Consider the following 241,986-nt stretch of genomic DNA (forward strand, 5'->3'; position numbering starts at 1 on the left):
GAAAGAAAAACAAAAACCAGCAAGAGAGAAGTTTGAATGCACCGAGCTGTGCAAAACAATTAGAGAAGGGCCGTCGCAAGCGGGGCTTGGGGGGGGGGGGCTGCAGAGAAAAAGTTGAAATGTTACTTGAACAAGCTAAAAAATTGAAGGCACAAGAAGACGAATCGAAAAACATGTCGATAATTCTTCCAATGGATAACAGGGCCGTCGGAAGCGGGGCCAGGGGCTGGAGCTTTACTAATAATTGCCAACTAGACAAGGATTGTTCATTAGTTGTAAATGCCCCAATAGAAGCTAAACAAGAAAGGTCCAATTTTTAGTCACTTACAAAGACCAACTTAGGAATCCTATCTTTAAGGACACTGATTGCTCGCACTGACCCCCTCTCTTTATGGTAGGGATGCCTGGCAAGAGGGGTCTTGAGAGAGGTAATGTTCTACTACGAAGGGTTATGCTGTTTGTATTATGACGCATTTATAGTTATAGTTGCTATATAGCGCTGTACACAGTTTACATGCCAGTATGAAGAGCTTTGCATTGCATGCAGAAAACATGGCTGCGATAACTTTGCACGCGCAAGATCTCTTCGAGGACTTTCGTATTCTGCAGACTCAGACACAGTTGAACGGCCATTCGACTTCTTTCGGTGTGGAGATACTGCAGTAAAAACAGACAACTGGCATTGAAAAACGAAAAAGGTAAACTCAAGCAACAGAAATGCAGCCATTCTACATCTGTGGCTTATCTAAATTTTATAAAAGGAAAAACCCACAAGGAAATCATTTTAGATTTTGGGGCTTGTGATGCCTTGCAAATTGTATCCATCTCGCTGTATCATCGTTTGCATTTGCCTAGTAACCAAATCTGTAAAGATATTTCGCAAATTTAAGAATCTATTGCTTACAAGATATACTTTTTTGATTTGCTGAGAGCATATTTGTAGCATAATTTTCCCCGTCTTCAATACCACTTTTCATCATAACAATTGTATGACTGTTGAGGTCTTGCAAACTATAGGTTAAATGTACAAATTCCACAGGTTGCAGGCTGTAGGTAAAATGGAAAATTTCAAAATTGGTGACATCATTTGTTGATTGACAAGAGATAGTAATGCACAATGATAGCAAAAATTGTTTTATGGTGTTGGTCCAATGGGTATCAAACTTGGAACATATAGAGGTGGACAAATGGAAAGCCCTGTAACAATTTTATAAAGCCACCCTGGGATGCCAAAAGTTTAATTTTTTATTATTTTGGAGATGAAATATTCACAGCACAGGTAATGGTATTTTGAAAAATTGTGTGCTCACTCTCTGCTGCATTATCATCAATGTTTCAAGGTGTTATGTTATTGAGATTAAAAAAAGCTTATCTGGGCTGGGCAAACATAAAGGAAGAACAAAAAAATTTCAATTTGTAAGTACTTTCAAGAAGCTGACATGCTTATCAACTGAATTCTAAATCACTCTACAATATCATCCATATCAAATGTATCTGTTTCAATTGTAAGCTCAGATATCATGCTATTTGCTTGCCTATTCAAAATGGCTAACTTCAGGTCATCTAAAATGCCAATGGGAGGTTCAAACGTTCTATCATTTGAAAACTCATTACTCTTTTCTATTCCAATTCCAGAGTAGCTATCTGGATATTTTTCTTGGTTCTCCTCATCTTGTTCACAACTGTCTTCTACTTCTTCTTTCTCAGTTGCAATATTTTGACTATCAAAATCATTAACATTATCTATGCTACTTTGGGTACCTTCATTTGAATGAGATGTTGATCTCTTTTTTACAAGATCAAATGGTAACAATCCAACTGGATCTTTTTTATAAGAAAAAATTCTTTTCAGTTCACTCATTAACATTTTGCTTTCCCTTATCTGTTGGTTGCACTGTTCTTCTTCAAAGCGCAACATGTTATCTTCCGTCGAATTTCTTCCATAGGTTGGGTCACTGATAGCCTCCAGGAACAGATCACCTTCAGGTTCCACTAATGCTAAGTTTGGTGAAATAGTCAAAATATTTGAGTTGGATGGAGCAAATGTATCTATGTCATTTTTACCACATTCATCATTTTTTACAAAGCTGGCCATATGGAATAATCCTTCTATCTCATCAATACAACTTCTTGCTCCTTCGAGGTCACATTTGACATTGTCTAATAAATGCTTCATCATTGATTTTTGGCTTTCGTCCATGTTTGCAACAACATCTGCATCTAGAGATACTTCTTCAGAACTATCTGCTTTGAAAATGTTCTCTATTTGCTGAAGAGTACCAGTGGCTGATTTCAAATGAAGAAATGAACTATCAATTTTTACACCCCAAAGAAATCTTTGAGAAGGTAGCATTGTCTTCTTTATGTATTTCTTTTCCATAAACTCGTTTTCCTTGGTAAACATGAATACTGACTCCATATCTTTTAACACACTCTCAGATCTAGTTATAGCCATTTTAAGAGGTTTCATTACACTCTCTATGGATGACAATAACTGTTTTTCCTCTTTATACTTTTCAGTTTCAAGAAACCTTTGCAGCACTTGCCTTATAATTTGAAACATTTCAAAAAGTTGTGACCTTGTCAAACAGATCAAGCTTTTGATCATAGCTGATGTTAAGGCACCTTCATCTAAATAAGAGTCTTCATCAAATGAAGACATTATATCCTCAACTGCAATACTGCAAATTCCATCTTTAAGATGCAAAAGTTTAAGATGATCTGGCAAATGATTAATTAAATGTAAAACCAATTTTTTCATACTTTCAAAGTAAATTAAAGAATTTTTTGCCATACATTTCCTCAGAGCTATACACATCCCTCTTTTCCTTGGAGCAATCTTTAATACAGGCATACTTGGATGATAGAAAGTGGAGCCCATGGAAATCACTTCGCATTCTCTTATCAATAGAAAACATTTGTCAAAGCATTTGCAAATTGATTCCGAACTGTGAGTGAACATGTCAGTGGTATTGATAGCATCATTACAAATGAATGTGAACTGTTTTGAAATATAAAACTGGTACAAAAGATGACATATGGTGATGACCAAAATCAGTGCATTCAACAATGACAGAACAAGAATTTGGGATGATAGTAAGTTCGAATGAGCTGCACATCCTAATGCAATGCTAAACTGAAGAATCATTAGGGTCATTTGCTTCAAGGATGGTCTTAGATGCTTTTTTTCATCATCTTTAACTACAGTGGTGACTTCAGATCTTTCTTGATTGCTGTCCTTGTCCTCTTCCAAGTAATTTCCACTCACAACACTTGCAGAATCAGCCATTTTCTTATCAATCGTCTTTATGGTAGTCTTTAACTCTGTCTCTGAGAAATAGTTTGTTACGAGTGATTTTCGCAAATACTGCCTAAATTTTGTGAAAAAGTTAGTTAATGAAATATCAGGAACAATCGTGTTTGTGTCTGACAAGGGTAACTTTTCCAGATCCTGCCTTGTTTCAGAGCAGACAGGAACTGAATCTGATGTGTAGGAGCAAAAGTCGTCATTTCCAATTTGCTGCAAGTACATGGATAAAGGTGATCCTTCAAAAACCAGGTCTTCGCAATCATTTCCAGCTTCAAAATTGTCTGCCATCATTTTGGAATACAGGATGCATGTATTCGTAGAAAAGACAGATTGGAGATTGGCCGGTACGAAGGAGCTCGGTCGAAAACGAGGCACTGATACCTTTCAAAACAATAAATAAGTAGTTGTTTCTCTGGTGCGAAATGTTAGGGTGCGGATTGCTCGAGAAAACCATTGTTCTCGAGAAAATCAACCACAGTATTTGCAGACAGAAAGGTATGTTGTATACTTTGCCTCATTATTGTCAAGGCAAATCTAACAATTTCAAATTACGAAGCTGTGCAGACTGAACTCTCGCATATTTTATCCCGTGGTCAGTTAATTCCTAGCACTTGCTGTACTGATTCAGTCATGTGTAGTTTGCAGAAAGGTTTCCCGAGGAAACTTACGATTGAAAAACTGAGCCAGACACAGGAACTGACTCTCCCCTTGTTTTTTTTATTCTTATTGCGAAAGTTCGTCAGTGCCTCCTGCCTCAGTACAAAAAATGACCTGTCCACTTGATCGAAAACCCCTGTAGACTAGAGCCTTGTTTTTACTGTCATTACAAGCTGATCCATATAGGCTGGAGATCTTTTGTCTGTGCTAAAAAACCTTTATCTAGTCAGTGGATATTTATTGTTAGGATAAAAGCAATATCTGGAGTTTTCAGAAATTTTAACTCATTGTAAAATTTCTAGATGTAAGATGTAAATTATCCAGTTTTATCTCGCTAAATTTTATGGGAATATTTCTTGGTAGTCATATAAATAATTACTCACTAATTACTTTGAAATCTTAAAATAAGAAAAAAACAGTTGGACTGCATGGCAAGAGAGAGACAAAAATTTAAAGACCTAACCACATGATAATTGGTTCCTGGGGAGAACAAGATTAAAGAAAACTAGGCCATGACATTTTTAGTAGAAAGAAACACCCTGTTACAAACAGGGAAGGCCATAACATTAGGGAATGCCCATGACTGGCTTTTAGATACATAAAGGCAGTTTCACAATCACACAACAATAGAATAGTTTTCCAATTAGTCCCCTCCCCCCCCCCCAAGTTTCTTTAACCAAGTTTAGAGGAAATAAAAATTTGATCCTGCCAAGTAATAGGTGGGAATGTGTCCCCCTGCTCCATCTTTAGATAATTCAACCAGTAAGAATCTAACACTTTACATTGATTTCTACATATAAATGCTTACAACAGCATCCTCATAGAGTCATTAATTAACCATCTAGATTCAATTTACCTACCTACCACCATTAATGCATTTAATAAAAACACTGTCAATTTCTGCTTCCTCTTGATTTAGCATAAGGATCTTTGTCAATAAGTCACATGGCAGAAAACAAGAAAAGTTATCTTTACTAAACAGTGCAACTGGGCCTGTCCTTTGTAATCTTACTTTTGACTGTTCATTTTGTTTTGGAAATCGAACAGTAATATTAATAGTTTCTCTGCAACTTATAAAACACTGGGTTTTTTTTTAAATTGTGCTTTTTATAAATGAGAAAGATGTTTTTGCTCCTAGACACTTTTCAAAAGTTTTATGTTATAGTAGATTATGTGATCTATAGAGTTATTATTTTTTTTATTCTAGCTACTACTACCTAGGAACATTAATCATTGGTCACCAGATGGAGTTCTTGAAATTCCAGAAGCTTCTGATGATTTTATCATCTTTCATATTGGGAAAAACAAGTAATTTTACTAAGTTGACAACTAAATATTCCTTCACCTAAGGTCAGGTGTGATGTCACCATATTTTGTTGTGTATAATATGCACCATTTTTTGTTTACTACTGCTTTTTGAGGGTGTTGTTTATATGATGGTGTTGACCTCCCCATTATTTACTGGACTCTGGTCTGGGCTCTTAAATCAAAATCGGACTTTTATGCAAAAAATTTTCCTCACATATGGGGGAGGTGGAGGAGTACATTGTACATTTCTGGACAATAGTGAAAATGCCACCAAATAACAAATGATAGATAGGAATGGAGAGGCCAGGAGATAATTTTTTGGAATGAAGGAAGCAAGCATTTAAAGAAAATTTCATGGATTCTAAACCTGTCATTTGTCATTAAAAGGCTTGTCCTGCCTAGCAGCGGCACTAGAGAAAAAAGCGTACAAGGATACCAATACAAGATAAGCTTTGAAAGGATGCGCTATTAGAGCAGATTCGTGGGCTGCAAATGTAGAACGTCACCTTCAAGGCTGCATTGATCTTGTAGCAGCAGAAGCTATATATCATCCTGCATCATGACTACTGCTTTTCATGGTAAATGCTGGGCAAAGAATTACAAAGACAGAATTGATGTTTTTGTGAAATTGTTGAATAATTAGTACTCTCATTTACAAGCAAGAATTTTCAAAATTTTTGGCAGGTTAACAATGAGACTTGGTTAGTTTGCTAGTGTTCAACCTATACTCAATTTTATTTCTCAATTGTCCACTCAAATACCTGTTTAGCTTCTAGCTTCAGAATTTGTGCTTTGAATTGTTGCAAGCTATTCATATTTTACAGAATCCATCGGCATATGGATTTGCACCAGTCACTCCTAAGCATGGCCTATAATAATTACTTTTGATTGCACTATTGCAACTTTTCAATGATTTTATATTTTTGCAAAAGCCTGTCTAGTGACAAAAAGCAAAAATTCTCCTAGAAAAAGTGTGTGATGAAAAGGGAATGATCAATCATCTTTCCCATTTTGGTGGTAGTCAGTTTTTGACTAGATCCATCAATGAGAAAGGCTTTTGCCTTCCCATAGTTTGCCTGTTATGGAGCAAACATAATGATCACCTTGGTTATATAGAAAACATATGCTCTCATAACTTTTTGTTTTGATTTGATACAATTTTCATTGTAATTAAGACTTAAATAAAGGAAGTTGCATGTCCCTGTCTTCTGAATGTGAACATCATGAAATATTTATATTTTTATATATTTTAATGTTTATAGCTGCAGAAACGAATTATTCAGCTAACTTCACTACACTAACACCAAATACAGGACTGCTAACAGAATTGACTACAGGAAATTTTAGTCACTGTAAGTCTTTTACTTTTCTTTTCGTTCACAAGAACTCTTGTCAATTTTTCAAATTTTTCCATTGCAGCCTATTACTGAAACTAACAAGCTTATCATGTTCAAGTCACTGTTGTCTACCCCTATCATTTGTGTCACCATTGATCTACACAATGGCCTGTTTTTAATGAATTTACTAAATGTTTACTTTTTTCAAAGCCATTTTCAAGTTTTGTACCACCAAAAGATTGTTTTAATTTAGCTTCAAGAAATTAGAGCAGAGTGTGCTGTGTCTGCAGCTTCTGTAAGGCAGTTTTGAATTGAGAACTTTGATTATTCCTTTTTGCTATGATTTTTGCTTTGTTTATGATATTCAGGGTATATTTTATTTTAGATCTACAGTTCAAAAACGAAAAGGTGTCAAGTGTTGTTAAGCTTGAAGTAAGAACTGGGGAAACAGTTGTTTTAGACTGTGAAGCTGATGGGGAGATTCCTCTTGCTATTAAATGGACAAAATATGGTAAGCCACTTCAAGATGTTTCCTATAGGATGGCAGGAACAAAGGACACAAATCTTTGGATTCTTAAACTGAAATGGATACTTTTGGCTGATGCTGGAAATTATTCTTGTTTGGTCAAAAATAATCAGACAACCATTACACGAACCTTCATGTTATCTGTATCAGGTAAGAAACAAAACTTTCCAGTTGTTTTCATGAAAAAAATTTCTTCATTTTCTAGTCACTAGATGATTGTAAGAAATTACCCAAAAAGAAAGCAGTATATCTAATTTTACCGCAGCTCATACAATAAGCTGTTATAAGCTTGTGTCTAGAAAAGTAAAATAAAAACAGAAGAAAAAACAAGACTAGGCTCTGCAAAGCGTTTGGTAACCATGCAAATGAACGTTTTGGCAAAGGGAGAAGATGATACATGAAGTAGTTCTTCAACGCAATTATTGCAACAGTGAAGCATAATTGTTGACACATGTCAATGATTTGTATTTTAATCGAAAATTTATATTCATCAAAGTGAAGCGAACAGAAAACAAGACTGCAATGTGTCACCACAATTGTAAAACTATATTTCACATACAACGTTTTGATAGTTTATGCAGGTTGTTCCTTGTAAATTCCTACCTCCTCATTGTTGTTTAAGTGTAGCACCTAACGTCTAAATAGAAACCTTTTAAAAAGTTCTGGGTCTTTGATACTCTTCTGTTTTCCTGTCAGCAGTTTTTCCTAGCTATTTAGATTCAATGCTTAAACGCCTTTGATGTGGATTGCTGACTATTTCTCTGAATGTAATGTTCAATAACGTCTCGGGCTATTTCATAATATCTTCATTTTTAAACAGTCAAGGTAAAAGCATCAGTTTGTGTATTGTTGAAACCGCTAGTTTTCTGAATTTATTTCGCATTGCAAATTTGACTGCATTTTTGTTTTCACTTCTTTACCTAGAAAAGAAAGAGACTTTAAAACCGAGGATCGCAGATTTTTCACCGCGCAATCTCACCGTAACTGTTGGTAGCAGAGTTCACTTGCAGTGTCATGTCGAGAGCCAGTTCATTGACACTGCCCCATACATCAAGCTTGTGAAGCATCTGAAGATTTTCAAAGGAAATGAAACGAATGGTACAATATTTTTGAACGCAAAAAATAGCACAGTGGATAGAGAAGCTTACAAAAAGATCGATAGATTTTACGAAGTTACTGAAAAGAGAGATTATTTTGAGGTAATAGAAACCAAAAAAATAGAGAGAGCGTTTTCTTCCGAATTGGTGTTAAATCGTGTTGAATTGAATGATGACGCAACCTATACCTGCATAACCTTCAACGATGTTGGATATTCAAAGGAGAACATGTATCTTCATGTAATTCCAGGTGTGTATTCGAACATTCTTAAGCAGATGTTACACAATTTCTCGTCGGTTTAGCTTTATTCTAATCTAGCTAGCTTAAAGTCTGTCGGAAAGCCCTATTTTTTTGCATGTGTTGTGCGATATCTGTATCAGAAAGGTTCACTCAGCATGGAACTAGTAAATCCGTTCTTAACTTTCAGCAGTTTTAATTTTTTCCTGATCTGGTTCCATTTGTTAGAATCTCAAACCGACTCCTCATTCGAACCCTTTGTTCACGCCGTTTCCTCGGCAGCTTCGGCTCGTTTTTTGCAGCAGCACGACAAGTAGCTGTAGTTGTGACCTTCGAAATATATTTATTTGTATGTGTATGTGAAATATGTATACTTCACAGAGGTTATTGCGTTGGTGCGATTAAATAATATCGTGATATTTTTGCGTGTACATTTGTACATACAGGCTTTGTGTTTAAGCACATTTTGAAATTCAGACCAACGAAGCATAATACAGGATACAAATCAGTCTTTCACAGACATAAAAAATTTCAATCAAACACGGATATAATACGAACATTTTAGCCTGGTTTGTCTATGTTTGTATTTTCTCTTTGACGTAAATTACAGGACTAAGTAGTATTACTTGTTTTAAGCCTGTTTCAAAACGGAAAACAATTTAAACAAGTAATGTAATTATGCTAACGATTAAGCAAGTTGTTAAAAGATCGATTGTAAGTACAGTTTAAATTTTTGCAAAAGAAGAGATTTTCGAAACGCAGCTCAGAAAAAATCGCCTGAATCAAATATTAAATATACTTCAGTTGCTTCGAAATCTTGCAGATTCTAGTACAGCTGCTTATAAGTTGGTTTTCCTAAATTATTCTAATGTGCCAGTATGCTGGCTTTTTGTGGCGAGATTTTGCCTGCATCTATAGGAAGTTGTGGTTATAGGAAGAAAGAAAAAATTCATCGACTCAAATTGAAGATGTTGTTCAAGGTTTACCATGTATTACCAATGTTTAGTAGCCAAATTTAGTGAAAAGCTGGAAGCCAAACCTAAACTGAAACCTTTTACGATTCAAAGATTTTTGTAAAACGCAACAGAAAATCCTTTTACTATATGAATTTTTGTTAATTGACGGAGAGATTTGCTGTTTTTTGGAATTCTGCTTTGATTATGGAAGAAAATTGATGCTACCAAATTGATAGTGAGTTTTTATGGCCTAGGAATACCCATTCATCTCAAGTTCGTAAATACAGATGCGTAAAATAGAGTGTTCTGTATTATGAAAGAAAATTGCATCTTCCTGCTCTGAATTAGATGACTGTGTTTCTCGTGCGCAAGAGTTTTGTTCTATTGATACTTGGGTTTTGTAAAAGTGTTTTATTAAAGGAAGAAACTACATCATTTACAATCGGTAGCCTCTGGTGTTGATAAGGACACCCTACTATGAGTTTAGGTCATCATGAGGAGTGTTCTATGTGTTGTTAACGCGCACTGACTGTTGTCAATGTTTCTAGTAAGAATAGATAAAGACTTTCAACGAGACAAGACGGTCACCCAACATTATCTTTATCAAGGTTTCTTTTCAATTCCTCGACCATTCTTATCAGGAAAGGTTATGTATGTGCTATCAATTGTCCAGATGCCGCCGTAAACTTTGAAGACAGTATTCAACACGACGAATGGGTATATTTGAATATGTTTCCATAAATTTTCGAATACATGTACGACACACTGATAGGATGAGTTCTTCTCCGTCATTGTAATGGGGCTACAGCTGTACCTTTTTCTTTATATGGCTTTGAAAAAAGCAAACATTTGAGTAAACTAAAGCTTTTCGTCTGACACCCTTCAGAGTTTAAAACGTCAGAACATAGATCGAAAACTCTACGCTAGGAAATATATATACCCAGTTGTGGATCAAAATAGGCCAATCAGAAAAGCAAGCACATGACTGTTGGTTTATCTGAAAACAGCAGCAAAAGTTTGATTTAGGTGTACTTTGATTCTCTCATGTTAGCCTATTGAAATTTGTCATAAGTCTTGCCAGCAGTCGCTACTGCAAGAAAACTTACGTGCCTCTGATTACTGAATGAACATCACCCACCCCCAGGTCATTGGTAGAAGTAACGTCACCTAAATACGTTCAATTCCTTTGTTCGTAAATAAAGCTTCAGACCCCGTTTACACTGTCCCGTGCAAGTTTGGAAACTGTCACGGTTCACCCTTCCGTTTACACTTGTGGAACCGAGACGATTTTGCTCTGCTATCTGGAACAGTTTTTGACCCTGCTTTGAAAGCGAACGAATTTCGTACCGTCACGGTTCCGTTCTTGAACGGGACAGTGTAAACACCTATCCGAGACGATATTGTCACGGATTCACAAAGAGGTCTTTTGTATGGCTGTTTCAGGTTATCGAGTTTTTGATTGTGGCGTAACTATGTTGTTAAGTTCTGAAGGAAAGGACATTCTGAAGACAAGGCGACGACAGAAAAAGCTTGTATTGTTTCCCAGTCCAAGCCTTCATTGGACTTTGCAGTTTTGTAGTCTAAAATAACACTGAAAATTAAAGCCACCTTGTCGTCCGTCCAAGTAAAGTTTTTATCGGCCTTCCGCTCCATTTTAGCTCTCAATAAAATTTAGATTGTTGACTTCGGCGGCAAAATAAAAGCCTCGGTTGACTAAATACAGCTTCTTCTAAACATTGTTCTACCATTCAATTAAGGTCATACCGGCACAGTGTAAACGGAACGGCTAAACGGAACAATTTGGAACCGCGACAGTGTAAACACTTGCGAACCGTAACGGTGCAAAATTGTCCCGGGACAGTGTAAACGGGGTCTCAGTTTGATGAACTTACTCATTTACGTTAAGTTGGAATACTTTAACCTGTTTTACATACATATTATTTGTTCGTAGAGCCAAGGCCTTCCATCTATGAGCTTGCCCTTGCTTATGCTGCCAAATATGGACAACCGGACACACCTCCACAGCTACCACTTTCTGTCACTGTCGCGCTGCCTATAAGTCTGCTCGTTATACTGACCATTGGTTTCATTTGGTGGAGAGAGAATGTAAAGCGAAAGTTGGATCAGGAAAAGATCAGTCTTATCAACATAAAAAAGCTTCGAGAACTAGACAATTTCAGCAGTTTAGAGCACATGGACAAGTTTTCATCAAGGCTTGGCACAAAGGCAAGTGAACCTTAGCAATTTTATGTTTTGAGATTTACAGCTCATATAATTATAAAGCGCCTAGATTAGCTATGACAAATATAATTTAAAGCACAGGGTTGTACGTTAAGTTTGTAAGCAGCGAATTTTTCTTTAACTGTCCAGGTATCCATATGCTTAGGTTTCGCGGTCTCTGTGATTACATCTAGTGCAAAGATAAAAAATAGTTCTATTATTTTACCTTGTAATACCAATAAATATTTTGATGGGCAACAGGAATGGCAAGGTTCGATTAATTTAAATTGGTATTCAAATTAAAACTGCTTGAGAATGTCTTGAAAATAACTACATTAATTCCAACCTTAGCCTTCATCATACATAAGTGGAGACACCCATAGCAGAGTTGCTCTTGATCACCATGACGACCTTGACGATGACGACATCGATGATCGAGAACACGATCTTCTGATCAGCAATGGCCATCCGTTTGTACACGCTCTTCAGCCAAAGTCAGCGTCGCCACGAGTGTCCGAGATGATTCCTCTTCGTGAAATGGACAATGCATTGTCCGAAACGCCTGTTACTGGTCGCAGCAGTGGATTGGATAGCCAATCTGAACTGGAATGGGAGCCTGTGGATCTGAAGCTCAATATATCGTTGTCAAGAACTAGCGAACTTTCGCAAATCCTTGATACGTCAGCTTAATTCTTTGTATAGGTATTATAACTAAAATTCATTTTATATGAAAGAAGAGAGATTCAAGCAGGGGAAAATTGATGATGAATGGTTAGTTGTTAATAGCTAGTTAAATGTTATCATTAGTATATCAGAATGACGAGTGGGGTAAGAATTTCAATTCATAAGTAATTGCCAACACAGGCTGTCGCTTGCATATTTTTCATGTCAAAGATATTGAAAATGAATGGTTGCCACATCTCTAGCCTGGTTTTCCATACAAAACACGAATTTTTTTTACGTTAGGCACAATATATACGCAGAAATATCGTTTTAGTTGCAATAATGTTTCATTAGACGAATTTTTCATGAAAAATATCACTTATTCATAATAGATTATGGTGTTTTCGGATGAGGATAAGGATGTAATATGGTCATAGCTGTAACGAATCAATCCAGAGCTGGTTGATAGGCGAATTTGATGGCGTACTTAAAATTTGCCAGGGCAGTTACAGAGTTTTCGCAGAACCATTTCCTACCATTTATGAATTGTATATTTTTATGAACATGGATTTGTATATGGTATTTTTTAACTTAAACCTGCTTGCCAGGGGGTGCCGCATAAAACTTTGCAAAGAAGTTTGGTAAACTAGCCATTTTTTCCAGATTGCTAGTATTGGAAGCAAATTGAGACCAAATGTTCTTCTGATCGTGTGTGTGTGAAAGCTTCGTGTCGTGCAAATGAAATTTAAATGAAAAAATGCTTGAAAGAGACCAAAATTTCGTATGGGAGAAATAATAAAATTCAGTTTACATAATTACTGCACTCGCAGTATTTTAATTTTGTTTATAGTTGAAATACGGATAATGTTTTGTTAAAATTTATAATAGATGTCGCATAGTATGATAAATGTTTGAATTAAGGCTCCATTGTAGTACCTAATATCACCCGAATAATACAGTATTGATGTAAATAGAACAATAGATTATACTATTTGATTGCCAATTCATTTAAATATGTCTTTAATGTGTAGCCAGTTGTGAGAGCCGGCTTCAAAGTTGTCTACCTGCTTTTTTCTCTCTTTCCCATCGTGGTAGATAATTCTGCACCTGAACAACTGCACTGTTTTCGAAAGATATCGGAAAAAGGCAAAGGGGAGCTTCACTGTATCAAAAAGAATAAACTCAGAATTCTTTAGGAGCAATGACTCTAAATAATGGAGCACAAAAGGGAATCCTGTCCGTTACCCAGCAGTATTATATCTATTTTCAAGGACAGGCGTATGACTTCAAAGAATCATTTCGGCTAATATCTCTTTAATCTTGGTTAGAGATATGTCAAAGAGATAGGCGAACATTTCCGAAAAGAGAACTGCCTAGAGGTAGTTGCGAAACTAGAATGCTCAAATAAGATTTAATTCGGCCAAAACTCAGTATCCAAATTGCTTCAAAAACTTAAAGTGAAGATATTTTGATAATAAATGGGCAAGCTACAATGCCTGCCAAAGGTGTTGGTATACGAACGATAGTTTGCAAAAAAAAATTCAACACTTCCACTTCCCTTCCTTTGAGCAATGTTGTTTTACTACGAAATGACGTAGGAAATTAAAAAGTAAGTTTCTCCTGTGATTTGTACGATATTTGCATGAGCTATCAACATTGTTTCTGGGGAAAGTGGGGATAGCGGGAGTAAAGTATTCCGAAAAGAATTGAGAAGCATGAAGACACAGCGCAAATTGTTCACTGTTACAAGAAACTTCGCCCTCACATTCAGGTCTTCGTAAATCTGTCTACACCAGAATAAAGGAACCTGACTTGTGTAAGGAGAAAGAATTAATTTGCTCTTGAAGACTCTTTGACTAGGTGAGGGGACAGCGCTCGCCGTTTAACCAAAAAGGAGCCAATCAAACGCGTTATTCTCCTTCGTTCTGTTTACTTTTAGTTATTATCCGGCGATTGTACACCTGAGGCTCCGCTTTCTTGTGCCATCATCAAAAGAACCGATCGGTGACAAGAACGATACTGCGACGATACGAGCCAATCATTAATGGGCTATGTTTTTCATTGCTTTCTATCAACTTTGTTCAGCTAACCGTTTTTGATTAAAGTTTATATCGTCTTGACTTTCTAGGCATGTCCCTACAACTAACGGCACATTTCTTAACTATGAAATTTTGAAGATAAGCATTCATAGGTGTGTTTTGTTCTAATTTTGAATACATTACTTTGAATAAACATCCCATAAAATTTGTTTCAGAAAGTTTCATTTTGAAGTAAGGGCTCAACATCCCCTCAAAATTAAAAATTTGAATTTTGCAAAGATATTTCATTAAGTGCAGTGCAATAGGTCATGAAAGCAGTCCGTTTAAAAGGGAACATCATGTTTTTAACAAAAGTATAATTACTTTGTTCGTTTTATTTTGCCAAGGTAGAATGGGTGGGTGGTAGAGAATAATCTAGAGGTTACACACAAGGAGTTTAGCCAAGTTTGAATTAAACGGCTTCTAGACCTTTTATGTAGCACAGTGTCCGACTAATTTTGGCTGTTTCCTCAATACGGAAAATACAGTTGATATCCGTTACCTCAACTGTTCACTTTCTAGAACTTTGCTATCTCAAAGTTATTCCAATTCCCCTCGTTTTGAAACATATAAAAATAATTTCTTCGAATGGCTGTTCTTTCGAATATTTGATAACCACCTCTTTAAAGACCTCACTAAGATATGTAAAAACAGAAAAGGAGGGTTGAGAAACTTTTCAAACCAAGCAAAAGTGCTGATATTGTCCTAAATGCTGCAACTAATTAATAACAACATAAACTGTCTATGCAACATCTAACCGTGGCTGTAGATCCCTCTAGCTAGGTTCGCTTCTGCATCTCAATCTTCCCACCCTGACTGCATGTCTGAGAGTTACCAACATATTCAAGAGTCTTGGCATAGGATTTTGTGATATGATGCATGCCAGCTTAGCTAGACGTCACGAATTTTAAAATCAAATGTAAATTTAGGAACAGTGCATATAAAATAGCTAAATTGTTATTAAATCAGCTAAAAATGAAATGCACTAGACGTAAATTGCACTTGGCTCTATACAGAGTAGTATTAACTGTATCCATTACAAGATAGATATATCAATCTGCATTGAAAAAGTGGTTCGTTTCAAATTGGAACTTAGATCTTCAAAACGACAAATCAAGCTGTCAAGTTGCCCTCGTTAGAAATTTCATGCGTAGCTAGTAGATCCAAAGATATTAGACTGGCTTCAGATAACCGAACATTGAACGTTATTTTCTAGCTTCTGAGTGTGCAAAATATTTTGCTTCGTGATATGCTAGAATCACAATATTAGATATAAGACGTAACAAAAATTATCGTTAAAAAATGACCTCCAGCTTTAAATGAGGCTGCAATGCTACAGTGTAACTATAGTTCAAATCAGCTTTTATCTTTTTCCAAAACTTTTATGTTAACTATTGAACCGCGACGGGACTTTTCAGTCCTTGGGATGGAACGTATTTTTGTAAATGTTCTTTGCCATGCCTCACTTCCACTGCTTTTCTGCACACGGCGTGCTTCGTTCTGATTTCCATCAAGAAGCGCATCTTGAGATTCTGTCTTGACTCCTTTCACTCGATGCACATCATTCAGAAGGGCCTGACTCATATTCACGCGAACATCAATTCCATTGTGAATCTCCCGTTCGTTATTGCCACTTTGGACAGCGTCGTAACGTGCAAATCCATTTTCTGTTACTTTCTGGCTGTTTTCTTCAAAATCAGGCTCTGTTGTAGTGGTGATAGATGTCTTTCTAGTAACTGCCTCACTAGTAGAAATGTCGCCTTTACTCTTCATACCAGAAACGTTCCTATTGTTTGTGATAGATGACTTTCTGTAAGAATCGCTTTTTGATTTTTCTGCAGACGAATCATTCGCTATATCAGCTGCCACGGAAGATTCTCTTCGTGATTCGTTTTGGGAGCTCTTCTTTCCATTGTAGTTTACAGATGATTTTTGTTGATTTGAAATCGATCCTTTGTCACCTTGAGAAAAGCCATTGGCATGGTACATACTGTCCTTTACATTCCTGTTGCTGTTTTCGCTAACGACTGAGGCTTTCCTGTCGATAATATCCCCTTTGACAGTGTCCCTACTTATTTCATCATCACCAACCTCTCTTTGCTCTTTCCAATTCTCATCAACTGAAGCATTTTTATTTACGGTGATGCCCCTAGCTGCACTGTTCCCCAATATTTCTGTTTCAAATCTTTCGAATTCATCAAGAGAAGGTGCACGCTCCAAGTTCTGAATCTCAGCTGACATTGAACCATCCTCATTTGCAACCTCTTTTTCAGAATAATCTATAGCTTTTTCTCTTTCGTTAGAAGATTGGTTGCAAAGATTGATATCATCGAAACAGTATGCCGGTGCATGTTCCAAATCTTCCTTTTCAAATACTGGAAGTATTTCACCTTCTTCAACTATCTCCTTTGCTATTACGAGAGATCTCTTTCCGGTATCGCCATTAGTATTTTCTATAGCTGACTTTCCTGTTTCATTTGGCAAGTTTTTCAAATGACTTTGAAGTTGATTTTCTTTATTTGTCGTAACAACCCCTCCATTTCTTTTTTGTCTGCTTTCAAACATCTGACTTCTGGAAAATGTTGGACCCAAATTCAAAACATTTTCAGCCTCGTTATCAAGTTGGCTAGCAGCATCTTGTTTCAATCCAGTCTTTTCTTCATCTAACAAATTCTTTTCGTTTGCCATATCAATATCAAATTCAGGCATGTTTTCCAAATTTTGCTCACTGATCTCAACAATCTCGTCATCATTCACATAATCATCAACGTTATTGTTGACTTCATTTTTCCCCATTGATAATTGCTCGTTTTCTTTATTTTCGTCTTTAATGGTTTTCTTAATGTCAGAAGACCTTTTGACGTTTTCTTTTGATAAAGCGCTCTTCTTGAGAACATTTGCTTTACTTTTACTCGCTATTCTTCCATCCTCTGCACCATTAACAGAATGACTTGACGATTGGTCCGAGGTACTTACTTTTCGATTACTAGACAACTCTTTTTTATCAGAAGCAGCTCTCCCCGAGCCTGATGACTTAATTTCGCTGGAAGAAACTTTATCCATCTGAGAACTTCCAACTGATGATTTGTTTCCTTTCTTGAATGCAGCAACAGCAGCAAGCTTGCTATTTGATCTGAGTGCTTTCTCATTTTGTTGCCCGGATCTGTTGCTTTTTTCCATTGCTATAGAACTCATTTTCGCTCCCACGGGCTTTTCAGAAGATACTGTTCTTGTATGCCTGGATTGAAGTCTACCAGCTTGTGATAAGCCATCATGACGCAGCTCTTTACCGGGGCTTTCTGTTCCAGACTCGGCAGCCGAATGAATTGGACTCATCACAGGCATTTTAAATGAACTCTTCAGTCGATTTGCCGAAGTCGTCTGCTTCTTCTCATCCTGGGCTTGGCTAGACCCCACAGGTCCATTTTGCTGGGACGAAGCTGAAGTTTCACTTGCCTGTCCTTTCTTTGCCGATGCCTTCCCACTTGAGTCAGCTAGTGCTAGTTGTTCATTTGCAGTGGTCTCTTTGATTACCACATTCTCGTTTCCAGTATCTCTGCCCTCAGGTTCATTAGATGCATTTATGCCCCCGCCCTGGCTTTTTATTTTCAATGCTCCTTTGCGACGAACATTGCCAATACCAGCGGCAATCATTGCGGCTTCCTTCATATCAATCTTGCCCTGGGACGCTGTCTTTCGAACAGAAGGCCGCTTTGCAGGAGACTTTCTCGGAGAAGGCCCTTGCCCTTCTAACTGTCCTGTTGCTGAAGCAGGACTCGCGAGAGTTTTGTTCTGAATGTTGGAATGTGACGCCGCTTTACGAACAGAAGGCCTGGCGCTTTTAATCTCTGTTTGACGTGGAGTGTTTCCTTTGGACCAAAGTCCAGCTTCGCTGGATCTTGGAGTAGGAGTTGAGGCTAAAACTCTGGGTTGCCGATCAGCCTTAGTGGCGGTGTACAGATTAGTTTCGCTGGCTCTTCGACTGGATAATCTACTTGGAGAAAGGCTGTTGGCATCTTCATAATAACCACTTTGGAGCAGGTCAATTGATCTTGACATTTGTAACTTCTCGTCACCTGCAAGTTGAAAGTAAAATGAGTCAATGATTGAATTAGCGGACGAACAAATTGAAAACATTATGTACACTGATACTTCAATTTGTCTAAATAAATAGTGAGTCGAAACAACTGCAATGTGTTGGTAGAAATCGTAAAATTACAGCAGTAATAGGACTGGTATGATTCTAGATTTGATATTTTTTGTAATATCTGCAGTAATAGGTTTGATATTTTTTGCCATTAGCTGAAGCTACCGTCTTCTCAAGAACGCAAAAATCGTTTCTCGTTAAATCTACTGATTCGACAAATACAAAAAGTTTAAGCAAACGAATTTCATATTATAGGCTAAAAACCGAAGTTCATTTCAACGATGCATTGGGTAAACAGAGCCGTCTTTCTCTACAAACTTAAGAGGGAAATACCATCGTGAATGATATGCATCACAAAATATTATTGTAAGGTCAGTGTACCAATGAATGAGTCTTCGCTGTCGTATTGCGGTGTTTGCCTAGGGGTGGATTCCACACTGTGTTGTCGGCGGTTCTTCCTAGCCAATGCATTGATGTATTGGACTGACGGGCGTTTGCCTTCATGCGGCATTCGCATGAAAATGTCAGCAATGTCTTCCAGTCTTCGTCGATCAACTTCGTTCAGGCGTCCCTTTCTTGCAGCAATCGGATCTTTAAAACAAGAAGTAAAGATCAGTTATTAAAAGTGGAATAATCGTCGACTTAAGTCATCATTGTTTCGAATACCGTCCTCTTTGTAACCACAGTAAGAACTATAGTCAAGGAAAAAAATCTCATTGCTAAAGGAAACCCTTCTTATGGTAGTGGATACCGCGAAGTTAAATCATTTGATAGGAGTACCATAAATGAAGAGGGAATAATTCCAGAGTTTGATGAGACGGTTCACAAATGTATGATTAGTCAAAGTTTAACAGACACAAACACCTTACCTACTGTTACAGACACGTCTAGTTTCAGATCCTCTTCAGTGAGCCGTCTTTCAACCAAATAATCTTTAGTTATTCCAATCACGATTGGCAAATCAACGTGGATTTCGTCACGAAACAACTGATACATTCCCACACGCAGGAAGAAATCGACGTTAACACGGTTGCTCTTCGTAATGGTCGGACCAACCTGTGGAATCTTGAACTTGAGATTCTCCCAATTAACACTGTTCCTTGGCAATATTCGATCACCGAAATATTCAGCAACGATATCTAGATATGTTTTTGTCTCTCTTTTACTTCGGTATCGAGTCCGCTTGAAGAGTTTTGCATACACGCTTGTCATAATACGGTTGGAATCATTTTCAGCCTCACAAGATATCAGTATATTGTCCCCTTGGTTATAACATATATTATCAACATAAGCTTCAAGGGATAGAATTCCATCTGAAATACATGTGCCTAATTCCTTTTGCGTTTGGCATCCTGGCCTATAAGAATACTCCGGTAACGTCGTGTCGATAACTTCGCTTACAGTGATTGGTACTTGCTTCGTCACGTTTGTCTTCCATGGCCGCGTTATCGTAGCTTCAACAAAATAATGTATGAAAGCAAGGCCCCGCTGACGTTCCTTCGGGCTTTCAAACGAACATGGAAGGTATTTAGGCACCATGAACTGAAAGTCGTATCTGTAAATGCCGTGTGGATGCGTAGGTATAGTTTCGACAGACTCCCCGTCCTTATAGCCAAACAAGACCTTTTTCAGATTTACAACGCTTTCCTTTTTTTTGCTTTTCTGTTTGTTATAGATGCCCTGGACATTGTTAGGCTGACTAAATGCTTCACCATAAAAACGTACTTGGATATTTTGGATTTCTACCTCGTCTTCAAAATCAGTTGTGATACTGCCTCTCATGATCTCTCCTCCGCAGAAGCTTTTTCTGCCATTTTCAAAAGCCAATTCGAAGTTCTTTAGGTTTTTCATAATTGTTGCCAACTGCCCTCTGGCCCAGAAATCGTCGCTCTATTTAAAAAAAAATCAAGCGAGTCAGCGAACTTATTCGGCTGCATTATAGTAGAAATAGGATAGAAATAGTAGAGTGATAGACAACATTTTTAATCGCTTTACCCATTCGTAGCTCAATTCAATTATTTCAATAACGAAGCATTCAACGAAGAAATAGAAACCAATCGGTCACAGCTTTAAAGAAGCTTGGTTAGATTAGCTGTTCAAACTGTTAGAAGGCTTAAGAAACAGCGGTGGTATTTGGCCAAGGTTAAAACACCGCTTTTTTAGGAACTTTTTTCATGATGTCATAAAATCTATAAATGCTGAACACTTTTTATAGATCGGCTCTCCTAGAACTTTCTATGGAGGTTAAATAAGGGTCAGCAACATTTGAATGGAAAAAATGAAAGAGTGGACCAGGATTTGTTCCAACCCTGGGGGTCTACTAAATAACCTGATCCCCCGGGGGATGTGCCTGCTAACTGGGTCTCATTTTCAGCAGAAAATGCTGGGACAGGATTCATTTATCCTTTGACTTGATTCCAGTACAGGTAGGAAGATTTTTTCAAGTAAAGGTCAAACTTGTCATGAAAGTGTTGTCCTCTTCATTGAGTTACTAAGATTAACTTTCCATACGAATTCACACAATGTATCAATAAAATCACTTTACACGAACCATCGGTTACTGAATTCAAAGAAAGGTATCATGTTTTCAGAATTCTATCCTAGGAAAGGCCATAAAATGTTTGCTGACAGGTACATCCAGGTAACGTTTCTCCAAGGTAGACCCTTCCCACGCTCCGCGGTTCCGACCAACACAATATATGCTAAAAATATCCCATACGGCCGCAAAAATTAGGGAAAAGAACAAAAATACGAGCAAACTTTATTAGGTTATTCTGATCTACTGTTATTTGAGCAACTTTTCTCCCTAAGACAGGCACAAAACTGTTTGAAATCCTGAAAACCCCGTTTGGAAACCTTTGCTTCCACAATCGGGATTTATTTGTCGGAAATTAGAACCAGGTCGCTTGTAACTGTAGCAAGGTTCACACATGACTGATATGACTATGCTGTTTTTTAATTCTAAAGAATCAAATTGTAATTGACATTCAATAAACCTTAAGTTGTAAACAGATGGAAGTTGCGTATAATGAAAACTTCATAAGACACCGAGCCGGACAACCGTTGTCTGCCGTCTCTCGGTGTCCTACACAATACACAAACATATCACTAGTCATATCAAACTAAATTATTGTAATTGTAATTATTAATTATTGTAATAGACTTTGAATATCATTGTAATTGATGTTGTGGAAACATGAATTAGAATTGGAATATTTGGTTTTGCCTTAAAAACACTTTTTCTTCTGAATAAATTAATGTCCTGCAATAACATTCACTGCATCTTATGTTTTGTAGCGCATTTTGCTAATGAGCGCATTTTCCATCTTTATAATAATAATAATAATAATAAATCGAATATTTTAACAGGATAACCTATCAGTACAATATGTACTGTTGTCATTAGGGTCCTGATGTAGTTTCCAAAAAACAAGTCTGCATGCATGCTTGCTTCGGTTTGCTTGGGCAAAATTGTAGAAATCATTAATGACAACTGGATGGTTGTAGCGGGACCGTGAACAAATCATACCTACGTAAGTGATTCATATCTGTGAAAGAGAACGCCATGTCAAACTGCCCGTGAAATACATCCAAAAAAGTGCCGACCTAAGCATAAACCTCACAGCTAATGGCATTTGGTCACAGATGTTGAAACCAAAATAACAATAAAATATAATGTAGAATCGCATTGAGAAGACTTACCCGAGAGGGATGGCCTTAGTGCTTCATAAAGGCTAGCTTAATATCGAAATCTGGCGTTACTGCGCAATATAGCAACTGCTTCACGATTTCACAAGGACGAATATGTAGCAAGACTTTCTGCTTTGCATTATTGATTAGTGGTTCACAATTGAAGGAAAAATCTTCTAGCATCCATTGATAGTGTCATGGTGCTCACATTCACCCACCAATTGAATCAAGTAATTTCGCAGGAGGATGTTATTATAAGATAAAACTGGTTATATCTTACATGAAGGGGAGGATCTAGCCTTGCCAGTATTGACCACAATAAACTTTATTTTCATTGGTGATTGTCTGAAACAAAGGAGAGCTGGCATAGCGCGAGTTTGACGAATCAAAGACAATAGGCTACAGGTATGCATGATGCTGTAGTTGGATTGTGTGGGAAATCTGAAGATCATGCTTGCAAGATGGCTGAATACGCGGAAGTTGAACGAAGAACAAATGACACCTTCTGGAAAAAACTGAGTTGTGTGTAATTCTATAAAGGAGGGAAAGTGTTGTAAAAATTTGCAAAAGAATCTAGGCCTTTAAGAGGATTCTTTTGAAACAGATAGGAGAAAACCAGCTTTCTACTGTAAACAGGGAGGCACATGTCAAATATATTAGTCTGAAAAGCTAATCAAAATGTCTTTTGGAAAAAGGAAGTGGCATCTTATCTAATACCAATGTCACATTATCAAAATCTGGTTTGATAAACATTGCTAAGGAGGAGGACATAAGTCAATGTTCTAGGCATACGAACAAATAGAAAACAGAGTGGAAGCAATTTCTAGCAATTAATATTGGAAACAAAAACTGGCAATGGCTTGTACAAAACTTGAAGAAGATTTCTAGACTATGCTGAACCATTAGAACATATCTAAAAATATGCTTCTGTGACATTTCTTTGTACGTCAATAGACTATAAAAGTCTTTGAGAGAACTGAGGATGTTTTAGGGTCTGATCTGCAGAATAAATAATGCCAAAAATAGTCTTCCAGTCGCTATGCAAGAAATATGACAATGAGTTATAGACGCTGATAAAGATATTAAAAAGTAGCTCCTCGCTATATCTGTGGCCTCTCGGTCTGAAGGTTGCAAAACAAAAATTGACAAACACACTAATTTAACTTTCAACTTTGAACAACGGTTATGTACAACATAAAAAGCGAACTTATACAGAGAAAACTTTTAAAATGCTGGGAGAAGATCATTTCTCCGTGGTATCGTCCTCTACAAAGTCTTTGGCTTGCTCTTTGGTAATCGACAGAATATGGCTGACTTTATTTTTGAATTGTACCCCATAAAATTTGTCTGCTGATTCCAGAAGCTCCGGCCTAAAGGTGGTTGTGATGAATTGTGCTTTAGCGGCCAATTTGTGAATCATAACTAAAGGAAAAAAAACATTTGTTCATTCTCTGTTAAAATATCCATAGCGATAGATGGGGGAAGCGGGGGCTGAAGGGTGGGGGAGGCGTTGGCTTGGTTGATGGGGCAAACTCAATAAACTTATTTTGAAATGCAAAAGTGGTAATTTAAGGTATTATGTGTGGCCCCGAAGCAAGCAAACCAACATTACACAGACACCAAAGTTGGAAACATTTATGTATTTATTGGAAACAAACTGTATTGTATTTGCAACGGATTAACACAATGCGATTGTTACTCTATGTCTTATTGTCGTCAGACATGCTTGTTCAAGAGCATTGGTTTACAAGGTGGATGGTTTATGTGTTGCAAAATTAGCCTGGGCAAGCAAACAAACGTGCCCGGGGTCGATCAATCAAAGAATCATTAAACGAAGAACTTTCCACATACCTGCAACGGCGCTACGATACTGAGGGTCTAAAGCTTGATCGATCTCATCGAATAAGTAAAATGGTGCCGGGTCACACTTCTGAATTGCGAAAATAAGGGTTAAGGCGACTAGGGTCTTCTGTCCACCAGAGAGCTGATTCATCTCCAACGTTTCTGCACTTTTACCCGTGAACGATATCTAGCCAAAAGCAAATAAAGGTAGATAAAAGGATGAAGTAATATCAAATGCTAAAAGAGCTGCAAAAAGTATGAAATAAACTCAACATTTACTATGAAAGTTAGGAAAATATGACTGCAAATCAAAATTTCTTGATCATTTACGAGTTTTTGCTGGGTAAACCTTTTTTGATCAATTAAAGACCGTACCTTGATAGAAATGCCAGTGAATTCGTCGATCGGCTTCATTGATCGCTGGCTTGATGACGACCGCTGCGATGAAGCAACACTCTCTTCATCTTCCTAGAAGGTTTAAATGAAATTCGATCATAGTACACTTGCCATTCCCTAAGAGAAAATGTCACATTATGCAGCAGGCACAGAGAAATATCAAGATCAAGGCCTACAAAGTCAATGATACTGTTGTGAATTTACCTTTAAAACAAAATGGACCGTAATATAATATTTTGTAAATAAAAATAAACTTTTTCAAATCTAGTTGCATTGCAAATACGGAAATACTGTTAGGTTATCTGGTTCAAATATTTTAGCATGATTGCAATAATTAAATAGCTAAAAAATGACCCTTGGAAAAATGGGCTAAAACATCGTCATCTTGAAAATCCACTTTTAAAAGAGAGGATAACGATGAAACTGAATAAAACGGGCAATAAAAGCTGTTAACAGAAATGCATTTTCTATCAAAGAGGCAAAAGAGTGGTATGAAACCTATGTTTTGGAAAACAGGACACTTAAAGACCAGCAGAAATGTGTGTAGCCCAAACGATGCTTTGGAGCGTTTCAAAATGAAATTCACTTCTATGATGATTTTAACAGACACAGGGCGAGACGTCTGCTTGTATAAATTGATAAACTGTTTTTATGTCTGCTTTGACATGATCTGCTTTGACACCACAGGAAAGTCATCTGACAAAACAGACAGCAAAGAAAAATAAGAGCAATGATTGGTGAATCATGCTCAACCAATGACAGCTTAAAAATATATCGGTGACAGCATGAATAGCAGCCCACCTGTGAGTCAGCGGCATCTGTTTTCATGATCAAGGTTGCTTTACCACTGGGAACCAGCTGTTTGAATATTTCAGAAAAATGATGCGACACCTGGAATTGACAGAGCAGGTCCTTGGATAAACTTTGAAAAAAATTTATCAACATAAGGGCAATCATTTTGCAGGGAAATGTCATCAATTTCCACGCAGTTTGGACAAGCAATCAACAAATGACAGCCGTAGAAGAAAACTTGTAGCCATCATATTTAATTAAAAACCACCATTTATTAATAAATCGTCAGAAAGCATATGATGTGCAGAGCCGGACGGAAATACATGTGACATGAAACGTGACCCAATGATTTTCGTTAGTTCGACAAGAAAAATATTCAGTCTGCAACATCTACTTACTAATTTCTATTGGATAACAATAGTGGATAACAAGACTTGAAAATTCTCAAAGCAAAGAAAACTTGATATTCAAGAAAATCGCTAATTAAAAATTGTAAAGTGCAGGAAACATCTAACCATAAAAACATGGCTATATCAGCTATGAATTATCGGATTGCTCAGCATTGTCAGACTTCGCAATAACAATTTGACAATGGATGTTTCAAATAAAATGCATTGAAAAACCGTCTGTTTTCTCACTTAAACTATACAAGGGGTTAGTGTGCACCGATTAGTCGAAATAAGAAACCAATAAATAGCGTTAATCCACTTCTCGCATCTTTCGACGATTTCAATCTACCTTTCCCAGATTTGAATTTCCAGATGCAGATCGAAATTTGAAGTTCTATTTTTTTGGCAATAATCAAACATTTCATACACTCAGAGTGTCGGGTAAAAGTGGCAATATAGCATACTGGAAATCTTTCAGGGAAATTCATACAATTTTATTAGGCCTTCGACAACAAAGCGTTTATCAAGAAAAGTATGTTGAAAATGCTTATAAATGAGTTACAATTTCACGACTTTGCAAATTGACTATTAGCGGGTAAATTCACTGTACGGTTCTCGATGACTTGTAAAATTCATGGCATGAAATTTAATTTGTAAAAACTAAATATGATGGGAATTTTATGTCACCTGCTTGAAGGTGAACAAGATTGCTTCGTGTTTTCGTTGCTCCAAGACTTCCATTAGGTCTTCGATGGCCTAGAAAGATTTTCAAAATTCATTAATAATATTTCTTTGTAATAAATAGTTCACATGGATAGTTTTTGTACACTCATTTTTTTTATAAGAAACTGGCTATAAGAAACGAGTACTGGACAATCAGAAAAAATTAAGAAACTTCAGTACTCAAAGCAAAAAATTAAGAAACTATTAAATCGTGATAAAACTGAGAACAACGAAATTTTGTAAAATCCAAAAACATGATTGTTCTGTTGGCCTAGAACTTGAGACACAAGGGATAAAAATATACTTCCCACATCTAAATACAGCATCAGGATGGAAGCGAATCTCTTGACGCGACAAAAAGGTCACAAAAATTTCATAACATCATTCATGACATCATAATTAAGAAGCTCTTAAGAAACAATGAGTATTGAAATTTCCATAACATTATGGAACTGGAGTACTCATCAACGACCATTGTTTCTTATAAAAAAATGAATGTATATGATCTGTAAAAGGCGCTAGATCAGTAACTCCTTTTTAAGAATTCTTTAACAATCTCATTGAAGTAAAACTCAAAAAATAATTAAAAGAACGAAAATTCTTCAAATACCCTGATTGTATATGGAAATGAAATTCCCTCTTCTACAAGGCTATCTATGCATAATTAATCCGAGTCTGCCGTTCGCTAACATCGTAAAGGTTAAAGATGTGGTTGAAAAACTGTTATCAATGGAAAACTGCTGGGATATTTAGGAACTGTAAGATGTTAAAATAAATAGGAACTGAACGAAAGATTAAAACTCGCACCTCGTGTGCTTTGTCAAGCTCTTCCTTCCTTTTGATAAACTTTTCCTTTTCCTCAGAAAAACTGACAAATTGATCCATGGCTTTTTTGTTAACATGACTGTATTTTTTCAAATCTGCGTTGCATTTGTCAAGTTTTTTCCAAAGCTTGGATGTAAAACAAAATACCAGTCAGGTATGCTATGTATAAAGACATCAATGCAAGTGGTGGCAGGAATACAGTGCAACAGAGATTGAAGTTAATTCAGAGGAACCAAGAAAATGGCTCTGTATACATGCATGTCCTTATACGAAGAAGTATTTGCAGCTAACTGAAGTAAGGTCTATTTCTTTCTCAAGTAGGGAGATTTTAAGGGCCGTGTTTAATTTTTCCAGTTCATCATAATAAGGGTTCCTCTGAATCGAAATGGTTGCAAAAACTAGCACTGAATTTTCTGACATATTATTTGGTTGCAAAAATGAGCACCAAAGAGTTTTCTAGAAAACACAATTGTTAAGATGGATCGGTTTCCGTAATAATTAAATATTTCAATCTCTTTCAGCTACCTATAACCAAAGATAACGGAGTGTATATTAATTTTTTTGAAGCTGAAGTCTTCACGAGTGCTGTTCAAATTCTTATAACATCAATAGATGACAAATAATTAGCAAAATCTATAACTAATTTCGTTCAAATGCTTCAAATTCTAGAACAACAAACTAAAGGCTTAATCCTTTATTGCCAACCGTCCAAGACGAGTTCTATTGGCAAAAAATTATTGAAAAATTAAGATCGCCAAATTTGATGAAAATTGGTGATAACTATTTACGTGCAGAACAGTTTTATCTCTTTTGCATTAAATATCTTTTTCTCAATGTTGGGGCATCAAATGATTTCGCAAATAGTGTTTTGGCACAAACTGGAATTGGTGTTATTAACAGAAAACTTACTGCAAACTCAGGTTAATCTATTTGAACTTTGAAATTACAAACTTCGAAATCTGTTACAATAGCATCTATAAACTTTGCGCACCTGCTTAACGTTGACTTTGCGGTACTTCTCAAAAGCTTCAGCTGGCAGGCTTCCAAGATCTCGAATTTTCTTCATGCACTCTTCTTTCTGCAAACAAAAAGATAAAACAACAGTGATATCTTCTTGTAAAAGAAAGAATAGACAGTCTTTATTACGTTTACAAACACTGAGCACTATACCGATACTGTTGCACGACTGTTTAAAAAAACCGGTAAGACTTTTTTAAGAAACCTGACTTGTTAACTTAACTGGCGCTAACCACATTAATCTAGAAGCAAAATTACCTTTTTTATTAGCAAACTGCGTTTGTTAGCCGCCTTTTCCATCAATTTAGAGTCTTCTTGGATTGCGTCACTTTTCTCTTTTTCTTCAATCTTAAAGAAAATTCAGGAATGTAGCAGGAATTTTACAAATAAATGAAACTTTAATCTTTTTGGGAATCGTTGAAATGACAGTCAAAACATGGTAAGATGAAGCGAAGGTAGTGTGGCACAATGGAAGAGGAAGTCAATAGTCAGGCTGACTAGGTATCAAAGTCTTAAATAGGCTGCAAGGCTGTGTACCGTGGAAAAACATGTCAAGTTAAATAGATGTACAGGCTGCTCCAAAAAGTTATCCAAACTATGCATAGAAATGCTGTTATGTATGACCTTACATATATATATCCTGAGAGAAACATGATTGTTTAACAAAACAGTTGCAAAAGATGCAACGAAACATCGTAATTACAATTGAGTTTTGTCAAAATACTCGAATCATGCTAGATAAAATTCAAATTTTTAGCGAAAAGTAGGCAACCAAAAAACACTTTTCTGCCTCGTCACAAAGCAAACAAAAAGCGAAAGACGATACATTCTAGTGGCTCACCCAATAAAAAATAACTCTGAATTTAAGTAAATAGTACTAGGAATAAAAATAGATTATTAATTCCTAGTAAAATTTACTTCAATTCAAAGTTATTTTCTATTGTATTGTACAGCACGCAATCTTGTATATTTATGTTCATCCAACAAGCTTATCAAGACTCAAGAAACTTTTGCGACGGTTAGAAATCATTTTACAAATCACGTTGTTGACCATTATATTCAACAGAGACATACAAATATAATAAACTGAATGCTTTTACGCTTTAGCGTTATAAAAACAGTTATAAAACGATCGTTGGTTCTACCTTACGTAGTAAAATATTGTCTAATGCTATGAAAAGAAGGCCAGTTTAACCCTGCATATCATGTAGCTATCACTCACAATAACAGTATCTAGGTTAAGATATATCTACATTTGGCATTTCCTTTTTCTTGTTCTTGACATTTTGCTATGTATGCTTTTACTACCCATTCGCTCAGCAAATTATATAGATTATACATGTATACTTATAAATTAAAAATCTACATATGTTGCACTACCACTGCATGTGGAAAAGAATCAAACTCCTTTAATCTTCAGTCATCGCTTGCATTGAGGCATAATTCAATCTGGCTTCTAATATCTGGAAGTTACAGTGAACAGTGGTTTGTCCATAGCCTCGTACAATACGGGCTTAAATAATATAAATGTTTGATTTAAGCCAGCCGCTCAAAGTTCTTAGTAACAGAATATGACAATAAAGTTCCCTATTTTTACCTCTATGCTTTTGCATAGAATTTCAACAAAAGGTTAATATCAATTGAAGCCATTGTCACACTCTTTCAAATTAACTATATTTCTTGGAAGACATTCAGCCGAAATACCAAAATTATATGTTTTAAAATAAGATAAAGGTGCAGTTTAAACAAGTAGTCTGCGAAAATAGAAAAGTAATTTGATTCTTCAGATATCGAATGATCTCAAAAAAATACAGCAAGAGTGTATGTTTAAAATACAAGTGAAAGGACTTTCACGACGTTGTAGAGGATAGCAACTAAAAACTTTAAGAAAGTTAAGCTAAGTTTACCTTCCAGTGCTCTAGAGACTTTTGCTGCTGTTGAAGTTCTTTCTTGATTATATCGAGATTAGAATCCAAATCTAAAGAAAATAAAGACATTTTACTAGTGTGATATGAAAAATCTTCCGCTTAAAAAAATTCTGAAAGTAATGAATGGACTTTAATTTCAAATTTTGAAAGAAGTTTAGCTTCCTTATTAGCTTCAAACTTTGAAAGAAGTTTAGCTTCCTGATTAGCTTCCAACTTTGAAAGAAGTTTACCTTCCTAATTAGCTTCAGACTTTGAAAGAGGTTTACCTTCCTAATTAGCTTCAAACTTTGAAAGAAGTTCAGTTTCTTATATATGCATCACGCTAATGTCTAAACAGTTGCCAGTAAGGTTGAGAGTTTGACATTATAACAGACTTCCGAATCGTTACAAGAACTTAAGGTAGATCCAGCGTTCAAGATAGATTAAAGATTAGATATGCCTAATCAGTGGCTTCAGGCGTAAAAAGCAGTACACCTGGGACAATTCCATGTGGCTTTACAGGATTTAAACAGCAGATGTTTGTAAAGACGATTGTTCGTTAAGTTATCGCAGAAACAGCTCTCAAGACCTATATTTGTTCTCTTTAAGGTTTCCTTTACATTCTTACAATGCTGCGAAATGACAATCCCTAGATTCCCCTTTCTAATTTTAGGCCTTGAACCACTCAATTTGCTTTTCTTCAAAGAGAAGTGTTTAGAAACACCACCAAATCGTTCTAGAAGCCTGTTGAAAAGCAAATGATGTGGCAATCAGCTATAAAACATTACCTTGAGCTCTTGTTGATGTTCTTTCTAGGGTTTTATTGCATCTGTCGAGCTCTTCGTTTTTGGAATCCAAATGCCATTGTCGCTCCGCTGAATTCACCTCTTCCATGCTCTTTTAAAAGCATTTCAAAATATGTTAGATAAAAAACAAAACTGAGTCTATACTGGAATTTAGAATAAGGTTTGGCAAGAACAAGAAATCTGTCATTATCAAAATTAAACTTCCATTTACTTTTATTGGTATCTCATTGGTTTATTTGCAAAAAAAATTTATCTTCGTCGATAACAATAAACCATACGAAAAGATGCAAAAAAGGGTTTTCAAAGATCAGCAGCAATATTGATATGGATGGAGTTAAAGATCTTACCGCTTTCAGCTCTTCCTGTTTCTTGTACAAATTTGTATGAAGCATGTTTTCCAGCGCTTCTTTCTGTGCTTCAAGCTGGTAAGAAACCATTCAAGTATTTAAACCTTATGAACACTGCAAGACGAATTATAGTAAAGCAAAAATTGTGGTTGGAGAAGACTAGACAGCAAGTTTCTTTGCAATATAAAATTTAACAATACCTCTGTTCGTCGTGAGAAGGCTGTTTTAATCTGGTCTTGCAAATGAAGAATTTCATCATTGAGACGCTCAACCTGAAACATTAACGTGACAGCAAATTTTGATGTGAGTTAAAAACAAAACTGTTGCTTCCAAAGAAGTAACTGAGCAGCGGCTTCAAGATTACAAAAATGTTTTATAAGCAAAAGAGAAAGGAAGATGATAACAATTGATTACTCTTTGCATAAAATTTGCGAACTGTAAAGGATGGAAAAGAAGTTTGTTACCTCTTGCTGGTCTTCAAGGTCAAGCTGAGAGAGCAATTCAGATCCGAGTTCTTCATTTAAAGACTGCGCTTGCTTTTCGTATCTTGATAAATCAGCTTGTAATGAGTGCAAAACGTTCTCCTATAAAAAAACCATTCAATTATAATAAGGAAGTATTTTTGTTACATCTTCATAAGAGTTCTTGCTCTGCTTCTATAGCAAATAAGTAAATATACAAAATTGATTTTAATAAAATTTTGCTATCATAAGGTCGAATCGAAATTGCCTGGTTTTCTGAAACATGAAAGAAAAAAACTTAGCATTGTTACTTTGTTTTGAAGTGAGCGTTCAAGTCCTTCCTTCTCACTGGTCAAATGTCTGACATCTTCCTTTTGCCTTTCGTAGGTTTTCCTACCGAAAAAAGATATTAGTTCAAATTGTCTAATGCAAATGATATTTATATTTTAAATGAATGGGTATCAAAAACGAAAACTGACATTTAGGACATCGGGTATGATAATGAAATGATAACAGCAAGGAATACCTAAGTTGGTCCTGCTTTGTTTCCACCTTTTGCAACTCATTTACGATTGACGTCACCTCAGCTTCTTCAGGTAAACGGGCGTCAAGGAAAAGACTTGTGCTGGACTTAAACACTAAATCACGGAACAGAGACAAAACAAGGTTCTGTGGGGCTAAAACGTTACAAGCAGCAAGGCTTTGAGTTTATTTTAAGTTCAATTCGGTAATAACTTACTGGATTACGCGTGTTTTTGAGAATCAAAAAACCAATTGGCATGTCAAAACTCATCCACCAATTAAAGTAGGCATGATAGAACCTCGAAATCTGCCTTTGGAAAGGTGAACCGAGCTATTTCAAAACACGTTTTTAAGAAATAAAACCTTTTGGCTTTACATTAACACTGAAAATGAAACAGCTCTCTTTTATACAAGCTGATTAAATAAAACGTAATAAATTACGATAAACTGGAAAAATAAATAAATTCTTGTTTCACACGTGTACGAAAGGATATCAGTTATTTTCTCTTTAAGAAGTTTGAGCTGCTGATCTTGTTCTTCGAGCTTCTTCTTTGCCTCTCCCAGCTTTCTTTGCAAATCCAGTCGAGATTTTTGGGAATCATAGAAACCGCCCGTCAGAGCACCTCGCCGGCTGTGCTGATCACCTTGCAAAAAACAAACGCAAATTCATCACCTAGGGTAGCTAACGTCATAGAGAAATTGAATGGACGACAAGTCAAAATACCTACTTGTAATGACTTCAGCTATAGGGATATTCTCAAGGTCAGAATAAAATTCTCCCGTCTTTTAGCTTTCGAAAAGATACAGCCATTAAATATTGAAATATAAATTTCATTAAATTTCAGACCCCTTCGGTTTATTATTTTCAAGCCAAGTTTGTTAATAATTGGTAAGGTGCAGACAACAAAGCTCGTTGTAGCATAAGGAAGCGCATCGATAACAAAAAGAATGAAAAATTAATTTAAAACATAATGTCTTTATTATGCTGTTATGTTATGATTACAATATTTCTATTTTAAGAAACAAGTATATTGATTCTGATTTCAATTCAAGGAAATGCTAGCCTATTTGGGATATTTTCCATCAATTTCGCTTATACCTGACCCCGTTTATTGGAATTCGGTAAATTTGCACCCACCCCGTTAATTCCTGCCCCCACCGCCTATTCAAGACTTTAGTGTATCTGCTGGTACTTGGTGCTAGGTGTGCTTTTCCCACCTAAAACGCTCGTCAAAAGAACTTGAAACACCCAAACAGTTTCAATCGATTCTAGCTGTCATTTCAATTCACGACTATAAAATTAGCTAATTTGCCCTCCCCCTAAAAAAATGTTGCACGATCTTAGCTTAAAAAGTACAGATTACGTTCATAGGAGAACCTGTAATAGATTTCCAATAAAAACTTTTTTCTCAGCACAAACTTGTAAGATTTCATTAAGACGAACTCGGAGATATTCACTTTCAGCTCGGGTGCCCAAAACTGTTAATTTTACTAAGTGATATTGAAAAATTTCTCTAAAGTTTTGGTCACACGTTTTTTGAAGTACAACGGGCCTAATTTCGAAGACAATTTCGTAGCATCTTACAAAAGAATTTAATCGATAAAATATGTAACTAGTCTTTAATTTCATGTTTGCCACTCGATTGTGATGTTATTTAGAGAACAAATAATGCTGTTTATCGCCCAAAACAACATCTCATCTCCTCGTTGAATACCAAACTTTCTGCGATTAACAGTCGCAAACAGAGACAAGCAAGCGTCTCAATGGCATTGAAAGAGTCCTCATTAAAAAACGGTCATAAAAGTGTCACCTGCAAAATTCAAGGCTAGTAATGATAAACTGTGATCTCAGACATCTGAATGCGATCTTGCGAATGTTTTTTCAAACTCATGTGACATATAAAAGAGCCTGCCTCAAAAGCTTTTGATAAAATTTAGCAGGTCGTACAAGGGTTCCAAAGCTTCGAGACTGTCTAATAAAAAATTTGAATTTTTGATATTCTAAGAAAATTTGTTTTCTCAAAATTTCAACATTACATGTTGCCAATATTTTAAAGTTATATTTGCGTGGCTTTGAATTTTTAAATGATGTCTAATTGCTTCACAAAAGTGGTTTGAATTTCGCAGGTGATATTGTCGCCTGCGTCGCCATAACTCCGTTGCCATTACTCGTTCGTTGAATTGGTGCAATACTTTTCGAACATAAGTGTAAAATAGGAATATAAAATGGGAATAAACATTGGATAAATAAATTATATTACAGGTATCTCAATGCACATCATAACCAAACCGATGCGATAAACATCACAACAAAAACAGATTTTATGAGTGGATTTTAGACTTCGAAACAGGAGAAAAAGTGAAGTGGCCAAACATGCGTTTAAATGCTGACCTTCCATTGTTACGCAATCCAAGTCTGCACTTTTGGAGAACTGCGAGGCAGTTTCCATGTTCCTGCAAATGAGGGTTTTTCCAAACGCCAATTGCATTGCAGGCTTGAACATCGGATGGAATTTCACTTTGCTTATCATTGGAATAACATCCTAGATAGAATTTGATGCGTAATTAAAGTCAAGCAGATGAATTAACAAATGATCCAGCATAAAAGAGATGGAAAATAAAAAACAAAGTCACAAAAATATATCACACGCCTTGAGCTGCATTTTAGCGGTTTATGTCTTGAAGAAACTTTGATTTTAATTTTTGCGATATGTTTTGCATATTCTAGCATAGGTAACATTGGTAAAAAGGTGCTACCATTGGTAACAAAGATTAAATGAAAAGAAAAATTACATATCTTGCTTGGGAAATAATCCTGAAATTTTCAAAACAGCAGGAAGATGAAGAACATAACATACCAAAATATTATTATTTGCTGTTTGTTATCCAGTTGAGTGTCAGACGAAGAGTAATTTGGTTTAGTTTTTCCCTGCTATTATGAAATTTCGTATTACCAGATAATTATTTCGATATCTAAATCCCAGGAATATGAATAAAGTGACATCTTTTTGTTTTTTATTCATGGTAACAGTTTTGTTACTTCGAACTACAATTAGTAATTTATTTCAGAAAAGGCGAGAAAAAATGTCTTACTGCCGATTGAGGATAATCAATATCTTTGAACTTCAACCGATTCAGCGGCATGAAGGTGACTTCACCAGGCAGTTTCTGTTTGTTCATGATTGACAAAACTTGTGCACCAATCTTGTCATTGTCGACAATAATGTTAAAAAGCCTGAAAAACAATGAAAAGTGGTCAAAACAGTGTCAATGGTGTACTTAAAATGATCAACAGAATAATGAGATAATCGAAGTTTAAAAAAAGATTTCATTCTGTGCAGTGATCCACTGAGCATACGCAAGGTGTATACATTACACATGCAGTGGGGCCCTCTGAACAAGGCTAAACTTGATTTAAACTTGATTTAAAGACAGTGAAATTAACACATATCAGTCAATGATTAACACATATCCAACATTCAAATTAACACATACCGTGCATAAATAATTTTAAAATGAAAAAAATGAATGAAAAAAATGAATGAATCGAATGCAACTGGCTAAAGGCGGGTGAAGGTCACCTGTCCTGAGTAGGCAAATATTGGAAATATGAAACAAATCTATGAATTAAATCTGGACAATTACTGACCCAGTAAGCATCAGCTATCGCCAAAGCGACTTAAATAATGATTGTACTTGCAGCATTTCAACAAGCAGTAAATGAGAAGATACATACTTATTTCCAGCTGTCACCTCGATAGCAGTAAAGAACTTGTCTTCGCATGTGAAGTTATCGATCAGAGGACCATAAACACCATCGATATTCTTCTCTGCAATGACTTTGAGCACACTGTCGATACCATTAGCAACTGCCTATTCAAGAAAGGATTGGGTGATAAATTAATACGTGAGGAAATTCACAAAGTTATTTTTTACATCAATTTATTGAGAACATGATACATGGAATGTGGTGACTTGTGTAGCAATCTGTGTAGTAATCTTTAGACGGCTGACACTTTATCGCCTCTAACTTTGAAACAACAAAGCAGTTGATGGTTAAATAAATTCCTGTAAATGCATAAACAACACATAAACAAACAGAGCAGTACCTTGCTCATTGTGGATCTATAATTCCTCTCTGATCTTCCTAGTTCTTCTTTAGTCGTCTGCAAACTCTGCTCCATCGCATTCTCTTCCCTCCACAACTCCCTGAAAACAAGGCGTAAAATCAATACTTTAGTAAATGAACCTACTTTGAAGTAAAACATGCTGCTAAGCTAGCAGGAAAGACTCAACATTGTGTAATTCTTTCTCATTCTTAACTCATTCTATGTAATCTCTTTTTCATTCTATGTAATTCTTAACTCTTTCTTTCTGTGAGTCTAACCCAGAGGGAAAGACTCAACATAAAGAACGAATTTCAGTCTTTAATTTTCAACTAGGTTATTTTACCTTGGAGAAGAAAAAATACGCATTTGTGAGCAAAGAATGCATTGATTAAAGTGATAGGTGATATTAGAGCTTACTAACTTTCTTCTGTTGTTATGCTCATCTCTTTTCGTTCGCAAAATCCGAAAATGGGCGTTAGCATCTTCCATCTGTGATTTGCGTTCCTCCAAATTATCACTTCTTTCCTTTAAAAGAAGATTTATAAGAAACAATAAAAACCTTATACAAGCTTCTTGGTTAGACTGTTTCTGCAGATGGCAAATATCTCTATGAATGCAATAACCTTCCTTTCAAATGAACCTTCTTAGTCCTTAACTTAACGTTTGCAATTTGGATAGTCAATTTTGAAAATTAAGACGCTACTTCATCAAATTCAATTTATGATGTTTGGTTAATAATTGACTAAAACCAATGTAAAATTTATTTTGCAGACCCTATTTTCTTCTTCGATTTGCTGCAAACGATCCCTGGCTTTCTTTACTTCATCGGTTATCCGCGCAACCTAGAAAGAAAAAAATAGGAATTTTTAGGACAAAAAAGAAAAAATTATATCTACACTGCAGTAAATAACTCGACTGAAAAAAGGATCTAGATTAACTGTAAACAAACCATGAATTCTTCAAGAATTCAATTTTTAGCATTCATTTACCTTTATGTCCTTCATCTTTCAAATTTCATGACTAAATACCAACTAGTTCATCAGTACACGTGTCTTAAAAATAAATTTTAAATGTAGAAAGACGGCTTTCAACACAATAAAATCCAATGGCAAACTGTTACAAGATCACTAAATTATCCAACAGTTCTGAATTTCAATGCTGCTTATATTTCATCACTCTGGTAAAGAATCAGGAATGAAGGCTCAAAGGCTCCAAACTCGTTCCTTCTTTTTTGCTTCTAAATTGTTGAATAAAGTCAAGAGAACAGCCACCTCGGTCTTGCAAAGCTAAAATTAGAACTAAAACCTGCGATTCTGCTATCGAGCAGCATTTACTAGGAAACCCAGATTGTGCAAAAAACTATAATGGCGACATGTTTCAGATTATTGGTAAAGCCCGATCGTCGTTCCACCTAGCAGTTTTGGAATCTATCTACATAAGCACGAAAAAACCGCTACTGTGTAGACAAAAGGAGTTCGTTTTCACCTTAGGACTCCATTGGTAACATTCTCAATAGGCAAGCGGCACTGATTGGTCAACCTTTACAGTCATGTGCTCGTGTTTCTGATTGGCCTATTTCGATCCACAACTGGGTATATATATTTCCTACCGTAGAGTTTTCGATCTATGTTCTGATGTTTTAAACTCTGAAGAGTGTCAGACGAAAAGCTTTAGTTTACTAAATGTTTGCTTTTTTCAAAGCCATTTAAAAGTCAAGATAATTATAAAGTGAATTCTGTGCAAGCTAAAAACCTTTTGTTGCTTCGTCTTGATTGTCTTTGATAGAGAGCTTAGCTCCTGAAACACAAAAAATTAATGGTTAGTCCTAGCTTTTCCAAGGATAGGGCAAACAACAATCGAAAGAAATAATGATATAGGGGAAACTCATGACAAGCTTAGAAATACCTTCTTTATCCACTGATCTCTGTCTTCTTTGGTTCTGAATTCAGAGCCTCTTCCTTGCTTAGCATAGAGATCCTCGCGTCTTTGTTCTTTGGAGTTCATTCTGTGGCGCAATAAAAAAACTTAATCAAGAACGAATTTCAGTCTTAAATTTCCAACCAATCAAAACTAAATACATTACAAAATGGTTACAGCACAACCTTTCAACCTAGACACAAGATATTAACTGAAATACTTGCAACAAGACTCTTTCTCTATCAAACAGAACTATGATGAAAACCAAGGTTCAAAATAAAAAGATGCTCAACTTTTTTCACGATCCACAGTGCCATGATCATTTTCATGATTCACATTGTCCATGTGTAACACAGACTCTAAGCAAAGGATAGTTGACAACCTCTGATTTCTTACCGGCTTTGGCAGTCCTCTTCAGTTGCTTTCTTCTCACTATACTCCGGCAGAATTTCCTCAAGTTCTGCTTCTTTGTTTCTTATAAGTTCTTCAAGCTTCTTCAGGTCTCGAGAATTCTTTTTCTGTAGAAAAAACAATTTAGGTATATGAGCAAATCAAACAAAGTCAACAATCAGACATGGGTAAACTTATGATGATGACTACATCAGTTAATATGAAGAGCATATGAGCAATTTTTGTGAAAAACAATTTCCAACCAACCCTTTGGGGCAGTTAATACAGTTTTATTAATAATGCTGGAGAATATCTCTCAGGAAAGAAACGATCCTTTGAAATCTTGATTCCAGATAATACTCGTGCACTAAAAAGATGTAATCAAGATCTGTCAAATCGCAAAGTGAACGGATTTAAATCAAGGAAATGGCAAAAAGAGGTGGCTATGTTACCCTTGTGTTGATGTCTTCGTTGACTCCCTCTTCAAGATCACGAATATCGAGTTCAAGCTTTGTTTTAGTTTTGATCAGATCACCTTTCTCGTCCATAACTTGCTGTTTATCAACCTCTGTCATGTTTTTCTGGTCACTCAGTTCTTTAATTTTTTTATTAATTTCCTGGAACGCAAGACAAATGAATTTGCTTTAATCCTTACAACGACGAGGCAAAGCGTCTATCCCCGTCTTACATGGCGACATACATAGTTCAATGTTGTGTACAGCTGTCTTGTTTGAAAAATTATGCTGGTTTTGATTAAGATATATAATAAAACTTTTTTTATATAAAAGTTAGCTGTCATTGCCATAAATATGATGGTTTGAGCTCAAGATCAAGTATTTGTGCACTGGCGGACGAGAAAATATGAAATCTAGAAACAGAAGAAAAAATAACTCTTACCAAGGAATGCCAGTTCAAAACAGATATTATTTTTGAAAAAATAACCTCATTGTCAACTTACCTCGATTTTGTCAGTTGCTTGACGTACAAGGTCATGAAGTTCTCGGCCTCTGTCGGTATTCCCTTGGCGATTCCTGTCAAGCTAAAAGGAAGAAAAGATTATAACGTGAAGACATGTAGAAACTAAAACAAACTAATGAATTGTTTATCAAGTGCTTGTTCACTAGAAAACGCCAAATTACCATTTCAGTTTAGTCGTTCTCTGCAGAAAAAGCAATTGGAAGGTAAAAGTGAGAAGGTATGACCTTCAATTTTTGCCAAGGTTTTTTGCGACCAATCCAGCTATAAAAAAGCTATTTGGACAAAATATTTTGGACTCAAATACAGCAAGTAAATAATGTCGAAACTGAAAAGCAAAATAAACATACGTCCTCCAGCTTATCCTTGGTTTCTTTAAGCTCCTTATCATGAATTGTATACTCAAGGCATCTGTATCAAACAAAGTATCAAACAAGATAGTTAAGAGGCTAGCAAATCACAACACAGAAAACTATTAAAAGGAACATTTACAATTTGCAATCTCTAACAGTAGCTTTAAGGCGCTTTTTAGAGCAAAAAACAGTTCATCAAGTAGGTCCTTATTTATTTTGTCTGTTTCCCACTTAAAAATGCGCAACGATTAGGCAAAAAAGTAAGATTTTCTGAAGCTACGAAACAAATTATAGACACCCCCAATACAAGTGTTCTGGTCTGCCTCACCTCGAAAGCTTTTTCATTTTAAGTGGCACAAAAGTATCAAGATAAGAACTGAGGGATAACAAAAGATTGCTTGAAGAGAAAAGAGCATTTGTGATACTTTAAAAGAATTTGCATGATGTAAATGGTTACTTGATATCAATCGCTTTTCATTCTTTCTTACTGCGACAAAACAGTGAGAAAACTGTCTCTGCTCCAATCTTATGTTTATTGCAATCCTTCATTTTTACATTAGGTTTCAGGGAACCTATACATTATGCGACAGGAGTAAAACACATTTACGAGTCTATCATCAATAAAATAACCACATTCTAGGATACAAAATTTGTAGTCACGACCTTTAGTCAAGTAAGCCATTTCACGTTTTCTGTTGCGCAAACCAATAAAGCAAAATTGTGAAATGAATTTTTTACACCAATGAATAACCATATTTTTATCAATCACGCTATCAAAATGGGTTTTTGCTTCGAAGTCTTTGATATTTTTAAAAAGATCGCTGATATACAAATAATGAAGTATTTGAGTTATTAATTTTTATCCTATGATTGGGAAAGTAATCAAATGGTTTACTACATGATATAACAAAATGAACAACTATATACGTATCTATCATAAGTGTTTAAAATATGTTTGTCTTCTTCGGCCCCACTATATAATAAATTCGTATTTGCCCTAGTGTCCAAATTAAAGGTTAGTTAACATAAAAGGAATGTCTACTAGGCTTGTGTTATCCACTACATACATAATCACTTCATATAAACTGTGAGACACAAGATTAAGAAGTCATCCAATGTGAAAATTTAATATAGAACTTATTGTATCTGATCATACGCAATGGCCGAGAAAAAATAATAATAATAATAATCAAAATAGCCCAGAAATTTAAAGTGATACGAGAGAAGAAGGAATCCTTTGCTGGCAAAATGAAGGAATTGAAAATTCTATTCAAATAAAATGGCAACAGGAGTCTTGATGTTTGAATTCTGCACGATAAAATGTAAACATAAATGGAAAATATAAACAAAAATATAACCTCCTGTCTTTATCCAGCTTCTGGTATTCTTTCAGTTCCTCTTTCTCAGTTTCAAGAGTTTCCAGTCTTCCTTCTATGTAGCTCAGCATCTCAGAGATTTTATCACGATTACCCTCTAAAAAAAACAGGCAACTTGAAATAAAAAGATGAAACAGTTTGACACAAACGACATCAGAAAAGCCTAAACTCTGATCCTGATTATAGATTAAAAATACAAAAAGGAATATGTGCAGTAAAGTTGTTCAAAGGTGACCACAGCTGAATAATATATACCCAGATTTCTACACAAAGAACACAATTTCATTTCAGTGCATCAGACTTTCTCGCTCTCTGTCTTCCTTCTTAGAAGTACAGAGCAAATACTGTCTTCATAGTTGCCCACCAAATCAAGAAGCCACCATTTCAAGAAGAGTCATAAATGATCCAAATTTCACATTTATTAATGAAAAATAAATTCAAATTTTGAAGGAGCTCAAAACAGAGCTATCATCTCAAAATCAAAGTATTGCAAAAATTGTTGACCAAAGTGTAGCTGAGTATATAATGGAATAAAGTGGCAATGTTTTGGTATACCATACCTGATTCCTTGAGTATGGATTTGCTTTGCTCTTTCTTCTCATCATAAACACGTGTACCTGCAACTTCCCTAAGCAGCTTCAGTCTTTCATGGTCTTTAGCCACTGCAAGCTGCATTATCTTTAAAATGAAAAGCACAAATATTTTATGAGGCAATTTATTGCTTAGATTCACTGATGGATAAAATAAGTCAATGAAGAATTATACTTGCTTGGTGTGGAAAATTTGACACTCTGTAAGTAATGTACAATTATCATGAAACAAATAAGGGTGAAAATATTACAAGTACCATCAAATTAACAAAGTGAAAGATGAGCACTTAATCGCAATGTGCAGAGCTGGACTTTTTATCAACAGCAAATTCTTTACCTTGGGTGGACTTCCCAAAATAAACAAAAAAAATTTAAAATAGCTTTCATAAATGTCTTTCATCCAAGTTTTTGTTTCTAGCAGTGAAAGCCTTGAGATATGTTAATTTGATTTACAACACTGATTGTCAGAATTGATCTTCATCTACTTATGTTTAATGAGAAGGCAGCCTCTGAGGCTTCCAACTTCACCTAACAACAAATGCCGAAATACATACTTGAAGCATTGAAAGAGCAAACAAGTTTTACAATAAGTTTCAATATTTTGACTAAATAATAATCTACTTATGTTGTCAAAAAATAAAACCATTGGGAATAAATGCAATACTATTTCAACACAACTATTCAGTTAAACACTGCAACTTACCCTGCCTTGTTTCACAATGTAATATGGATTACTACGAGAGAAACCAGCACTTTCAAGCAGATTCATGACATCTGCCTTGGTCACATTTTTCTTGTCAAGGAAATACTGATCTTTCTTGGAGCCAATCACTCTCCTTAAAGAAACTTCCTCTTTCTCTATCTTTTATAGAAAAAAGATTTGATTAGAGGTGATCTAAATGCAATAAACTGGGATAGTAGAAATGCATTTTTTTCAGATACATATTGATATAAATATATATAGCTCACTTTGGTGCATAGAGTATTTTCCAACCTAAGTATTTGACAAGGCAATTTTCCAAAAACCAGGCAAGTTTTGTCCTCATGATTGCTTATACCAACAGCACATGATCAGCAATTAGAATTTGAAAATTACGCTTTACAATCTAAATTTTAAATAATATCAAGGCATGAAAATTGACTCACTGGTATTCTGTTATCAGCATTGTCAAAAATAATTTCCACATATGCAGAAACAACTCTTGGTCCAGTTCCTTCCTGAAAAACACAAAACTCCATCTTTAGCCAAGAGATATCAAGAATAAGTTTTCTAAATGAATAAAGATCATAAGCAATTTACAGAAGAAGAACTGGGGGAAAAACTTTATTTTGCTTGGAAGACGTTTTGAAGATAGAGTTTTGAAGCTGCTACTCAAAAGTTACTGCCAGTTTCTTCATTTGATATTCTAAAATTAAGGTGAATTCAGTTTTTTGTCTACAAGTTCCTACAGTTCCATATCCAGACATGTCTATTTACATCTAGAATAAGGATAATTCACCTCTCCAGAAAGATAAAGATTATGAGAAAAATACAAATAAAATTGCAATCAATACCAAGTCAATAATACATTTATTAAAAGGTTAGAAACGTACATGAAGTAGCTGTTGTCTTTCTTCTTGACCCATGTGACTAAATTCATCACTGAGGACAAACTGGATTGCTAAAATAAAATAGGTATGATAAAAAAGCATGGGGTTAATAATACAAATAACAAAAACAATCACATCATATAAGTAGCTTATCAACTATATTCAACCTTAACCCAATGGAAGTATATAACAATTGTTTTACATTTCTATAAAAATCTTTGTAGAAAACAACAAAGAAGATGAAACCAATAAAGAGGAAACGCAGCCTACCAAGAAAGAAGTTACTTTTTCCTGAACCATTTCTTCCCACTAGAAAACAATGAAAACCCAATAAGTCAGGTTCAAATGAATCAGTTTACATTATATTATAATATACATTTCGTCAATGGATGTCTTTAAGTTTCATTTAAAACCATAGCCTAAAGGTTACTTGAATGAAAACAAATGTCAAATGAAAACATAACAGAGGACAAACTAATATTTAATGAAGTTTTCTGAAAATCCCATAGATCCTCAAAAGAAAAAAACTTATTTGCTTTGTAAAAAAAGATTTCTAGCTGAGGCACTGAGTAACATACAACCCTATATTCACCACTTTAAAAACAAACCCCAAAACTCACCAACTACATTGTGTCTGGGACTGAATGGGTCAATAATTGTTTGGTCTCTGTAGCTTCTGAAACCTTGAATTATAACCTAAGAAAAATTATGTAGTATTTATGGTCAGTGTGGGGAAAAATACACATGGCGATTTTGGGAATAAAAAATGTGCACCTGTTTCTACAGTGCTGTAGAGGAGTAACCAACAGTTTCCGATATGGCATGATAAACCAAACCTTTGATGATAGTTTCAATGAATACCAAATCCAAAAATAGTGCGCTTTTGTTTTTGTGATGCTCCAACTTATGATCACATCGAGTTTTCCATGACAATGGTAAACTTTTCAATTTCTCAGCTCATTGACTACATTATATTACAGCATTACATCACAGCATTACATTACTTCAGTGTTGAGGTCATTGCTCGTAAACAAATATTGCTGCTCCTCCCATGTGGCATCTTTGGAGGGGCCTGCACATTTTTTAACCGTTAGGGGGAAAAATGCGTACCATAAAATTGTTTTTCCTTAGAAAAAAGACTTGCTTTCTAAAAGACCCCAACTCTTTAGAGCCATATTAGAGCAAATTGCCTTTTCTAAAAATTCCTTTAAAAATACATATCAAAAGACGACTTTCATGGAACATACTAATGAGTTAACTAGATTAATGATTCAATTTAATTTAGTTACGCCAATTAAACAGGAGGGGGGAAAACCGAAGAAAGTAGCTATCGGAAAAAGAAGTAAACTAAGTAATTTCTTATGATGAAGATATTTCTGAGAGTTCAATGGATTCTAACAGCGATATAAAATAAATAAATGATAATGGGGGAAAAGTTGAAGAAATTCAAGGAGCTAGAAAGCTGAGGTGAAGAAAGATATTATCTATAGTGTGTACTATGGAGATCAGTTTTATTGAGAAAAGGTATAGAAAGACATTGGCACAGATCTTGATGAAAATTGTAACACAGTGGGGATGAGATACCTCCGTGGATTTTGGGATATTGGGAGCTTGTAATTCAACAAAGCTCTGCACAATCATGATTCAGTACAATACGGAAACATGACCTCTGTGGATGTTGCATCTATTGTTATTAGCCATATTTATACCGTATTGACCGTTCTATTCTCTTTGTAATAATGATGTATTTTAATTTTAGAAATCATTTTGAACAAGTATTAACCAATTTATTGAATCAAATTAACATTGCATATGCATTCCCTTTGCAGTAACTTCTACCCTCATTATTTTGCACATTTTGCACGTCTTTCATTGATTTCCACACACAATATTTGCTTATCTTGTCATGTTCCCTGAGAATATTTCATCATTTAACTTCTGACTTCCCATTACAATAAGAAAAAATAATACAAGCTTTCTTTGAAAGCCTCTGCACTTAAACAAATATTCTTCTTGCATCAGCACACAAAGCTAACAAAAGGGTAAAAGAAGCTGCTTTATATTTTCAGTGCCAATAATTGGGCATTTTCCTCCAGGTTGGCTTGCAACACTGGGTAAAACTCGTCACTTTATTCCTTCCAGTGTACTTCATTGTTTTATAGGTGTCGAATCAAATTTCTTTTGTGCACTTTTCATTTTCTTCCTTTTTTTCTAATTTTCATCTACCAATCAAGCAAAAACGTAACCCGCATTTAAATGTTTTTATTTTCTGCTATAGACCTTAGACTTTAAGGCTCGTTTAAGTAGTTTGAATAAAGTCATGAAAATAAGATTTAAGAACAAAAATGTAACTTTTATGTTGGCTGCTGCATCTAAAAGAGAAAGTGACAAGGTTCGATTGTGTCTGTCGATGATGTGTTTATAAAATAATGGCCTACCATCAAAAATTAACTTTAGTAAGAGCGAACTGACCTGTGGTAACATCAATGTGTTAAAAACTTATGCAAACCTGTTTTATATACATGCTTCACGTAAAATATGTCCTTTAAAGGTGAACAGATTGAGTCAAAGTCCTTTTTTCTAGTGCATCTGTGTCCAAAGCGTTCTTCATTCAAAATGGCCGCTACAGCTGGCTTGCAATCGAATGGAGCATAGATTTGGCGGGAAGGTAAATTCCTTCGCAGAGGTAACGCCTGCCTTGCCACTAAATTTGGAATCGAGAAAAAGGTTCTTCATTCAGTGACTTCGCCTTTGGAGAAGTGGAACCGTGGGGGTGGGGGGGAGGGGGTGCTCAGTTTCTTGCAAAAATTCAGATTTTAGGTTTTAGGGGTGATTTCAGAAGAGATTTTAGCCTCCATTAACAAGCGAGTTGATATTTGGCTGAAAGAATTCTGAATTGGCATCCATTATGTTTATCTAGATTTCTAAATATACTATAGATGAGCAATTTCTTATCAGCGGAGAGCCTCTATCACAGATGGACAGTCTGTGTTTAGGGTGTCCGGACTCATGCTCCCCTTCCAGGAAAAATTTTGACTTTCGATGAGTCTCTTTGGCTCTGCTGGCCTTCAGAGACCTGCTCATGTGGTGGTCAGTAGATTTTGTCTCATTGCTTCATTTTTCATGAAAGGACCAATTTGTCTCGACAATACAAAGATGGATGGATTCTTTTCCCCCCCAAGGCGAAAAGGGCCAGGCCGCAATGTTGGTTTTTTGGAAAATAACCAAGAAACAGCAATATAAATGAGTAGAAATAAGCATATCATCAATGCCTGTGGGGGGGGGGGGCTGGGGAGTGATTTTTTTCAAAAAGGCTACAACTTGCCAGCTAGTCCAATGACTTTTGGCCAAGATTGTAGCAAAGAAAAACCGTTACGTTTGTTAAATTAGAGGAAAAAATCGTTAACTTATGAAGGAAAAATCGCTAATTCGGACTTGAACTACTGCTTGAATTTTTAAATGACTTTTGAAAGCATTGTTTTTGAAAATAATAAAGTTTGGTTTCCCATTGCACTAGCCTCTCTTTAGTTTTTTTAGGTCGTTCTGAAATCGAGGCCCTGGAACAACAACAAGCATGTCTGCAAAAAAGGGGCTCGCACCTGCATGCAGCAAGCCAGTAACTACGTGAAACCAGATGCTGTCCGTTATAGTTTATGAGTAACATTGTGAAAATAAGACGGGAAAATATGCCGCCAGATGATGATAATGGAATAAAGCTCAATCAAGAGCGAGCATATTATAATTCAAAGCTTGGAAACTTAGCTGTTTATGCTAGTAAGTTTGGAGTTACAAAGATTGAGTTTGCAGGGGAAATTGTAAAAGAAGAACATGTGTATGAGTCCGGATCGTTGCTGCAGATAGATGAAGTAACAAATCCAAGCACCAATCCTGTAAACAGGCATATCGCCGTATGCATGAGATGGCTTCACCAATATTTCAGTGATCCAAGTAAAATCGATGATGTAGAAGTGCCGAGGTTAGACGTCAGCCCTCATCAGAGTAGGCAGTTCCTTGTCAAGGTTTGGCAGATATTGCGTGCCAGAACTCAGCCAGGGCAAACCGTAACATATGGTAAGCTTGCTGCCATGGCAGGAAACTCAAAAGCTGGCAGGTCTGTTGGACTTGCCATGAGACGAAATCCATTTCCTATTGTTGTTCCATGTCACAGGGTGATAAAGTCAAATGCAAAAATTGGACATTACAGCGGATTAAATGGCACTGAAACGAAAAAATGGCTTCTTGACCATGAGAAGGCATTTTGCAGCAAAAAATTGACAACATCCCAAAAGCTTGAATAGTTGAATCATAGGCCAGTTTGCCACTGGCAGATAGGTAATCTTGGTGAATCCAGATTGTATTCCTTGTTCTCCCTCCCCTGAATGTTCCTGCAATGATGGCTGTGCTTTGTACAGTAATAAAGTATACACTGCCAGCCCAACAGACACCCAGGTAATGTTTTTCAATAATGCTGAAAATTCCCAAGCAGGATTCCATCGAAAACAGCTCTCTGTCAAAACATTTGGTATAGCAAAACTTGTGTGTGGCTGTCTGCTGTGTAACTCTAATCGGAGGTTTTTGGAATGCAAACTGGAGCTGCATGCCAAGATATTAGCCACGGAACTTTTTGACACACCAAGCTTTTTATTTTCTGCTTTTGCTGCAAAAATGTTATTATGAATAGCTGGCAACATATTTGTATTGTAAATACATTGGAAATAATTTGTTATAATAATTTGAAAATAATTGTATTATGCTGTTGTCAAAATGTAACCCAACTTTATGTTTTCATAATCTGATTTAATGCTGGGGCCTGAACCTCATCAAACAAGCGATGTTTTTCAACAGGCAAACCAGATGAAGTCATCTCATTTGTAATTTTCTACCTAATCCTCATGCATCTTTTGCATTTATAAATGTTTATTAAGTCTTTGCATATAATTTATAGAAGAAACTTATAAGAAGATATTCAGAAATCTGCAGTATACTGGGTACATTTGGAAGACCTAACCCTTTTTAAGATCTGTTTTAGGACTTTAGTAGCTTCAGAGTTGAAGGATTAGATGTTTTTAAAATTGTTGTTTCTTAAAGGATTTCTGTTTTTGTTTTCATAATGTTGCTGCTTCTAAAGGATGTTGCTCTAATTGTCCATATGGTTTATTTGCTACTCTAAATTTTTTTTAACATATTAAAAATATGTTTTCGATTATAAGGTGTGTTATGCAACACTAGAAAATGTGTTCAACATGTCCTTTTGTTACAGTATTGCTGATAGCAGAATAGCAATTTGAAGAAAGCACAAAATGTTTTCTGGATTGCACTTTGGGCATATAATTTGTGTAATTTCTGTCTTGCCCATGGCTAGCTCTTTTATACACTAGATAAAAGATTATAGCCTAATGCAGACACAATACTGTAGGAATTAATATTATTTACAACCACTGTACAATCTTACTATGTTAAATAAAAATTTACCATTAAAGATTTACCAATAAAGGCTGTGCAAAAAGATTTACAAAATCATATATATAGCAAATATTTGAAAGCGGGCTTTATGAAGTCTTAATATATTACAGAGAATTTGAATGTAAATTGTATTCACTATAATATTTCATTTGACTATATGATTGGATCATTCATTTGATTGAAGTTTTTCAAATATCAGATTACAGGTGAAAATCCAGGTAGAATAATTGAATGAATCCCTGTTAGTTACCCAAAAGCATTCTCATTATATGTATTTAGTTTTTACACTACTCTATGTCAGTATGCAAAATGCTGAACCATTATTCTTTTTTAAAATTCTGTTTTCAGGAATCTTCTCCTCGCTCTCCTTTTGTTGTTGTAGATTGGGATAATTCACCTTTGAATTTGTGTCATCTTTGGTGTCATCAGCAGTGCTCTTGAGGCTATCTTTTTCTTCCTCTACGCTAATTTCTGTAATAGATTTATGTTGTTATTTATTGGTATGAGCCCATCTTTTGCAATATCATTCAAATCAATAACATAAAAACAAAACGTGAACGCTTGTTTCCTGCCTTTCAAAGGAGTAAGAAAACATTAAAAAGTGCCGATTAAAACATCAGTGATAACAGACAAAAGTTAAGCTAGTTTTTTTTAAAAATTATTTTTGATCATAGCAAGAAATTTGCTTAACTGGATAAAGGACTTTCAAAAGGCGGTACAAGTGCCGTTCAGTGCAAAGAAAATTATACAAATACTGTCATTTTCTGTGCACACAAAAAGGGTGATAGCATCTTAAAAGAGGCCAGGCTTTTAAAACAGGCCTATCTTGTGATTCGTTTTTTTGTCAGAAGAAATGCTATGTTAAAAATTGAGATGCCCTCGAAATCTTTAGAACGAATTATTTACCCTGAATATATTTCAGAGGCTGCACTTTGGTAAAACAAGGGTGACTACGACAAGGATAATAAAGACAGTCACGCGGAGCACTGATAACGACTGTTTACCGTTCTGTCTTTAAAAATTGTAAATGTCGTTAAGACATAGATCAAACTTGACTCGTATGCCTTTTGATAAAGATCACGTAACGGCAGAGACCGGTATTTCCGTGGAACAAAAAGGTCTTCTTGCAAGGTTTGAGCGATTAAATTGAAATTTTTCGATAATTACCTTCTTCAACATTATTGTCAGCAAGACTTTGCCACTTGCTTTTGTTACCAACGATTCCATCAAGCAAAGGCTGGAGGTTTTGGTTCACTTTTGGAAGGAGCTAGAAGTTAGAGAGATTAAGTTTGGCTTGGTTCTAGCAAATCTCAATTTGACTTGATCAGTTTTTCGTTTTAGGACGGACACAATATTAAACCAGCAGTCTAGATAGCTGCTTGGCGTTGAAAAGACCCAGGTCACAGCAATTAGAAAATTCGAAAGAGCACCATTTAATTGAAAAATTAAGTTAACAGGATAAACGACAAGCAACACCAGTACTAAGGAGTGCTAGATACAATATTATAATATAGAGGCATTCTAGACAGTAGTGTCACAGAGGCATCTGGGTTCCTAGGAAGAAACTCTGAGACGGGGCCCCTACTTACGGACTGAAAATTAAGTCCCATCAAACGCCGAAGAACACATAAAACACGGTAACAAGATGAGAGCATTTTCTCGTTAATAAAGGAGAGCTAAGTTATAGAAACTTCAGTTGATGAACTTTGATGAATTTGAGTGAAGCCTTAACAACATCGATATGAAAAATTTGGGGCCTGTTTTGGTCGAATGCCCCACGTTGTCGAACTATGGTGCCCTAACCTGCGTAATCCCTCTGGTTCTAGGGCAAAAGCTCAATAAGTTTGATGAAGGTTGAATGTATGTCTACTGAGACCAATAAGAATTACTTTCTATCATAGTCAATTCGTATATGAAACGACTGAGGGAGTAAAACCCCTTGAGAAAACCGATTGAGGAAAAGCTGATTTCAAATATAGCGGTAAAATAAGCCCCCGATTCTGTGTTATAGCTGTAGAATAGACAGACGTTTATCTTTTCCAATACAAAAACTGTTGCATATATGAAGAAGTTCAAAAGCTGATAACGAACCTCGTAAAGGGGCATGCAAACATAATTTATGAAGCCAACTTGCATCTTGGGTAGCTCATCCTTCTTTTCTCTGTTCATCATAGGCTTCAAATAAATGCAGATGTACTCAATAAACTAGTTTTGCGTAAACCATGTCATAGGTGATTTTGTGTGCTGAACCTAGATTTTTGAATTAAATGATATTTTCACTACGTATTGATAAACAAATCTAAGTATATTTTCGCTAAAATGATCCTCCGCTTCAAATAATATATACAACATATTATTTAAAAGAAACTCACAACAGGTTCTAATTTTAACTGTGATCTTTCCATGTCTCCTTGTTCAAAGAATTCACTGGCAACCATCTCTGCAACCTTAAATTAAAAGTCGGATAAATTTTCGAAAGTGCAATATTTAAAGGAGTATGAAAAATTGAGAAGAAATAGAAAACACAGTCGTTTAATGTACATTTAACAAGCATTAACTCTGGTAAAAGTTTACAGACATATGATAAATACGCTACCCAAAGAATATGCTACACACAGCACTAATTCGATGCCACAAGTTAAAGACCATTTCTACTGTTACACTGAAATTGAACAACTTAAAATGAACAAAAATATTAAGCATATAAAGACAGAGAAGAAAAGAAAATCTATTTTGAGCAAATTACAATTTGATGCGGGGTCATGTTTACATAATGGTGGCTGAAATGTCTTGATCGCAAGGAATTTTCACGTAAATCGTTTAAATCAAAACATTGAATTTAAATCCCTTTAGCCTGTTGCTTCAATAAAACGTAGAATTAATACGAAAATGAAACGTAGTATGTTCCTGTTAACAATATTTTGGTAAGACATTATTACCATACAACAAGAGTAAATTTGCAATTTCATTTGGAATATTATTCAGTCCCAACAGTCGTTAAAATTTAAAATCTCCAGAAATGGATCTCGCTCTTGTATGTCAAAGATGGGCAATGCAACATTTGCTCGGTTTCCTCGACTTTATTGCTGGTTGGGCGCATTGATCTTTGAAATGTTTTTTATTTGACTTCCGTAACGGAAGGAATGTTGTATAATCTTTCCATTCAACTATAAGTGAGAAACGTGGGAAATTATTACAGGGGCAACTTTTAGCCTCCAATCTAGGCTTCTAATAACCTTAATAACCTGCCGGCAAGTTTTATGTTGATGTCCAATTGCATCCAAGGGCATAGGCAAGTGGTATTGGCATGCGAAAAACTGAAGTACCAATTCCACTTTTACATAGGCATATTTGACAGAAACCCTTGGTTGCAGTGCCTCAGTTAAAGGGGTGGTCTCTAAAAAAGTGGGTCGTCGGTTGGACCCATCCCTTTACCAAGCCCTGGTATCCAATAATAATAATGATATAGCATACCCATACTTGAAAATGTTTACTGCTATCACTAAGGGTCCTGTTAAAATTCAAGTGTGCAAAGTAAAGGATGACGCTTACAAGTGCCCAGGGAAAAAACAGTAAAAATCTTATAATTAATCAGGTTGAAAAAAATAAAGTCTGTTTGTTTTTCTTTTGAGTTTGGAAAGAAATATATTATTTTTTATATCTTTCGGTAAAATTTTAAAAATCACTGCTCTTGAAAAGCAAAAGCTTTTCTTTCCGACACACACCTCACAAAGCCTGGCAAACTTTTCTACCAGAGTAATCTGTTGTGCCTTCAAATTTCTTGAAACTTCCAATCCTTAATTTGTTGAACATGGCAATTGCTTTCAGAGCTATGCAATTGAATTCCATTGGTAGTTGTGACACACTAAGCTCTAAGAATTGAGGACCACAGGTTACGCCGTTGGAGCAAATGGTGCCCCTCTGTTTGAAAATCGGAACCTCTCTTTTGAATTTCTACCTAAGTTCAAGGAATCTATGAAAGACCTACGTACCCGTACTTGAACATTCCAAGGCTTCGTAATTGCGGACAAATCACATGCAGTCATCAGCATCGCCCTAGCAAGAAACAGCAACGATCAAGCTTGGACTAAACAAGGTTTCATCATAAAATATAAAAAAATATAAATATAAAATATAAAATATTATATGCGAAGTTTGTTTTGTTTTCACCTACTGCATATCTAGGCTGAGAAAAGTATCAAATTAGAGAGCTATGAAGCTAGATTTACATATAGAAAACTTTAATGAGTCGATTCCTTTTTTATGTTTCGTTAGTATTACGTTAGTATTAGTAGTACTCCCTGCAGATTTCTTTTCCTAAAAAATTGATATCTTATGGAACAAACACAGCAATTACGCAGTTGTCCTCAGCTTAGACACAGAAATCCCATATTTTTGCTGCCCCCACTTGCCTACCTTAAAATTTTTCCGTTGCTCGTATCTCTCCAGTCTATTTCATTTGATTCTATCCGTCGTTTGAAATCATCTCGTTGTCTGTAAAAGTGAACAAAAAATGATGCCAGTGGCGAGAATTGTCTGATTTATCTCATACAGATGCCATTTTATTCAAAATTTCAAGGACAAAAACATAACATACAGGCTTAAAAAAGACAATACAGAAATTCAGTATGGACAAAATAGATATAAAATGCACTCTCAATGATCTGAAAATGATCTGTCATAAAAAATACTGCACTCACTTGAAGTAAAGAGCGAGGTCTGTAGATAGTATTGCATGCTCAAGAACAGCCATAGCCTCCTTGTATTGTTCTCGATCAAGAGACCCAAACAGGTTATTTCCCTAAAATTGCGTTTTTTAACACTTTTGAATGCAAATTTATTCGAAAGGAGAGTGCAAAAAGGGCTAGATGTATTTGAAGGTTGATATGAAGATATTTCATAGATCTTAAAAGTTACCATTCGATGTTTACATGGCTAGAGTTATTAAAGTGACGTTGACAAAAAATTATAAAGCCTTAAAACACAACGAATCATCTAAATGTGAAAAGTCCACTGAAGCTGTTGAAAATAAGCTGAGATACGGCTAGTTAAGAGACGAAGTTTGCTAACGATCTGCTGTTTTTCGCCTTGTTTATAACATTTAAAAGCTAGAGTAAGTTAGAGTGACTTAATTGGGAAAGTGTTCAGTGCTCGGACACCACACTTCGGTTACTTAGTAACAGATTTAATTGATTTTCTAAATTTAAAGGTTTATAATAGTATTCCTTATGGTTATATTGTCCAAATTCAAAAATATCTAAAAACGTTTAATAATGGCGTCATTAAGCCTTAAATGATCCTTTCGCTAAACTCAACGATGATTTGATGTTGAAATCAAGCAAGATTCTTGTTAACATCAACACATTCTATCCAGCTAACTGATTTCTGTATTGTAAAATAAACAAAAATGCTCCCCGTAGTAAGATGTTAATCTTTTCTATCACCTGGTACAAATATGGATGATTTATGTAATGAAGACGAGTCTGGCTAAAGGAAATTTTCCAGGATGATTATCATTATTGAAAACCCGACGCACCTCACTGTTTAAAATCATAACTGATTGGTCAAAATGGTGATGCTCCATAGTGGACGTAGAGTACAACCGTGCAATTGGTGAGTCAGCTCTAGAAAATAAATCAAGACTAATTTCAATAAAGGATTGCGATAAATTGATGCAAAGAAACTTTTTATTGACTTTAAGAAATGGAAAATTTTAAAGTTTGTTTGTCAATATCTCGGCCTCAACGGTTTGGTCAACGTCACACATACACTCTGCGAATCAGTATATATTCAAACGACATTCATTGTTGTTTACAAAAAACAGTGTGTCTACTTTGTTTGGAAACTGTTGTTTGTCCCACGATGATCAAGGTCATGGCAAAAACAAGCAACCAGAAGCACCAAGATTTCTAAGTCAGAAAACCAGCTCCCCATCTTGCCACTCTGCGGAAATATAAAGAAAGTCTAGAAAAGGATCTCGAGTTGACAAGGCATTACATAATTCTTGCAAAGATGTGTAGTTTAGGTCAAGTACTAAGTTTAAAATTTTCAGAAACAACTTTGATAAACCAAAGATAGACCAACCATAAAATAATACCATCGTCGATTAACAAAAAATCTACCAAAAGAGTTTTGATCATGTTACATTTGAAATAATAGGATATTCTATCTTTACAGTAAAATATGATGTAAAAATTATCGAGCAAAATATTTCATTATAAAGTTAATGAACGAGGCAGAAAAAAAAGCGAATTTGTTTCGTTCTTAGGAACAAGTATCTCAGTATTTTGATAACAAAGAATAAATAGCAAGAATTGCTCTGCTTACCGTAAAAATTGCATACATTGTCTGCGCTACGTTGAAAGCGTGCCTCCAGTTATGATATATTACTGGCCGATAATTTCTTTTTACTGTTAAAACCCATCTACATACTACCTGAAAATGAAATAAAATTGACTCACATCTTAACGGACAATAGACTATCAGAAACTTTTGAAAAAATGATAATCTAATGTAGTAAGAAATTGATAAAGGTAACATTTCCAAAACAAAAATTCTGTATGCAACAAAATGTTGATATCATACAACAAGCCAAACATGGTGGCGCTGCTTTGGATGAAAGTGCAGTAGAAGGCAACTAGCTATGTAAGTGCACTGTTTAAATTTGACGTGAAAAAGCACAAACCATCAAGACTGTTAAGGCAAAAAAAACAATGAATTGTTAAGAATGACAGTAAGACACAACGTAGACGTTTCTCCCTTCGAGCCCTTTGAAGGGTATTGTTCATGTAGTCAGGCCCACGGAGAGCACCATTCTCTAAAGCTCTCTGTATTTTTATAGCAGTTCAAAAGTGTATCTTCAGGGAAAAATTCTGCTGAGCTTCCAAATGGAATGCAGTCTCGACAGAAAGAAACTTTCAACACCAAATTCTAGGCTTCTACGGCATTTTATGCCAAAAGAATGGAAAAAACACTAACAAAAGTTGGCATGCACATTTATTAAGTTATCTTACTTACTTTGTAAGGTATCTTGAACTTGGAAATAATTTCAAGATCCATAAACATTCTTATGGCTGCGAGGCACGTCTCATCGTCGGTCAAATTTAGGTCATCAAGAGAAAATGATGTCAACGCTAATCTGTCTCTCGCTGGAACTTCCATGGCCTTTATTAAGATATATTTCAAATTAATGATTTAAGTTTTACCATTTTCTAAAAAGCCACGTTTAAATAATTCATAGTTATTTAATTTTGTGATCGTTATTTAAAAAACACAATCTGACTTGTCTAAGTCATTATTTCACACAACTTTGGAGCGCCGTTGGAGTTTCGTTTAAAGTTGGCAAATAGGTGGAATCTTACCAATAAAATTCCTAAATCAAAGTTAATACTTTTGGTTTCAACTGAAATTATCTTTGTTGGCGTTTTGATTTTCCCGATGACTCCTAAAGATGCATGCCATGAAACTTTTTAATATTTAAGCCCTTTCATCTCGTATTATTGAACGATAATTTACAACTTGATACTTTGTGTTCCCTGACACTTCACACAGCATTCGCGATAGACAGTTGACTGTATTCTAGGGAATGGAGAAGAATTAAGATGACAATCTTTAGCCTATTGATTATGTACCTGGATCCGTTTGGTCTCTTCCAGTGGAGCGCTTGCATGATATGACAACAGCTGCAAGAATAATTTTAATGTATAAGTTAACTTACTTAAAATGTAATAATGAATGGCAGTAATTCCTCTCGTTTGAAATCTTAAGAACTCAAAATGATAAAAATAGACAACATTGGGATTTCATGAGGGTCAAAAGTATTATCAACGAAAGAGAGAAAATTGAAATAAAAGAAAAAAGACAAGAAAAATTGTAAAAGTAGTTGCAAACAAAAGAGATTAAATAAGATAAATTGTAAAGGGAATTGAACTAAGGACATATTGTGAGGAGTTCAAAAAAGATAAAAATCTTCTGTTTTGTATGGAACTGCATAACAAAATATGCATATTGTAGCTTCATTAAAAGTATTGAAGATTTAAAAAGCTTAAAAATGTCACAGACATTATTGGCTATAATTCAAAACCTAAAGCCCTAAGCAGGCATGCGAGCTAGCAGATTACCAAAAACAAAAAAGTACTGTTTATATCAATGAATCAAATTGCAAAATTTCTAATTTTTGAATCTACTTCATGGAATTACTTCTGTACGTTAATAATTACATGAACAATTTAAATTGCTAAATTAACGAGGACTTGCATTAGATTAGATTTGTAATTAAATGTTATTTAAGGAAGCAGGGGAAAAACACAATCGTATTGCTTACCTCTATTGCTAGACTCTGTTTAGTTAGCAGATGAAATACTTTTTCATACATCTGGGTGTTAAAGATGCCCAGTCCACAAAAAATAGCAAATGCCTGTGCACAGTGAGAAATTGCATATCAAATGTACAGTAAAAGCAAACAAAGTACGACAAACAAGTTAAAAAAGAAATATGATATTATGAAGAGATTATTGCTTGAAAATGGCTTTGAAAAAGCAAACATTTAGTAAACTAAAGCTTTTTGTCTGACACTCTTCAGAGTTTAAAACGTCAGAACATAGACCGAAAAGTTTTCTTTGCTTTTTTCAAAGCCATTTTCAAGTTTTGTACCAACAATAGATTGTTGCTATTAGTCCATATCTTTTGATTGAAAACCATGATACAGGAAGGAAATAAGCGGTAACGAAACGAGTGTACAGTTGTCGTTTTATTGAATTAAAAATTTTACATAGCACAGTAGGATAAAAAAGTGATGTATTTTACCGACTTTCTTCAAGAAAACGATCGACGAAAAACACGATATTTGTTGAGAACAGGTACCAGAGACTTGATATCGACTTATATGATTCGAAAATACCGCCAAAGTATTTGATTTTAGTTTACTTAAATACATTCAGCATTTCAATATAGTTTTTAAGACATCTTCTATAGGCACTGTTCTTGAAATTACGATTTAGAATCTGATTTCAAAGTTTCATAGCTAGATTAATTTTGTTTCAGACTTTCAGTCGCTACATTTTTTTCCAAACTCTGAACTTTTGTTGACTTTTATAACGTTCTATTTTTTTAAATTTCAACAAATCTCATTGGCTTTAAGAAAAATCAAACATTCTTGGAGGACAAAAAGCTCTTTCTTAATAACTGAAAACCAAATCTGTGCTCCATAAAGTTAGCCAGTGGCGGGCAAGGAGGAAAAAGATCACAATAGCCTTAAATAGACAATAACTTAGTGGAAATTTCTGCTAGTCTGCTTTCCAGAGAAATTCAAATAGGTCTTAGATATGCAAGAATATTATCACCTAGTAAAAGTTTTTCAAAGGGATTGTTTTCCTCTAATTAGTTATCTTCCAACTGAGACCCCGTTGATACTGTGCTAGATAAATTTTATCAGCATCAAAATTAGTTCAGATGGGCGTCGCGTTTTACACTAGACCCACGCTATCCGCACGATTTTTAGAGCGGTTATCCGAACAAAATTAGTTCACCTAGGAATATGGATTAATTTAGTTTGAATAGCTATAAGGTACAGTGTGAACGCTTTTATCCGGATAAGTTTATCCACATCGTATCCTGCTCTTGTCGATCCAGTAAACTTTGAAATAATTATATAACCTTAATCTGCCTGACAAGATTGAATCCCTTTTTATGGTAGATGTAAGATTTCGTCACGTTCAATCAGCACAGACCTTTCGCTTAACAAATTCTTTCAAACTGACTTTTTTTGGAGCGATAGCTCACCAGAAAGAAGCTGTAAGAACATTTAATGTACCATTCAACATTCTAAGAAAATTTTTAAAATTTTTCAGGGTTGTAAAAAGTAAGATCCACCTGAAATAAGCCATCATCATTGTCGGTAAATGGGTGTCCATTTTGTTTATTCATCAACTGAGCCACACCTAGAAAAATCAAGCAACAATTATGGCACCAGAGGGTATGTTAAAACTTGCAGTAGATTATTTTTCTAAATTATTCGAAATGTTTGGACAGAGAGACATAACAGAGATCAAACAACATTCAAGTTAAAACCGAAACTTCAATACGTGTTTCTATGTATAAAAGATTAAAAAGTTGGTATTTCCTTTGAAACAATGTCATTTCACAAGACAGGTATTCTTCTCTCAAAATAGGGCATAAATTCATTTCGTTTTTTCAGTATGCATGACCTCTCGTAAGCCAGCATTGTTGAATGGGCTACAATGCTTAAATATATGATGTTATGATTTGATAAGATACTTTTTCAAAAGATAGGCTAAAGGAACAGCTTGGATTGAGAATTTGAGATTAAAGTCAGTAAATATTCATTTTACTTATTTGCAACTCCTGGCCGGTAAAATTATCGTTAGCATATACAAATTTACTTATAAGAATATTGCCGGCAAGAAATTGTTAATTATCAGTTACCAATCACTTTGTTTTCCTTATTGAAAATCGGAGTGCATAGCATTGATCTGATGTTTTTTGAAGAGCATGTTTCATTGTCCTGAAATTGAAAAAAGGGAGCTCTAGAAGTGTACTTATACGATTGCATAAGAGTATGCATTTAGATGGATTGCTAAGTGTTTGACAAGTAACTGCAAAAGTATCTTTTGAACCAAGGTAGAAAAGAAGCCAAAAATAATGCAGAGTCCAGAAAACATGGCGGTTCCTCAGCTGTGAGCCGGAGGAAGATTATCCAGCGATGCAGTAGTTTTGAGAAAGGCCAATGCAACTTCAATTCCAGTTCAAAGAAACGTTTTTACAAAAGATACAAGGAAAAATTAGAGGAAAGCAAATAGGGCAGAATTTCATCCGAAGGAAGTTTGAAGCATTTTCTGAACTCTTAAATAATGCTTTTAAAAAGTAAGGGAAATGGATAGTTTGGAGCAAAAAGACTGATCATTTCTTGGAAAACACAGTCAATGCTCAATTAGGTTTTAAGGTGAAGATGTTCGAAATTCTGCAAATGATTTAGCGCCTCTACGTGTCAGGACACAAAAATGTTGTTAAAATGTCTTTACTTACTTGCACATGTCTCCTAAAATTTGTCAAATTTATGAATAATTTAAACATCTATTCTATAAAAGCAGGCATGTACGCAATCGGCTTCTGCAACAAAAAGAAAGAAAGACTGATTCGTACGAGGTCTATCTTGAATTCTCCAGCTGTTGATTCCATATCTGTGATGTTCATCGCCTGTTGAAAACAAGCGATAGTGATCTGACTAGAAGAATAGTTACCGATTACAAGAAAAAATTTAGGCCACATGTAGACACAAACGTCTTTTAAGGAAATGCGCTACAGGACACTCGTCTTTGAAAATGCAGGATTCAAATTTGGGTTACAAACAACTAGTTTTCTGCTAGAAATGTCGACAGTTAACTCTACTAATTTACTTGCGGAGATATTTCAAACCTCTTAAAACAATTAACAATTGGATGGAAGATCAAAATAAGATTGGTGCCTTAAAAGCAAAAAATTGAAATTTTGGGCAACAAGCAAATACTTTTCAAGAAAAACTAAATACACAGTGAAGCAAGCTCCAAGACTTTTGTACTTTTTTAGAAACAGACACAAAAAAATCTCCATTTACTTGCTTGATGTAGCTTCTCAAGCAAATTCTAAAAAAAGAGGCGCATTTTTATGCTGTGAAAGTCTGTAGAGATTTCTTCAAAATGTGCTCGGTCTTGTTGAAAGATTTTTCATCAACTAGTTTACATCAGAAGGTTATCCTTTAACAAGAAACAGCTTCTTTTTAGCTGACTTGGCTTTTCACTTTATGAGCTAGGCGATAAAAATGTAATTAATAACACATTAATAACACATTAATGTGTTATTAATAACAGATTAACATATTAATAACATATTAATCAGGTATTATCTTGATCCCATTGCAAAGCAAATAGAAAAAATGTCAACGGTTTGGAAAAAGAGCTCACTTTATTGGACATGATAATTTGAACTTAGGTGTAAAAGTTGATATCCCTGAGAACATTCGAATGGAAAACACAAAGGGAAATTCTCTTTGATCATCAATACCTCTCGAGAGTTCACCACATGCATAGCTAAGCCTTGATATACGCTGTTCAAGCTAGAAATAAAAACCAATATATGTTCAGTGTATGTTAACACATATGGTAGATATTTGAAACAACCATTCACAAGGGTCACTACGCTTTACTTTGTAACTTGTCTGGGATATTTTAAATATGTTTTTAACAGTGAGCAATGTAAAACGATCTTCTTGAAAATTAATCGATTTTGACATTGATATGCGACAAAAACAAACCTTTCAACTTTAGTTTCGCTCCCTTCAGTTGAACTGAGATTGAATATTTGACCAAAGACAATACCCTGTCAATCAGGAATGTTAGTGAAATTCAAGATTCATTTGTTAGTTAGGTCAAGACAAACATTTTGCATTGTGGCCGATAACGGCCAAGTTGAGGTTTTTTAGGAATAACAGAAGAGAACCTTTGAAGCGAATGTCAGGCTGATGAGGACTAGATCTAGAGCATTCACCAATAGAACGGGATCTTGAAGAGTCACAAGAACACCGCATTTGCGAAGCAGTTACGAGATTTTAAGGGAAATTTGCTCTGAGGGACTTCTACGTTAGATACTAACGTCATATCCTGGCAATGTTAGAGGGCAAGAATCTACGAAACAAAGTTCAAGAATTAGACTGGATTTGTCTGATGATCAAAATATGGCCACCGGGGATCAGATATCAAAGATTTTATGAATCGTTGAAAATTACATATAGAATCCTACGAAATACTATGAAAAAAACCACATTAGCCTAGTAACTCTCATTCACATAGATCTAGAATTTAACACAAGCATTACAATATATATTACACAAGCCAAAAAGTCTTTCCCGCCAACCTCGTTTTCAGCAGCCTCGGTATCCACGAGATAGACAGTACAGCGCTCACAGTTGAGAAGCTCCAGTGCTTGTGTCATGATTCTTTTGACCACATCCGTCACAACCTCTGTTGTTTCAAAAATATTTTTTGCCAAGGTGACGAGGGCCTAAATGCCATAACTTTGATTAATATTTTATATCATATAGCAACAGAATATTTTTACATAACTGGATCCAGAATTATTGTAAATAAATTTGGAACAAACGATAAAAAACATGGCACCTCTCAGACTCCTGGTAATAGCAGAATTCTTGTCGAATAGACTGATCCAAGTCTTTAGATTCACAAAGGACTTTAGGTTAGAAACTAATTGAGATTTTTTAGCTAACTTGAGGGAACTAAGTTAAGCAACGGTAATAGCAGAATTCTCGTTGAATAGACTGATCCAAGTCTTTAGATTCACAAAGGACTTTAGGTTAGAAACTAATTGAGATTTTTTAGCTAGCTTGAAAGAACTAAGTTAAATAGAGTTTTGTGAAACCGTTTACATGTTTTATACAGATGTTTATGATTATGTTTCGATTAACCTTTTAGCAATAAGGCTCAAAAGATGTTTCATTAACAATCTTAAATCCACAAGAAACAAACCTGATTTCGTTTGAATTCCTCTACTGATAATTCAAAAAGTTGTGCATTAGTAATTCCAATGCCACAAAATGTCAAGTAATCACGAAATACCTGGAGAAAAAGTAGATGTGATAATGAAGAAACTCAAAGCTTTATTATGCAAGGATCTTTACAATTTAGTAATCAATTTATTTGCAAGATATGAAGAAGAAAAGGTTTAAGGACATTTCATAGAAAAAAGCAATTTATTATGAAATGAGATAAATCGCATCTCATGGAGATAAGACCCCCTATACACTGTCCCGTGCAAGTTTGGAACCGTGACAAAAACTGTCACGGTTCGCCCTTCCGTTTACACTAGCACTGTGGAACCGAGACGATTTTGCTCTGCTATCTGGAACAATTTTGACCCTTCTTTGAAAGCGAACGAATTTTGTACCGTCACGGTTCCGTTTTTAAACGGGACAGTGCAAACACCTATCCGAGACGACTTTGTCACGGATTCACAAAGAGGTTTTTTGTATGACTGTTTCAGGTAATCGAGTTTTTGATTGTGGCGTAACTATGTTGTTAAGTTCTGAAGAGAAGACGATGACAGAAAAGGCTTGATTGGACTTAGCAGTTATGTGATCCAAAGTAACACTGAAAATTAAAGCCACCTCGACATCCGTCCAAGTAAAGTTATTATCAGCCTTCCGCTCCATTTTAGCTCTCAATGAAGTTTCGATTGTTGACTTCGGCGGCAAAATAAAAGCCTCAGTTGACTAAATACAGCTTCTTTTAAACAATGTTCTACCATTAAATTAAGGTCGTACCGGTACAGTGTAAACGGAACGGCTAAACAGAACAATTTGGAACCGCGACAATGTAAACACTTGCGAACCGTAACGGTACAAAATTGCCCCGGGACAGTGTAAACGGGGTCTAAGGGTGTGGCCAAAGAAGTTTTCCAGAGGCTTTGACCCCGGCCTCTCCTGCCCCGCTTTTTGTTGGCTGATGCCGCCTCTAACTGGATTCGTGAAAAGCCAATGAGAATAAATAAATGCGATTTCCAGTCAACTCTAAGTCAACGATAATAAATCAAGCGCTTCAATAATTTTCAATCAAACTGTATAAATATTTAACTGATCCTTTTTCTAAGGGAATAAAAACCAAATTCACTAGCATTTAAATGTTTCCGTCGTACTTTTGACATTTGTAAGCAAATGCATAACATTGGTTACGTTTGATATATATTCACAAAACTAAAAAATTGAGGCCACACCCTTTTTACCACAAGAAAACGCCCTTTTCCCAATTAGGAACGCCAATTATTAACTTTAAGTTACGTTAAGGCAATTTGAAAATCAAAGGATTACACCACAAGAAGTACGTTGTCAGCATTCTCAAATGTTCTAAAAATATTTGAATCTGTCAAGAAATTGAAATCCTAATAAATGTCTAAAAAGATCCATTAAATTATTTCATAAACAGCAAAAGTTGAAACAAATCAATTAGATGTCTAGAAACCCAGACAGCATTTCTTTTTTGAGCCTTCACTGCTCCTCTGATGCTTTGAATTATGTTAATAAATTTGCCATCAATACCTAGTTCTTGCTCAAATAAATAAATTCTGCGGTGCCTTCTCTGATTTATTTCCACAAAATAGAAGAATCTATTCAAAACAACGCGCTACAAAACTAAACTGGAGGCCTATTTTGTCAGTTTGGCTCAATAAAAAATGACAAGGAAATAGCAAGGAAAAAATATACGGCGGTATCTAAATTAATGACAATATAGCTTTAGTCGTCGGATTTCATGTGAGAGCAAATTCAATGAAATTTGCTTAAAAACAAAATCTTGGGCTAAAGTTTGAAGGTTTCCAGGAAACACAACAGCTTTCATTATTTCAATTTATGTATTGAGACGATTATTTTGAAAGAGGATTAAACAGTAACAGCAAATAGAAGGAAGGTTAAGTACTCAAAAGAGCCCTGACAATGGTTTAAGCATAATCAATAATTTATACATAATCAATGGATAGCAGCGACTGATCTGCGTCTGTCGTGCTTCCCTAATACATAAAACGCTAAATGTTTTTTAAATGTAGGAGGGCGAGGAGCGTTCTCTTTGGTTTGTTCCCTGAGGCCTTACTTTTGAATCTGAAAAGTAGCTTTAAGAAAGTAGGGGTTGAATCCAGACTGCTTCTAGTGCAAAGCTGATAATGATGGGTGTTAGAAACCTCTAGAAACCTCTTTTTCTAGCATGGAGGATTGGCAGAAGGGCGGTAGTATAATCAGCGTAGAGCGTTATGAAGTTTCACTGAGCGGCATTGAGAATGCCAATGATTAAATTTTGGGTAGGCGGTTTGGGAATTGTTTAGGCAGTTTTAAAATCATAGGATCATATCACAAAGAATACATTGCCAAAATATTTCCCCTTCCACAACATATTTGCATCGACTTTAGGCGTAATTCAGAATTGATCCCGCTGGAAGGAGGGGGGAGGAGGGATTGATATTTCCCCTTTGTCCCCCGTGATGTAAGCATTGGTCATCTTAATGACTGCTTCCCACACCCTCTTGTCACCAGTTTTGATTTTCAAAACTTAACGTATCTATGACCCCAAGTTTATTGTTAAATTTCATGGTTGTCGAGATGGGAGGGGCTTTTAATTCGCAAAGATGCTGCAAGTCAAAGGGTATCTTACAAAGGCTTTCGAACACCTTCATAAATCATACTTGTGGAAGTGCATATAGGTAACATTGAAATTCTTGAATATTGAAAGCTATGCAGGCTATACCTCCTCATCTTTCTCGGTAAACTGGTGACCACCACTTCGTTTGTTTATAATCTGCGCTATGCCAATAACCTAAAAGATTTGAAGGGGTTGTTTATGCCAGCTGCTTATAGATGAAATGGCCAAGCAAAAAGAAAGATAGAAGATTTTTGAAGAAAATTCAAAATCTTTCCTTTTTAAAGATAAAATAAAATAACACAATGAAAGTCTTTTTAAATTCTGTAGGTTTTTACTTCCTCCTAAAAACATTTGGTATTATGGTCAGAGGTACTTATTCATGTAACAACAGAAAACATTTAGCTTGGAAATGAATTATACATCAGATGTAAATCAATAATAAATAATTTAAAAACAACATTGGGTGGAATTAGTTGCTAAATCCTATTTCAAGAAATGCAAGAAAATAGAATATTCAATTTTTCACTTCTTACCATTCCATCTGGACTTTTTATTGGCATACAAAGAATGCTGTGAGTTGTATAACCAGTTTGTTTGTCAATTTTTCTATTGAATCTTGGGTCCTTGAAGTTGAAAACGTACATCAGCAACAAAAAAGTAAAAGCTTCTTAAAAGCAGCAAATGAATATCATTATTGCCAGCATTAGTTTAGTTTACGTAATCTCAAAAATAACATTTTTTGGTTCAATGAGAGAGAAAAGAGGAGGGAATTGGGCATAGGTGTTTTCCCTTCCTTTGATTTGCATCATCGAAAATTTTCTCAGTTGGAATATGGATAATAAGATGCAGGACTTTGTCATTTATTCTAACTGAAATAATATTGCATCTAGATTACTCTGCATTACCAAAAGTAGATGATGGCCCATCAGTTCTTCCCCTTTCACTTCTAAAAATAATGGGAGGGTCGTTTTGATTATCGAGGGCAATAGAAAAAGAAGGTTAATGATTTATACAGCTTTTCGCGTACTTTTTGTTAGATTTTACTACATCGAAGAAAATGAACTTAAAGTTTTAATTTTCTTTGACTAAATCAAATACATTGTATACATACTTCAAATAATGCACCTAGCAAAATTCTTAAAATTTGTGAAATACTTCTGTATATTTAGGTGAGTTGGTCACTTTGAACAAAAGAGGCTACTTGTACATTTTGCCTGAGAAAACCATACGAAGAAGGCAATCACCTAACAGGTTTGGCTCAAGCATTTAAAGACAAGGGAAGCAAAGGATGATATCTACAGAGTTTTATGAACTTAAATGCTCGAATGCACCTTTCCATTAGGGGTAATGGAGTTTATTTCCAAAATTTATACAGCAGTTCAAAGATTAAATACACTTATATACTGAACTTTTTTAGCACATACATATCAAGAAAACTCTACTCCCAAGAAATATAGATGCTAGGATTCATCAAATCCTTCCTTTTTTGGCCTTCGATTCCTGATATTGATCGAAGATAAGGCAAACTGGAAGATGGTATTTGTTACTTGAGTTTCTTTTAGACTAAGATGAACAGTTTTTTGGCGGCACAGAACTGGAAAATGGCTTTGAAAGAAGCAAACATTTCATATCATACTGGCTAAAAGCTTTTTCTTCCGACACTCCTCAGAGCATTGCGTTTTTCTGATTGGACTATTTCGATCCACAACTGGGTATATATTTTTCATCGTGTTCTTTCGGAACCTTATTCTGACGTTTTATGCTCTGAGGAGTGTCAGACGAAAAAGCTTTTATCGATATAATATGCTATAAAATGTTTGATTTTTGAAAACTTTAGACTAAGGTATTCAATGACGTCAGAATCGTTCTTTGTGGAGAATCAGTTTCAAACAGCAAATTCACTTGAATTTTATGTAAATAAATGTAAGCTATCAATTCCTACCCATTAAACAAGGCTTCTTTGGTTAACTAAATTCGCAGTTAAGTCGTTAATCCTTGCTCGTATCTCTCGAGTTACACAAAGGTTTATGAATGTGAATTGTATGGTGCACGGTTGTTTGTTGTTGTATTATAAATTTCAAAAGGACTTTCAAAAGATATGTTTTCAAGCGGAAAAAGTAGATTTCTGGGCTGCAATGATATTGAATGAAATTACTTTTTTGCATTTGAAAGAATGAATCATTCTACTAAGATAATATCTAAATTGAACTTGCCTTGTACACCTGCAATTGTTGAGTACTAAATAGATTGAAATTCTAAATATTGACAAAACATATGAAACCTCATAAGCCTCTTTGATATTGATGCATTCGCCAGTCAGTGCTGTTGTTCCCGCAATTCCAACTCCGATTGGTATAATTATTTCTTTTCCTTCGGGTCGCAAAGACTCCTCCAGCGTCGAAGTCGAGGTGACATCGAACAATCTTGACACTAGATACCTTTTGCTCGATTCTCCTTTAACGAGAAATAACGAGCACCTGTCTCCATTTGTGAGCAGGCTAACATTAACAAGAATCTTGTGTGAGAGTTTGTTGATATCGAGTTCGTTGGCAATATCTCGTATCAACTGCATAAAAAGATCTTTCTCGCTTAGCGACTCAGTTCCTTCATGCTCATTTTTGGATTCTCCACTATCCTGTTGATAATGGCCATCCACTACCTCTTCAGTTTCTGAATCCGAGTCAGTCCCACCTGATCCGTACAATCGAACAAGATTCGATCGGTTTGTAGGTGATTTAGATAAGGGATAAACATTTCGTAAGGGTCGTAGAATGCTATCCGCAGAAGAAGTTGAAAGTTTTTGTAGATTTGTCACTGGCTGGATTGATGGGCGATGAGATCGTCTCCCTAGCCACTCGTCCACCCAGCTTGACCGTGCATTTTGAACAAAGTATTTTTTTGCAAACTCAGGATTTTCGTCTAAGTATTTTTCGAGATCAACTTCGTCGATATTGTCTTGGGTCATATTGCAGATAAATAGGTACCATCTATCGCCCTTTGAATACTTTGATATACATCGGTTTGATACAAGTCCGAGGCAATGCAAAACTTCAGATGGAATCCATTTTCATAGTATCACTTCGGCGTCTCAGAGTCAATAAAGTGTAGTTGGTGTATAACGAGACTGCAACAGAGTGTCAAATACACCTGCAAGGCCAGTTCTTTTCGAGAAATGAGATTGAACAGATATAATTTTTTTGTCGACGGAGAGTCTTAACTCGATCAAGATTTGTTCATTTGATCGCCAAATCTTGAAAGCTTCAAATGTAGAAATGTGGTTTCACTACGACTGACGTGTTTGTTTGATCAAGAGCTCTCTTTAACGCCGCAAAAGAATCCCTGCAAGACGTATCCAGGGTGATAATATTGACACTTCTTTCATACACAAAACACACCGTTTGCTCGACTGTTATCATACAACGTAGAATCCGCACAGGCAGGTGACTTGCCTTTAACATTGTGCGCTTGTACTGAGATTCGTTACCGGGAGACGAATATCGAAGGCAAATGGCCGTCTCCTTTCAAGTATAGAACGATGTTTTGGCTTTCTAAGCAGCAAGAAGAAAAGGGAAGCAGTCACGCGATTCGAATGGATGTAAATAAAACAACAAAATACGGCACAAAACAATGATTGGAGTGTGCTGCTTTTGAAATTCTTTTTGGATATTTAACTAGATTAGATTAAACCGAAGCTCCACAGGCAAACTAAACTAGATGAGAGGCAAATAAACAACAATAAAAAGTAGCTTGATAACAAATGAATTTTCCAATAACAATGATTTGCTTTAGTATGAACTAGAAAAATTAACGACATACAGTAAAAATGCACACCGCTAATGAGTTTATTTAAAAAGTCGAAGAAAATGTACATAAAATTTAAGTAAATTAAGGTAAGAGAGTTAAAAAGCGCAAATACGATTCCAAGACTTGCTGGTAAAAATCTACTTTAAAGCTGATTCGAGGATAAAGGTCTGATGTAACAGAACAAAAGGCCTGGTGATCAAAACTTTAAAAAAAATTTAGCTAGATTGCAAGAATAAACTTTCCTTCAAGATGTAATTGTGAAAACTGTTTCAGTTATGAACTAAAAAGGTAGCATCACCAAAAATTATTTGCTTTACTGACGTCCTACGCACCACCAGCAGCCACCCTTAGCTAAACCATCTTTTTTATTCTAAATCTGTTCATTTGATTCTCAATACCAGCTTGATAAAGAATTAAAAAGTTTTTACTTGAAGTGTAATGTCACTAAAACGAGTTCAGCTCACAGTAGACAAGTTACCAGCAAAGACGTCAATGCTCTTGCCCATTCGTATCGTTATCTCACTATTCAAAGTAAGCTTATTCAAAGTAAGCTTATTCAAAGTAAGATACTTACTCAAAAATGTAACTAAATAGTCCTAATGTATTCACTTCTATCAAAACCCAGAATTCATTAAAAAATACTTACAGATGCAAAAAAATTTCACTAGGGTAAAATGACCTTGTCAATGACATGAAGAACACCATTATTAGTCATGATGTCTCCAATTAATATTTTGCTATCTGAATTGATAGTTACTTTGCCTGATGCATTCTTTAATATGCGCAATAATTTGCCGTCCATTGGTCGCAATCCATACTCAACACCAGACTGCAAATTGGTGGTTAGCAAGAGCCCTTTGTGGGTATGCTGAAGAATAAAGCGTTTCAGCTTATTGGGGTTGAGGAGCAAAGAATTCTTCATTTCAGTCGGTAGCGCATCGAATGCAGCATTGCTCGGAGCGAAAATGGTGACTTGCTGGCCACCTTCAAAATATGATCTCAAGCATGATCTGCATAAATACTTATCGAAGGTTTGTAGCTGTGGGATTGCCTTGACGAGATCATAGAACGGCCTTTTGTCAACGAGCAAAAGACCATTTATGACATGTATGACACTGTCTCCTGCAGCATGGTCGCCCGATACGACAACGGCTGTATCAAAACTCTTGACCTGGAAAGAGAAAAGGATAAAATTTTTTTAGGAATCATTGCTTCCACAGAATTAATAATAAAAGATTTTAAAAACGTGAGATAAAAATCAATCTTAAAAAAGTCATTATTACTTTACATTTCTTCACAGGAACCAAAATACTTTGCCGCCCCCATAAAAGGACATATAAAATCCTGTTAAAACATTTTTGTATATGGTGGACATAAAGGGTTATGTCAGTACTATTGTCACTAATTAACGATAATCAATAAATTCTTGTCAATTTGAAGCAAAATCTAAATCTTTTCTTTAATGTTATACAAACTATGGCAACCTAATGCATGAGTGGTAGTATGACGTCATGGCATTCCAACCATTTGATGAAAAACTTTATTGCAAGTGGCATGAAATTCAATTCCTATGTCAACTGCCAATACCTCAGCTAAGTCAATGTTCTGAACACTAAACTTTGAAAAATGAGACTGACGCAATGCTTCTAAAAGGCCCTTTAGGCTTGATTACAGCAAATTTTGTAGGGGAACTCTCTTTAAAACGCTTAATAATGTTCTTATGCGGCAAAACCAGTTATCTGAAATTTTAGCACGGCTTCATACATAATTACCAATGGTAGTTACTCTAACTCAAGCGAAAACGTAAAAGAGAGTTTTCTTAGCTGCACTGCATACACGTAAAAGAGAGTTTTCTTAGCTGCAGTCCTTGGTTTCAAAGGTGTATGACGTCATGTAGGTTAGCTGACTATGATCTAGTGCCGACCGGGTACCAGACTCACTCTATATAAAATAAGAGAGAGTGTGGTTCAGCGCGCCCTTGTTCTCGTTCTGGTATGCCGATATTTACCAATCAGGAGCAAATGTACAGATTTCTGTACGTTCCAAGGTCACAGCGAAACAATAAACGTACTTCTGGTGTAAAATGTTGAACAGAACACAACATAAATTAATGCTGGCGACCGTAACGATTGAGTTTGAAGAAGCTGTTGAACTGTACTCAAAGATGACACAGAACAGTTAACAGCATTGAAAGCATTGTCTATAGAGAGGAGGGATACCTTCGCCATATTGCCAACTGGCTTTACAAAGTCTCTGATATTTCAGGCAGTGCCGATCATTGCAAAGAAACAAGGCCTTGTAGCGAAATGTAGTAAAAAAGGAACAGGAACACCGCAAGGTACCGAGAACAAACAACAAAAAAGACACGTAAATCAGTTATAGCTAAAATTTCGCCCCGGCATACGGGGTTTCACTTGTCGTATGGGCCATATTTTCTGTGATGAACTTCCAACGTGCTGATGCCGCGGTGTCCAAGGGTGCTACCTTCACAGTGAGAAAGTGGACTTTAAAAGTACACATAATTTATAAAGAAAATTAAAAAAACTTATTTTGAGTTTTGTATGAAATTTATTAATCATTTACATTTTATAATTGCATTGTGCTAACATTAATTTCATGCTCCGCACATGTTTTTGTTGCCAAATGGCGTTTTACATCTGATTTGACTTTACAGAACTACATAAAAAAAAATTTGCGTTAAGATTTCTAAAACCTCCATGACTACTGAGTACCGTTGTTATTTATCCGACAGTCTGGTTTACAGGCCTAGTTTCCAGTCTGTTATCACTAAAGGTCTTTCAAATAAATCCACCGGAACGAGGTAAGGGCGCACTGAACCAGACTCTCCTATTTTATATAAAGTGAGTCTGGTACCCAGGGTATTTACACAGTGACAGGAATTCAGGCTTTTATTTAGGGGGGTCTAGGCCTACAATTTTCTGACAAGATAGCATCTTGTGTCATGTCTAATCTTAAGGAAACTGCACAGTTTGATGAAAATAGGTGAATTTTGGGGCGGGACTCTTTAGAAATCTTTGCTGACCATGTTATATTTAGAAAGCAAGCAGAGCAATCCATTTATGATTTTTGATATCAAAATCGATATCTCATCAGGCAATTGGTGATACAAGAAGTCGACGATTACACTTTTGACAAGTCGTTCATGATAACATCATGACTGTGGCTGTAACGTTCATTTTCTGCATTTTATCTTGTTTTCTTCAGTTTATTTTCTTCAGTTCATTTCAGTGCATTTTATCTTGTTTTCTTTTATTGTAACGTTCATTTTCTGCATTTTATACGTTTGAAAATAACTTTTGTTTAGAAGATAACTTTACAGAATTGAAATTAAATGTACAGTTCGCAAGAAGTTTTGATTTTTGTCATTCATTTTGTTTTGTTTGATTACTTAGTACAAAAAAATGATTATAACTTATCAGCTATGTTCAAATTTTGCAAAAAGGGTACAGAGTTGTTGTAGAGGTCCCTGGGGTAGAAAGGGAAACCGCCGATCGCCTGGGAGCAAAGCAAGCAGAAAATTTGGCAAACACGCCCCTTAGATCAGTCTAGGTCACGGCCTTTGTATTGTCAGGAAACACCATTTTACCAACAAGGAAAGCTCATTTTACCAATCGTGAACGCTCCGGGCTAAACTCTGGTTACAAAAAGGAAGATTCAAAATCAAAGAGCTACGACACGTTTCCAAAATATTTCCATTTTCCCAACATTTTCTCATCGAATTTAGACAAAATCGCTTCTTCCACCCGTGGCGCCGCTACCGACTCGTATACCCGTTGACCAACGTATTAAGTTAACCGGAAATGGATATGGATGGAGATGACATTTAATACTTTTAAGGCACAATTTGTCTTTCCCAAATGATGCCCACAAAAACAGCTCTAACAATACTCCTACTCTAAACAAGCAAACCTTGAATAAATTTTAAATGGGAAGGAGCTTTCATCTCACCTTTCCGAGTTGAAAGAACGTCACTGGCTTATTGTTAAGTGTATTCAAAACTTCTCGATCTTTCAGCGTCTTCAACTTTTGGGTTCCTTTGAGAAAATGATGGCGAATAACTCTTCTCAAGAAGCATTGATCCTTAAGTCGGTCTTTTGTTTCGGTGTTCAATTTGACAAACACATCATTTGTTGGCAATAGCAGTGTCAATTGCTCATCCTTTTGCAAAATTTCATCCGCCATGTCGAGTGCGTATATCAGATTTATAAAACTAGTGGCATTCAAAGCCAAAGCTTTCCCCAACAAACCAGTTTGTCCTAGAAAGATAGAAAAAAACTATTTCCTATAAATCTGAAGAAGAGCAAAAAATTTAAGCTGGAGCCTTGGTCCACATTTTTGGTTTTATATTTTTCGTTTCATTTCCCAAAAACTACTACTTTTGCTACGATGAGTGTTGTCACGGGGAGAGGTTTCGGCTGGGATTAACTTCAAGAAAGAGTTGAGCGGAGGAGTCAAAAGACTGCAGAAAAGGGGCTGGGGGAGAAAAGCTACGGGAATATGCAAGAAAGTGAACAGAACAATGAATTTTTAAGATTATTTTTAAGGGAACATCTATTTGTTGTTTATCGTTAAGTATAAAGCAAAAGTATTGAAAATATTTGCTTGCTAACTTGCAATGTTACAAACTCTACTTCGGTCATAAAAAGCTGATTTAAATAGAAAATTCAGTAAAATTTTATCTTGCCAATATAGGCTGTAATATTATTTAGTGCTGAAAATTTAAATTAGCAGCAATCACGATATGTTAAGGCCGGTTTTCAATTGATTCGCACTGGTCGCGCTATTGAGGGAAAGCACTTTTGGGCATGCGCAAGACTCAACTTCCTTTATCGCTGCGAATGCGCGACCATTCGCCAAGTAGTTCAACTCAGTTAAACTACTTGGCAACTGGGCAACTGGTCGCATTTGTCGATTCGCTGATTTGTAAATTCGTTTTGGCCAAAATTGCGCGCCCAGAGCAAATTACCATAAAAGCTCTATTATGCCCCGGGGTCTTACTTACTTTTTCTGTCCTAGAGAGGGGCTTAAAAAGAGGAGGACCTATTAGAGAGAGAGGCTTATTAATAATTCAATGCAAAAAATGTTATGAAACTGCCTTATGCATATTATGTTTTGAAAATGCCATACAAATGGTCTCAACAACATTGCAAGCAGCTTCGAAAGTTTCTTAAAATCAATCAATTGTACTATCCTCATCTCCCTCAGGGTCACCAGGATCAATTGATAAAACCTGAGACATGTTCTAAACCAATTTTGACTCACCTTTTTGGCGCACAAGTAAATCTTTTCATGGGCCGTATTTAGTGCACATGATCTTACCGTCATCACACCCGTCAAGAGACCGACTAAATGCGCATCTTTTCTTTGATTGACAGCGAAGGCTAACAAAGGGGGGCTTAATATAACGGGGTTAAAAGAGAAGGGGGCTTAATAGAGCTTTTACGGTAAGTGGAAACCGGACTTTAGACCTGCTTTTAACTCAAATGTAGATTTAAGGAGCAATTGTAGACGACGTCTTTCCGCGCAAATAATCGGCAAATAAACGTCAATGTAAACATTACTTAAAATGTAAGCATAACGCACCTTGTGTTTTCCCATTAAATGCCAGATCTAATGCATTTTCCGCTTTCTTGGTTATACTGCACATCTGCGTTTCCTGCTTTGGAGCAGAAATTTGGTCCCAGAGTTTGTTTATCTTTGATAATGTCTTCAACAGGCTCTGCGTGTGAAATTTCTATCAAATATCATGACAGGTTGTGGATTTTGAAAACAACTTTAGGAAATGAGTGTATTTGCAAATAAAGCTCGACTTAATGAAATTTAACCACGTTTAATATGTGACAGGGTACACAGTTTAGGTGCCCCCTGGGCTTTTGTTTTGGACACAGATTGCACGATTATGGAGTTTGTGTTTATTGTAGCAGTGCTCAAGTATGCATTACATTGTGTTTTTTATACGGCTAAAGCAACAAGCGTGCAAGTGTGCATTGGCCTTGGGTATATAAACTTTGTCTTGGTATAGTTTTACTCTCACACGCTACAAGATAACCTGAAGTTAGACGTAAGGACGAAAGGTTTTTCCTTTGCGACCCTGCCCACCCTACCCATATCTAGGTATTTTCAGGTGTTTGCAGGCATGTTAAATTTATCTTTCTTTTCTTCGTACATTAGTTAATGGCCGTATGGCATGCAAATTTTGCATGAACAAGGTGTTGCTAGTCGGCGGAAGAAGGCCATTGTTCTTCTTCTCAACCCCCTGAAAAATGGTTGGGTTTCTATTTATGGCCGTCTTTGCGATTGGCGCACCGACAGCCCAAAAATAAATGGTCCAAATGATGAGAGAACGCCACCTTCAGTCTTATGATTGATAATTGGTAAAATATTCTGAGGACCATCTTACTCTTATTTGCTAACGGTTCTTTTGGTAACCTGGAACAAATATTTATTTGCATTTAACGGAGACCATAATTTAATATCAACCACTACTGTGGAAGGTGGGTGAAAATTTGATAGCACTGAATATTTACATCAAAAAAATAATGCCTCTTTTGACATTCTTTATCTAGAAAACTATTCTCTGGAATACTTTGACGAGAAAAGAAAATATAACCTTGTGTAAGAATAAAAAACAAACATTCATAAAACTGGTGGATTAAAAGCTGAAATCTTACCTTCATGTTAAGTGGGCTTGTTGGTCCTAAAAATGAAAAATATTCATTTCAGATAAAAAAAAGTTTTTAAAATTTGGTAAAATGAAAACACTCTTTTTTATAAACCACGTTAAGTTCATATTGCAATGAAAGAGCAAAATTTTTGGCGCTTCGTTCAAGAGCATTTAGGTTGGTTTCGGTGCACAGGGACACAGCAAACTTTTAAGTTGAGTGCAAAATCTTCTCAAATTTTCACATATTTCACTTTAGGCAAAAGATAGCTTTGCTTACTTTCATATCACTTATAAAATGTTTTGACAACGAATAATATGTTTGACCAACGTTTTCTGCTAACAATAAAAACGTTTGAAATAATACAGCACACAGTGTTAAGTATACTGAGACAAAGTCAAGTAAACCTCAAAGAAAATTAGCTAATAAAACGTCAATTAGTAACAAAGAATTGGCCTGAATGTAATTCTATTGATGTTCAACAAAAGATAAAAAATGATACATTGAAAAATGCCAAAATAAAAAGAATAGTATACCTATTGTCCTGTCCGTTTGAGGTCTTCGTGCAGCTTCTAAAAAGTTTAGTACAAGGATATCAGAAGACATAAAAAAACTACATTTTAGGGGTGTTTCTAGTACCCTTAAACCTCTGGCATTCATCAAAAGAATACTAATGCTTTATTTACCTTGATAATTTAAAGTGTATCTGTCCAATGTAAAATATAGTTTTGAATCAATGTAATTGCAGAGTCCAGAAATGTTGTTTACCTTCCTCCAGACAAAAACATCCCAGAAGGCAAAGCTTCCTCACAAAACAATAGAAAGTGGGCGTGACATTGGTGTGTCATATGAGCTTCTATTGTTTTTCGTGGACCTTCCTCCGGTCAGTGACCGTGCGACCGTAATGTTTTCCTGACTCTGTGTAATTGAATTCCTCTCAACATAGGAAATTGTGTATCTTGAGATATATTAGATACTTACGGATATGTTTGCAAGTTTGAGCGACCACATGCTGCGAAACTTGTTGTTCTTCAAAGGATTTTATATTCTTTATGATAAATACATTATCTTCACTGCCTGCAATTTTTACAACATCCTTTTTATTCACTGCTGTACCGACACCAATCACAAATATCGGTATATTCATTTTTGTCAACTCGTTTACTGCTGATAGTGGAGATGTACCAAGTGGGCCAATATGAGCGTTGTCTGTGACAACAAAAATTGCTCGTGATGCATTTCTACGCGCTTCGCTGGTATACCCTGTGAATAAAAGGACAACAGTGTGACTGTTTATGATCTAAGATATATAGCTCTTTAGCTGATTAAAGCAAAAATTATCATTATCCCGAAGAAGAAGATGAAGAACAAGAAAGAAAAAGAAGAAGGATAAGAAGAAGAAAAAGAAGAAGGAGAAGAAGGAGAAGAAGAAGAAGGAGGAGAAGAAGACAAAGCAAAAGAAAAGAGAGAAGATATTTTCATATAAAAAAATGATAATCCTACTCAGAGATCAGCAATGGTTTACTTGAAAAAAATTAAAGCATGTTTTACTTCTACAACAAATAATTTATTTAGAAGAAAATAAATGTTTGATTTAAAATTTGTATTTTTACTTTGGACACAAATGTTAACACCTTTGTAAAATGGTTGTAAAATGGATCTATTTGGCAATTATCCACTTACAGTGATTACATTATCATAAGATATGTAAGCAAAGTAAGATAAGCTTCTGGCTATCAAAAACTATATCTCAAAGAATTTATTTGATTAAATAGTAATTAAAAAGTAAGTCGGAAAAACTATTTTTCTTAGGAACTACTCCAAATGATACTACATTGGTAGAAAAAGAAATAAATATACCCTTAAAGATATGCTGAGCTCTACGTAGACCGAGGTCAAGCCTGCTTTGGCCTCCAACGAAAGGAGAATCCTGAAGAGCGTTCTTCAATGCAAAAACTGATTGCGAGTCTTTAAACGATATCACGGTCTTCGCTTGGGATCCGAACAGAACAATCGCTGCTTGTGTCCTTCCAGTTCCAATGTTGAATTGGTCCAAAATCGCTCCGACTAAATCTTTCTGAGACTTGTAATCGTATTCCATACTTTCTGACGAGTCCAACAGAAATAAAAGATCTGCAGCGGTGTTGCATTTGACGTTGTTTAGCTCTGTGTGACAAGATCATTACAATTAAAAAGGACCCATCAAAACGTACTCTAACCTTTCTCACAATAAAAGTAATATACACTTATTTGAGGTGATAATTCGGTTTGATAACAAATTCGAGTAGCCCCTTAATTAACATGTTTAATTTTCAAATCAGCTAAATCCCGAAGTAAAAACGTACGAACACTAGAAAAATAAGGTGATTTATAAGATGCTATAAGATTATAGACAAAACTTTAAATATTTCAATTTCCCATACACAGAGGATGCCCGTTTAGCTTCGATTGATGGGTTAGTCAGGCCTAAGGCTCATTAGAAGAAAAGCACGTCTGTCCTATTGCTGTTTTTAGGTAGCAAATTCGAATATCAAAACATGAAAATGGCTTTCTGCTCGTGTTTCTGATTGGCCTATTTCGATCCACAACTGGGTATATATATTTCCTAGCGTAGATTTTCGGTCTATGTTCTGACGTTGAAACTCTGAAGAGTGTCAGACGAAAAGCTTTAGTTTACTAAATGTTTGTTTTTTTCAAAGCCATTTTCAAGTTTTGTACCACCAAAAGATTGTTTGAATATTAAAACACGTCAAATTATGCATAAAAGGACAAATCATATACCTGAATGCAGCTGGTCGCAGATATTTCGAAGTACTGAACTGACAAAGTTGTCAACTTTCTGAGCTGGTGCTGCTTTGAAAGCGTTATCGGGGCTTATCTTTCTTAACAGACTGTAGGGAGTAAATTCTGTGCCAATAGCTATTATTTTAACACCGAGATCTTTCAAGGCTCTAGCTGCATCCTCAGGCTTAATGACTTCTCTTTGGATAGTTGGATGTGGTCCTGTTGTGAACATAACGAGCAATCTAACGGAGCTCATTGATTTGGTTCCTTTGGCCTTAAAGTAGTTAGATGCAGCCACCAGTCCTCGGTCTATTCGTCTTTGACTAGTGAATTGGGGCAAGAAATCGATTACGTCATTGACTTGCTCGATTCTGTCATTTTGACTAAAGTGACCTGATGATGTGGACATAGTGCCGTAGAGGATTAGTTCAATGGAGTAGCTGGGTACAACAGATGTCATTTTTTGTATAAACAGCTTTGCAATTGCTTTTTGCTTTTGGAATGAAGCTTTGTCTGCTTTTGAAGAGTCTATTGCTATTACCAGATCCACATGATTCCCACAGTGCTTCACTAAAAAGCAATGAGATTATGCTTCTTAGAACAGAGATTTTCATAAAAGATTGAACGTCATTTGAATCAGACTGCATACCTTGCTTTTACCTTTATTGCCTTTCGAATAAGAAGTATTCCGCTTGGTGTCAAGAAAAACCTTATATCACATATTGTAGTGCACTGAATGAGTTAAAATAACTTATACCAAGAAAAACACACAAACAAACAAAATTAAAAAGAAGGATCTTCTGTGCAGGATTTCAGATTTAATCTTACCTGGTTCTTTTGCTAAATTTGAACTCATGTCACTGAGTAAGCCGAAGCTTGTTGCCTTGGATCGAGCTAAAACAAACAATAACATAAGTAAGTAAAATAATTTCTTTAAATCATGACATAGGGACTTTTCAGACTTGTTGATCTACTTGATGCAATTTTTATAATTTACTCCATACATCACTACATTTTATACAATACAAGACAACTTCAAGTTTAGAATAAAGGACTACTTACATCCAACTTGGCAAAGTGATATTGCAACTGATGACGTCTGCTCTTCATCAAGCAGATTTTCAAATCTTTCCAATACTAGCACTTCGTCTTGGTAATCTGTTAAAAGCCTCAAAAGGTCTACTTTTCTTTTCTTTCCGATCGACAATATCAATAGCTTCACGTTATTGATTTCAAATTCTCTTTTTATCAACGGGGCAAAGATGTCCATGTTATCAAGATCAACTTCCTCTGCATCCAAGATCATCAATATAACTTTGCTTCTTGCTGCTAATGTGTTTGAGGCCATACGGAGAATAACTTCTTCTATTGAAGACACTATCTCTGTGGAGCTCACTTTACCCTGATAATGGTGCAATGAATCCAATTTGTTACCAAGTTCTGCAACGGTGTTTACCATAAACAGGCCTGAGTCTATCGTTGTATTCAATGTTGCTACTCCAGCTTTGCTCCCAGATCCCTCAAACACTTTAAATAACTTTTGTAGAAAGACTTTTCCCATGGTTAATCTACGCTCTTTGTCCTTCGATGTCCCAATAATAAATCCAAAGTCAAATGCTCTCGAACATGGTTGTTGCAGTACTATATCTGAGATGAGATTTGAAAACCGTCATTGAATACCGTTACAGTTTAAAACCTATTTAATACATCATCTCAAAACCCCACCGTTTATCCTAAACTTTTCGCAACTTACAGAGTTTGAAAGTAAAAGTGGATAGCAGAGATATAATTTTTTTAATTGCTTTCCCACAATAAAATTCTTTTAAAGAATCTTCTAGGTTGAATGATGAATATTGTGATTTAAAAATGCAGGGAAGATGGCTTACCAGCAAGTAGCATTGATTTATCTGCGATCGCTTTTAAGTATCTAGGCTGTAATGCCTCCTTCACACTACCCACCAAGTAAACATCTTTTGGGCTTTTAACAATCCTCGTTATGTAAGGAAAGTTGTTGGTTTTACCAAATACAGCAATTATAACTCTTATACCAGCCTGTTCCAGTGGTGCCATGGCAGCTGTAACTGACGTATCATTGATGTTTCGTAGAGAATTTTCATGGGTGAGAAGAACGACAATCTTTGGCATATCAATCCTTGACCCGGTTCGAGGTGCAAAAAGCTTCTTTTTGATCAATGCTAACTTCTCTTCAAGTGTATTCAAGTTGTTCATTAGTTGATAACTTTTCAAGTTCTTTTCGAATTCAGGGCCTTTGAAGTACTTGTCAAGTGGAATCGTTATCCATTTTTCGTTACTAAAGAGTAGCGCGCCAACTCTGTTTGTATTTTGTGATATATTGTATTCTTGCGCTAAGCTTCCTGCAAAATCTTGCAATCCCGAGAAATCATCCGCAAGAAAATGTACGGATGTGTCCATAACTAAGCCTATATCGACTCCCTTCGGCCCACGAACTGAAAACAGAGAATGCATAATCTTACAAAAGAAAACCAGAGATGACCAGGGAGAGAATTATCAAGACTAAAAAACATTGAAATCCTAGAAAATAAGTAGACGCAAAATTCAGAAAAGCTTAAGATAACAACGACTAGATGGAAGAGAAACGATGCAATGTTGTTTCCATATAGACTGTCAAGAATTAAGAATATATTCATGTACAGCAATATGTTTTCTTAAGACTCTAAATATGAATCGATTTTGTTTTGCTGACGTCGATGAGATTTTTGTTGGTCCTTATCCCTTAGAAAAACTTACCAGGTTTTGTGCATGAATCAAAAGTGAGATTTTTCATAAAATCTTTTGACAGAAGTTCGTCGAAATCTTTTGCATGATAAAAATGTTTTCTGTCGGTGACCAGGCTTATCAACTCATCCTTATCAACCTTGGGTCCAATTCCAATTACTATAACTTTGATCCCTTCTTCGTGGAATGGTCTCATTGCCTCATATGGAGATGCTATATCGGAATCGGGAGACTGCTTCCCGTCAGTTAGCAAGACAAGCAACTTGCTTGCGCGTGGTCGCATACCATTATCAACTGAAAAAAGGTCGCTAAAAGCTTTCTTTAGGCCCATGTCAATTCGTGTAGTGCCACCTAGAAGTGGTAGATCATCAACTGCTCTGTTGAAAAATTGTGAAGATACAAAGTCTGATAGTTTGATCATTAATCTTGCTCTGTCGCTAAATATCACAGCTCCAGCCCGATTACCAGCTTTTGTAATTTCAAGAAGACTGACAAAACTCTTTACAAATTCTTTTTCCTTTTGATAATCTCGGAACAGGCTCGCAGACGAATCGATTACAAATCCAACCTCAAGTTCACTTCGACACTTTTCCAACGCTAAAAGATAATTTGTGTATTATGATATACCAAACACACTTCAAATGGTCCTAAAAACAACACACCAGGGTGGAAAATTTGTCAGATAGCTCCAGAATGACTTTTAAAACAAATAAACAGTCATCCCGTTTACATGGTAGAGGATTATACGTGACATAGTAATGATGAAGAGATGCAAAGTGAAAGGCTAAATTGGTGACTGTAACCAATAATATGTTATTGATTGTCTCCCAGTCTACATCTTTCCATATTAGGCTTATTTATAGTGCTTGACGACCTTAACTAGAAGCATAATTTTCTTTATACGCCTAGGCGAAGAATTTTATCAGGCTTTTGGTAATTCTTAAAGAATTTGTTGACTGCTTCAAAATTTTCCAATTTTGGGGCCTTTATTTAAAGCAATGACAATTTTGAAGTGCATATTTGACACATGGCATTAAGCAGAATCTTGTATGAGAGAGCATGCTAATAAATAATGCAGATTAACTTGCCTATCATGGTAAGCAGTAGTTTTATAACAATGCTACATACGAATTTTACCCTAATTCATCCGTACAAAAAATGTCTGGTAACGTGTAATCGGGAGAAACTATAAACAAAAATCCTCGCTAATGTAAATTGATTAGAAAAAGGTTCCATCAACAAACCTATCTCGCAAAAATGGCCAACAACACTCCTAACAAAAGGGACTGACTTCACATGCTTAAAGTTCTTTGCATGGAGAAAAAGTGATGAATTCCCTGCAATTTCAAGAAGTTCCTCTCTGTTTACTCTTGCTCCTATTCCAATGACAATGATTTTGACATTTTGCTTCTCACGAATCTCCGAAGCAATTGTGGCTGGGTCAACGGCATCTTGATCTCTTGTTTGTTGACCATCTGTTAGCAAGAAAATGATTTTCGGCAAAACACGACCAGCGCTTGTAGACTGCTGGAAAAGTTTGTCTTTGGCCAGTGTGAGAGCTTTGTCAATCCTAGTCGTGTAACCCATAAACGGAAGTTTATCTACAATCTCCTTGAACTGTGCAGAAGTTCTAAAATCTGATAGTTTGAGACTAAGCTCAGCATCGTAGCTGAATGTGATAATGCCGGCTCTGCTTCCACCTTCTTTGATTCCTACAGAGTCGGCTAGAATTTTCACAAACTCTTTCTCTTTGCCGTAGTCTCTCCTCAGGCTTCCAGACGAGTCGACAATGAATCCAATTTCGGCAGCATTGATGCAAGGCTCAACTACAAAACAAATCGTATGCCATTCAGAATTTGCAATGAAAGTGAGAAGAAAAAAATGGCAACTGTATCTTGAGCACATTTAACGATGTCCAGCCTTTCATCAAAGTTTTGTGTAGCTTTCAAAGTTTCAGCAAACCCGATGGACACATCATAACAGGTTTGACAAATCAAATGGGCTTTTAACCGTCAGCTATGAGAGTTATACCGACCCAATTCAATAATAATATGCCTTTTGCTGGTATTGAAAAACAGGACACACTGTATTCAAGGCTTGCTCAAACGCTAACACAATATTTGACATATTATTTGCATAGAGAAACTCACTGGTTTGCAGGCAAGCAGATCCGGTAATGCCGTCAACAAACTCTGTAGATTTCAGCTGCTCAAAGTCTTTGGCTAAGTACAAGTCGTCTTGTGATTTTACCAAGGTGCGCAGCTCAGCTGGGTTAACACCTCCGCCAATACCGACAACGATTACCTTGATATCGGCATCGTGGAATTTTTGAATGATTTGCGAAGGTGACACCGCATCAGCATCTTTAGTCTGCTCACCATCAGTAAGTAGAACAAGTATCTTTGGAACTTTAATCCTCATTCCATTTCTTTCGCTAAACATTTCATTGTAAGCCGTCCTCAATGCTTTGTCGATACGAGTAGTGCTTTTCATTAGAGGCAGATTATCAACAGCTCTACCGAAACCATCTGCATTGTTGTAATCCGAGAACTTGATACTCAGATCAGAATGATAACTGAACAACACCACTGCGACATGACTACCTCTGTCAGAAACATCAAGGTTTCTTGCAACGAGCTTTACAAACTCTTTCTCTTTTGCGTAATGACGGGCCAGACTGCCTGACGAGTCGACAATGAAGCCAACATCGGCTACAGCTTTACATTCTACACGATCCTCAGCTGGAAAACAAAGAAAAAATTACATTCATGCAACATGCATAACATGCTATTGAATATGTGAAGAGAGCAGGTTAAAGTGTAGCAATAAGTTCTTTTCATAACCAAATGCAACATTCGCGAATAAACGAATAAAGACATATGACAGAGGATGCTTTATTGCAGTCAACTGACTTATGTACTTGCGTATGTTAAGGAAACTTGCCTTTCTTGCAACCCTCACTAGAGACATTTTGAACAAACGAGCTTGACTTGAGCTTATCAAAATCCGCTGCAAAGAAGAGATTGCTTTCAATTCCTGCTATTCTTTTTAGTTCATCTGGCTTTACACCTCTGCCGATTCCAATGACAACCAGTCTTATTCCTTGGTCGCGCAGCTCTTTTGCAATAGTATCTGGATTTTCAGCACCAGCGTCTTGAGTTTGCGAACCATCAGTTAGAAGGAACACCAATTTGGGCGCGTCTTCTCGAGCACCAACCATGAGCTTTTCCTTGGCAAGGCGAAGAGCCTTATCGATTCTCGTTGTATAACCCATGAGTGGAATACTATCGATCGCCTTATTGAAGTCATCTATATTCTTGAATTTGTCAACGGGGATGCTCAGCTCTGCATGGTAACTAAACGTAATCACACCGGCACGGCTTCCTGCTTCTGATATACCGAATGATTTTGCAAGTTCTTTGACAAATTCCTTTTCTTTGTCATATTCACGGCGCAGACTTCCGGAAGAGTCGAGAATGAAACCAACATTTGCGACGTTCTTGCATTTAACAACTAAACGAATAAAACAAAAAGAAACGGTTGTTTAAATAATATTTTAAAAGGCTTCCAGTGTCGATTGAAATACAAAATTCGACAAAGCATAGGTATACCCCTAAAATAAATGGCTGAATTCGCCATTCTTACCACTTTCTTTACATGCACTCTTTGCTATGGCCTCTACAAGCGTTCTCTCTCTCAGTTCATCGAATCGCTCCACATAGAATATGTCAGTTGGTGACTGAACTAATTTGTTTAGAAGCTCTTTATTTGCGTCTTTGCCTGCTACCAAAACAAGTAATTTAATTCCGGCTTCATGGTAGCGACTTGCTGCTAAAGCTAGAGAATTGCCATCAGCCTTGTCCAAATACATTGCAGTCGTTATCACCGTCAGGATCTGAGGAACGTCCAGCCTGGCCCCGTTCGAATCGTTAAACAGTTCGTCATACGCTGCCAACAAAGCCTTATCTAGTCGATTTTTGCCCCCCACGGCTGTCATTTTGTCTACAGCAGCCTCGAAGTTTGTCATACTTTCGTGCTCTCCCAGCCGTATAGCTAGTTTTGGCACATTTCCTGTTACAATAATACCTGCGTGAGCGTTCTCCTTGCTGACTTTGAAGCTGCCAACAACAGCATTAACGAAAGCCTTTTGCCTGCTTTTCGCTGAATCATCAATGCTTTCCGAGCCATCAAAGACAAAGCCAAGATCAGCACGTATTTCACATGCAAACGGCTTTGCAGCTGAAAAAGAAGCAGCAAAGGAAAACGTCAACTTCATCGATGTAGTTTACAATTTTCACCAACAAAAGGAAATACTGCAACATATTTGACAATGGAATAACACAATGAAGCAAACAGATCGGTTAGAATTAAGTACTAGACGTGTTCAGGGAGTCAATCAAGCAAACAAAGTCAAATTTTATTTTAACAGTGCTAAAATTTCGCAAAGTCGAAGCAGAGTGTGTGATTCATCGTACACATTAAGCAACTCCTGTTGAAAGAGAATGCAACAACTAATTACAAATTTTAGGCTAAATATATATATATATATATTAATGTATGTATAAACGTATAAATACTGTTTATTAAAAAAAATTTGAAATGGTAGATTCAGTGGACTTACCCTGCTCACAGCTGCTTTTTGAGACACCATCTATGAACTTGTTGGACATGAGCTCGTCAAAGTTTGATGCCTGATAAACATTAGATGCCTTACCAGCCAAGCTTAGCAATTCTTGCTCGTTTACTTCCTTCCCAATTCCTATTACAATCAATATTACCCCACTGTTTCTTATTTGGTCAGCTATAAGTGCGGGATCTACCGCATCAGCGTCTTTGGTCTGTGACCCGTCTGTGAGGAGAACGAGAAGCTTGGGAATGCCATCGCGGCCACCGTTTCCTTTGCTGAACATTTCGTCCCTTGCCATCTTCAAGGCTTTGTCGATCCTCGTCGTTCGGCCAAACATTGGGAGACTATCAACTGCATTCATGAACGTACGCGCATCCTGGTGCTCATTCAGCTTGACACTATGCTCTGTGTGCCAGCTAAATGTGATGATGCCAGCTCTACTTCCATTTGGTGATATATCTAAGCTTTCGGCAAGCCTTTTTACGAATTCTTTCTCTTTGTGGTATTCGCGCCTCAGACTACCAGACGAATCGACGACGAAACCTACGTCCACTAGATTCTTGCATACTGGACCTACAGGCAAAACAAGACAAACAATAATGAACAGTGCACTTTGCTGAACACTAACACTAAGATATTGGCAAAAGAAGGGCATGGTTGTTTGCAATGGTTGCCGCCTACAAGCTCTTTTCGTTGCCTTTACTCACTTAATTTATAAACGTACGTACTCTCAAGTAGAGGGCATGGCTGAATGTCTGGTCAAGCAACTCAAGCAACTTGAAAACTACATTTTACATCAAAAATAACATCATACCCTTTATGCATGAAGCAGTAGCAACTGCATCGACGAAGGCTCCTGAAGAAAGCTGATCAAAATCGTTTGCAATGTAAATATCATTTTCAGATTTGACAGCTCTCAGCAACTCCTCCTTTTTCACATTTCCTCCCACCCCCACAGCTAGAACCTTGATCTTTGATTCGTGCAGGGGCAGAGCTGCCTGCAGGAGTGCCTGTGCTCCAGCATCTTTAGACTGCACTCCGTCTGTCAGCAAAACTATCACTTGTGCTGCTTCAGGTCTCATACCATGTTCTGGCTTGAAAATACCGTCGAAAGCAAGCTCAAGCGCTTTGTCCATTCTCCTATCTCCACCAAGCAGCACAAGGTTGTCTACAGTCTCTTCAAAGTCTTCAAGTCTCTTTGTGTCAGAAAACTTCATGCTCACTCGACTGGAGTTGCCAAAAACAACGATACCTGCACGAGTTCCGTCTGCAGACAGATCGAAGCTTCTTGCCATCTCCTTTACGAAAAGTTTTGCCTCATCATAGTGCGTTGCCATACTTTTTGACGAGTCGACTACGAAAGCAATGTCTACCCTCGACTTACACATGTTCAACCCAGGATCCGCTAATGGTACAGCTGTCGAAAAGGAAAGTAAAAATATTATACCTGGCTGTATTTGAGTACAAATTGCGTATTCTGCTCTAGTTACGAGCTTCAATGGAAACATGTACAAAGTATGTATCACAAGTTCAAGGTAACAATGCCAACTAACAAGGTAATTGCCATTCGAAACAGTTTCTCGACTAGATATGAAAGACAATCTCCTATCTACAATCTACAATTCAAATTTCAGTTACACTAAAAACAGGCTGCACCCTTAGTTACACACCTGAACGGCAAAACATGTCAGCGACCTTGTTTACGAACGGAGCAGAATTGAGTTGTTTGAAGCCCTTAGCAAGGAAGACGTTGGAACTATCTCCTGCAATTTGATTTAACTCAGGTGGGTCTACTCTTCTTCCTATGCCAATGACAAACGTCTTAGCGCCAAACTGCATGCGAATCTCCGAAGCAATTGTGGCTGGGTCAACGGCATCTTGATCTCTTGTTTGTCGACCATCTGTTAGCAAGAAAATGATTTTCGGCAAAACACGACCAGCGCTTGTAGACTGCTGGAAAAGTTTGTCTTTGGCCAGTGTGAGAGCTTTATCAATCCTAGTCGTGTAACCCATAAACGGAAGTTTATCTACAATCTCATTGAACTGTGCAGTAGTTCTAAAATCTGATAGTTTGACACTGAGCTCAGCATCGTAGCTGAATGTGATAATGCCGGCTCTGCTTCCACCTTCTTCGATTCCTACAGAGTCGGCTAGAATTTTCACAAACTCTTTCTCTTTGCCGTAGTCTCTCCTCAGGCTTCCAGACGAGTCGACAATGAATCCAATTTCGGCAGCATTGATGCAAGGCTCAACTACAAAACAAATCGTATGCCATTCAGAATTTGCAATGAAAGTGAGAAGAAAAAAATGGCAACTGTATCTTGAGCACATTTAACGATGTCCAGCCTTTCATCAAAGTTTTGTGTAACTTTCAAAGTTTCAGCAAACCCGATGGACACATCATAACAGGTTTGACAAATCAAATGGGCTTTTAACCGTCAGCTATGAGAGTTATACCGACCCAATTTAATAATAATATGCCTTTTGCTGGTATTGAAAAACAGGACACACTGTATTCAAGGCTTGCTCAAACGCTAACACAATATTTGACATATTATTTGCATAGAGAAACTCACTGGTTTGCAGGCAAGCAGATCCGGTAATGCCGTCAACAAACTCTGTAGATTTCAGCTGCTCAAAGTCTTTGGCTAAGTACAAGTCGTCTTGTGATTTTACCAAGGTGCGCAGCTCAGCTGGGTTAACACCTCCGCCAATACCGACAACGATTACCTTGATATCGGCATCGTGGAATTTTTGAATGATTTGCGAAGGTGACACCGCATCAGCATCTTTAGTCTGCTCACCATCAGTAAGTAGAACAAGTATCTTTGGAACTTTAATCCTCATTCCATTTCTTTCGCTAAACATTTCATTGTAAGCCGTCCTCAATGCTTTGTCGATACGAGTAGTGCTTTTCATTAGAGGCAGATTATCAACAGCTCTACCGAAACCATCTGCATTGTTGTAATCCGAGAACTTGATACTCAGATCAGAATGATAACTGAACAACACCACTGCGACATGACTACCTCTGTCAGAAACATCAAGGTTTCTTGCAACGAGCTTTACAAACTCTTTCTCTTTTGCGTAATGACGGGCCAGACTGCCTGACGAGTCGACAATGAAGCCAACATCGGCTACAGCTTTACATTCTACACGATCCTCAGCTGGAAAACAAAGAAAAAATTACATTCATGCAACATGCATAACATGCTATTGAATATGTGAAGAGAGCAGGTTAAAGTGTAGCAATAAGTTCTTTTCATAACCAAATGCAACATTCACGAATAAACGAATAAAGACATATGACAGAGGATGCTTTATTGCAGTCAACTGACTTATGTACTTGCGCATGTTAAGGAAACTTGCCTTTCTTGCAACCCTCACTAGAGACATTTTGAACAAACGAGCTTGACTTGAGCTTATCAAAATCCGCTGCAAGGAAGAGATTGCTTTCAATTCCTGCTATTCTTTTTAGTTCATCTGGCTTTACACCTCTGCCGATTCCAATGACAACCAGTCTTATTCCTTGGTCGCGCAGCTCTTTTGCAATAGTATCTGGATTTTCAGCACCAGCGTCTTGAGTTTGCGAACCATCAGTTAGAAGGAACACCAATTTGGGCGCGTCTTCTCGAGCACCAACCATGAGCTTTTCCTTGGCAAGGCGAAGAGCCTTATCGATTCTCGTTGTATAACCCATGAGTGGAATACTATCGATCGCCTTATTGAAGTCATCTATATTCTTGAATTTGTCGACGGGGATGCTCAGCTCTGCATGGTAACTAAACGTAATCACACCGGCACGGCTTCCTGCTTCTGATATACCGAATGATTTTGCAAGTTCTTTGACAAATTCCTTTTCTTTGTCATATTCACGGCGCAGACTTCCGGAAGAGTCGAGAATGAAACCAACATTTGCGACGTTCTTGCATTTAACAACTAAACGAATAAAACAAAAAGAAACGGTTGTTTAAATAATATTTTAAAAGGCTTCCAGTGTCGATTGAAATACAAAATTCGACAAAGCATAGGTATACCCCTAAAATAAATGGCTGAATTCGCCATTCTTACCACTTTCTTTACATGCACTCTTTGCTATGGCCTCTACAAGCGTTCTCTCTCTCAGTTCATCGAATCGCTCCACATAAAATATGTCAGTTGGTGACTGAACTAATTTGTTTAGAAGCTCTTTATTTGCGTCTTTGCCTGCTACCAAAACAAGTAATTTAATTCCGGCTTCATGGTAGCGACTTGCTGCTAAAGCTAGAGAATTGCCATCAGCCTTGTCCAAATACATTGCAGTCGTTATCACCGTCAGGATCTGAGGAACGTCCAGCCTGGCCCCGTTCGAATCGTTAAACAGTTCGTCATACGCTGCCAACAAAGCCTTATCTAGTCGATTTTTGCCCCCCACGGCTGTCATTTTGTCTACAGCAGCCTCGAAGTTTGTCATATTCTCGTGCTCTCCCAGCCGTATAGCTAGTTTTGGCACATTTCCTGTTACAATAATACCTGCGTGAGCGTTCTCCTTGCTGACTTTGAAGCTGCCAACAACAGCATTAACGAAAGCCTTTTGCCTGCTTTTCGCTGAATCATCAATGCTTTCCGAGCCATCAAAGACAAAGCCAAGATCAGCACGTATTTCACATGCAAACGGCTTTGCAGCTGAAAAAGAAGCAGCAAAGGAAAACGTCAACTTCATCGATGTAGTTTACAATTTTCACCAACAAAAGGAAATACTGCAACATATTTGACAATGGAATAACACAATGAAGCAAACAGATCGGTTAGAATTAAGTACTAGACGTGTTCAGGGAGTCAATCAAGCAAACAAAGTCAAATTTTATTTTAACAGTGCTAAAATTTCTCAAAGTCGAAGCAGAGTGTGTGATTCATCGTACACATTAAGCAACTCCTGTTGAAAGAGAATGCAACAACTAATTATAAATTTTAGGCTAAATATATATATATATATATATATATTAATGTATGTATAAACGTATAAATACTGTTTATTAAAAAAAATTTGAAATGGTAGATTCAGTGGACTTACCCTGCTCACAGCTGCTTTTTGAGACACCATCTATGAACTTGTTGGACATGAGCACGTCAAAGTTTGATGCCTGATAAACATTAGATGCCTTACCAGCCAAGCTTAGCAATTCTTGCTCGTTTACTTCCTTCCCAATTCCTATTACAATCAATATTACCCCACTGTTTCTTATTTGGTCAGCTATAAGTGCGGGATCTACCGCATCAGCGTCTTTGGTCTGTGACCCGTCTGTGAGGAGAACGAGAAGCTTGGGAATGCCATCGCGGCCACCGTTTCCTTTGCTGAACATTTCGTCCCTTGCCATCTTCAAGGCTTTGTCGATCCTCGTCGTTCGGCCAAACATTGGGAGACTATCAACTGCATTCATGAACGCACGCGCATCCTGGTGCTCATTCAGCTTGACACTATGCTCTGTGTGCCAGCTAAATGTGATGATGCCAGCTCTACTTCCATTTGGTGATATATCTAAGCTTTCGGCAAGCCTCTTTACGAATTCTTTCTCTTTGTGGTATTCGCGCCTCAGACTACCAGACGAATCGACGACGAAACCTACGTCCACTAGATTCTTGCATACTGGACCTACAGGCAAAACAAGACAAACAATAATGAACAGTGCACTTTGCTGAACACTAACACTAAGATATTGGCAAAAGAAGGGCATGGTTGTTTGCAATGGTTGCCGCCTACAAGCTCTTTTCGTTGCCTTTACTCACTTAATTTATAAACGTACGTACTCTCAAGTAGAGGGCATGGCTGAATGTCTGGTCAAGCAACTCAAGCAACTTGAAAACTACATTTTACATCAAAAATAACATCATACCCTTTATGCATGAAGCAGTAGCAACTGCATCGACGAAGGCTCCTGAAGAAAGCTGATCAAAATCGTTTGCAATGTAAATATCATTTTCAGATTTGACAGCTCTCAGCAACTCCTCCTTTTTCACATTTCCTCCCACCCCCACAGCTAGAACCTTGATCTTTGATTCGTGCAGGGGCAGAGCTGCCTGCAGGAGTGCCTGTGCTCCAGCATCTTTAGACTGCACTCCGTCTGTCAGCAAAACTATCACTTGTGCTGCTTCAGGTCTCATACCATGTTCTGGCTTGAAAATACCGTCGAAAGCAAGCTCAAGCGCTTTGTCCATTCTCCTATCTCCACCAAGCAGCACAAGGTTGTCTACAGTCTCTTCAAAGTCTTCAAGTCTGTTTGTGTCTGAAAACTTCATGCTCACTCGACTGGAGTTGCCAAAAACAACGATACCTGCACGAGTTCCGTCTGCAGACAGATCGAAGCTTCTTGCCATCTCCTTTACGAAAAGTTTTGCCTCATCATAGTGCGTTGCCATACTTTTTGACGAGTCGACTACGAAAGCAATGTCTACCCTCGACTTACACATGTTCAACCCAGGATCCGCTAATGGTACAGCTGTCGAAAAGGAAAGTAAAAATATTATACCTGGCTGTATTTGAGTACAAATTGCGTATTCTGCTCTAGTTACGAGCTTCAATGGAAACATGTACAAAGTATGTATCACAAGTTCAAGGTAACAATGCCAACTAACAAGGTAATTGCCATTCGAAACAGTTTCTCGACTAGATATGAAAGACAATCTCCTATCTACAATCTACAATTCAAATTTCAGTTACACTAAAAACAGGCTGCACCCTTAGTTACACACCTGAACGGCAAAACATTTCAGCGACCTTGTTTACGAACGGAGCAGAATTGAGTTGTTTGAAGCCCTTAGCAAGGAAGACGTTGGAACTATCTCCTGCAATTTGATTTAACTCGGGTGGGTCTACTCTTCTTCCTATGCCAATGACAAACGTCTTAGCGCCAAACTGCATGCGAATCTCCGAAGCAATTGTGGCTGGGTCAACGGCATCTTGATCTCTTGTTTGTCGACCATCTGTTAGCAAGAAAATGATTTTCGGCAAAACACGACCAGCGCTTGTAGACTGCTGGAAAAGTTTGTCTTTGGCCAGTGTGAGAGCTTTGTCAATCCTAGTCGTGTAACCCATAAACGGAAGTTTATCTACAATCTCATTGAACTGTGCAGTAGTTCTAAAATCTGATAGTTTGACACTGAGCTCAGCATCGTAGCTGAATGTGATAATGCCGGCTCTGCTTCCACCTTCTTCGATTCCTACAGAGTCGGCTAGAATTTTCACAAACTCTTTCTCTTTGCCGTAGTCTCTCCTCAGGCTTCCAGACGAGTCGACAATGAATCCAATTTCGGCAGCATTGATGCAAGGCTCAACTACAAAACAAATCGTATGCCATTCAGAATTTGCAATGAAAGTGAGAAGAAAAAAATGGCAACTGTATCTTGAGCACATTTAACGATGTCCAGCCTTTCATCAAAGTTTTGTGTAGCTTTCAAAGTTTCAGCAAACCCGATGGACACATCATAACAGGTTTGACAAATCAAATGGGCTTTTAACCGTCAGCTATGAGAGTTATACCGACCCAATTTAATAATAATATGCCTTTTGCTGGTATTGAAAAACAGGACACACTGTATTCAAGGCTTGCTCAAACGCTAACACAATATTTGACATATTATTTGCATAGAGAAACTCACTGGTTTGCAGGCAAGCAGATCCGGTAATGCCGTCAACAAACTCTGTAGATTTCAGCTGCTCAAAGTCTTTGGCTAAGTACAAGTCGTCTTGAGATTTTACCAAGGTGCGCAGCTCAGCTGGGTTAACACCTCCGCCAATACCGACAACGATTACCTTGATATCGGCATCGTGGAATTTTTGAATGATTTGCGAAGGTGACACCGCATCAGCATCTTTAGTCTGCTCACCATCAGTAAGTAGAACAAGTATCTTTGGAACTTTAATCCTCATTCCATTTCTTTCGCTAAACATTTCATTGTAAGCCGTCCTCAATGCTTTGTCGATACGAGTAGTGCTTTTCATTAGAGGCAGATTATCAACAGCTCTACCGAAACCATCTGCATTGTTGTAATCCGAGAACTTGATACTCAGATCAGAATGATAACTGAACAACACCACTGCGACATGACTACCTCTGTCAGAAACATCAAGGTTTCTTGCAACGAGCTTTACAAACTCTTTCTCTTTTGCGTAATGACGGGCCAGACTGCCTGACGAGTCGACAATGAAGCCAACATCGGCTACAGCTTTACATTCTACACGATCCTCAGCTGGAAAACAAAGAAAAAATTACATTCATGCAACATGCATCACATGCTATTGAATATGTGAAGAGAGCAGGTTAAAGTGTAGCAATAAGTTCTTTTCATAACCAAATGCAACATTCACGAATAAACGAATAAAGACATATGACAGAGGATGCTTTATTGCAGTCAACTGACTTATGTACTTGCGTATGTTAAGGAAACTTGCCTTTCTTGCAACCCTCACTAGAGACATTTTGAACAAACGAGCTTGACTTGAGCTTATCAAAATCCGCTGCAAAGAAGAGATTGCTTTCAATTCCTGCTATTCTTCTTAGTTCATCTGGCTTTACACCTCTGCCGATTCCAATGACAACCAGTCTTATTCCTTGGTCGCGCAGCTCTTTTGCAATAGTATCTGGATTTTCAGCACCAGCGTCTTGAGTTTGCGAACCATCAGTTAGAAGGAACACCAATTTGGGCGCGTCTTCTCGAGCACCAACCATGAGCTTTTCCTTGGCAAGGCGAAGAGCCTTATCGATTCTCGTTGTATAACCCATGAGTGGAATACTATCGATCGCCTTATTGAAGTCATCTATATTCTTGAATTTGTCAACGGGGATGCTCAGCTCTGCATGGTAACTAAACGTAATCACACCGGCACGGCTTCCTGCTTCTGATATACCGAATGATTTTGCAAGTTCTTTGACAAATTCCTTTTCTTTGTCATATTCACGGCGCAGACTTCCGGAAGAGTCGAGAATGAAACCAACATTTGCGACGTTCTTGCATTTAACAACTAAACGAATAAAACAAAAAGAAACGGTTGTTTAAATAATATTTTAAAAGGCTTCCAGTGTCGATTGAAATACAAAATTCGACAAAGCATAGGTATACCCCTAAAATAAATGGCTGAATTCGCCATTCTTACCACTTTCTTTACATGCACTCTTTGCTATGGCCTCTACAAGCGTTCTCTCTCTCAGTTCATCGAATCGCTCCACATAAAATATGTCAGTTGGTGACTGAACTAATTTGTTTAGAAGCTCTTTATTTGCGTCTTTGCCTGCTACCAAAACAAGTAATTTAATTCCGGCTTCATGGTAGCGACTTGCTGCTAAAGCTAGAGAATTGCCATCAGCCTTGTCCAAATACATTGCAGTCGTTATCACCGTCAGGATCTGAGGAACGTCCAGCCTGGCCCCGTTCGAATCGTTAAACAGTTCGTCATACGCTGCCAACAAAGCCTTATCTAGTCGATTTTTGCCCCCCACGGCTGTCATTTTGTCTACAGCAGCCTCGAAGTTTGTCATATTCTCGTGCTCTCCCAGCCGTATAGCTAGTTTTGGCACATTTCCTGTTACAATAATACCTGCGTGAGCGTTCTCCTTGCTGACTTTGAAGCTGCCAACAACAGCATTAACGAAAGCCTTTTGCCTGCTTTTCGCTGAATCATCAATGCTTTCCGAGCCATCAAAGACAAAGCCAAGATCAGCACGTATTTCACATGCAAACGGCTTTGCAGCTGAAAAAGAAGCAGCAAAGGAAAACGTCAACTTCATCGATGTAGTTTACAATTTTCACCAACAAAAGGAAATACTGCAACATATTTGACAATGGAATAACACAATGAAGCAAACAGATCGGTTAGAATTAAGTACTAGACGTGTTCAGGGAGTCAATCAAGCAAACAAAGTCAAATTTTATTTTAACAGTGCTAAAATTTCTCAAAGTCGAAGCAGAGTGTGTGATTCATCGTACACATTAAGCAACTCCTGTTGAAAGAGAATGCAACAACTAATTATAAATTTTAGGCTAAATATATATATATATATATATATATATATATATATATATATATTAATGTATGTATAAACGTATAAATACTGTTTATTAAAAATTTGAAATGGTAGATTCAGTGGACTTACCCTGCTCACAGCTGCTTTTTGAGACACCATCTATGAATTTGTTGGACATGAGCTCGTCAAAGTTTGATGCCTGATAAACATTAGATGCCTTACCAGCCAAGCTTAGCAATTCTTGCTCGTTTACTTCCTTCCCAATTCCTATTACAATCAATATTACCCCACTGTTTCTTATTTGGTCAGCTATAAGTGCGGGATCTACCGCATCAGCGTCTTTGGTCTGTGACCCGTCTGTGAGGAGAACGAGAAGCTTGGGAATGCCATCGCGGCCACCGTTTCCTTTGCTGAACATTTCGTCCCTTGCCATCTTCAAGGCTTTGTCGATCCTCGTCGTTCGGCCAAACATTGGGAGACTATCAACTGCATTCATGAACGCACGCGCATCCTGGTGCTCATTCAGCTTGACACTATGCTCTGTGTGCCAGCTAAATGTGATGATGCCAGCTCTACTTCCATTTGGTGATATATCTAAGCTTTCGGCAAGCCTCTTTACGAATTCTTTCTCTTTGTGGTATTCGCGCCTCAGACTACCAGACGAATCGACGACGAAACCTACGTCCACTAGATTCTTGCATACTGGACCTACAGGCAAAACAAGACAAACAATAATGAACAGTGCACTTTGCTGAACACTAACACTAAGATATTGGCAAAAGAAGGGCATGGTTGTTTGCAATGGTTGCCGCCTACAAGCTCTTTTCGTTGCATTTACTCACTTAATTTATAAACGTACGTACTCTCAAGTAGAGGGCATGGCTGAATGTCTGGTCAAGCAACTCAAGCAACTTGAAAACTACATTTTACATCAAAAATAACATCATACCCTTTATGCATGAAGCAGTAGCAACTGCATCGACGAAGGCTCCTGAAGAAAGCTGATCAAAATCGTTTGCAATGTAAATATCATTTTCAGATTTGACAGCTCTCAGCAACTCCTCCTTTTTCACATTTCCTCCCACTCCCACAGCTAGAACCTTGATCTTTGATTCGTGCAGGGGCAGAGCTGCCTGCAGGAGTGCCTGTGCTCCAGCATCTTTAGACTGCACTCCGTCTGTCAGCAAAACTATCACTTGTGCTGCTTCAGGTCTCATACCATGTTCTGGCTTGAAAATACCGTCGAAAGCAAGCTCAAGCGCTTTGTCCATTCTCCTATCTCCACCAAGCAGCACAAGGTTGTCTACAGTCTCTTCAAAGTCTTCAAGTCTGTTTGTGTCAGAAAACTTCATGCTCACTCGACTGGAGTTGCCAAAAACAACGATACCTGCACGAGTTCCGTCTGCAGACAGATCGAAGCTTCTTGCCATCTCCTTTACGAAAAGTTTTGCCTCATCATAGTGCGTTGCCATACTTTTTGACGAGTCGACTACGAAAGCAATGTCTACCCTCGACTTACACATGTTCAACCCAGGATCCGCTAATGGTACAGCTGTCGAAAAGGAAAGTAAAAATATTATACCTGGCTGTATTTGAGTACAAATTGCGTATTCTGCTCTAGTTACGAGCTTCAATGGAAACATGTACAAAGTATGTATCACAAGTTCAAGGTAACAATGCCAACTAACAAGGTAATTGCCATTCGAAACAGTTTCTCGACTAGATATGAAAGACAATCTCCTATCTACAATCTACAATTCAAATTTCAGTTACACTAAAAACAGGCTGCACCCTTAGTTACACACCTGAACGGCAAAACATTTCAGCGACCTTGTTTACGAACGGAGCAGAATTGAGTTGTTTGAAGCCCTTAGCAAGGAAGACGTTGGAACTATCTCCTGCAATTTGATTTAACTCGGGTGGGTCTACTCTTCTTCCTATGCCAATGACAAACGTCTTAGCGCCAAACTGCATGCGAATCTCCGAAGCAATTGTGGCTGGGTCAACGGCATCTTGATCTCTTGTTTGTCGACCATCTGTTAGCAAGAAAATGATTTTCGGCAAAACACGACCAGCGCTTGTAGACTGCTGGAAAAGTTTGTCTTTGGCCAGTGTGAGAGCTTTGTCAATCCTAGTCGTGTAACCCATAAACGGAAGTTTATCTACAATCTCATTGAACTGTGCAGTAGTTCTAAAATCTGATAGTTTGACACTGAGCTCAGCATCGTAGCTGAATGTGATAATACCGGCTCTGCTTCCACCTTCTTCGATTCCTACAGAGTCGGCTAGAATTTTCACAAACTCTTTCTCTTTGCCGTAGTCTCTCCTCAGGCTTCCAGACGAGTCGACAATGAATCCAATTTCGGCAGCATTGATGCAAGGCTCAACTACAAAACAAATCGTATGCCATTCAGAATTTGCAATGAAAGTGAGAAGAAAAAAATGGCAACTGTATCTTGAGCACATTTAACGATGTCCAGCCTTTCATCAAAGTTTTGTGTAGCTTTCAAAGTTTCAGCAAACCCGATGGACACATCATAACAGTTTTGACAAATCAAATGGGCTTTTAACCGTCAGCTATGAGAGTTATACCGACCCAATTTAATAATAATATGCCTTTTGCTGGTATTGAAAAACAGGACACACTGTATTCAAGGCTTGCTCAAACGCTAACACAATATTTGACATATTATTTGCATAGAGAAACTCACTGGTTTGCAGGCAAGCAGATCCGGTAATGCCGTCAACAAACTCTGTAGATTTCAGCTGCTCAAAGTCTTTGGCTAAGTACAAGTCGTCTTGTGATTTTACCAAGGTGCGCAGCTCAGCTGGGTTAACACCTCCGCCAATACCGACAACGATTACCTTGATATCGGCATCGTGGAATTTTTGAATGATTTGCGAAGGTGACACCGCATCAGCATCTTTAGTCTGCTCACCATCAGTAAGTAGAACAAGTATCTTTGGAACTTTAATCCTCATTCCATTTCTTTCGCTAAACATTTCATTGTAAGCCGTCCTCAATGCTTTGTCGATACGAGTAGTGCTTTTCATTAGAGGCAGATTATCAACAGCTCTACCGAAACCATCTGCATTGTTGTAATCCGAGAACTTGATACTCAGATCAGAATGATAACTGAACAACACCACTGCGACATGACTACCTCTGTCAGAAACATCAAGGTTTCTTGCAACGAGCTTTACAAACTCTTTCTCTTTTGCGTAATGACGGGCCAGACTGCCTGACGAGTCGACAATGAAGCCAACATCGGCTACAGCTTTACATTCTACACGATCCTCAGCTGGAAAACAAAGAAAAAATTACATTCATGCAACATGCATCACATGCTATTGAATATGTGAAGAGAGCAGGTTAAAGTGTAGCAATAAGTTCTTTTCGTAACCAAATGCAACATTCACGAATAAACGAATAAAGACATATGACAGAGGATGCTTTATTGCAGTCAACTGACTTATGTACTTGCGTATGTTAAGGAAACTTGCCTTTCTTGCAACCCTCACTAGAGACATTTTGAACAAACGAGCTTGACTTGAGCTTATCAAAATCCGCTGCAAAGAAGAGATTGCTTTCAATTCCTGCTATTCTTCTTAGTTCATCTGGCTTTACACCTCTGCCGATTCCAATGACAACCAGTCTTATTCCTTGGTCGCGCAGCTCTTTTGCAATAGTATCTGGATTTTCAGCACCAGCGTCTTGAGTTTGCGAACCATCAGTTAGAAGGAACACCAATTTGGGCGCGTCTTCTCGAGCACCAACCATGAGCTTTTCCTTGGCAAGGCGAAGAGCCTTATCGATTCTCGTTGTATAACCCATGAGTGGAATACTATCGATCGCCTTATTGAAGTCATCTATATTCTTGAATTTGTCAACGGGGATGCTCAGCTCTGCATGGTAACTAAACGTAATCACACCGGCACGGCTTCCTGCTTCTGATATACCGAATGATTTTGCAAGTTCTTTGACAAATTCCTTTTCTTTGTCATATTCACGGCGCAGACTTCCGGAAGAGTCGAGAATGAAACCAACATTTGCGACGTTCTTGCATTTAACAACTAAACGAATAAAACAAAAAGAAACGGTTGTTTAAATAATATTTTAAAAGGCTTCCAGTGTCGATTGAAATACAAAATTCGACAAAGCATAGGTATACCCCTAAAATAAATGGCTGAATTCGCCATTCTTACCACTTTCTTTACATGCACTCTTTGCTATGGCCTCTACAAGCGTTCTCTCTCTCAGTTCATCGAATCGCTCCACATAAAATATGTCAGTTGGTGACTGAACTAATTTGTTTAGAAGCTCTTTATTTGCGTCTTTGCCTGCTACCAAAACAAGTAATTTAATTCCGGCTTCATGGTAGCGACTTGCTGCTAAAGCTAGAGAATTGCCATCAGCCTTGTCCAAATACATTGCAGTCGTTATCACCGTCAGGATCTGAGGAACGTCCAGCCTGGCCCCGTTCGAATCGTTAAACAGTTCGTCATACGCTGCCAACAAAGCCTTATCTAGTCGATTTTTGCCCCCCACGGCTGTCATTTTGTCTACAGCAGCCTCGAAGTTTGTCATATTTTTGTGCTCTCCCAGCCGTATAGCTAGTTTTGGCACATTTCCTGTTACAATAATACCTGCGTGAGCGTTCTCCTTGCTGACTTTGAAGCTGCCAACAACAGCATTAACGAAAGCCTTTTGCCTGCTTTTCGCTGAATCATCAATGCTTTCCGAGCCATCAAAGACAAAGCCAAGATCAGCACGTATTTCACATGCAAACGGCTTTGCAGCTGAAAAAGAAGCAGCAAAGGAAAACGTCAACTTCATCGATGTAGTTTACAATTTTCACCAACAAAAGGAAATACTGCAACATATTTGACAATGGAATAACACAATGAAGCAAACAGATCGGTTAAAATTAAGTACTAGACGTGTTCAGGGAGTCAATCAAGCAAACAAAGTCAAATTTTATTTTAACAGTGCTAAAATTTCTCAAAGTCGAAGCAGAGTGTGTGATTCATCGTACACATTAAGCAACTCCTGTTTAAAGAGAATGCAACAACTAATTACAAATTTTAGGCTAAATATATATATATATATATATATATATATTAATGTATGTATAAACGTATAAATACTGTTTATTAAAAAAAATTTGAAATGGTAGATTCAGTGGACTTACCCTGCTCACAGCTGCTTTTTGAGACACCATCTATGAACTTGTTGGACATGAGCTCGTCAAAGTTTGATGCCTGATAAACATTAGATGCCTTACCAGCCAAGCTTAGCAATTCTTGCTCGTTTACTTCCTTCCCAATTCCTATTACAATCAATATTACCCCACTGTTTCTTATTTGGTCAGCTATAAGTGCGGGATCTACCGCATCAGCGTCTTTGGTCTGTGACCCGTCTGTGAGGAGAACGAGAAGCTTGGGAATGCCATCGCGGCCACCGTTTCCTTTGCTGAACATTTCATCCCTTGCCATCTTCAAGGCTTTGTCGATCCTCGTCGTTCGGCCAAACATTGGGAGACTATCAACTGCATTCATGAACGCACGCGCATCCTGGTGCTCATTCAGCTTGACACTATGCTCTGTGTGCCAGCTAAATGTGATGATGCCAGCTCTACTTCCATTTGGTGATATATCTAAGCTTTCGGCAAGCCTCTTTACGAATTCTTTCTCTTTGTGGTATTCGCGCCTCAGACTACCAGACGAATCGACGACGAAACCTACGTCCACTAGATTCTTGCATACTGGACCTACAGGCAAAACAAGACAAACAATAATGAACAGTGCACTTTGCTGAACACTAACACTAAGATATTGGCAAAAGAAGGGCATGGTTGTTTGCAATGGTTGCCGCCTACAAGCTCTTTTCGTTGCCTTTACTCACTTAATTTATAAACGTACGTACTCTCAAGTAGAGGGCATGGCTGAATGTCTGGTCAAGCAACTCAAGCAACTTGAAAACTACATTTTACATCAAAAATAACATCATACCCTTTATGCATGAAGCAGTAGCAACTGCATCGACGAAGGCTCCTGAAGAAAGCTGATCAAAATCGTTTGCAATGTAAATATCATTTTCAGATTTGACAGCTCTCAGCAACTCCTCCTTTTTCACATTTCCTCCCACCCCCACAGCTAGAACCTTGATCTTTGATTCGTGCAGGGGCAGAGCTGCCTGCAGGAGTGCCTGTGCTCCAGCATCTTTAGACTGCACTCCGTCTGTCAGCAAAACTATCACTTGTGCTGCTTCAGGTCTCATACCATGTTCTGGCTTGAAAATACCGTCGAAAGCAAGCTCAAGCGCTTTGTCCATTCTCCTATCTCCACCAAGCAGCACAAGGTTGTCTACAGTCTCTTCAAAGTCTTCAAGTCTCTTTGTGTCAGAAAACTTCATGCTCACTCGACTGGAGTTGCCAAAAACAACGATACCTGCACGAGTTCCGTCTGCAGACAGATCGAAGCTTCTTGCCATCTCCTTTACGAAAAGTTTTGCCTCATCATAGTGCGTTGCCATACTTTTTGACGAGTCGACTACGAAAGCAATGTCTACCCTCGACTTACACATGTTCAACCCAGGATCCGCTAATGGTACAGCTGTCGAAAAGGAAAGTAAAAATATTATACCTGGCTGTATTTGAGTACAAATTGCGTATTCTGCTCTAGTTACGAGCTTCAATGGAAACATGTACAAAGTATGTATCACAAGTTCAAGGTAACAATGCCAACTAACAAGGTAATTGTCATTCGAAACAGTTTCTCGACTAGATATGAAAGACAATCTCCTATCTACAATCTACAATTCAAATTTCAGTTACACTAAAAACAGGCTGCACCCTTAGTTACACACCTGAACGGCAAAACATGTCAGCGACCTTGTTTACGAACGGAGCAGAATTGAGTTGTTTGAAGCCCTTAGCAAGGAAGACGTTGGAACTATCTCCTGCAATTTGATTTAACTCGGGTGGGTCTACTCTTCTTCCTATGCCAATGACAAACGTCTTAGCGCCAAACTGCATGCGAATCTCCGAAGCAATTGTGGCTGGGTCAACGGCATCTTGATCTCTTGTTTGTCGACCATCTGTTAGCAAGAAAATGATTTTCGGCAAAACACGACCAGCGCTTGTAGACTGCTGGAAAAGTTTGTCTTTGGCCAGTGTGAGAGCTTTGTCAATCCTAGTCGTGTAACCCATAAACGGAAGTTTATCTACAATCTCATTGAACTGTGCAGTAGTTCTAAAATCTGATAGTTTGACACTGAGCTCAGCATCGTAGCTGAATGTGATAATGCCGGCTCTGCTTCCACCTTCTTCGATTCCTACAGAGTCGGCTAGAATTTTCACAAACTCTTTCTCTTTGCCGTAGTCTCTCCTCAGGCTTCCAGACGAGTCGACAATGAATCCAATTTCGGCAGCATTGATGCAAGGCTCAACTACAAAACAAATCGTATGCCATTCAGAATTTGCAATGAAAGTGAGAAGAAAAAAATGGCAACTGTATCTTGAGCACATTTAACGATGTCCAGCCTTTCATCAAAGTTTTGTGTAGCTTTCAAAGTTTCAGCAAACCCGATGGACACATCATAACAGGTTTGACAAATCAAATGGGCTTTTAACCGTCAGCTATGAGAGTTATACCGACCCAATTTAATAATAATATGCCTTTTGCTGGTATTGAAAAACAGGACACACTGTATTCAAGGCTTGCTCAAACGCTAACACAATATTTGACATATTATTTGCATAGAGAAACTCACTGGTTTGCAGGCAAGCAGATCCGGTAATGCCGTCAACAAACTCTGTAGATTTCAGCTGCTCAAAGTCTTTGGCTAAGTACAAGTCGTCTTGTGATTTTACCAAGGTGCGCAGCTCAGCTGGGTTAACACCTCTGCCAATACCGACAACGATTACCTTGATATCGGCATCGTGGAATTTTTGAATGATTTGCGAAGGTGACACCGCATCAGCATCTTTAGTCTGCTCACCATCAGTAAGTAGAACAAGTATCTTTGGAACTTTAATCCTCATTCCATTTCTTTCGCTAAACATTTCATTGTAAGCCGTTCTCAATGCTTTGTCGATACGAGTAGTGCTTTTCATTAGAGGCAGATTATCAACAGCTCTACCGAAACCATCTGCATTGTTGTAATCCGAGAACTTGATACTCAGATCAGAATGATAACTGAACAACACCACTGCGACATGACTACCTCTGTCAGAAACATCAAGGTTTCTTGCAACGAGCTTTACAAACTCTTTCTCTTTTGCGTAATGACGGGCCAGACTGCCTGACGAGTCGACAATGAAGCCAACATCGGCTACAGCTTTACATTCTACACGATCCTCAGCTGGAAAACAAAGAAAAAATTACATTCATGCAACATGCATAACATGCTATTGAATATGTGAAGAGAGCAGGTTAAAGTGTAGCAATAAGTTCTTTTCATAACCAAATGCAACATTCACGAATAAACGAATAAAGACATATGACAGAGGATGCTTTATTGCAGTCAACTGACTTATGTACTTGCGTATGTTAAGGAAACTTGCCTTTCTTGCAACCCTCACTAGAGACATTTTGAACAAACGAGCTTGACTTGAGCTTATCAAAATCCGCTGCAAGGAAGAGATTGCTTTCAATTCCTGCTATTCTTTTTAGTTCATCTGGCTTTACACCTCTGCCGATTCCAATGACAACCAGTCTTATTCCTTGGTCGCGCAGCTCTTTTGCAATAGTATCTGGATTTTCAGCACCAGCGTCTTGAGTTTGCGAACCATCAGTTAGAAGGAACACCAATTTGGGCGCGTCTTCTCGAGCACCAACCATGAGCTTTTCCTTGGCAAGGCGAAGAGCCTTATCGATTCTCGTTGTATAACCCATGAGAGGAATACTATCGATCGCCTTATTGAAGTCATCTATATTCTTGAATTTGTCGACGGGGATGCTCAGCTCTGCATGGTAACTAAACGTAATCACACCGGCACGGCTTCCTGCTTCTGATATACCGAATGATTTTGCAAGTTCTTTGACAAATTCCTTTTCTTTGTCATATTCACGGCGCAGACTTCCGGAAGAGTCGAGAATGAAACCAACATTTGCGACGTTCTTGCATTTAACAACTAAACGAATAAAACAAAAAGAAACGGTTGTTTAAATAATATTTTAAAAGGCTTCCAGTGTCGATTGAAATACAAAATTCGACAAAGCATAGGTATACCCCTAAAATAAATGGCTGAATTCGCCATTCTTACCACTTTCTTTACATGCACTCTTTGCTATGGCCTCTACAAGCGTTCTCTCTCTCAGTTCATCGAATCGCTCCACATAGAATATGTCAGTTGGTGACTGAACTAATTTGTTTAGAAGCTCTTTATTTGCGTCTTTGCCTGCTACCAAAACAAGTAATTTAATTCCGGCTTCATGGTAGCGACTTGCTGCTAAAGCTAGAGAATTGCCATCAGCCTTGTCCAAATACATTGCAGTCGTTATCACCGTCAGGATCTGAGGAACGTCCAGCCTGGCCCCGTTCGAATCGTTAAACAGTTCGTCATACGCTGCCAACAAAGCCTTATCTAGTCGATTTTTGCCCCCCACGGCTGTCATTTTGTCTACAGCAGCCTCGAAGTTTGTCATATTCTCGTGCTCTCCCAGCCGTATAGCTAGTTTTGGCACATTTCCTGTTACAATAATACCTGCGTGAGCGTTCTCCTTGCTGACTTTGAAGCTGCCAACAACAGCATTAACGAAAGCCTTTTGCCTGCTTTTCGCTGAATCATCAATGCTTTCCGAGCCATCAAAGACAAAGCCAAGATCAGCACGTATTTCACATGCAAACGGCTTTGCAGCTGAAAAAGAAGCAGCAAAGGAAAACGTCAACTTCATCGATGTAGTTTACAATTTTCACCAACAAAAGGAAATACTGCAACATATTTGACAATGGAATAACACAATGAAGCAAACAGATCGGTTAGAATTAAGTACTAGACGTGTTCAGGGAGTCAATCAAGCAAACAAAGTCAAATTTTATTTTAACAGTGCTAAAATTTCTCAAATTCTAAGCAGAGTGTGTGATTCATCGTACACATTAAGCAACTCCTGTTGAAAGAGAATGCAACAACTAATTACAAATTTTAGGCTAAATATATATATATATATAAATTAATGTATGTATAAACGTATAAATACTGTTTATTAAAAAAAATTTGAAATGGTAGATTCAGTGGACTTACCCTGCTCACAGCTGCTTTTTGAGACACCATCTATGAACTTGTTGGACATGAGCTCGTCAAAGTTTGATGCCTGATAAACATTAGATGCCTTACCAGCCAAGCTTAGCAATTCTTGCTCGTTTACTTCCTTCTCAATTCCTATTACAATCAATATTACCCCACTGTTTCTTATTTGGTCAGCTATAAGTGCGGGATCTACCGCATCAGCGTCTTTGGTCTGTGACCCGTCTGTGAGGAGAACGAGAAGCTTGGGAATGCCATCGCGGCCACCGTTTCCTTTGCTGAACATTTCGTCCCTTGCCATCTTCAAGGCTTTGTCGATCCTCGTCGTTCGGCCAAACATTGGGAGACTATCAACTGCATTCATGAACGTACGCGCATCCTGGTGCTCATTCAGCTTGACACTATGCTCTGTGTGCCAGCTAAATGTGATGATGCCAGCTCTACTTCCATTTGGTGATATATCTAAGCTTTCGGCAAGCCTCTTTACGAATTCTTTCTCTTTGTGGTATTCGCGCCTCAGACTACCAGACGAATCGACGACGAAACCTACGTCCACTAGATTCTTGCATACTGGACCTACAGGCAAAACAAGACAAACAATAATGAACAGTGCACTTTGCTGAACACTAACACTAAGATATTGGCAAAAGAAGGGCATGGTTGTTTGCAATGGTTGCCGCCTACAAGCTCTTTTCGTTGCCTTTACTCACTTAATTTATAAACGTACGTACTCTCAAGTAGAGGGCATGGCTGAATGTCTGGTCAAGCAACTCAAGCAACTTGAAAACTACATTTTACATCAAAAATAACATCATACCCTTTATGCATGAAGCTGTAGCAACTGCATCGACGAAGGCTCCTGAAGAAAGCTGATCAAAATCGTTTGCAATGTAAATATCATTTTCAGATTTGACAGCTCTCAGCAACTCCTCCTTTTTCACATTTCCTCCCACCCCCACAGCTAGAACCTTGATCTTTGATTCGTGCAGGGGCAGAGCTGCCTGCAGGAGTGCCTGTGCTCCAGCATCTTTAGACTGCACTCCGTCTGTCAGCAAAACTATCACTTGTGCTGCTTCAGGTCTCATACCATGTTCTGGCTTGAAAATACCGTCGAAAGCAAGCTCAAGCGCTTTGTCCATTCTCCTATCTCCACCAAGCAGCACAAGGTTGTCTACAGTCTCTTCAAAGTCTTCAAGTCTCTTTGTGTCAGAAAACTTCATGCTCACTCGACTGGAGTTGCCAAAAACAACGATACCTGCACGAGTTCCGTCTGCAGACAGATCGAAGCTTCTTGCCATCTCCTTTACGAAAAGTTTTGCCTCATCATAGTGCGTTGCCATACTTTTTGACGAGTCGACTACGAAAGCAATGTCTACTCTCGACTTACACATGTTCAACCCAGGATCCGCTAATGGTACAGCTGTCGAAAAGGAAAGTAAAAATATTATACCTGGCTGTATTTGAGTACAAATTGCGTATTCTGCTCTAGTTACGAGCTTCAATGGAAACATGTACAAAGTATGTATCACAAGTTCAAGGTAACAATGCCAACTAACAAGGTAATTGCCATTCGAAACAGTTTCTCGACTAGATATGAAAGACAATCTCCTATCTACAATCTACAATTCAAATTTCAGTTACACTAAAAACAGGCTGCACCCTTAGCTACACACCTGAACGGCAAAACATGTCAGCGACCTTGTTTACGAACGGAGCAGAATTGAGTTGTTTGAAGCCCTTAGCAAGGAAGACGTTGGAACTATCTCCTGCAATTTGATTTAACTCGGGTGGGTCTACTCTTCTTCCTATGCCAATGACAAACGTCTTAGCGCCAAACTGCATGCGAATCTCCGAAGCAATTGTGGCTGGGTCAACGGCATCTTGATCTCTTGTTTGTCGACCATCTGTTAGCAAGAAAATGATTTTCGGCAAAACACGACCAGCGCTTGTAGACTGCTGGAAAAGTTTGTCTTTGGCCAGTGTGAGAGCTTTGTCAATCCTAGTCGTGTAACCCATCAACGGAAGTTTATCTACAATCTCATTGAACTGTGCAGTAGTTCTAAAATCTGATAGTTTGACACTGAGCTCAGCATCGTAGCTGAATGTGATAATGCCGGCTCTGCTTCCACCTTCTTCGATTCCTACAGAGTCGGCTAGAATTTTCACAAACTCTTTCTCTTTGCCGTAGTCTCTCCTCAGGCTTCCAGACGAGTCGACAATGAATCCAATTTCGGCAGCATTGATGCAAGGCTCAACTACAAAACAAATCGTATGCCATTCAGAATTTGCAATGAAAGTGAGAAGAAAAAAATGGCAACTGTATCTTGAGCACATTTAACGATGTCCAGCCTTTCATCAAAGTTTTGTGTAGCTTTCAAAGTTTCAGCAAACCCGATGGACACATCATAACAGGTTTGACAAATCAAATGGGCTTTTAACCGTCAGCTATGAGAGTTATACCGACCCAATTTAATAATAATATGCCTTTTGCTGGTATTGAAAAACAGGACACACTGTATTCAAGGCTTGCTCAAACGCTAACACAATATTTGACATATTATTTGCATAGAGAAACTCACTGGTTTGCAGGCAAGCAGATCCGGTAATGCCGTCAACAAACTCTGTAGATTTCAGCTGCTCAAAGTCTTTGGCTAAGTACAAGTCGTCTTGTGATTTTACCAAGGTGCGCAGCTCAGCTGGGTTAACACCTCTGCCAATACCGACAACGATTACCTTGATATCGGCATCGTGGAATTTTTGAATGATTTGCGAAGGTGACACCGCATCAGCATCTTTAGTCTGCTCACCATCAGTAAGTAGAACAAGTATCTTTGGAACTTTAATCCTCATTCCATTTCTTTCGCTAAACATTTCATTGTAAGCCGTCCTCAATGCTTTGTCGATACGAGTAGTGCTTTTCATTAGAGGCAGATTATCAACAGCTCTACCGAAACCATCTGCATTGTTGTAATCCGAGAACTTGATACTCAGATCAGAATGATAACTGAACAACACCACTGCGACATGACTACCTCTGTCAGAAACATCAAGGTTTCTTGCAACGAGCTTTACAAACTCTTTCTCTTTTGCGTAATGACGGGCCAGACTGCCTGACGAGTCGACAATGAAGCCAACATCGGCTACAGCTTTACATTCTACACGATCCTCAGCTGGAAAACAAAGAAAAAATTACATTCATGCAACATGCATAACATGCTATTGAATATGTGAAGAGAGCAGGTTAAAGTGTAGCAATAAGTTCTTTTCATAACCAAATGCAACATTCACGAATAAACGAATAAAGACATATGACAGAGGATGCTTTATTGCAGTCAACTGACTTATGTACTTGCGTATGTTAAGGAAACTTGCCTTTCTTGCAACCCTCACTAGAGACATTTTGAACAAACGAGCTTGACTTGAGCTTATCAAAATCCGCTGCAAAGAAGAGATTGCTTTCAATTCCTGCTATTCTTTTTAGTTCATCTGGCTTTACACCTCTGCCGATTCCAATGACAACCAGTCTTATTCCTTGGTCGCGCAGCTCTTTTGCAATAGTATCTGGATTTTCAGCACCAGCGTCTTGAGTTTGCGAACCATCAGTTAGAAGGAACACCAATTTGGGCGCGTCTTCTCGAGCACCAACCATGAGCTTTTCCTTGGCAAGGCGAAGAGCCTTATCGATTCTCGTTGTATAACCCATGAGTGGAATACTATCGATCGCCTTATTGAAGTCATCTATATTCTTGAATTTGTCAACGGGGATGCTCAGCTCTGCATGGTAACTAAACGTAATCACACCGGCACGGCTTCCTGCTTCTGATATACCGAATGATTTTGCAAGTTCTTTGACAAATTCCTTTTCTTTGTCATATTCACGGCGCAGACTTCCGGAAGAGTCGAGAATGAAACCAACATTTGCGACGTTCTTGCATTTAACAACTAAACGAATAAAACAAAAAGAAACGGTTGTTTAAATAATATTTTAAAAGGCTTCCAGTGTCGATTGAAATACAAAATTCGACAAAGCATAGGTATACCCCTAAAATAAATGGCTGAATTCGCCATTCTTACCACTTTCTTTACATGCACTCTTTGCTATGGCCTCTACAAGCGTTCTCTCTCTCAGTTCATCGAATCGCTCCACATAAAATATGTCAGTTGGTGACTGAACTAATTTGTTTAGAAGCTCTTTATTTGCGTCTTTGCCTGCTACCAAAACAAGTAATTTAATTCCGGCTTCATGGTAGCGACTTGCTGCTAAAGCTAGAGAATTGCCATCAGCCTTGTCCAAATACATTGCAGTCGTTATCACCGTCAGGATCTGAGGAACGTCCAGCCTGGCCCCGTTCGAATCGTTAAACAGTTCGTCATACGCTGCCAACAAAGCCTTATCTAGTCGATTTTTGCCCCCCACGGCTGTCATTTTGTCTACAGCAGCCTCGAAGTTTGTCATACTTTCGTGCTCTCCCAGCCGTATAGCTAGTTTTGGCACATTTCCTGTTACAATAATACCTGCGTGAGCGTTCTCCTTGCTGACTTTGAAGCTGCCAACAACAGCATTAACGAAAGCCTTTTGCCTGCTTTTCGCTGAATCATCAATGCTTTCCGAGCCATCAAAGACAAAGCCAAGATCAGCACGTATTTCACATGCAAACGGCTTTGCAGCTGAAAAAGAAGCAGCAAAGGAAAACGTCAACTTCATCGATGTAGTTTACAATTTTCACCAACAAAAGGAAATACTGCAACATATTTGACAATGGAATAACACAATGAAGCAAACAGATCGGTTAGAATTAAGTACTAGACGTGTTCAGGGAGTCAATCAAGCAAACAAAGTCAAATTTTATTTTAACAGTGCTAAAATTTCTCAAAGTCGAAGAAGAGTGTGTGATTCATCGTACACATTAAGCAACTCCTGTTGAAAGAGAATGCAACAACTAATTACAAATTTCAGGCTAAATATATATATATATATATATATATTTATGTATGTATAAACGTATAAATACTGTTTATTAAAAAAAATTTGAAATGGTAGATTCAGTGGACTTACCCTGCTCACAGCTGCTTTTTGAGACACCATCTATGAACTTGTTGGACATGAGCTCGTCAAAGTTTGATGCCTGATAAACATTAGATGCCTTACCAGCCAAGCTTAGCAATTCTTGCTCGTTTACTTCCTTCCCAATTCCTATTACAATCAATATTACCCCACTGTTTCTTATTTGGTCAGCTATAAGTGCGGGATCTACCGCATCAGCGTCTTTGGTCTGTGACCCGTCTGTGAGGAGAACGAGAAGCTTGGGAATGCCATCGCGGCCACCGTTTCCTTTGCTGAACATTTCGTCCCTTGCCATCTTCAAGGCTTTGTCGATCCTCGTCGTTCGGCCAAACATTGGGAGACTATCAACTGCATTCATGAACGTACGCGCATCCTGGTGCTCATTCAGCTTGACACTATGCTCTGTGTGCCAGCTAAATGTGATGATGCCAGCTCTACTTCCATTTGGTGATATATCTAAGCTTTCGGCAAGCCTCTTTACGAATTCTTTCTCTTTGTGGTATTCGCGCCTCAGACTACCAGACGAATCGACGACGAAACCTACGTCCACTAGATTCTTGCATACTGGACCTACAGGCAAAACAAGACAAACAATAATGAACAGTGCACTTTGCTGAACACTAACACTAAGATATTGGCAAAAGAAGGGCATGGTTGTTTGCAATGGTTGCCGCCTACAAGCTCTTTTCGTTGCCTTTACTCACTTAATTTATAAACGTACGTACTCTCAAGTAGAGGGCATGGCTGAATGTCTGGTCAAGCAACTCAAGCAACTTGAAAACTACATTTTACATCAAAAATAACATCATACCCTTTATGCATGAAGCAGTAGCAACTGCATCGACGAAGGCTCCTGAAGAAAGCTGATCAAAATCGTTTGCAATGTAAATATCATTTTCAGATTTGACAGCTCTCAGCAACTCCTCCTTTTTCACATTTCCTCCCACCCCCACAGCTAGAACCTTGATCTTTGATTCGTGCAGGGGCAGAGCTGCCTGCAGGAGTGCCTGTGCTCCAGCATCTTTAGACTGCACTCCGTCTGTCAGCAAAACTATCACTTGTGCTGCTTCAGGTCTCATACCATGTTCTGGCTTGAAAATACCGTCGAAAGCAAGCTCAAGCGCTTTGTCCATTCTCCTATCTCCACCAAGCAGCACAAGGTTGTCTACAGTCTCTTCAAAGTCTTCAAGTCTCTTTGTGTCAGAAAACTTCATGCTCACTCGACTGGAGTTGCCAAAAACAACGATACCTGCACGAGTTCCGTCTGCAGACAGATCGAAGCTTCTTGCCATCTCCTTTACGAAAAGTTTTGCCTCATCATAGTGCGTTGCCATACTTTTTGACGAGTCGACTACGAAAGCAATGTCTACCCTCGACTTACACATGTTCAACCCAGGATCCGCTAATGGTACAGCTGTCGAAAAGGAAAGTAAAAATATTATACCTGGCTGTATTTGAGTACAAATTGCGTATTCTGCTCTAGTTACGAGCTTCAATGGAAACATGTACAAAGTATGTATCACAAGTTCAAGGTAACAATGCCAACTAACAAGGTAATTGCCATTCGAAACAGTTTCTCGACTAGATATGAAAGACAATCTCCTATCTACAATCTACAATTCAAATTTCAGTTACACTAAAAACAGGCTGCACCCTTAGTTACACACCTGAACGGCAAAACATTTCAGCGACCTTGTTTACGAACGGAGCAGAATTGAGTTGTTTGAAGCCCTTAGCAAGGAAGACGTTGGAACTATCTCCTGCAATTTGATTTAACTCGGGTGGGTCTACTCTTCTTCCTATGCCAATGACAAACGTCTTAGCGCCAAACTGCATGCGAATCTCCGAAGCAATTGTGGCTGGGTCAACGGCATCTTGATCTCTTGTTTGTCGACCATCTGTTAGCAAGAAAATGATTTTCGGCAAAACACGACCAGCGCTTGTAGACTGCTGGAAAAGTTTGTCTTTGGCCAGTGTGAGAGCTTTGTCAATCCTAGTCGTGTAACCCATAAACGGAAGTTTATCTACAATCTCATTGAACTGTGCAGTAGTTCTAAAATCTGATAGTTTGACACTGAGCTCAGCATCGTAGCTGAATGTGATAATACCGGCTCTGCTTCCACCTTCTTCGATTCCTACAGAGTCGGCTAGAATTTTCACAAACTCTTTCTCTTTGCCGTAGTCTCTCCTCAGGCTTCCAGACGAGTCGACAATGAATCCAATTTCGGCAGCATTGATGCAAGGCTCAACTACAAAACAAATCGTATGCCATTCAGAATTTGCAATGAAAGTGAGAAGAAAAAAATGGCAACTGTATCTTGAGCACATTTAACGATGTCCAGCCTTTCATCAAAGTTTTGTGTAGCTTTCAAAGTTTCAGCAAACCCGATGGACACATCATAACAGGTTTGACAAATCAAATGGGCTTTTAACCGTCAGCTATGAGAGTTATACCGACCCAATTTAATAATAATATGCCTTTTGCTGGTATTGAAAAACAGGACACACTGTATTCAAGGCTTGCTCAAACGCTAACACAATATTTGACATATTATTTGCATAGAGAAACTCACTGGTTTGCAGGCAAGCAGATCCGGTAATGCCGTCAACAAACTCTGTAGATTTCAGCTGCTCAAAGTCTTTGGCTAAGTACAAGTCGTCTTGTGATTTTACCAAGGTGCGCAGCTCAGCTGGGTTAACACCTCCGCCAATACCGACAACGATTACCTTGATATCGGCATCGTGGAATTTTTGAATGATTTGCGAAGGTGACACCGCATCAGCATCTTTAGTCTGCTCACCATCAGTAAGTAGAACAAGTATCTTTGGAACTTTAATCCTCATTCCATTTCTTTCGCTAAACATTTCATTGTAAGCCGTCCTCAATGCTTTGTCGATACGAGTAGTGCTTTTCATTAGAGGCAGATTATCAACAGCTCTACCGAAACCATCTGCATTGTTGTAATCCGAGAACTTGATACTCAGATCAGAATGATAACTGAACAACACCACTGCGACATGACTACCTCTGTCAGAAACATCAAGGTTTCTTGCAACGAGCTTTACAAACTCTTTCTCTTTTGCGTAATGACGGGCCAGACTGCCTGACGAGTCGACAATGAAGCCAACATCGGCTACAGCTTTACATTCTACACGATCCTCAGCTGGAAAACAAAGAAAAAATTACATTCATGCAACATGCATCACATGCTATTGAATATGTGAAGAGAGCAGGTTAAAGTGTAGCAATAAGTTCTTTTCGTAACCAAATGCAACATTCACGAATAAACGAATAAAGACATATGACAGAGGATGCTTTATTGCAGTCAACTGACTTATGTACTTGCGTATGTTAAGGAAACTTGCCTTTCTTGCAACCCTCACTAGAGACATTTTGAACAAACGAGCTTGACTTGAGCTTATCAAAATCCGCTGCAAAGAAGAGATTGCTTTCAATTCCTGCTATTCTTCTTAGTTCATCTGGCTTTACACCTCTGCCGATTCCAATGACAACCAGTCTTATTCCTTGGTCGCGCAGCTCTTTTGCAATAGTATCTGGATTTTCAGCACCAGCGTCTTGAGTTTGCGAACCATCAGTTAGAAGGAACACCAATTTGGGCGCGTCTTCTCGAGCACCAACCATGAGCTTTTCCTTGGCAAGGCGAAGAGCCTTATCGATTCTCGTTGTATAACCCATGAGTGGAATACTATCGATCGCCTTATTGAAGTCATCTATATTCTTGAATTTGTCGACGGGGATGCTCAGCTCTGCATGGTAACTAAACGTAATCACACCGGCACGGCTTCCTGCTTCTGATATACCGAATGATTTTGCAAGTTCTTTGACAAATTCCTTTTCTTTGTCATATTCACGGCGCAGACTTCCGGAAGAGTCGAGAATGAAACCAACATTTGCGACGTTCTTGCATTTAACAACTAAACGAATAAAACAAAAAGAAACGGTTGTTTAAATAATATTTTAAAAGGCTTCCAGTGTCGATTGAAATACAAAATTCGACAAAGCATAGGTATACCCCTAAAATAAATGGCTGAATTCGCCATTCTTACCACTTTCTTTACATGCACTCTTTGCTATGGCCTCTACAAGCGTTCTCTCTCTCAGTTCATCGAATCGCTCCACATAGAATATGTCAGTTGGTGACTGAACTAATTTGTTTAGAAGCTCTTTATTTGCGTCTTTGCCTGCTACCAAAACAAGTAATTTAATTCCGGCTTCATGGTAGCGACTTGCTGCTAAAGCTAGAGAATTGCCATCAGCCTTGTCCAAATACATTGCAGTCGTTATCACCGTCAGGATCTGAGGAACGTCCAGCCTGGCCCCGTTCGAATCGTTAAACAGTTCGTCATACGCTGCCAACAAAGCCTTATCTAGTCGATTTTTGCCCCCCACGGCTGTCATTTTGTCTACAGCAGCCTCGAAGTTTGTCATACTTTCGTGCTCTCCCAGCCGTATAGCTAGTTTTGGCACATTTCCTGTTACAATAATACCTGCGTGAGCGTTCTCCTTGCTGACTTTGAAGCTGCCAACAACAGCATTAACGAAAGCCTTTTGCCTGCTTTTCGCTGAATCATCAATGCTTTCCGAGCCATCAAAGACAAAGCCAAGATCAGCACGTATTTCACATGCAAACGGCTTTGCAGCTGAAAAAGAAGCAGCAAAGGAAAACGTCAACTTCATCGATGTAGTTTACAATTTTCACCAACAAAAGGAAATACTGCAACATATTTGACAATGGAATAACACAATGAAGCAAACAGATCGGTTAGAATTAAGTACTAGACGTGTTCAGGGAGTCAATCAAGCAAACAAAGTCAAATTTTATTTTAACAGTGCTAAAATTTCGCAAAGTCGAAGCAGAGTGTGTGATTCATCGTACACATTAAGCAACTCCTGTTGAAAGAGAATGCAACAACTAATTACAAATTTTAGGCTAAATATATATATATATATATATATATATATTAATGTATGTATAAACGTATAAATACTGTTTATTAAAAAAAATTTGAAATGGTAGATTCAGTGGACTTACCCTGCTCACAGCTGCTTTTTGAGACACCATCTATGAACTTGTTGGACATGAGCTCGTCAAAGTTTGATGCCTGATAAACATTAGATGCCTTACCAGCCAAGCTTAGCAATTCTTGCTCGTTTACTTCCTTCCCAATTCCTATTACAATCAATATTACCCCACTGTTTCTTATTTGGTCAGCTATAAGTGCGGGATCTACCGCATCAGCGTCTTTGGTCTGTGACCCGTCTGTGAGGAGAACGAGAAGCTTGGGAATGCCATCGCGGCCACCATTTCCTTTGCTGAACATTTCGTCCCTTGCCATCTTCAAGGCTTTGTCGATCCTCGTCGTTCGGCCAAACATTGGGAGACTATCAACTGCATTCATGAACGTACGCGCATCCTGGTGCTCATTCAGCTTGACACTATGCTCTGTGTGCCAGCTAAATGTGATGATGCCAGCTCTACTTCCATTTGGTGATATATCTAAGCTTTCGGCAAGCCTTTTTACGAATTCTTTCTCTTTGTGGTATTCGCGCCTCAGACTACCAGACGAATCGACGACGAAACCTACGTCCACTAGATTCTTGCATACTGGACCTACAGGCAAAACAAGACAAACAATAATGAACAGTGCACTTTGCTGAACACTAACACTAAGATATTGGCAAAAGAAGGGCATGGTTGTTTGCAATGGTTGCCGCCTACAAGCTCTTTTCGTTGCCTTTACTCACTTAATTTATAAACGTACGTACTCTCAAGTAGAGGGCATGGCTGAATGTCTGGTCAAGCAACTCAAGCAACTTGAAAACTACATTTTACATCAAAAATAACATCATACCCTTTATGCATGAAGCAGTAGCAACTGCATCGACGAAGGCTCCTGAAGAAAGCTGATCAAAATCGTTTGCAATGTAAATATCATTTTCAGATTTGACAGCTCTCAGCAACTCCTCCTTTTTCACATTTCCTCCCACCCCCACAGCTAGAACCTTGATCTTTGATTCGTGCAGGGGCAGAGCTGCCTGCAGGAGTGCCTGTGCTCCAGCATCTTTAGACTGCACTCCGTCTGTCAGCAAAACTATCACTTGTGCTGCTTCAGGTCTCATACCATGTTCTGGCTTGAAAATACCGTCGAAAGCAAGCTCAAGCGCTTTGTCCATTCTCCTATCTCCACCAAGCAGCACAAGGTTGTCTACAGTCTCTTCAAAGTCTTCAAGTCTCTTTGTGTCAGAAAACTTCATGCTCACTCGACTGGAGTTGCCAAAAACAACGATACCTGCACGAGTTCCGTCTGCAGACAGATCGAAGCTTCTTGCCATCTCCTTTACGAAAAGTTTTGCCTCATCATAGTGCGTTGCCATACTTTTTGACGAGTCGACTACGAAAGCAATGTCTACCCTCGACTTACACATGTTCAACCCAGGATCCGCTAATGGTACAGCTGTCGAAAAGGAAAGTAAAAATATTATACCTGGCTGTATTTGAGTACAAATTGCGTATTCTGCTCTAGTTACGAGCTTCAATGGAAACATGTACAAAGTATGTATCACAAGTTCAAGGTAACAATGCCAACTAACAAGGTAATTGCCATTCGAAACAGTTTCTCGACTAGATATGAAAGACAATCTCCTATCTACAATCTACAATTCAAATTTCAGTTACACTAAAAACAGGCTGCACCCTTAGTTACACACCTGAACGGCAAAACATGTCAGCGACCTTGTTTACGAACGGAGCAGAATTGAGTTGTTTGAAGCCCTTAGCAAGGAAGACGTTGGAACTATCTCCTGCAATTTGATTTAACTCAGGTGGGTCTACTCTTCTTCCTATGCCAATGACAAACGTCTTAGCGCCAAACTGCATGCGAATCTCCGAAGCAATTGTGGCTGGGTCAACGGCATCTTGATCTCTTGTTTGTCGACCATCTGTTAGCAAGAAAATGATTTTCGGCAAAACACGACCAGCGCTTGTAGACTGCTGGAAAAGTTTGTCTTTGGCCAGTGTGAGAGCTTTATCAATCCTAGTCGTGTAACCCATAAACGGAAGTTTATCTACAATCTCATTGAACTGTGCAGTAGTTCTAAAATCTGATAGTTTGACACTGAGCTCAGCATCGTAGCTGAATGTGATAATGCCGGCTCTGCTTCCACCTTCTTCGATTCCTACAGAGTCGGCTAGAATTTTCACAAACTCTTTCTCTTTGCCGTAGTCTCTCCTCAGGCTTCCAGACGAGTCGACAATGAATCCAATTTCGGCAGCATTGATGCAAGGCTCAACTACAAAACAAATCGTATGCCATTCAGAATTTGCAATGAAAGTGAGAAGAAAAAAATGGCAACTGTATCTTGAGCACATTTAACGATGTCCAGCCTTTCATCAAAGTTTTGTGTAACTTTCAAAGTTTCAGCAAACCCGATGGACACATCATAACAGGTTTGACAAATCAAATGGGCTTTTAACCGTCAGCTATGAGAGTTATACCGACCCAATTTAATAATAATATGCCTTTTGCTGGTATTGAAAAACAGGACACACTGTATTCAAGGCTTGCTCAAACGCTAACACAATATTTGACATATTATTTGCATAGAGAAACTCACTGGTTTGCAGGCAAGCAGATCCGGTAATGCCGTCAACAAACTCTGTAGATTTCAGCTGCTCAAAGTCTTTGGCTAAGTACAAGTCGTCTTGTGATTTTACCAAGGTGCGCAGCTCAGCTGGGTTAACACCTCCGCCAATACCGACAACGATTACCTTGATATCGGCATCGTGGAATTTTTGAATGATTTGCGAAGGTGACACCGCATCAGCATCTTTAGTCTGCTCACCATCAGTAAGTAGAACAAGTATCTTTGGAACTTTAATCCTCATTCCATTTCTTTCGCTAAACATTTCATTGTAAGCCGTCCTCAATGCTTTGTCGATACGAGTAGTGCTTTTCATTAGAGGCAGATTATCAACAGCTCTACCGAAACCATCTGCATTGTTGTAATCCGAGAACTTGATACTCAGATCAGAATGATAACTGAACAACACCACTGCGACATGACTACCTCTGTCAGAAACATCAAGGTTTCTTGCAACGAGCTTTACAAACTCTTTCTCTTTTGCGTAATGACGGGCCAGACTGCCTGACGAGTCGACAATGAAGCCAACATCGGCTACAGCTTTACATTCTACACGATCCTCAGCTGGAAAACAAAGAAAAAATTACATTCATGCAACATGCATAACATGCTATTGAATATGTGAAGAGAGCAGGTTAAAGTGTAGCAATAAGTTCTTTTCATAACCAAATGCAACATTCACGAATAAACGAATAAAGACATATGACAGAGGATGCTTTATTGCAGTCAACTGACTTATGTACTTGCGCATGTTAAGGAAACTTGCCTTTCTTGCAACCCTCACTAGAGACATTTTGAACAAACGAGCTTGACTTGAGCTTATCAAAATCCGCTGCAAGAAAGAGATTGCTTTCAATTCCTGCTATTCTTTTTAGTTCATCTGGCTTTACACCTCTGCCGATTCCAATGACAACCAGTCTTATTCCTTGGTCGCGCAGCTCTTTTGCAATAGTATCTGGATTTTCAGCACCAGCGTCTTGAGTTTGCGAACCATCAGTTAGAAGGAACACCAATTTGGGCGCGTCTTCTCGAGCACCAACCATGAGCTTTTCCTTGGCAAGGCGAAGAGCCTTATCGATTCTCGTTGTATAACCCATGAGTGGAATACTATCGATCGCCTTATTGAAGTCATCTATATTCTTGAATTTGTCAACGGGGATGCTCAGCTCTGCATGGTAACTAAACGTAATCACACCGGCACGGCTTCCTGCTTCTGATATACCGAATGATTTTGCAAGTTCTTTGACAAATTCCTTTTCTTTGTCATATTCACGGCGCAGACTTCCGGAAGAGTCGAGAATGAAACCAACATTTGCGACGTTCTTGCATTTAACAACTAAACGAATAAAACAAAAAGAAACGGTTGTTTAAATAATATTTTAAAAGGCTTCCAGTGTCGATTGAAATACAAAATTCGACAAAGCATAGGTATACCCCTAAAATAAATGGCTGAATTCGCCATTCTTACCACTTTCTTTACATGCACTCTTTGCTATGGCCTCTACAAGCGTTCTCTCTCTCAGTTCATCGAATCGCTCCACATAGAATATGTCAGTTGGTGACTGAACTAATTTGTTTAGAAGCTCTTTATTTGCGTCTTTGCCTGCTACCAAAACAAGTAATTTAATTCCGGCTTCATGGTAGCGACTTGCTGCTAAAGCTAGAGAATTGCCATCAGCCTTGTCCAAATACATTGCAGTCGTTATCACCGTCAGGATCTGAGGAACGTCCAGCCTGGCCCCGTTCGAATCGTTAAACAGTTCGTCATACGCTGCCAACAAAGCCTTATCTAGTCGATTTTTGCCCCCCACGGCTGTCATTTTGTCTACAGCAGCCTCGAAGTTTGTCATACTTTCGTGCTCTCCCAGCCGTATAGCTAGTTTTGGCACATTTCCTGTTACAATAATACCTGCGTGAGCGTTCTCCTTGCTGACTTTGAAGCTGCCAACAACAGCATTAACGAAAGCCTTTTGCCTGCTTTTCGCTGAATCATCAATGCTTTCCGAGCCATCAAAGACAAAGCCAAGATCAGCACGTATTTCACATGCAAACGGCTTTGCAGCTGAAAAAGAAGCAGCAAAGGAAAACGTCAACTTCATCGATGTAGTTTACAATTTTCACCAACAAAAGGAAATACTGCAACATATTTGACAATGGAATAACACAATGAAGCAAACAGATCGGTTAGAATTAAGTACTAGACGTGTTCAGGGAGTCAATCAAGCAAACAAAGTCAAATTTTATTTTAACAGTGCTAAAATTTCTCAAAGTCGAAGAAGAGTGTGTGATTCATCGTACACATTAAGCAACTCCTGTTGAAAGAGAATGCAACAACTAATTACAAATTTCAGGCTAAATATATATATATATATATATATATTTATGTATGTATAAACGTATAAATACTGTTTATTAAAAAAAATTTGAAATGGTAGATTCAGTGGACTTACCCTGCTCACAGCTGCTTTTTGAGACACCATCTATGAACTTGTTGGACATGAGCTCGTCAAAGTTTGATGCCTGATAAACATTAGATGCCTTACCAGCCAAGCTTAGCAATTCTTGCTCGTTTACTTCCTTCCCAATTCCTATTACAATCAATATTACCCCACTGTTTCTTATTTGGTCAGCTATAAGTGCGGGATCTACCGCATCAGCGTCTTTGGTCTGTGACCCGTCTGTGAGGAGAACGAGAAGCTTGGGAATGCCATCGCGGCCACCGTTTCCTTTGCTGAACATTTCGTCCCTTGCCATCTTCAAGGCTTTGTCGATCCTCGTCGTTCGGCCAAACATTGGGAGACTATCAACTGCATTCATGAACGTACGCGCATCCTGGTGCTCATTCAGCTTGACACTATGCTCTGTGTGCCAGCTAAATGTGATGATGCCAGCTCTACTTCCATTTGGTGATATATCTAAGCTTTCGGCAAGCCTCTTTACGAATTCTTTCTCTTTGTGGTATTCGCGCCTCAGACTACCAGACGAATCGACGACGAAACCTACGTCCACTAGATTCTTGCATACTGGACCTACAGGCAAAACAAGACAAACAATAATGAACAGTGCACTTTGCTGAACACTAACACTAAGATATTGGCAAAAGAAGGGCATGGTTGTTTGCAATGGTTGCCGCCTACAAGCTCTTTTCGTTGCCTTTACTCACTTAATTTATAAACGTACGTACTCTCAAGTAGAGGGCATGGCTGAATGTCTGGTCAAGCAACTCAAGCAACTTGAAAACTACATTTTACATCAAAAATAACATCATACCCTTTATGCATGAAGCAGTAGCAACTGCATCGACGAAGGCTCCTGAAGAAAGCTGATCAAAATCGTTTGCAATGTAAATATCATTTTCAGATTTGACAGCTCTCAGCAACTCCTCCTTTTTCACATTTCCTCCCACCCCCACAGCTAGAACCTTGATCTTTGATTCGTGCAGGGGCAGAGCTGCCTGCAGGAGTGCCTGTGCTCCAGCATCTTTAGACTGCACTCCGTCTGTCAGCAAAACTATCACTTGTGCTGCTTCAGGTCTCATACCATGTTCTGGCTTGAAAATACCGTCGAAAGCAAGCTCAAGCGCTTTGTCCATTCTCCTATCTCCACCAAGCAGCACAAGGTTGTCTACAGTCTCTTCAAAGTCTTCAAGTCTCTTTGTGTCAGAAAACTTCATGCTCACTCGACTGGAGTTGCCAAAAACAACGATACCTGCACGAGTTCCGTCTGCAGACAGATCGAAGCTTCTTGCCATCTCCTTTACGAAAAGTTTTGCCTCATCATAGTGCGTTGCCATACTTTTTGACGAGTCGACTACGAAAGCAATGTCTACCCTCGACTTACACATGTTCAACCCAGGATCCGCTAATGGTACAGCTGTCGAAAAGGAAAGTAAAAATATTATACCTGGCTGTATTTGAGTACAAATTGCGTATTCTGCTCTAGTTACGAGCTTCAATGGAAACATGTACAAAGTATGTATCACAAGTTCAAGGTAACAATGCCAACTAACAAGGTAATTGCCATTCGAAACAGTTTCTCGACTAGATATGAAAGACAATCTCCTATCTACAATCTACAATTCAAATTTCAGTTACACTAAAAACAGGCTGCACCCTTAGTTACACACCTGAACGGCAAAACATTTCAGCGACCTTGTTTACGAACGGAGCAGAATTGAGTTGTTTGAAGCCCTTAGCAAGGAAGACGTTGGAACTATCTCCTGCAATTTGATTTAACTCGGGTGGGTCTACTCTTCTTCCTATGCCAATGACAAACGTCTTAGCGCCAAACTGCATGCGAATCTCCGAAGCAATTGTGGCTGGGTCAACGGCATCTTGATCTCTTGTTTGTCGACCATCTGTTAGCAAGAAAATGATTTTCGGCAAAACACGACCAGCGCTTGTAGACTGCTGGAAAAGTTTGTCTTTGGCCAGTGTGAGAGCTTTGTCAATCCTAGTCGTGTAACCCATAAACGGAAGTTTATCTACAATCTCATTGAACTGTGCAGTAGTTCTAAAATCTGATAGTTTGACACTGAGCTCAGCATCGTAGCTGAATGTGATAATACCGGCTCTGCTTCCACCTTCTTCGATTCCTACAGAGTCGGCTAGAATTTTCACAAACTCTTTCTCTTTGCCGTAGTCTCTCCTCAGGCTTCCAGACGAGTCGACAATGAATCCAATTTCGGCAGCATTGATGCAAGGCTCAACTACAAAACAAATCGTATGCCATTCAGAATTTGCAATGAAAGTGAGAAGAAAAAAATGGCAACTGTATCTTGAGCACATTTAACGATGTCCAGCCTTTCATCAAAGTTTTGTGTAGCTTTCAAAGTTTCAGCAAACCCGATGGACACATCATAACAGGTTTGACAAATCAAATGGGCTTTTAACCGTCAGCTATGAGAGTTATACCGACCCAATTTAATAATAATATGCCTTTTGCTGGTATTGAAAAACAGGACACACTGTATTCAAGGCTTGCTCAAACGCTAACACAATATTTGACATATTATTTGCATAGAGAAACTCACTGGTTTGCAGGCAAGCAGATCCGGTAATGCCGTCAACAAACTCTGTAGATTTCAGCTGCTCAAAGTCTTTGGCTAAGTACAAGTCGTCTTGTGATTTTACCAAGGTGCGCAGCTCAGCTGGGTTAACACCTCCGCCAATACCGACAACGATTACCTTGATATCGGCATCGTGGAATTTTTGAATGATTTGCGAAGGTGACACCGCATCAGCATCTTTAGTCTGCTCACCATCAGTAAGTAGAACAAGTATCTTTGGAACTTTAATCCTCATTCCATTTCTTTCGCTAAACATTTCATTGTAAGCCGTCCTCAATGCTTTGTCGATACGAGTAGTGCTTTTCATTAGAGGCAGATTATCAACAGCTCTACCGAAACCATCTGCATTGTTGTAATCCGAGAACTTGATACTCAGATCAGAATGATAACTGAACAACACCACTGCGACATGACTACCTCTGTCAGAAACATCAAGGTTTCTTGCAACGAGCTTTACAAACTCTTTCTCTTTTGCGTAATGACGGGCCAGACTGCCTGACGAGTCGACAATGAAGCCAACATCGGCTACAGCTTTACATTCTACACGATCCTCAGCTGGAAAACAAAGAAAAAATTACATTCATGCAACATGCATCACATGCTATTGAATATGTGAAGAGAGCAGGTTAAAGTGTAGCAATAAGTTCTTTTCGTAACCAAATGCAACATTCACGAATAAACGAATAAAGACATATGACAGAGGATGCTTTATTGCAGTCAACTGACTTATGTACTTGCGTATGTTAAGGAAACTTGCCTTTCTTGCAACCCTCACTAGAGACATTTTGAACAAACGAGCTTGACTTGAGCTTATCAAAATCCGCTGCAAAGAAGAGATTGCTTTCAATTCCTGCTATTCTTCTTAGTTCATCTGGCTTTACACCTCTGCCGATTCCAATGACAACCAGTCTTATTCCTTGGTCGCGCAGCTCTTTTGCAATAGTATCTGGATTTTCAGCACCAGCGTCTTGAGTTTGCGAACCATCAGTTAGAAGGAACACCAATTTGGGCGCGTCTTCTCGAGCACCAACCATGAGCTTTTCCTTGGCAAGGCGAAGAGCCTTATCGATTCTCGTTGTATAACCCATGAGTGGAATACTATCGATCGCCTTATTGAAGTCATCTATATTCTTGAATTTGTCGACGGGGATGCTCAGCTCTGCATGGTAACTAAACGTAATCACACCGGCACGGCTTCCTGCTTCTGATATACCGAATGATTTTGCAAGTTCTTTGACAAATTCCTTTTCTTTGTCATATTCACGGCGCAGACTTCCGGAAGAGTCGAGAATGAAACCAACATTTGCGACGTTCTTGCATTTAACAACTAAACGAATAAAACAAAAAGAAACGGTTGTTTAAATAATATTTTAAAAGGCTTCCAGTGTCGATTGAAATACAAAATTCGACAAAGCATAGGTATACCCCTAAAATAAATGGCTGAATTCGCCATTCTTACCACTTTCTTTACATGCACTCTTTGCTATGGCCTCTACAAGCGTTCTCTCTCTCAGTTCATCGAATCGCTCCACATAGAATATGTCAGTTGGTGACTGAACTAATTTGTTTAGAAGCTCTTTATTTGCGTCTTTGCCTGCTACCAAAACAAGTAATTTAATTCCGGCTTCATGGTAGCGACTTGCTGCTAAAGCTAGAGAATTGCCATCAGCCTTGTCCAAATACATTGCAGTCGTTATCACCGTCAGGATCTGAGGAACGTCCAGCCTGGCCCCGTTCGAATCGTTAAACAGTTCGTCATACGCTGCCAACAAAGCCTTATCTAGTCGATTTTTGCCCCCCACGGCTGTCATTTTGTCTACAGCAGCCTCGAAGTTTGTCATATTCTCGTGCTCTCCCAGCCGTATAGCTAGTTTTGGCACATTTCCTGTTACAATAATACCTGCGTGAGCGTTCTCCTTGCTGACTTTGAAGCTGCCAACAACAGCATTAACGAAAGCCTTTTGCCTGCTTTTCGCTGAATCATCAATGCTTTCCGAGCCATCAAAGACAAAGCCAAGATCAGCACGTATTTCACATGCAAACGGCTTTGCAGCTGAAAAAGAAGCAGCAAAGGAAAACGTCAACTTCATCGATGTAGTTTACAATTTTCACCAACAAAAGGAAATACTGCAACATATTTGACAATGGAATAACACAATGAAGCAAACAGATCGGTTAGAATTAAGTACTAGACGTGTTCAGGGAGTCAATCAAGCAAACAAAGTCAAATTTTATTTTAACAGTGCTAAAATTTCTCAAATTCTAAGCAGAGTGTGTGATTCATCGTACACATTAAGCAACTCCTGTTGAAAGAGAATGCAACAACTAATTACAAATTTTAGGCTAAATATATATATATATATAAATTAATGTATGTATAAACGTATAAATACTGTTTATTAAAAAAAATTTGAAATGGTAGATTCAGTGGACTTACCCTGCTCACAGCTGCTTTTTGAGACACCATCTATGAACTTGTTGGACATGAGCTCGTCAAAGTTTGATGCCTGATAAACATTAGATGCCTTACCAGCCAAGCTTAGCAATTCTTGCTCGTTTACTTCCTTCTCAATTCCTATTACAATCAATATTACCCCACTGTTTCTTATTTGGTCAGCTATAAGTGCGGGATCTACCGCATCAGCGTCTTTGGTCTGTGACCCGTCTGTGAGGAGAACGAGAAGCTTGGGAATGCCATCGCGGCCACCGTTTCCTTTGCTGAACATTTCGTCCCTTGCCATCTTCAAGGCTTTGTCGATCCTCGTCGTTCGGCCAAACATTGGGAGACTATCAACTGCATTCATGAACGTACGCGCATCCTGGTGCTCATTCAGCTTGACACTATGCTCTGTGTGCCAGCTAAATGTGATGATGCCAGCTCTACTTCCATTTGGTGATATATCTAAGCTTTCGGCAAGCCTCTTTACGAATTCTTTCTCTTTGTGGTATTCGCGCCTCAGACTACCAGACGAATCGACGACGAAACCTACGTCCACTAGATTCTTGCATACTGGACCTACAGGCAAAACAAGACAAACAATAATGAACAGTGCACTTTGCTGAACACTAACACTAAGATATTGGCAAAAGAAGGGCATGGTTGTTTGCAATGGTTGCCGCCTACAAGCTCTTTTCGTTGCCTTTACTCACTTAATTTATAAACGTACGTACTCTCAAGTAGAGGGCATGGCTGAATGTCTGGTCAAGCAACTCAAGCAACTTGAAAACTACATTTTACATCAAAAATAACATCATACCCTTTATGCATGAAGCTGTAGCAACTGCATCGACGAAGGCTCCTGAAGAAAGCTGATCAAAATCGTTTGCAATGTAAATATCATTTTCAGATTTGACAGCTCTCAGCAACTCCTCCTTTTTCACATTTCCTCCCACCCCCACAGCTAGAACCTTGATCTTTGATTCGTGCAGGGGCAGAGCTGCCTGCAGGAGTGCCTGTGCTCCAGCATCTTTAGACTGCACTCCGTCTGTCAGCAAAACTATCACTTGTGCTGCTTCAGGTCTCATACCATGTTCTGGCTTGAAAATACCGTCGAAAGCAAGCTCAAGCGCTTTGTCCATTCTCCTATCTCCACCAAGCAGCACAAGGTTGTCTACAGTCTCTTCAAAGTCTTCAAGTCTCTTTGTGTCAGAAAACTTCATGCTCACTCGACTGGAGTTGCCAAAAACAACGATACCTGCACGAGTTCCGTCTGCAGACAGATCGAAGCTTCTTGCCATCTCCTTTACGAAAAGTTTTGCCTCATCATAGTGCGTTGCCATACTTTTTGACGAGTCGACTACGAAAGCAATGTCTACTCTCGACTTACACATGTTCAACCCAGGATCCGCTAATGGTACAGCTGTCGAAAAGGAAAGTAAAAATATTATACCTGGCTGTATTTGAGTACAAATTGCGTATTCTGCTCTAGTTACGAGCTTCAATGGAAACATGTACAAAGTATGTATCACAAGTTCAAGGTAACAATGCCAACTAACAAGGTAATTGCCATTCGAAACAGTTTCTCGACTAGATATGAAAGACAATCTCCTATCTACAATCTACAATTCAAATTTCAGTTACACTAAAAACAGGCTGCACCCTTAGCTACACACCTGAACGGCAAAACATGTCAGCGACCTTGTTTACGAACGGAGCAGAATTGAGTTGTTTGAAGCCCTTAGCAAGGAAGACGTTGGAACTATCTCCTGCAATTTGATTTAACTCGGGTGGGTCTACTCTTCTTCCTATGCCAATGACAAACGTCTTAGCGCCAAACTGCATGCGAATCTCCGAAGCAATTGTGGCTGGGTCAACGGCATCTTGATCTCTTGTTTGTCGACCATCTGTTAGCAAGAAAATGATTTTCGGCAAAACACGACCAGCGCTTGTAGACTGCTGGAAAAGTTTGTCTTTGGCCAGTGTGAGAGCTTTGTCAATCCTAGTCGTGTAACCCATAAACGGAAGTTTATCTACAATCTCATTGAACTGTGCAGTAGTTCTAAAATCTGATAGTTTGACACTGAGCTCAGCATCGTAGCTGAATGTGATAATGCCGGCTCTGCTTCCACCTTCTTCGATTCCTACAGAGTCGGCTAGAATTTTCACAAACTCTTTCTCTTTGCCGTAGTCTCTCCTCAGGCTTCCAGACGAGTCGACAATGAATCCAATTTCGGCAGCATTGATGCAAGGCTCAACTACAAAACAAATCGTATGCCATTCAGAATTTGCAATGAAAGTGAGAAGAAAAAAATGGCAACTGTATCTTGAGCACATTTAACGATGTCCAGCCTTTCATCAAAGTTTTGTGTAGCTTTCAAAGTTTCAGCAAACCCGATGGACACATCATAACAGGTTTGACAAATCAAATGGGCTTTTAACCGTCAGCTATGAGAGTTATACCGACCCAATTTAATAATAATATGCCTTTTGCTGGTATTGAAAAACAGGACACACTGTATTCAAGGCTTGCTCAAACGCTAACACAATATTTGACATATTATTTGCATAGAGAAACTCACTGGTTTGCAGGCAAGCAGATCCGGTAATGCCGTCAACAAACTCTGTAGATTTCAGCTGCTCAAAGTCTTTGGCTAAGTACAAGTCGTCTTGTGATTTTACCAAGGTGCGCAGCTCAGCTGGGTTAACACCTCTGCCAATACCGACAACGATTACCTTGATATCGGCATCGTGGAATTTTTGAATGATTTGCGAAGGTGACACCGCATCAGCATCTTTAGTCTGCTCACCATCAGTAAGTAGAACAAGTATCTTTGGAACTTTAATCCTCATTCCATTTCTTTCGCTAAACATTTCATTGTAAGCCGTCCTCAATGCTTTGTCGATACGAGTAGTGCTTTTCATTAGAGGCAGATTATCAACAGCTCTACCGAAACCATCTGCATTGTTGTAATCCGAGAACTTGATACTCAGATCAGAATGATAACTGAACAACACCACTGCGACATGACTACCTCTGTCAGAAACATCAAGGTTTCTTGCAACGAGCTTTACAAACTCTTTCTCTTTTGCGTAATGACGGGCCAGACTGCCTGACGAGTCGACAATGAAGCCAACATCGGCTACAGCTTTACATTCTACACGATCCTCAGCTGGAAAACAAAGAAAAAATTACATTCATGCAACATGCATAACATGCTATTGAATATGTGAAGAGAGCAGGTTAAAGTGTAGCAATAAGTTCTTTTCATAACCAAATGCAACATTCACGAATAAACGAATAAAGACATATGACAGAGGATGCTTTATTGCAGTCAACTGACTTATGTACTTGCGTATGTTAAGGAAACTTGCCTTTCTTGCAACCCTCACTAGAGACATTTTGAACAAACGAGCTTGACTTGAGCTTATCAAAATCCGCTGCAAAGAAGAGATTGCTTTCAATTCCTGCTATTCTTTTTAGTTCATCTGGCTTTACACCTCTGCCGATTCCAATGACAACCAGTCTTATTCCTTGGTCGCGCAGCTCTTTTGCAATAGTATCTGGATTTTCAGCACCAGCGTCTTGAGTTTGCGAACCATCAGTTAGAAGGAACACCAATTTGGGCGCGTCTTCTCGAGCACCAACCATGAGCTTTTCCTTGGCAAGGCGAAGAGCCTTATCGATTCTCGTTGTATAACCCATGAGTGGAATACTATCGATCGCCTTATTGAAGTCATCTATATTCTTGAATTTGTCAACGGGGATGCTCAGCTCTGCATGGTAACTAAACGTAATCACACCGGCACGGCTTCCTGCTTCTGATATACCGAATGATTTTGCAAGTTCTTTGACAAATTCCTTTTCTTTGTCATATTCACGGCGCAGACTTCCGGAAGAGTCGAGAATGAAACCAACATTTGCGACGTTCTTGCATTTAACAACTAAACGAATAAAACAAAAAGAAACGGTTGTTTAAATAATATTTTAAAAGGCTTCCAGTGTCGATTGAAATACAAAATTCGACAAAGCATAGGTATACCCCTAAAATAAATGGCTGAATTCGCCATTCTTACCACTTTCTTTACATGCACTCTTTGCTATGGCCTCTACAAGCGTTCTCTCTCTCAGTTCATCGAATCGCTCCACATAAAATATGTCAGTTGGTGACTGAACTAATTTGTTTAGAAGCTCTTTATTTGCGTCTTTGCCTGCTACCAAAACAAGTAATTTAATTCCGGCTTCATGGTAGCGACTTGCTGCTAAAGCTAGAGAATTGCCATCAGCCTTGTCCAAATACATTGCAGTCGTTATCACCGTCAGGATCTGAGGAACGTCCAGCCTGGCCCCGTTCGAATCGTTAAACAGTTCGTCATACGCTGCCAACAAAGCCTTATCTAGTCGATTTTTGCCCCCCACGGCTGTCATTTTGTCTACAGCAGCCTCGAAGTTTGTCATACTTTCGTGCTCTCCCAGCCGTATAGCTAGTTTTGGCACATTTCCTGTTACAATAATACCTGCGTGAGCGTTCTCCTTGCTGACTTTGAAGCTGCCAACAACAGCATTAACGAAAGCCTTTTGCCTGCTTTTCGCTGAATCATCAATGCTTTCCGAGCCATCAAAGACAAAGCCAAGATCAGCACGTATTTCACATGCAAACGGCTTTGCAGCTGAAAAAGAAGCAGCAAAGGAAAACGTCAACTTCATCGATGTAGTTTACAATTTTCACCAACAAAAGGAAATACTGCAACATATTTGACAATGGAATAACACAATGAAGCAAACAGATCGGTTAGAATTAAGTACTAGACGTGTTCAGGGAGTCAATCAAGCAAACAAAGTCAAATTTTATTTTAACAGTGCTAAAATTTCTCAAATTCTAAGCAGAGTGTGTGATTCATCGTACACATTAAGCAACTCCTGTTGAAAGAGAATGCAACAACTAATTACAAATTTTAGGCTAAATATATATATATATATATATTTATGTATGTATAAACGTATAAATACTGTTTATTAAAAAAAATTTGAAATGGTAGATTCAGTGGACTTACCCTGCTCACAGCTGCTTTTTGAGACACCATCTATGAACTTGTTGGACATGAGCTCGTCAAAGTTTGATGCCTGATAAACATTAGATGCCTTACCAGCCAAGCTTAGCAATTCTTGCTCGTTTACTTCCTTCCCAATTCCTATTACAATCAATATTACCCCACTGTTTCTTATTTGGTCAGCTATAAGTGCGGGATCTACCGCATCAGCGTCTTTGGTCTGTGACCCGTCTGTGAGGAGAACGAGAAGCTTGGGAATGCCATCGCGGCCACCGTTTCCTTTGCTGAACATTTCGTCCCTTGCCATCTTCAAGGCTTTGTCGATCCTCGTCGTTCGGCCAAACATTGGGAGACTATCAACTGCATTCATGAACGTACGCGCATCCTGGTGCTCATTCAGCTTGACACTATGCTCTGTGTGCCAGCTAAATGTGATGATGCCAGCTCTACTTCCATTTGGTGATATATCTAAGCTTTCGGCAAGCCTCTTTACGAATTCTTTCTCTTTGTGGTATTCGCGCCTCAGACTACCAGACGAATCGACGACGAAACCTACGTCCACTAGATTCTTGCATACTGGACCTACAGGCAAAACAAGACAAACAATAATGAACAGTGCACTTTGCTGAACACTAACACTAAGATATTGGCAAAAGAAGGGCATGGTTGTTTGCAATGGTTGCCGCCTACAAGCTCTTTTCGTTGCCTTTACTCACTTAATTTATAAACGTACGTACTCTCAAGTAGAGGGCATGGCTGAATGTCTGGTCAAGCAACTCAAGCAACTTGAAAACTACATTTTACATCAAAAATAACATCATACCCTTTATGCATGAAGCAGTAGCAACTGCATCGACGAAGGCTCCTGAAGAAAGCTGATCAAAATCGTTTGCAATGTAAATATCATTTTCAGATTTGACAGCTCTCAGCAACTCCTCCTTTTTCACATTTCCTCCCACCCCCACAGCTAGAACCTTGATCTTTGATTCGTGCAGGGGCAGAGCTGCCTGCAGGAGTGCCTGTGCTCCAGCATCTTTAGACTGCACTCCGTCTGTCAGCAAAACTATCACTTGTGCTGCTTCAGGTCTCATACCATGTTCTGGCTTGAAAATACCGTCGAAAGCAAGCTCAAGCGCTTTGTCCATTCTCCTATCTCCACCAAGCAGCACAAGGTTGTCTACAGTCTCTTCAAAGTCTTCAAGTCTCTTTGTGTCAGAAAACTTCATGCTCACTCGACTGGAGTTGCCAAAAACAACGATACCTGCACGAGTTCCGTCTGCAGACAGATCGAAGCTTCTTGCCATCTCCTTTACGAAAAGTTTTGCCTCATCATAGTGCGTTGCCATACTTTTTGACGAGTCGACTACGAAAGCAATGTCTACCCTCGACTTACACATGTTCAACCCAGGATCCGCTAATGGTACAGCTGTCGAAAAGGAAAGTAAAAATATTATACCTGGCTGTATTTGAGTACAAATTGCGTATTCTGCTCTAGTTACGAGCTTCAATGGAAACATGTACAAAGTATGTATCACAAGTTCAAGGTAACAATGCCAACTAACAAGGTAATTGCCATTCGAAACAGTTTCTCGACTAGATATGAAAGACAATCTCCTATCTACAATCTACAATTCAAATTTCAGTTACACTAAAAACAGGCTGCACCCTTAGTTACACACCTGAACGGCAAAACATTTCAGCGACCTTGTTTACGAACGGAGCAGAATTGAGTTGTTTGAAGCCCTTAGCAAGGAAGACGTTGGAACTATCTCCTGCAATTTGATTTAACTCGGGTGGGTCTACTCTTCTTCCTATGCCAATGACAAACGTCTTAGCGCCAAACTGCATGCGAATCTCCGAAGCAATTGTGGCTGGGTCAACGGCATCTTGATCTCTTGTTTGTCGACCATCTGTTAGCAAGAAAATGATTTTCGGCAAAACACGACCAGCGCTTGTAGACTGCTGGAAAAGTTTGTCTTTGGCCAGTGTGAGAGCTTTGTCAATCCTAGTCGTGTAACCCATAAACGGAAGTTTATCTACAATCTCATTGAACTGTGCAGTAGTTCTAAAATCTGATAGTTTGACACTGAGCTCAGCATCGTAGCTGAATGTGATAATACCGGCTCTGCTTCCACCTTCTTCGATTCCTACAGAGTCGGCTAGAATTTTCACAAACTCTTTCTCTTTGCCGTAGTCTCTCCTCAGGCTTCCAGACGAGTCGACAATGAATCCAATTTCGGCAGCATTGATGCAAGGCTCAACTACAAAACAAATCGTATGCCATTCAGAATTTGCAATGAAAGTGAGAAGAAAAAAATGGCAACTGTATCTTGAGCACATTTAACGATGTCCAGCCTTTCATCAAAGTTTTGTGTAGCTTTCAAAGTTTCAGCAAACCCGATGGACACATCATAACAGGTTTGACAAATCAAATGGGCTTTTAACCGTCAGCTATGAGAGTTATACCGACCCAATTTAATAATAATATGCCTTTTGCTGGTATTGAAAAACAGGACACACTGTATTCAAGGCTTGCTCAAACGCTAACACAATATTTGACATATTATTTGCATAGAGAAACTCACTGGTTTGCAGGCAAGCAGATCCGGTAATGCCGTCAACAAACTCTGTAGATTTCAGCTGCTCAAAGTCTTTGGCTAAGTACAAGTCGTCTTGTGATTTTACCAAGGTGCGCAGCTCAGCTGGGTTAACACCTCCGCCAATACCGACAACGATTACCTTGATATCGGCATCGTGGAATTTTTGAATGATTTGCGAAGGTGACACCGCATCAGCATCTTTAGTCTGCTCACCATCAGTAAGTAGAACAAGTATCTTTGGAACTTTAATCCTCATTCCATTTCTTTCGCTAAACATTTCATTGTAAGCCGTCCTCAATGCTTTGTCGATACGAGTAGTGCTTTTCATTAGAGGCAGATTATCAACAGCTCTACCGAAACCATCTGCATTGTTGTAATCCGAGAACTTGATACTCAGATCAGAATGATAACTGAACAACACCACTGCGACATGACTACCTCTGTCAGAAACATCAAGGTTTCTTGCAACGAGCTTTACAAACTCTTTCTCTTTTGCGTAATGACGGGCCAGACTGCCTGACGAGTCGACAATGAAGCCAACATCGGCTACAGCTTTACATTCTACACGATCCTCAGCTGGAAAACAAAGAAAAAATTACATTCATGCAACATGCATAACATGCTATTGAATATGTGAAGAGAGCAGGTTAAAGTGTAGCAATAAGTTCTTTTCATAACCAAATGCAACATTCACGAATAAACGAATAAAGACATATGACAGAGGATGCTTTATTGCAGTCAACTGACTTATGTACTTGCGCATGTTAAGGAAACTTGCCTTTCTTGCAACCCTCACTAGAGACATTTTGAACAAACGAGCTTGACTTGAGCTTATCAAAATCCGCTGCAAGAAAGAGATTGCTTTCAATTCCTGCTATTCTTTTTAGTTCATCTGGCTTTACACCTCTGCCGATTCCAATGACAACCAGTCTTATTCCTTGGTCGCGCAGCTCTTTTGCAATAGTATCTGGATTTTCAGCACCAGCGTCTTGAGTTTGCGAACCATCAGTTAGAAGGAACACCAATTTGGGCGCGTCTTCTCGAGCACCAACCATGAGCTTTTCCTTGGCAAGGCGAAGAGCCTTATCGATTCTCGTTGTATAACCCATGAGTGGAATACTATCGATCGCCTTATTGAAGTCATCTATATTCTTGAATTTGTCAACGGGGATGCTCAGCTCTGCATGGTAACTAAACGTAATCACACCGGCACGGCTTCCTGCTTCTGATATACCGAATGATTTTGCAAGTTCTTTGACAAATTCCTTTTCTTTGTCATATTCACGGCGCAGACTTCCGGAAGAGTCGAGAATGAAACCAACATTTGCGACGTTCTTGCATTTAACAACTAAACGAATAAAACAAAAAGAAACGGTTGTTTAAATAATATTTTAAAAGGCTTCCAGTGTCGATTGAAATACAAAATTCGACAAAGCATAGGTATACCCCTAAAATAAATGGCTGAATTCGCCATTCTTACCACTTTCTTTACATGCACTCTTTGCTATGGCCTCTACAAGCGTTCTCTCTCTCAGTTCATCGAATCGCTCCACATAGAATATGTCAGTTGGTGACTGAACTAATTTGTTTAGAAGCTCTTTATTTGCGTCTTTGCCTGCTACCAAAACAAGTAATTTAATTCCGGCTTCATGGTAGCGACTTGCTGCTAAAGCTAGAGAATTGCCATCAGCCTTGTCCAAATACATTGCAGTCGTTATCACCGTCAGGATCTGAGGAACGTCCAGCCTGGCCCCGTTCGAATCGTTAAACAGTTCGTCATACGCTGCCAACAAAGCCTTATCTAGTCGATTTTTGCCCCCCACGGCTGTCATTTTGTCTACAGCAGCCTCGAAGTTTGTCATACTTTCGTGCTCTCCCAGCCGTATAGCTAGTTTTGGCACATTTCCTGTTACAATAATACCTGCGTGAGCGTTCTCCTTGCTGACTTTGAAGCTGCCAACAACAGCATTAACGAAAGCCTTTTGCCTGCTTTTCGCTGAATCATCAATGCTTTCCGAGCCATCAAAGACAAAGCCAAGATCAGCACGTATTTCACATGCAAACGGCTTTGCAGCTGAAAAAGAAGCAGCAAAGGAAAACGTCAACTTCATCGATGTAGTTTACAATTTTCACCAACAAAAGGAAATACTGCAACATATTTGACAATGGAATAACACAATGAAGCAAACAGATCGGTTAGAATTAAGTACTAGACGTGTTCAGGGAGTCAATCAAGCAAACAAAGTCAAATTTTATTTTAACAGTGCTAAAATTTCGCAAAGTCGAAGCAGAGTGTGTGATTCATCGTACACATTAAGCAACTCCTGTTGAAAGAGAATGCAACAACTAATTACAAATTTTAGGCTAAATATATATATATATATATATATATATATTAATGTATGTATAAACGTATAAATACTGTTTATTAAAAAAAATTTGAAATGGTAGATTCAGTGGACTTACCCTGCTCACAGCTGCTTTTTGAGACACCATCTATGAACTTGTTGGACATGAGCTCGTCAAAGTTTGATGCCTGATAAACATTAGATGCCTTACCAGCCAAGCTTAGCAATTCTTGCTCGTTTACTTCCTTCCCAATTCCTATTACAATCAATATTACCCCACTGTTTCTTATTTGGTCAGCTATAAGTGCGGGATCTACCGCATCAGCGTCTTTGGTCTGTGACCCGTCTGTGAGGAGAACGAGAAGCTTGGGAATGCCATCGCGGCCACCATTTCCTTTGCTGAACATTTCGTCCCTTGCCATCTTCAAGGCTTTGTCGATCCTCGTCGTTCGGCCAAACATTGGGAGACTATCAACTGCATTCATGAACGTACGCGCATCCTGGTGCTCATTCAGCTTGACACTATGCTCTGTGTGCCAGCTAAATGTGATGATGCCAGCTCTACTTCCATTTGGTGATATATCTAAGCTTTCGGCAAGCCTTTTTACGAATTCTTTCTCTTTGTGGTATTCGCGCCTCAGACTACCAGACGAATCGACGACGAAACCTACGTCCACTAGATTCTTGCATACTGGACCTACAGGCAAAACAAGACAAACAATAATGAACAGTGCACTTTGCTGAACACTAACACTAAGATATTGGCAAAAGAAGGGCATGGTTGTTTGCAATGGTTGCCGCCTACAAGCTCTTTTCGTTGCCTTTACTCACTTAATTTATAAACGTACGTACTCTCAAGTAGAGGGCATGGCTGAATGTCTGGTCAAGCAACTCAAGCAACTTGAAAACTACATTTTACATCAAAAATAACATCATACCCTTTATGCATGAAGCAGTAGCAACTGCATCGACGAAGGCTCCTGAAGAAAGCTGATCAAAATCGTTTGCAATGTAAATATCATTTTCAGATTTGACAGCTCTCAGCAACTCCTCCTTTTTCACATTTCCTCCCACCCCCACAGCTAGAACCTTGATCTTTGATTCGTGCAGGGGCAGAGCTGCCTGCAGGAGTGCCTGTGCTCCAGCATCTTTAGACTGCACTCCGTCTGTCAGCAAAACTATCACTTGTGCTGCTTCAGGTCTCATACCATGTTCTGGCTTGAAAATACCGTCGAAAGCAAGCTCAAGCGCTTTGTCCATTCTCCTATCTCCACCAAGCAGCACAAGGTTGTCTACAGTCTCTTCAAAGTCTTCAAGTCTCTTTGTGTCAGAAAACTTCATGCTCACTCGACTGGAGTTGCCAAAAACAACGATACCTGCACGAGTTCCGTCTGCAGACAGATCGAAGCTTCTTGCCATCTCCTTTACGAAAAGTTTTGCCTCATCATAGTGCGTTGCCATACTTTTTGACGAGTCGACTACGAAAGCAATGTCTACCCTCGACTTACACATGTTCAACCCAGGATCCGCTAATGGTACAGCTGTCGAAAAGGAAAGTAAAAATATTATACCTGGCTGTATTTGAGTACAAATTGCGTATTCTGCTCTAGTTACGAGCTTCAATGGAAACATGTACAAAGTATGTATCACAAGTTCAAGGTAACAATGCCAACTAACAAGGTAATTGCCATTCGAAACAGTTTCTCGACTAGATATGAAAGACAATCTCCTATCTACAATCTACAATTCAAATTTCAGTTACACTAAAAACAGGCTGCACCCTTAGTTACACACCTGAACGGCAAAACATGTCAGCGACCTTGTTTACGAACGGAGCAGAATTGAGTTGTTTGAAGCCCTTAGCAAGGAAGACGTTGGAACTATCTCCTGCAATTTGATTTAACTCAGGTGGGTCTACTCTTCTTCCTATGCCAATGACAAACGTCTTAGCGCCAAACTGCATGCGAATCTCCGAAGCAATTGTGGCTGGGTCAACGGCATCTTGATCTCTTGTTTGTCGACCATCTGTTAGCAAGAAAATGATTTTCGGCAAAACACGACCAGCGCTTGTAGACTGCTGGAAAAGTTTGTCTTTGGCCAGTGTGAGAGCTTTATCAATCCTAGTCGTGTAACCCATAAACGGAAGTTTATCTACAATCTCATTGAACTGTGCAGTAGTTCTAAAATCTGATAGTTTGACACTGAGCTCAGCATCGTAGCTGAATGTGATAATGCCGGCTCTGCTTCCACCTTCTTCGATTCCTACAGAGTCGGCTAGAATTTTCACAAACTCTTTCTCTTTGCCGTAGTCTCTCCTCAGGCTTCCAGACGAGTCGACAATGAATCCAATTTCGGCAGCATTGATGCAAGGCTCAACTACAAAACAAATCGTATGCCATTCAGAATTTGCAATGAAAGTGAGAAGAAAAAAATGGCAACTGTATCTTGAGCACATTTAACGATGTCCAGCCTTTCATCAAAGTTTTGTGTAACTTTCAAAGTTTCAGCAAACCCGATGGACACATCATAACAGGTTTGACAAATCAAATGGGCTTTTAACCGTCAGCTATGAGAGTTATACCGACCCAATTTAATAATAATATGCCTTTTGCTGGTATTGAAAAACAGGACACACTGTATTCAAGGCTTGCTCAAACGCTAACACAATATTTGACATATTATTTGCATAGAGAAACTCACTGGTTTGCAGGCAAGCAGATCCGGTAATGCCGTCAACAAACTCTGTAGATTTCAGCTGCTCAAAGTCTTTGGCTAAGTACAAGTCGTCTTGTGATTTTACCAAGGTGCGCAGCTCAGCTGGGTTAACACCTCCGCCAATACCGACAACGATTACCTTGATATCGGCATCGTGGAATTTTTGAATGATTTGCGAAGGTGACACCGCATCAGCATCTTTAGTCTGCTCACCATCAGTAAGTAGAACAAGTATCTTTGGAACTTTAATCCTCATTCCATTTCTTTCGCTAAACATTTCATTGTAAGCCGTCCTCAATGCTTTGTCGATACGAGTAGTGCTTTTCATTAGAGGCAGATTATCAACAGCTCTACCGAAACCATCTGCATTGTTGTAATCCGAGAACTTGATACTCAGATCAGAATGATAACTGAACAACACCACTGCGACATGACTACCTCTGTCAGAAACATCAAGGTTTCTTGCAACGAGCTTTACAAACTCTTTCTCTTTTGCGTAATGACGGGCCAGACTGCCTGACGAGTCGACAATGAAGCCAACATCGGCTACAGCTTTACATTCTACACGATCCTCAGCTGGAAAACAAAGAAAAAATTACATTCATGCAACATGCATAACATGCTATTGAATATGTGAAGAGAGCAGGTTAAAGTGTAGCAATAAGTTCTTTTCATAACCAAATGCAACATTCACGAATAAACGAATAAAGACATATGACAGAGGATGCTTTATTGCAGTCAACTGACTTATGTACTTGCGCATGTTAAGGAAACTTGCCTTTCTTGCAACCCTCACTAGAGACATTTTGAACAAACGAGCTTGACTTGAGCTTATCAAAATCCGCTGCAAGAAGGAGATTGCTTTCAATTCCTGCTATTCTTTTTAGTTCATCTGGCTTTACACCTCTGCCGATTCCAATGACAACCAGTCTTATTCCTTGGTCGCGCAGCTCTTTTGCAATAGTATCTGGATTTTCAGCACCAGCGTCTTGAGTTTGCGAACCATCAGTTAGAAGGAACACCAATTTGGGCGCGTCTTCTCGAGCACCAACCATGAGCTTTTCCTTGGCAAGGCGAAGAGCCTTATCGATTCTCGTTGTATAACCCATGAGTGGAATACTATCGATCGCCTTATTGAAGTCATCTATATTCTTGAATTTGTCAACGGGGATGCTCAGCTCTGCATGGTAACTAAACGTAATCACACCGGCACGGCTTCCTGCTTCTGATATACCGAATGATTTTGCAAGTTCTTTGACAAATTCCTTTTCTTTGTCATATTCACGGCGCAGACTTCCGGAAGAGTCGAGAATGAAACCAACATTTGCGACGTTCTTGCATTTAACAACTAAACGAATAAAACAAAAAGAAACGGTTGTTTAAATAATATTTTAAAAGGCTTCCAGTGTCGATTGAAATACAAAATTCGACAAAGCATAGGTATACCCCTAAAATAAATGGCTGAATTCGCCATTCTTACCACTTTCTTTACATGCACTCTTTGCTATGGCCTCTACAAGCGTTCTCTCTCTCAGTTCATCGAATCGCTCCACATAGAATATGTCAGTTGGTGACTGAACTAATTTGTTTAGAAGCTCTTTATTTGCGTCTTTGCCTGCTACCAAAACAAGTAATTTAATTCCGGCTTCATGGTAGCGACTTGCTGCTAAAGCTAGAGAATTGCCATCAGCCTTGTCCAAATACATTGCAGTCGTTATCACCGTCAGGATCTGAGGAACGTCCAGCCTGGCCCCGTTCGAATCGTTAAACAGTTCGTCATACGCTGCCAACAAAGCCTTATCTAGTCGATTTTTGCCCCCCACGGCTGTCATTTTGTCTACAGCAGCCTCGAAGTTTGTCATACTTTCGTGCTCTCCCAGCCGTATAGCTAGTTTTGGCACATTTCCTGTTACAATAATACCTGCGTGAGCGTTCTCCTTGCTGACTTTGAAGCTGCCAACAACAGCATTAACGAAAGCCTTTTGCCTGCTTTTCGCTGAATCATCAATGCTTTCCGAGCCATCAAAGACAAAGCCAAGATCAGCACGTATTTCACATGCAAACGGCTTTGCAGCTGAAAAAGAAGCAGCAAAGGAAAACGTCAACTTCATCGATGTAGTTTACAATTTTCACCAACAAAAGGAAATACTGCAACATATTTGACAATGGAATAACACAATGAAGCAAACAGATCGGTTAGAATTAAGTACTAGACGTGTTCAGGGAGTCAATCAAGCAAACAAAGTCAAATTTTATTTTAACAGTGCTAAAATTTCTCAAAGTCGAAGAAGAGTGTGTGATTCATCGTACACATTAAGCAACTCCTGTTGAAAGAGAATGCAACAACTAATTACAAATTTCAGGCTAAATATATATATATATATATATATATTTATGTATGTATAAACGTATAAATACTGTTTATTAAAAAAAATTTGAAATGGTAGATTCAGTGGACTTACCCTGCTCACAGCTGCTTTTTGAGACACCATCTATGAACTTGTTGGACATGAGCTCGTCAAAGTTTGATGCCTGATAAACATTAGATGCCTTACCAGCCAAGCTTAGCAATTCTTGCTCGTTTACTTCCTTCCCAATTCCTATTACAATCAATATTACCCCACTGTTTCTTATTTGGTCAGCTATAAGTGCGGGATCTACCGCATCAGCGTCTTTGGTCTGTGACCCGTCTGTGAGGAGAACGAGAAGCTTGGGAATGCCATCGCGGCCACCGTTTCCTTTGCTGAACATTTCGTCCCTTGCCATCTTCAAGGCTTTGTCGATCCTCGTCGTTCGGCCAAACATTGGGAGACTATCAACTGCATTCATGAACGTACGCGCATCCTGGTGCTCATTCAGCTTGACACTATGCTCTGTGTGCCAGCTAAATGTGATGATGCCAGCTCTACTTCCATTTGGTGATATATCTAAGCTTTCGGCAAGCCTCTTTACGAATTCTTTCTCTTTGTGGTATTCGCGCCTCAGACTACCAGACGAATCGACGACGAAACCTACGTCCACTAGATTCTTGCATACTGGACCTACAGGCAAAACAAGACAAACAATAATGAACAGTGCACTTTGCTGAACACTAACACTAAGATATTGGCAAAAGAAGGGCATGGTTGTTTGCAATGGTTGCCGCCTACAAGCTCTTTTCGTTGCCTTTACTCACTTAATTTATAAACGTACGTACTCTCAAGTAGAGGGCATGGCTGAATGTCTGGTCAAGCAACTCAAGCAACTTGAAAACTACATTTTACATCAAAAATAACATCATACCCTTTATGCATGAAGCTGTAGCAACTGCATCGACGAAGGCTCCTGAAGAAAGCTGATCAAAATCGTTTGCAATGTAAATATCATTTTCAGATTTGACAGCTCTCAGCAACTCCTCCTTTTTCACATTTCCTCCCACCCCCACAGCTAGAACCTTGATCTTTGATTCGTGCAGGGGCAGAGCTGCCTGCAGGAGTGCCTGTGCTCCAGCATCTTTAGACTGCACTCCGTCTGTCAGCAAAACTATCACTTGTGCTGCTTCAGGTCTCATACCATGTTCTGGCTTGAAAATACCGTCGAAAGCAAGCTCAAGCGCTTTGTCCATTCTCCTATCTCCACCAAGCAGCACAAGGTTGTCTACAGTCTCTTCAAAGTCTTCAAGTCTCTTTGTGTCAGAAAACTTCATGCTCACTCGACTGGAGTTGCCAAAAACAACGATACCTGCACGAGTTCCGTCTGCAGACAGATCGAAGCTTCTTGCCATCTCCTTTACGAAAAGTTTTGCCTCATCATAGTGCGTTGCCATACTTTTTGACGAGTCGACTACGAAAGCAATGTCTACCCTCGACTTACACATGTTCAACCCAGGATCCGCTAATGGTACAGCTGTCGAAAAGGAAAGTAAAAATATTATACCTGGCTGTATTTGAGTACAAATTGCGTATTCTGCTCTAGTTACGAGCTTCAATGGAAACATGTACAAAGTATGTATCACAAGTTCAAGGTAACAATGCCAACTAACAAGGTAATTGCCATTCGAAACAGTTTCTCGACTAGATATGAAAGACAATCTCCTATCTACAATCTACAATTCAAATTTCAGTTACACTAAAAACAGGCTGCACCCTTAGCTACACACCTGAACGGCAAAACATGTCAGCGACCTTGTTTACGAACGGAGCAGAATTGAGTTGTTTGAAGCCCTTAGCAAGGAAGACGTTGGAACTATCTCCTGCAATTTGATTTAACTCGGGTGGGTCTACTCTTCTTCCTATGCCAATGACAAACGTCTTAGCGCCAAACTGCATGCGAATCTCCGAAGCAATTGTGGCTGGGTCAACGGCATCTTGATCTCTTGTTTGTCGACCATCTGTTAGCAAGAAAATGATTTTCGGCAAAACACGACCAGCGCTTGTAGACTGCTGGAAAAGTTTGTCTTTGGCCAGTGTGAGAGCTTTATCAATCCTAGTCGTGTAACCCATAAACGGAAGTTTATCTACAATCTCATTGAACTGTGCAGTAGTTCTAAAATCTGATAGTTTGACACTGAGCTCAGCATCGTAGCTGAATGTGATAATGCCGGCTCTGCTTCCACCTTCTTCGATTCCTACAGAGTCGGCTAGAATTTTCACAAACTCTTTCTCTTTGCCGTAGTCTCTCCTCAGGCTTCCAGACGAGTCGACAATGAATCCAATTTCGGCAGCATTGATGCAAGGCTCAACTACAAAACAAATCGTATGCCATTCAGAATTTGCAATGAAAGTGAGAAGAAAAAAATGGCAACTGTATCTTGAGCACATTTAACGATGTCCAGCCTTTCATCAAAGTTTTGTGTAGCTTTCAAAGTTTCAGCAAACCCGATGGACACATCATAACAGGTTTGACAAATCAAATGGGCTTTTAACCGTCAGCTATGAGAGTTATACCGACCAAATTTAATAATAATATGCCTTTTGCTGGTATTGAAAAACAGGACACACTGTATTCAAGGCTTGCTCAAACGCTAACACAATATTTGACATATTATTTGCATAGAGAAACTCACTGGTTTGCAGGCAAGCAGATCCGGTAATGCCGTCAACAAACTCTGTAGATTTCAGCTGCTCAAAGTCTTTGGCTAAGTACAAGTCGTCTTGTGATTTTACCAAGGTGCGCAGCTCAGCTGGGTTAACACCTCCGCCAATACCGACAACGATTACCTTGATATCGGCATCGTGGAATTTTTGAATGATTTGCGAAGGTGACACCGCATCAGCATCTTTAGTCTGCTCACCATCAGTAAGTAGAACAAGTATCTTTGGAACTTTAATCCTCATTCCATTTCTTTCGCTAAACATTTCATTGTAAGCCGTCCTCAATGCTTTGTCGATACGAGTAGTGCTTTTCATTAGAGGCAGATTATCAACAGCTCTACCGAAACCATCTGCATTGTTGTAATCCGAGAACTTGATACTCAGATCAGAATGATAACTGAACAACACCACTGCGACATGACTACCTCTGTCAGAAACATCAAGGTTTCTTGCAACGAGCTTTACAAACTCTTTCTCTTTTGCGTAATGACGGGCCAGACTGCCTGACGAGTCGACAATGAAGCCAACATCGGCTACAGCTTTACATTCTACACGATCCTCAGCTGGAAAACAAAGAAAAAATTACATTCATGCAACATGCATAACATGCTATTGAATATGTGAAGAGAGCAGGTTAAAGTGTAGCAATAAGTTCTTTTCATAACCAAATGCAACATTCACGAATAAACGAATAAAGACATATGACAGAGGATGCTTTATTGCAGTCAACTGACTTATGTACTTGCGCATGTTAAGGAAACTTGCCTTTCTTGCAACCCTCACTAGAGATATTTTGAACAAACGAGCTTGACTTGAGCTTATCAAAATCCGCTGCAAAGAAGAGATTGCTTTCAATTCCTGCTATTCTTTTTAGTTCATCTGGCTTTACACCTCTGCCGATTCCAATGACAACCAGTCTTATTCCTTGGTCGCGCAGCTCTTTTGCAATAGTATCTGGATTTTCAGCACCAGCGTCTTGAGTTTGCGAACCATCAGTTAGAAGGAACACCAATTTGGGCGCGTCTTCTCGAGCACCAACCATGAGCTTTTCCTTGGCAAGGCGAAGAGCCTTATCGATTCTCGTTGTATAACCCATGAGTGGAATACTATCGATCGCCTTATTGAAGTCATCTATATTCTTGAATTTGTCGACGGGGATGCTCAGCTCTGCATGGTAACTAAACGTAATCACACCGGCACGGCTTCCTGCTTCTGATATACCGAATGATTTTGCAAGTTCTTTGACAAATTCCTTTTCTTTGTCATATTCACGGCGCAGACTTCCGGAAGAGTCGAGAATGAAACCAACATTTGCGACGTTCTTGCATTTAACAACTAAACGAATAAAACAAAAAGAAACGGTTGTTTAAATAATATTTTAAAAGGCTTCCAGTGTCGATTGAAATACAAAATTCGACAAAGCATAGGTATACCCCTAAAATAAATGGCTGAATTCGCCATTCTTACCACTTTCTTTACATGCACTCTTTGCTATGGCCTCTACAAGCGTTCTCTCTCTCAGTTCATCGAATCGCTCCACATAGAATATGTCAGTTGGTGACTGAACTAATTTGTTTAGAAGCTCTTTATTTGCGTCTTTGCCTGCTACCAAAACAAGTAATTTAATTCCGGCTTCATGGTAGCGACTTGCTGCTAAAGCTAGAGAATTGCCATCAGCCTTGTCCAAATACATTGCAGTCGTTATCACCGTCAGGATCTGAGGAACGTCCAGCCTGGCCCCGTTCGAATCGTTAAACAGTTCGTCATACGCTGCCAACAAAGCCTTATCTAGTCGATTTTTGCCCCCCACGGCTGTCATTTTGTCTACAGCAGCCTCGAAATTTGTCATATTCTCGTGCTCTCCCAGCCGTATAGCTAGTTTTGGCACATTTCCTGTTACAATAATACCTGCGTGAGCGTTCTCCTTGCTGACTTTGAAGCTGCCAACAACAGCATTAACGAAAGCCTTTTGCCTGCTTTTCGCTGAATCATCAATGCTTTCCGAGCCATCAAAGACAAAGCCAAGATCAGCACGTATTTCACATGCAAACGGCTTTGCAGCTGAAAAAGAAGCAGCAAAGGAAAACGTCAACTTCATCGATGTAGTTTACAATTTTCACCAACAAAAGGAAATACTGCAACATATTTGACAATGGAATAACACAATGAAGCAAACAGATCGGTTAGAATTAAGTACTAGACGTGTTCAGGGAGTCAATCAAGCAAACAAAGTCAAATTTTATTTTAACAGTGCTAAAATTTCTCAAAGTCGAAGCAGAGTGTGTGATTCATCGTACACATTAAGCAACTCCTGTTGAAAGAGAATGCAACAACTAATTACAAATTTCAGGCTAAATATATATATATATATATATATATTTATGTATGTATAAACGTATAAATACTGTTTATTAAAAAAAATTTGAAATGGTAGATTCAGTGGACTTACCCTGCTCACAGCTGCTTTTTGAGACACCATCTATGAACTTGTTGGACATGAGCTCGTCAAAGTTTGATGCCTGATAAACATTAGATGCCTTACCAGCCAAGCTTAGCAATTCTTGCTCGTTTACTTCCTTCCCAATTCCTATTACAATCAATATTACCCCACTGTTTCTTATTTGGTCAGCTATAAGTGCGGGATCTACCGCATCAGCGTCTTTGGTCTGTGACCCGTCTGTGAGGAGAACGAGAAGCTTGGGAATGCCATCGCGGCCACCGTTTCCTTTGCTGAACATTTCGTCCCTTGCCATCTTCAAGGCTTTGTCGATCCTCGTCGTTCGGCCAAACATTGGGAGACTATCAACTGCATTCATGAACGTACGCGCATCCTGGTGCTCATTCAGCTTGACACTATGCTCTGTGTGCCAGCTAAATGTGATGATGCCAGCTCTACTTCCATTTGGTGATATATCTAAGCTTTCGGCAAGCCTCTTCACGAATTCTTTCTCTTTGTGGTATTCGCGCCTCAGACTACCAGACGAATCGACGACGAAACCTACGTCCACTAGATTCTTGCATACTGGACCTACAGGCAAAACAAGACAAACAATAATGAACAGTGCACTTTGCTGAACACTAACACTAAGATATTGGCAAAAGAAGGGCATGGTTGTTTGCAATGGTTGCCGCCTACAAGCTCTTTTCGTTGCCTTTACTCACTTAATTTATAAACGTACGTACTCTCAAGTAGAGGGCATGGCTGAATGTCTGGTCAAGCAACTCAAGCAACTTGAAAACTACATTTTACATCAAAAATAACATCATACCCTTTATGCATGAAGCTGTAGCAACTGCATCGACGAAGGCTCCTGAAGAAAGCTGATCAAAATCGTTTGCAATGTAAATATCATTTTCAGATTTGACAGCTCTCAGCAACTCCTCCTTTTTCACATTTCCTCCCACCCCCACAGCTAGAACCTTGATCTTTGATTCGTGCAGGGGCAGAGCTGCCTGCAGGAGTGCCTGTGCTCCAGCATCTTTAGACTGCACTCCGTCTGTCAGCAAAACTATCACTTGTGCTGCTTCAGGTCTCATACCATGTTCTGGCTTGAAAATACCGTCGAAAGCAAGCTCAAGCGCTTTGTCCATTCTCCTATCTCCACCAAGCAGCACAAGGTTGTCTACAGTCTCTTCAAAGTCTTCAAGTCTCTTTGTGTCAGAAAACTTGATGCTCACTCGACTGGAGTTGCCAAAAACAACGATACCTGCACGAGTTCCGTCTGCAGACAGATCGAAGCTTCTTGCCATCTCCTTTACGAAAAGTTTTGCCTCATCATAGTGCGTTGCCATACTTTTTGACGAGTCGACTACGAAAGCAATGTCTACTCTCGACTTACACATGTTCAACCCAGGATCCGCTAATGGTACAGCTGTCGAAAAGGAAAGTAAAAATATTATACCTGGCTGTATTTGAGTACAAATTGCGTATTCTGCTCTAGTTACGAGCTTCAATGGAAACATGTACAAAGTATGTATCACAAGTTCAAGGTAACAATGCCAACTAACAAGGTAATTGCCATTCGAAACAGTTTCTCGACTAGATATGAAAGACAATCTCCTATCTACAATCTACAATTCAAATTTCAGTTACACTAAAAACAGGCTGCACCCTTAGCTACACACCTGAACGGCAAAACATGTCAGCGACCTTGTTTACGAACGGAGCAGAATTGAGTTGTTTGAAGCCCTTAGCAAGGAAGACGTTGGAACTATCTCCTGCAATTTGATTTAACTCGGGTGGGTCTACTCTTCTTCCTATGCCAATGACAAACGTCTTAGCGCCAAACTGCATGCGAATCTCCGAAGCAATTGTGGCTGGGTCAACGGCATCTTGATCTCTTGTTTGTCGACCATCTGTTAGCAAGAAAATGATTTTCGGCAAAACACGACCAGCGCTTGTAGACTGCTGGAAAAGTTTGTCTTTGGCCAGTGTGAGAGCTTTGTCAATCCTAGTCGTGTAACCCATAAACGGAAGTTTATCTACAATCTCATTGAACTGTGCAGTAGTTCTAAAATCTGATAGTTTGACACTGAGCTCAGCATCGTAGCTGAATGTGATAATGCCGGCTCTGCTTCCACCTTCTTCGATTCCTACAGAGTCGGCTAGAATTTTCACAAACTCTTTCTCTTTGCCGTAGTCTCTCCTCAGGCTTCCAGACGAGTCGACAATGAATCCAATTTCGGCAGCATTGATGCAAGGCTCAACTACAAAACAAATCGTATGCCATTCAGAATTTGCAATGAAAGTGAGAAGAAAAAAATGGCAACTGTATCTTGAGCACATTTAACGATGTCCAGCCTTTCATCAAAGTTTTGTGTAGCTTTCAAAGTTTCAGCAAACCCGATGGACACATCATAACAGGTTTGACAAATCAAATGGGCTTTTAACCGTCAGCTATGAGAGTTATACCGACCCAATTTAATAATAATATGCCTTTTGCTGGTATTGAAAAACAGGACACACTGTATTCAAGGCTTGCTCAAACGCTAACACAATATTTGACATATTATTTGCATAGAGAAACTCACTGGTTTGCAGGCAAGCAGATCCGGTAATGCCGTCAACAAACTCTGTAGATTTCAGCTGCTCAAAGTCTTTGGCTAAGTACAAGTCGTCTTGTGATTTTACCAAGGTGCGCAGCTCAGCTGGGTTAACACCTCCGCCAATACCGACAACGATTACCTTGATATCGGCATCGTGGAATTTTTGAATGATTTGCGAAGGTGACACCGCATCAGCATCTTTAGTCTGCTCACCATCAGTAAGTAGAACAAGTATCTTTGGAACTTTAATCCTCATTCCATTTCTTTCGCTAAACATTTCATTGTAAGCCGTCCTCAATGCTTTGTCGATACGAGTAGTGCTTTTCATTAGAGGCAGATTATCAACAGCTCTACCGAAACCATCTGCATTGTTGTAATCCGAGAACTTGATACTCAGATCAGAATGATAACTGAACAACACCACTGCGACATGACTACCTCTGTCAGAAACATCAAGGTTTCTTGCAACGAGCTTTACAAACTCTTTCTCTTTTGCGTAATGACGGGCCAGACTGCCTGACGAGTCGACAATGAAGCCAACATCGGCTACAGCTTTACATTCTACACGATCCTCAGCTGGAAAACAAAGAAAAAATTACATTCATGCAACATGCATAACATGCTATTGAATATGTGAAGAGAGCAGGTTAAAGTGTAGCAATAAGTTCTTTTCATAACCAAATGCAACATTCACGAATAAACGAATAAAGACATATGACAGAGGATGCTTTATTGCAGTCAACTGACTTATGTACTTGCGTATGTTAAGGAAACTTGCCTTTCTTGCAACCCTCACTAGAGACATTTTGAACAAACGAGCTTGACTTGAGCTTATCAAAATCCGCTGCAAGGAAGAGATTGCTTTCAATTCCTGCTATTCTTTTTAGTTCATCTGGCTTTACACCTCTGCCGATTCCAATGACAACCAGTCTTATTCCTTGGTCGCGCAGCTCTTTTGCAATAGTATCTGGATTTTCAGCACCAGCGTCTTGAGTTTGCGAACCATCAGTTAGAAGGAACACCAATTTGGGCGCGTCTTCTCGAGCACCAACCATGAGCTTTTCCTTGGCAAGGCGAAGAGCCTTATCGATTCTCGTTGTATAACCCATGAGAGGAATACTATCGATCGCCTTATTGAAGTCATCTATATTCTTGAATTTGTCGACGGGGATGCTCAGCTCTGCATGGTAACTAAACGTAATCACACCGGCACGGCTTCCTGCTTCTGATATACCGAATGATTTTGCAAGTTCTTTGACAAATTCCTTTTCTTTGTCATATTCACGGCGCAGACTTCCGGAAGAGTCGAGAATGAAACCAACATTTGCGACGTTCTTGCATTTAACAACTAAACGAATAAAACAAAAAGAAACGGTTGTTTAAATAATATTTTAAAAGGCTTCCAGTGTCGATTGAAATACAAAATTCGACAAAGCATAGGTATACCCCTAAAATAAATGGCTGAATTCGCCATTCTTACCACTTTCTTTACATGCACTCTTTGCTATGGCCTCTACAAGCGTTCTCTCTCTCAGGTCATCGAATCGCTCCACATAAAATATGTCAGTTGGTGACTGAACTAATTTGTTTAGAAGCTCTTTATTTGCGTCTTTGCCTGCTACCAAAACAAGTAATTTAATTCCGGCTTCATGGTAGCGACTTGCTGCTAAAGCTAGAGAATTGCCATCAGCCTTGTCCAAATACATTGCAGTCGTTATCACCGTCAGGATCTGAGGAACGTCCAGCCTGGCCCCGTTCGAATCGTTAAACAGTTCGTCATACGCTGCCAACAAAGCCTTATCTAGTCGATTTTTGCCCCCCACGGCTGTCATTTTGTCTACAGCAGCCTCGAAGTTTGTCATATTCTCGTGCTCTCCCAGCCGTATAGCTAGTTTTGGCACATTTCCTGTTACAATAATACCTGCGTGAGCGTTCTCCTTGCTGACTTTGAAGCTGCCAACAACAGCATTAACGAAAGCCTTTTGCCTGCTTTTCGCTGAATCATCAATGCTTTCCGAGCCATCAAAGACAAAGCCAAGATCAGCACGTATTTCACATGCAAACGGCTTTGCAGCTGAAAAAGAAGCAGCAAAGGAAAACGTCAACTTCATCGATGTAGTTTACAATTTTCACCAACAAAAGGAAATACTGCAACATATTTGACAATGGAATAACACAATGAAGCAAACAGATCGGTTAGAATTAAGTACTAGACGTGTTCAGGGAGTCAATCAAGCAAACAAAGTCAAATTTTATTTTAACAGTGCTAAAATTTCTCAAAGTCGAAGCAGAGTGTGTGATTCATCGTACACATTAAGCAACTCCTGTTGAAAGAGAATGCAACAACTAATTACAAATTTTTGGCTAAATATATATATATATATATATATATATATATATATATATATATATATATATTAATGTATGTATAAACGTATAAATACTGTTTATTAAAAAAAATTTGAAATGGTAGATTCAGTGGACTTACCCTGCTCACAGCTGCTTTTTGAGACACCATCTATGAACTTGTTGGACATGAGCTCGTCAAAGTTTGATGCCTGATAAACATTAGATGCCTTACCAGCCAAGCTTAGCAATTCTTGCTCGTTTACTTCCTTCCCAATTCCTATTACAATCAATATTACCCCACTGTTTCTTATTTGGTCAGCTATAAGTGCGGGATCTACCGCATCAGCGTCTTTGGTCTGTGACCCGTCTGTGAGGAGAACGAGAAGCTTGGGAATGCCATCGCGGCCACCGTTTCCTTTGCTGAACATTTCGTCCCTTGCCATCTTCAAGGCTTTGTCGATCCTCGTCGTTCGGCCAAACATTGGGAGACTATCAACTGCATTCATGAACGTACGCGCATCCTGGTGCTCATTCAGCTTGACACTATGCTCTGTGTGCCAGCTAAATGTGATGATGCCAGCTCTACTTCCATTTGGTGATATATCTAAGCTTTCGGCAAGCCTCTTCACGAATTCTTTCTCTTTGTGGTATTCGCGCCTCAGACTACCAGACGAATCGACGACGAAACCTACGTCCACTAGATTCTTGCATACTGGACCTACAGGCAAAACAAGACAAACAATAATGAACAGTGCACTTTGCTGAACACTAACACTAAGATATTGGCAAAAGAAGGGCATGGTTGTTTGCAATGGTTGCCGCCTACAAGCTCTTTTCGTTGCCTTTACTCACTTAATTTATAAACGTACGTACTCTCAAGTAGAGGGCATGGCTGAATGTCTGGTCAAGCAACTCAAGCAACTTGAAAACTACATTTTACATCAAAAATAACATCATACCCTTTATGCATGAAGCTGTAGCAACTGCATCGACGAAGGCTCCTGAAGAAAGCTGATCAAAATCGTTTGCAATGTAAATATCATTTTCAGATTTGACAGCTCTCAGCAACTCCTCCTTTTTCACATTTCCTCCCACCCCCACAGCTAGAACCTTGATCTTTGATTCGTGCAGGGGCAGAGCTGCCTGCAGGAGTGCCTGTGCTCCAGCATCTTTAGACTGCACTCCGTCTGTCAGCAAAACTATCACTTGTGCTGCTTCAGGTCTCATACCATGTTCTGGCTTGAAAATACCGTCGAAAGCAAGCTCAAGCGCTTTGTCCATTCTCCTATCTCCACCAAGCAGCACAAGGTTGTCTACAGTCTCTTCAAAGTCTTCAAGTCTCTTTGTGTCAGAAAACTTGATGCTCACTCGACTGGAGTTGCCAAAAACAACGATACCTGCACGAGTTCCGTCTGCAGACAGATCGAAGCTTCTTGCCATCTCCTTTACGAAAAGTTTTGCCTCATCATAGTGCGTTGCCATACTTTTTGACGAGTCGACTACGAAAGCAATGTCTACTCTCGACTTACACATGTTCAACCCAGGATCCGCTAATGGTACAGCTGTCGAAAAGGAAAGTAAAAATATTATACCTGGCTGTATTTGAGTACAAATTGCGTATTCTGCTCTAGTTACGAGCTTCAATGGAAACATGTACAAAGTATGTATCACAAGTTCAAGGTAACAATGCCAACTAACAAGGTAATTGCCATTCGAAACAGTTTCTCGACTAGATATGAAAGACAATCTCCTATCTACAATCTACAATTCAAATTTCAGTTACACTAAAAACAGGCTGCACCCTTAGTTACACACCTGAACGGCAAAACATGTCAGCGACCTTGTTTACGAACGGAGCAGAATTGAGTTGTTTGAAGCCCTTAGCAAGGAAGACGTTGGAACTATCTCCTGCAATTTGATTTAACTCGGGTGGGTCTACTCTTCTTCCTATGCCAATGACAAACGTCTTAGCGCCAAACTGCATGCGAATCTCCGAAGCAATTGTGGCTGGGTCAACGGCATCTTGATCTCTTGTTTGTCGACCATCTGTTAGCAAGAAAATGATTTTCGGCAAAACACGACCAGCGCTTGTAGACTGCTGGAAAAGTTTGTCTTTGGCCAGTGTGAGAGCTTTGTCAATCCTAGTCGTGTAACCCATAAACGGAAGTTTATCTACAATCTCATTGAACTGTGCAGTAGTTCTAAAATCTGATAGTTTGACACTGAGCTCAGCATCGTAGCTGAATGTGATAATGCCGGCTCTGCTTCCACCTTCTTCGATTCCTACAGAGTCGGCTAGAATTTTCACAAACTCTTTCTCTTTGCCGTAGTCTCTCCTCAGGCTTCCAGACGAGTCGACAATGAATCCAATTTCGGCAGCATTGATGCAAGGCTCAACTACAAAACAAATCGTATGCCATTCAGAATTTGCAATGAAAGTGAGAAGAAAAAAATGGCAACTGTATCTTGAGCACATTTAACGATGTCCAGCCTTTCATCAAAGTTTTGTGTAGCTTTCAAAGTTTCAGCAAACCCGATGGACACATCATAACAGGTTTGACAAATCAAATGGGCTTTTAACCGTCAGCTATGAGAGTTATACCGACCCAATTTAATAATAATATGCCTTTTGCTGGTATTGAAAAACAGGACACACTGTATTCAAGGCTTGCTCAAACGCTAACACAATATTTGACATATTATTTGCATAGAGAAACTCACTGGTTTGCAGGCAAGCAGATCCGGTAATGCCGTCAACAAACTCTGTAGATTTCAGCTGCTCAAAGTCTTTGGCTAAGTACAAGTCGTCTTGTGATTTTACCAAGGTGCGCAGCTCAGCTGGGTTAACACCTCTGCCAATACCGACAACGATTACCTTGATATCGGCATCGTGGAATTTTTGAATGATTTGCGAAGGTGACACCGCATCAGCATCTTTAGTCTGCTCACCATCAGTAAGTAGAACAAGTATCTTTGGAACTTTAATCCTCATTCCATTTCTTTCGCTAAACATTTCATTGTAAGCCGTCCTCAATGCTTTGTCGATACGAGTAGTGCTTTTCATTAGAGGCAGATTATCAACAGCTCTACCGAAACCATCTGCATTGTTGTAATCCGAGAACTTGATACTCAGATCAGAATGATAACTGAACAACACCACTGCGACATGACTACCTCTGTCAGAAACATCAAGGTTTCTTGCAACGAGCTTTACAAACTCTTTCTCTTTTGCGTAATGACGGGCCAGACTGCCTGACGAGTCGACAATGAAGCCAACATCGGCTACAGCTTTACATTCTACACGATCCTCAGCTGGAAAACAAAGAAAAAATTACATTCATGCAACATGCATAACATGCTATTGAATATGTGAAGAGAGCAGGTTAAAGTGTAGCAATAAGTTCTTTTCATAACCAAATGCAACATTCACGAATAAACGAATAAAGACATATGACAGAGGATGCTTTATTGCAGTCAACTGACTTATGTACTTGCGTATGTTAAGGAAACTTGCCTTTCTTGCAACCCTCACTAGAGACATTTTGAACAAACGAGCTTGACTTGAGCTTATCAAAATCCGCTGCAAAGAAGAGATTGCTTTCAATTCCTGCTATTCTTTTTAGTTCATCTGGCTTTACACCTCTGCCGATTCCAATGACAACCAGTCTTATTCCTTGGTCGCGCAGCTCTTTTGCAATAGTATCTGGATTTTCAGCACCAGCGTCTTGAGTTTGCGAACCATCAGTTAGAAGGAACACCAATTTGGGCGCGTCTTCTCGAGCACCAACCATGAGCTTTTCCTTGGCAAGGCGAAGAGCCTTATCGATTCTCGTTGTATAACCCATGAGTGGAATACTATCGATCGCCTTATTGAAGTCATCTATATTCTTGAATTTGTCGACGGGGATGCTCAGCTCTGCATGGTAACTAAACGTAATCACACCGGCACGGCTTCCTGCTTCTGATATACCGAATGATTTTGCAAGTTCTTTGACAAATTCCTTTTCTTTGTCATATTCACGGCGCAGACTTCCGGAAGAGTCGAGAATGAAACCAACATTTGCGACGTTCTTGCATTTAACAACTAAACGAATAAAACAAAAAGAAACGGTTGTTTAAATAATATTTTAAAAGGCTTCCAGTGTCGATTGAAATACAAAATTCGACAAAGCATAGGTATACCCCTAAAATAAATGGCTGAATTCGCCATTCTTACCACTTTCTTTACATGCACTCTTTGCTATGGCCTCTACAAGCGTTCTCTCTCTCAGTTCATCGAATCGCTCCACATAGAATATGTCAGTTGGTGACTGAACTAATTTGTTTAGAAGCTCTTTATTTGCGTCTTTGCCTGCTACCAAAACAAGTAATTTAATTCCGGCTTCATGGTAGCGACTTGCTGCTAAAGCTAGAGAATTGCCATCAGCCTTGTCCAAATACATTGCAGTCGTTATCACCGTCAGGATCTGAGGAACGTCCAGCCTGGCCCCGTTCGAATCGTTAAACAGTTCGTCATACGCTGCCAACAAAGCCTTATCTAGTCGATTTTTGCCCCCCACGGCTGTCATTTTGTCAACAGCAGCCTCGAAGTTTGTCATATTTTTGTGCTCTCCCAGCCGTATAGCTAGTTTTGGCACATTTCCTGTAACAATAATACCTGCGTGAGCGTTCTCCTTGCTGACTTTGAAGCTGCCAACAACAGCATTAACGAAAGCCTTTTGCCTGCTTTTCGCTGAATCATCAATGCTTTCCGAGCCATCAAAGACAAAGCCAAGATCAGCACGTATTTCACATGCAAACGGCTTTGCAGCTGAAAAAGAAGCAGCAAAGGAAAACGTCAACTTTATCAATGTAGTTTTCAATTTTTACCAACAAAAGGAAATATCGCAACTTATATTTTATGGATTTGATAAGCACATTTTGTTCTTCTAAAAGGCTTGTTAGCTTTTCAGATCAGTAGGATTGTTCCTTAGAAATTTCTTCCAGGGAGTTTTTTATTTAGTTACAAAAAGTCGATTTAGACAAATGCTGTATATTGTGCTAATTCAATTTACTTTATTCAAGTTTTATCATTGTAACTTTATCCTGTTTTTTCTTTTTAAAAATTTCAAATTGCAAATGAATGAAATCGATCATTATAAATAATTGTTTGCCCTTGACTTCTTGTCAAGTAGAACTCTAAGGGTAAGGCGTTTTTAGAAAAACAAAATATTGATGAATAATGTCTTTGCTAATAGTTAAATTTCAAAATTCTTGCCTATTTTGCATGTCATCTTTGTAATGGTCCTTAAAAATGATGAAGATATCAATTGATCAAAGTTTCTTGCAAGGAAAAATGTAGATTTTTCGTTGGCAATATTTTGTAGCTCTTTTTCATTAATTCTGTTCCCAATGCCAATAACTATGAAGTTCATTTTTTCTGCTTTCATCTCTGCTGCAATTACACCAGGATCTTCTGCGTCGATATCCCTTGTTTGTGACCCATCAGTCAACAAAACGGTCAATTTTGGTACATATAACCTTGATCCATTCTCCAGCCTAAAAAATGAGTCTCTTGCAAGTTTAAGAGCCTTATCTATTCTTGTTGTATGACCGAATATTGGGATTCTGTCAACAGCTTCTTGAAATCCTTGAGTGGAGTCATAGTCGTCTAATTTTATGCTATGCTCTGCATGCCGGCTAAATGTAATTACACCAATTCTGGTCCCATTTTTTGACATTCCCAGGATATCTGCAAACTGCTTTACAAAATCTTTCTCTTTTCTATATTCTCTTCTTAGACTACCAGATGAGTCAATAATTAAGGCCACGTCAAGAATATCTTGGCATTTTCTTTCTGTAAATCAAAAATTATAAAATGATTACGGTATAAGATTACAAAATTAGTCATCAAACAATCCCATGATTTGTTGATCAAATCTTTTGTTCGCAAAAATTAATTGTATGAATCAATCGATTAATAAAAAAACAACCAATCAGCCAATCGGTCTTACCATCACAATCAATCAATTAAGCAATCAAGCAATCAAGCAACCAAACTGTAAATCAATCGGTCACCTGACCAAATAAACAGTAAACCCATTCATGAAACAACGTCTTCGGTGATTCACCAAAGTCACTAGCTTCCCCAACCAACTATTCTCTTCAGATCAATCAGTCAGTTTGGGTTACTAGTTTTCTGGTTAGTAGCTATTACTATTTTAATGTACTAAATTCTCATCAGATAATTCTTTTCCAATACCAATCAGTGTTATCAATTTGGCATCATTCCCTACCTAAAATACCGCTTACAGATACGTATCCAAAAAGAAAGTGCCAGGGTTAACTTTCATAACATTGATATCATAAATAGAAATATCTTTTTAAAGTTAAGATGTTTATTTTGTGCATCACCTTCTATACATCCAATACTTGCAACTTTACTCGCAAAGCGTTCTGATGCTAACTGATCAAAATCTTCCGCTATAATCAATGCATCATCAGGCGAGGCCAACACTTTTCTTATACTCTTTGTCATTGCCACTAGAATTACCTTGACTTTAGCTTCAAAATAAGGTTCTAGAGCACTCTGAATTTTCTTATTTTCATCAATTTGAAACTCAGCTCGGTCTGTTAGTATTATAAGAGTCTGTGGTGCATTAGATGTTTCTGTTGCTTTAGACACTACCAAACTTGTATATGCAATTTCAAGTGCTTTCACAAGATCTGGATTTTTTCCTTGAAATGGAAGACTGTCTACAGCTGCAAGAAAAACTGATGAATTCTTTGTTTGTATTGTCTGCGCAATATCACTGGTACTGGAGCTCGAAGTGAATGTGAACGACGTCCCATCTTCTGATAAATCGAACGCAGTTGCTACAGATCGTATAAATTCGACTTCATTTTCGTACTCATATCTAGATGATGTTGTGGAATCAACAACAAAAGCAACGTCAACAAATGACTGACAGGTGTATGCTGGGGCACTGAATAGCACTGCTGTAAAAAGAAACGAGAAAACGATATAATCAACCATGTAATGATATATGATAGCGATGTGTAATGCATTGCAAAAATGATTATGATATTCCTGCCATAGCAAGAGTTTTAGAATATCAATAGGATTCACTCCGTCAAATAAAATAAAAAAAACGTTAGATACACCGAAGTGAATTGCAAGAACCGTGTCATAAGAGTCATACTTTAAGGAGAGACCTTTCATTTACCAGCGGGCCTCCTTGCCCCAATCTACGTGGGCCTGAGTGCAGCCATATAAATTGCCGTAGAAAGAGATAATGTTACATTTGTTTTTTCTGGTGAATTATCAAAAAATTTCGTTGTGACCGGGCATTTCAAATTACTGATTTTTTATAAAAGATGCAAAAATGCCTTAGTAAGAGACTCAAAACAACCACATATTCTTTAAAACATCTTAGAAAAGTTATAGTACTATTTAAGATGTTCAAAGCATGCATTTCTTTGTAAGTTTTCTTCATTCATTGTGCTTGCGACATCATACAAAAATATCAAGTGATTTATGTTACAACTGTGTAGACGTCCGGATTATGCCTAATTACTTATCAAATGATCATTATATTTCTATCCTTACACATTTCTGTAAATTAATCTGCATGAAAATTGCTTGTTTGCTTAGAAATCTCGAAATATGATACAACTTGCTGCATGATTACTATTAGAGCAATATGATTCCAAAAACTATGAGTTGAAAGCTTTTAGATTGATTTGTAATTTAGAAAATAATAACATTTGATGTTTTTATGACATTTCATTATCTGAACATTCAACTTTCCGATGATATTCAACTGAAGATTCCATTTTACAACTATCATTTCTGAATCTGTTGTTCCAATTAAGCCTTGGTCAAACGAACTGAATATTGCACTGAGCAACATTCATTCAGCTCTTCTCAGCTCACTGCTCAGTACAGGGTGGTCAAACGAATTGAACAATGCAGCCAAAAATTCTATGAACAAATTATTATTAGTTTGATTGTCTCCGCAATGAAAAATTGAAATTTCGCACAAAACTATTGCAAATCAAAAAGCATTCTTTATGTTGTCCAAATGGTGAGCTTTTATGACACTATTAAACGGCTTTAGTGAGCACAATCTAAAAAAAATTCTCAAAGTAATCTCGGTGCAAAACTTGAATTTACGGCGCATGTAAGGCAAGTCCGAGTTGAGCAAAGTTCAGCTGGGTGGTCAAAAGAACTAAGCATCGCTCAATAACAGCTCGAACAAAAGAAATGTTTGATTACTCTCTCAACATCGCGGTCAAGCACCTCTGGGCAGGACTGAGCATGGCTGATCACGACTGAGCAATCTTTCAAACGAACTGAGCTTCTCACTGACTTGGCATGCTGAGCGTTGCTCAGTGAAATGCTCAGTTCGTTTGACCGGGGTTTTACATACAAGAGAAGTACCACATTTGGTAATAATTGATAAAGACATTGTAATTGTAAATTTGGGAGCCTGCATATGGGCTAGCTAGCAACTGTCTTTTGATTGGTTAGTAAAGCAACCAAGCCTACACTGATTGAAAATGCATATATAAAGATAAGTTTACATCTGATTGAAAAGTCATATTGATAAGTTTACCAGTATTTTTTATTATCAATTTTGTCATTAATGTTGGCGGCTCACGTCATTAATTGACGATGATGGCCGAAAAATATTCTCAAAACCGCCCGTGCCATTCCCATTATCAAAGCACTCAGCACGGGAGAGCACGTTGCTGACGCTTTTTTTTAAAAATAGATTATGTTTTATTGTCTTAATGAAGAACAGAAACTATAAAAAATGGTACCTGGTAAACATGCACTTGCAACAAATTTTGAAACAAATTCAGCTGATACGAGTTCATTGAAATTTTCAGCCAAAAACACACGAGTCTCTCCATTTGCAATTTCAGTCAGCTCGTCTCTATCAACCTGTGTTCCAATGCCAATAGCAAAGATGGTTGCACCAAACGAACGTCTTATTTCTGCTGCAATGCCAGAAGGTTTGACAGTATTGCCAACATACGACTGCTTGCCATCCGTAAGCAAAATAAGTATTTTTGGAATGACAGCACGCGCTCCGTTTGACTCGAGAAACAGCTCGTCACGAGCTAATGCTAAGGCTTTGTCAATCCTTGTTGTATATCCCATGTAAGGCAGATTTTGAACAGCTTCCTTGAAACCAACCTTATCTTGCAGACTAGAGAGTTTGATACTGAGAACAGCATTATAGCTGAAAGTGATGATGCCAACCCTACTGCCGTCTGGATCAATTTCAAACACATCCGCTAAAATTTTAACAAACTCTTTCTCTTTATGAAAAAGTCGTCGCAAGCTTCCTGAAGAATCCACCAAAATGCCAATATCTGCTATACTATCGCATCTGTTGACTGAAAAAGACATTTTAAACTTGGCTACTTTCGTGCTACTTCTGATTACATCTAAGGAGTTATGAACAAGAGAAAACAGTTATCTGAGAATGTACGAGGAAATTGTTTTTGCATTTGTGAAACGCTGTACTTACAACCGGAGCTTCAAAAACACTGTGAATTCATACTTAGAAGAAATAGGAAACTACCACCTAAGAGAACTTACTTGTATTAAGACAAATTGTCTTCGTAATGCCATCAACAAACTCTGTAGATTTCAGCTGCTCAAAGTCTTTGGCTAAGTACAAGTCGTCTTGTGATTTTACCAAGGAGCGCAGCTCAGCTGGGTTAACACCTCTGCCAATACCGACAACGATTACCTTGATATCGGCATGGTGGAATTTTTGAATGATTTGCGAAGGTGACACCGCATCAGCATCTTTAGTCTGCTCACCATCAGTAAGTAGAACAAGTATCTTTGGAACTTTAATCCTCATTCCATTTCTTTCGCTAAACATTTCATTGTAAGCCGTCCTCAATGCTTTGTCGATACGAGTAGTGTTTTTCATTAGAGGAAAATTATCAACAGCTCTACCGAAACCATCTGCATTGTTGTAATCCGAGAACTTGATACTCAGATCAGAATGATAACTGAACAACACCACTGCGACATGACTACCTCTGTTAGAAACATCAAGGTTTCTTGCAACGAGCTTTACAAACTCTTTCTCTTTTGCGTAATGACTAACAAGGCGGACTGATGAGTCAACGATAAAGCCAACATCGGCTACAGCTTTACACTTCATTGGTTTCTTAACTAGAACCATAGAAAAATTCTGATAATGTAAAAATTAACAGCAAAATTTAAAATGTAACAAGTTACACATTTAGACCCCCCTCACATAAGAAATTTCAGGCCGGTCTGAACTCAGATCGACCTTAAATTCATTTCAGTCTGCGGTCTGAGCCCTTGAGGTGCTCACATGAGAGAGGGCGAAATGAAACTCAGGTCGACCTGAATTCCTTTCGGTTGTTCAGGTCGGTCTGAAATTTCAGGTCGACTTGAAATCCGCATGTGAGCAGAAACGTTTTTCAAGTCGGGGCGAAATGAAACTCGCGGAGAGAAATAAATTGCACTCTGGGATGCAAATTAGAGTTCTGGGATACATTTTTGATAAATTTGGCGCCATTTCACCATTGAATAATGCAAGATACAGCCTGTGCTTATTTTGCCAAGATCTATTTGGCTTTTGTTGGACGTCATGAAAACTCTTGGAATAAAGAAACGGTACATGTTGAAGAAGTTGAAACATAAGTTGAAGAAGCAAAATAAAATGAAGTTGCAGAGCCGAGACTAGAACAACTAAAATAGATTTTAACAATTGATTTAAAATAAACCTTTTCATCAAATCATTGGGCGCCATGATTGTTTTGATCTAAATTTCGCCGAAAATGCGCATGTGCAAAACCCTGTGGCTTTTTCAAGCCGGTTTAAAAACATCCATGTTAATTAGCACGCACCATCAAATTTCAAGACGACCTGAGTTTCAGACCGGCCTGAAATTGTTCATGTGAGGGGGGTCTTATTTCTAATTGGATAATCATAATGCGAAGTCTGAGAAAGAGTGGACGCCCACTTTAACCGTTCATCTTTACTGAATAGCATCTAAGATACGAGATATAACGGGATATCATTCATATGAGGCCATAAAATATAAAAATATCAATCATACTAAAAGAGCTGCACTTTTTATAAAAGTGTGACTATTTTTAATTTGGGTCTACAGGTTAAAAATTGACCCAAATAGAACAACAAAAGTGTATCGGAACACTTTGACCTCATGTGGAGGAAGGCTGATCCGAGCCGATTTTGAATTGGATGCAAAGTTATCTGCTACCGTATAGTCAAACATATAAAATTTAAACTAATCTTACCTAAACTACAGAGCCTGTTTGACAGCTGTAAAAGAAACTCAGGAGATTGCAATACAGTCATGTCTTGAATGGATAAAACCAAATCGGTGTTACCAATGATTTCGTCAATTGCTTCTGTTCTCTTAGTACCAACCATTACGGTAAAAATGGTAACGCCAAGTGACTTTATTTCATTGAGAATTGATCTTCGTAAGTACCTGTCCAAGGTTTTTTGCTGCGATTTATCAATAAGCAAGACTATGAGTATAGGTAAATCTTTTTGAGCGCCTGGTACCAAAACATCCTTCACGACCCGGAGACCATCATCAATATTTGTTGCTGACCCTGTGTACTGCAAAGAACGAACTGCACTTTTGAATGTACTGACTTTCTCTTTGGAATTGAATGGAATACCAACCTCAGCTCCGTTGTGGTAAAGGACAACTCCCGCTCTGTTACCAATTTTTGACAATGGAAATACGTCCACAAAGTGTTCCAAGAACTTTTTTTGTGCCTCAAATAGATGCGGAGTGACAGAAGAGTCAAGAATGAAGCCAAAGTTTGCCAGATTAGTGCATTTCGGAACTAGAGAAAACACGAATGTCCAATTAAGAAATCAAAAGAAAAAGGAAAGGAATCTTCTATCTAATTATCATCATCAAAAGAAAACAAAGGTTAAAAAGCCAACTTTATTCCAATATTTGCTTTTCTCGTTTCTCAGCTAAAAGCTAAGATACCTAATACTGTCAGGCAGATACAACATTTTCTTTAAGTTCTAATTTGCCTTAATTAGCTGTTATTTTAGCTATTTGAATTATAAAGCCAACTTTAAATAAATCGATAATAATAGTAATAGTAATAATTTTTTTTAAACATCTCATTTTCATTGAATACATTTTAAATTTACAATTATACGACTCGCTTTTACAGGCATCATATAATTGGCTTATCTGCATTACAATATTTAAAAGTCAATTAGTTCGGGGCTTAGCCATGGTTTGTTTCGACGACAGAAGATATAGTAGGTGCAGCGGATAGAAATGTTCATGAGTTTCATCAAGATGGATTTAGTTTGATTTGAGTCAAAATTAAGTTGGTGTAGCATGTCAGAGAGAGAGGTAGATGAGGTTCCCAGAATGCCAAGGGCACTCATAGAAAGGTTAACAAAGGTAACACGTTTATAGCCAGGGCTCAGTTCCTTGATAAGGTCGCTATATTTCCTAGCTTTTCGTGTACTGTTTTCGTCGATGTTGCTTTCGAACCCAACAGTAAGCTCTAGCATGTAAAGGATTCGATCTTCAGTTACGAAGACAAGATCTGGTCGATAGGAGTCGCCTGTGATTAAAGAAGGTGATAGAAATGAAGGCAGGTCGGCGTAAAGTGAGCTGTTTCTAGATGTTGAAAGGATTTTAGCCAAATATAGAAGTACAGAATCATGTCTCCAGGTATACCTACCATGTTCAAGATAATTCTTGCAGCTAGAGACTATGTGCTGTAATGATTCTGATTGGAGACAGAAAGAGCAGGCAGATGACTGAGTAATTGACCATTTGCAGAGGTTTTTCCTAGTGGCAAGAGTGTTGTTTAGGTATTTGATGGTAAAGTTGTAAATGTTTTTTGGTAACTTTTGCTGAACACTAGACCAAAGTTGATTAGTTCCCTTAGAAGCAAATTTTAAGATGCACGAGATAATAAATCCTTGAGATGTAAGAACGTTTTCAATGCGGTTTTCGTGTTCACTTTGGATGGATTTGAGAACTTGTTTGGTGTTGCGATAAACGTCATATTGTATGTTTGTACCAGTGCTAGAGTCTTTCCATAAAGAGCGAATCTCTTGGTTTGGGGACAGTCTTAAAGAGTTGCGGATAACTGTTTGGCATTGTAAGAACTTGGTAGATGGAAGAATGAGATTGATGCCAAACTTCGATTTTGGAATGACGAGGCTACTTAGTGAAGCACTTATTGGCAGCTCGAGCCATTGTCTAACAAAGCTTGAAACAACATTGTCTAGATTCTCTGTCACCCATGTCTTGCTTAAATCAGCGATGGTCAGGTTCCAGGAAATTTTGGATAGCACATATCGGTGGTATAACAGAATTTTGTTCTTTGGATGACACGACAATTTGTCGATACTGGACATTAACGAGTTGACAGTTTCTAATAGTTCTGACCCTTTTTGAATTCTGTGCTCAATGTACATGTTTGCGGAGAGAAATGCAAACATCGAATCGCGTAGGCAAGATGTGAATATTTTCAGTGGAATGGTTTCAAGGGTGATAGGGCGGAAGTTTTCAGGATTAGATGCATCGCCCCGTTTATGGATTAGCACTGTGCAGGCCAGTTTCCACTCCTCAGGTATATCACCCGAACTCCAAATTATTCGAATTAGCTCAGTCATGTATGTACGGAGATATGGACATCTTTTAAAAGGTATTATTGATAGCTTGTCAAGCGGACAAGGCGAACCAGACGACTTCATTCGACGAACAACTTTCGTGATTTGATGGTAAGAAGGAGGATCTACCTATTATAATAATATAATAATATAATAATATAATAATATAATAATATAATAATAATAATAATAATAATAATAATAATAATAATAATAATAATAATAATAATAATGATAATAATGGAAACTTTTCATTTTCAATTCAATTAAAACTACAATTATAAATTTCACTATTACAAAGGTAATTTGCAATTGGCTAGCCTGGGTTTACAAAGAAGAAGACTATTACAAGCACAAACAAAAGAAGTTAACAAAAAAAATGAAACAGTGTGTTCGTCATTGTTTGTTTTAGAAGTCGTCAGTAGCAGAGATCGTTAGAATTGAAGAAGTTCAGGATTATTCCAAGATTTATTTCTGCGGCAGAAAATGTAATAGGTAGTACGGATAGTTAAGTTGGATAGTTTGGAGATCATGAAGCGGAGATGATTCTCGCTGACATCTAAAGCGTTGCACATATCGATGAAAGAGGAGCAGGAGAGACCAAAGATACCTAGGGAACTGATAGAAAGATAAACAAACATGATAGAAGAATAGGCTGAGCTTAGGCTGTGAATGAGATTCGAGTATTTCTCTCCTTTGCGGTTAGTTTCGTATCCTACTGTAAGCTCGAGTATGGATAGCCGATGGTCAGAAGTGACTAGAAGTAGATCAGGACGGAAAGAGTCTCCTGTTATGATAGAGGATGAGAGATAACCTGAAATGTCTGCGTAAAGAGAGCAATTAGGTAAAGCTTTTAAAGACTGTGCTAGGAAGTTTAATGCAGAGTTATGGCGCCATGTGTAAGGGCCTTCTTAGAGGTTTGTTTTACAGCCTGCAACAATGTGAAGTAACGTTTCTGGCATATGGCAAAAAGAGCAATCGGACGACTGAGTAATGTTTCATTTAGATACGTTTTTTCGCGTGGCAAGGGAGTTGCTAAGATATTTGATAGTAAAACTGTAAATGTTCTTGGGCATGTTGCTTTGAAACGTGGTCCATATGTTAGAGACCATGGGAAGAGAGTGGTCAAAGATGAAGGAAAGAACGGTACCTTGAGATACAAGATGGTTTTGAAGGCGCTCTTTATGTTCTAATCTAACAGCCTTCAATACTTCTCTAGTATTCCTGTAAACATCATATTGGATGTTCATGCTCTGGCTGGTATTTTTCCACAAAGATTGGACGTTTTTGTTGGGAGAGGATTTCAGTGCATTACGATAAACAGTTTGACACTGCATGAATTTACAGAAGGAATAATCAAGTTAAGACCGAACTGGTTTTTTGACAGAATAATGGCACTTAAAGTAGCACTTATGGGTAAATCGAGCCAACGGCGGATAAATGCAGAAACTTGATTATCAAGGTTTTCGACGATCCAGGTTTTTGATAGATCGGCTGATGTGAGGTGCCACGAAATTTGTGAGAGAAGATAGCTGTTATAAAGAAGCAGCTTATTCTTTGGATGGAGAGGTAAAGAATCAATTTGCGTTAGGAGTTCTGTGAAGATTGAGCTGAGCTTAGACATATGTTCTTGGTTGCTCATATTGAAGTCAAAGTGACGCCCAAGATACTTAAAAGACTCTCCAGTTATGACAGGAGGGACCATTTCATTATTGATGAAGAGCTTTGACTGATATTGTAGGGAGCGTGTTGAGAATTTTTTAATACCAAAGGTTGTGCATTTTTTCTACTCTTATAATCATGTTAGACCATTGACACCATCTTGTAAAGCAGTTTATACATACAGTCTGGTTGAATGATAATAATGATAATGATAATAATAAAAATGATAATAATAATAACATAATGAATTATTGGTACCTGCAGCACGGCAAATGCTTTTTGTGGCGCCGTCAAGAACCTCCCTCGTTGCATGGGTTTCGGTAGCTTCTAACACAAATTGTTGAGTCAATTCATTCAAAAGGGCTTTGGGAAGAATGACATTTCTTAGCCCGATTGTTATCACTTTTATTCCAGCTTCTTTAAACTGATCTAGCTCAGGCTGTAGAAAAGATGAGGCTTGGGTGAATAAGTCACTGATAAGAACCAAGACTTGCTGTGAATCTACCCTCATGCCATTTTGTTGCTGAAATCCCTCATAGTAGGCCTTTTGTAAGGCTATCTTAATGCTTGAAACAGGACCTTGAAATCTTAATCGATCAACAACAGACTGGAAATCAGTCGCACTTTTCGAAACACCAAGTTTGTGTTCAAGTGTTGCCTCGCGGTTGAACTGAATAATGCCTGCTTGAGAGTCTGTGGACGATATCTTCAACCTTCCTGCTAATTCATTGACAATTTTTTTGGCTAAGCGATGCTGTTGTTCGGTAGTTGTTCCGATTGCAAACAACACATCTGGATCGAGTTCACATTGCACAGGAGTGTATACTGAAAAAAAATAAGTTTCCTTAAAGGGACTTTCGAAATTGTTTAGAGAAAGAAAACTTTTCCAGGAAACCACAAAATTTCTATTTGATAGATAACCATTCACTAATGAAGCTTGAAATAGCTAATAAAGGAATTAAAATTTTGTACAAAACTTTTATAAAAATTCGCCTTTTGTCATGAAGTTATAAATTCCTCTTCATCCAACTTAGGTGGATGGTAATTCATTTTCATCTTCTTCTGTTCGACAAAATTTTTTTGAGATCTGTACTTCTTGTAATCGTACAGTTGTTTAATAACTAAAAGACGGATAGGCAAAAGAGTTTTACGCAGAATAGATGGCCTGAATCCCTAGTGTATAAGGCTTTGTATCAATTAAATGAAAATAAATCACGTTTATTTTACATCTGTATAATTTCGACTTTTTCAAATGTTATTTGATCCTTTTTTCAAAGGGCAAAACTATTATATGGAAAAAATTTCATTTCAAGAAGATAAATATTATATTTCATATAATAATAGAAAAATATGAAAATGGTCGCAGAAACTTGTCTTGCTTTCAATCATCCAAAGCATTTTAATGGTTATACATGTCCATCTACCCCAATCTATCTAGCATACAAAGTACATTTGAGTATTATTCTAAAGGTTATTTTAACTCCTTATCAAATACTTCGTGCTTTCAAGGGCCACGGGGGCAAAATTAAAAGGATTTAAAAAGAAGATGTGAAATTTACCACTTTCACAAACAAGATCTGATATTCGCTTTGTAAATATATCCGACTGAAGACTGTTGAAATAATTGGCAAGGAAAAGGTTGCCAGGATGTCCAGCTATAGCTTCTAGCTCCTTCTTTTGTACATTCGGTCCAACACCAACGACAAATATATGCCCACCAAGATTTCTAATATCATTGGCAACAGAAACAGGATCAACCGCGTTTTCATCTGGACTCTGAGAACCATCGGTGATCAAGAAAACCACTTTCGGGTGTTTGTCTTTATCAGCTTTCAATTTAGCTAGCTCTATTTTGGCTAGCAGCAAACCTGTATCACAAATAAAAGCAAAATATAATTCGAAATATATTTCAGTTACGTAAATCAATTAAACGAGATCATCGACATAACTTCGTCCTAAGGCCGTTCACAGCTTGCAAATTTATCATCTACACAAAGAACCTTGATATTTTTGGATACTAAACAATCGGAATAAATACATAAAGATTAGTTTTGAAGCTTTTCAAAGGATGAATTTTTTTAGTTTCAGAGTCAAAAATCTAAGAGGAGGCAATTATCTGGCAAAAATACCTTCATCAATCCTGGTAATGGATCCGAGAGGACGTACCAACCGAAGCTGATCAATCAATTTCCTCTTTCTTTCATAATCATCAATCTTTATATTGTTCACGGCAAACTTGCTGAAGGTAATGAGACCGGCCCTGCTACTCGCGGCCAAAGACTGGACAAAACGTTTTACAAAGTATTTTTCATACTGAAAACTGTCTTTGACGCTTGCAGAACCATCAAGGACAAACAGGAAATTGCCTCTACTTTCACAACTCGGAACTAAAAAAAAGTTATTTAATTGAGACTTGTAAATCCGTTAGAACTAATTCTTAAGTTTTACAGGGATTACCAACACATTGCCTTCCATCAAATTTCTATGTATACAGCTTTGAGATCATACATTAAAAACCCGTAACAATAGACTCTTCTGTTGGTATTGGCCTAATAGGCTTGCAATCTGAACGTAACTGAAAATAAGCTCCTCCTGTTGTCACATAAATATTCTCTTCTTGTATATGTTCTTATCACCTTTGCTTGTGATGCTTATTTTTTCAGTGGTATAGAGACGAGGAAGAGTTGAACTCCCTGAATAATTACCATACATTAAAGTCTGGTTTGGTTTAGTTTGGACATTATCTTAAAAATACAACTGTACAGAATACGGTTAAATGATTTAAGATGTAACTAATACTTATAAATTTCCAAAAAAAAACACTTTACAACAAATAAAAAGACATTTTTTTCTCAAAGTAGGTCAAATCTTCACAGCTGAGAAAGCTGTTAGATCTTTTACTGCTAGACACGAAAGGTTTCGTTGGCATCTTATGTTGTTTTATACTTTCATAAAACTTTACATTTATTGTTTCACAAAACCTCTCATTCCGGATTGCTTTGACACAAAATTTTATTGCTTAAGATATATTGCACTCAAGAGTTGTTTATTGCTTAACATTTCATAAAACGATAAAATGTTGCTGGTGCTTTCAAAGGAATTCTCTTTTGATGCTTCTTCAAGAATGAGAAGACAGATCAAGTAAAGATCCAATAATAATCTGTTTTTTATCTTTAAACCTTCCAACATTTGATAAGCTAGTGCTGCCCGATGGATCAAAATCAAGATCCTTGTCAGCCGTTTCTCTTCGATATGCATTATTATTATATCCCTTTATATAAACTCATGCTCACCTGTTTGTGGTTATTGAAAGTAAAACATTAAATTGAAAATAAAGCTAAAATGTGACGTTAAACAGCACATTAACCATACATGAAAACTTATACCTGGTGCTTCACAAGATGCATCAGCAATATTTTTGACAAAAGTTTTCGTTTTGAGCTCGTTGAAATCTTTTGCTAGATACAGATCATCTGTCTTGAGAACAATTGATTCAAGTTCAACGGGATCTACTGCCAAACCAATGCCAATTGAAATAACTTTGATTTTATCATTATGAAACGGTAAAACGGCGATCGATGGCTTCACTGCGTTTGGTGCTTCGGTCTGTTTGCCGTCAGTCAACAAAATGAGAACTTTAGCAACATTAGGACGCATGCCGTTATTCACATTAAACATCTCTTTGTAAGCAACATCAAGTGCCCTATCGATTCTTGTCCTACCATCCAGCAACGGCAAATTAGCTACCATTTTGTTAAAATCATCTTTGCTACTAAAATCAGAAAACTTCCTCCGAAGAACAGCCTTTTCGCTAAATAACACTAGTGCTGCTCTTATGCTCTTTTCAGCATTGGCAAAAGTCGTCATCAACTCTTGAACAAATTCTTTCTCCTTCCCGTACTCATTTTTTAGGCTTCCAGATGAGTCAACTATGAATCCAACATCGAGTGGTTGAGAACAAACATTTGTTGAGCCGATTGCTTGAACGACAATAAAAAACCTGTTACTAAAGTGTGTAGAAAGTCTGGCGAATTTCTGTTTCAATATAGAAATGGCTTACAGAAAGACTGGTTTTTCAGAAAAACACTTTTTTCTAATCAATCTACTAATAATGAAGAATTCTCAAATGTTTTCATTGAAATTTGACAATCACAGGCATTATTGTAATACTGTTTGACCAGATATGTCAACAGACTATTGAAATAGTGATTTTGTCTGGAAATAAATATCCTTAAGTGTCAGCAGAAGAACTCAAAAAATACGAAAGAACTTTTTGAAGTGAAAAAAATTCTAAAATTCCAAGAAAACATCTATTAGGGTTTGCCATACCTTTTGTGCAACTGTCATGAGACAACTTTTTGACGAATTCTGGGCTAATGAGTTTGTCAAAGGTTTTGACTTGGTAGAAGTTTTCTTTAGAACCAGCAATGTCTTTAAGTTCTGAATCTACGATATCTCCACCAATTCCAATCACGTATATCAGGACACCTTTTTTGCGTAAACTATCAGCAATGAGACCAAGGTTGACGGTATTGCCCTCTCTTGTTTGATATCCATTCGTAAGCAATATCAAAACTTTTGCTACAGACTCCCTAAGCAATTAGAGTAAAAAGGAATTTTAAAACTTGCACGAGAATTTTCTACAGATGATTAATCAGTAACAAACACAATTTCATATACCATTCAAAAGTATGGAAAGTTATCTATCGACGCATTTAGTATCAAAATCTCAAAATATCAGACGTAGCCATCACTTCAATAAAAACAGATAGAGTTAACTGATGATCCTCCTTACCACTGACAATGCAAATAAGAAAACAAAAATTCAATCGGTTGTAGCTACTATTAGGCCTATCTGTCCGACTACGAGCCAGGAGGAGTAAAATTCTATCCACATCATATTTGGAATATGAATTGGCAACGGAGAATGGTCAAAAAAAAAAGAAAACCACATCACGTAGACTGCCAGCCAAAAACAGCAACAGAGACAAAAGCCTTTAGCAAGATAAAAAATCAATACTCTGCTTATATGGTAACAATATTGACTAAACACAAGTTTGATTGCGATTAAGGCAGAGCATGAAAGAGAATGTAAACCAGTGCAGGAAAGGCTTAACAGAGGTCACGAGAATATGAAAGAAATAAGGAGAAGATGAGAGTGTGCTTGATACTAAGTAGGATTTTGGAGGAGGGTATTCATGCATAAAAGAATAAATATATTATATTTATATATTTGTATGTGTGTTATTGATAGCAAGCTTTCAAGCGAAGGCTTGCTCGTGCCGTTTCTACAAAGCTGCAAGTGGCTATATATTTTATTCAGTGTTTTATCGACAGCAAAACAGTTGACTAATTTTTTTAATCTTCCCACAAAACCTAGAAATGAAGGAGCCAACTTGACGGAATTGTTAAGCAAAGAAATTAGAATCGAGAATTGTAAAAAATTATATTATTCGACTATACCGGCATTTCAATTTCTTTAACGTCAAAAACTGTTCACATATTATTCTCTTCCTAATTAAATAAATACCAAAAGATTGATTAAGATATACCTAGCGCCGTTTTTCGGATCGAAGAACTCATCTCTTGCAAGTTTTAGTGCTTCATCAATTTTCGTTGTTGAACCCATTATCGGTAGTGCATCAACCGCATTCTTAATATCAAACAAGTTTTTGAATTGGGACAGTAAAACATTGATTTTGGCAGTCTGACTGAATGTTATTATTCCTGTCCTCGTAGTAAACTCTCCAATGCCAAATGAGTCGATAAGCGCCTTGACAAATTTCTTCCCCATGTGGAATTCTTTCCTTAAACTTGCAGACGCATCCATTATGATACCAACATCCAGCCTTGTTTTACATTTGGGCACTGTAACGGAAGAAATGGATAGTGAATATGGCCAACTTACAGAAAAAAGGATTTGAGAAGCCTTTTTTAAGAAAAGTAATCATCGAAAGAAGGGAATCGCACCTGAAACTAAGCAACAAGCCACAAATATTTTTACAAAGCATAGAATCATTGGAAAAAGACAATGCCAGATTGGATAAAGAACAAATTGGTAGATTACCTAACAGCGATTATTATATTCCTTTCAACGCTTCTTTATATCATTGCACCAATTTCACTTCAATGTTAAATTTGCAACTAACCTGCTCCATAACAGATATCAAGTGTGAGATTTCTCCATATTTCCTTTTCCTCTAAATCTCCCAAGTCATTTATTATGGTCACCAGACTTTCATCTTTTGTAATGGCTGCTAACTCGGATCTGCTGACTTTATTACCAATGCCAATGGCTAGCACCCGTATTCCAAGTTCATGGAATAATTCTGCTTTGTGTATAGCCTTTAACGTTTCATTTCTGTCATTTTCTGTTCCAGTTGAAACAACTACCAAAACCTTTGGATTCTTTGAAGTTTTCGATTCACCTTTAAATAGATCATTCATGGCAGTAGATAATCCCTTGGAAAGTTGCCTTTTTGTTCCGTACTGCATCAGCAAATCAAGAGCCAATTTGAAATTTGAAGGGTTGCCATAGAATGCAAAAGGGACTTGCAACGTCGCTGTGTTGGAATACGTTACCAATCCCGCTCTTGGTCCAGTTTCGTTGAACGAGAATGCACTGACAACGTTTTTTAAGAATGCTTTGACAGAAGTGAATTCATTCTGCCCAGCATTTGAATTATCCAGGAGAAACCCAATATCCACTGCAGAGCTACAAAGCACAGCTGGCTTTTCTGTTGGAAGAGAGAATGGTCTTCAATGTGAAATGAAAAAACTATCGATACCAATTGACAGAAGCAAAAGTTTATAGATGAGAATAATCCAGTAAAAATACAGTGACTATTCAGATTAACTTTTTATTACTTATTCGTTTTATTTCAATCATTTTTTGTCAGATATTCCATATTCATTAGGCTTAACATTGTTCCAAAAAAATCATTTTGACAATCTATAGATTGTTTCAATAAAAATTAGTAGAACAGCTGATACTTAACTCTATCATATAAAGCAAAATAAAGTTAATTCAATTATTTTTTGAAGTAAAACAAATGCTTAAGACTGTAGATTTGGCTTCATAATAAGACTAAGACTAAGTTGTGATCTTTATAATGTTCTCTGGTCTCTGGTATATATTTACGATATATCTATGGTTACCCAACTCAATATATTTGGTGATTAATTTTTAGGTATAGATCACCCTATCAAACAATAGTTTTTATCTTTAAAGATGTCAAGAACGGGCTTTTTACAATCGAAGAATTAAATTGCTAGCCCACATATTCTCTTATCTACAGCCAATCAGTTTAAGCAAGATAAAATAAGGAACTCGGTTTAAGTTCCTTAGTTTATCTTGGTTTAAGTGATTCATTAAGGAGAAAGGTGAAAGTGGAAAGCTCCTAAAACGCATTCAGAGACAGTTAAGATTAAAGGTTAAAATAAGACATGAATAACCTTACAGATTAAAGTGATAGTAGCCATTAAGGTTACAGTAGAAATAATCCCCAAGGATATAGTGGCAATAGAGAATAACGCTACATTAGCTGTGGCCGATAAGGTTACAGTAGGAATAGCGAGTAAGGCTATATTAGTTGTGGCCAGTAAGGTGACATTAGTAATAGCCTTAGAGGTTACAGCAAAATTTGTCATTAAGGTTACAGTATTAATAGCCAGTTAGGTTACATTAACAATGGCCAATAAGGTTACAGCAATAATTGCCAATAAGGTTACAGTAGTAACAATCAGTTAGATCACAGTAAAGGTAGAAAACGCATTAACGTACTTGCTGCTAATTGACATGTTTTTGAAACAAGACGATGTCTGAAGTCGCCACGAAGTAATTCCTCAAATGATGTTGCTAGCAGCATGTTGTCCGGACTTCCTGCAATTGACGCTAGTTCAATTTCGTCAACTGATCTTCCGATACCAATGACAAATATTGTCACGCCTCTGTCTCTTAGTTTTGCCGCCTGAAAGCTGGGAGATGTTGCAAAAACGCTTTTTGTTTGCTTGCCATCAGTAAGAAGAAGAAGAAAATTGGGAACATCTCTCCTGTCTCCATTTGCTTCATTGAATAGCTCTGCATCTGCCACTTGCAATGCCCTATCGATATAGGTCTGCGATGCCATCAAAGGGATTTTTTTCGTTGCTTCTAAAAAGGATGCTGTATCTCTGTTGTCAGAAAGCTTGATAGTGAGCTTCGCAAAGTAGCTGAAAGTAACTACACCAAGGTTCACACCGCCTGCAGTAACCGTTAAATCTTTTGCGAGCTCTTGAACAAAGTTGATTTCTTTATGGAATTCATTACGCAAGCTGCCTGACGAGTCGACAAGAATACCAATATCAGCAACAATTTCGCATCTCTTGATGTCTTTGGTGTATGATCCTATTAAAGATACGACTGAAGCTTTAACATCTTTCTTCATTGCGAGAAAGAATAAAAAATCATTCGATACCAAAGAGAACTTGAAAAACACCAAAGGTCACAGAAATATTCAAAATCAATTACTCATGGAGGGCTTCTAAGTCTAATAAACAAGTTTGGCCACAGGAAACAAGAAATTTTCGTGGAGTAGAGTAGAGTAGAGTAGAGTAGAGTAGAGTAGAGTAGAGTAGAGTAGAGTAGAGTAGAGTAGAGTAGAGTAGAGTAGAGTAGAGTAGAGTAGAGTAGAGTAGAGTAGAGTAGAGTAGAGTAGAGTAGAGTAGAGTAGAGTAGAGTAGAGTAGAGTAGAGTAGAGTAGAGTAGAGTAGAGTAGAGTAGAGTAGAGTAGAGTAGAGTAGAGTAGAGTAGAGTAGAGTAGAGTAGAGTAGAGTAGAGTAGAGTAGAGTAGAGTAGAGTAGAGTAGAGTAGAGTAGAGTAGAGTAGAGTAGAGTAGAGTAGAGTAGAGTAGAGTAGAGTAGAGTAGAGTAGAGTAGAGTAGAGTAGAGTAGAGTAGAGTAGAGTAGAGTAGAGTAGAGTAGAGTAGAGTAGAGTAGAGTAGAGTAGAGTAGAGTAGAGTAGAGTAGAGTAGAGTAGAGTAGAGTAGAGTAGAGTAGAGTAGAGTAGAGTAGAGTAGAGTAGAGTAGAGTAGAGTAGAGTAGAGTAGAGTAGAGTAGAGTAGAGTAGAGTAGAGTAGAGTAGAGTAGAGTAGAGTAGAGTAGAGTAGAGTAGAGTAGAGTAGAGTAGAGTAGAGTAGAGTAGAGTAGAGTAGAGTAGAGTAGAGTAGAGTAGAGTAGAGTAGAGTAGAGTAGAGTAGAGTAGAGTAGAGTAGAGTAGAGTAGAGTAGAGTAGAGTAGAGTAGAGTAGAGTAGAGTAGAGTAGAGTAGAGTAGAGTAGAGTAGAGTAGAGTAGAGTAGAGTAGAGTAGAGTAGAGTAGAGTAGAGTAGAGTAGAGTAGAGTAGAGTAGAGTAGAGAAGAGTAGCTTTTGCATGTACCTATAAACTTGAATCTAGCTCTTTGGAATCGCTGGCATTCGACCGTTACTTGCAAACATTTTGAGTGTTCAATACTGTTTTGAAGTGGAGATTCTATTGATTTTTATAAAAAGGTTTTACAGCTTGCCAGCATAGTCACTTCCCTTTCAAAATCCATAAATATTTTTCAAGCAAGTTATGAAACAGGTGCTAAATACGATCGAAAAATTTAGGGCATTGTGAATTTTGTAAAAAAAGCAAAAATTTATATGCATTAGATAGAAATAAAAGACAAAACCATAAACAAAAATATTGATGAAAAATGCTAGTAATAAAGATGAATTAAAGAGCTTCTCAAGTAAACATAAGATAAGAAATATTATCTTTTCGTAATAAGTCCTTGGTGTGAGAGCATCAGTGAAAGATTCGGTCAAAATCGGGTGAATGAAAAGTTTGGTTGATGAAGAATTTTGTCGATGAAAGGATCGGTCGTTAAGTGGAAACCACTATTCGACCATTTCTTGCATTGAGGCCAGGCAGTAGTGTAGTGCTATCAAAATAACAGGGAAAGATCTTGCACAAAATGTTGCGAAAAACAATATCAAAAGTATGAATTGGTCAATTCTCTGCAACAACAAAGGGGGCTCAGCCAGCAAAACCCAACCCCCTCCCGAGCCCCTCTAGCACTACACCAAGGATAATTTTGAAATTGACAAGACAGTTTTGGATACAGTTTGAAAGATTATACAAAATTTAGGCCTTTAGTTTTTCAAAAATCAGCCAGAGAAAACAAAAGAACTTCTCTGATTCAGCCGCCTCCAGAAGAAAGCGTCAAGGAAAGGTCTGCCGTTTCTTTTGCAATTTTAACCGTTATGAAATCCTTAGCCCTGCCAAAATATATAAAAAGGGAAACAAAGCGGAGATATCTCTTTTCAAAAAGCAAATATATGTTGATTGTACCAGCGGATTGTCTCAGGTAGGAAGAACAGCTTGAATCAATGGGAGGAAAATTCTGAAGGTAATCATCGCCTTTTATCCCCTAATTCTTATGCAATTTGCACTATAGTGTGCAACCTCTTTCGGGCTTTGGTGAGTGCCATAAGGAAAGAAGTGTATGCGATAAGTAAAGGCTGGTTTTCATATAACGTATTTCGACGCATTTCATCGCAATACAGGGTTCACGATTTTACGACATATAAAAACTGCACAACGTACTTCATCCTAATTCGTTGTAATTCTACCGGAAAAGGCGGGGTACGATCACGTGACTACAGAAACACGTGGTCTTTGGATAAAAATATGGCGATTTATCTTAAATTATTTGGCGGCAGCAAATACAAGGGCCTAAAAGAAACAGGAACGTCAGCTGCAGCGCAATTTGATAGTCTTTATAGACATTTTGAAAAAAAGAAACAATTGCTTACACGGAAAATATATAGGAAGAAGAGATTTTGGATTCGGAAAATTTTCCAAGAACGCAAGCGGTCTGGCCACTTTCAAGTAATCATTCAAGAACTAAGGATACCTATATGATAGAGAATATTTTTTTAGCTAAGATCATGGAAACATTATTTTATCAAAAATCTTCAGCTACTTACCCCTCATTTTTTTAAAATAGAAAATATGCCATTATTTCTATACAGGGATATACCCGGCCCGGAGTTTTAAAGGTGATTTTAAAATGTTGACTTTGGCCCTCTTTGACAGCAACGTAGACAGAGGAGGGCCAAGCAACCAAACAATTTTCTATATATACTTTTGTATTTATTTCCATAAAATCAGCAATTCCATCTCGCTCATCCCGATCGTCTGCCATGTTGAAAACAAGGTGTGCTTTTTTCAGTTCGAGAGTTACTTCGTCAAAACGAGATAAGGCTACCGTATTTCAACGTATTTGACGTATTTCTGATTTTCATATAATTCATCGACCGTAATTCACCGTAATTCGTTTTACTTAATTCGTCGTATTTTGTTGGAAGAAACAAAATTTTTTGATTTCTTCCGATGAATTACGTCGAATTACGTTCTATTGAAATTATTTCGTTAGGCGGTTTTCATAAAATTTGGTCGGTTTTCATGTAACGGAAATGATCTTAAATGATCTTAAATGATCGTAAACCCTGAATTGCGATAAAATACGTCGAAATACGATATATGAAAACCAGCCTTAATAAGTAAAAAGAATGAGCTTATTTATTCAGATTATTTTTGCATAGACCTAGTTTGCGATGTGTAAGTAGAACCTGACGCATCTGCCAAGTCAGTGAAATAAATTTCATAGTGTACAACTTAAAAACATCTCAAATGCTTGTTAGCTAAGAACCTTGTACAAATTTGGATTTGGGCAAAAAATCTGCCCGGAAGGCAGAATCAGTACTTCCAGACATCTGTAGGCATACACAAAGCGGCGGCTTTATACTAATATATTCAAAAACTCCATACCTAAGATCGATAAAAGAATGGATGCAATATGCAGATATCTGCATCGGTTGAGCAGTATCATTCTTCTTGATATTCACTCCCTGTGCTTTATGAACTTCCCATTTGATAATACACAAAAGCAGATCCTTCGTGTTTGACGATACTTTACGCTGAAAGACAGGTAGGCTTTCTTGGTTTCCACATCCACCATGCGTCTTACGAAATTCGCAAAGTTAGAAACAATTGAATTCCAATTCTCTCGTACGGCTCTAAACAAAAAGCATATAGGGTTAATCAGTTTTCTAGAGAAATATCAATACAACTCCTGGTTCATTGCAGTATAATAACAACAACACCTCGCAGGGTAGAATCCGTTTCAAACAAAGGGAACTGAAGCTGTATTTACTTTATGACCTTGAACAAGACCTCGCATCACTTTGCAGACCTGTGAGGATGATGTACACAGGCATTTACGTCAGAGGGACAAGAGTGGCAATAGAGACAACCGGCTTTCAAATCGAGATGGTTTAGATACCAATTATTTGTCAAAGAAAACGGAGCGAATTAAGATCGGCTTATCTACGATTCCAAGCTAATATGGGAGGGACTCTCTTATTTGTAAACCAAAACTGATCTAATTGTTTTGCGTGTTTCTGCAAGCCGCCAAAGGAATTGGCGTGCTATTGCTAGATTGGCGTGCTATTGCTAGATGATGCTAAGTAGAGAATCCACTTCTGACTTTGTCACGAATTGTGGAATGTGAAAGATTCCAAAGATAATATTTCAAAAGAATGATAATTTATAATGAATAAATGAATGAATAAATTCTTGATAATTAGTTGATATTACTGATAATGAGTTACTGTTATTGTTATAAAAATTTATACTTTATAGTTTTTACTAAAGCCGTAAAAGAAGAAACTGGTCAATCGAAGAACGCGGCCTTGATAGCTACAGCAGGATTCTAAATGTCTTGTTCAGTACATGAGTATATAGATTAATAGGACGATGATGAGAACTCTATTTTTGTCTTGATTGCATGCACCCTATTAAACTTTGTAGGTCTTATGCTGTTTAAATTTAAGTAGTTTAAAATTATGAATAAAAAAGACTGTATTCTAAGAAATTTTCACTGTTGTGAGGGGCTGAGATTTGCTTAGCTGGAACTAAAATGACGTTTGCAAGGTAAGGAAGTAGAACTGTGAGCAGGACCATAAAAATGACGATAAACCATCAAGTATAAACAGAAACGACACACTGTACGAAAATATCAAAGAACATGAAAGTACTATTTTGCCTCGGCATACAAGAGTGAATCTACCGAGCTAATTACTTTTTCGTAGAGTATTGGCAAGATAACGAGTACATGCTCGAAACGTCGAGCTTTTAACAATAAAACTATTATATTTTCATTCTGGTACTCAATTTATGTTCTAACTATATCATCGTTATTTTGGATGAAGTACCACACGCAACGTACATATTTTATTGGCAAGATAGTATCACACAAGCTTTATCCATGCCATGTCATAAATAAAAATAGATACAAAAAATATCTATTGAAACTCGAACTTCTATTTAATTAAAGCCATTTTCCTACTCATACTCAATGGTAGAAATTATGGTGAGGCAGAAAAAATTTACTGAGAATTCGAGCTTTCGTTGGATATTTGACAAACGTTTTTTAGGAGGAAAAAGCCCATCAAAGATGTTGAATTGTTGGAAACTCAAGGGTCTTATTGTTGGGGAGATTATTGTTTAGGGCTATTATTTAATCCATTTGTATGAATCAAAGTGAATGTGCACCATATGCATGCCCTTGCACATTTGAGTGAAGGCTTGTGGACAGAATTCGCATCTCTTGATGCTTCACAGCATCTAATCAAAACTATTATATATTAAAACTGCATCATGTAAATAGAACTTCGTTCTTACTCTCCTCATGACACCCTTTGCTCTAAATTTTCATCGTCCTTCAAGACTTGCTGATTCCCATAAGAGCAACGGACTTTCTTACCACTAAATACTTTATTAATTGTAAAAATAACGTCATCGATTTGAATTGCGCATGTGTTAGTGTTGCCACTTTCTTAACAGCTTCTCTCATTAGAAAAGGTGAAATGATCACAAAACAAAGATTTCACGAAGAATCAGCATTGAAAAAACCCCAAAGGTGCTCAAATTAACTCCCTTTTACAAGAATTTAGTGTAAAGAACACAATAATTTTGTACGTGGCCTATAAGTGATACATAATAATAATCATTTGAAATCAGCAGTTTTTTGAAGATATACCCATGACATATTCGAAATGGGTCGATATGCAAAATTAATGCCAAATAGATTTGTAAAACATTTCAACAAAAGTAAGTTTTTACAAAAATTAGGCGATAAACTCGAAAAATGAAGAGAAACATTTTTCCCTTACAGTTAGGCAGCCTTCGACTTACCTTGGTTGAAACAAAGACGGGTTGAAATGTATCCGTTTTTCAAGTGGGTTAGTAGGAATGCAACTCAAAAGCAGATAGCTTTTAACCCGTTTTTGTTTAAACCCGGGCTAGTGGGAGGGCTATCTTAGAATGAACCTTATCTTTATTTTTTTGTATGTTAAATACAAATTTATTTATTTTATCTCTCTATATTGAATAAGGAAATTTATGAAAAATGTTTTTGTAATAAGAATCAATTTTCTACAGAAATGGAGAAACAACAGCTAGGAAGAAAATTGAGATGATAAAAACATTTGAATGTTTTAGTTCAAACGCTCATGTTAAACTTGAATATTCTCTGGTGTACATACAGATATATATTTTTGCGAAGCTATTCATCAGAAATGTTTATGTTTTACAATTAATCAATAATCGTCAAGTACATTTTTGTTGATAGTGAAGTGGTTGTTGTATTCTTCAATGGTTGCTTGGTCATTTCTAAGACCATCCGGTAACTCGTACTCATACTTTTTAAGATATCTATCCAAAAAAAACAATGTTTCAAATCATACTGTGGAATGCTATTCCAGATTTAGAAAACATGATGAAAAAATACATGGTGGAAGCAGAGGTGTAGTGCTGAGCCCCCTTGTTGATACAGAAAATTGGAAAATTTATTTTTTGCTATTGTTTTTCGCGCCATTTTGTGCAAGAGCCGCCCTTGTTATATGATAGCACTACACCACTGGTTGAGAGAGGTCTTCAGTGTTTCAAACGTGTAAAGAATTACTTGCAATCAACTATAACTCAGACTCGATTGGGTAGCCTGTCTCTTATAAGCATCGAAAATGGCGTAATGGACATGCTTTCGGTGGATAACATTTTAATGGATAACTTAGTTTGCAACTTTAAAAACTCGAAGAAAGATGACATAAGGTATGTCATTGTGCAGCTTATCGTTTGAATTTTTTATAATTAATATTTTATTTTAATTTGTAATTGTCGTACATCTAAAATTTTTGCTTCAAGTTTTGCAACATACATTAATGCCGTTAATGCTTTGTTAAAATATAATACTATTTTTCTTGTATAACTAGATGAGGGAACTACACCAAGCATAAGTTTAAAAGTAGGGGGTATTGGGTTGGGACCTTGGGTTCTAAAGGTCCAAAAACTTATTTATCAAACAAGATAAATCACCAAGAAAGCCAGACAGGGCTGTATCGAAGTAAGATCCGTTAGAGAAAAGTTTCCAAAGTTGCAATGCTCGTTTTCATTTAGGAAAAATTTTGCTAGCAATGTCCAACAAAGGACATCTGCTTTTTTATGAAAGCTCGATATTGCAAGGTTATGGAATTTGCTTGTTTCATATTGGAATGAAATCCGGTTTAAGCCGTCTAGCCATTGAGAAAGATATCTCTACAGTTGCCCTCATTGCTTGGTTAACCTTTAGAAGGGTCATAAAATGTTTAACCTATTGTTGGAAATATGTGTGAGAGGAGCTTTTCCCCTGCTAGCCTAATGACCTCACATTCCCAGAACTAGACGATGATGGCTAGCGGTTTTAACCGCTAGACCCAACAGCACACCTCAACCTAGCAAGCGCAAGTGTTTCTTAAAATCGTGAAAGTGGCGCGGCCAGTAAACCTGTAATAGTGCTAGTTTAGACAACGTTTATTTCATTTTTTGTAACCATACAGTAATTTATCAATTTTTGCACATTCGATTGTTTGTGATTTATTTTGTTATCTAATTTCACCTTTCGATTCATTAGTTATTTCTTTTGGGATTTTAGTATCATCATTCAGTTTATGTAATTAGTCTTAAGAGTAATATATTTTGTATTCACCATTACAGTGGAACCCCGTTAATACGGCCACCAGCGGGCCCCCAAAAATTGGCTGTTTTAACGGGTTGGCCGTATTAACGAAGAAGGAACAAATTTTGAAGTTTAATGGGTAGAAATTTATAATAACACCCTAACGAACTTTTCTCTTAAAATAAACATCTGGAAATGTAGATAAAGTTATAAAAAAATATGTTGAATAACTAGTCCGCAAACAAAACGAAACGGAAGTCCTGGGTTCTTGGGCCTTAATCACCAAGTCATGTTCATGATTTTGCAAAAAATCTGTGACTTTTGACTGGTTCGTTCTGCGTTCCAGCCAGTCACTTTGATTGTGGGAAAACACACCTGAAAGTACGTCTGCTGTGTCATTGTTTCCCTTTGACTCAAGGAAACATAGTACACCTTCAAGGCAAGATGTTGCCTCACGATACAAATGGCCTTATTAACGGGGTGGAATTATAAAGAATCCGGCTGTTTGGGATCGCAAAATGTGGCCGCTGGCCGTATTAAAGGGAGGCCACATCAAGGGGGTTTTTATGAGACTATGTATGGCCGTTTTTTCGGGCCAAGCAAATGTGGCCGTAATAACGAGGTTCCACTGTATTATGTAAATACCTAGTATTTCACGATGAAAAATTTCACTTACTTCTTGTCTAGGTTATATTTTGGGTGTGTTAAGGTTATAGCTATGTGGTACAGTGTAAACGCTTTTATCCGGATAAATTTTATCTACATCGTATCTTGCTCGAAAGCGATTGTCTATTTCAGCCAATTTAGGCCCTTGCATCAAGACAATTGATTTTCGGAGCAATTGATACGAAATGAATCCGGTATCGTGTGAACAGGGCCTAGTTTTCACTGTCTTCCAATCAAGACCTTTCAGCATCTTGGTTGCCTTGATGTCGATAAATACTCGTGTTAAAAATGCAGTATCTTGCCAGCCCACATAAAATTGGCATCCTTGTCAGTTTTCCCTACTTTCGTTGCCAGTTCAGTGTCATTTTTTTCAAGAACAAACTATCAAAACAAACTAGACCTAATTTGTATTGAAAATATCTTTGGATTTGGTCTAAAAGAGAAGCAGATGATTCTGAAGAGAGAATGAAGTCTTTTTACGTTGGCAGGAATTTCGTTATTATTTTGTTGCCCAGAGAAGACTTCATTTTGGGCGTTATGTGCATGATTTAGGTCATGTGACTGCAGTTATCCGGCACAGTGTAAACGGGAGAGCAAAGTGGACAAAATTTCTGCGGCACAGTGTAAACGCAAATCAACCCGAACAAGTTTTATGCGGATAAATTTTATCCGGCACAGTGTAAACGGGGTCTAAAACTTGCTGTAATGTATGTTTAGGTTATCGACGATTAATTAATGTGGGAAGATGCTTGTGAACGATCTTGTCGACACGAAGTATGGATATATATATATCTATAGAATACGTATTTGGATTTATGGGATCGCGTGTGATTTTTTGGATTTTTGTTAATTATTTTTTATGTGTTTGCGAGGACAGTGTTTGTGAAAGATTGTGCCTGATATTTGAGAACACTTCGACGTTACGGGACCACCGTAAAGAAACATAGAACTGTTATAGTCTTGTTCGCGGAAAGATCGTTTGATCGGAAAATAGATATTGGAAAAGAATGATTTTGTCTTTTGTCTTAATTCTCATTGAAGGACCAGTTTGTCTTTTCGATACGATTTATTCATTTTTAAAACGCCTATTACAAACCATTTATTTCTGTTTCAGTCAATTTTTTGTTGGATCCACCCCTATATCAATAAAATAATCATATTATGATCCTACAGAAGCCTTTTGATCCAAAGATATGTCTCTCTAAAACATTAGCCCGTAGTATTATGTTATTGAGCAAATACGAAACCTACTTTTGGTTCTGTCATATGTCAGATTAGATTTGCGTTTTTCGAAACTCAATCTGCATGAGTTTCAAATCCTTGTAATCTATAGATTTCTCTCTGATCCAGTCTTGCCGCCTGAACATATACTTATAGGCTGTGGTGAAGCTGTTTCTTTATTAGTTTATTAATTGTCCTTTGTGTGGTATTTTCACTTCAATTTCAATCATCGATTGAATCTTAAAACTGAATGCAGTAAATGATATATTCAATTTTCATTTCGATCATTAAAAGTTCAGCTAATTCCATCATTGAAACAGATCTGCGTTTTTATCTTGAATGTTGCATAAAGGTGTTCTTTTTGTGGCAACTATATTGGCTATATTCATTTTCATTCATGTGTGAAACGATGGTCGACTTTTACTCTCTTCGGCGTTCGCGCCACAGTTCTCTCAAGGAAGCAGAATAAAAAGCAAGAGCATGTATTGGGATTTTGGGCTACGTAAGTTTATTGATTTACAAATTGAGGAATACTTGCTATTTTTGAAAGGAAATGTTTGTTTAATGCTACACGGTGAATTCTTTCAGGAACTTTTTTTTGGTGGAAACTTTTCGAATAGTGAAGGTCATGAAAAAGAAATTTGAAAAGTTTCATTAGAGTGAAGTGAATAAAAAGTATATGATGGGCTTGTAAGACCTTAATCTTCAGGGCGGCGAAACCAGGGGGCCGGGGGGGGGGGCACTCTTTCTGCAGACCAAAAATATCTTAGGCAAAAGTAGCATCAAATGTAGTTTATAAATAATAGAGGAGAAAGTTCTCCTCTATGAACTATGCTGTAAGTAACTGTGCCTAGCATTATCTTAAATATGCCCTTTGCTTTTGCTTGGTTGCTATGTCTTTACCAAAGATGTCCCATTTAAAATCGAATATGAGAATTTGATCAAAGAAATCGGTCATTGTCTAAGTTGTACAATGAGTAATAGCTTAGGAAATAGATCGAGAAACACGATCCAGAATAACTTGGTGCCAGCACAAATTGACGGAGTTTCGAACAAAATGATACCCCAACTGCTCAAAATTGCTTAATCGTTTATTTTTAGTTCAATGTTAATATTTCTTATTAAACCTTGTTTCATTTATTTTTCCTCTCCATCTTTTTTTGGGTAATTTTAAAATCTAAAAGAGAGTTTCATAAAGAGTTATAAAGGTTATTCTAAAACTTTCCTGTTTCAAGTCAAGATCAAAATAGACGAGACTTTCATGTGTCTCAAAAACCTGAAAAACTTCTTACTGGAAATATAAAAAAATGTCAAGTAAAACGTGGAAATGTCAGATAATTCTATCAGTTGCATCTAAACGGCTGGAAGATTTCCGTTACGGCTAAAAATGGCCAAGTTTGGCTTCTTGCCATGTGCCTTTTAGATTGCTTGTGAGAAACCTCTTTTTCTTTTTATTTAACATCACAACATTTATCATCACCGAGAACAGATGCGCCAGCATATCGTTATTATGATTTAAGCACGTATGGATGACACTTTCAACTCAAAGTGTGTGGGTATTCATCATAATCATCATCAACAATATCGTCATATATTTTAGTCAGGATTTTTCCTTTTTCAAGAGGTTGATACATCTTCCCTACTTCACTCATTCTCATCTCCAAAGTTCAAAACATTCATGACACTCTTTCTCCACTATGACTATCAACTCAATTTGGATCTTCCGCTTCCTTACCCTGGGTAACAGAGCCACATAAATTCGAGAGCCGAAATAGAAGATAGGAGTGGAACGCTCCACCGCTTCTCTGTTTGCCATTCTGCTTACGCGCTCGAAGTTTTGTGGCTTTGGTACCCAGGGTAGCTCTTCCTCCACTGCTTTCAGACTCACAATCGTATGCCTGTTTCATACACTCGTCATGACACTTCTCCACTATAAGTATCGGCTCAGTTTTGATTTTAGTCTTCCTCTACTGCTTTCAGATTCAATATTGTCTGCCATTCCTTTTTAATACATGGCCCAGCTATCTCAAACAAACTTCTCACAGTTTCAACAATTGTTTTCCTTCAACCAGCATATCTTTGAAGCATCTGTTTCTCCAAGTATATTCTTTTCCTGATCTTACCATACAAAACCTTATCATCCATTCGTCAGGACAGGTCTCACACATGTGCTGTAGAATCTACCCTTGTGGTTACAATTGTAATTTTTCCCCAAATGTCTTCCATTCAAGTTACACCCTTTTATTTGCAATGATTTACTTCTCCAACCACTAACTCTGCTGGTTCAAGCAGCAGAATTTACTTTTCCATAATCAAGAAAGGGAAAGATAAAAGAGAGGAATGTTCCGTATTGGGGGCCTATCGCTTAAACAATTGGAAATAACGAAGATATATCCAATCTTAAATGTGCAAGTTAACATGTTGGTTTAAATCCACCGATGCTTCTTACCTCAATTAGCCTTAATAAATTAATTTTTAAGTTTTAAGATCTCAAAATTTGGGGAAAGCTCTTTTCTTGACACTGAGCAGCAACCTTCCTTTTTGTGACTCTGTAAGCACATAGAGGACTTCCCAAAAGATTCCCGTGATTCAAAAGCCAGCGATATAAAATTAGCTATTGATATCAGACAATCCGTATCTTCTTGACTCAACAACCAAATAAACTTATCACAAAGGTCAAGGGGTGAGATTCTGGGAAATTTTTAATAAATCATAGATGACATATAATTCCTAGCAGTCTCGTTAAGGGGACAAACTAATAAAAAATGAATTTCGTCCTCCACAGCAGTTCTTTTAAAAGATTGACAATACGGATATTTCCTATCAATCCTAGGAATAGGATTTTTCCCGTATCTACCTGTTTCAATCCTGAGGTGTTATGCTAAGCTGAATAGAGAGTAGGGGCAGTGGCGGCTCCAGCCTGGGATAAGTGGGAGGGGGGGGGACAAAAGGTGTGTCAGGGACAACGCCCTTTTGGACCACGCCCTTTTTCCCTGTTTGAAACTTTTTCTTCCGGAGGAAACACCTGTTGTCTTCCAAGAAATGTCATTTACATGTGACGATCTAGATAACGTACATACCCCCTCCCCCCCTGACGCTTTCTCCTCGGGTTTGCAAGAATCTCAAGGATCAACTTTCTGAAAAAGTGGGGGGACTAGTCCCCCCCGTGGCTCCGCCACTGAGTAGGGGTACCCTATGTTCCAGAGCGTCAGTGTTGAGGAAATAGGGCGTTGAGGAAATAGGGGGTTGCGGGAGAGTGCGCAGGAGGAGAGAAGAGAGGAAGACGCTCTGGTTCCATCCATACCCCTATTGTTTTTGTTTCCCCGTGGTTCTGATCGTATTATGCGAACGTATGATAACCACGATTACAAATCAGATTAGGTTATGTTTTATTGATAATGCCCGAAAGTACACCAGTCAAAATATATCTCTCCCGCAACCCCCTATTTCCTCGATGCCCCACTTGCTACACTTGACGCTCTGGAACCCAGGGTAAGAGTAGGGGGTAAGCACCTCAAAATCATTCTGTCAAATTTTTCGAATAATTAACCAATTATACTTGCATTATATGTTAACGGGGCCTTTCGAGTAATTTCTTGATAATGCTAACAAGTAGAACACGCTAGACAAGTTGACAGCCTTACGTAACATGCTGTAACTATTCCAGAATGTAGTCCTGCACACATGATATTGTACGAGTATATTCTAGAACTTTCTTGTTGAACAGTATATGAGTGTATAATAGCTTGCTGTAGGCTTTTTTCGGTTTTTAGTTGATGATCTATTATATGAAATTCGATGGATACATAAACACGACGCATTGCTGATTTCTTTGGAGAATAATTAACCATAAGAGCCTGAGCTGAAAATCGTACCTTATCATAGCAGTGAAAGAGACACACTTTTGGTTGTGAATCTATTCAGTTTGTCACAGGGAATATACATTTACTCCAACGCGGTATTGGATTCCCCAAAGATTTTTTAAGATTTTTTATTTAAAGACAACGGAATTTTTTAAAGAGGCTAGACACTGGTTTTGTGAATACACGACATCTCGTCTGCTTCTAACCAGCCCTCTTGAAGGGAGGTCTGGAGCATGTAAATTGATCGAACTGCGATCATATAATGATCAAAGTTGTGGCAACCTAGGGATTATTTAATATAGTTATCCAGTGGTCGTCCAACAGGATATCTCATGTCTAAATTATTTAGAATTGTGACTCTGACTCTATTGTTTCGGTTGTCTAAGAAATAGCTTGTTTGCAGCCTATAGAAATATGCACAAAGGTTGCATGCACCCTATGCCATTTCGCGACAATATTGAATAATAACATTGAACCATATTTGTTTATTTTCTTTATTTAGAAGTGAATGCCTAGTGCCTTTTCTTAGTTTTCCTTCTTTCGATTAGCATACTCTTGCCTACCCAACCTTGCATCCTTTAGCCTAGTCTCTTCTTGTCGCAACTAGCCTAATGTTTTACCTGTGTAAAAATGGTGATTTCAGTTCAAACTGACGTTTGACTATACCTTTCACATTTCTAAGAAAACCTTGGTAGCGGCAGCCCTCAGGGCAACTTTCCCTCTGCCCCCTTTCATTGAATTTGACGAAGAGAGAGTAATATCTAATTTCTATAAAAAGGGAAGAATGAAAAAACGTAAGATAAGATTCAAAAAAGGGGCTATTAAATAAATTGTTGAAGAAGTTATGGAAAAAAATTAAAAATATTTTAAATTTAAGTTACTTATTTTTTCAGGGATAACGCTGCTATTTAAATAAGATAATTTAGATAACTAGATAGATAAATGATAGATAACTTTCATGGCTTTATCAACATCTAACACTCTCAAAGTATTTACAGAGTTGATACAAAGTATGATGGATACAAAGTTGCTTCTACCTGAATAAGACCAAACTGCATTCGCGAAGTTTGTTATGAAAAGAAAATTTCGATGTTGATTGCATTCCAATTCCTCCGAATGGAAGCAGCTTTTAGCTCTTAAGTTATACTTTTCAGTTAAACAGATCATCATTTAGGAACTAAACAAAAAGATTAGATCTTATAAAGTTGTCAAACAGAACTCTGCTAATTCACCTACAGAAAAACGCCAACTATCGAAGATTAGCATCAACTGCAAACATAAATATATTTTCAGCCATCTGCTTTGAAACCACGACAGTTGATCCTCCTATTGATGGTTTAACTGAAGGTTTGCGTGAAGATTGCGAAGGTTTAAACAGACAACTGATTTGCGTTATCTGAATTTTGAACGTTCCAAGGCGAATACTTGTTTGAGAATACGGGTCTTTATAGAAATCTAATCCAATCACGACTCCGACATCAATTTATAAGACTACTAGGTCAATATATAAGACCACTAACATGAGCCATATCTATTTAGTACACAAAGAATTGAAAACCTAAATGTGTTATGAAATAACTCTAAACTTACCCTTTTAGCCACGAAATTCAAAAAAATCTAATTCAAGCTGATGCTCTGAGAATACGTATACACGTTCAAAAGATGGAAATCAGAAAACGAGCTTGTTTGTATTTCACGGAAATACAGGTAATCCTTGTCTTTTAAAGAGACTTACGAAAAGTAATAAATGTAACTCACTAGTTGTATGACCTTCACTTGTGGTGTCGCAACAAGAGTATGACAGAATGGTGGATTCAACCAAAGACCCACGAGGTCCGGAAATAAGGAAGCCTCGTTTGTAGAAGTTTCCTGGAAGAAGATAAAAAACTTTTAATATGACGACCTAAAGGTTTCCAATAGGAAATTGGGCGATGTCAAAAACGTTGAAAATGAACGTATAGACAGACACTAATAAAATTAATACGAAAATTCTTGACGTCAATGACTCCCATTCTTCTGTATACCTTTGGTTCTGCATTACTTGCGACAAGACACAAAGGAAGCAATCATACAATTTGAAGTGGACATTTGTAAATTGCTGTCTCACATATTTCTAGTAGATGTATTCACCCAATATCATCTAAGATTCCTTGTTTGTCAGACCAGGGGCGTCAATTCATACGTTTTGTTGGGGGGAAGGGTGTGGCTGCATATTTTGCCCTGGCAAAAGTTGGAAATGTTGGGAACTGGCCCTCAGTTCCCGTAACACTGAAATACTTCTCAAGGTAAGTTTTTCCCGCAAAGGTCCTTGCTCAGTGTGCAGGGGCGTAACTTGGCCAATAGGTTTGGGGGGGTGAAAAGGGTTTCTGCCCTGCAAAACTAAGTGGTGCCCTGCAGACCTCGTAGCAACGGTTTGTCTATAGGTTACTAGTGAAAGCTTTACCAGTGTACACTGGTCTTTACCAAGGACAAACTTCTAAGCAATAAAAACAAACTTGAAACTTCATTGCCTATGAAATATCTACGTGAGCATAATTTTTTTTTATTCATTTCATCTAATGTTGGTTTGCAAAATACTAGCTAATAAACAGCTAATGGGGGGTGTGGGGGGTGGGATACATGATGTAGACAGGGCAACGAAATTTAGCCCAGGGGGACTAAGAATCAAGTTTAGTGAGGTAGGAGGACCCACCATGGTTGGGTCTGACGTGAAGAAAATTTTTGAAATTATACCTTGTAAAAGGGCTAAAAAGCATCTTTCAGACAAAAATTTAGCAAAATACTATTGTGCTAAAAGAACTGATTGTTTATTGAAAATATTATTGTTTATTGGGAAAACTAGGGAGGGGGAATATCATGCTAAAACTCTAGTATTAAACGTTGGGGAAGGAAAGAAACGGCAACCTTTCGTTTCAGATTGCACATAGTTGTGAATGACAGAGGAAGATGTTGCTTTGATGTGGAGAATTTTTTTTCCTGAACAGAAATGTGCAGTTCCTTCTCTCGAGAAATGTTTACACATCCAAAATAAAAACATTGCAATGATACAGAAAATGATTTACTGAATTAATGCAAATAAAAGAAAAATGATAAAAATATACGTAAAAAAGTTAGCAATTAGATGAAACAAAATTGGTATCTCAACGATTTATTATGTTTTTTAGTTCATGCACTGTTAAAAAGTAATATATAAAATGATAGAAAATTCTTTTCTTGACCAAAGTGGGGGCTTTCAGCTCTCTATTCCCCCCAGTGGCGCCGTACCTGTCATGAAAATAATTTACAACTTAAATTAATTTGCATGGACTCAATCTTGCCCTCGTAAACTTATGCATCGATCATTGCATCCATTGGCTATGACTTTCGGTAAGAAATGCTTTCGCTTTGCAAATAACGGAGCTTTTCCTCACATACCTGTACCGTTCTCTAAAATGCAATGTCAGGAAGGGAGGTTCATAAAAAATACGATATTTCCATTTCAAAATTCCTAAACGGCCCTTTACGAACTTCAGAGGTGGCGTTTCTGCGTGGCAATAAAGCTCTTCTTGGCGCCCTGCGAAATCTTTGATTGCCCTGCGAAATCGACTTTTTTTTGGATTGGGGGGGTGTCACACCCCCCCACACCCCCCCGGTATTTTCGCCCCTGTCAGTGTGTCCACAAGTTCACCGTTGTGTTTGCTTAACCTTGGGGAGACGAGCAAGAGAAAGTTGTTTAAAGAGTGCGGCAACCCTCCATTCTGGATTCAAAGAGCATGCACCCATTTTTTCAACACACTTTCGATATACACACTAGCATTTCACAAGATATCAAAGCTTCCCTCAATGCCATCAAAAAACATTATGGGGAAACTACCCTGCTGCATATAAAATACAACAGATGGTGATTTTTATTCTCAAACATAATTTTATTGTCATCACACTCTCTTATTATCAGAACAATTTTAAAAGAACACGAGCTTCAAAAATTGGTCAAAAGTTGAGAACAAATTAAGAACAAGCCGTAAAAAGTAACTTTACATATATATATATATATATATATATATATATATATATATATATATATATATATATATATATATATATATATATATATATATATATATATATATATATATATATATATATATATATATATATATATATATATATATATAAATTAAGAACAACTTAAACTACTAAAACTACTAAAACTACAATTACATTAAGCTGTGACATTCATGGCGAGGAAAGACACAAGGTCACCGAGTCCTCACCATGAATGCCACATACAATTCAACAACAAGTTACATCATCTAAGAAAAAAAAAATAAGAAAAAATAAAAGTTAGAGAAAGAAAAGAAAGGGGTGCTGCTGCTGTATTTCGGCATTAACGAATGAACATTAATGAACTTAACCTTGCCGAGGCCTTAACGAAGGAAATTGTTGCTTCTAGTATAATTCTGTTTGTAACTGTACCCAAATTCCGATCTCCAAACAATAGTAAATGACAAAGGTCTTTCATATTTACATCGGCAACATTGAATCCATCGATATCCGAGAGCTGGTCAAAGAGAACCTGGCGCTTCATGCTGTATAGAGGGCAGTGCAGGAGAAAATACTCATTGTCCTCTTTACCAGTGCTGCAGACACACATTGAACCTAAACAGGCAAAGATATGTTTAAATCTATGCCCATTCAAAGCGCTGATTTCAACCTAAAGCATGGTTAGATGTAACTTTGAACAATGAACTCAAAAACGAGGAGTTTTTGCCATCTTGGGGTGCTTTTTCGGTGAATGTTCAGACATGGCGGCAAATGAAGGTTTTCCCACGCACTTTGTTAGCAAATGAGGTCTCGACACCTCCCTAGAGCAAAAAGCTAGCAATCGCGCTGCTCCTACCCTATAAATTTAAGAACAAATTAAGAACAATTCAGCCTGAACTTCAATTTACTGGCTCTTATAAAGAAGAGTATAATGGTAAATTTTATTAACCCCCCTTGAGGTACCGCAACCCTTTGCCCCAAATTATGCGAACACATTCATTACAACATATCTTTAGCAATGCCCCGATAGCGTGTAATCGAATATTTATCGATGACATGATCTTCATATGGCAAACAAACACAATACACCCTATATCATCCACAAAAATAGATATAAAAACCGTATATAGTCGACTCCCTTCTAAGAGTCACGCTTTTGGTAACAGTCAGAGCAAATTTAGACCCAAATATGCAAAACTATTCCATCAAATTTTGACCCAAATTGCCCTGTTTACAGTGTCTTAGTTTTCTGGCAAGCGGTGCTTATCTTTCTAGTGTATGGTTTTTAAATAAGACACAAATATCAACCAAGGGTGAACCATATAAATAGGTGTAACACTTGAAAGGAAATAAAAATTAATTCTTTCTAATCCATCCAGCCCAAGATCACTCTTGCAATTTCTACTTTGTGTCACTGGTAGTCTGTATCATTTTACTTTTGGAGTAAACAAATTAAAAGCATAACCTACTTTCTTGCTACAGTTACATAAGAAAAACAACAAAACAGATCGTTTCGCCCCGCGAAAAGGTTCTACTTTTGTGTTTGGGGGGGTGAACCACCCCCCTATACCCCCATCAAGTGACGCCCCTGTTTCAGACACAGAGATTGCTCAACTTTGTGTTCCCTTCCAAGCACGAAGCCATCCTCGGCACCAAAGCAACATTAATTCTACTTTAACGACAACATTGATTCCAGATATCTCCGCCACAAGGCTGTGTGGCAACCCCCGGTTGGGATTACACCATTTTTTCTTAGTTTTCTAGCAAGCGGTGCTAACACCGAAGTCCACAGTGAAAGGAAATCAGAATCTATGTAGAAATCTATTCTATCCAGCCAAAGCTCACGCTGGCAATTCCTCTTCAGTATCACTGATAGTCTGTTTCATCTTACTTTTGGAAGAGACAAATTCTAAGCATAACCTACTTTCTTGTTACAGTTATATAAGAAAAACAACAAAGGAGATCCATTGAGAGAGAATATTTTTACTGCAAAAATCAGTTTTGCCCTGCCAGAAGGTCCTCCTTTCGTTGTTGAGGAGGGTGAACCATCCCCAATAACGCCCCTCATCCCCCCCCCCTCCTCAGCAAGTGATGCCCCTGATCCAATGACCGCCAGACCAGATCTAGAGAATGGTGGCTGCGGAAAACAGAGGAAAGACATTTTATTTTCAGCTTTTGGGATCAAGACTCTTTCAAGCTTCTATTATATTTCAGGAATTAAAAGCCCTCTTTGATCCAAAAAAGTGACGGAAAGTTCTGTTTTGCCTAAAGAACGAAACAAAATCTTGGCAACGTCTCATTAATTGCAAAGAATGAGGAGAAAAGATAAATATTTCTTGTGTTAAGGAAAAAGTTGACAAGATGTAATGTAAGACTTTCAGGAAAGCCAACTTCCTAACATTTATCATGGCTTTTTTATTTGCTGAGGGTAATGTCACTAGCATTTAAAACAATCTCGAAGGCTATGTAGAAACCAACAAGATTTAGATAGGATTTATATATTAAAAGGAAGCAATTGGGTTACTTTTGTTCTGAAAGATTAAAAAATTCGCTTTTAGGAGAAATGTCTATGGTGACATTAAATTAGGAGTAATATTTTCTTATTCGAGGAAAAAAATATGTGAGGGTCTCTGCAAAATACTGTTAGGACACGATGAAAGACGGATGTGGAGCATCAACAAAATCAAAGTTATGTTTAGACACAGAATGTGGCTTAGAGATGTTGGATAAATTGTTGGATATCAATGTACAAAAATGTCTATGAAGGCTATGTAGAAACCAACAAGATTTAGATAGGATTTATATATTAAAAGGAAGCAATTGGGTTACTTTTGTTCTGAAAGATTAAAAAATTCGCTTTTAGGAGAAATGTCTATGGTGACATTAAATTAGGAGTAATATTTTCTTATTCGAGGAAAAAAATATGTGAGGGTCTCTGCAAAATACTGTTAGGACACGATGAAAGACGGATGTGGAGCATCAACAAAATCAAAGTTATGTTTAGACACAGAATGTGGCTTAGAGATGTTGGATAAATTGTTGGATATCAATGTACAAAAATGTCCGAAAGATAAAATGGTACTGGAGGTCAGCCGTATAAAATAAGAAAGAAGAGTGCTGGGGAGAAAATATGACAAATGACAAAAAGCAAAAAAATCAAAACAGGTTCATTAATCAGCCGAGGTACCTTTGGCTAATTCAGGTGGGAGCACAGGTTCAGATGTAATAATAAGAGCAGCGATTTTAGTGGCTTGGGACAATAGGAGAGAATCCTCAAGACGTGTCAAGCGAAGATTGAACTTGAAATAAAATATAAAAAGAAATTGAAGGGTAGAAGGAACTGACGAGGTAAGAAATCAAAAAGAGGGAAAAAAGCTCTTCTTCAGAAACTATGTGTGAGTGATTATAATTAATACAATTTGCAGACTTAGAAAAGATAAAAGAAATAACAAAACAATGGAAGAAACAAACTAGGAAAATACACTTTGATTATGTCTCAAAGTAGCTTCAGATAAAATAAAAAAGTTGGCTGTAAAAAACTCTAGCAAAGAAAAAATTTAAAGAGAAGATAAAAATTCCACCAAGGAACTTGCATCAAGGGTACTGTTGGGTCAAAGAGAGGATATTTGGGAAACATTGGCGTACACGACTCCTGAAATGAAGGGAGGCTTGGAAACATAGCCTTTAACATTCAAATAAATAAAATAAAAATACAAACATACAAGCAAAAATATGCATAGCAATGCTCTCTATTTTCCCGGAAAAATCAGCAATTTCCTATTGAATGGAATAAAACTCTTGTTGCATTGATTGTCAGCAAGCACCTTCCATGATGTCAAAAAGGAAACTATTTGTGTACCCTTAACCCTTCAAATTTCTTCATAATTCTGAAAAATCTCTAGGGCATTGTTTTTCAGAAGTGGGATCCGCAACAACCCTCTCCCCGCCATTTACTCAATTGCATATTCTATTGCTGGGTTTAAGTCATTTGATATTATACAAAAAATCTGTTTCAGATGAGCTAAAAAGTCTTTAATATTTTGATGGAACTGAACAGGCACCGCGGAGCGTTAAAAAAGTGGGGGTCTAAAAAATTGCGGGGCTAAAACCGAATAGAAAGAGGTTTTACTGGTGGTTCACTTTTTAATATCTTGCATTTTTAACAAAAAACTAAGGCCCCCCGGCCTCCCTGTTCCGCGGTGCCTGCTGAAGAAAGAGAAGGAGCCAATACCTTTTAAGCAGAATATCACACTCATACAATAAAGTTAGAAATTGAACTTCGATGTAAACATGGACAGATTTTTCCCAACTACAAGCTCATTTGCTAACTATATTTTTAATTGTATTTTCGTTCACGTGTAGCCTTGAAAGCACATGGTAGTCACTTTAAACACTAAAAATGGATGTAATGATAAAAAACAGTCAATCCTTCGCAAAAATATGTACGGTCTTCCACATTAAACAAAATTATCATTAAATCCAAGATGCTTGCAAGGATTAGGAGCACTAAACTGCAAATTCGTCACAAAACCTCACTTTCAACTATGCTCAAAGGCTTTCTTTAGGTTAAAACTGACCACCAGACACCAGATACGGAAATCCGCTAACAGTATTGAAACTGAAACCACAGAAAAACGACGAGGAGAGTCAAACTGAGAATCGGTTTGGTTTCCTTAACTCGTGCGGTAAACTGTAAAAATCGTAAAATGCATTGAAAAATGAACAACATACCAAGGCCTCTTTTAGCATACTAACTAGGGGACGATTGCTCCACCAACCTTGGTGCCCTTCAATTGTTTAAAACAATAGAGTTTTCAAGTGTGATGTCCTAAAAACTATTTTTAGAATTTTCGAATTTTGACCATACAACATAGAAGAACCCCATGAAATACTCCGATATATGAAAAATCAGATAGTCTTGTCAAAATTCGGGTGAGCTATGGCCAATAGAAGATTTGAAGTTTCCTAACGGATTACTGTTATTTTGGCTCAGTTCATAAAGTTATAAAGAGACCAAAATTACAGAGGGTTTAAGGGGCCAAAACTGGTGCTCATCTGGTCATAACGTAGCCAATTCACAATTCTTAAATTTATGATGCTCTTTCAGGTTATGGGAAAAAATTTCCAAAATTCTAAAAATAGATTTTTGTGACGTCATCACTTGACAACTCTATTGGATATGGTCTTCCTCTATATATACTGTAAACAAAGGCTTTACCAGCCCCCCCCCCTCCCTCCTCCCAGCTGACCCTCCTTAAAAAAGCCGTTGCAACAAGCTAGTAACTTGTGACACTACTTGCACGAAACTCAGTCAATAAAAATTAAAGTTTTTGTATAACGGTGTTATCTAGTAAGAATTTAAAGTATCACCAGGGACCGTAGAAATGTGGGTTTAGGCGGCTTGGCGCCCGGAAAACTTCAGAAATATACTTAAAACCATACAATCGCCTAGCTTTTAATTTTCAGCATGTTTATTCCCCCCAAAAAACCTTATCAGCCCCCCAGTCTGTAATATGTTCTGCTACAGAATAGAAATGTTCCGCCACATTTCTATTCTGTGGTTCCACGGTCATCGGAAAGAATTTGCCTGGAAAAATTTGTATTATTGCCTCTTAATTTCAAGGCAGGGTGATACCCTCTATAAACTGTTCTGGAGCAAGAATCCTTTTTTAGTTTTTAATATTTTGTAACAGGATTCTTTTTACTCAGGTTGTATCCAAAATCTTTTGATGCATGGAAATTACCGAATCCGTGGAAAGTAAACCAAGCATCCGGTTATTAAAACCAGTTAGGCCTATCTTTCGAGTCTTCGAAGCTGATGTAAAAAATGCTAGGTAAAAGACATCTGAGGGGAATGTGGCGAAGAAAACTTCTAAAACTATAAATAAATCCTTGAGGCGACTACAGAGTAGAAAATGTCTGCTGTGACTCGTACAATCCTAGTGAGAAACAAGTAGTTAATTGAATTGTCTCTTTTTCTGGCTCATCTTAAAGTTTTTTGGTTATAAATAAAGGTCTAAGCCTTCTCTATATGGATAACATTACAGATTAGAAGTAAATAAGAAACGACCCTTCCAAAGCCTATGGCAGGTATATGCTCTTCCTCGTTTTTTGACAGACCAAGCTGTTTTTGTCTTTACATGGTAAAATAAATTGATGACGAAATGGAAATAGCATTAAAACGCATAACTCACTTGTTTGTGGAACCAGGTTTCAATCAAAGTACACCCAACAGACTTGATTGTTCGAACTTCAATCTACATAAATAAGTTTACTGTTAGCGTAGTCAAGAAGCGATAGCGGCATCCTGAAGTCTGACGTTAATAAATCTGAGGAAGAGACATTAAATTGAAGTTCAGGTTGGTTGTTTTTTCGAAAATCTGAGGCTGAATTGTTCTTTATTTGTTCTTAAATTTATAGGGTATGAGCAGTGCGACTTGTTGTTGCTGTTAATTAATTAATTTTTCTTTTTTTCGTTAAAAGCTCTAATTTGTCTTTTAGATGTAAAGAGCTTATTTAAGTATTAAATTGTACTTTAGTTAATTTAATTGACGATAATGATAATGATGATGATGATAATGATGATGATGATGATGATGATAATGATGATAATGATGATAATGATGATGATGATGATGATGATGATCCATCAACTATGGCAAGCCGTATTGGAAAAAAGGTGGTTAAAAAGGAAACCATACATTGGGATTTATATCATTAGGGTCCAGAATTATTGACATGTGGTTGAAATCATTATTGTTGGTGATCAGTTTTGAAAGTGTTGCTTCAGTTCTCCTTCAATAGCCTTGATTTTCAAACCATGGTGTCTGAGCTCTTCGAATTTGTAGTGAGATTTTTCGAATTTGCTTTGTCTGAGTTTTTTTCGAAATTGTAGTGTCTCAGTTTTTTCGAAATGGAAGTATCCGAGTTTTTTCAAAATTGAATGTAATTTTCAATTTTTCAATTTTCAATTTTCAATTTACAATTCTTCGAAATTGTAGTGTCCGAGAAATCACGGTCTAATAATTTTAAGTCACTAAATCATAATGCCATCTATCCAAATCTTCGACAAACTTTGAACATCTTTATGAGTTTGAACATCGCTGATTCAAATAAAAAATCATTTCATATTTGTGTTACGTTTGTGGATTCGAGCAGAGAGAGACGTAGAATGATCAAGACACTTGTACTTTGTAACTCTGATTCTCATATACATTTACTTCATATACATATACATTCTCATGTAAATTTCCCACATACACAAATTTTGGCGTACATTTTTCAGTACTACATCGTTTGCGCACGCATGCCTAATGTATTATAATTACATTCGATATTCGCATCAAATCTTATTGGTGCTATGTGAATTTATGCGTAGAACGGGGAGCTCCTTCTAGAATATATTATCTCTAAATCACGAAAACGAGGCAATGAAACCTCGTTTGAAACAAAAAATGAAACCAAAAATGAACGGAATGAAACCAAAAAGTAAACAACAAGGTGACATCTCAGCAACTATGGCAGGCAACAAAACTTTTATTTCTTATATCCCTCCAGACTATGACATGGAAATTTTTTTATTATCTGATCATTTCTAGTACAATAATAGTTATAATGCTAAAATATATTAACAGACAAACACAAGAGGCATGTGGAAATCTGACATTCGCCAGTGCGAATGTTGTGAATGTCTTGAACCGCCCCTGAGGAGACCACGAAGCGATCTTGTAAACTGTGTCACAAGAATGTTGATTGGAAAAGAGGCGTTGTGACAGTGGGGCCAAGGGGGGCCATGGTCCCCTGAATATGGGCGCAAATGGAGAAAAGGGGGCGCCAAAATTGTTTGCTTGTAATATTTGGCCAGGAACATCAAAATTGATTGTACACGGGTAGAACACTTCGCTGTAACTTGCTGTGAACAATCTAATAAAACGTGTGATTCTACAATCTAGTAAGCACGTTACGTTGCCATGACCCAATCAACATTTGTGGCTTCATGTTTAGCACGCAGACTAACGAAAATTTTACGTATGCCAAAAATGTTTTCTATTAGTTTGCACTTGGAACGCCAAAAAAACCTTAGTGTACGCCGAAGATCTTCGGGCCTAAGTACATGGAATGCACCCTGGCAATCACTACAGTACCTTTTTGTTATTAACATCGACGTGCACTCTGAACCAAAGGTCACCCTTTCGTTATTTCCCCAAACACATGAATCCTCCCCTCCCAAATATTTTCTAAAAATCAAAAATCAATGTTTTTCTGAGCATCGTCGAACTGTCTATTCTGAGCGGTATAGTAATTTGTTAATTTTAGAACGGGAGATGCATTTTTAGCCATTCTAGAATGCTTGATTTCAAAAAAATTTTTCGCGTCGGAACCAATCTCGGACACTACAAATTTGAAAAAAATCAGACACTACAGTTTTTGAAAAAAACTCGGACAATGCAAATTCGAAAAAACTCGGACACTACAAATTCGAAAAATCTCGCACATTTAAATTTCGAAATAACTCGGACACTGAAAATTCGAAAAATGTACGATTGTGTGAAAAGGAGGGAAAATGGTTGCAGACTACCAAAAAATTACATAACAAAAGCGTTTGACGGCCTCTTAATAGTGCACGTGCTAACCCACACGAGCTTCAGAGAGTTGGATTGGATTATATTGGATTATAAACACCCCCACGTGTTATTTACTAAACAATTAATTCGCATTTCCACTTGTTCCTGGGAAGTTCCGCTTGTTACTGGGTTGTTCCACTTGTTTCTCGTTTTAGCAACGGCAAACAAAGTGCGTGAGGAAATCTTCATTTGCCGCCATGTTTGAATATTCACTGACAAAGCATCTCAAGATGGCAAAAAACTCTTCGTTTTTCAGATGAAACATTGTTCAAACAAAGTTATATTTTACGGTAGCTCAGCCTCAGCTTGTTCTTAATTTGTTCTCAACTTTTGACCAATTTTGAAGCTCGTGTTCTTTTAAAATTGTTCTGATAATAAGAGAGTGTGATGACAATATAATTATGTTTGAGAATATAAATCACCATCTGTTGTATTTTATATGCAGCAGGGTAGTTTCCCCATAATGATTTTTGATGGCATTGAGGGAAGCTTTGATATCTTGTGAATGATTCAGAAACAGTAATACGGACATGAATTCGATGAAGCTCCATCACTCCAACCGCTCCGACGTCCATTAGCTGTAGCATTGATCTTAAAGCGAGACTATTTTGAACCAACTTTGATTCTATGGCTGTACGCTGCATACCGTGAATCTTCGAGTTAGCCCCCTGGGAGCATATTTATTTTTGATATTTTTGAATGGGGGTTATTCAAGGGGGGGGGGGCTTATAAAATTATTGTAGACATTAAGAAGACATTATTAAAATACCTCGTTTATTTTAATATAAATTTCTTTATGAGTAATTATATAATTACTACAAAAAGTATGAATTTGTTGTGGTAATTCAATAAAACGCCATAGGCAGCCTCAGATGGCAAAAATCGTCAAATTGAGGGGTCCAATTTGAGAATTTACGGTAGCAATGGGGGCTTATTCGAGGGGGGGGGGGGCAATTCGAGGATTTACGTTATTTCTCAGCGTACAGGACCATTGTTTTAGCTGATTAACGGCAAATATTATTCATGGAAAGGAGCATTGTGATTGGTTAAAGTACCGTCTAGGGTATTCACTGCGTATTCATGACCGATCTCCATTCAACATGAAGTAGCTAAATCTTCGAAATTGGCTTTAAAGATCTCCCAGCTTCTCTATGCTTCCCAGAGTTATTGTCCCCATTAATTTCGTGATATTTTGTGCTTGTACAAAATGTAGCATATCGAAGGCAATGAATTCAACCAGAATCAATAGCCCAAAGCATTTTTTAGTTATTACAATTTTACGTCATATTAATATTTTTTGTTAGAAATCTTAGAGTATCCACTGAATATCTTGAATACCCAGACGCTATGCCACTGTTTGATGTTTAGCTTTTGTTGATCCAACGGAATCTCAAAACTTATTTGAGTAGGTAAATGTACTGTAAACTGAAAGTGATTTGGACTTTATTTAAAAGAGATAAAAATGAAAGAATAACAATCGCTTTGCAGCCTTGGAAAACTCTCTCATTAAGTGCAAAGTAGATATTCCGATAAATAAAGATCGGATACAGAGAACTGTAAATAATATTTGCCCTTGTACTTTTTCCCGAATGGGATGTCGTTTTATTAAACCTCATTTACCCAGGACTGAAGTTTGAATTTTTCTAACGCTTTAATTCTTTTTTGCTTTTGTTTTTTGAGATTTAAATTAATTAGCCAGATATAAGAAAAGCATGCAGGTTATTTTGGTTAATTATGCTTCATTTGTCATAAATATCTTTAAAGATTATATAGATTGTCAATTTATTTGATGGGAAAATGCAGGCATATTCTTTTGCAAATGAAAAAATATGAAATACCCTCCGAGAGTGGATACAAAAATATCTATGGTACTTTCTCCTTAATCTATCATGGCAGAATTCTATTTACTTGTTGCAGCAGCAAAAAAGCGTAGATGTTTTTGAAGAAATCAAATAAAACTACGACGTATGGGCGAAGTATCAGTGATAGAAAAGGTCCAGTTCCAGCCTTTGAACAAAGTTCAAGTAAACTGGGCCTTAAGGTGGATAGGATAAAATTTAGCAGATAATTTAAAACAACAAGGCATGTCAATTAATTAGAAATTGAATTAGCATTTCGGATATTGGCAAGTAATTTTGGTTTTAAGGTTAATAGATCAGTTCCCTTCCGGATAGCTTTAGATATCTAAGCCAAAAATATTCGTAATTGATTTTATTTGTCCTAACATGCAGGTTCTGAATTTTGCTATGGAATTTTTTTATAAAGTAAGGAAACTACGATTTAATCGGACAATTTAACAAAGGAAATAGGATCTCGGAAATTCAAGTATACATTAGAATAGCTCATATGAACAACTCAATTATAGGAAACCGCAAGTTGACTTCTTCAAATTTATGATAACCAAAATAAATGAAAATAGTGGGCCTGAAGTTTTTATAACTGCTTAAGCCCAAGTCAAACGCATCCAACCTTTCATCGAACATTTACTCCCAAAAAATTAGAAAATTTGTTGATATTTTTGAGCGGGTGGTCAACGCATCCAACATTTGCCCAACATTTCTCCAACATTTCCAATACCGTGCATCGCCTGCGCAGCGACATGTTTGCAGCACTGATTCACAGATGATGAAAAGGCGCGTAAAACAAAAGAGAATAATGATAGCTGTTAGCTGATATCGAAAACAACACATTGAAACGTAATGCTTCCCGTTAGGACTACGCCTAAATCTAGATCGCCATCACTGCTGTGACTCTCCACGTCTGTGCTACGTTCATCCTAATCCGACACCCTTTCCCCAGCTATTAACTGTTAGATTATTTCATTCTGCACTTTGCTTTTGCTTTTCATTTTTCACTCGATAACTTTGAAAAAGTTGCTCACAAATCAATCTGGATTCACATCGGCTCAAATGACAATAAAGAAGTTTGAATCATGCGCATGCCTAGAAAATGAATTATTGGGTGAAATGTTGGATCAATTGGTCAAACGCATCGAACATTTCATCCTTCGCAGCTAGATAAAATTGGGTGCAAAATGTGCTGAAAGATAATGTAAATTGTTTTGAAAAATTGATATTTTGATAAACTTATAGAATAGCTGCTGTTGTATTAAGTAATCCGCGATAGTCAGCTTCGAAGTCTTTAAATTGACCGTTCACAATCCCCGTGATTGTATTTGAATAGAAGTATCAATGTCTCGAACTGCTTAAACGCCAAAAACTATTTTATCTACATAATTGATTGATACAAACTCACAATAGCAAATATGTACTATTCATAGGGCTTGGAGAGTTTCGTTCATGACTCGCATGATAATTGAGTTTTTGTCGTTCCATGATTGCTCATTTTTATACGAAACTCATCAGCCAAAACAGGTTTTTCAATACCTTTTCATGTTGATATGATGTCTCATAGCTATGGTTCTTCGAAAAGATATTGAAAATAAATGTGATATACCGTAATCTTAAAATTTGTATTTAAAGAAATACAAGATTTCATTTCTCATTCAGAATTTCGGAGAAAGGTAAAGTTAACCTTTGGAATTTGAGATTAATTATGTTGCACTTCTAATTCAGCATCTATGATTCACTGACCCCAAGGAAGCAGGTGTTCTTAATTGATTGGAATCTTCTGATCATGGCTTGTTGGTGACCGCCCACAAAACCAAAAATCTTTTAAAAAATCAACGTTTGTTGATCATCAGTAGATTTAAGTGAAAAACAAAAGACGTCTTGTCTGTTCAGTTTCTGCAGATAACAAGAAAATCAAGAATTGATATTGGCAAAAGTGAAAATGTTTAAATCGATCAGCAGCGTGTAAATGAAAAGGGCGTTTCCCAGCAGCTGTGAGTGTTCAAAAGGCGTGGTCAAAAAAATTCTGGGCCCTATGCACCCGACAACCAGCCCACCACCCCTACTGCTGCAGCTCTGGGTACGCCATTGTCGACCAGCATAAAATTCTAAATAATTGGAATTCAAATTTAGGAAAGGCAGTGGCATACTCCTTTTATTGCGTTGGATAAGAAGATACTTCTCTGGTTTAATTAAATAATATTGATAGCCAAGAGATAAAGACAAGTATTGCAAGAAACATGAATGAAGTTTGAATGAAATTTGTTCCTGCCACCGCAGAGTTGGTCATAAAATAGTGTCATGAATAATTGTTGAGTCCAGTTTCTTTCTGTTGTACTTGTATGAAGGTTCCAGGCATACGTAATGGGGATATGAATTTTTGATATAATCTCTTCCATTAGTTTCTCGCTACACATTTTTTTGGCTTGTGAATAAGAAGAGATCGACCCATTTTGTTTCATGGTAATCTTAGCACTGCTTCAATGACTTCATGTTTTATAACGTTGTTCCTTTAAATGATTTCAGAGTTTTTATCTTCAGTAGAATGCACGACCTTGTCATTTAATGGTCAGCAGCAGGCAAATATCATATCATCTACGGGGACAGCGGTTTAATTCTAATCCTATAATTTGAGGCTTTACGTCAAGCTCAGACCAAAAGTGGGACTTGCTGCTGATAGACTTTATTGAACGTTATAGACCAGGCGGAGAAATGGGCAATCACTTGAGGGGGATCACTCGAGAACGAAACTCATGGGACCAAGTGCTTTCGGTCAATTCGAGAGAATGAAAGTAATCAACAAAAAAAAGTTTAAATGGAAATAAGATAAAGTCTTAAAGTTAATTAAGCATATTTCTTGCGCATAAATGTTTATAACTGAATTATGGTCTGTTAAGGGGAGCCAAAAGCCTCGTTTCACGAGAAAATTGCGTAATCTTAAATTTTTCATCCCTGAATAGACATCTAAAAAGCTGAATACATCTTTTGTTAAGATTAATTTTTGAATTGTCGTCCGAAGGATCTATGCAGCGCTATTAATTACTAACTGATAAATGACACTATAAAAAAGCAACCGGGTCATCGGTCGGTTCTAGATCATAGTCAGCTAACGTACATGAAGTCATACAAGCTATGGCAACCTGGTGCCTGAGTGGTAGTATGATGTCATCGCATTCCTCCCATTTGATGAAAAACTTTATCGCAAGTGGCATGAAATTCAATCCCTATGTCAACTGCTAATACCTCAGCTCAGTCAATGTTCTGAACACTAAACTATGGAGAATGAAGACTGACGCAATGCTTCTAGAAGGGACTTTAGGCTTGATTACAGCAAATTTTGTCGGAGGAACACTCTTTAACGCTTGATAATTTTCTTATGCGGCAAAACCAGTTATCTGAAATTTTAGCAACGGCTTCATACATAATTATCAGTGGTAGTTACTCTAACTTAAGCGAAAACGTAAAAGATAGTTTTCTTAGTTGCACTGCACACACACTAAAAGAAAACGAGTTCTTTAGATTCAACTGTAAGAAAGCGCTTCAAAACAGGGTCTATTTAATGCTTTAGAGTAGAATATACACTTTTTTTCCGTTTTCTCTGTTTGTGTGTGCTATGAATTGAAACCCCTGGAGAAAAAGCTAAATTCCAGTTTTAGCAGAAAATTCCCCGAACGAAGTAAGCAGAAAATCTGGCAAACACGCCCCTGTAGATTAAACAAATTACAAAATGATTTCCTGCGGTCATTTTCTTGCACTCGCCTAAAACATTTAACTGTTCTGTAGGGATGCATGGGCCCTGTTAATGATGCCACAGCAAACCACAGGCGAGGAAAGGGGAGAGTGACATAACTTTGAAATATGAATATGAGCTACAGGAAGAGGAAATGTAAGAAGACCTTAATGTGCATCTTGTTTTTACCATGAAAATTGAAATGAATAACCAACCTTGAATTCAACCTACAAACGATCTTCTTACATTTTCCTTAGTTTTTAATGTAGCCCCCCTTTTACCTTAATCTTTATTTAAACAGACGCCTCCGATACCTTCGGAAATACAACAGGGGGACCGGGAGTTCCTTCGACAGGGAAACTCTGGAAACATGTCTCCTTAATAGATATGAAGTGCCCGTCTTGAGATTAAACACGTGTCACGTTAATACTCCATCTTCAATATTTGGCCATTTAAAAATCCTGAAGCGGATTCTACTAAACTATACGCTCATTTTGTTTTCATCTCGATTTTTTATAATATTTAAATGTATGACGTGTGAAACTGGCTGTTTGCGAAGGAAGGTTAGGGAATAGAATGGCTACCTTTAAAACACGAAACCCGGAATATGGAATCCAAAATACCAAATACGGAATCATTGACACGGAGTCCGGAATCCGAAATCCAATTTATTCAAAATGACCATATTATCCATGATAGCAAAATCTAAAGTTCAACAAATTATAGTCTTAAATTTCAAATAGACGATTTAAAGATTGTGAAAATTTATGGAATCATCTCTTAACATTAGAAACAGATACATTCAAACAGTCATCGCCAAATTCAGTATCTTCAATATAAACATGACTCGAACACTGAAAGAAAATGCCACATTGTTTTACTGTCCCTTTATATTGTCACTCGTGAGTACTTGACTCTCTTAAAGGAAACCATGGGGAAAATTGGCTTTAATAGGAATATCGATTTTCAATGATAAGTGTAATGTCCCACTCGTAATAGATAAGCGAAAAGAGTTTTGTTTTCATCGTAAACAAACAGATTCTGAATTCACCATCATTGCCAGTTGATTAAGATCAAGAAGCAGGCCCACGTTAAATGCATTTTGCAATCAGCTGTGGCATCATGTCTGCCTTTAGAAAAACAGCCCAAATGGATTGATAGAAGAGATTGCCTCGATTGTTATTTGTTTTGAAAACCAAGGGCAAACACATTGGGCCGAATTTGTGAGCATAGGAAGACCTAGGCTGTAATGATGTTAAAAAGATACATAACTCTCTTTCTAACAGATCCAGTAGCGCCGATATGTATCGGATTGGGTAAAGTGCTCGTGTGAACGCTCGAATCCGATATCAACTTGCTCCGCAACCTCAGTCACAATCCTTGTGACAATCAACCCCACGTTTAGCGCGTTTTTCGACAAATTGTGGTTTCATTATTAAGAAAACAAGATAGATGCTGATAAAGAGAAATTTTTCTTTACTACAGTGATTGGTCTTGCACACATTTTTCCAGATAAGTAGCCACCTCATGGATCTTTTTTCAAGATATTCCTTATCTTTAAGAAGACTTCACACTTTTTTATTCTTTCCCCTCGAATTGAGAACTCGCTGCCTGCGATCTCACGGTCTCTAGCAACAGCTAAATTTTTTGCTCGGACCAGGAAAAATTTATCCCTTAACTTTCTTCTCTGCTCCCGCCATTTTTATGTTTCAGTGCTCACGTGGCAGGCAATTTTTTGGCGCGACTCAAATACCAACGCAGAGGCCCCGAAACAAAAGACTGCATCCCGCAGTGCGGAGTAACTACTGTCATGTAAACAGGAGCCCTATCTGGTATAAAACCAATCCGATACGGTGCAGTGAATCCGATGTGAAATGAATCCGGTATCGTGTAAAAGCACCGGTATCGTGTAAATGCTATACTATCATCAGGCCCGTCGGAACCGGCCCCCCCCCCCAATAATTGTCAAACTGTAGTACGTTTCCTTTATAACAGTGAACTAAATGAGACGGAAAGCAATGGGCAGCCCCCCCCCCCAAATGAATTTCGTTCCGATGGCACTGATCATTCACTATGAAGCATATTCTCTAGGAAGAGCGGAATATCCAAGCCTTTTTATTTTTTCCTAAAATTTCAATTTAAATCAATACCCCCCCCCCCCCTGCGCAACTTGGAAGCAAACTACAGCCTGCGCTAGTGCTATGATTTGTGCGAGGTTAATTTTGGTATGAAAATGACCGGCGAGTCAAAAATTCATGTAACATTGACTTACTATCAGACGCAAGGAAAAACACATCACGTAAACTGGCCTTATCAGAAGACACGGTGCACTACACTTTTAATAAGAACAATTTTTAAGAACACGAGCCACAAAACTGGTCAAAAGTTAAGAACAAATTAAGAACAAGCCTAAGATGAGCTACTGTAAAATGCAGTTTTGAACAAAGTTTTATCTCAAAAACGAGGATTTCCAGCCATGTGTGGGTGCTTTTCGGTGAATATTCAAACTTCTCGGTAAATGAATGTTGTCTCACTCATTTTGTTGGCAAATGAGGCCTGAACACCTCCTTACAGCGAAAGATCTAGCATCTAGCAATCGAACTGTTTACACCCTCTTGATTTAAGAACAAATTAAGAACAATCCAGTCTCAGATATTCGAAAAAATTAAGAACAATCAGCCTGAATCTTAAATTTACTGACTGGTTCTTATAAAGATAGAGTGCACATAAATGTGTGTTGTTCATGTTCCAAATATTATTTTAAAGCCATGTGATTTTTCTGTGTCCTGTTAAAGACGGTTGTGGTATTCTGAAGCCGATTTGTGTGCTTTGATATTTCTGCCAATATTTGATATAGTGCCAAAAGATCAACTGGAGGTTGGGAAGTCAGCTCCTTAAAAACGTAATTTTAGGTTGTGATCATTTCTGCTTAATACCACAAACGTAACATACAGGTGAGTGTGGTGGATGGGATGATTAATTCAAAGAAAGAAAAATCGCTTTTAAAAAAATGCCCCTTTACAGTGAGTAGGGAAAAATGCCTTCTGCTCATGTTACCAGTGTGATCAAAAATGTGGCTATAGAGCAGAAAAGAGAAAGAGAAAGGCTATTGCGTGGCGGTTTTAGGGGTTGTGGGGCCGGGGGCAAAAAAATATGCGGGCCCTTGTCCTTTAAAATTTCCATCTTTGTGTTAGGTGTGGGGCCCCTTTTGGCTGTCATTAGCAAGGGGCCTGGGGCTATGGCCCCCCTGGACCCCCCTTAAAACCGCCACTGATTGCCAGGAAAAACATTTTAGACTAAATACAATAAACTGTGACTTCGGCAACTCCCATCTTGATCGTGTTTGTTGAATATTTGTTTTGTTGTCGTTGTTTTGTTGTTGTAGTTTAACTACACATCTGTAGCATTAGCTAACCTGGGTTCACCCCGACTTTGCGTCCACATTACAAAACATGAAAATCATGTGTGGAAAAAATAGGGTTCGCCCTAGGTTAAATATAACCCGAACCCTGGCGTTACCTTGGCGAACCTGGGTTAGTTTCTGTAGTGTGGACAGGGCCTTGATGTTTTTGCTTTAATAAGACCACAACTTCATATCAGGATCTTCCTATGAAATGAAACTATAAAATCGAGGTGGCCAAAAGTCTTAAATATGAAGGTGTTTGTATGATGTGGTAAAATTCTATACCTTGGACGTTCAACTCCACTCTTGCATAGACCGGAAATCCATGCAAAGATTAACACTCTCATGAACAGACCACGGCCATATACAATGATTAACGCAAGTGAAGTAAAGGCAAGCAAGAAGAAATTTCGGTGTTTGCTTCTATATGTTTTTACCTGCGAGAATTCCTTAGTCGCCCTGCCCTGTTTATATCAGTGGTGGCGCTAGAAATTCTCCGACAGAGGGGCTTGGCCTTCCGATAGGGGGGTTAGGCAATCGGAGAGAAAACATGGAATCCCAGACGCACAAACATTGAGATTATGACAGAACATGAATTCAACAAACAAGAAAGAGCAGCTCTGTAAGGCCGATTTCCACTAGGCGAATTCTTTCGCGCGAATCGAATTTTTGCTAATGTGACCATGCGTGGTGTAATGTTCTCAGATTTCGCAGCGAAAAAATTCGATTCGCAGAAAGTAGATCACGGTCCTACTCTATCGCTACGAAAATCTGTCTTAAGAGCGGGGATATTAATTTTTGTGGGGCACTCGCTTTTTTGACAAAATGTCCCTAAAGAAAAAGACATAGTAAGAAAGTTTTTTGTAGATCTTTTCCCGTGATTTTCAAAATTCTCAACGCCTTAAACCTTTCGGGGTATAAAAAAGACGTCATTTAATTATTAAACAGAGTAGGGGACCAATTTTACCTAGGTAGGGTAAGTCTGTGGATGATGCTTGCAGATGCTGGTGTCGCAATAAACACGTACATGAAAGTTACTACCTGAGGCGGCACCATGGTTGCCGCAGAAGGTGAGTAAATTTTCGAACTTTGATGATTCCAGCTTGCTGGAAAATGTCTCGTTGGAGCAATTTTTCTACCTTTGCAATACAACCTTACTCTTAGAATTAATAGCTATCCACAGGCGAAACGCTATTCTCATTATTCGCGCACCCAACCCTAAAACATTGTAATGTGGAGTTTGGTTCTCATTGGCTTCAGTTTGCCATTTAACAATTAGAATATTAACGTACCAATGAATCAAATCGAAATCTCATTATTCGCGCACCCAACCCTAAAACATTGTAATGTGGAGTTTGGTTCTCATTGGCTTCAGTTTGCCATTTAACAATTAGAATATTAACGTACCAATGAGTGACGAGAATCAAATCGAAATCTCATTATTCGCGCACCCAGCCCTGAAACATTGTAATGTGGAGTTTGGTTCTCATTGGCTTCAGTTTGCCATTTAACAATTAGAATATTAACGTACCAATGAGTGACGAGAATCAAATCGAAATCTCATTATTCGCGCACCCAGCCCTGAAACATTGTAATGTGGAGTTTGGTTCTCATTGGCTTCAGTTTGCCATTTAACAATTAGAATATTAACGTACCAATGAGTGACGAGAATCAAATCGAAATTAAAATAAAAACAATCAAATATACCATCGACTATAAAACACCAAAAATGCAGAATCTGCCGAATCTGAGGGGGGGGGGGGAGGGGGGGGATGTTGTGTCACCAATGTTTCCCAAAGTGTGGGATCTCCAATGTTTTTATGTCTATTTAATGCTAGTATAGGGGGCTGCTTCCATACTTGTTTTAGTTTCTTATCTTTTGAAATTTTGTCCCAGTGATATTGAAAATTTTTTCTTATATTGACAGTCCGATTGCCGTTTGGTATGCCGAAAGAGAGGGTTAAGTTTCCCGATATGGTGTGTGAATTACTTGGGAGTTGGGAGTACATTTATGCTTAGTTGGGATTTTTGCAATCGTAACCGTTACTCCTTCTTTTTCTTAAAATCTTCACAAACGTTAGCAAAATCTTGCTTCGACAAAATAATAGATTTTCTTCGTTTATTATCCGACGGGTGGGCTAAGTAGCTCCGACGGGGCGCTGTAGCCCCCCCCCCCGCCCCCTCTTGTATCACAACTGGTTTGTATGACCAAATTTATCCCACATTTCAGTCCATAACCTGGCAGGTGGGATTAAATCATTTAATGCTCACATGCAGATTCTATCCCACCTTCCAGCCGTAAATGGAGAAAATCATCCAGCCTTCCAGCCTAAGTGCTGGCAGTTGGGATAAAATCTGATGCCACCTTCCAGCTTTATCCCACCTTCCAGTGTTTATATGGAAAAAATCATCCTTCCCAAGTGACCCAAAAATCAAAATCACCTCTCAGGCAGTGGGATCTCACTCAATCGGGCTGAAATGTTTGCCATATAAACGCAAGACGAAAAAAAGAATTCTATAGGAGGGCAAAATTTCACTTCGTGGTTCACAATCTGGAAGCTGGGATGATTTTCTCCATACAAAAGCCCTAGGCCTTAACCCTGCACCATATTTGTTTGGGAGACGAAAGTGCATCATATGGGCATGCGCATTTGAGCGAAGGAAAAATTCGCATTTTATGGCTCTTTACAGCAATTAATCAAACTTATTATTTATCATAGTTGCATAATTTAGACCAAAGTTTCATTTTCAATCTTCGCGTGCCTCCCGTTTCTCTAAATTTCCTTCCTCATTTTATTCGAGATTGGCGTATTCCCATAGGTCCCGCGAGTACTCCTACTATATTATATATCAATCAACGTGAAAACGATAACATTGACTTTAACTGGGCATAATGCTAAATTTTGAAAAGCCAACCGACCTTCAGACAAATGCTGGTTCGTCTTCCCAACAAATATGACAAGTAGATATCAGAGGTCTTTTAATCAATACTTTTTATTAAGTGTGTTTTTGAGGGTAAATGAGCCTCTCAAGGTCTCAAACCGACGAGGTCCTTTCAATTTAAGTTCGAATGATAATTTTAAATCTGACAACTCACAGCGATCTCATTAGATAAGGACTTAACCGTATGGATTCATTGTTGGCAAAGTTCAACAGAAAATGTCACGCTTTGTTGGTAGACAGCTCCGTAAACTGTAACAATTATGAAAGTGTTCTTAATCTTTTGGTCAACTCAGTAGCTATGAAGTAAATGGATTAACCGGATCCTTTTTCTCCGTCCATTTCGTAAGAAACAGGGCCACGCAAAAGATACACAGAAGAGAGGAAAAGAACATGTCCGCTTCCTAACATTTATCACTGCCTATTTGGAAAACAATTATCTGTATAGAGAGAAATATGTGTTTGAAAGACAAAAAAACATTAAATTCACGCGTACAATTATTCCAGTCCGTCGTTTAGAGGCCGGGAAAGTTAGTGTGGTATGGTATATGTGGAAATAATAAACGAGTACGTTTGCGGCAATCTCTTGTTTCTTATTAACAGTTCTAGTTACATAATTGAATTACCTATGAATATGTGATGTAAGCTACATTTCGATGCGTAGGACTTCGAGCTATAAATTGAAAATAGGTAATCTGCCCCTACAGTTTAGCATTGTTTTCAATATTAAATATTTGTACGATGCCTTCGAAACCTGCGGATGTTCATCCTTACGTTTCATCACTGAACTTCCCTTGGAGCAATGAGGGAGACCAGAAACAATAAAATAAGGTGGACGTTCTCTGTAGACGCGAAAATTCAGCTTAGAAAGAAAATACCGGCATGTTATTCTTATCTATTTTGTTTTATATGTCCCAAAAATATTCAACTCACCTTAACGTCCTAATGTTTTTAAGATATGCACGTGGAGCTGCTACATCCACCAAACAGCCAGGTCAGGAGCTAATACTGCGTTCCTCGCTTTTCACGAAGGATTTCAATGATATGCAAATCTCATTTGCCCTCCAGATAATAATGTTGATATATAGTTCGAGCACGAGTCCGGTTGTTCGTGTTCGACTGCCCAAGGGTCAACACATACAGGCGGGCACTCATACTACGGGAAGGCGCTCTATCTACGGATCTTTGCAAGGTCTAAATGACCGGTAAAAGGGGGCAACAATTCGAAGAAGCGAGAAGACAAAGAAAAATTACAATTAAAATTTCAAATACCATCAATTAGCATTTATTACCCATAATTTTCAAATTGATTTCGCAGTTAATATATTTATCCATGTTGTATAGTTCTGCATTCGCAACACACTATCAATATTACATTGTAATTAAAAATTATCGAACAATACATACTTAAAACTCAACAAACTACGTCATAATTCAGGAATGCCTCCCCTCTCACTACTTCAGAGTCATCTTATTGTGTTAGTTGTTTATAAGGGCTCGGTTGCACTACCACCCATGGACCATTCTTTCAGGTCTGCTATATGCGATAAAAGTGAACAGTACTGAGGAGGGGGGGGGGGGTCAGAGGGGTCACCCTTGGCTTAAGGAGCCCGTATATGATACCACAGTAAAAAATTATAAGTGGTAATCCTGCCATTATAACAAACTGTCAATAATAGAAACAATAATGACAAAAGTCTATGAATAAAGTATGGTAGATACAGTCATTGAGAGTTATAGACAGGGAATTTTTCCAGGAAATTTTTCCTAACAAACTGGCGGAGAGAGTAACCGGAGATTTTTCACTTGCTTCCACTTCCTTGGACTAATACCTTGAAATTTGAGAGTGTCCAAAAAAATTTCTCCCTAGCTGTCACGTGATCAATTTTAACGGTCAGGAAAAAAAGAAAATCGTCAAATTTGAAAACAAACAACATCAATCGGAAGATTATAAAGAATTGAACAAAAAATGCTTAGAAACATATATCCTAAAATTAACCAGTTAAAAACTATAATGTGTCAAAGTATTGATGACGTCACCATATACGCAAGTCACAAGTACGGGAAATTGGTAATTTCCGTCATTTTAGGCCTCTTTTATTGATACTATTATGGAATATTAAAGGGCCTCTCTAGCCAAAACAAATTTTTTTAGTGACTGAAAAGTTGGCATCTGGTGAGTGTATTATGGCAAAGTCTTCGTTTTTGCAAAATTCCAATTAGTTTAGAAGTTATAAGGCTTTAAAGTTGCACCTTTCCGAGAAAAAACGACAAAAACCGAATCAATTTGGTGACATTCTGACGTCACAATGTGCGGCTCTCGTTCGCCATGAATTTAGTATATCTTCCACCGAAGTGTAAAGGTGTCATGGTCACGCGTTGATAACTGCATCTAATTCTACAGCAGGAGCTTTTTAGGATCGAAAAATATCAAATGTTTACAATCATTCTAAGTCTGCGGGTCGGAATGTGTCCATGCTGTGTCACGACTTTGTTTTGTTCACCTGTGTAGGCCCACAAAGCTATGGCTTCCTGTTCCAGCTCTTCCCTCGCGTATAATTAAACGAAACTGACACTTCAGTTGTTCTCAAGAAACGATGAACAATTATAGGCTTCAGAATTGGTGTCTGAAATGCTCAAACTAAAAACCGGTGGAACAGAACTGAGAGTATCATCACTTGCACAGTGTTCAATTTGCGAATCGCCGTCGTTCGATTCGGTTTGAGGCGAGAGCGAGACTAACGAAATGCACAGTGACGTTAAAATTGCGTCACAGTGTCACCAAACCGAAAAATTTTTGTCGGCTAATTCAATTCAATTATCGAATTGCAAGAGATTACATCTTACAAACTTTAAATGTGATGTGTCCAGCTAAAGCAAGCGACTCTGCGGGGGTTTTTAGAAACGTGATTTTTCATGTCATCGCCTCAGCCATTACGGTCGTCCTGTATATCTATCCTGCTGAGAGGTTAGCTTTTCATTACCCTGGGTACCAGACAGAATACTAACCAATCGCAAACCGTTATTTTGATGGGTGGCTTGACAAGTTGGGTATACGCAGTCCTTTTATATGGACACATTACCTTTTAAAAAAATCCAAAACAACGAATTCGTGATCAGCAGGTTCAACTCCTTTAGATTAGCCAGTAAAATGCAAGTGCAAAATTTGGCTGGAGAGGAAATTTAAAGATATTTTTGATAAGAAATTCTCATCTTTGTGGGCTTGGGCTTGAAAAGACTCTGAATGCGTACCAAATAATGTGATTACGACAGGGGAACTTACAACAATATGTACAATCATTGCCAAAAGTACTTCGAACACTTGGCAATTTTCTTGTTTTTCTATATTTTCCAATTTATCCCAAATACTCCTATTTCCGCACCCCCTTCCCCCTAAACAATGTTGATAATTTAGAAAAATATTTTAGAATAAACAGGAAAAAAGCGCACTTTCTAATCCCCTGCGTCTTTTCGTAGTAAACCAACATTAATAAGGGGGGGGGATGAGGAAGGGGGGGATGAGGAAGGGTGGGAAAACATTTTGTTTCATGGAAAATACACCTATTGACCAGTGGTGTAGCTAGGGTTGGAAGGTTGGAGGGACAAAGAGGAGCCCGTGAGGAAGAGGACTGCCCCCACGAAATTTTTACTGACCACACCCTTAATGATTTGGGAAACGCCCCATTTTGTGAATACGTTTGAAAAAGCTTTGGTTCTTTTACGTGGTAATTGGTTGGCTAATCAAGCACAGTAATGATCATATGTGTCTTTTTGTGGCTTACCCACCTATCTACTTCCTTCACAATTCCTCTAACGTTTATATTCTTAATTGTGTAAGGTATCATATACAGTACTGAAAAGTTTAAAACTAAGTCTGTTCTCCTTGGAGCAAAATCAGCAAGATCCCAGACAAGCATTTAAGAATCCATTTTTCGTAAGGATTGAAGCCCTTTGGCAATTCAGTTTCTACTTTATACAAACCCTGAAACGAGGGAAAATTGTAAAACATTATACGATACGTCTAATAAATGGCTCGCTTTATCAACAAAAACATATTCATTAGTCATACCATTCGACAAATAAGCAACTCAGGTGAACAATTACATACAACGTTAACACATTACATAAAATACTCAATAACATAAAAAGCGATTACATAAGATGTTGTTTGTAGGGGAATTTCTTTAGGAGGAGCTCTCTCAGTAGATAAACTAATCGAGGAGAGAGCACCCCCTTTTTTAGGGTAGTTTTTGAAGTAATTGATCATTTACATGAATGACAAAACTATAAATTTTGCTTCAAAATCAAATTTGATAGTTCTTGATGAATAAAAAGGTTTTAAGCTTTTGAGAAAAGCTGACAACAGACAATGATATTTTTATATCTACTGGGATATTGTTCTAGGATTTAGCACCAAGGAAACGTACAGACCTGATAACATATTGTAGAGTGTTGTTCCGTATCAAGAAAATGTCATTTTTTGTGGCTTGCCGTGTACCATATTGATGAGTATTTGACACAGATTCAAATAAGTTGTGAAAGCAGCTCGGTGAGTTCTTATTGACAGAAAAATAAACAAAGCAAAGCAATTTTAACGGGAAGAGGTCTTCAAGCTTCAAAATCTTCAAGTTTAAAAAGATAGGAGTGGAGAGTGCAGTGAAATGTTCAAAGGCAATGGCTTTTACCACTCTCTTTTGCAGCAGATAAATAGGTTTGATATGAACATCGTGTGTAAAGCCCCAGGCTATTATACTGGAGAAAAGAAGAGAATAATGAATTGTATAGACAGATCAGAACATCTAGTGGAAGAAAATATCTTACCTTGAAAAACATGCCACATGTTTTAGCCAATTTTTTTGAAAATTCGGATAAATTATATCTCCAGCTAAGATTTGCATCTAAAAAACACCAAGGAAATTTACATAGCTACATTGCTGTATCAGTTCATTTACAATCTTAATATTTACTGTTTCTGATGATGAATGTTGCGGGGACTTTATGAAATTAGTTTTTATTAACATTTAGTGCAGCTTGTTTACATCTAGCCATTTTTTAACCTTTTTAAATTCATTATTAACTACTCTTTGTAGCATATCCAGACTTTCAGCCTCAAAGTAGATGTTTGTATCATCCGCAAATAAATAGAAGGAGAGCAAGGATGATGAATTAGGAAGATCATTAATAAAAATTAGGAAGAGAAGGGGGCCAACGACAGAGCCCTGTGGAACTTCACATGTGACATCAAGATAGTTAGAGCTAGATCCATTCACAGAAAGATCTGCTTTTGCTCTCACGATTGCAGTATGTTTAGAGAAGTTTCAAACATTATATCATAATCAAGCCAAGTATATGGCCACTAGAACAACTTTTTGCTTTTATTTGACGTAGGATTGGGTGCAGCCTCCCTAGATGGTTGATATTGGGTTGAAAGAAATTTCAAGAATGAAGTTGGACTGTGCTCTTGATTCCAATGTATTTTCATAAGCGTAGCCCCCTTTTCTGAGAGTCTTTAGAACGTAGCAGCGCGAAATTTTCCTAGGGGCTACGCACTCAGACCTTTAGCCGTCTCTCTATTTTTAGGGCCAAGACCTACAACCAGACTCCACCACTGGCTAAATGACAATTCCCGATTTGCTTTAGCAGCAAGTTTCGATATCCCAAAGGTCCCTGTCTGCGGTTCCTGCCCTCGCCGCATCAGGATGCTTCAGGCACCTCTCGGTTGAAATGGTTCCAGCAATGCGAAAGTGGAGAGAAAGGACCAGAGCAGCTGACTTTAAGAAAATATGGACTGGATAAAAGCTCGGTGAACGTAGAAGAGGATAAAATAACCTGAAGAGCAACCTAAACAACGGATTTCAAAGATGCTACGAAGAAGTCATTTTCAAACGAACATCTACCAAAAGCTTCAACCTTCTGTTCCTTGCACGCACCTTTATCTGTGGCAGAAGATGAGTGTTTTTGACTGGCCGGCAAAATGCCCATAGGTAGAGCCAAACTTCTTGCACCCTACCAGAAAATAATGAATAGATGTCCCTAATGTTAATTAGTTTACAAATACCGACAAGCCAAGAACATAACCTCAACTTTATTAACAAGCCCTAAATTTCCGACGCATCCCCCGAAAACCCCTACTTTGGGGGTATATTAAATCTTTTGTGACTATTTTGTTACTCTATTATCCTCCGTAGCAAGACATGTGTTCTAGTGCATCAGCTATTAAAAAGAGGTCCTTCGCCCACAAGAACATGACCTCAAACCTCTTTCTTAATACAACCATTGATAAACTCTGTCTTGTCAATAAAAAACAGCAACTGAACATTCTCAACAAGAAATCGTCAAGAGTTCTATGTGTTTGTGTCAAGCTAGCTACGTGTACATTTCTATAAGTATAAAGCATGTAATCATTAACGTCTGACAGTTGGATCTCGTCGATGGCAGACCTGTGGTAAAGGACAAATTTTATCAAAGCTCTCTATGCATTTCAGGGTTCATGTCTTCATCCAAGCACAAAAATTGCACCTTCCACCACATTTTTTGAAAATTTCAACAAGTGGAGCTGTATTCTTCAGTCGAAACTCCTTTTTACAGGTTACTCGATACTAGGATAGTAGTGCAGTCGTTGAAGTGATGAACCAGGAACAAATTAGTAGAAAAACAAAACGTACATCATTCTACGTATAACTTTTTCCTTCTAACCTTTTCAAAATCGCTTAAAATCCAATTTGGGGAAAGTTTTTTCAAAAACTTTTAAAAACATGATCTTTTTGACCATATGCGCAATATTATCTGCCGAGAGATTCTGCAAGATATGAATAGCTCGCAACACTGTTTTGGAATGAAAAAACCGCTATTGTGTAGACAAAAGGAGTTCGTTTTAACCATGGGACCACAGAATAGAAATGAGGGACTATATTTCTATTCTGTGATAGGACTCCATTGGTAACATTCTCAATAGGCAAGCGGTACTGATTGGTCAACCTCAACAGTCATGTGCTCGCGTTTCTGATTTGCCTATTTCGATGCACAACTGGGTATATATATTTCCTAGCTTTGAATTTTCGATCTATGTTTTGACGTTTCAAACTCTGAAGCATGTCAGACATAAAGCTTTAGTTTACTCAAATGTTTTCTCTTTTCAAAGCCATTTTCAAGGTTCTGTTTATACCAAATAGATAAGAATGCAGTATTATACGGCAAATAAAAGTCAGTCATCTTATGCCTCCCCCGCCCCCTAAGGACAACATTTTATTCATTGTTGCTCATTAATTTTCAAGCCTTCACAGTACCAGTTTACAAGCTTTTAAGGCAGAATTGTCGATAACATTACTAAAGTCAATCTTTTTAGTAACATCACATTCAATACTCTACTCCGTTTTCAAATGAAAACGGAGTCAAACTAATCCGTTTTTGCCTTGCGTTCACACTACTCTGCTATGAAAACGGAGTCGTTTGAAAACGCTAATCAACAAGGATACTTTCAAGTACGGTGCGTATTGAATACGCTCCGTTTTCAGTTTCAGTGTCATGTTTTCAGGGATTTTCAGATAAAACAATAGGATTTTCACAAAAGGTGTACGAGATTTTCTTATAGTGATTTGCCCCTCGGAAATGACGCTTTGAACATACAGAAAAGCCTTACCTGAAATTATGCATTATTGTTATATAGTCATTTGTAGCAGCATTACTACAAAGAAACAATATTTTAGAACAAGGTGTTGCGCTAACATCCAAACTTTTTGAGGCACCTTTCTTGTGATGAGAAAGTCTCGACGACAGTTGTGATGGACTAAAACGCTATGTTTACGTGTCTTTCACTGTGCTTCATGATGTTTGAGGCACCTTTTTCATAACGTGTATTCCCTTTCCATTTTTAAAAACTAACTTGCATATCACAGTTTTTATTCGCCAAATTGCTAAGCGATTCTGCTATATTTTATCCAGAGAGGACCAGTTTCCAGAAAGTGAAATAATGACCTGCGTTGTTATCGACATTGCAAAAGAACATTACATCTTTGGCTGGCATGTCCTTGGCTGGCATGTCCCTAATAAAAATAGCTCCTCCCCCGAGAAAATTGCTTAGGCATTGAATAACTTTATGTACCATAAAATATTGATAAATGTCCCTCGCTTGTGGTGGGTTAACGAATTTTGTATTTTGGCATTCAAAAACTGCCTGCTTGTTATGAAATTTCCGCTGATTTTATAGGGAAGTCAGAAAAAACTTACTACTTCCTTCATTAGCCCTCTTATTTATTTTTTAGGCCTACAATCCCGGACAAAAATGGTTGAGACTTTTCAAGGGAAGTTTATATTTTCACTTTCCTTAAAAAAATGACTTCCCCCTCCCCTAATTCAATGTTGAATGCATAATTTTGATGAAGAAATGATAGAACTATAAATCTAACATTGATTCGGGGGGAAATGGGGGATTCGAATTTATAGGGGCGACATAAAGTGGAAAATTGCAGCAATTGCATTGTGTTTCAAGACTTTTGTCCGGGATTATAGAATAGAAGACTTATTCCTACGTAAATCTACAATTTAAAAGAAAAACAGATTTCTTGCTTTTCTGAACAGATGCTTTTAGTTATGCTTATGATTATCGAATGTGGTCTCATATATAATATAAATCTCAATAAAATTTTTGGTCAATTTTGGGCGATTTTGAGTATGTTATAAAGGGAAAAATTTGCACTGGATGGTGGAGAATTTGCTTTTCTATCATTTTTTTCCTGATTGACCTTGAATTGAACGCTCCACGACCTCACGACAATACCAGATTTTCCTGGGCGTGCCAGCTAAGTGCCTCCTATTTGCCTGTCCTAATTCTCAACCAAACCATAACCATGGCAGACCACAAGACATTCCACACCCAAAATCTCATAGTTGGTTTTTTGGTATCATGTGCTAGTGGCAAACACTTGTTGGCTAATCTATGAAGCATCCGTGTAAAGCACCTTCCAAAATTGTTGAGGAGACTAGCATGGATTTCCATCGTTTAGAGCAAGGGTATCGAGCAAGGGCAAATCTAAACTGTGAAGGAGATGCTAGTATTAACTCCTTCGCAGTTTGGATATGCCCTCGCAGGATTGCGAATGCCTTGCGAAATCAAGAAAATAGACTTTCGGAAAGTCTACATGAACGTGACTGTAACAGAATTTATAGAAGGTATTAACTTGATATTGTTATAAACTTCTTTAGCTAAATTGTTGCTACGGAGTAAAATTTCATCCATTTAGTTTGTATGTTGTTAGGCTCGATTAACGCTTTATAAATTATTGAGTAAAAATTTATGAACGAGTTGACATATTTTGAAAAATTCAAAATAACTTGAAATATAACATTTTCTCATTTTCAAATATCTGGAAGCTGAAAGGTAAAGGACATGTGAGAGACCTGGTATGACATGCGGATCGGAAACGTGGGTGGTCGATCAGTTGAAGAAGGTATTTTGAGAAGAGCGGAAAGACGTATAGTCCGAAAGATTTGTGGAGTAGGTTGGTTGATAGAATGAATATAAGAGAGTTGGGCCCCGTTCACATTGCTCCGGATTCCAATGAAAACGGATAAAAAAGTATCCGTTTTCACCTTGCGCTCACACTGCTCCGCTGTGAAAACGGAGACTTTTGAAGACGCACTTTGAAAACGGAGACTTTTGAAAACGCAAAACGCAGTGTGAACACCGAAAACGGAAACTTTCAAAAACGTTAACAACAATAACAACAACACAGCAAGATGCTTAGACCGCCCAAAATTTGAAAAATTAGAACTAGAGGACACAATTGTTGAAACTGTTAAGCAATGAATTCTGAGATGCTTGGTTCATTATCTGAGATTCTGAGGAAAGGTGATGAAGATTGTGTGAAGCAGACATGCAGTTTGGAGATTGAAGTCAGTAGAAGGAGAGGAAGACCGAAGCTGAGTTGGAATGGAATGATGAAGAAGGAGTGTCATAAAATTGGATTGACCTTTGAGGACGCGAAGAACCGAGTAAAGTGGAAAAGCTAGACCAGATCATGGAAGGAAAATCGGTAACCCCTGGAGAAGAAAATCATGGCTAGAATAAGATGATGATGATGATGATGTGACTTCAAGGTTTTTTCCGTCTTTGGAAAGTCACTGTAGGAATAATTCAAATATATGAGCTGGTGGATTGTTCATAAATGTTTTGTAAATGAAAATTTCAATAAAATAGAAAAATCATTCATATGCACCTATTAGAAATTTGTGGATTGAGCCAATATATTTTGTAAAGTTATTACAGTGCACAAAATTATAAGGGGTTTATAATTTGCTTTCGTAATTATTGTAATTTTCAAAATAACTTAACAAAGATGGCGTCTTTAGACAAAACTTTCGCCCATCTATAATTCTTGATTTGATCTGACACTTTGGCATTTTTATTCATAACTTTTTATTAACTGAATTCATGCAAAAGAAAAATGTTTACTTGTACGTCTTTGCACTAAAGCCCTTGCAAAAATGGAATTATTGTTAATTATAGAGTACAATGCAAAGATTACACTAGTCCATCCCACTTGACGTCTTGACATCCAATTAGACTGTCCCTGGCCAGAACTAAAATGAGTTGGGAATAAGTTTGACTTGTCCACATCAATCTGGGTGAAGTTTCACGGATTGAATTGCCTTCCCATAGCGCTTCACAGCTTTTAATCAAAGAAGTTTCTGGCCAAATATAACAGTTGCATCCTATGATATGTAAAAGAAAAAAGGATAGGCCGTCTGCTGGATTCTGTGATCTTGCAATGAGTAGCATCTTGTAGTTTGAAGGTAATAGTCAGGAACAAATTAAAACGACGACTTGAATCCAATATTGTATAATAGAATTTGAAAAAGGATTAAATTTAATATAATGTAAATTAAATTTACGTTATTGAATATAAGCTAAATTTTTCTTTATTTTAAAATTCTATAACACAACATTCGACTCTTTGCGATTGGTTTGTTGATAACAAACTAAGCATTTATTTTGGAGAAGACAAAGCAAAATCTATTCTTTTTGGTAGAAAAAATAAACATACAGACAGAAAAAACGGGACATCAGAAGAGGTGACATAGAGATTAAACAATACACTTGGGTCACATATCTAGGCTAAATTCTTGAAGAGGACTTGTCTGGCAAATCAAATGGCTACCAGAATCCTTGGTAAAATCAATGGCATGCTCAGTTTTCTTTACAGAAAGCAACATTTTCTCCACTTCTCTCTTCGCAGATTGCTGGCAAACGCACTAATTCAGCCCCTTTTTGACTCTGCTTAGCCGCGCTTACTTTCCATTCTTAAACTAAAGGTTAACCAAAAGAATTCAGACAGCTCAAAATATATGTATCAGGTTTGTTTGAATCTGAATAACAGAATACACATAGGAAACAAAGTATTAAAAATATAGATTGGCTTCCCACGAAGGAGAGATTTGAAAATAGCACAACTGGAATGGGTTTCATGTTTCTTGATAATTCAGCCCCACTCCTGGGATCGTGCCACTGGGGGCCGGGGTGGCCATACTCCCCCTCCCCACATTTTCGCGAAGCAAGTAGTTTTAATGCTGCAGTTAAAGGGGAAAGAGGCCTTGGCCCCTGTTGTGTATGCGCGCGCGATGCCTAAGATCCGCTGCGACCTAACGCTAGACCGAGAGAGCACACGAGATAAGACGCCATGTTTTCACTCCGACTCTGATCTAATTTCTGAACTCCTATTGTCCAGTCGCTTATCTTATCTCCAATTTTTGGTCAGATTGTGACAGACTTACAGTTGCCCATAACTAACACTCACTAAAATAAACTGATTCGCATTGAAATAAATTGATTCCCGCTGACAGAAAAACTACTCACACATAATTCAAGCAAGATGCACAGAAAGAAATCTCATTCCCACAAAATTAAAGCGAGTCGCACATAAAGAAATCTTACTCGCACAAAATTAAAACGAGACGCAGAAAAGAAAACTGATTCGCTAAAAATTCAAGCGAGTTGCGCCAAAAGAAAAGAGACTCGCACAAAATTGAAACTCGACCCACACTTTTAGTTTCAGTCACACGAAACAAAACAAATCGCACATAAAACAGAATGAGTAGCACAATTAGATTATTAGAAAAGAGGTCGCACTTGAAGAAGAATGGGTCACACGTTGGAAAAGGGTAGGTTTTTATTGAATTGGATGAATTTCTGTTCAGCCTCGGCCATGGTGTTTTGCCCAAACTGCGGGAATTTCAAAAATGGAAAATAGGAAACGAGAACAAGCTGATCATAGCGAAGAGAAAAAATCCAAACAAAAACTGGTTGTAATTTATTATCAAGAAGCATGCATCTTCTGTTCCCTGTCTTCCGGGGCCGTGACAGTTGCTCAACAAAACCATTCGATTGCCAACTAAGAAAGATGGCAACTGATTCAGCAGACACTGCCCTTTTGGCTAGGATTATCCCTCTCCCCTCCCCAAAAAACCGTCATTGCCACTGAAATCCGCCCCTGCCGCTCTATGCTGGAAGAATAACTTTATCAGCTAGGAAGAAATGTGTGTTATGATTGCGCTAGGGGTGTTGTTCGTTTGCAACCGAAGACTAGAATGTGATATTGTGTGGCCTGTTAATTTAAGGAAAGGCTTTTTCAGTATCGATGTGCTTGACAATAATAACCATAATCCCACTTCAGTAACTGGTCTTTCCAAAAACAGGCATTAGTATTAGTATGAACACAGGGCATATCCCCCCTTCTTTTTGCAAAACAAGAGAGCTTTCTTCACAATCTTTTGTTGTGATTTCTAAATTTTCCCTTGAAAAGCCCCCCCAACTTTTCATCCTGCATAGGAACACTGACAATTTGATGATTAATGGATGATTTGTTCCAAGTTTAAACTCGACTCGGAACTTGAAAAACTATCTAAGATCTTTCTGGAGAACGGCTATCCAGAGGATGTTATTTCTGTTTACATTAGGAGAAGATAGGAAATTTCTCGGCTGACGTAAAATTTGGTCCTCAAAAATGCCCGGTCTATTTAAAACTACCCTGGATCGGTGACAGTTCCCTTCGTTTTGAAAGCCAAATAAAACAGGCCATTACAAATTGTTTCTTTGCCGTCAACCCACGTGTTGTTTATAGTACGAAAAAGGCCCTTCCGTCCATTCAAAAGGACTGCCTTCCTGCCACACAAAAAAGTTCCGTTGTCTATGAATTTTCGTGCCAGTGTGATTCTGGCTACGTAGGACGCACCAACCAAAGATTGGAGGATAGAATAAAACAACATGTTCCGGCTAGTATCAGAAACAAAACTTGTCCCCAAAGAGAACAGCCACCTCGGTCTTGTAGATCTAAAAGTACAACTAAAACCTGCGATTCTGCTATCGGGCAGCAAAGGTGTTTCTTTTTCTTCTAAAATTTGCTGCATGAAGTGAGGACTTAAATTTGATTTCATTTTGTATATCTCTACCATAAGAAACATTGTCTTTGTATGCAAATCTTGAAGCCCTTTCGTGAATTTCCATCATCTTGTTGTTCAAATTTCTACCGTGAAACATCCAAATATACGGAATAGCTAAATTGGGACATAACGAAAGTTTTCCTCAACAGTTTTAGCTTTTCCGGCTCCATGAGAACTGAGATACGAGTTAGAGCATGTTTTACAGAGCATTTGGACATGTTTTTAAAATTCGATTTCTTGTCACGACTGATGTCTAGTAGTTTCTCCTAGTCACTTTCTTCTATCTGGCTTTCACTATTATGTATATTAACTCTTTCTTTGTTTGCCCCAAACAGATTTTGGTGACATTTATCTTCATTTAATTTCATTTAGCCCTCTGGCAACCATGTTGTTAATAGGCTTGCATGTCGCTGTAACTGTAACATTTGCACAATATTATAAGGTAGTATCGTCTGCGTAGTTGAATAATTGGCTTCCATTCATCAGAAGAAACATATCATTGATATAAATATTAAAAAGAAGGGACCCTAATACCGAGCCCGGAGGCACACATAAGGCTGTCTCTTTCCATGTACTAAAGGGGCCATTGACTTTGACACTTTTTCTTCTCTACGTGAGATAGCTATGAATTAATTTAAAAGACAGTTTTGCCAAAACCAGAGTGCACCGGCAGGGCCACGGAGAGGACTGATGGGCTCCGGATCAAGAGAAAGATGCACGCCTTAGGCAAATGCTTCTAGGGGGTAGAGGAACGCTCCCCATGAATTTTTGAAATGATGGTTGCTAAAATTGCTCTTGTGGCTATTTTTGTTGCTAAAATTGCTACGGTGGCAAAACTGTTCTGGTGGCAGTGACGTAGGGAGTCAGAGGGGGCAAACCCTACCCCCTCTGAAACTAAACTTCTATGTTGTGGAAAAATTTCTGGTCTTGTCAGAAATGTAACACGGTTGTCCATGTTTACCTAATTGCTTGGTTTTTATATGAAAGAATTTTAAGTTAAATAAACATAAGAATATATGTATATATCAAAAGATTTATTTTTTTCAGTTCCAATATTATTTTATTATGTTGATATTTAGGGGAAAAATTAACGCTTTTTAGATTTTTGTCGGAAAATCTAAGTTTCTCACACCTCCTGTGAATTTTCCTATCTACGCCATTGTCTGATGGCTATTACTTCTGTTTGCTGTTTGATAAGCTTTTCAACTTCTTTAGCCTAAACCCACAAAGATAAGAAAATATCTTTATCATTGAGGCAATCAAAGACTCAAACTGCTTCTACCTTATTTCATTCATAAAATTTTTTCATTATTGTCTCTACTAATGACAATTTGTGGTAATGGAGAGGTTGGATTATTACTTAGAAATGTTATAAATTGAGTTATTGTTTATGGTAGAAGTTTCTTAGTTGCATCTCCAATCCAGTATAAAATGAAATTTAGTATAACACACAACAACAAAAAACTTCTACAACTCCATTGACAGTACTGACACATTCACGACATTGATTGAACTATGAAAAACATTACAATATAGGTTGTGTACTTGAAAATCTCTCTTGTAGACAATATTGTGACTTGGGTGGGACATAGAGGTATACCACAAGGAGAGACATGTCTTCTAATAAGATTATAATATACATATACATAGAAATTTGTCTGTTGATATTTCCGTAGCACAGTGATTAGTACATTTGCACGTAGAGCGTGATATATCATAGGGTTGGAGAAAATAAAACTACATGTTTTATCTCTACAAGCCTGTTGCGTGAATAACTTACTCTTAAGGAGATGTTGAATAACTCAATATGAATAACTCACACTGAAATATTCCTCGTAAAAGTTCTAAAGTCGGTACAAAAGTTGTTACATAAAGTGTGAGGTTATACAAAAGGTGAAATAGAGGCGGTACATAAAAAGGTTTAGGTGTTGCATAATAATGTTTTGTTTCTATGGCGGCAAGAAGATACGGGTTGAGTGTCGATGATGAGGGTCTTTTCTTTAAGGCAAAGGTTGCATCTTTTGCTTGAATTGTTGTAAGGTCACTTTGTTAAGAGAATGCGACAGGAAATGGAATGGTCGATGTTGTTGTCTTTTAGAGTCCGGATGTATTTGCTGAGTTCTGTGAAATTTCTGTGTTTGGTGTGACGGAATGATGCTGTGTGATGTCTGTATCTTGTCTTGAATTCGTTTTTTGTAAAGCCCTGGTCAAACGATACAACATTTCGCCCAACAGTTTTTCCGATGTTGGAAGGTGATCCAACGTTGGTGGTCTAACGATCCAACATTTCACAAATTTCGCCCAACATTTTCCCGCGCAGATCGAAAAGGGCATGGGTAGTAGGCAACATTGATGTTGCTTAACAACAGTAGGCACACCAGACGTCCACGATGATGACCGCACATAAAGATGCGCCACCACATTTCGATCCAAGAAAACGAAAGGCAATCGCCGCCATAGCTATAAATGGTATCAATTGTAAGCAAAATCTAGAATCGAAGCGAGAGTCAAAGCGAGAGTCGAAGCGAACGAAATCAACCCGAGAAGTTAACAACAATGCTATGATTGAATTTTGGCGGTTTTTTACCGACTACGCGTGCGCAGAGCCAACAATGTTGGCTGAGGTGGTCAAACGATCCAACATTTCACTTAGCACTTCAAGACAAAAGAATTGATGGACGTCGGCAGCCAACATTTTTACCTCAGTCAAATTTCGTTCAACATCGAAATTTACGATGTTGGGTGACCCTACAAGGTGGTCAAACGATCCAACATTTCGCCCAACACCATGTTGGGCGAAATGTTGGGTGCAATGTTGGATCGTTTGACCAGGGCTTAAGTCCTATGTATGTTTCTGTAGTGTTGTTTTCTCTGCGTGTGTCGGGGGCTTGGTAAATGACGGATGATTGTAGGCAGTTTCCATTGAGTAGACATGTGTTCTTTTGTCGGCAGTTGCATGTTTTGGTGACATTGGTGTTTTCCGGAGTGGTGTTGGTGCCGTGAGTTTAGGACGCTATTGTTGTGACTGTCAATGACTTTCTCAAATCAATTCAATTCAACTCAACTCAATTATAATAAATTCAAGTTTTTTATTACAGGCTACATGATTAAATATACTTATAATTGACAAAGCTTAGGGCAAATAAAAAAAACTCAGATGAGTTATTTACCCTATTATACTTGATGTTATTTGCCCTATTATACTTGCTTGATGTTGTTCATGCAGCTGTAGCTGATATTTACTGTGTTGCGATTGAAGATTTTTCTGAGGACTTGTTTACACGGGATCGGATCATCGAGAATTTTTTTCTCCAAATTTGTAACACAGGGCATGTTCACAGACGCGCAGGTTAAACTCCGCCGTAATGTTTCTTGTTAGTAAGTAAGCTATCTAAATTCTCACAATCACTTTACGTCACTTCCTGTAAAACTTGACCCAATCCCCTGTGACAGAATTTGAAGCAAAAAATAGAATTGGACACACTTGTAAATACGACAGTGTTTGTTTTCAAAAGTTTAAGGTTTTTTTCGTGATCAGCATACTCTATTAAGTCTAGGAGGCCAATAAAAAATTTCGTGTCATATGCACTTTAAGAACAGGCGTCTGAATATGTTGTTTTCATGACATAGCAACAAGAAATAGGCAGTGGTTATAGTATTAACACTTCGAATAAACAGACAAACTGGTTTGGCCGAATCAATCAAATTACGGCCTTATGTTTATCCAGAAAACACTGGATAACTTCTGATCCTCTTGCAACAACAGCAACGTTTAAGAATTGAGATGGTGCCAAAAATTAAATGCCGTTTCCATTGACTCACTTTAAAGACGGATAACTTTTAACCCGATTTTGTTTAAGCCCAGAGAAGTGCAAAAGCTGCCTAACTGCAAATCTCCGCTGGATTATATATTTTAATAGGGTTGCGGATGCCAAAAATATTTTTCTTGGATGTAATAAAACTTATGAGCTTGGATTTGAAAACAGAGTGATTAACTTATCCCACCATCAGGGTAATTCCAGATTCTGATACAATTAGGGACAATTTACGCAAAAATCACCAGCTCGTTGCTTAGGTAACGGATATCTATAAATATTTCAAAGATTATTTCCTAGCTGTCTCTACACTAGTAACAACAGAAACCAGGTAGCCTCAGGGATGTTAGCAACTTTGTAAAAAGGACATGTCTGGTACTGCCTCCTGTCGGAGCCTACTCTAGTTCTCTAGAAATTTTATCACGTAAATTCCTTCCTACATTCTGGTTGATTCGCTCGAAACGTAAAATTGAGGGTCAACAACCCAAAGCACCATCCATAAACAAGCAATCATATTGAAAAATAGAAGCTGTATAATTCCGAAACAAAATTGATGTCAAAATTTTGGACATTTCCTTTGAGCATAAACTGCTTGAAAATGACAGGGGATTGACAAAGATGTTGAGTACCGACCAAAATGATTAAGAATCTGAATCTCAATATTTTTTAATATCAATTAAGAACAATCAAAACTAGTAAAACTACAATTACATTAAGACGTGACATTCATGGCGAAGAAAGACATAAGGTCACCGAATCCTCGCCATGAATAAGAAGAAATGAAAGTTAGAGAAAGAAAAGAAAGGGATGCTGCTGCTGTATTTCGGCATTAACTTAACCTTGCCGAGGCCTTCACGAAGGAAATTTTTGCTTCTAGTATAATTCTGTTTGTAACTGTACCCAAATTCCGATCTTCAAACAAAAGTAAATGACAAAGGTCTTTCATATTTACATCGGCAACATTGAATCCATCGATATCTGAGGGCTGGTCAAAGAGAACCTGGCGCTTCATGCTGTATAGAGGGCAGTGCAGGAGAAAATACTCATTGTCCTATTTACCAGTGCCACAGACACACATTGAACCTAAACAGCCAAAGTTATGTTTAAATCTATGCCCATTCAAAGCGCTGAATTTAACCCTAAGCATAGTTAGTAGTCTGATACCCAGAATGTCACGAATGTTGTAGGTAGGATTGTTAATTGGCCTAATGATAGCAAGCATACTCTTTTTAAACTGGGAAATCGAAGGAGAACTTCGTACTTTGTTATCCAGAAGATTCCATTCAGATATGGTATTTTGGAAATACGAGTTTGAGTACCGAATTGTTCTTCCAGTAGGAGTTCTTAGATTATAAATCAGGTTTCGCTGCTGAGGTATCTCCAAATAAAGGTATTCTGGTGCTTTAGCTTTGCACAGAGAAAAGAAATGGCACAATCTTCGGTACCATCTTCTTTCAAATTTTAAGGCAGTATATGATGCAGTTAAAGACAACAACAATACAGTGGAATCCCGATATAACGAACCCCCGATATAACGAATTTCCCGGTATAATGAACTAAATGTCTGGTCCCTCGGATTCAGCCTAACAAAGTTCTTAAAAATCTCGCGGTATAATGAACCCCGGATAAAACGAACTCTCGTTTTTACGAACAAATTTTTAGGTCCCTTTATCATAACCACCCTCGAGTGAACGAACTTTTCAATATATTTTTCATCTGCTACTTTTGTTCATTCATTCTCGGTGTTCATTTATCATTTTCTCTTGGGACAAATCATTTTTGTAATCGGTAAAACATGTTGATGATACATTTGTAGCACTGGCTGATGGACTCAGTGCACGAGATGAAAGTCTGATTGCGTCAGAAATTACTGCGAATGAGTACGTTAACACTAACGAAAACATTCTTACATATGAGTCACTGGCAATGAGCGACGACAAAAATTTATTGAGAGTCCCAGATGGAGAAGCAGAAGACATAAAAGAATGTGAAACAATCGAAGACATCATCCAGGCACTAACTAGGAGTGAAGTGATACCAGCTTTGCCAATCTCTTGGTTCCAAATAATAAAAGGAACATAAAGAACTTCATTTTCGATAATTAACCATTAAAAACATTAAAATTCAGCTTGGGTTTTTGGAGTTAAATGTGCACAGTAGTTGGCGATAGCCTGAACAAGCCCATCGAAGGTTGTTCAGGTGTGAACTGCGAAAAGACCTAAAAAACGTTTTCTTCCGGTTTAAGGAACTATTATTTTCTCCCGAAATAACAAACTATTTTCTGGTTCCCTTCAGAATTCGTTGTATCGGGATTCCACTGTAATAGGCATAAAATAATGAAGGGGAAGCACGTGCTTTACTAGAAGAGCATAATCGAACTCGATGGCAAAGATGCTATGCGTTTACAAGGGCTGGCTGAATATTTGATCGGTCAAATATTTGGTCGCTTAGGCCTTGCGTTTAAACTTGACCGGCTAAACGACCTCAAATTTGGTCACTTAGGCTGCGTTTACAAGGGCTGGCTGAATATTTGATCGGTCAAATATTTGGTCGCTTAGGCCTTGCGTTTAAACTTGACCGGCTAAACGACCTCAAATTTGGTCACTTAGGCTGCGTTTACACGGGGTCGGCCGAATATTTAGTCGGCCAAAAATTTTGCCTGCTTTTGAAGCCGGCCACAAAAAATAATAAGAATAATCGATTTATTTACATATCGGTCCCAGAACCATTTAGATAAAATGGTAATATCATTTTCTAACTTTCTAATCACTTCATTGTGCATATGATCACTGACATATATAGTTGTGTCATCCGCATAGCTACAAACCATACTGTCAGACACAAACATAGATAAATCGTTTATGTAAATGTTGAAAAGGAGTGGTCCGAGGACAGAACCCTGAGGCACTCCATGGTTTATATTCTTCCATTCACTGTAAGATCCATTAACTTTAACACGATGCTTTTTAGAGTTCAGAGATATATGAAATTTAAAGCTTTTCTTGTGAAACCATATGCCTCTAGTTTAGCAATTAATAGATCGTGGTTTAAGCAATCGAATGCTTTGGAGAGATCTACAAAAATAGCCCCTGTGTTCATTCTGTTGTTTAATGCCTTATTGCAGTTTTCAACAAAACGTAATAGGGCATGCTGTGTCCTATGCTCTTCCCTAAAACCACAGATTAGAGGATTTAGAAAGGTATTAGCATATGACTATATCTGCTTTTCCATTAGTCTCTCAAATATCTTAGACATTGATGGCAAGACTGAAATAGGTCTATAATTTTTCTTAACAAGAGCATCGTCTTTCTTTAATATAGGTGATATATCAGCTTCTTTGAGGGATTTAGAAAAGCTGTTGTTTTCTACGCATATGTTAAAACTACTATGAAGAAACGGGGCAAAATTTTCACAATTGTCTTGAAGTTTTTTTGAGGGCATGCTATCAATCGGTGAAGCTTTTTTTGGGTTCAGTCTCTTGAGCTGATCAAAAACATCGATGGCATCAACCTCATTAAACTCAAATAGTTCCTGGGGTACCCATTGCTTTTTGATCATTTTAATACTAGGGTGGTTTTTGTATTTGTATACTGATTTTTCTATAGGGTCTCCGATGTTTATGGCGGGGGAGAGGTTGGCTTCATTTTCTTTAATTTCTAGCTTATCTGTAATATTTGAAAAGCATTCGTTGAGGATCTGTGCAATTTTTAGGTCGTTATTTACAAGTTCTCCATTTTCCAGAAGATTAATCATTGGTGATACTTGTACTTTATCCGTGAGAACCGGTTTGACTGTTTTCCAGAACTTTCTATTGTCTGCAAAATTTTGGGTGTCTAAATTTCTGTAATAAATTATTTTAGATTTCCTTAATATTGCCAGACAATTACTTCACTGATGCTTGTATGCTTTCCAGTTTTCGTTGGTCTTATTTCTGTTGTATTTATTCTTTAGCTTAGATCGGTGCATTATTGCTTTTCGCAGTTCTTTGGTCATGAACCGACCATCATTTGCACGAACATATTTTTTCTTGATTGGCGCATGCTGATAAAGTACTTTTAACAAGTTTGTGTTTATACAATCAAAGGACACTTTTCCTGATAAATCGTTTATGGTATTAGCAATATCATGTGTAAAGTTTATCGTGCTAAACTTTGTATAGTCTCTGTATTGAATTATCCTCGGACCTTTCTTGATATACCCGCCTTTGAGAACTGTCAGGATCATTGTGTGAAAGTCAGAAAGCCCCGTTTCAAATGTTGTCGTGCTTTTAAGGCTCTATTTTTCTCTATTTTTGACTCTCTTTGACAATACTAGCAAAGTTGTAGCTATCCATGAAATATTTTATTTTACTGTCACTTATTTCGCAGTTTAGGTCCCCCATTAACAGAAAGTTTTCAAATTTGTTGCTAAAGAGTCTAGGCATTTTTCTATTTCAGCGAAGAAAAATTGTTGGCACTGAGATGGTGGGCGATACATACAGAGGAGTAGCCATTTTTGTTTTTTCAGATTAATTTCTACAGCTATCGCTTCAATGTTTGGAGGGAAATTGTAATTTAAGAGTTGCTTAACCGGAAGGCCTTCTTTTGTGTAAACTAATTGTCAATCTCCATTTTTGTTACGGTCGAGACGAAATGGTCTCATAAAGCCTTCAATAACAAACTAGCTGGAAAAAAAGGTCTCATCAAGTTTTGTTTAAGCTATGGTGATAACATCAACACTACCTTTCAATATAATAGGCTTACAAAGTTCAATCTTGTTTCTGATAGAATTTAAATTAATATAACCTTGGATTAGACTGTTTTTGTTTATGAGTCGTAATTCATTTAGTCTTTCAGGGACAGTTACTTCTTCTACGAAACTTTTATCGACATTTTTTTTACGAAATGCTTTGATGGAAATTTATCCTGGTGTGAGGCATTATTTCTCATTCAAAAAGATTTTAGCTTACTTATGCTGGTTTTTGCAAGTTGGGAATTTGCTCGCTGATTCAGGTGAAGACCATGTCTTCCCATCCGACTTGATTAATATGCCATTCAATATATTTCCCTTTATGACAAGATCTTGTTTGTCCTTTCGCGAATGAGGTCACTTAGGCGTTGAGTTTACAAGGGGCCGCTCAAGTGGCCTAATTCTTATAACTTGCGCAATGCGTCAAAAGCTTGGCGCCCAAAATCATCGTAAACAAAAAGCTAACAAAAGAGCTTCTCTCATTCGCTTTCTCTGTTCTCGTGTGCTTTCTTCGCAAAATGCTTTTAAAGGAGGATGGCTGACAGAATTGCTATCAATGATTGGAAATTTGCGCCGTTTGCTATGCTTTTTAAAATTGTTATGCATGTTAAAATGAATCTTTCAACGAAAGTCGTCCATATTTCCAGCAAAACAAACAATAAGCAAAAGCTACAAACGAAAAATCTAATCAGTGACCTCAACCAACAACGATACACTAACATTTGGCCCCGAAACTTTGATTTGCCATTTTTTGGATGCCTCTGTAGCATGCATGCATCGTCACCCTGTTTGTGGTACCGTGCAAATTTTTGGCCGGCCGTAACCGCTTATACGAGGCCGCTCGCGAATTTGGCCGGCCAAGTTTCATCAAAGACTTTGGTTTCATGAAGGACGCTCTCCTAGGTTGCCGAATATTTGGACGCCTAAGCGACAAAACCCGAGGTCGTTTAGCCGGCCCCGTGTAAACACAAGGTCCAAGTGACCAAATATTTTACCGACCAATAAGCTCTTTATTTACAACAATTTTCGACGCCAAGTTTCTGACACATTGCGCAAGTCATAAAAATTAGGCCATTTGAGCGATCCCGTGTAAACGCAACGCCTAAGTGACCTCATTTGTGGCCGGCTTCGAAAGCGGCTTCGAAAGCAGCTCCGAAAGCGAAAAATTTTTGGCCGGCCCCGTGTAAACGCAACGCCCAGGGGTGGAGAAAGTATCGGACCACGAGACCAACGGTCCCAGAAATTTTTTGGGTCTCCAGAAAAAAAAAGGAGGAAAAGAAAAAAAGAAGAAAAAAAAGGGAGATAAAGAGGAAGAAAAAAGAAGAAAGAAAGAGGGGAAGAGAGAAAAAGGGAAGAGAGGAGAGAAGACAAAGTTAAAATCTCAGTGAGAATATTATATTATTGTTGTTCATGTGCAGTAATGTTGGCAATCTGTTCTGCTTAGTCTCGAAACTTGTGTTTTTTTGTTTTGAATAAGCCAGCAAAAAGCAAAAAAAAAATGAAAATTGGAATCTCCTTGCTGAAATCTCATTGAGATTATCAGCTGTGGGCAGCCTCACCCAGAACATGAAAGCTGGCTTTGATGAATTTTACATTGCAGCTTGTCAAATAGGAGGGGTTTATTTGATGGTGTCTACTTCCACTGTAGTATACAGAAGCACTTCAATTATCTTTATGAACCAATGATGGGGACATACTGTTCAGCTATGACACATTGCACAAAAGTGGACTTGTAGACGCAAACATGCAAAAAGAAAGAATTTGCATGGGTTGTGGAAGACATGCACATTTGCCAGCAACCTATTTACCCTATTTAACTGGGGAGCCAGTTATGAAAAGCTTGTGGCAGCTACAGCACTAAACTTAACCTGCAAAGTTTAGTGGGGTTTCCAGAGACAAGATTTGCCAACAGCAGAAGATAGGTATATAAAAACATACATCATGAGTTCCCAGCAGTAATGACCTGCTTGGAGGAACAAATCTTAGATGGGGTGAAGAACATATCAGGGACAGAACCTGCAAATTCAAAAGTGAGGGAAAAGGCAAAAAAGGCATGAGAGCTTAAGGAGAAGATACCAAAAACCTGTTTCCTGCTCACACTGTCTGGTCTAGCAGGTGCATATGGGCAATTTGGCTTGATATTGAATGTTGCTCAAATGGTTCACCTATTGACACATGAAAGATTGGAGCTTTTTATGGCAGCTGTTGATGTTCTTCCTTAAATGGAGGAGGGCTTAGATGACCACAGCAATCACTGGCACCAAAATCAAGAAAGCAGAGGTGCTTGTGGCCATTAAACCAAGAAGACAAAGAAGAATTGAAAGAAAAGAATGAAATCAGGGGAATACTTATTGTCTCCCAGTGTGGGATTCAAGCTGCTGGCCTGCAAAATGAAACACAAAGTCAGTCTCTGACCGTGAGGATGAAACCTGATTCTGAAGCAACATCAAACAAGCAAATACTGTGTTTGCCCAAGAGAAATACAGAGTGGTTTGAAATCTGATGTGTATGATCAAGCATCAATGATATGATTCATAACGCAAAGCAGGGCCGCCGGACGCAGGTTTGAACAGGGAGGCCAAAACGAATTAAAAGGGCACGAATAATTTATATCCGAAACATTAGTAAGTGTCAGAAATTGTACAGATTTCATGGTAATTTAGACATTTATAAAAATATTGAAACACGCTGGGCATAGTGATAACTATCTTCACAGAAAGTAGATAGATGGCTATATACTCCATTTAGGGACCACGCACTCTTGATCATAATTAATTGTATAGCTTCCCATCTCATGGCAAACCAAAGTTTTTTGAGAGTGTAAATCTTTTTTCCATGTACTATTTAAATCTCTATTACAATACGCTGTACTTATTTTCCTTATAATTTGCATTGTAAGTGGATTTGGCCCCGGGTGAGAAGCAGGCACACAAGCTTCTTTCATACTTGTGGCAGACGCAATATACTCAACAAAAGTTCAGATCTATTGCAACATACCAACGAACCCAACCCAAATATGAACTGAATGGAATTTTCAAATTCTTAGTCTCTATATACTTCAAAGCCAATTCAGGTTCCTCTCCCTTTCAAAGGGAAGTTTCAGTCCCTATAATTATCAAAAGCTCATTCGAATAATGATTTCAATTTTCTCACTTTTAAATTTAAACAATTAAGTCTCCCTTGGCATTCGCGCCGTTCCATCACCACTTGAACACATAAATTTGTTCGCCTCCGTTGAATTTTTCTTTGAAAGCTACAAAATTTTATGTTTAAGTCATCTTAACGCAATCGGCTGAAGGTGCGAGCACATTCTTCACTGCCAAAGCAAAATTAATTTGCAACTTTGATTAGGTTGATCTCATCAGTCTTATGAACGAAACAAGTTTTTAACTCTCCTTAGACTTGATCCCAGCGGGCTCAGTCAGTTGGTCAAACGTATTACATGTGAGTTCCGAAAAACTTTGAGAAAAGGGTGGTCTTGAAGCTAGAATTCTGGGACATAGAATCTTGAAAATAGGGTTGCTTTTCTAATCAGTCAGAGGAAACACAAAAGAGATTTACAGATATGATGTTACAGATAATTTTTTAAGTAAACCAATGGCATATTGAAGTACAACAAATTTTGCAGTAGCATCTAGTCTTGTATATAGTTCTAATCCTAGATAAGAAATTTAAGTCTTTGTTTAAGTCTTTGCTCACATGTACTCATTGCAGGGACACAACTTTTTCTTTTTTCAGAAAAAGTAAGCAATATAATGCAGTTATAGTTTTACACCATAAGGGATTGTTGTTAAAATCAAATTTAGTGAATTCTGTTTTTTGACATACCAATTTATAAATTTTTTGAAAAAGAATCGTTCTAACATGAATTGGTATAAAAAATGTCGTGCTCAAGCTTGAATATTCACAGCAAAAGGAGTTACACAATTTTGGCAAAGTCAAAGAATAGGTTACATTTTACGCAACCCAGAATCAGAGATAGGGGTCCAGTTTCTACTTTCAGGAACATATACAATATCCATTGGACCAGTTGACTGTGCTCGCCGAGGACTTGATGCGAACCATTCAGTGATGCATTTGTTGCTGAAGATATACTAAAGAAAATTTTTTCGCAAAACTGGCAGTCTCCTTCGCAATTAATGTTGTTCATCACAGGAGCTTGCACTTTTTGCATCAAGACCAAGTAAAAGTTTAAGGAAATTTCAGTGAATGGTTCTCCAACAACGCCCAGATTCAATTTATTTCACTTAGCTTCTAAAGGCAGAATCTCTGGCAATGAAAAAATACACGCAATATATTTTTTAAAAAGGGGCACTTGTTTACACTTTTGCAAACAGGGAGGCCTGTCCCCCCGCGGCCCCCTTGCTCAGGCAGCCCTGCAAAGTGATTTATTGACCAGTCTGCACTTGCTGTTAAGTTACACCAGCTAGATTGAGGAAGAATAAAGATTGCTGAAACAGACTTCCCCAAGTTCAGGGAAGCAGTTTTGGCAATACCTGCGAGGTCCCTACAAAGAATTTTTGAAAAGACTTCAGCTGTCAACATCAAGCTACACAGTGTTCCAGCTCATTAAAAAGTTTTTCAACCCTGCAAATACTTCATTTGTAGGCATAGAGATGGTAATGCAGGCTATTGCTGTATCTTGTGTCAAGCAGTCATGTGAGTCGATTCTGGAGTCAATGGTTTCTATGTATCAGTATCATTTTGATGGTACCAGAAATATGGGAGAAGAAAATATGAAATAAAGAGTCTTTCATTGCAGTGAATGGCCCAACATCTCTCATTGCGACAGGGACATTGAGGAGTCAATGATAGATACTGGAAGGAACAGAACTGGCATTTCTATAGAGCATCCTTGTCAGACCATCTCAAAGATTACATTCACATAGACTCAAAAGTGTCGGATAGACTTCTCAATGAAAATAGCAAATTACCTTGCATGGAGTAGAACACAAACAGTTTGAAAAAGTGGCTTAGAACCTTTCCATCATTTTAAAAGTAAGAACATTACAAAACTTTGTTTCATCCTCCTTAGTGTATTTTATCATTCAACTTGACCACGGACTAACTAATTTACTGGCTACTTCATTAATAAATCCCGTTGGAATAAGAGTTTCCACGTTCTGTTTTGTCACATGTTTTTGATATACTGCAGAAATTTTTTTCAACATTTTCTATGGTCCTAGAAAGTAGAATATTTTTTCACCCCTGGCAAACCTAAGTGACCCCATTTGTGGCCGGATTCGAAAGCAGGCCAAATTTTTGGCCGACCTCGTGTAAATGTAACGTTTAAGTGACCCCATTTGTGGTCGGCTTCGAAAGCAGGCCAAATTTTCGGACGACCCCGTGTAAACGTGACGTTGAAGTGACCCCACTTGTGGTCGGCTACAAAAGCAGGCCAAATTTTTGGCCGATATCGTGTAAACACAGCCTTGACATCTAGCACGAAGAAATCAAAAGTCAATCTCCATCAGAAAGACCAATCTTGAAAAAATGAAGACTGCGACTGAGGTCCTTTCAAGAAGAATGATCAGCAGGGACCGCGCACCAGTGGGAGGGCTGAAAAGGGCGTGACCGAATTTTTTTAGGCTACGCCCTCTGGAACGCCGGAAACGCCCCTTTCAGGAAATACTGGCTTATTTCTACTGGGGTTTTATAAACAATCTGGTTCAGGGAAGATATCAATAGTTATAAAAATAGATAAAATTAGATTTGGGATAATAAAACATCAAGAAAAACACCTAGAGAATTAACAAAAAGTTCCCAGTCAAGAAAAACTGCTACTTCTTAGGAGTATACTATTCAATGTTTAATAGGACCAAAGTTAGAGTAAACTTTCATGAACGTTTTCTAACGTATCATCGCAAAAAAGTGGAGGGGCTATAGCCCCTGCTACCCCAATGGCTGGCGGTGCCTGGTGATAAGCAGGGGCGTGGTGGCCCACCGGCACTCGGGGAATTTCCCAGTGGGGCCCTTAACACTTTCCATGTGGGCACCTTAGATTTTTCTTGAATTCAAGCTTTTATTGATTTGTAACATCAGAATAAAAAAACAAGTGCAGTAAGACAGTTTTTTTGGCAGTACAAAACTTGAAAATGGCTTTGAAAAAGCAAACATTTATAATAAATTGTTAAAAGCTTTTAGCCAATATGTTATCAAATGATTGATTTTTTTAAAGTCATTTTGAAGTGAGACCCTATGCAAGCATAAGGAGAGATCTTTGGGTCCTCAAAATCTTTATTGAGTGACAGTGTCGCTGTTCTTACAGTTCTTTATGTAATTTTTGAAAAACATGCTCAAACTTTTAATGCAAAGGTGCAAACATATGCAAAATCATCAATACAGTTTTTTCAAAGTATGAAATGCTCTTGACAGCATTCACGTGTCAAGAAATTTTTGAAGTGACAACTCCACTATCAAACTATCTGCCCGGACGAAGACACTGTTATGATAACCCATGCAGACAACATTGTTCTTGTGGCAAAAGAAAATACGCCGCAAAGGAGCCTGAAGGTGAAGCTTGAAGGCAGTCAGCAACGGTTTCAAGCAGAGCAGAAGGTCACTATTTTCAAGATAGTTATCCAAAATTACAGAAATGACAGAGCAATCGATGTCTTTCATATCTCTACAATTATTTTCTATAAGAAGCTTCGATCGAATTAGTATTTATCATTTTCTCTGTTGGGCTGGCAACAATGAGGTAGCAGAGGGTTTTCATCGAAAGGAAGCTTTAATCGTCAAATCAAAAGGAATAAATGCCTCAAAAA

The 241,986-nt window shown here is 38.0% G+C and overlaps 6 protein-coding genes across 9 annotated transcripts; 2 read left to right on the top strand and 4 right to left on the bottom strand.

The window, feature by feature from the left end:
- Window positions 1-3,661: 3,661 nt before the first annotated feature.
- LOC135695995 (uncharacterized) lies at window positions 3,662-13,361 on the top strand. The gene is made up of 7 exons (XM_065215246.2): window positions 3,662-3,805; window positions 5,175-5,275; window positions 6,538-6,627; window positions 6,998-7,288; window positions 8,063-8,485; window positions 11,381-11,655; window positions 12,001-13,361. Exons 2-7 carry the CDS (start codon window positions 5,212-5,214, stop codon window positions 12,337-12,339), a joined length of 1,482 nt encoding a protein of 493 aa, XP_065071318.2. The 5' UTR covers window positions 3,662-3,805; window positions 5,175-5,211; the 3' UTR covers window positions 12,340-13,361.
- Window positions 13,362-13,462: 101 nt separating this feature from the next.
- Window positions 13,463-23,242, bottom strand: LOC135696393 (uncharacterized). The gene is made up of 4 exons (XM_065215773.2): window positions 22,240-23,242; window positions 19,407-20,427; window positions 18,919-19,128; window positions 13,463-18,466 (listed from the first exon to the last, which is right to left on the bottom strand). Exons 2-4 carry the CDS (start codon window positions 20,386-20,388, stop codon window positions 15,747-15,749), a joined length of 3,912 nt encoding a protein of 1,303 aa, XP_065071845.2. The 5' UTR covers window positions 20,389-20,427; window positions 22,240-23,242; the 3' UTR covers window positions 13,463-15,746.
- A 139-nt stretch (window positions 23,243-23,381) lies between these two features.
- Window positions 23,382-46,219, bottom strand: LOC135695994 (structural maintenance of chromosomes protein 3). The gene is made up of 36 exons (XM_065215245.2): window positions 46,064-46,219; window positions 44,175-44,250; window positions 43,825-43,863; window positions 43,558-43,625; window positions 43,111-43,182; window positions 42,668-42,826; window positions 41,935-42,052; window positions 41,357-41,471; window positions 39,996-40,056; window positions 39,629-39,709; window positions 39,123-39,287; window positions 38,677-38,798; window positions 38,269-38,368; window positions 38,116-38,160; window positions 37,137-37,205; window positions 36,785-36,888; window positions 36,364-36,463; window positions 35,991-36,127; window positions 35,348-35,489; window positions 34,647-34,797; window positions 32,749-32,898; window positions 32,259-32,328; window positions 32,044-32,125; window positions 31,736-31,855; window positions 31,472-31,543; window positions 31,272-31,346; window positions 30,907-31,015; window positions 30,119-30,189; window positions 28,470-28,559; window positions 28,186-28,272; window positions 27,177-27,320; window positions 26,334-26,402; window positions 25,267-25,356; window positions 24,445-24,537; window positions 24,079-24,256; window positions 23,382-23,649 (listed from the first exon to the last, which is right to left on the bottom strand). Exons 1-36 carry the CDS (start codon window positions 46,076-46,078, stop codon window positions 23,471-23,473), a joined length of 3,618 nt encoding a protein of 1,205 aa, XP_065071317.1. The 5' UTR covers window positions 46,079-46,219; the 3' UTR covers window positions 23,382-23,470.
- Window positions 46,220-47,108: 889 nt separating this feature from the next.
- Window positions 47,109-49,123, top strand: LOC135696394 (methylated-DNA--protein-cysteine methyltransferase). The gene has a single exon (XM_089112313.1). It carries the CDS (start codon window positions 47,208-47,210, stop codon window positions 47,850-47,852), a length of 645 nt encoding a protein of 214 aa, XP_088968439.1. The 5' UTR covers window positions 47,109-47,207; the 3' UTR covers window positions 47,853-49,123.
- A 140-nt stretch (window positions 49,124-49,263) lies between these two features.
- Window positions 49,264-68,798, bottom strand: LOC135696014 (cGMP-specific 3',5'-cyclic phosphodiesterase). The gene is made up of 23 exons (XM_065215273.2): window positions 67,489-68,798; window positions 65,741-65,830; window positions 65,313-65,381; window positions 62,553-62,642; window positions 61,924-62,070; window positions 61,325-61,389; window positions 61,075-61,126; window positions 60,178-60,231; window positions 59,461-59,539; window positions 58,888-58,955; window positions 57,341-57,433; window positions 56,649-56,699; window positions 56,035-56,181; window positions 55,345-55,452; window positions 54,851-54,960; window positions 54,554-54,641; window positions 53,718-53,818; window positions 53,434-53,511; window positions 53,010-53,073; window positions 51,390-51,464; window positions 51,109-51,192; window positions 50,185-50,284; window positions 49,264-49,488 (listed from the first exon to the last, which is right to left on the bottom strand). Exons 1-23 carry the CDS (start codon window positions 68,170-68,172, stop codon window positions 49,310-49,312), a joined length of 2,676 nt encoding a protein of 891 aa, XP_065071345.1. The 5' UTR covers window positions 68,173-68,798; the 3' UTR covers window positions 49,264-49,309.
- Window positions 68,799-68,950: 152 nt separating this feature from the next.
- LOC135696395 (uncharacterized) lies at window positions 68,951-214,312 on the bottom strand. 4 transcript variants are annotated; one of them, XM_089112298.1, is made up of 116 exons: window positions 214,176-214,312; window positions 190,431-190,541; window positions 178,698-178,945; window positions 174,646-175,248; window positions 173,012-173,599; window positions 172,415-172,730; window positions 171,192-171,454; window positions 170,249-170,842; window positions 168,992-169,249; window positions 168,422-168,730; window positions 167,121-167,687; window positions 162,827-163,390; window positions 161,118-161,708; window positions 160,331-160,912; window positions 157,919-158,503; window positions 156,783-157,361; window positions 155,742-156,335; window positions 155,040-155,609; window positions 154,247-154,837; window positions 153,341-153,922; window positions 152,485-153,087; window positions 151,665-152,243; window positions 150,657-151,250; window positions 149,955-150,524; window positions 149,162-149,752; window positions 148,256-148,837; window positions 147,400-148,002; window positions 146,580-147,158; window positions 145,598-146,191; window positions 144,896-145,465; window positions 144,103-144,693; window positions 143,197-143,778; window positions 142,341-142,943; window positions 141,521-142,099; window positions 140,539-141,132; window positions 139,837-140,406; window positions 139,044-139,634; window positions 138,138-138,719; window positions 137,282-137,884; window positions 136,462-137,040; window positions 135,476-136,069; window positions 134,774-135,343; window positions 133,981-134,571; window positions 133,075-133,656; window positions 132,219-132,821; window positions 131,399-131,977; window positions 130,421-131,014; window positions 129,719-130,288; window positions 128,926-129,516; window positions 128,020-128,601; window positions 127,164-127,766; window positions 126,344-126,922; window positions 125,366-125,959; window positions 124,664-125,233; window positions 123,871-124,461; window positions 122,965-123,546; window positions 122,109-122,711; window positions 121,289-121,867; window positions 120,307-120,900; window positions 119,605-120,174; window positions 118,812-119,402; window positions 117,906-118,487; window positions 117,050-117,652; window positions 116,230-116,808; window positions 115,244-115,837; window positions 114,542-115,111; window positions 113,749-114,339; window positions 112,843-113,424; window positions 111,987-112,589; window positions 111,167-111,745; window positions 110,185-110,778; window positions 109,483-110,052; window positions 108,690-109,280; window positions 107,784-108,365; window positions 106,928-107,530; window positions 106,108-106,686; window positions 105,130-105,723; window positions 104,428-104,997; window positions 103,635-104,225; window positions 102,729-103,310; window positions 101,873-102,475; window positions 101,053-101,631; window positions 100,067-100,660; window positions 99,365-99,934; window positions 98,572-99,162; window positions 97,666-98,247; window positions 96,810-97,412; window positions 95,990-96,568; window positions 94,993-95,586; window positions 94,291-94,860; window positions 93,498-94,088; window positions 92,592-93,173; window positions 91,736-92,338; window positions 90,916-91,494; window positions 89,934-90,527; window positions 89,232-89,801; window positions 88,439-89,029; window positions 87,533-88,114; window positions 86,677-87,279; window positions 85,857-86,435; window positions 84,881-85,474; window positions 84,179-84,748; window positions 83,386-83,976; window positions 82,480-83,061; window positions 81,248-81,832; window positions 80,365-80,946; window positions 79,541-80,125; window positions 79,307-79,372; window positions 78,476-79,048; window positions 77,555-77,860; window positions 76,676-76,957; window positions 76,231-76,266; window positions 75,704-75,729; window positions 74,616-74,751; window positions 72,981-73,288; window positions 68,951-70,182 (listed from the first exon to the last, which is right to left on the bottom strand). In XM_089112298.1, exons 3-116 carry the CDS (start codon window positions 178,756-178,758, stop codon window positions 69,676-69,678), a joined length of 62,055 nt encoding a protein of 20,684 aa, XP_088968424.1. In that variant the 5' UTR covers window positions 178,759-178,945; window positions 190,431-190,541; window positions 214,176-214,312; the 3' UTR covers window positions 68,951-69,675. The 4 variants fall into 4 exon arrangements, with proteins under 4 accessions (XP_088968424.1, XP_088968425.1, XP_088968427.1 ...); XM_089112299.1 differs by lacking the exon at window positions 214,176-214,312 and adding an exon at window positions 198,890-198,907; XM_089112301.1 differs by lacking the exons at window positions 190,431-190,541; window positions 214,176-214,312 and adding an exon at window positions 190,263-190,383.
- Window positions 214,313-241,986: the final 27,674 nt, after the last annotated feature.

This window comes from Rhopilema esculentum, chromosome 14, assembly GCF_057945365.1.
Source record: "Rhopilema esculentum isolate cy_ngs chromosome 14, ASM5794536v1, whole genome shotgun sequence".
Taxonomy (NCBI): domain Eukaryota; kingdom Metazoa; phylum Cnidaria; class Scyphozoa; order Rhizostomeae; family Rhizostomatidae; genus Rhopilema; species Rhopilema esculentum.

What these genes read in the sequence shown, in the direction of transcription:
- LOC135696393 (XM_065215773.2), bottom strand. Translation starts at nt 20,388, where the DNA reads ATGAAAAACCTAAAGAACTTCGAATTGGCTTTTGAAAATGGCAGAAAA. An exon ending in AGACGTGTCTGTAACAGTAG is followed by an intron (nt 19,129 to 19,406) that starts GTAAGGTGTTTG and finishes CTTGTTTTAAAG; the next exon opens with ATCCGATTGCTGCAAGAAAG. An exon ending in CAGCGAAGACTCATTCATTG is followed by an intron (nt 18,467 to 18,918) that starts GTACACTGACCT and finishes TTCAACTTGCAG; the next exon opens with GTGACGAGAAGTTACAAATG.
- LOC135695994 (XM_065215245.2), bottom strand. An exon ending in AAGCAACTGACAAAATCGAG is followed by an intron (nt 39,288 to 39,628) that starts GTAAGTTGACAA and finishes CTTGCGTTCCAG; the next exon opens with GAAATTAATAAAAAAATTAA. An exon ending in AGCTTGACAAAGCACACGAG is followed by an intron (nt 26,403 to 27,176) that starts GTGCGAGTTTTA and finishes AAATCTTTCTAG; the next exon opens with GCCATCGAAGACCTAATGGA.
- LOC135696394 (XM_089112313.1), top strand. Translation starts at nt 47,208, where the DNA reads ATGAGTAACATTGTGAAAATAAGACGGGAAAATATGCCGCCAGATGAT.
- LOC135696014 (XM_065215273.2), bottom strand. Translation starts at nt 68,172, where the DNA reads ATGACCCAAGACAATATCGACGAAGTTGATCTCGAAAAATACTTAGAC. An exon ending in AAGAGACCAAACGGATCCAG is followed by an intron (nt 56,182 to 56,648) that starts GTACATAATCAA and finishes ATCTTAATAAAG; the next exon opens with GCCATGGAAGTTCCAGCGAG. An exon ending in AGCAACGGAAAAATTTTAAG is followed by an intron (nt 53,074 to 53,433) that starts GTAGGCAAGTGG and finishes GTTTCTTGCTAG; the next exon opens with GGCGATGCTGATGACTGCAT.
- LOC135696395 (XM_089112298.1), bottom strand. Translation starts at nt 178,758, where the DNA reads ATGATACTGCTCAACCGATGCAGATATCTGCATATTGCATCCATTCTT. An exon ending in TGAAATGTTTTGCCGTTCAG is followed by an intron (nt 112,590 to 112,842) that starts GTGTGTAACTAA and finishes CCTTTTCGACAG; the next exon opens with CTGTACCATTAGCGGATCCT. An exon ending in AAATTTAGCAAAAGAACCAG is followed by an intron (nt 79,049 to 79,306) that starts GTAAGATTAAAT and finishes ATTGCTTTTTAG; the next exon opens with TGAAGCACTGTGGGAATCAT.
- LOC135695995 (XM_065215246.2), top strand. Translation starts at nt 5,212, where the DNA reads ATGGAGTTCTTGAAATTCCAGAAGCTTCTGATGATTTTATCATCTTTC. An exon ending in TACAGGAAATTTTAGTCACT is followed by an intron (nt 6,628 to 6,997) that starts GTAAGTCTTTTA and finishes ATTTTATTTTAG; the next exon opens with ATCTACAGTTCAAAAACGAA. An exon ending in CTTCATGTTATCTGTATCAG is followed by an intron (nt 7,289 to 8,062) that starts GTAAGAAACAAA and finishes TTCTTTACCTAG; the next exon opens with AAAAGAAAGAGACTTTAAAA.